The sequence below is a fragment of the Budorcas taxicolor genome, chromosome 2, assembly GCF_023091745.1.
Source record: "Budorcas taxicolor isolate Tak-1 chromosome 2, Takin1.1, whole genome shotgun sequence".
NCBI classification, from domain to species: Eukaryota; Metazoa; Chordata; class Mammalia; order Artiodactyla; family Bovidae; genus Budorcas; species Budorcas taxicolor.
In genome coordinates, this window is record NC_068911.1 from 127,391,190 (window position 1) to 127,679,547 (window position 288,358).

General features: G+C 37.2%; 1 pseudogene; it reads right to left on the bottom strand.

Moving 5' to 3' along the window:
* Positions 1-38,806: 38,806 nt before the first annotated feature.
* Positions 38,807-186,623, bottom strand: LOC128060859 (3-ketoacyl-CoA thiolase, mitochondrial-like; annotated as a pseudogene).
* Between the last annotated feature and the right edge of the window lie 101,735 nt (positions 186,624-288,358).

Here is a 288,358-nt window from a genome sequence, read left to right on the forward strand (position 1 = left end):
AGGTTATTGATATTTCTCCCAGCAATCTTGATTCCAGCTTGTGTTTCTTCCAGTCAAGCGTTTCTCATGATGTACTCTGAATCTTAAGTTAAATAAGCAGAGTGACAAGATACAGCTTTGACGTTCTCCTTTCCCTATTTGGAATCAGGCTGTTGTTCCATGTCCAGTTCTAACTGTTGTTTCTTGACCTGCATACAGGTTTCTCAAGAGGCAGGTAAGGTGGTCTGGTATTCCAGTCTCTTTCAGAATTTTCCACAGTCTATTGTGGTCCACACAGGATTTGGTATAGTCAATAAAGCAGAAACTGATATTTTTCTGGAACTCTTGCTTTTTCAATGATCTAATGGATGTCGGCGATTTGATCTCTGGTTCCTCTGCCTTTTCTAAACCCAGCTTGATCATCTGGAAGTTCATGGTTCATGTACTGTTGAGGCCTGACTTGGAGAATTTTGAGCATTACTTTACTAGTACGTGAGATGAGTGCAATTGTGCAGTAATTTGAGCATTCTTTGGTTTGAGCACTGCCTTTTTGGGGATTGGGATGAAAATTGACCTTTTCCAGTCTTGTTTCTCATGCTTTTCCAGTGTGCCACCTAGGAAATTTTTTTACACTGAATTTATTTGTCAAAAAAGATTATCACATAATGCTGGTGAAAAATATCTTTATTAATATATTAATACAGATAGATATCTCCTTTTCTTAAAATATGTCATCCTTTCCTATGTCTTTCAAAATTAAAATTTAATCCTAATTTATTTTTTGAACTGTAAACTTAAATAATTAACTGCCTATTACTGCATCTCAACTTGTCAACCTATATGTCTAAACATTAAAAAGTTATTACATTTACATTTTAATTCTTTTTTTCCCAAACATGATATATCACAAGCAATTCCATTCTCAGTAATGAGTATTATTGTCTTTTGAGCTACTCAGGCATAATATCATAAATATGTCCCAAATCTAACCACTTCTTATTTCAACCATTAATAGCAGTATAGTTAAGTGACTGTAAGTGCTTGTAATCTCTAATTTGTACTAGATCATCAGCACAAGACCTGACCTTTCTCTTTCTTCTCTTGCCCTCTTAGGTAAATCTCCACATAGTGTGAGAAAAATCCTTTTAAAACAGAAATATGATCAATAACTCTGACCTAACTGCCTATCAGTTTCTCACACATTGAGTGTATTTCTGCCCCCATTGACCTTCTCATCCTTCCTTGGGAATGGGAAGAGTGTTTCCTAATCTGGATACAATGTTTGCTTTTACTGTTCACCCATTCTGTACTGCTGCTGCTGCTGTTGCTGCTAAATCGCTTCAGTTGTGCCCGACTGTGCGACCCTATAGACGGCAGCCCACCAGGCTCCCCCATCCCTGGGATTCTCCAGGCAAGAACACTGGAGTGAGTTGCCATTTCCTTCTCCAATGCATGAAAGTGAAAAGTGAAAGTGAAGTTGCTCAGTTGTGTCTGACTAACCCATATTTCTGTTAGACTTTCCATGGCACAATCTCTTACTTCCTTTGTGCATTTTTACCATATTTTACAGAAGTCCACCCTCATCAAATTATTTGACAGGTATTTCTTTCCCTCTTTAACTCTTGCTACACAGATAATTACATACTTAACTTGTTTTTCATTTCTGTGACTAGAATATCAGTTTCAGGATCACATAAATTTGTGGAACACATAGTAAACCCTCAACACATATTTGTTAAGTGAGGAAAGGAATGAAAGGATGGATGACTCAAAAGATACAATCTTGGCCAAAAACAAAGAATAAATGGTTAAATTATTTTCAAGATATCATATCTCTTCCAGAGAATAACACACTCTCTTGTAAGGTATTCCTTCACAATACATACTTCTGTTTTTCTACATGCATGTGATCTTGTGACTTAAGAAGCCATGCCAGAATAGTTGTGATGGTGAAAGTGAGAGAAAGAAATAGTATTGGACTACAACCAAATATGTTTTCCATTTATTCTAACAAGAACATTTCATTTTAAATATCTTATTCTCAAGTTTCTAATTATAAACTATTTTTCTTACAGGTCAATTCTATTTTCAATCAAATATGAATTACACTAGCTAGATGAACAAGCTATATTTTAATCAAGAAGATATGACAAAGATAATAAAGTAATATAGAAAAAGTCTATATATTAGAAAATTTCTTACAGATCATATAAGGGGAATGTTTGAAAGATGTCACAATTCATTGTAGTTTATTAAGTATTATGCATAGAATGTAAGGAGTGATATAGTACATTAGGTGGTAAGTCATAAAATAGTGACTAGTTCAAATGAGTCAATATTTAGTTTTGCAACCTATGGAATATCACTTAACCTCTCTGGGTCTCAGTTTTCTTATCTATAATATGAAAGTGTTGGATTCATTATCTCTAAAATCCAATCTGTGTCTGAAATTCGGTAAGAATTTGAAAAAAATAGTCTCTGGGGACTCAAAGTGATAATGCTATCCCTGTCTATTAATAAGACAAATATGAACTTATCAAATAGGTTCAGTTAACTTTAGATCCTAATCAAGCTAAAATTGTGAATAAATTGATTTGAAAAGTCTGAACAAATTGAACAAACATACTGATTAAAAACCAATTAGTCCCTATGAGCTTCAGTCCAATTTTGTTATAGGTTTCAGTGATAATATAATAATAATAAAACAACATCTAAAGTTTATCCCTACTAAAGAATTTCTTTATGTAATAGTTACTAAGTCAACTTCTGGGCTAAACTATATAGTTTAAATATAAACTATACAGATGCTATTCCTATAATAGTATTTCTGCCATCTTGTATTAATAAATAATAGTAAATAATCTTGAAAATATAAATTTAGACTTACCTTTCTGTACTGTCCTCCAGTTCCAGCATCAACCTCCACTTTCTCAAAATCTCCTACTTTCTCTCATCATATCCCCTTAACAGAATAAACATTTTATTCATTTTACTTTTAATATCATTTTGAAGATATTTTTGTTACATCAAGCTATTAAAATGAATCTTAATGATAAAGAAAAGAAAATGATACAGCAGAATTTTAAGAATAGAAAAATATTAGTACTAATAAAATTATCACTAAAGAAAAATTAAGAAAAGGTTTTTAATTCCTCACACTATTTGCTAGAACTTGAAGATCCTTTATGGTGGCCACATGGGCTGTGGTCCAGAAATGTAACTAGTCCAGACTGTGTGATGTCAGTATACAATGTTTTCCAGATATCAAGTCTTAGTCCTACCCCAGTTATAAATATATCATGCTGGGCTGGAAGGAGCACAAGCTGGAATCAAGACCTCTGGGAGAAATATCAATAACCTCAGATATGCAGATGACACCACTCTTATGGCAGAAAGTGAAGATGAACTAAAGAGACTCTTGATGAAAGAGGAGAGTGAAAAAGTTGGCTTAAAGCTCAACATTCAGAAAACTAAGATCATGGCATCCAGTCCCTTCATTTCATGGCAAATAGTTGGGGAAACAGTGAAAACAGTGTCAGACTTTATTTTGGCGGGTTCCAAAATCACTGCCGATGGTGATTCCAGCCATGAAATTAAAAGATACTTACTCCTTGGAAGGAAAGTTATGACCAACCTAGATAGCATATTGAAAAGCAGAGACATTACTTTGCCAAATCTGTTTAATCAAGGCTATGGTTTTTCCAGTGGTCATGTGTGGATGTGAGAGTTGGACTGTGAAGAAGGCTGAGAGCCGAAGAATTGATGCTTTTGAGCTGTGGTGTTGGAGAAGACTCTTGAGAGTCCGTTGGACTGCAAGGAGATCCAACCAGTCCATCCTAAAGGGGATCAGTCCTGGGTGTTCATTGGAAGGACTGATGCTGAGGCTGAAAGCCCAGTACTTTGGCCATGTCACTGGAAGTGTTGACTCATTGGAAAAGTCATGCTGGGAGGGATTGGAGTCTGTAGGAGAAGGGGAGGACAGAGGATGAGATGGCTGGATGGCATCACTGACTCAATGGTCATGAGTTTGGGTGGACTCTGGGAGTTGGTGATGGACAGGGAGGCCTGGCGTGCTGTGATTCATGGGATTGCAAATTGTTGGACATGACTGAGCAACTGAACTGAACTGAACTGAACTAATACATACTGAATAAATATTGAAATGATAATATTTTGATATTGGGTTAAAATAAAATCTATTATCAAGTTTTATAAATGCAGCTAGTAGAAAATAAAAATTCATATGTGATTCACATTGTATTTCTATTGAAATGCACTGACACAGAATGTTAAATTCCAGAATGTCCTTTTTACAATCTTTTCAATAGCGATAGCACTAGAGGTCATCAGAACACTTAGCGAATTTTGTTTTCAGCCAAAGTATTAATAATCTCTTTTGGAACCTAATGCATGGGTTGACATATAAAGATTTATATTAAAAAAAAATAATAAAGGAATGCACCATAATATACTTCTTGCTATCCATGTGTCAACAAGTCTGTTATTTTCACTATGTAGAATGCAGTAGCCTGAGAAGTATTTTCTTTAGAATATTCTTATATACTAGGTTTCTACTCTTTGAAGTTTCAGAAAAGCTTGTAATATACCCTTACATGTAGGTTTCTACCACATAGAATTTTAGTAAGTTATGGTACTTTACGGGGTACTTTAATATTTAGAAAATATGAAATACCTGCATACATGCATGCTAAGTTGCTTCAGTTGTGTCCAGTTTTTTGCAACCCTATGGACTGTACCCCATCAGGCTCCTCTGCCCATGGAATTCTTCAGTCAAGAATACTGGTGGGTAGTCATTCCCTTCTCTAGGGGATCTTCCGATCCAGGGACTGAATACACATCTTCTGAGTCTCCTCCATTGTAGGTGGATTCTTTACCACTGGGCAAGCCAGAAAGCCCCAGAATACTTGCATGTGTTAAGTAGCTTCAGTCGTGTCTGACTCTTTGAGTCCCCAAGGACTATATCTCTCCAGGGTCATCTGTCTATGGGATTCTCCAGGCAAGAATACTGGAGTGGGTTGCCATTTCCTTCTAGAGGGGAATACTTGCATAACATTATAAAATAGTAAAAATAAGAAGTAATTGCTAAAATATACATCTTACACACCACACACACACACATATATAAATTCCCCAAAATTATTAGTACTGATGATAAATAAAATGCTTAATTTTGGACACTCCTTCAGTACCTTTTATTATTCATGGACTTAGCAGATATCCTTCAGTAGTTTAAAGCTATCACAAGATGTGACTTTTTTATTAAGTACATTTTGGACTTCATTATTTTATGGGAAAAAAACATAGTTTCATTGTGTACATATACACATATCCATTCTATTTCTCCTTGAATCCTAATAAGATGCTTAAAATATGTCTTTAAATATCAAAATATATTTGAAGATATGTGTGATAATAAAAATGACTTTTTCCAATAATGAGTGGAGATGCTGAATTTCTCTCAGAGGAAAATAGGTATTTGATCACAATCAAATGGATGTTTTAAAAGTGGAGCGATTTGGGTATTGGACATTTACATAGACTCTTTTTATTTGACAAACATGGTACTTGGCCAGGTTTACTTCTGGGTTAGCTCTGACATAAGTTTGTACAGAATTGCTAAGAGAAAGCATTGTTGGAAAAAAAAAAAAAAAAGAATGAAAGAACAGCTAATATGGAAATTTCCTAAGTTTTGCTTTATAATTAATTGACTTCTTCAGCACTGTCACCCACCTATGAATTTATAAAAGTTGTTGCTCTGAAGTTTAATTCTTATCTGCAGTACACTGATGGTTCCACCATCTGCAAATAGGTATTAATAACCTTACCAAGTGTTCCATTGAATTTCTGTGCAAATTAAATGAGATAATGCCTGTAAACTACTCAGCATAATTTCCAACACACAAAAAGTTTTAGCTTTCACATTTCTGGCTTACCACCTCTTACAGTACAAAATACAAGCATTTCTCATTTTATGAAGGCATTGACAAGGCTAATTTTATTTTTAGAAAATATTGTGATTCTACTTTTGTGCATAGTTGGTTCCATTGGAATAACTACAGAAAAGTCATTCTAAAATCATGTATATATTCATGACTTGAATGTTAGAGTAAAGCATATGAACAGTTGGGTTCATTCCAATACACCTTGAAATGAATCAATTTTTAGAATATAAAATAGAAGACTGTGTATAGATGAATAAACCTGAGTATTTGGTGAGGTGGATAGGTTTGACTCTTTTCTTGACATACTGTCTGCCACTGAGTGGGAGATGGCTCTCTAATTTATTGGGAAGCTTTAATTTAAAAAACTTCAAAAAACAACAAAAAAGCAAAACTGTCTGTCCCTGGAGAAACTAACTTCTGAACACCATAATGATGAAGATAGTCTCATCCCTCAGAAAACCAAATCCTGCATTTTTCATTTCAAGCTGTTCAATGATACAGCTGAGATTTAAAGCTTTTGACTCACAGGAAATGCTTCATCTTACTCAATTAATTATTTGTTATCCACTCTGAGTGGTATACATTGTGCATTAGAATACATATTTTGCCTGTTGAGACTTACTTCTCTTTCAATTATAATTTTACCTATATTCTAGGGAACTGAGTGTTCAATTAGATAATATACTGCTATTTATTTATGTGAACATTTTTATTGGTATTTGCACATTTATTTTTTATTCTCTTTCTACTAGATAAGGAAAAATGGTGTTTATCACTTTGAGTCCCCAGATAATTTTTTTTAATCATACTATTCCAGACATGAAAGTGAAAGTTTCAGTTGTTCAGTTGTGTCCAACTATTTGAAAGTCCATGGACTGTAGCCTGCCAGGCTTCTCTGTCCATGGAATTCTCCAGGCAAGAATATTGGAGTAGGTAGCCATTACCTTCTGCAGGGGATCATCACAAATCCAGAGATGGATCCAGTCTCTCACACTGCAGGCAGAGTCTTGACCATCTGAGTCAGCAAGGAAGCTATTTCAGACATGAAATGGACTTCCAACACTTTTACAATATAGATGAGAAAACTAAGATCTGGATAATGTTCTCATATAAAGGCTTAATCAATTTCATCTCACTATATTTTCCTACCTTCATTTGTGCTATTTCACAGCTGTTGAATATATTGAGGATATACTCCCTTCTCCTCATTCTTATTCCCTCAAATCATAATCTTAGATTAGGCAAAAGCTTTTATTAAACAGGATGAAAGCCAGAAACATTATATCAAAGTTAAAATGTATAGTTACATATTATTTTTAAATCCTCTAAGGAAATCTTTATCATAACAAAAGCAAAAGATGAATAGCATAATGGGAATAACTGAACACAGTGCAGGTAGTATGTGACTGATATCCTTCATTTACAAATGTGTGTATGTAGACACTTCTGCTGTGTTCAATTTATTGTGACCCCATGGGCTGTAGTCCACCAGGCTACTCTGTGCAGGGAATACTCCAGGCAGGAGTACAGAATGGGTGCCATTTCCTTCTACAGGGGATCTTCCAACTAAAGGATCGAACTCCTGTCTCTTTAGTCTCTTGCATTGGCAGAAGGATTCTGTACCACTAGTGCCAACTAGTTCAGTGAAAGAAATAAGAGGTGATGTTCATCACCAGATAGTCAATATGAAATCAGATTGATTATACTCTTTGCAGACAAAGATGGAGAAGCTCTATACAGTCAGTAAAAATAAGACCAGAACTATGGTTCAGATAATGAATTTCTTATTGCAAAACTGCGACTTAAATTGAAGAAAGCAGGGAAAACCACTAAACTATTCATGTACAATCTAAATCAAATCCTTTATATCTGATAGAGTGCCTGATTAACTATGGACAGAAGTTCATGACACTGTACAGTAGGCAGTGATCAAGATCATCCCTAAGGAAAAGAAATGTGAAAAGACAAAATGGTTGTCTGAGGAGGCCTTACAAACAGCTTTGAAAAGAAGACAAGTGAAAAGCAAAGGAGAGAAGGAAGGATATACCCATTTGAATGTAGAGTTCTGAAGAATAGCAAGGAGTGATAAGAAAACTTTAAGTGAACAATGCAAAAAAATAGAGGAAAACAATAGAATGGAAAAGACTGGACATCTTTTCAAGAAAATTAGAGCTAATAAGGGAATATTTCATGCAAAGATGGGCACAACAAAGGATAGAAATGGTATGGAGCTAACAGAAGCACAAAATATTAAGAAGAGGTGTCAAGAATACACAGAAGAACTATACAAAAAAGATCTTCATCACCCAGATAATCACAATGGTGTGATCATCAACCTAGAGAGAATCCTGGAATGCGAAGTCAAGTGGACCTTAAGAAGCATCACTACAAACAAAGCTACTGGAGGTGATGGAGTTCCAGTTGGGCTATTTCAAATTCTAAATGATGATGCAGAGAAAGGGCTGCACTCAATACACAAGCAAATTTGGAAAACTCAGCAGTGGCCACAGGACTGGAAGAGGTCAGTTTTCATTCCAATCCCAAAGAAAGGCAGTGCCAAAGAATGCTCAAACTACCACATAATTGCACTCATCTCACATGCTAGTAAAGTAATGCTCAAAATTCTCCAAGCCAGGCTTTCACAGTACATGAACTGTGAATTTCCACATGTTCAAGCTTGATATAGAAAAAGCTGGGGAGCCAGAGATCAAATTGCCAATATACATTGAATCATCAAAACAGCAAGAGAATTCCAGAAAAATATTTACTTCTGCTTTATTGACTATGCCAAAGCCTTTGACTCTGTGGATCACAATAAACTGTGGAAAATCCTTCAATAGATGTGAATACCAGACCACCTTACCTGCCCCATGAGAAATCTGCATGCAGGTCAACAAGCAACAGAATTGGAAATGGAACAACAGAATGTTACCAAATAGGAAAAGGAGAACGTCAAGGCTGTATATTGTCATCCTGTTTATTTAACTTATATTCAGAGTATATCATGTGAAATGCCAGGCTAGATGAAGCACAGGCTGGAATCAAGGTTGCTGGGAGAAATATCAATAACCTCAGATATGTAGATGACACCAGCATTATGGCAGAAAACAAAGAAGAACTTAAGAGCTTCTTAATGAAAGTGAAAGACAAGAGTGAAAAAGCATTCTTAAAGCTCAAAATACAAAAAATGAAGATCGTGGCATCTGGTCCCATCACTTCATGGCAAATAGATGGGGAAACAGTAGAAACAGTGTTAAACTTTATCTTTTTATCTTCTTAATCACTGCAGATGGTGACTGCAACAATGAAATTAAAATCACTTGCTCCTTGGAAAAAAAGCTATGACAAACCTAGACAGCATATTAAGGAGCAGAGACATTACTTTGCCAACAAAGGTCAGTCAAAGCTAAAGTTTTTCCAGTAGTAATGTATGGATGTGAGAGTTGGACTATAAAGAAAACTGAGCGCCAAAGAATTGATGCTTTTGAACTGTGGTGTTGGAGAAGACTCTTCAGAGTCCCTTGGACTGCAAGGAGATCCAACCAGATAACATCCCAAAGGAAATCAGCCCTGAATATTCATCGGAAGGACTGATATTGAAACTGAAACTCCAATAATTTGGCCACCTGATGCAAAGAACTAATTCATTGGTAAAGACTCTGATGCTGAGAAAGATTGAAGTCAGGTGAAGAAGGGGACAACAGGGAGATGAGATGCTTGGATGGCCTCACCGACCTGATGGACATGAGTTTGAGCAAGTTCCAGCAGTTCGTGATGGACAGGGAAGCCTGGTGTGCCACAGTCCATGGGGTGGCAAAGAGTTTGACATGACTGAGAAACTGAACTTAAATTTGAGAAAAAATGCTTAAGTTATTTTAAAATAGATATCAAAGTGTTGGGGCGTAAATGAAAGACAGTCCTTTTATTCTTTCCATTTCATATAATGCTTCTTTAGTTGGGTTCTCTTAATGTTTATAAACAGTGTAAGTGAGATTAAGGGACAAGATCTGATAGACAGAGTGCCTGATGAACTATAGACGGAGGTTCGTGACATTGTAAAGGAGACAGGGATCAAGACCATCCCTATGGAAAAGAAATGCAAAAAAGCAAAATGGCTGTCTGAGGAGGGCTTACAAATAGCAGCAAAAAGAAGAGAAATGAAAAGCAAAGGAGAAAAGGAAAGATATAAGCATCTGAATGCAGAGTTCCCAAGAAGAGCAGGAGGATAAGAAAGCCTTCCTCAGCAATCAATGCAAAGAAATAGAGGAAAATAACAGAATGTAAAACACTAGAGACCTCTTCAAGAAAATTAGAGATACCAAGGGAACATGCAAAGATTGGCTCAGTAAAGGACAGAAATGGTATGGACCAACAGAAGCAGAAGATATTAAGAAAAGGTGGCAAGAATACACAGAAGAACTGTACAAAAAGGAGCTTCACAACCAAGATAAACACAATGGTGTGATCACTCACCTAGAGCCAGACATCCTGGAATGTGAAGTCATCAGAAAGTGAAAACATCACTATGAACAAAGCTAGTGGAGGTGACGGAATTCCAGTTGAGCTATTTCAAATCCTAAAAGATGCTGTGAAAGTGCTTCACTCAACATGCCAGCAAATTTGGAAAACTCAGCAGTGGCCCCAGGACTGGAAAAGGTCAGTTTTCATTCCAATCCCAAAGGAAGGCAGTGCCAAAGAATGCTGAAACTACCACACAATTGCACTCATCTCAAATGCTAGCAAAGTAATGCTCAAAATTCTCCAACCCAGCCTTCAGCAACACGTGATTCCTGAACTTCCAAATGTTCATGCTGGTTTTAGAAAAGTCAGAGGAACCAGAGATCAAATTGCTAACATCTGCTGCATCATAGAAAAAGCAAGAGAGTTCCAGAAAAACATCTGCTTCTTTATTGACTAAGGCCTTTGACTGTGTGGATCACAATAAACTGGAAAATTCTGAAAGAGATGGGAATATCAGAGCACCTGACCTGCCTCTTGAGAAACCTATATGCAGTTCAGGAGGCAACGCTTAGAACTGGATATGGAACAACAGACTGGTTCCAAATAGGAAAAGAAGTGCATCAAGGCTGTATATTGTCACCCTGCTTATTTAACTTCTATGCAGAGTACATCATGAGAAATGCTGGGCTGGAAGAACCAGAAGCTGGAATCAAGATTGCTGGGAGAAATATCAATAACCTCAGATATGCAGATGACACCACCTTTATGGCAGAAAGTGAAGAGGAACTCAAAAGCCTCTTGAAAGTGAAAGAGGACAGTGGAAAAAGTTGGCTTAAAGCCCAACATTCAGAAAACTAAGATCATAGCATCTGGTCCCATCACTTCATGCCAAATAGATGGGGAAACAGTGCAAACAGTATCAGACTTTATTTTAACGGGCTCCAAAATCAGTGCTGATGGTGATTGCAGTCATGAAATTAAAAGACACTTACCCCTTGGAAGGAAAGTTATGACCAACCTAGATAGCATATTGAAAAGCAGAGACATTACTTTGCCGACGAAGGTCCGTCTAGTCAAGGCTATGGTTTTTCCAATGGTCATGTATGGAAGTGAGAGTTGGATTGTGAGGAAAGCTGAGCGCCAAAGAATTGATGCTTTTGAACTGTGGCATTGGAAAAGCCTCTTGAGAGTCTCTTGGACTGCAAGGAGATCCAACCAGTCCATCTTAAAGGAGATCAGTCCTGAGTGTTCATTGGAAGGACTGATGCTGAGGGTGAAACTCCAATACTTTGGCCTCCTCATGCAAAGAGTTGACTCATTGGAAAAGACCCTGAGGCTGGGAAAGACTGAAGGCCGGAGGAGAAGGAGGTGACAGAGGATGAGATGGCTGGATGGCTGGATGGCATCACCAACTTGATGGACATGAGTTTAGGTAAACTCTGAGAGTTCGTGATGGACAGGGAGGTCTGACGTGCTGTGACTCATGGGGTTGCAATGAGTCGGACATGACTGAATGACTGAACTAATGTTTACAATACCCAATTTACATTTCAGTAAAAGTTAGTTCAGTTCAGTTGCTTAGTCTTGTCTGACTCTTTGTGACCCCATGGTCTCCAGCTTGCCAGGCCTCTCAGTCCATCAGCACTCCTAGAGTTTACCCAACCTCATATCCATTGAGTAAATGATGCCATCCAACCATTTCATCCTCTGTCGTCCCCTTATCCTCCTGCCTTCAATCTTTCCCAGCATCAGGGTCTTTGCAAATGAGTCAGCTCTTCGCACCATGTGGCCAAAGACTGGACTTTCAGCTTCAACATCAGTCCTTCCAGTGAACACCCAGGACTGATCTCCTTTAGATGGACTGGTTGGATTTCCTTGCAGTCCAAGGGACTCTCAAGAGTTCAACACCACAGTTCAAAAGCATCAGTTCTTCAGTGCTCAGCTTTCTTTACAGTCCAACTCTCACATGCACATATGACTACTGGAAAAACCATAGACTTGACTAGGCAGAACTTTGTTGACAAAGTAATGTCTCTGCTTTTTAATATGCTGTCAGGGTGGTCATTACTTTCCTTCCAAGGACTAAGTGTCTTTTAATTTCATGGCTGTAGTCACCATCAGCAGTGATTTTGAAGCCCCCAATATAAAGTCTGACACTATTTCCACTGTTTCCCATCTATTTGACATGTACCAATGGGACCAGATGCCATGATCTTAGTTTTCTGAAGGTTGAGCTTTAAGCCAACTTTTTCACTCTCTTCTTTCACTTTCATCAAGAGACTTTTTAGTTCTTCTTCACTTTCTGCCATAAGGGTGGTGTCATCTGCATATCTGAGGTTATTGATATTTCCCCCAGCAATCTTGATTCCAGCTTGTGCTTCATCCAGCCCAGCGTTTCTCATGATGTACTCTGCATCTTATGTTAAATGAGCAAGATGACAAGATACAGGCTTGATGTACTCCTTTTCCTATTTGGAACCAGTCTGTTGCTCCATGTTCAGTTCTAACTGTTGCTTCCTGACCTGCATATAGGTTTCTCAAGAAGTCGGTCAGGTGGTCTGCTATTCCCATCTCTTTATAGAATTTTCCATAGTTTATTGTGATCCACGCAGTCAAAGGCTTTGTCATAGTCAATAACACAGAAGTAGAATTTTTTCTGGAAATCTCTTGCTTTTTCAATGATTTAACGGATGTTGGCAATTTGATCCCTGGTTCCTCTGCCTTTTCTAAATTCAGCTTGAACATCTAGAAGTTCATGGTTCACATATTGCTAAAGCCTGGCTTGGAGAATTTTGAGCATTACTTTGCTAGCATGTCAGATGAGTGCAGTTGTGCAATAATTTGAGCATTCTTTGGTATTGCCTTTCTTTGGGATTGGAATGAAAACTGACCTTCTCCAGCCCATGGCCACTACTGACTTTTCCAAATTGGCTGGCATATTGAGTGAAGCACTTTCACAGCATCATCTTTTAGCTCAACTGAGTTTCCATCACCTCCACTATCTTTGTAGTGATGCTTCCTAAGGCCCACTTGACTTCACATTCCAGGATGTCTGGCTCTAGGTGAGTGATCACACCATCATGATTATCCAAGTCGTGAAGATCTTTTTGTACAGTTCTTCTGTGTATTCTTGACTGTATATTCTTAATATCTTCTGCTTCTGTTAGGTTCATACCATTTCTGTCCTTTATTGAGCTCATCTCTGCATGAAATATTCCCCTGATATCTCTAATTTTCTTGAGATCTCTAGTCTTTCCCATTCTATTATTTTCCTCTACTTCTTTGCACAGATCACTGAGGAAGACTTTATCACTCCTTGCTATTCTTTGGAACTCTGCATTCAAATGGGTATATCTTTCCTTTTCTCTTTTGCGTTTCATTTTTCTTTTCACAGCTATTTTAAGGCCTCCTCAGACACCCATTTTGCTTTTTTGCATTTATTTTTCTTGTGGATGTTCTTGCTCCTTGTCTCCTGTGCAATGTCACCAACCTCCATCAGGCACTCTGTCTATAAGATCTAATCCCTTAAATCTATTTCTCACTTCCACTGTATAATCATAAGGGATTTGATTTAGGTCATACCTGAGTGCTCTAGTGGTTTTCCCTACTTTTCAATTAAAGTAAAATTCAGTCAGTCACTCATTCGTGTCCAATTCTTTGCAACCCCATCAACCACAGCATGCCAGGCCTCCCTGTCCATCACCAACTCCCGGAGTTTACCCAAACTCATGTCTATCAAGTCGATAATGCCATCCCACCATCTCATCCACTGTCGTCCCCTTCTCCTCCTGCCCTCAATCTTTCGCAGCATCAGGGTCTTTTCAAATGAGTCAGCTCTTCGCATCTGGTGGCCAAAGTATAGTTTCAGGTTCAACATCAGTCCTTCCAATGAACATTTTTAAGTGAAGCTAATCTAAGAATTTAAGTTATTTGTTCAAAGTTGACCTGTTGCAGTAAGTTTATGTATGATCATCCAGGTCAGGCCAGGTTGTGAGATATCTTTAGGATAGAAGGGGTCATTGGGTACATTATATATATACCCTAATCCTTAAAATTCATTATCTCAAAGTGCTTTAACGGAGAAGAAGGTAAAATTGGGTGGAGGAAGAATATTAACTTGTGGAAATTTCTAGGGATGTTTTTCCCTGGCTTCTTGTTTCAAACAGTATGACATAAAATTTTGCCCTTCTTCATAACCAGAAGTCACAGAAAGACTGATAATAGGAAGATACAGATAGATTTTTCAATATAAAACATTTTATGCATTTAGTGGTGAAATTATCCCAGCTCGGATAATATTACATTGTTTCATTATACCTTATGATTCTTTTTGACATCAAAATATCTCTCCAAATTTTGAGAAAAAAATTTACGTGCTTTGGGAATTTCTAGCCGTCAAGGATTTAATGATCTACTGAAGTCTGCCATTATGGAATCTTGGATACTGTGTGCATGCTTTCTCACAATGATTTAGGTCAATATTTCCAGATGACAACCATCAAAAAAAAAAAAAGAAGTAAGCAAGCACATAAAGAGTTGTCAAGAAGATTATTTGTTCTGGTATTATACTCAGTTTTTGTGTTATTGTAGTGTTAAAAGGTGAATCACTGAACTTAATTTATATTATTTTTAAAAACTGTTTTGAATTAACTTCCATAGAGTTTATTAATCCATACAACCAAATGATTTCACCTCGTTTTCTGTTAAATTCATTTACTTTCATATGGACACAAAAACTTTGTAACATCTATTTTAGCTCAGAATCTGACAATAAATATCAGTTCTGATCTCTGGAGTACATTCAGTTAAGAAAATAACTTAATTAAGAAAAATAAGAACAGAACTCTGAAGACAAATAAAAACATTTCTTGATTTTTATAATAATATTTATTTTGCATAATCAAAATAACCAATGAAAATTACCTGATTTTGATGGATCCAAGTCTACCAAGTGAAAGTAGTCATGTCTGACTCTTTTTGACCCCATGGACTGTAGCATGCCAGGCTCCTCTGTCCATGGAATTCTCCAGGCCAGAATACTGGAGTGGGTAGCCATTCCCTTCTTCAGGGGATCTTCCCAACCCAGGGATCAAAACTAGGTCTCCTGCATTGCGGGAGGATTCTTTACTATCTGAGCTACTAGGGAAGCCTGATTTTGATGGATGGAGATCTATAATTATCTCAATGTTACCTTTTAATAATATATTTTAGCATTTTGCTCTTTGATTCTTCAAATAATGATTTCTCACTTAAAAAAAAGAATTTCTAAAACAATGTAAATGATAATTTGATATATACTTGATTAAAAGAAAACACTGAAATATTTTGAAGACTTTGTATTGCCTCTGAAACTATACATATTACCTTGGAAAATAATAGTCTATCCTAATTTCATTATATATAATAAAGTTAAAAACTTTAGAAACTCTTCCTAAAATTAAGTATCTTTAGGGAAAGCTTCAACTATATGAGTCTTCCAAAGAAACTACTTGGCTATTAACATATCATATATACTGCTGCTGCTGCTGCTAAGTCACTTCAGTCGTGTCCAACTCTGTGCGACCCCAGAGACGCCAGCCCACCAGGCTCCTCCGTCCCTGGGATTCTCCAGGCAAAAACACTGGAGTGGGTTGCCATTTCCTTCTCCAATGCATGAAGATGAAAGTGAAAGTGAAGTCACTCAGTCCTGTCCGACTCTGAGCGACCCCACGGACTGCAGCCTACCAGGCTCCTCCGTCCATGGGATTTTCCAAGCAAGAGTAATGGAGTGGGGTGCCATTGTCTTCTCCTATCATATATACTAGAGACCTGTAATTTATTCTAAAATTCCAACTAATAATCCAAAAGGAACAGAAAAATCACCATGTGATTTGTTTCCTCTACATCAGATATTTTAAAGTTTAAACACATTCTGAAGTGGCAATTTCATTTTATCAAATAAAATTCACGTTCAGTTTCACTACTAGATGGACCAGCCACTAAGTATTACCACTGGCTCAGACACACAGAAAAAGTTTAATTTTCTCTTTGTATTCTTGTTGACTTCTTTCCCTCCTCCTTGCATATCTGGAGTATTATAATCTTGTAAGTGAAAAATCACATTACATTCCCTCTTCTATAACTTCTCAATCAAAGCAAATACAATAGAAAGAGAGTAACCGTCTCTCATGGTTACATCCTTCCAACAGTTTATCGGCTCACTGTGGAATCCTACCGTCTAATAATCTAAGTGCAAAATATCTACAAATGGGTCCTGTAGATTTTTTGCACCACAAAAGTCATTAGCAAGGATAATTAACTGAGACTGTGGTGATGAATAAAGCTGCATTACTGATCAGTGTAATAAAGAACAGAAGCCACTAATTACAGGTATAGAGCCTTGGAGCTATGGAGAAATGTAATTTAACATTGCTGCTCAGATTCCGCACAGACTAATATAAGCGCACAATTAAAACAATAAGGTCTTCCCACAGATAACGCTTTTGGGATCATTCCAGGTGTAAGAAAATGTGCCCATCTGCGTAAAGAGGCTTGTGATCTATTAAGCACAATGCCTTAGGAAAAACCTTTTAAAAATTAAACCTACCTAAATATTTTGCTAAGCACTTTCACCACAACCTTGATCTTCTATTACATACTTTAGTAATTTCTTTGAATTTTCAAAATGTTAAGAAGACTTTCACATTTATATGATTATGTGTGCTGTGCTGAGTTGCTAAGTTTTGTCTGACTCTCTGTGACCCCATGGCCTGTAGCCAGCCAGGCTTCTCTGTCCTTGGGATTTTCCAGACAAGAATACTGGTGTAGGCTGACATTTCCTCTTCCAGAGGATCTTCCTGACCCAGGGATTGAACTTGTGTCTTCTGCCTGTATCTCCTGAATTGGCAGGTGGATTCTTTACCACTTGAGCCACCTGGGAAGCACCTTATATGAGTATAGTGAAGCAAACTGTTAATCTTTCGGTCATGTCTGACTCTTTGAGACCCCATGGACTACAGCCTGACAGGCTCCTCTGTCCATGGAGTTCTCAAGGCAAGAATATCAGAGTCGGTAGCCATTCCCTTCTCTTGGGGATCTTCTTGACCCAGGGATTGATTGAACCTGAGTCTCCTGCATTCTAAGCAGATTATTTACCATCTGAGCCATCAGAGGCAGCTTGTGTATATATATATGTTGCTCACTCGTGTCTGACTCTTTGTGACCCCATGAACTGTAGCCCACCAGTCTCCTCCGTCCTTGGGATTCTCCAGGCAAGAATACTGGAGTGGGTTGCCATTTCCTTCTCCAGGGGAACTTCCTGACCCAGGGATTGAACCCAAGTCTCCCACATTGCAGGCAGATGCTTTAACCTCTGAGCCACCAGGGAAGCCCATATATATATATACACACATATATATATATATATACATGAGTATAGAAACAGCATAAAGATAATAAAGCTTTGCCTCCATAGAGTTACTTAGAATTCTCTGTTCCTTATATTCAAAAAGGCACGTTTCAACTCCACAGAAAGTAGTAAGTGGTAGAGCAGTGTTTCCCAAAATTACTTGATAATAATTATGTGAGGCTTTAAAAAAAAAAATTCAGATTACTGGAAAGTACCCTGAGCAAGGAAAATAGGATTGTAAAGGGGAGGCTTTATCCTTGTAAGAGCCATTTCTTCTCTCTGAGTCTCAGATTCTTTATTTTTTTATTTTTTTTAATTTTAAAATCTTTAATTCTTACATGTGTTCCCAAACATGAACCCCCCTCCCACCTCCCTCCTCATAACATCTCTGTGGGTCATCCCCATGCACCAGCCCCAAGCATGCTCTATCCTGCGTCAGACATAGACTAGCGATTCAATTCTTACATGATAGTATACATGATAGAATGCCATTCTCCCAAATGATCCCACCCTCTCCCTCTCCCTCTGAGTCCAAAAGTCCATTATACACAGCTGTGTCTTTTTTCCTGTCTTGCATACAGGGTCGTCATTGCCATCTTTCTAAATTCCATATATATGTGTTAGTATACTGTATTGGTGTTTTTCTTTCTGGCTTACTTCACTCTGTATAATCGGCTCCAGTTTCATCCATCTCATCAGAACTGATTCAAATGAATTCTTTTTAACGGATGAGTAATACTCCATTGTGTATATGTACCACAGCTTTCTTATCCATTCATCTGCTGATGGACATCTAGGTTGTTTCCATGTCCTGGCTATTATAAACAGTGCTGCGATGAACATTGGGGTACATGTGTCTCTTTCAATTCTGGTTTCCTTGGTGTGTATGCCCAGCAGTGGGATTGCTGGGTCATTTTATCAGTACATATATTAGAAATGTATATAACTTATCTATAAATGTGTTTGTACATAGTACATATGCAGCAAATGTCAGTTTTTCTTACTATTAAGGGTTCCTTTTATTCAATAAGTGTATACAGTCTCACTAAGAATAAGGAAACTATGTATGTTTGTTTCAGGTCTATTACAAGGAAGGAGTGATCTCCAGAAAACAGCCTTCTATTGGTCAGCCTGACCATTGCATCTGACAGGACCAAATGCACATACCTGCCTAGACAGTGCCCTTCTGTCATTTTTAGAATCTGGTAGCTGGTACATCCTTTAGTTTTAAGTCAAGAGAATTTTAACATAAAGCACGGGTTTTCACCCATTTGTATAAAATGGTTTTTGGTAAAATTCTACAGGTAGCTAAAAAAGATTTCAGAATGTGTCAGGTAACATATGTACATAATTTTTTATTATTAAAATTTATCATACATAATATCATCAATTATCCAAGTATTAGAATCATCTTCTCACTATTATTATAAGTATTTTCATATTTATAAAATGAAACACAACAAAAGTGTTTTGGATTTCAGTATCACAACTTAGAGTCAGACTCAAAGAGATAACAATAATTTAAAAATACTTATCACTAAGCTATTTTGCTTTCATTATCTTCTTGATCTTAATAACATTATTGTTGATATGATAGCCTCTCAAAATTTTGTTAGTAAGACTTGCTGGAAAAGCTTCCTCTTTCAAAAAGAAAATGTGGTCTTATTCTTCATGAGTATAATACCTGTCCTTGAAAGATAGTTTATACCTGTCTGCTTAACAAATATTTCTCATGACATACGTGTAGGCCAACTGAGGAATACAAACATTATTTCCACACAGAAGAGATCATAAGGACCTTCAGTTCTACAAATTATGCATATACATTTTTACAAAGTGGCTCAATGATTGACAAAGAGGGTATAACTATGTTAACTCAGAGGAGGCCTAGATTATATGCTGCCTGGATGACCAGCAAAGTACTACAACACTCCACAAGTTATTTAATGGTATAAGTCAATGCATGGCTAAGTGAGCTAATAATAAGTAACAACAGGTCTAAATTATAGCCAATAAAACCAATAAGTGTTTCCTACCTTCTGTTTTATATTTATGTAACTTCCTGACATATATACCCACTGGACAAATTTGGCCATCACCAAAATAAAGTTATATACAAAATTGAAAACAATATCTTGAGTTATTCATTAGCTTTTTTACCTTTAATATATCATAATTTCAATTCCAAATCATTTTTATTTGTAGTTTTTACAATAACAATTTTATCCATACACAGAGTTGCTTTTCACTATTCATCATACTCTCTCAGTTCAGTTCAGTTCAGTTCAGTTGCTCAGTCGTGTCCGACTCTTTGTGACCCCATGAATCGCAGCACGCCAGGCCTCCCTGTCCATCACCATCTCCCGGAGTTCACTCAGACTCACGTCCATCGAGTCCGTGATGCCATCCAGCCATCTCATCCTCTGTCGTCCCCTTCTCCTCCTGCCCCAAATCCCTCCCAGCATCAGAGTCTTTTCCAATGAGTCAACTCTTCCCATGAGGTGGCCAAAGTACTGGAGTTTCAGCTTTAGCATCATTCCCTCCAAAGAAATCCCAGGGTTGATCTCCTTCAGAATGGACTGGTTGGATCTCCTTGCAGTCCAAGGGACTCTCAAGAGTCTTCTCCAACACCACACTTCAAAAGCATCAATTCTCCGGCACTCAGCCTTCTTCACAGTCCAACTCTCACATCCATACATGACCACAGGAAAAACCATAGCCTTGACTAGATGGACCTTAGTCGGCAAAGTAATGTCTCTGCTTTTGAATATACTATCTAGGTTGGTCACAACTTTCCTTCCAGTCACCATCTGCAGTGATTTTGGAGCCCCCCCTAAAAATAAAGTCTGACAGTGTTTCCACTGTTTCCCCATCTATTTCCCATGAAGTGATGGGACCGGATGCCATGATCTTCGTTTTCTGAATGTTGAGCTTTAAGCCAACTTTTTTGCTCTCCTCTTTCACTTTCTACCTCTTATCAAACTGGCCAATTTAAATTCTCATCCAAAAAATATCCTTACCATAGACTTTATTGTCTGCATTATTTTTAATCCCACTCCTCATAAATATTCTTAGCTCAATGGCAAATATTTTGTGAATACCTACTTATGTCAGGCAAAGTCTTCACAATAAATTAATGAACAAATCAGCCCATGGAGCTTACTACTTAATGGAGAGATATAGTAGCAACAAAATATTACCTTAGAAAGTAATAAATGTAATAGAAATGATAGGGCTGCATAAACCAGATGATGGTTGTGGAAGAGTGTTATTTAAAATAATCAATATAGACCTTCATGAAACAGTCATATTTGAGGCAAATGTGGAAGGGGTGAGGAAAAGACAATCCAGAGATAAGGACTGGGGTAGGACACTAGGGTAACATCATGTACAATGTATCTTTAAGGTTGATATTTAGTATCAGTTACTAATGGACTTCCCAGGTGGAGCTAGCAGTAAAGAACCTGACTACCAATGCAGGAGACATGAGACTCGGGTCTGATCCCTGGGTCAGGAAGATCCCCGGGTGGAGGGCATGGCAACCCACTCCAGTTGGAGAAACCCATGGACAGAGGGACCAGCAGGCTACAGTCCACAGGGTCGCACAGAATTGGACACAACTGAAGTGACTTAGCATGCAGCATGCAAGTTACTAAAAGTGATAAAAACTCTAAGTCATGATGCATGCAGGGTATGACTACTGGGGTTCTGCATTAAATTGATTAATTTAGACTTTTGGCTCCTATTCAAACCATATATGTTCATATGTCTTTTCAATTAAGTTTATTAATCCTCTTCCACTTTGGAAGAGAAATCCACAATTTTTAGCCATAGAAAAACTATTTTTTCATGAACCCTTTTTGCATATGGAAGACAGAAAAATGATAGGGTAGTCAAGGTGTATCTTGAATGTTTGAAGCAACAAAAGTAACAGGATTGGAAAACAGAGTATCCAGTTCCAATTTAATAGTAATGATATTCCTTATCCAGAGCTACTGATATTCCCCACATCATTCTTTTTCATATAAAACCTAAAAACATTAAATAGGAAATAAAATACAAGTTTTATAATTAGTTTGCCTTCCTCTCAGTCTCAATGACTAGCATGGGTTTGGTTTTATTAAAAAGATGAAAAGAAGAGAATGTCACTCAGTCATGTCTGACTCTTTGTGACCCCATTGACTATATAGTCCATGGAATTCTCCAGGCCAGAATATTGGAGTAGGTAGCCTTTCCCTTCTCCAAGGGATCTTCCAACCCAGGAATCGAACTGTGGTCTCCTTCATTGCAGGTGGATTCTTTACCAACTGTGCTAATGAAACTAGAACACTTTCTAACACCATTCACAAAAATAAACTCAAAATGGATTAAAGATCTAAATGTAAGACCAGAAACTATAAAACTCCTAGAGGAGAACATAGGCAAAACACTTTCCGACATAAATCACAGCAAGATCCTCTATGATCCACCTCCCAGAATACTGGAAATAAAAGCAAAAATAAAAAAAATATTATCTAATTAAAATTAAAAGCTTCTGCACAACAAAGGAAACTATAAGCAAGGTGAAAAGACAGCCTCAGGAATGGGAGAAAATAATAGCAAATGAAGCAACTGACAAACAACTAATCTCAAAAATATACAAGCAACTCCTTGCAGCACAAGTCCAGAAAAATAAATGACCCTTATCAAAAAATGGGCCAAAGAACTAAATAGACATTTCTCCAAAGAAGACATACGGATGGCTAACAAACACATGAAAAGATGCTCAACATCACTCATTATCAGAGAAATGCAAATCAAGACCACAATGAGGGACCATTTCACACCAGTCAGAACGGCTGTGATTCAAATGTCCACAAGCAATAAATGCTGGAGAGGGTGTGGAGAAAAGGGAACCCTCTTACACTGTTGGTGGGAATGCAAACTAGTACAGCCACTATGGAGAATAGTGTGGAGATTCCTTAAAAAACTACAAATAGAACTGCCTTATGACCCAGCAATTCCATTGCTGGGCATACACACTGAGGAAACCAGAATTGAAAGAGATACATGTACCCCAATGTTCATCGCAGCACTGTTTATAATAGCCAGGACATGGAAGCAACCTAGATGTCCATCAGCAGACGAATGGATAAGAAAGCAGTGGTACATATACACAATGGAGTATTACTCAACCATTAAAAAGAATACATTTGAATCAGTTCTAATGAGGTGGATGAAACTGGAGCCGATGATACAGAGTGAAGTAAGCCAGAAAGAAAAACACCAATACAGTATACTAACACAGATATATGGAATTTAGGAAAATGGTAATGATAACCCTATATGTGAGACAGCAAGAGACACAGATGTAAAGAACAGACTTTTGGCCTCTGTGGGAGAGGGAGAGGGTGGGGTGATTTGGGAGAATGGCGTTGAAACATGTATACTATCATGTAAGAAATGAATTGCTAGTCTAGGTTCGATACAGGAGACAGGATGCTTGGGGTTGGTGCACTGGGATGACCCAGAGAGATAATATGGGGAGGGTGATGGGAGGGGGGTTTAGGGTTGGGAATTCATGTATACCTGTGGTACATTCATGCCAATGTATGGCAAAACCAATACAGCATTGTAAAGTAAAAAAATAAAATTTAAATAAAAAAAAAAAAAGATGAAAAGAACAGAAAGAATTATAAAGATTATGGATTGTACAAAATACAAAAACTGAGGTAAAATTATTGACTTGAACATCGATCAAAGTTTTGAGTTTCCAAGAAGTCTACATGGAAAGTTTTAAGTTCTATCATTCTCACAATAGAATAATAAGAATAAGGGCATTGTCTGCTCTGAGCTTCAGCTCTTTCCTAAAAGTACCACTTTATAGATCTTTCTATTCTCCCACAAATAAATTTTACATCTATTAAAGCATAGAATATAACAGGGGTATCACAATATTTTATTGCTTTTCAAAGATTAAAATAAGTATTTTTAAAAGTTCAAATATGATAAATCAGTGTCTGCTGCTGCTGCTAAGTCGCTTCAGTCGTGTCCAACTCTGTGTGACCCCATAGACAGCAGCCCACCAGGCTCCCCCATCCCTGGGATTCTCCAGGCAAGAACACTGGAGTGGGTTGCCATTTCCTTCTCCAATTCATGAAAGTGAAAAGTGAAAGTGAAGTCGTTCAGTCGTATCCGACTCCTAGCGACCTCATGGACTGCAGCCCACCAGGCTCCTCCATCCATGGGATTTTCCAGGCAAGAGTACCCGAGTGGGGTGCCATCACCTTCTCTGAAGTCAGTGTCTGGCATATAGTAAATATTCAATAAATGTCAGCACCTTCTCAATGCCTTAATTTTCTCCACTTGGCCTCATTTTACATGCACAACTAATCATATGTTTATTTAGAGATTTTTATGAGGGCTTTCCCATGCATTAAAAAAATGGGTTGAAATAACATGTGATAGAAATGTATTCCATAAATGGTTCTGTGTTACCATCAATAGTATACAGTTTCTGCCCCTGGACACAGAGATGCAACACTCTTAGAGGCTCACAATTACCATATCCAATTAGTTTGTTTGTCTTAATTAAAATTTTGGCAGGTTATTATTCGAAACCTCATGTTTTAACTACTCAACAAGAAATTTAGAGGTACTTGTAGGAACATTAAAAAGCATAGCTTAAGAATATTGAAACCACTAAGATAAAGATACCCACTAAAGAGTAAGGAGATTAAGAAATCGTAAAGTTGAAGAGTCTAGTCAAGGCTTGAATAGTTCACCATCAGTACCCCACCCTCTTTTCATCCCATTTGTGATAGGAGCAAATGTTTAAATAAGTAAGCATTATTTCAAGCAGTCATTAATTGTAGAGAAAGCACTGGAGCTTTGGTTATATGCCAAAAGGTAAAACATCTTTTTAAATGCCCTTTCTTACTAATTGTGTTTAATATTTAAAATGCCTACCAAAAATAGTTTAGAAAAGAAAAGGAAATCATGAGAAAAGAAATAATATCTTCATGGTTAAGATTAACACTCAGAAATGCCTACTGTAAAGTCCTAAATAGATACAGAGATGTACCAAAATGTTGGCTAAATTTCTGGTGGTCAAAGCAATCAGCATAAAATTCAGAGACATATCCTCTATAAGATTAGGGAGGCAGGGAGAGAGGGGAGCCAGTGTTCTAAGAGATATACCTTTACTGATACACAGGCAAGAAAGAAATGTCTTCTTTGATAAAGAGGAAGTTGTTCCACACATTGTCTGATGTCCTCAATGACATTTACACAAAAGGAAAGCTAACAAGTTTCTTATGATTGTTCCCTTTAATGTCCAAAACAAAAACCAATGGTAAATGCTGAAGTGCAGTTCAGGGAAAGCAATTCTATCAGTGGCTAACACATTGCTATCCAAGTATACATGTAGTTCCTTGGTAGTCTCAAATCCAGATTTAGTCAATTGGGATATAAAAAAGAACAACCTTTTTAGGTGTAGAGAGTGCATTCATCATGATGGGAAGAATGTCTTTGTTTTATTCTTTCAAAAGTTACAGGATTAAAAACAATTAAAAGGTAATTCCCAAATTAGGCTTTGATAGAAGTAATATCAGACTTCTGCAAAGTATGTCAAACAGCATGATGGTTTAAATGATCAGTCTTCCAAAAAAGGGAATCACCATGAGAAATTGCTGTTTTGAGTTTTTTCTTCTGAAAGCCAAAGTAGTAATAACATTTTTAGCTGGCCATAGTCTCAAACAAAGGTCACTGAAAACTTGAAAGGCCATATTTGAAAGAAGAAAATAGCTCTCATTTTCATTCATCTTCACTTCAACTCAGTATAGAAAAATGGCAATCTTTTTAATCCCATGGAAAAAAATGCTTTTAGACAAACTATGTAGGTGTTCATTTTTTTTTTTTTTTCTGGGAATAAGTTAAAAGTAATGTGGAGGAACCATTATAGATAATGCATTGGCAAGTAAGGCATTAAAATAAAAACATGTAGGAATCATCATAGTTCTCTGTCAATTTAGACTTCATACATTTTAGACATGACACAGTAATGGAAGCCTTGAGGGCAACAATAAAGCTAAATAATATACATAAAGATAAAAAGATCTAATTTTTCCTTTTAATAACAATTTCACTACATATAACTAGAGACTATAAAATAGTAATAGATTGATTTAGGATGCTGATATTTTATATGAAATATATTCCTATTTTATAAATCCATTTTAGTTCTGATTTTTTTTTCCCCCCCCAGCACTAAGGGATTGCTGCTCTGGGAAAAAATGGGAGATCAACATGAGGACCACACCTAGTAGAGGTTTCCCTGGCAACTGAAATTTTCAATCCATCTTGTGGTTCCAGTGGTTTCACCTCACTGAAAAGCAGGGCAATGGAAAGGAGGAAACTGTCAAGTGTTATCTTAGAACTAAGGAGTCATTTACTTTAAAGTGTCCCATCATTAGTTACAGATAACCTATATCCCTGTATATCTTTATTTTTATTATTATTTTTCCCATTAAAAATCTTAGTAGAAATTATTTGTTAGAGTAAGGTTTTAATCCAAAATTCTCAATTTTTTTGCTTTTTAGCTACCAGAACCACCTTTCAGGTCACTTTTAGTAGATTAATATTTGAAGATTTGGAAGCTTATATATTCTTATATAAAACAGAAATTTCCCAGGATGGTATTACTATTATGTTATGACACAACTGATTAGACAACATAAATCATTAAATCCTTTACATTCAAGTAAAAAGGCACAGATATAAAAATAACAGTACTGGCCTTCCACAAATATTATCTTAGCTATTATTTTTACTTTATAACAGATTTTCCTGAATGCTTAACTTTATATGCATTTTATATTAATTATAAACCAAGATTAATCCAATTTCTTTACTTTTTAATATAAATTTATTTATTTTAATTGGAGGCTAATTACTTTACAATTTTGTTGGTTTTGCCATACATCAACATGAATCCACCACGAGTGTACACATGTTCCCCATCCTGAACCTTCCTCTCTCCTCCCTCCCCATACCATCCCTCTGGGTTATCCCAGTGCACCAGCCCCAAGCTTCCTGCATCATGCATCGAACCTAGACTGGCGATTCTTTTCATATGATATTATACATGTTTCAATGCCATTCCCCCAAATCATCACACCCTCTCCCTCTCCCACAGAGTCCAAAAGACTGTTCTATACATCTGTGTCTCTTTTGCTGTCTCACATACAGAGCTATCGTTACAATCTTTCTAAATTCCATATACATGCATTAGTATACTGTATTGGTGCTTTTCTTTCTGGCTTACTTCACTCTGTAAAATAGGCTCCAGTTTCATCCACCACGTTAGAACTGATTCAAATGTATACTTTTCCATTGCAAAGAAAAGAATAAAATACTTAGTAATAAATCTGCCTAAAGAAACTAAAGGCCTATATATAGAAAACTGTAAAAACTGGTGAAAGAAATCAAAGAGGACACTGATAGATGGAGAAATATACCACGTTCATGGATTGGAAGAATCAATATAGTGAAAATGAGTATACTACCCAAAGCAATCTGTAGATTCAATGCAATCCCTATCAAGCTACCAATGGTATTTTTCACAGAACTAGAACAAATAATTTCACAATTTGTATGGAAATACAATAAAACCTCGAATAGCCAAAGCAATCTTGAGAAAGAAGAATGGAACTGGAGGAATCAACCTGCCTGACTTCAGGCTCTACTACAAAGCCACAGTCATCAAGACAGTATGGTACTGGCACAAAGACAGAAATATAGATCAATGGAACAAAATAAAAATCCCAGAGATAAATCCACACACCTATGGACACTTTATCTTTGACAAAGGAGGCAAGAATATACAGTGGAAAAAAGACAATTTCTTTAACAAGTGGGGGTGGGAAAACTGGTCAACCACTTGTAAAATAGTGAAACTAGATCACTTTCTAACACAATACACAAAAACAAACTCAAAATGTATTAAAGATCTAAATGTAAGACCAGAAACTATAAAACTCCTAGAGGAGAACATAGGCCAAACACTCTCCGACATAAATCACAGCAGAATCCTCTATGACTCACCTCCCAGAATATTGGAAATAAAAGCTTAAATAAACAAATGGAACCTAATTAAAATTAAAGCATTTGCACAACAAAAGAAACTATAAGCCAGGTGAAAAGACAGCTTTCAGAATGGGAGAAAATAATAGCAAATGAAGCAACTGACAAAGAACTAATCCCAAAAATATGCAATCAAATTATGCAGCTCAATTCCAGAAAAATAAATGACCCAATCAAAAAATGGGCCAAAGAACTAAATAGACATTTCTTTAATTTCTTTAAATCCTAAATTAATCTAATTATGTTCAAATTTTAGATTTTACAGTTAGCTTGAATTTCAAATTCTGAAATCCCCAAGTCACTGAAAGTCAAAACGCTTCCTAACTTATGGCAAAATCTGACACGAATTGACTATTCTGATGCTGTATAGGCAGTCTTTATTAATCACATTTAGTTTGAATATATTGCTGCCAGAATAAGTGGTCAACAAGATTTCTCAATGGATGTAACATGTGCAATTTATTACCTCTCTGAACTACAAAATTTCAGACTTCTGTTCCTGGAGGATAAACATCATTGTGGACAGATAAATACATCAGATGGACAAGTTGAATGTAAATAAATGGAGAATTTGTTTTAATTTATTAAATAAAGTAATAATTTATGAAACCAAAACCATACTGACTTAAATAATGCAAAGAAAGTGCTCTCCTTTCTAAGAACTAGCTCATATATGTATATCTATTATAATAAAGCATCATATCGGCCGTCTCGACCCTCCCTGGTGGGACCCGAGCAGGCCGAGCAGCCACCGGCCCCCTAGCCAGACCCAGCGAGACGCGAGCCGCGGGAAGGAGGCGGTGGTGCGCCTGGCCCCGCCCGCCGGCCCCAGCGTCGGACGCGGCCGCAAGCCGAGCCATGGAGCCTGAGCCAGTAGAGGACTGTGTGCAGAGTACTCTAGCGGCCCTTTGCCCACCTTTCGAGGCAACAGCCCCCACACTGTTGGGCCAGGTGTTCCAGGTGGTGGAGAGGACATATCGGGAGGATGCGCTGAGATACACACTGGACTTCCTGGTGCCTGCCAAGCACCTGCTTGCCAAGATCCAGCAGGAAGCCTGTGTAAGTGAACACGTTCCTGTTCTGTCTCCCCTAGATCCACTGCCTCACCCCAGACACCAGTCAAACTAATTTCCCCCCACCCGGAGACACTGCCTCCCCAATACTGATGCCCCCAGAGACACTTACCACTCAGATATTAACACACAGACACTCATCTTCCCAAATATTGACCCTTGAGAAACATCAGCTCGCAAAGACGCTGACCGTCCAGACCAAGTTCCAGACATTTCCCTCCTCATATCAATTTTTTCAAGATACTGACTCCCCCAAGAATGACTCAACAAAGTCACTTTTACAGCTCTAAAGACCTCCTAAGAGTCTCCAACTCCTCCAAAACAATAGCATCTGCTGACCACATTTTTATAATGACTCAGTTCTTCTCCTACTCATGGAACCAGCTTCCTAGAGAAGCTTCCTCCCACCAGAAAACCGATCAGTCCCAATCTTTCCTCTGTCACATGCACACAGCAATATATCTCCTCCTGCACCCCTTGAGTCTTAACCCAACAGGCATAAAGCCACTCCTGCCTAGGCTAGTCCCATTCTAAGTAGCCCCTCCTGCTGGCTTCATCTGGAAAAGGCAATGGCACCCCACTCCAGTACTCTTGCCTGGAAAATCCCATGGGTGGAGGAGCCTGGAAGGCTGCATTCCATGGGGTCACTAAGAGTCAGACACCACTGAACGATTTCACTTTCCTTTTTCACTTTCAGGCACTGGAGAAGGAAATGGCAATCCACTCTAGTATTCTTGCCTGGAGAATCCCAGGGACCAGGGAGCCTGGTGGGCTGCCATCTATGGGGTTGCACAGAGCTGGACACCACTGAAGCGACTTAGCAGCAAAGCATCATATATTGCATATATAATGTATGATTATAATAATATATAATATAATTAATATTCATAATAAGATGTAATAATAACTGTATATATCATAAAATATATACATATATAATTAGAAAATCATCAATGGCTGATAATACTGGTGACTAAAAGTTTGATGAGTATAAAGATTTTTAAATAGCTTCAAACTATCTCAACTAGTTTCTAAATTGACCACATAGTAAAATATAGTAAATTTACAGTGAAGAAACCTATAAACATTACCTTAACCATGTGACCAAATTTAATATCACCGATACTGAAACAAACCAGAATCAATTATTATTTCATTTATTGAGACTAAAGGTAAGAAAATCACTCAGAGCATTCTGCCACAAATGTGTGTAGTGAATTTGGTATGAAAAAACTCACGTCAGATAAATAGATATTGAAGAACATTCAACAAACTAACTGATCTTCTTTAAAAAAAATCAATTCAGGAAAGACAAAGGCTGAAGAACTATGCCAGGTTACAGAGATATGATATATGACAAACAAATGCCATTCCAGCTTATGTAATTTTGATAGAGATGAACTTCAATGAAATTTATTCTAATCAAAAAGAAAGAAATAGTTCTGAATAGCAAATGAAATGAATATTTAAGGGAAATTATATAACAAGGGATCTTAAAAAGTGCCTTTCTATGACCACTAATGACTAGAAACAGTAGAGGAAAAAGAAGCTAATATGTGAAGCATAATGGAAGAAAATGAGAGATAATAAAAGAAAATGAAATACAGGCGATTATGATGAGGAGAATAAAAGTTATCTAAAAGTACTGAGTTCTAGATATCCAGGAAGCAACTGAGTCATTACAGTATAGTATAAATGTAATTGTCAATAGAAAAAAGGTTGAAATAGCCACATTTGAGAAAATTTAAATGACTCATTAGGAGTTGAAATATATATAAATTGTTGAAAGGTAAAGCAACTTTAAATATGCATGTTTTGTGAGAAACAAATCCTTGAATACTTTGATGACTCAGAGTCTACATTTGGGTCTCAAACACATTTCCTGGTAAGAGACTTTAATTGTGAAGGATTTTGCAGTGTAACTGTCATGATAGTTTATATATATAAACAAGTAAAAATAAATAAGTTGTGAAAGAATGAAGGAGAATTTTGTTCTGCAGTGAAGTATACATATATACCATTAGTCATTCCTTCATCTATATTTTTTTCATTAATGATAATCACTATCTACTAAGGTAGAACTTGAGACTAATTCTTCTGTCTCCCAGAATCTCATTAAATCAGCTACTTGGACATAATTTTCCTTCACTTTTTGCTACAGTAAAAAGCTTCAGAATTTTATAATTTATCTAGTCAATTAATTCCTTATTTTCTAAATTTCTTGATTCTTATTAATTCATCAATTTATCATCCACATTACAGAAAGTCTTCTCTGTAAAGGGGATAAGATAACTTATAAGATAACTAAAATTCCAAGCATTTGTATTTTAAATTTTAAAAAACTGGTTTAACTATTTGTTATTCAAAACTATAGGCAATGAATTTAAACTATTCCACATGCAACATGAAGGGGAAAAAGTAGAAGCAGTGACAGAATTTCTTTTCTTGGGCTCCAAAATCACTGTGGATGATGAAATTAGATAGCAGCCTTGAAATTAAAAGACACTTGTTCCTTGGAAGGAAAGCTATAACAAACCTAGACAGCAGATTAAAAAGCAAAGACATCACTTTGCTGACAAAGGTCCATATAGTCAAAGCTATGTTTTTTTCCCAGTAGTCATGTATGGAAGTGAGAGCTGGACCATAAAAAATATCTGAGTGCCAAAGAATTGATGTTTGCAAATTGTGCTGGAGAAGACTCTTGAGAGTCCCTTGAACTGCAAGGAGATCAAACCAGTCAATCCCAAAGGAAATCAACCCTGAATATTCATTGAAAGGATTGATGCTGAAGCTGAAGCTCCAATACTTTGGCCACCTGAAAAGAAGAGCTGATTTATTAGAAAAGACCTTGATGCTGGGAAGGACTGAGGGCAGGAGGAGAAGGGGGTGACAGAGGATGAGATGGTTAGATAGCATTACCGACTTAATGGATAGACATCTGATTGAGCAAGCTCCAGGAGATAGTGAAGGACTGGGAAGTCTGGCATGTGTCCATAGGGTCACAAAGTGTCGAACGTGACTGAGCAACTGAACAACAACATTCAACAGGAATGGAGAAGGGCACGCCAATCCACTCCAGTTTTCCTGCCTGGACAATTCCATGGACAGTGGAGACTGGCTGGCTACAGTCCACGGGGTTGCAAAGAGTTGGACATGACTGATGTGACCTAGAACAGCACAACCAACAAGAAAATGTAGCTTGTTTATCAAATTGTGCTGGAGAAGACTCTTGAGAGTCCCTTGGACTTCAAGGAGATCAAACCAGTCAATACCAAAGGAAATCAACCCTGAATATTCATTGGAAGGACGGATGCTGAAGCTGAAACTCCAATATTTCGGCAACCTGATGTGAAGTGCTGAGTCATTTGAAAAGACTGATGCTGGGAACGATTGAATCTAAAAGGAGAAGGAGGTGGCAGAGGATGAGATGATTAGATAGCATCACTGACTCAATGGACATGAACTTGAGCAAATTCTAGATGACAGTGGATGGCAGGGAAGTCTGGCATGCTGCATTCCATGTGGTCAGAGTTGGACATGACTTAGTGACCAAACAACAACAATGAAGCCTTATATTTATGCATGATCAGTGAACAGTTACATACTACTAGAAATAATAATAAAATTATTTTTATCATTATAGTTTTTCATTTTGGATTCAGTCAAGGGTGGCATTCTGTAAAAAGACATAATTGGATTATAGATATTAAAATCACCAGATGGGGAACTGTGGTAATAGTTTTATATTTTGATAGTTCTATATTTTGATCTGACTGCTGGCTAAAGTCTCAGCTGGAGTTTCCAACCAATAGCAGTTTGTATTTAGTTCCTGAATCTCTTTTTTACAGCCTTAGTAAAGTTTGGGGAAAGTCATCAGGTGTAAAGATATGGTTTTTGCAATTTTCAGTATTTTTTAATAACTAAAATATTAAAACTGTTTGGGAATTTAGGGCAATATGTACACTGAAGAGAAGGGAAAAAGGATAAAGGGAAATAAATATTAATAAATACTCATTTTTAATAAAAATCCCATGGAAGATCTACACTTTCCATCCATGGCTATTAAATTAAGATTATTTTTAATGATTATCACGAGGTTCTTATATTAGCACTCAAATTACATGCATAATATATAATCCTAATATAAAAGTAAAAGTGTTAGTCACTCAGTCTTGTCTGACTCTTTTTGAGCCCATGAACTGTAGCCTTCCAGGCTCCTTTGTCCATGGGGATTCTCCAGGCAAGAATACTGAAGTGGATTGCCATGCCCTCCTCCAGGAGATCTTCCGGACCCAAGGATCAAATCCATATATTTTATGTATCCTGCATTAGCAGGCGGTTCTTTACCACTAGTGCCACCTGGGCCAGTCCAGTTCAGTTCAGTCTCTCAGTCATGTCCGACTCTGCGACCCCATGAATCGCACCACCCCAGGCCTCCCTGTCCACTAACAACTCCTGGAGTTCACTCAAACTCACGTCCATTGAGTCGGTGATGCCATCCAGCCATCTCATCCTCTGTTGTTCCCTTCTCCTCCTGCCCCTAATCCCCCCCAGCATCAGAGTCTTTTCCAATGAGTCAACTCTTCTCATAAAGTGGCCAAAGTATTGGACTTTCAGCTTCAGCATCAGTCCTTCCAATGAACACCCAGGACTGGATTTCCTTTAGAATGGACTGGTTGGATCCCCTCACAGTCCAAGGGACTCTCAAGAGTCTTCCCCAACACCACAGTTCAAAAGCATCAATTTTTTGCCGCTCAGCTTTCTTCACAGTCCACCCTCATATCCATACATGACCACTGGAAGAAACAGCCTTGACTAGACGGACCTTTGTTGGCAAAGTAACGTCTCTGCTTTTTAATATGCTGTCTAGGTTTGTCACAACTTTCCTTCCAAGGTGGCTGCATTTAAGAACATAAACCTTTCAAAAGTTCCCATCTACATCTTTCCAGATGAATTTATTTTTCTGATTTATTTTTATCAAATCATGTCCTTTAATACAGAAACAGATACTGCATTTGTCCACATTTATTTAGGTCTTTCCTCAGCCCTACTGCCAACCCATGTGTGTCTTATTAGTTCAATGAGCTGGCGCTGATTTTTCACCTTAGGATGTTTACTCTGGCTAATTTAGCTACTGATCTTCTAATGTCTGGTGTTTGGCAATAAAGTCTCAGTTGGAGTTTCCAACCAACAGCAGTTTGCATTTAGTTTCTCAGTCTCTGTTTTACAGTCTTAGTACCTTCTCTTCTATTGCATGAAGACAATTGCTCCTAGGGATACCTGAACCTGAAATGAACTGAAAATATTTTACAGCTTTCCAACTTGCCAGCAGTAGAAGAAAAATTCATACTAGTCCCATCACTCTGAACAGCTGTTGCTATAAGGTGATGTTGCTAAAGAATTAAAAAATAGGACAAGGCAAATAACCATCCCTGAGAGGCTTCCACTGTGTTTTGGAGACTTCCAGATGCAAACTTAATTGTAATTTAAACAGAGCATACAGAAACAGCTTTCCTGTACCTATGCACAATACTTTTATTGAATTGGATAATTTAATCAATAAGTCACAATAGTCTCTAGTGTGGGGCTATGTGAAAATCTGGGAGCAGAAAAATTTATTATCTATTATATACATCTTCTTGTGTTGCATTCCTCTAGGATTTAGGTAGTATATCCCCCATTCTCAAGTCTTTAAACATATGCAATCTATTTTCTGTTCTCTGTGTTAGAGCCTTAGTTCCAAAGACCACCAGGAACAGCCCTGGGTGCCAGGGTCCAGCCCCGGTGGATCCAGGAAATTCAAAGTGGGGACAGCATTGGTGAGGAGAACTTATTTATTTATTAATATAGAAATATAAAATTAGATTAGGGAGAAATAGTGTAATAGGAAAACTAAGTGGAGAAAGAAGGCTAAATAACTTGGTTAACATGGGAAGCCAATAAAGTTCCAGACAAGGAGCTTGCACTATCTACGTTAGGCCACTGACATCCTGTTGAATATCAGGGGGTGCCCCGCCTTGGGCTCCCCCTCGTGTAGATCTTAGAAGCCGGGACAAGTAAGTAGACATGGTGAGCCTCCATGCCCCAGATGGGAATTCAGCCAGAAATTAGAAAGGAGACAAGGGGAAAACCAGTCCAGTGACTGTCTCCATCCTCTATTATTCAGAAGGCCTTTTATAATTTTTGATTATACATAGAGATCAATGGGTAACACAAAGTTATGCAGTGTTAGCAGTCCAGACTCATCAAAACCAGGCTTTTCTCTCTGCATACCTAATTGTAAACACAAGTCTTAGGTGATTTACATCATCTTCTGGTCAAAAAGGGCCAATTAACATTTTATAGCCTTTTTTCTGATAAGGGTTTGTCAACCAGAAGACTTATTTGTGTTGATCTTCCCAAAGTCTGGCATCACTCTCAGAAAGTACTAAATAAAGTTACATTTTTACATAGCAAAGATACAGCAACTTATAACAAGTAAAAGGAGTACAGTGATTTATAACAAAAGAAAAGTAATTAACTCAAATGTCTAGTGTTGCTCACATCAAAACTACTATATATCTTTTTCCATATCCCATTTACATTGATTAACATCCTCCCAGGTGCCTAAAAGATAAAGAATATGGAAGCCTGGCAGCAGTCATTGAGTCAACAGTGAAAACCCTCTACCAATATGATTTTTAACTCTTTAGAAAAGTCTCTGTATCTTTAAGATGCTTTAAGCTTTGTGCCTCTCGCGGTTGGGGGGCTGTAAGCAATTCACAAGCTGTAAGAAGTCGGGGGAACCTGTTAGGCAAGCTAGAGAGCTATCAGAGGGGTTTAACTAAACATCCCTTTCAAATGCAGAAGACTAAAGCCTTGATTTGATTTTCTCCAGAGAATATTAGAAGAGTAGAAAAGCAGGCAGATTCTTATTTTGGGGGGGTGGATGCTCAGGAAATTCCAGGGGGAAAACCTGAGGTCTGATCAGCCTTGCCGTCAGAGCTCTGCCGCATGACCTTGTCACGGGTGGAATTCCTCACGCTGGCTCGCGGCACATGGGTTTATTCTTGTTTGTAGCATTTAAGGTCATATGGAGAAATGTGAGGTGTCTGGGTAAGAAGATGTATTAGAGTGCTCCAGAGAAACAGAACCAAAAGACTACATATATACAAGTGCGTGCATGCATGCTAAGTTGCTTCAGTTGTGTCCGACTCTGTGCGACCCTATGGACTGTAGTTTGCCAGGTTCCTCTGTCTATGGGGATTTTCCAGGCAAGAATACTGGTGTGGGTTGCCATACCCTCCTCCAGGGGATCTTCCTAACCCAGGTATCAAACACACATCTCTTATGTCTCCTGCATTGGCAGGTGGATTCTTTTCCACAAGTGCCAGTGCTACCTGGGATGCCCATATATAAAGGTATCCCTTGGCTTTCGAATATTTGTTTTATGCCACTTTGTTTTATGAAAGACCTACATTAGTACCTGTTTTAACGAACCAAAAGAAATCCAAAGAGAATTTTCACTTTTAGGAAAACAATAACTTCTTTGTTTTAGGCCATTTCAACTTACACAAGTTTTCATAGGGACACTCTACTTTCAGACGGACAACGAGAGAGAGGGAGAGAAAAATGGAGATATTTATTGTAGCAACTGGATCATGCAATTTTTGAGGCTAAGACATCCTGCAATCTACCATCTGTAAGCTGGAGAATCAGAGAGTCAGTGGTGTAAGTCCAAGTACAAACATCTGAAAAGCTGGGAGCCTTGATGACTGAGAACTAGAGAAGATGTCCTAGCTCAAGGAGAAAGAGAAAAAAATGCATCCTCTGCTTTTTTGTTCTGTTAAGGGCCCTCAAAAGATTGGATAATGCCCTCTCACACTGGGAAGGGTCATCTGCTTTATTCAGTTCACCAATTCAAATGCCAGTCTCTTCCAGAAACAGCCGCACAGACACATCCAGAAATAATGTTTCACCAGCTAGCTGGGAATCCCCCAGCCTAGTCAAGCTGACATGTAAAATTAATACCATCATGGTGGGTATTAAAAAGAAGCCAATTATACAATTTAGGCTTTGGCTGAGTTGCTTGGAGATAATTTAAGGAAGCAGGACATTGCACTGGATTGTATACTATCAGGAGTTGAAAGCAATTCTATGATAGGATATCTGAAAAATCTTATCTCTGGCAAAGATAGACTAGAGTGAGGCTAACCCTGTATATTTAAGAAAGAGCAGTTGCTCATGTTAACTGGGGAAGGGTTATATTTGTGAAGTTCTGGGTTGGGCAGTGCTCTGTCTATGATCAGCAATGCTGAAGGAACAGTTTTGTTTTTAATTCATAAAATCACAGAATGGTCATATCTTATTTTGAGGTTCTGTGAAAAAGTTTATTTTCAGCAGGAGACCTAAAGACCTAGCTGTGAGTGTCAGGCCAGCCTGAAGTAACATCAAGGCCTGGTTGAGAGTATCAGGTCACATCCTGCATGTCAGGAGTTGTTCTTTCTCACTCGTTTCTCTTAAAGAATGTTAATAGACGATTCCATTGTAAAGTATAAAATGTAAAAAAATCTTAAGAAAATTTAAGATTTCCTCAGAAAGGCATATATTAATGGGTTCATTCATCTATTTGGTTTTTGGAAATTAAGGCTACATTTACTTAATTTCCTTGCAATCATATGATCTAAAGCATGTGTGGTGGTTATGGTCCAGGATGTGATTTCTTTTCGGGCCTTCTATATAAAAATTCAGTTCAGAAATACATATTTGGTGCAAATTTGAGAAAATTTATTGCTGGCCTGAGCTCATACTCATGATGAATACATCTTTACCTCGTCACCCTGGATCACACTCACTCACTGTTTCAGTGGCAGGGCATAACGAGTTTTAGCAGCTGCTCTGAAGTTCCCTTGTTTTAATGTAGCCTAGTCAAGTAATTAAATGAAATTGCTTTTTGAAGCCATGAAACTAAAAGATGCTTGCTTCTTGGAATTTAAAGCTATTATAAACCTGCTGCTGCTGCTAAGTCGCCTCAGTCGTGTCCTACTCTGTGTGACCCCATAGATGGCAGCCCACCAGGCTTCCCCGTCCCTGGGATTCTCCAGGCAAGAATACTGGAATGGGTTGCCATTTCCTTCTCCAATGCATGAAAGTGAAAACTGAAAGTGAAGTTGCTCAGTCGTGTCCGACTCTTTGTGACCTCATGGACTGCAGACTACCAGGTTCCTCCATCCATGGGATTTTCCAGGCAAGAGCACTCGAGTGGGATGCCATCGCCATCTCCATTGATATACCTAGACAGCATATTAAGAAGCAGAGACATCAGTTTGCCATCAAGGTCCATATAGTCAAAGCTATGGTTTTTCCAGTAGCCATGTATGAATGTGAGACTTCAACCATAAAGATGGCTGAGCACCAAGGAACTGAAGCTTTCAAACTGTGGTGCTGGAGAAGACTTTTGAGAGTTCCTTGGACTTTAAGGAGATCAAACCAGTCAGTCCTAAAGGAAATCAATCCTGAATGTTCATTGGAAAGACTGATGCTGAAGCTAAAGCTCCAATACTTTGGTCACTCAATGTGAAAGAGCTGACTCATTGGAAAAGATTCTGATGCTGGGAAAGATTGAAGACAAGAGGAGAAGAGGACAGCAGAGGATGAGATGGTTGGATGGCATCATCGACTAGATGAACATAAGTTTGAGCACACTCTGGGAGATAGTGAAGGACAGAGAAGCCTGATGTGCTGCAGTCCATGGGGTCACAAACAGTCAGACACAATTGAGTGACTGAACAACAACAAGCCAAGTAAAGTAACTATGTCCTATTGTGAGCCCCTTGGTTTCTTCAGGCTGAGTTCCAAATACTGAGTGTGATGTACTGGCCACCTTCAATGTAAGCTGATTCCCCTGCATATTCTTCACCTCCACATCTTAATTCATGAACTGTGTGTGCAATAATTCTTGATCCAGATCCTGCCAATGGCTGATTCCAAGTAATGACTCTTCCTTTTACATTGGTTTTATTTAGGTTGAAATCCAAGCTCTTTTCAACTATCAAGTACTGGGGAGCAAAATCTCCATTAACTTCCACCAAATCCATGTCCTTAAGACTAGGTCTTCTTTTCTTTAGTGCCCCACTGGAGGCAGGGACAAGACCAATATCTACAACAGAGATATCACATCTAGATACAAAATAGCCCACAGTTCTTGCCAGTGTGAAATTATTCTTTTTGACAGCATCTTCACTATCTATGAAAGGATCAGATATTGCTGATATGTTCCTTACAGTGATGGTCCTTTCTTCCTTAAAACTTGAGGAAATTAAATAATTAACTGCACCAGGCTTATTGGTATTAAGCCTGATCATTACTTGGCATTACTCATTACTTGCTCCTGTCCTTGTCTTTACCTAAACTGATATCATCTCATTATTAAAGTAGCCAGCATCATTAGCAGCTTTTCACCTCTGCTGTGACTGCAGGGTGTTTTTTAAATTCTTCTCTGCTTATTTTATGTTTTGCAGCAAGATTCTCTGCAGCAATTCCTATGGGGACTTGGACATGTAGCCCTGTTAATGCTGCTCACAAAGAAATTTCCAGCTTGAAATCTGATCCCAACTTGGTTATAATACATACACTTCTGACACAGTAGGGAGCCATGCTTTTGGCCCCTCCACATAAGACAACTTCAGCTATTTTTACACACGTTTCCTGACATCCATACACAATGAACTGGAAACCAGAGCCACAGAGCCTATTAGCAGTGAGAGCTGAGGTCTCTTTGGGGACATCCACATCAAACTGACATGCCTTGCCAAGTATGCAGCATCTGAAAAACTATTTCCTAGGCTATTTTAAAGAATACAGCTCAAGACCAGACAAAAAGAAGAAAGCACAGGAGAAGGTTGGGGAGGCGGGTATGGAACTTCCATTCCCTCTGGGCACATGACCTGTCCCAGTACTTTCATTTGTTCACCAACCTGAAGTTCTGATTAGTCTTCATTTGTGAAAGAAAGTCTTACAAAACAATGGAATTCATTTTTAATAGTAGAATTTTTGTTAATCAAATTCTGGAGAGAATAATATCATTTGATGCAATGGGCAGTTTAGGTAGAAGTTTTAATCTGCCTGTAAAAACTTGGCAAATATAAGGTTAATCTCCCCTATACTCTTAGTATTTGCATTTGAAATTTTCTTTATATTTAGTTTCTAAGTTTAAAGAATTCTGAATTAGAAGAAATGAAGATATAGGCTTAAAATATTCTCAGATAAAACATTTTCAGTGTCATCACTATATTATGTGTGAAAAGTTCTATGTTTTATGTTGCATTCATAATATTTCTATATTATGTAGTTTTAGAACCATCTTATATTACATGACTTGAACAGTTATCTGGTAAGTTAATTGAAAAAGTAGGTTAAAGTAGGAACCATAAACAAATAAAAAGTGTACACATATCTTAAAATCTTATTTCAAATTAAAACATATACAGACACGTTATGAGGTAAGGACAAAGCCTTCCTTCAAACTTAGTTTACTGATTTGTGTTCCAAATTTTACATAAAAGACATCCTAAGGCCTTGTCCACAACATCTAAGAATGGTTTTATTAGATGAACTAAGTAGTGCAGCTGGTGAGGAACAAAAGAGGGAGACATTTAATAGCCACAGTTATTCAGTCAGTACATCTTCAAAAGGGAACTGAAACCTTCAATTAGTCTCAAAGATTATTTATGTGAAGACATAATAAGAGAGCTTCTATTTGTTCTATAAATGAAGATACAGTCCAGTTAATAAAACTTTTATATATTATCTGCAATGCCTTATAATTATTTGAAAGTATTTTACAGCCTTATGTCATAAATCTTAATGTCTATTCATTAGATAAGAGGGTTTCTGTGGTTGCTGTCATTTGTTTATATATATCTTCTTTCCTTATCTCAGATACTACTGCAAAGTAGTTTGGCAAATTAAGAATAGAAAGCAGAATTCTCAACATCAGGCCAACGGAAGATGGATAAAATATGTTTATAACTAGTCTTTTACTAGTCATCTAATTTATATGTATATAAGGTAGATATATTTCCCCCACAAACACCAATCATACTAGTTAGCTATGCTGTCAGTCAAAACGGATCTGACTGCTTTCTAATGGCATTTGGCAGAAGTAAATGGAGATTAGAGGATAGAGAGATCAGTTCAGGCCTCCAAGCCAATCTGTGCAGCTTTCGACTTCAACCAATCAGTGACACCTGCATGTGGTAATCATTCTCCTTGGTTACAAGCGCTGGCAGAAACTAGAGACCTGTTTTTCAAGCTAAAGCAAAATGAGCTAAATATAAATGTGAAAATCTTTTTCATTGTAGAATTTTCATCTTCTGAGAAAAATAGGAGAAAAAAACGGATGTTTTAATCCATATTTTAATTATTTTGTAGTAAGGTCAATTATGTTTAAACACACCGACAATGGATAAGCATATTGGGTACGTTATTTATCTTCTTGGCATCACGATAAAGATGCAAACTGCAGTCTGGCATCCAGCTTGAGACTTTAAACTGCTGTGCTGGTGCACACTACTCCAGTCTCCTTTTTAGTTACTTGTTAGAGCTGTGTGAACCTTTCATCTTGTGAAACTTGCCAACCTCAGGAATATTTTATGAGTTATCAGCTTTGCAACTTTTGTAGAATATATTCAAACATCACTTTTACAGGGAGCAGAACTGTAAAATGTTTCTCCAAAGATTTTTAAAAGTACATAAAAAGGAAGCCATGGAAGGAAAACTAGTAGCGTTCTCCCATTGTTACCTGGCAAACTTTGCTTATTCTGTACTGTTTTCTCTAACTTGAAGTCAGGCCTTGACTTAGGGGTCAATAGACCACCCTCCTGAGGTTATCATTCTCAGCTGAATCTCTCTCCAGAAGAGCAAAAACATTATAGGTAATAAATTTTTTTTACAGTTTTTAAATTTAGTGTTTGGCATTCTTGGGTAAAATAAGATTACTTTATAATTTTGTATTTTTCTTTCCCCTCTTTTCCAACTAATTACCCCTATTTAATCTTTTAACAGGCTTCCTTGGTGGTCAAATAGTAAAGAATCTGCTTGTCAATGCAGGAGATGCAAGAGACATGAGTTTGATCACTGGGTAGGGGAAATTCCCTGAAGAAGGGAATGGTTACCCACTCCAGTATGCTTTCCTGGAGAATTCAACAGTCAGAGGAGCCTGGCAGGCTACAGTCGACGGGGTCACAAAGAGCTGGACATGACTGAGCAATATTTTCACTTCACTTTCAATCTTTTAACAGAGTCTCATCTCAGTATGTAATATTTATTTAATAGATGATAAAATATGCCAAAATTTTTTAAAGAAAGGTCAAATAGTTTGTAGAAAAGCCACAATACTCTTTTTTTTTTTTTCCCAAATGGGCATTGTTTGCACTGTTATTTTAAATCAAAAATGAGGTCTGGAAATACTGTGAAGGTATTATGGGAAGCTGGTTGTTAAATCTGATGAATATGATAAGGCTGGTTTTAGATCTTGAATTAAGCTGTTTTGAAATTTTGACCTGTTTTCAGAAAGATTAAAAGTGCTTTTGTAAGCAGATTTTGGGGAGCATACCTATACAGTCAGCCTTATCTATTGGAGAAAACAGTAAAACATAATTATAGAATATCTAGAGTATATAGTACCTTCCAGGGTCTCAGAGTCACAGATACTTTTATTTGCTACTTTATATCCATTCTCCTTCTAGATGTTATTTGAAGTCAGTTTTAAAGTCTCCGTGGGAATTTGCCCCTGGATTCTTTCAGAAGAGTAGCATGCATAAGTGGAATCAAACAACATATTGAATGATGAGTGTCCAGACCTGTTTATTGAATGAGTATCAGAAAATTTGGAAGTATTATAAGACCTAGTTCTTTTTTTCTTCTGAACTAGAAATTTAGGAGCTATTGCCATCTTGCTACCATAAAGAGAGTCTGAGGGTAATTGTTCCTACTCACTGGAAACGAAGTTAAGATAAGATCAGAGAGAAATCAAGACCTAGAATATTGTTTAAGCTACTACATCAATTAATCAAAGGTCACTCCTATCCATGGACTTTTCAAAGATCAAGCACTGGCTTCAAAACCTACAGCTCTGCTGATGTCACCATACTTGTAAACTACGTGGCCAGGAGAAGCTACAGTTTCCACTCCTCCCATTTCAGAGAAAGTTAGCTCTCCCAAACTGCCCCCCTTACAGCACACAAGATTTTATCAGCATGTTGTTTTTAAAGGAAGTGCTCATTGTTTCATTCATAAGAAGATGGAAAGAGAGAAATGAGTAATTGCTGCTCATTTTTCAGATGTAATAACTGGCTAACATGAGGACACAATTCACGGTCATATATCTCACACACTATAAGATGATGACTCAAACTGGATGAAACCATAGCTTAAAGCAGAAATACAAATGAAAGCTCATCAAATCTATCCAGTTTACCTTAATTACTAATAATAACAATTCATTTAAAAATGATAAATCTGGAAAGAAAAAAAAGCCCAAGGCAGACAGGATGCCAGAATAATAAATATAAACCAAGACTGTCCTGTAAAAGAAATTATCAACAAACAAAAAAGAAAACCTACTGAATGGGACAAAATATTTGCCAATGATAAGACAAAAATGGCTTGATACTCAAAATATATGAACAAGTCATACAAGTCAGCATCAAAAAAATGCAGTCAACTTTATTAACAAGATCAGAAGTCCTAATGGACACTTTTTCAAAGACATACAGATGGCCAACAGGCAAATGAAAGATGCTTTACATTGTTACTTATCAAATAAATGAAAGTTAAAAGCACAGTACTATATCACACCTGTCAGAACAGCAATCATTAAAAAGACCACAAATAACACATGTTGGAAAAGATGTGAAGAAAAGGGAACCTTCATACGCTGTTGGGTAGGAATGTAAACTGGTGCAGCCACTGTGGAAAAGAGTATGGCAGTTTCTCAAAACATCAATAGAACTACCATATGATGTAGCAATTCTACTTATGGGTATATATATAAAAAATACAAAAACACTAATTTGAAAAGGTACATGCACCCCACTGTTCACAGCAGCATTATTTACCATCATCAAGATACAGAAGCAGATGAATAGATAAGGAAGATGTCGTGTATATGTATACAATGACATACTACTTAGCCATAAAAAATGAAATTTGGCCATTTGTAACATGAATGGACTCAGAGGGTCCAAATACTGTATGACATCACTTATATATGGATTTTTAAAAAGTGAAACCAACTAGTGAATATAACAAGAAAGAAACAAACTCACAGATATAGAGAATAAACTAGTGATTGTCAGTGGGGTGAGGGAAGCAGGGAGGAGAAAGATAGAGATAGTGGATTAAGAGGTAGAAAGTATTGTATATATAATAAGCTACAAGGATATATTGTACAACATGAGTAATACAGCCAATATTTTATAATAACTATAAATAAGGTACAACCTTTAAAATTGTGAATCACTATGTTTATATCAGAGAAGGCCATGGCACCCCACTCCAGTACTCTTGCCTGGAAAATCCATGGACGGAGGAGCTGGTAGGCTGCAGTCCATGGGGTCGCTGAGTTGGGCACAACTGAGCGACTTCACTTTCACTTTTTACTGTTATACATTGGAGAAGGAAATGGCAACCCACTCCAGTATTCTTGCCTGGAGAATCCCAGGGATGGGGAAGCCTGGTGGGCTGCTGCCTATGGGGTCACACAGAGTCAGACACTACTGAAGTGACTTAGCAGCAGCAGCAGCATGTTTATATCTGTAACTTACATAGTATTATATATCGACTATATTTTAATTAAAAAAATGATAGGACTGTTGTGGGAAATCCAAGACATACAAATGATCTAACTATGCAGGGTAAAAAAGCTCATGAGTAAAGTATCTAAAATGACATGTGACCTTTGGCTAATATGTAACAAAACATGACTTTATTAATTCCGTTAGTAAACATCCCTCTGTAGACTATCACGGGTCACTGTGATACATCTTAAAAATAAAAAGAAAACCAGAATGAAATTTATTATCCTAAAATAACATTTTTATCAATGGAGAAAGATATATTTGCAGATAGTTCTGACCTGAACACCACTTGTAAGGTATAGGTAGAGACAGAATAAAATGGAGAAGGCAATGGCAACCCACTCCAGTACTCTTGCCTGGAAAATCCCATGGACCAAGGAGCCTGGTAGGCTGCAGTCCATGGGGTCTCGAAGAGTCAGACACGACTGAGCGACTTCACTTTCACTTTTCACTTTCATGCATTGGAGAAAGCAATGGCAACCCACTTCAGTACTCTTGCCTGGTGAATCCAGGGATGGCGGAGCCTGGTGGGCTGCCGTCTATGGGGTCGCACAGAGTTGGACATGACTGACGTGACTTACCAGCAGAGATAGAATAAGATTCAGTACTGAGCTCTACAATGGGAAGGTGGGAGAAGAAGTAACCAGAGAAGAATAAAAACAGAATGAAATTTGAGCTGCATATCAGTGTAATAAAAGATATTTGGCAAGTAACTAAGAAGAAAAAAAGAGCTTAATATTGAGTAAATGGATGAAAGACATGGAATCATGGGGTCTAACATGGTTTAATAACTTTAGGTTAATTTTGTTATGAAAATATTACATCTTTCTTAGTGTTATTTCCATCAAAATAAAGTAACTAAGAATGATACTAAGAGGTATTTTAGGGAATAAATATATTACATCTTTTCAGAATCCATTCCTTGATAGATTTTCACCAAATCCACTGGCATTCTAAAATTTCTGAGATATCAATAAATTTAAAAAGGTTAGTTTTTATAAGTGAATTTAAGAAAATGCTTATTTTCAACATAAAAAAAAACCCTTTGATTTAAATCCTGAAAGTCAAAGATGTTATATTTTATTAAAACTGGAAAAAAGAAAATAATAGGAAAGCAATTCCCTAAGAATTAAAGAACATTTTGTTCCCCTTTTATACAGTACTTCTGTACTGTTTCCACTTTTAATGTTCATCTTTAAAATATAGAAGTAACCTCAGCATGAAAATTTCATATGTAGAACCAAAGAATAAACAACCTTCCTTGATTCCCACTTGTATGTACACAGAGCCAAGAAAGAACTTTCATTTAATTAAACCAAATTAAATTTTAAAAGAAATTTAGAAACACTTACCTTCAAAATAACTGAGGTGTGCTCTTCTCTCTAAACCCTCAGCTTGCCAAGTTTTTCCCATTAGACAAGCATTTACATTATGTCATTAAAATCCTTCTTCTTAACTTGGCCAAATCTCCCCCTCTTTCCAGGATACTATCATACAGGATTAGAGCTCACCTTACTGAACTCATCTTAACTTGAACAACTACAAGGATTCTACTTCCAAACAAGGCACTGGGATTTAGGAGTCCAACATCTTCTTGTTATTCAACTCACAGTATGACTAAATTTTGAAATGCTTTTCTTTAAGCAGCGAAAATGATTAACTGGGTCATTATACATGAGTTTAAATCCATCCCCTATTATTCATGAATAAATCATGTAATTTCTTCATGTTCTAAGCCCTTGCAAATATACCTGGTTATTCAGGTTTGGATTTATGTTACCTGTAGCGGGAATGAAGACAAGATGCCAAGGAAGAAAAAATAGCAATGAAAGCTTTTAAAGGGTCTTGGGAACACATGTAAGAATTAAAGATTTTAAAATAAAAAAAATAAAAATAAAAAATAAAAAATAAATTGGAAAAAAAAGAAAAGAAAAGAAAAGAAAAGGACAGAAATAAAGTAAAAGGTGCCCAAGAAAAAGTGGTTGATATGGAAGAGTGATCAAAAAAAATTCAGTTTCTAACTGAATTTACTGAAGAAGATAAAGTTTGTGAGACCTTACTTCCTGGTTCTATCTTCTCAGATGTGCTAGAAGCAATGGCAGTCAAGTAACAGTTACAAACTCAGACCCAGATCATAATTTCTAAATACTAGTAGTGGTGGTTTAGTTGTTAAGTTGTGTCCAACTCTTGCGACCCCATGGACTGTAGCTTGCCAGACTCCTCTGTCCATGAGATTTTCCAGGCAAGAATACTGGAATGAGTTGCCATTTCCTTCTCCAGGGGATCTTCCCAACTCAGGGATTGAATCTGTGTTTTCTGCTTGGCTGGTATATTTACCACTGAACCATGTGTGTAAGTATATGGTATATTATAGTCTTTTGGCAAAAAGAAAAGTTAATCACATAATTGTTTTTCTCAATTAAGTAAAAATTCAGTGATTATGTTCCTTTGTATATCAGGTTTAGCATGTTTTATCTTTCTCAACTTTATCCTTAAATAATTCACAAGCAACCTTTTTTATGCCTCACATATTAAGAGAGATCGTTTACTTTTTCTGTTCTCTATGATTTTGATTGTGTTTCCCATTTAGCCTTATCAGTTTTGAACACTTGGTTTATTTCCACCTCTATCTTTTTCCATTGTAATTATTTTCAACAAAACTGACATGCATTTTCTGTCTTAATTTGACTCTTAACATTGTTGAATATCATCTTTGAAAACTGATGGTAACACAGGAAAAACATGAAACATTGGATTATTTTGATGGATTGAGTGTTTCAAAAAACAGCCACTGCTCCATTATGGAATACAGACAAGACAATGATGAAAGGGCAAATGCCCATGACTCAGAGTATGCAGAAGACAGTCCTCCAGGATTTCATGTGAATCTTTGCAACCTATGTTTTGTATTTTGTTCAGTTTTTCATAGAATGGTCATGCTAATATTCTTCTGCCTTCACAATGGTTTTCCTCATGTTTCCCTTTTATTTTTGTAAATATTCACCTCAGGTTTCAAAGGAGGTTACATACTGATGCCCCACTATTTTCCAATACATTTAGTTAAAAGGGAAATTTGATTTGCTACATTTTTCTGTGTGTCTGGGGGAATCTTTCTGGTATTATGCACATTACACTCGAAATTAAATCTCATCAAAATGCCACAGATACTTTACTGATTAATATACTAAGATGATTACTTTCCAAAGCATTCTCTATTTACAGAAAGTCTATTACAAAAACTCCCAGCAGATATTTGCTTGAAAGACATTTTACTGACAACGTGTGTACCTTTTTTCTGAATATTTTACAGAAAAATAAAACATCTGTGATTGACACCTGTATTTTTAGATGGTATTTCTAGCAGTTTACTTGAATTAGATATATTCAGAAAAATTTGAGGAATATTTTATGGTGTAAACACAAATTGAGAATGCCAACCTGGTCTAGGTTATTTACCTAACTCCTAATACTAATTATCATATTTAAAATATTTTGATAATGGAAAACCACTCTAATTTCCAGTAACATTTTAATGGTATACATTTTGGAAAATCCATTTAAACAGAAAGTACGTCACACTTACTGTTGATGTTTTTCATCATGCTGATAAAGCTGATTAGTGCAGCACTTCCAACTTCATTCTGGCCCTTTTTTTTAATTCTGTTTCAGGAAAGATGTTGTGGTTTTTTTGATATACAAATCTGACAACAGAAGAACAGGCAAGCTCACTCAACTCTGTATGCCTACTCACAGAAAACACAAATTTCATTCTCTTCCCTCCAGAAGCAGATTTGTTTTTTGCTAAAGAGACATTTTTCCTAGCCTGACACTGTTGTTCTGTGGAGCTCTGTTAACAGTCTAGTTCGGTTTTCTCATCAAGACCTACTCTTACCTTAACCCTTCATCAGTAAAAAGCAGTGTTTCAGGTGTATTAACTTCAGGTAATTTAGAATGAGTTTAATAAAATTTGTCAAAATTAATTAACTACAATAATATATCTAGATTTTAATATTCTCCAAATTTGGCAGAAAAAAACAATAAGGAAAATATAGAAAATTTACATAATCTACAGTTTTTATATACAGCTTCCCTGGTGGCTCAGAGGTTAAAGCGTCTGCCTGCAATGCAGGAGACCTGGGTTCGATCCCTGGCTCGGGAAGATCCCCTAGAGAAGGAAATGGCAACCCACTCCAGTACTCTTGCCTGGAGAATCCCATGGACGGAAGACCCTGGTGGGCTACAGTCCATGGGGTCGCTAAGAGTCGGACACGACTGAGCAACTTCACTTTCACAAATTTTATAAATACTATGTCCAACCAATCCATTCTCAAGGAGATCAGCCCTGGGATTTCTTCAGAAGGAATGATGCTAAAGCTGAAACTCCAGTACTTTGGCCATTTCAAGCGAAAAGTTGAGTCATTGGAAAAGACTCTGATGCTGGGAGGGATTGGGGGCAGGAGGAGAAGGGGACGACAGAGGATGAGATGACTGGATGGCATCACTGACTCGATGGACGTGAGTCTGAGTGAACTACGGGAGTTGGTGATGGACAGGGAGGCCTGGCGTGCTGCGATTCATGGGGTCGCAAAGAGTCAGACACGACTGAGCGACTGAACTGAACTGATGAACTGACGTATAACAAATAATTTCTAACATATAATTTTATTTTTCTTTTGCCCATGAAATATCAATAGTTTTAAAAAATTAATGTACTTGCAATAAAAATAGAAACAGAGGAATGTTGAAACCTCTGATGAAAGTTGTGAATGAGTCCATTTCTTCCTGTGGTTCTATCACTTTTTTTTTTCATGTATTCTGAATTTCTTTAATTTGGTGTAGAAACATTTAGGACTGTTATATCAAAATGAAAAATGGATGTTCTCTCAGTATAAAATTATCCTTTTTATCCCAGCTGATATATTTTGTCTGTTTGTCTAATATTAACATTTTTGTTTTAGCATTTTGCTTAGCATTAAGATGCTATAATATATCTTTATATTTAAGTATGTAACTTATTTGTATATTTATATTTAAAGCAGATTATGTTTAGGCAATATATGATGGTGTCTTTCTTTTTATATATAATATAAAAACCCCTTCCATTTAGTTGGGCTATTTAGATAATTTACACTTAATAGAATTATTGATGTAATTTTATATATCACATTATAGTGCATATTTGAGCTTACATTTATAATTTTTTATTTGTTTTCTATTATTCTATGTATTTTTTTCTCTTTTCCATATGTTTCTGTCTTATTCCTTTGTTGGTTTTCAATTATTGGTAACGATAGTTGTTTTAGAGTTGACATATGACTAACTAGGTGGTGATGGTCATTGTATTTCCAACTAATATATTACATATGGTATAATAAACTTATGTTCTTATAGGCCATCATACTTACTTGTTTTATCAAATGTTTCACTTTCACATATGTTATAAACCTCCCAATATATTGTTAATATTTGTGTTTTAACTGTTGTCTTTGAAGATAACTATTAAAATGACAAACAAGTCATTTATACTTGCCCACATATTTACCTTTTCTCAGTGAACTTTACTCCTTTATGCAGGTTTAGACTTCATCTGAGTGGGTTTTTCTGCTGAAGATTTTTTCAATGTGTCTTATAGATCACGTCTTTGGTGATTAATTTTTTTCAATTTCTATATGTCAGAAAAGGTCTTTATTTTCCTTCATCATTTTTAAAAAATGTTCTTGCTAGCTATAGAATTTAACACTGATAGGGTTCTTCTTAGTCGCTTTTCTCTTTCGTAATTTAAATTTGTAGTTGTCTTTTTGCAGTTTTTGGTAAAAATTCTTGGTAAATTTTTCTTTGTTTTTTCCCTGTCAAATTTTTAATTTACTTAGCTGTTTTTAAGATTTTCTTTAAATAGCTAGTTCTAAGAAGTTCAATTATGATGTACTTTGTTGTAATAATTTTATTTCACATTTGAGGTTCACAGAGCATCATGAAGAGAGGGTTTATATTTTTCATTAAATTGGAAAATTTTGAATGATTATTTCTTCAAATATTCTTTCTGTACCCAATTTCCTATGAATTGTAATATATATATTAGTCTGTTGGAGGTTTTCTTATGACTCTCTAAATTCTACTTTATTTCTCTGCTTTTTTCTCTCTTTTACTTCAGTGTCATTTGCAATGTGTTCAATTCACTAAATTTTCTTCCTCTATTTCTAAAATCATGCTAATCCCATTTAATATATTTTGTCATCTTATAAATTAAAATTTTTATCTTCAGAAGTACTATAGTTTTGTATTTACCATACCCATACTTAACACATTTAGTACTTTTCCTGCCTCTTGAATATATGGAATATAGTTACAACAGGTTTTAATGTCTTTGTCCAATAATCTTATTTACATGTGTTTCTGTTGAATCATATTAGATTGATGGATTCCCTTCTTCTTATGAGTCAGATGTTTTATTTCACTGCATATGAGATAACTTTTGTTCTATTGGACACCATACATTTCAAAATTTACCTTGTTTGTTGCTAGATAATTATATATTCCTATAAATAACCTCAACTTTTTACTTAGAAGTACTTGTAAACAGTTTTATTTTTTATCTTTGTTAAGGTAAAATCACAATAGACTTTATTCTAGGGCTTCTTTCCCCCATGACTGACACAATACTCTGTTATTTCCCTAGCCTAAGGACCATGAATTATAAGCTTTTCCACTTCTGTTGATAGGAACATGAATTATTTGAAGTCATGAGTGAGCTCTGAGGATTGTTGCTTCCGTTCTTTTGGGATAGTTGTTGTTGATGTTGCTGCTGTTGTTTTTGGCCTTGGGCAATTTCCTTATATACTTTCACTAATAAGTAGTCAGATCAAGACTCAAGGGAGGTCATTTGGAGATTTCTGGAGTTTTCTTACTATGAAAAGCTCTCTCTTCATTACTGTTTGCAAAGTCTAGCCAATATATCCTTGATTTACTTTCAGGTTCACCTTCTTAATTTGGGAGATTGCCAGGTTCAACCAGAGTAATCCTGTTTTATTCTGTGCCTGTAAACTCTCCTTAGTAAGTAAGAAAGGCTCATTTGATTTGTTTCTCTATTTTCATGTGTTGCCTCATGTCCAATTCTGAAAACCACTGTTCAGATAATTAGAAAAATAATAGTTTTCTACTAACTCAAAAGTTGTGACAAAGCAGATTAAGGACTGTAAGAGCACTGAATTCAAGCAAAGTTTGCACATCATGGTTTTGCTCAAGAATTAATTTATGAATCTCTTTTTGTATTAGATTGTATATATAGGGTTTGTGATATTTCTAAAAATCAGCTGAATTAAAGATAATATATTATCTATGTCATTTATAGTAGTGCTAGATGCTCTAAGAAATCAAAATTCTTATCTCAAAGGGTTCACACAAATAAATCTATTTCTAACCCATACCGAAATTCAAGGCAGCTCAATATAAGATGATATAGGAAGTCAGTCTTATCCAACCTCAGGGCCATAACTTGAGACTTCCCAAGTCAAAGAGTGAAAGGACAATGCAGTCTCTTAACAACAACAGTACAAAAGATATAGCACATCTATGTATTCATATTCTATTGTTGAAAGCATAGTCATACATAAATAACTGTATACAAAAAAGATATTGGCATATGTGGATAGTTTCCAGGTTTGGAAGATAATAAACTTCTATGAATATTTCAGTAAGCTTTCTGTATAGATACTGATTTTCAGTTCTTTTGGGTAAATGGCTCGGTTATCTAGAAAAGTTTTTTGAATTAACAGTAGTAGTAATAGAGCCTCTCAGTCATGTCTGACTCTTTGTGATCCCACAGACTGTAGCCCACCAGACTTCACTGTCCATGGGGTTCTCCAGGCAAGAATACTGGAGTGCCATTGGAGAAGGTTGCCAATCCCTTCTCCAGAGGATCTTCCTTACCCAGGGCTCAAACCGGGCAGATTCTTTACCATATGCACTACAGGGAAATCCCTTGAATTAAAAAGAAACTGCTAAATGAATGTTTTCTGTAGCAGTTATATCATTTTAAATCTTAGCATAAATTTTTGAATTTGATTTTCCCACAAACACTTGATATTAAAAATCTTTTCTATTTTAGATATTCTGAAAGATGAAGGGGGCATGTGAAGTCGTGAAGTCGCTCAGTCGTGTCCGACTCTTTGCACCCCCATGGACTGTAGCCTACCAGGCTTCTCTGTGTATGGGATTTTTCAGGCAATAGTACTGGAGTTGGTTGCCATTTCCTTCTCCAGGGGATCTTCCCAACCCAGGGATTGAACCCAGGTCTCCTGCATTGTAGGCAGATGCTTTACCCTCTGTGACACCTAATTATGGCTTAGTTTATATTTCCTTGATGATTAAAATTTTGAGCCTTTAAATTTTAGCTTTATTCATTAGTTTTTAGTCTATTACCTTTTTGAGATGTTTGCTGTATTCTTTTCTTGTATTAAAGCAATATTTTTGCTTTATTAGTGTATTGTAAGTTATTTTAAGATACAAATTGTTTATCATATATGCAGATAAGAGTATAAATATAACCATAGATATAGATATATTGAACATTTTCATTTAGCTGGAGACTGATGTTTTTATTTTCTTGAGTAACGTGTTCTGAAGAGCAGTAAGATAATTTTTGATGAGATTCAACTCTATTATTTTTCCTTGTTACCTAGAGTACATTTGTATCTGTGATATCTAAGAAAACTTTGTTATTGCAGAACTTGGATGATTTAAACATATTTTTCAAGATATGATATAGGTTTGACTTTTTAGTTCTGTGATCAATTATTTTAATTATTTTGTCAAAATATAATTCACATGCAATAAAATTCTCCAAGTCTGAGTGTATGATTTGTGCAGTTGTAACTAATGTAAACAGTTGTATAACAATCAACAAAGTGATGTAGAACATGTTCATCTCCCTACAAAATCATCCTGTATTTCTATAAAGTCAGTCTTCTCCCTTTCCTCTAACTATTGGCAAATGGTGATCTCCTTTCCATATTATACATTAAAACTACAAACCTTTTAGACAATGTATAGAACTAGTATTTTTTTTTTATATTTTGTCTATTTTGTGGTTGTTTATGGTGAAAGGGCTAATCCAGTGGAAGTTTCTCTATCAGGATGGAGGCAGAAGTATTTATACAATCTTCATTTAAAGATCAAATACTGAAACATATCACTCCTTCACTTGACAAGTAATTAGATTTAGAAATCGAAGCAAGAGAAATGGTTTCAAAGCCTGAATCAAGCTTGAGATTTATTCTACTCATATTCAGTGAGATAGCATTCTCTCTCTCTAAAGTTTTATGATCAAATGTGATTATCAAAACATAATTAAATTTTTTCTAAAATGCTTTATAATTAACTTTTAAATGAAAATTTTCCTTTATATCACACCACCTATTTGTAGTAACAGCAATTTTTATTGCAGAACCAAGCTCTCAACATATATTGCCATACATATTAGCATCGCCATTTTAAACTTTTCATTTAAAGCTAACAACTAATTCCCACAATGTGAAGAATATAGAAAAAGAGCAAAAGTTCCCAAGGAAAGAGAATGTATAGGAAAGATATTTTATGGTAAGCAAGCATGGATATTTGCCACCTACTTTTCAACAAAAGAGAAAAATCACCATAGAAAGGTATGTATTTCTCTTACATGAGAATGGACTTACTTTGCACCCAGTCTGATATATTTTATTTTACTTTTTTATTCTTTTGTGTACTTTCACTGCATTCTTGATTTTACCTTCAAGAACAATTCATACAATTCTTCAGTGAAATAATAGCAACAATCTATAATATTTTATCCATTTTTGAAAGCTAGTACATAACATTACCCACTCATAAGTAAATGCATATACTGTAGGAAAAAAAATCCATTAAGGAAATTTGGAACCAGTATTTCTATTGAAATTCACAGCATGATACAAAACAAAGCTAAAAAAAAAACCCTGTTACCACCATTACAGGATTGGGCTTAATGGGAAGCTAGGGTATTGCCCTGCCGATAGCAACTACAGAAATTGATTCACTTTGTATTTTTGCCCAGAAAAAATCACACTAATGTGACATTAGAACACAATTCATTTTGTGTCTTAAGAACTTAAAGAATTCTATTTTGAGGGTAGTGTAAGTCATAGATTCTAAGAGAAGATGCATATACCTAACAAACTATACATGGAAACATGAAAGCACACATTTCTGAATTTGTGAATTTGAAATGAAAGTATAGATAGCTTCAGTAAACCATTGGTATTAATGCAATAAATTTATTAATCACAAAGTTCTAGGAGAATTATCTAATTGTATATAAACATTCTTATTTATTAAGAGAGCCAGTGAAGATTATTTAATTTAGAAATTCAGGATTTCTAAATTTTTGTTGTTATTGTTATTGCTATATATTACTGATCTTCAACAAATTAGAATTACCTTCACTCAAAGTCTCTCACATGTTCATATAGATTTATAATTTATAAATGAATCTAGATTTAAATGGTTTAATGATTTAGCATTCATTGCATACATATAATTTGCTATTCATTTGTGTGCTATTAAAAACTGCTTCCAGGTAAGGGAGGGTGATATGTTTTGTTGTTTTCATGCTGTGAATACTCCCACCAAGTTTACTTTTAAGTTGTCAGTGTATGTCACTGAATGGGAACTGAAAAAAGATGTATATGTTTGGACTTTGTATGTCAGCATGATATAGTTCCAGTACAAAATAGGTTTGTTGGGAGGATATTCTGCAACACTCTGAAGTAACAATCATCATCATTTTTTAAAGATGTAGAAATTGGGATTTTCAGTATTATTAAATTTAGCGAGTATATGCAGCTAGAATAGGAGAGAAAGGATTCAAATCCCAGGCCTCTCTCCCTGCAAAACTCAAGATCTGTTTACATACATGTTCACACACACACACACACGATAAGGTTGGATTTTACATAGAGGAAAACTCTAAGAATAAAAGTACTGTAGTTATTACATATTTGTATTTGTTGTTTGACTTCACATCATTTAATCATAGGGACTCACTGAAATCAAATAGGAAGTAAATAAAGAAACTTCATTGATTCTTAATCATGTTTATATCAGGTTTTGAATCTTTACTATGCAACATTTTAACAGGGGTTTTTTTAATGATTAAGATGTGTGACATAGTGGTATGTGGCTAAAACTCAGTTGCTTTGATGTTTCTCAAGCATAATGGTACTGTGCAGTGCCTTGGCATAAGGAACTCTTCTAATTCACTTCCTCTTAAATATTCAATTTATTTGCCAATTACAAAGCCACCATTTGGGGTTATCTTTATATATCTGTGTTTTTCTATACAATCAATTGAACATGTATAATTTACTCCCACACCTTATTTAAATAAATGTAGGTCTAAGTTTATATATGAAGGGCATATTTTACTGCAATTCATTTGATAAATCAAGTCACAGAAAGTCATTTACATACAAAATAAGCAACTTTGAAGAGTATATCTTCTATATAACAATTCACTGTATTAACACATAATTCTGCAAATGAATACTTACTAAAGCATTTTATAGTCAAAATTAAGACTATGAAATCTGTAGAGCAGTGGGCAAAAAGAGTGATCAAGTTGGAATTTCCATTTTCTTTTGATAATGTATTTGATATTCTTTCTAAAATCATGACTCTTTTTTATCTTAAAGGAAGTTTTACAGATTTTATAATTCTACCTTTTATATTGGTTTTAAAACACAATCTAATGATGTGTTTCAGATTTAGTCTAGCCTCTGTAATCAAGTTACTGAATGCAGTTACTTTAGTAACTTTGATTCATTAGAAGGAGTCAAAGCTTGTACTATTTCTGATAAATTTCATCTTTGAAAACATTATACCCCATTCAGAAAAATGAATATCCTTCTAAAATATTGGCTTTTAGGTTTGAGAGTGATGAATTTCTTCAAATTTTAAGTCTATGTTTCCTCGAGAGGAAACATTTTACTGGGGAATGCATCTACGCTAAGCCCAAGTGTTTTCTTATTCAAACCTGGTGCCAACAATATTGCTGTTCTCAACAAGCTTTTTTATATTTCTTATCCTTTGAAAGGGGTTTACCAAAAGCCTGCACTTTCTTATTGGCTCTGCAATTTCTTATTGGCTTGGAATTTGCCCAGTTGTTTCCTTAAGTGTGCTTCATGGAACTGACCTGAAGCATTATGGGATTTACATAAAGCAAAATGATGGTCAAATAAATTGCAGAAATGTAGAACTGAAGAGAACTTGAATGTTTTCTTTATCACATTTATTTAGTTGCACAGAGAATCTTCAAAAGCAATACAAAATAAAACCAATCCCTATATTCTCTGGAAATGATTTTAGGAAATTCTGCCATATACAAATATAGAAGAAAGCAAACTCAAATTCAAACTCCTAGGAAAAGAGCCCAAACATACTGTGGATCTTCTTCTTCCTGAGATGAAATGGATTACAATTAATCCAGATAATGCTTGAAAGTAAACATAGTATCATATTCTTATTATTCATGCTTTTACTCATAACTGCTCCAATCCTGGTAAGCAAAACACAGCTGATATCTTTAAAAGTATTTATGTGCTCAGCTTATTGTTAAAAATTGAATCTAGGCCCTACTAATTTTCCAAGCTTAACTTTCACCTCTCTCTGACCTGCTTATCATACTCTTGCCTATTTGCTTCTATCTCCTGAAAATACTAGCCTAGTTCCTGCATCAGTGTCTGATATTTCTAATACCTGATTAATATGTATGTTAAGGTTGAACGGTAAAGCATCTGCCTACAATGCGGGGGACCTGGGTTCGATCCCTGGGTCTGGAAGATCTCCTGGAGAAGGAAATGGCAACCCACTCCAGTATTCTTGCCGGGAAAATCTCATGGATGGAGGAGCCCGGTGGGTTACAGTTCATGGGGTCGCAAAGAGTCAAACACGACTGAGCGACTTCACTCACTCACTCACTCACTCCCTCACTAAGGTTGAACGAATTAGTAAGTATATTGTAAATAATGAAACCAGGGTTTCCATGACTGGGAAAAGAAGCTACAAATAAGGAAAGATGGAATTAAACTTCAGATGTTAGATTGGAATTGTCCATTATCCACATCCCTGCTCTCCTGCCAAAAACAAAGACAAAGCAAAATATGAAAAATAGGAATTAAGACATCTTATGCAAAATTTCCAAATATAATATAAATAATGACTGAGTATCTTGTTTACTTAACATTTTCTCTTGGATTATTTTTTCTTCTCTTTAAAAAATTTTTTGTTCTCTTACTTCTCTCTCTCTCTCTCTACACACACACACACACACACACACACACACACACACACGCAACCACATATAAAAAGATATTTATGTATATTTTGGATACTGTGAGAAATGAAACAATGGAACAGGACAGCAGGTACCCTATAATCTAAAAGGACATACTAAAAATAAAAGTATAACTGAGTCTGTATATTGAAGGAGCTTGTGTATCAGTGAACATTGACCTAGAAACTTCAACTCCAAGATGAGTTTTATCAAAATTTACAGGCAATAAAGATAAAAGAAGCAATGTTTAGGGCCTTCAGGCAAAAAGACCAAGTTTACTAATAAAAGGAAAAAAAAATCAAATTGGTGTCAGACTTCTTGATTTTTGATAGAACAGGCAATGTAAGTCAACAAAGAATTTTAAAAAAATAAAATAAAAGCGATCCAAAGATTTCATATCTAACCAAATTGCCCTTCAACAATCAATTCTATGAGAAGGCACTGAAAATGCAAAAGCACAAGGATAACTATACTTAAAATCCTCCTGAGAAATCTACTAGGAAATGAATTTTCTCTAACCAAGAGATGATAATAAATGTTTTACCAAATATTTTACCAAGTATTTTACAATTTTCAAAGTATTGAATATGCTTAATTATAGATCAAAGACTAGAAGTTTAAAATAAAGATGAAAACCAATATAAAATTGATGCATGTATTGATAAAATATAAATAATACAATTTAAAATGTAGAAAGAGAAGAAAGGGAGGGAGAAAGTTAGAATATGCTCATGGATTTTTGCATAGTCATATGAAAACCTATTTTTATCAGCCTGGGCTGTCATAAAAAATACCATAGACAAGGTTCTTTAAAAAATAGAAATTAATTTTCTCACAGTTCCAGAGACTAGAAGTATGAGATCACAATGCCATCATACTCAGATTCTAGTTAAGAGTTTTCTTAGATTGCACAGTTGATTTCTTGCATGTACTCACTTGTGTGTGCATGCTGAGTTGCTTCATTCATGTCTGTCTCTTTGTGACCATATGAACTGTAGACTACCAGGATTTTCATGAGCTTCCCAGGTAGTGACAGTAGTAAAGAACCCTCCTGCCAAGGCAGGAGACATAAGAAACACAGGCTCCATCCTTAGATTGGGAAGATCCCCTGTAGGTGGGCATGGCAACTCATGCCAATATTCTTGCCCACATGTCCTCATAGGGGAGAGAGAAAGAAAGCTCTCTGATGTCTGTTTTTAAAAGGGCCCTAATCCCATAATGAAGACCCCACTCTCTTGGCCTCATCCAAACCTTATCATTTCCCCAAAGCCTCATCTCCAAATGCCATCACAGGGAGATTTAGGGCTTTAATGTATGGATCTGGGGAGGACAAAATTTAGTCCATAGTAGCGTCAAAAGATTTATTTTTGTTGCTGCAAAACTCAATATGAAGGTTTAAGCAGAAAAAAGGATGAGTACTACAAATGTTGTAGCATAATCATAGTCACTAAAATAAGAAAATGAACTTCATAAATACTAGAGCAATAATAACATTAGACAAAGGAAAAAACACATAAAGAAATGGAAAACAGTATATATAACATAAATATAACATATATAACACTAAAAAAAATCATGATAGAATTAAAGTCAAGCATATTTGTTATATCAAATAAATGTGTGGGGTGTGTGGAGTGTGTGTGTGTGTATGTGTTCAGTTGTGAGCTGAACCGAATGAAACATAGCCCATCAGGCTCCTCTGTCCATGGGATTCTCCAGGCAAGAATACTGGAGTGAGTAGCCATTCCCTTCTCCACAGGATCTTCCTGACCCAGAGATTAAGCCTATGACTCTTGAATCTCCTACATTGGCAGGCAGATTTTTTTACCAGTAGTGCCACCTGGGAAGACCTCAACTTTAAAAATAAAAAATATTACATGAAAACAAAAAAAATAGAAGTTTATATAAGAATTTAACACATCATTATCAGTTCAAGCAATATCAAGTGGAAAAAAAGGCAAGAAAAAATATAAAATCTAAACAGTATTATAAAAGAACACAGATCTTATTAAAATATACCAATATTTAAAATCCCATATTAGAGAATACAATTTCATCTCAAGTAAATATAAAACTCACATAAATTGATCATATATTAGTAATGAAGAAAGCAAATTAAACTAAAAATGCAACTGATCAAAACTAACACAAGAAAAAGCAGAAGATAGCATATATCAAATAAAGAAATTTCATTTGTTAACAGTCCTCCCCAACAGAAAACCCAAGGTCCAAATAATCTGTAAATTCTGCCAAACCTGAAAGAAGAAATAGCCCCAATTTGCAAAAAATATTTCACTGTGTAGAGTAATAGATAGCACTGCCTAACTTATATTATGAAGCTATCATAATAATTAAGAAAAATCTAGTAAAGACATAACAAAAAAAATTTCTAGACCAATGTCCCTTATGAATATAGACTACATAATCCTTATTATAATATTCTTACATTAATTTCAACAATATTTAAAAGTCCAAACCAAGACAGATTTATCCAGTATCATAAGATTGGTTTAACATTTCAAAATTAACTAACATGGCACATTATACTAACAGGACAAGGAAGGGACCATATTACCATTTCAGTAGGTACACAGATAATAGTTTAATAAAACTTTTGAAAATATTTAATACCTAATAAAGATAAAAATTGTCAGTATAATAAAGATAGTAGGAAATCTCAATCTGGTAGAAGGCATCTATAAAAATCATAGGGCTAATAGTGCACTTTATAGTGAAGGATGGGATTATTTCCCCTGAGTTTAATGACAAATGATGATACTTGTTTTCACTACTAGTATTCAGTACTGCACTGAATAAAGAATACATCTAGCCTTCAACATTGCTTCGGTTTTCTCAGCTAACTAGAAAGCCAAGTTATTTTATGAAACAGTGAAGATTGAGGATGTTTTGGAAGGGATTTGAAGAGAAAGTCAACTCTGCATGTGAATAAATGAATTTGTAAGGGAAGTACAATAGTATGTCTGCCTTCAGCAGCACCCGTTTGTTGTGTTTTTCTTTTTTTTTTTTTGGTGGTCTTGGCATGGTTTGTCCATTAGGATAGCTGAGAGTTTTCCCCAGATGCACAGTGATGAGAAATGGTTTATACTTCAAAGTTGAGTTCAGTTCAGTCCCTCAGTCATGTCCGACTCTTTGCGACCCCATGAATCGCAAAGTCCAGGCCTCTCTGTCCATCACCTACTCCCAGAGTTCACTCAGACTCACGTCCATTGAGTCACTGATGCCATCCAGCCATCTCATCCTTGGTCGTCCCCTTCTCCTCCTGCCCCCAATCCCTCCCAGCATTAGAGTCTTTTCCAATGAGTCAACTCTTCATATAAGGTGGACAAAGTACTGGAGTTTCAGCTTTAGCATCATTCCCTCAAAAGAAATCCCAGGGCTGATCTCCCTCAGAATGGACTGGTTGGATCTCCTTGCAGTCCAAGGGACTCTCAAGAGTCTTCTCCAACACCACACTTCAAAAGCATCAATTCTTTGGCGCTCAGCCTTCTTCACAGTCCAACTCTCACATCGATACATGACCACTGGAAAAACCATAGCCTTGACTAGATGGTCCTGGGTCGGCAAAGTAATGTCTCTGCTTTTGAATATACTATCTAGGTTGGTCATAACTTTTCTTCCAAGGAGTAAGCGTCTTAATTCATGGCTGCAGTAAAAAATAAAGTCTGATACTGTTTCCACTGTTTCCCCATCTATTTCCCATGAAGTGATGGGACCAGATGCCATGATCTTCGTTTTCTGAATATTGAGCTTTCAGCCAACATTTTCACTATCCTCTTTCACTTTCATCAAGAGGCTTTTTAGCTCCTCTTCACTTTCTGCCATAAGGGTGGTGTCATCTGCATATCTGAGGTTATTGATATTTCTCCCGGCAATCTTGATTCCAGCCTGTGTTTCTTCCAGGCCAGAGTTTCTCATGATGTACTCTGCATAGAAGTTAAATAAGCAGGGTGACAATATACAGCCTTGACGTACTCCTTTTCCTATTTGGAACCAGTCTGTTGTTCTATGTCCAGTTCTAACTGTTGCTTCCTGACCTGCATACAGATTTCTCAAGAGGCAGGTTAGGTGGTCTGGTATTCCCATCTCTCTCAGAATTTTCCACAGTTTATTGTGATCCACACAGTCAAAGGCTTTGTCATAGTCAATAAAGCAGAAGTAGATGTTTTTCTGGAAATCTCTTGCTTTTTCTATGATCCAGCGGATGTTGGCAATTTGATGTCTGGTTCCTCTGTTTTTTTTTTAAACCAGCTTGAACATCAGGAAGTTCACAGTTCATGTATTACTGAATCCTGGCTTGGACAATTTTGAGCATTACTTTACTAGCATGTGAGATGAGTGGAACTGTGTGGTAGTTTGAACATTCTTTGGCATTGCCTTTCTTCGGAATTGGAATGAAAACTGACCTTATCCAGTCCTGTGGCCACTGCTCAGTTTTCCAAATTTGCTGGCATATTGAGTGCAGCACTTTCACAGCATCATCTTTCAGGATTTGAAATAGCTCAACTGGAATTCTATCACCTCCATAACTTTGTTCGTAGTGATGCTTTCTAAGGCCCACTTGACTTCACATTCCAAGATGTCTGGCTCTAGATGAGTGATCATACCATCATGATTATCCGGGTCATGAAGATCTTTTTTGTACAGTTCTTCTGTGTATTCTTGCCACCTCTTCTTAATATCTTCTGCTTCTGTAAGGTCCATACCATTTCTGTCCTTTATCGAGCCCATCTTTGCATGAAATGTTCCCTGGGTATTTCTAATTTTTTTGAAGAGATCTCTAGTCTTTCCCATTCTGTTGTTTTCCTCTATTTCTTTGCATTGATCGCTGAAGAAGGCTTTCTTATCTCTTCTTGCTATTCTTTGGAACTCTGCATTCAGATGCTTATATCTTTCCTTTTCTCCTTTGCTTTTTGCCTCTCTTCTTTTCACAGCTATTTGCTAGGCCTCTCCAGACAGCCATTTTACTTTTTTGCATCTCTTTTCCACGGGGATGGTCTTGATCCCTGTCTCCTGTACAATGTCACGAACCTCATTCCATAGTTCATCAAGCACTCTATCTATCAGATATAGGCCCTTAAATCTATTTCTCACTCCCACTGTATAATCATAAGGGATTTGATTTAGGTCATATCTGAATGGTGTAGTGGTTTTCCCTACTTTCTTCAAATTGAGTCTGAATTTGGTAATAAGGAGTTCATGATCTGAGCCACAGTCAGCTCCTCGTCTTGTTTTTGTTGACTGCATAGAGGTTCTCCATCTTTGGCTGCAAAGAATATAATCAATCTGATTTTGATGTTGACCAAAATGGGGTGTTACATGTGTAGAGTCTTCTCTGGTGTTGTTGGAAGAGGGTGTTTGCTATGACCAATGCATTTTCTTGGCAAAATTCTATTAGTCTTTGCCCTGCTTCATTCCGCATTCCAAGGCCAAATTTGCCTGTTACTCCAGGTGTTGCTTGACTTGCTACTTTTGCATTCCAGCCCCCTATAATGAAAAGGACATCTTTTGGGGGTGTTAGTTCTAAAAGGTCTTCTAGGTCTTCATAGAACCGTTCAACTTCAGCTTCTTCAGGGTTACTGGTTGGGGCATAGACTTGGATTACTGTGATATTGAATGGTTTGCCTTGGAAACGAATAGAGATCATTCTGTCATTTTTGAGATTGCATCCAAGTATTGCATTTTGGACTCTTTTGTTGACCATGATGGCTACCCCATTTCTTCTGAGGGATTCCTGCCCACAGTAGTAGATATAATGGTCATCTGAGTTAAATTCAGCCATTCCAGTCCATTTTAGTTCACTGATTCCTAGAATGTCAATGTTCACTCTTGTCATCTTTCATTTGACCACTTCCAATTTGCCTTGATTCATGGACCTGACATTCCAGGTTCCTATGCAATATTTCTCTTTATAGCATTGGACCTTACTTCTATCACCAGTCACATCCACAACTGGGTACTGTTTTTGCTTTGGCTCCATCCTTCATTCTTTCTAGAGTTATTTCTCCACTGATCTCTAGTAGCATGTTGGTCACCTACTGACCTGGGGAGTTCCTCTTTCAGTATCCTATCATTTTGCCTTTTCATACTGTTCATGGGGTTCTCAAGGCAAGAATACTGATGCGGTTTGCCATTCCCTTCTCCAGTGGACCACATTCTGTCAGACCTCTCCACCATGACCCGCCCGCCTTGGGTTGCCCCACAGGCATGGCTTGGTTTCATTGAATTAGACAAGGCTGTGGTCCTCTTGTGATTAGATTGACTAGTTTTCTGTGAGTTATGCTTCCTTTAATATATTTTCCAAATATGCTAGTCATGTTGTTTTAGAAATAACAAATTATTTTAAATGGTTATTAAACTTTGTAGTAAAATCCTTTAGAGTCTCTCAAGTCAAAATTAATGAAAATGTTCAGTCGTGTCTGACTTTGTGCGACACCATAGATGGCAGCCCACCAGACTCCACCATCCCTGGGATTCTCCAGGCAAGAACACTGGAGTGGGTTGCTATTTCCTTCTCCAATGCATTAAAGTGAAAAGTGAAAGTGAAGTCGCTCAGTCGTGCCCGACTCTTAGCGACCCCGTGGACTGCAGCCTACCAGGCTCCTTCTTCCATGGGATTTTCCAGTCAAGAGTACTGGAGTGGGTTGCCATTGCCTTCTCCATTACAACTGATAGTCTCTTAAAAAGGAGGATGCCCCAATTTAGTAACACACATGGAATTAAGTATAAAGTTTCTGTCTGCATCTGTGCATGCATGCTCAGTCGTGTCTGATTCCTTGCAATCCATGAATCGCAGCCCACAAGGCTCTTCTGTCCATGGAATTTTCCAAGCAAGAATACCAGAGTGGGTCCCATTTCTTCCTCCAGGGGATCTTCTCAACCCAGGGATAGAATCTGAGTCTTTTGCATCTCCTGCATTGGCAGGTGGATTCTTTTCCACTGCACCACCTGGGAAGCTTAACACACATGGAATTAAGCATAAAGTCTAACTTTAAACAAAAGGAGACCATCAAACAGAATTTACTTTCTGTGAATTACAAGGAAAAATTTTATACACATATTTCTCTTTAAATTAGTTAACTTTGACATATTTAAACAAAAAGTGATGAATTACATATATTTTGTATAAATAGATTAATGCATAAGTAGGTAATATTTGGCATTTTAGACCTCAGGAATATGTCATATCTTGGTGAGTCTGGAGATATACTTTGGAATCATCGCTTGAACACAAATGGAGAGGTTTTCATTATTATGGCCACACTGTCAGCATATTGCTTTAAAACATATTAATGTTATCAGAAGAAATGCATAAAAAAACCCTTTTTTAATTCAGGCTTGTTTCCAAGAAGTAGAAGCAATGTTATTTATGGTTTAATAATTGTAAATGAATTTATATTAAATTTAATTTTTGAATGTGAAATCATGGTTATCAAAAAGTTAGGCCGTTACAGCATGAACCACCCTCAATAAAATATACAGATTGATATTCTATGACATAGAATATCAAGCAAGAGTAACAGTATTAGAAGACAATGTACTTTAATAAAAAAGCATCTGATAGAATATGCTTTGCTTCCTATAAACTGCTGTTTCCAACTTATTGGCAATGTAAATTAGTTCAGAAAATGTGTTCCATGGTGTATAGTGTGACCTAGATCGTAAAATAAAGGGATGAAAAGTGAGAGTGTACTTAAGTGGACTCATTATAATATCTATATATGTAGTCTAGACTGAAGAACCAGACTTAGTCATTTCCTTCTTACTCTCCTTTTTTTGTTTTGTTTTTTGTTTTTTTTTTTTTTTTTTTTTTTTTTTTGAGGAAGAAATAATCTTATAACAGCAGAACCCAAAATAAAAGCCATTAGGGTACTAGGATACAAATTATGGTTCTTTATGTTGCATTTATTAGAGCTTTGTGTTGAGTGGATTTTCTAGTGGATCATTCTAGTACATTTAACTGCAAGAAATCCAGACTTTCAATGAGACAATGTCAGAACAGATATGAATGATAAAGCATATGAGACAAGTAGTTAAGATCCCTCAAAAAGGCTCAGGTTTATCAAATGTCTTGTACCTTGACAGACAAAAGAAAAAATAAATAGTTGTAAATAAGATAAAATTAGGTAAAGTAAAGATAAGGAAATGAAAAGGAGGAAGCCAAGTCATAAGAAAGCAACATAAGCTAAATCCCTGGATCCTTCATAAGCAGATAAAAAGTTTTTAATTTCTTTTTTCTTATTTCATGCTATCCTTAGTGTCCGGGCAAGACTGTTTTTCCTAATGCTCCTAAAACAAAAGAAACACACAGCATCCATGTTGCATTAAGTGGTTAGGTAGAAAAAATTAATTAGGATTTATGTTCTAACAAATTAGTAGTTATTTGGAAAAAAAATTGTGCACAGAATATAAAACAAAATTATGTCATTATAAAATAATCTCAGGGCTTCCCAGGTGATGCTAGAGGTAAAGAACCCACCTGCCAATGCAGAAGACAAAAATGATGCAGGTTTGATCCCTGGGTTGAAAAGATCCCATGGAGTAGGAAATAGCAAGCCACACCAGTATTCTTGCCTGGAGAATCCCATGGACAAAAGAGCCTGGTGGGCTGCTGTCCTTAAGGTCCCAAAGAGTCTGACACAACTGAAGTGACAGCACAGCAAAATAATCACAATTTAAATTTACTAATAAAATGTGTTTTAGAAGCTGCTTCAAACCTTTCCCATTTATCTGCACACAGAACCCTGAATGCTATGCTGTTTTTAATTCTTCTTTCTTCTGCTCTGTTCACTCACTATTCCTTTCTAAAAGTTCCATCCAGAGACAAGGCACTGTCAGCTCAGATAACCTCCAAGATAGTGTTGTATAATGTCAGTTCTGATTACACTTTTGCCTAAGTCTAAGGGAGAGCCTTAATAGAATTCTCATGCAAATCTCTGAAAATCCTTACACAAGCATGTAAATAGTAGACCACAATTAAAAAAAAAAAAGATTAATTCTAAAGAGGAAACCATTGGAACTTACACTGATACATGAGAAGCTCACAACTCAGATTTTTGTCATGAATCTACAGATTCCCAGAGATAGTGTCACATAATTTGATACCTGAATGAGATGAGAATATTTGAGACAAAAGTGCAAGATAAAGAAATATAATGTGACTATCACATAAACAGTGAAGTTTGATATGCAATCTGTGCCATATCACCAAGTGTTTATAAATTGTATTATCATGACATGCATGATGAGATTGGTGTTATTAAAAGATGGTGGCTCTGAGTGCAGTATGGATTATGGTGTTCCAGGTGGGTCTTCTTATTTGCAAAAGTTAAAATGTCACATAGACTGACTCAGGAAAAGAAGGAAGTTATTTTTGTATCTGCAAAATAGTAAATGTACAAAAAGTCTTATGGGTAACCCTGAATTCTGAGAAGAGTAATGAAAGGAGGTCATATGGAGATTGTGTGCATGCGTGTATATGTTCAGTTGCATCCAACTTTTTTGTGACCTTATGGACTGTAGTCTGTGAGGTTCCTTTGTCCACAGGATTTTCCCATCAGGTTGCCATTTTTGCCTCCAGGGAATCTTCCTGACCAAGAGATTGAACCAGTGTCTCTGGCATCTCCTGTACAGCCAGGCAGATTCTTTACAAATGAGCCACCTGGAGAGCCCTTATGAAGAATGCCCTTCAGGAGATCTTCCCAACCCAGAGATCAAATCCAGGTCTGCTGTATTGAAGGCAGATTCTTTACTGTCTGAGTCACCAGGGAAACCCATGAATACTGGATTGGGTAGCATATCCCTTCTCCAGGGGATCTTCCCAACGTAGGAATTGAACCAGGGTCTCCTGTATTCCAGGCAGATTCTTTACCATCTGAGCTACCAGGAAAGCACAGATTTTCTCTAGTATACTGATTTTCTTCACCCTCGTATTTTCTCTTTTAATTTGCTGAATGATTGCTTTTACGCTGTGCCTTTCCTATACTGTCATTTCTTTTTGCATATAGCATTTGATTTTGTTTTGTTGCTGTTGTTTTGCCACTAAGTTGTGTCCAACTCTTTTGCAACCCCAAGGACTATAGCCCACCAGGCCTCTCTGTCCATGGGATTATTCAGGCAAGAGTACTGGAGTGGGTTGCCATTTCTATCTCCAGGGTATCTTCCCAAACCAAAGATCAAATCTGATTCTCCTACCTGACAGATAGATTGTTTACCACTGAGCCTTTTGGTAAGCCATAAGAGCTTATTGTCATTGTTTAGTTGCTCAGTCGTGTCTGACTCTTTGCAACTCTGTGAACTGCAGCATGCCAGGCTTGCCTGTACTTCACCATCTCCCAGAGCTTGCTCAAACTCATGTTCACTGAGTCTGTGATGCCATCAAACCATCTTATCCTCTGTTGTCCCCTCCTCCTCCTGTCTTCAATCTTTCCGAGCATCAGATTATTTTCCAGTGAGTCATTTCTTTGCATTAGATGGCCAAAGTATTGGAGCTTCAGCTTCAGTATCCATCCTCCCAATGAATATTGGGGTTGATTTCCTTTAGGAATTATGGTTTGATCTCCTTGAAGTCTTAGGGACCCTCAAGTGTTTTCTCCAGTCCCACAATTTGAAAACATCACTTTCTAAGCATCCAGACTTCTTTATGGTCCAACTCTCACATCCATACATGACTGCTGGGAAAGTCATAGCTTTGACTATATGGACATCTCTGCTTTTTAATATGCTGTCTAGGATTGTCATAACTTTCCTTCCGAGGAGAAAGCATCTTTTAAATTCATGGCTGCAGTCACTGTCTGCAGTGATTTTGAAGTCTAAGAAAATAAAATCTATCACTGCTTCCACGTTTTGCCCTTCTATTTGCCATGAAATGATGGGACCAGATGCAAGGATCATTGTTTTTTGTTTTTTTAATGTTAAGATTTAAGCCAGCTTTTCCTCACTTCTCTTTCAGCTTCACCAAGATGTTCTTCAGTTCCTTTTTATTTTCTACTATTAGAGTAGTATCATCTGTATATCTGAAGTTTTTTATATTTCTCCTCGCAATCTTGATTCCAGCTTGTGACTCATACAGTCTGGCATTTCACATGATATACTTTGCATAGAAGTTAAATAAGAAGGGTGACAATATGCAGCCTTGACGTACTCCTTTCCCAATTTTGAACCATTCATTTCTTCCGTGTCTGGTTCTAGCTGTTGCTTCTTGACCTGTATACAGGCTTCCCAGGAGGCTGATAAGATGGTCCAGTATTCCCATCTTCTCAAGAATTTTCCACAGGTCATTGTGATTCACACAGTAAATGCTTTAGCATAGTCCATGAAGCTAAAGTAGATGTTTTTCTGGAATTCCTTCACTTTCTCTATGATCTAGGAAATGTCAGCAGTTTGATCTCTGGTTCCTCTGCCTTTTATAAACCCAGCTGTTACATCTGGAAGTTCTTGGTTCACATACTGCTGAAGCCTAGCTAGGATTTTAAGCATACCCTTAACAGCATGTGAAATGAGGACACCTGTATGGTAGTTTGAACATTTTTGCATTTCAGTTATTTGTGATTGGAATGAAAACTGACCTATTCCAGTCCTGTGGCCATTGCTGAGTTTTCAAGATTTGCTGGCATATTGAGTGAAGCACTTTAACAGTATCATCTTTTAGGATTTTAATAGATTTAAATTTAATTTCCATCAGATCCCCTAGCTTTGTAATAATGTTTCCTAAGGCCCACTTAACTTCACACTCCAAGATGTCTGGGTGTAGGTGACTAACCACACCATCATGGTCATCCAGGTCATTAAGACCTTTTTGTGAATAGTTCTGTGTACTCTTGCCACCTTTTCTTAATCTCTTCTGTTTCTGTTTGGTTCTTACCATTTCTATCCTTTATCATGCCAAACATTGCATGAAATGTTTCCTTAGATATATCCATTAATATGTCCCTAATTTATATCTTAATATGGGAAACCTAACTGTTTTCCTGAGTCTTTTTGAGAGTGACAAGTTTATTTTTCATGTGTTGTTGTTGTTTAGTCACTAAGTCATGTCTGACTATTTTGTGACTTAGTCCAACAGGCTCCTCTGTCTGTGGGATTTCCCACTCAAGAATACTGGAGTAAGTTGCCATTTACTAATCCAAAGGATCATCCCAACTCACATGGAACACTTGCCTCCTGCATTGCAGGCATGTTCTTTACCCCTGAGCCACTGGGCACCCCATTAAATATCAATATTTATATGTTAATTTCTTAATATACTTCTTAAATATCTTTTGAAAATAAGTCATAGTAATACTGTCCAGCAATAAAATATCTCTTTAATCTTATAATAAAGTATTTTGACTTTTGACGATGTTTTAGAAACAGTCAGTTCTAGAAGCTGAAGAGAAAGAAATAGCTCCATCCAGGGAAGGGAGTCTAAAAAAAGAGAGAAGTTTCCAAACACCAGGAAACACTCTCACTGCCGAGTCTGTGTCGAGCCTTGGAACCACAGAGGGCAACATAACCAGGAGGAAAAATAAATAAATAATTAAAACCCACAGATTACGTGCCCAACAGTAATTCCCCCAGCGGAGAAGCAGCACAGACGCCTGCAGCTGCCACTAGCAAGTGGAGCCTGGGCAGGGAGACACGAGCTGCATTGCTTAGAGTAAGGACTGGTCTGAATGCCCTGAGGCAATCTGAGGGAACTAACTTGGGGTTGCAAACCAGACTGTGAGATAGCTACCACGTGAAAATCCTTAACCTAAAACAACCCAAGACGGGCGGGTCATGGTGGAGAAGCCTGACAGAATATGGTCCACTGGAGAAGGGAATGGCAAGCCACTTCAGTATTTTTGCCTTGAGAATCCCATGAACAGTATGATAAGGCAAAATGATAGGACATCAAAAGAGGAACTCCCCAGGTCATTAGGTGCCCAATATGCTACTGGAGATCAGTGGAGAAATAACTCCAGAAAGAATGAAGGCATGGAGCCAAAGCAAAAACAGTACCAAGTTGTTGATTGCGACAGGTGATAGAAACAAGATCCAATGCTATAAAGAGCAATATTGCATAGGAACCTGGAATGTCAGGTCCATGAATCAAGGCAAATTGGAATCGGTCAAATGAAAGATGACAAGAGTGAACATTGACATTCTAGGAATCAGTGAACTAAAATGGACTGGAATGGGTGAATTTAACTCAGATGACCATTACATCTACTACTGTGGGCAGGAATCCCTTAGAAGAAATGGAGTAGCCATCATGGTCAACAAAAGAGTCCAAAATGCAGTAGTTGGATGCAATCTCAAAAATGACAGAATCATCTCTGTTCGTCTCCAAGGGAAACCATTCAATATCACAGTAATCCAAGTCTATGCCCCAACCAATAATGCTGAAGAAGCTGAAGTTGAACGGTTCTATGAAGACCTAGAAGACCTTTTAGAACTAACACCCCAAAAAGATGTCCTTTTCATTATAGGGGGCTGGAATACAAAAGTAGCAAGTCAAGAAACAACTGGAGTAACAGGCAAATTTGGCCTTGGAATGTGGAATGAAGCAGGGCAAAGACTAATAGAGTTTTGCCAAGAAAATGCATTGGTCATAGCAAACACCCTCTACCAACAACACAAGAGAAGACTCTACACATGGACATCACCAGATGGTCAACAAAGAAATCAGATTGATTACATTCTTTGCAGCCAAAGATGGAGAAGCTCTTTACAGTCAACAAAAAAACAAGACTGGGAGCTGACTGTGGCTCAGATCATGAACTCCTTATTACCAAATTCAGATGCAAATTGAAGAAAGTAGAGAAAACTGCTAGACCATCCAGGTATGACCTAAATCAAATCCCTTATGATTATACAGTGGAAGTGAGAAATAGATTTAAGGGCCTAGATCTGATAGATAGAGTGCCTGAAGAACTATGGAATGAGGTTTGTGACATTGTACAGGAGACAAGGATCAAGACCATCCCCATGGAAAAGAAATGCAAAAAAGTAAATTGGCTGTCTGGGGAGGCCTTACAAATAGCTGTGAAAAGAAGAGAAGTGAAAAGCAAAAGAGAAAAGGAAAGATATAAGCATCTGAATGCAGAGTTCCAAAGAATAGCAAGGAGAGATAAGAAAGCCTTCTTCAGTGATCAATGCAAAGAAATAGAGGAAAACAACAGAATGGGAAAGACTAGAGATCTCTTCAAGAAAATTAGAAATACCAAGGGAACATTTCATGCAAAGATGGGCTCGATAAAGGACAGAAATGGTATGGACCTTACAGAAGCAGAAGATATTAAGAAGAGGTGGCAAGAATACACGGAAGAACTGTACAAAAAAGATCTTCACGACCCAGATAATCATGATGATGTGATCACTAATCTAGAGCCAGACATCTTGGAGTGTGAAGTCAAGTGGGGCTTAGAAAGCATCACTATGAACAAAGCTAGTGGAGGTGATGGAATTCCAGTTGAGCTGTTTGAAATCCTGAAAGATGATGCTGTGAAAGTGCTGCACTCAATATGCCAACAAATTTGGAAAACTCAGCAGTGGCCACAGGACTGGAAAAGTCAGTTTTCATTCCAATTCCGAAGAAAGGCAATGCCAAAGAATGTTCAAACTACCGCACAATTCCACTCATCTCACATGCTAGTAAGTAATGCTCAAAATTCTCCAAGCCAGGCCTCAGCAATACGTGAACCGTGAACTCCCTGGTGTTCAAGCTGGTTTTAGAAAAGGCAGAGGAACCAGAAATCAAATTGCCAACATCCTCTGGATCATGGAAAAGGCAAGAGAGTTCCAGAAAAACATCTACTTCTGCTTTATTGACTATGACAAAGCCTTTGACTATGTGGATCACAAAAAACTGTGGAAAATTCTGAAAGAGATGGGAATACCAGACCACCTAACCTGCCTCTTGAGAAATCTGTATGCAGGTCAGGAAGCAACAGTTAGAACTGGACATGGAACAACAAACAGGTTCCAAATAGGAAAAGGAGTACGTCAAGGCTGTATATTGTCATCCTGCTTATTTAACTTATATGCAGAGTACATCATGAGAAATGATGTACTGGAAGAAGCACAAGCTGGAATCAAGATTGCTGGGAGAAATATCAATAACCTCAGATAATGCAGATGACACCACCCTTATGGCAGAAAGTGAAGAGGAACTAAAAAGCCTCTTGATGAAAGTGAAAGAGGAGAGTGAAAAAGTTGGCTTAATGTTCAACATTCAGAGAACGAAGATCATGGCATCTGGTCCAATCACTTCATGGGAAATAGATGGTGAAATAGTGGAAACAGTGTCAGACTTTACTTTTTGGGGCTCCAAAATCACTACAGATGATGACTGCAGCCATGAAATTAAAAGACGCTTACTCCTTGGAAGAAAAGTTATGACCAACCTAGATAGTATATTCAAAAGCAGAGACATTACTTTGCCGACCCAGGACCATCTAGTCAAGGCTATGGTTTTTCCTGTGGTCATGTATGGATGTGAGAGTTGGACTGTGAAGAAGGCTGAGCACCAAAGAATTGATGCGTTTGAAGTGTGGTGTTGGAGAGGACTCTTGAGAGTCCCTTGGACTGAAAGGAGATCCAACCAGTCCATTCTGAAGGAGATCAACCCTGGGATTTCTTTGGAAGGAATGATGCTAAAGCTGAAGCTCCAGTACTTTGGCCACCTCATGAGAAGAGTTGAGTCATTGGAAAAGACTCTGATGCTGGGAGGGATTGGGGGCAGGAGGAGAAGGGGATGACAGAGGATGAGATGACTGGATGGCATCACGGACTCGATGGACGTGAGTCTGAGTGAGCTCCTGGAGATGGTGATGGACAGGGAGGCCTGGAGTGCTGCGATTCATGGGGTCGCAGAGTCGTACACGACTGAGCGAGTGAACTGAACTGAAAGACACCATCAAGCCTGCTCACAGAACAAAGAACTGAGTAGAGCTAGCTGGCTGTGGGTTGGCCCATTCCCCTGCTGTGATAGACAGACAAGGGTAGCCAGAGCTGGAAGGGGGCAATTGCGGCCCCAGAGAGGCCTTATTTACCAAACTGCAAGCAGGCTTCATTGCTAACCAGGACTTCTTGGGATTGTGGATGATCAAAATCCGCCTGAGAAAGTGCGCCGGTTGCACACCCAGAAAACCGAGCAGCAGGGACAGGGGAGATGATGTCACAGAGACCGCACTCACCCAGAACCTGGTCACCGGAGCTGCTCGGACCTGAGAAGGGCACAAAATGCAAGCCCAACAGAGTCTGCGCCTGTGAGGACTACCCGAGTATCTGAACCTGAGCGGCTTAGACCTGGGAAGTGCATACAACCCAGGGCTGGCCTCAGACAGTTCCCTGCGGAGCAACCTAGAGCCTAAGCAGTGTAGAAAGGGAAAGCACACACGCCATGAGCGGGGACAAACCCAGTGTGGCTGAGGCACTGCGAGCACATGCCAGTGTTATTTGTTTGCAGCGTCCCTCCCTCCCCACAGCACGACTGAACAAGTGAGCCTAAAAAAGTGTCTACCACTGCCCCTTTGTGTCAGGGCAGAAATTAGACACTGAAGAGACCAGCAAACATAAGAAGCTAAAACAGAGGGAACCTCCTTGGAAGAGACAGGTGCAATAGACTAAAACCCTGTAGTTGTGAAAGTGAAGTTGCTCAGTCGTGTTCGACTCTTCGTGACCCCATGGACTGTATCCTACCAGGCTCCTCTGTCCATGGGATTTTCCAGGCAATAGTACTGGAGTGGATTGTCATTTCCTTCTCCAGGGGATCTTCCCGACCCAGGGATCGAACCTGGGTCTCCCGCACTGTAGACAGACGCTTTACCATCTGAGCCAGGAGGGAAGTCCTAAAACCCTGTAGTTAGTACCAACTATATAGGAAGGTGAGGGGGGAGGGGACTATAGATCTTGAGAAATATAAGCCAGATCAAGGAACTATCTGAAAATGAACTGACCCCACACTGCCCACACCACCACCAGAGAAAGTCCTGGATATATTTTCACTATTTTTACTATCATTCTTTAATTAAAAAAATTTTTAGTCCTCTATTACTACTTTAATTTTCATTTTTATAACCTACTATTATGTTGCAAAAAGAAAACAGACCCTATTTTTTAAAGCAAACTTCACATATATATATATTATAATTTTGTGACTTTTTTTTTAATATCATATTTTTGAAAGTCAAACCTCTATTCTAGATTTTTAATCTTTGCTTTTTGGTATCTGTTACCAATTTTGTACCTTTAAGAACCCAATCTTCAGGACCCATTTTTACTTGGGAGCGAGATTACTGGTTTGACTGCTCTCTCCCCCTTTGGACTCTCCTTTTTCTCCACCAGGTCGCCTCTATCTCCTCCCTCCCCCTTCTCTTCTTTACCCAACTCTGTGAATTTCTGTGTGTTCCGGAAGGTGGGGAACACTTAGGGAACTGATTACTGGCTGGATCTGTCTTTCTCCTTTTGATTCCCCCCTTTATCCTCCTGGCCACCTCTGTCTCCTTCCTTCCTCTTCTAATCTCTGTCTAAGTCCATGAACATCTCTGAGGGATTCAGACTGTGGAGCACACATAAGGAAATGATTACTATGCTAGCTTGCTCTCTCCTTTTTTGATTCCAACTCATCTCATCCTGGTCACCTCTATTTCCCTCCTCCTTCTTCTCTTGTCCATGTAACTCTGTGAACCTCTCCAGGTGTCCCTCACTGTGGAGAAACTTTTCATCTTTAACCTAGATGTTTTATCAATGGTGCTGTATACATGGAGAAGTCTTGAGGCTACTGTAAAAATAAGACTGAAAACCAGAAGCAGGAGGCTTAAATCCAAATCCTGAGAACACCAGAACTCCTGAATCCAGGGAACATTATTCGATAGGAGCTCATCAAACGCCTCCATACCTACACTGAAACCAAGCACCACTCAAGGGCCAACAAGTACCAGAGCAAGACATACCATGCAAATTCTCCAACAACACAGGAACATAGCCCTGAGCTTCAATATACAGGCTGCCTAAAGTCACTCCAAACCCACTGACATCTCATAACTCATTATTGGGCACTATATTGCACTACAGAGAGAAGAAATCCAGCCCCACCCACCCGAACACAGACACAAGCTTCCCTAAACAGAAAACATTGACAAGCCACCCGTACAACCCCACCCACAGTGAGGAAACTCCACAATAAAGAGAACTCCACAAACTTCCAGAATACAGAAAGGCCACCCCAAACACAGCAATGTAAACAATATGAAGAGACAAAAGAATATCCAGCAGGTAAAGGAACAGGATAAATGTCCACTAAACCAAACAAAAGAGGAAGAGATAGGGAATCTACTTGATAAAGAATTCTGAATAATGATAGTGAAAATGATCCAAAATCTTGAAAACAAAATGGAATCACAGATAAATAGCCTGTAGACAAGGACTGAGAAGATGCAAGAAAGGTTTAACAAGCACCTAGAAGAAATTAAAAAGTCAATATATAATGAATAATGCAATAAATGAGATCAAAAACCCTCTGGAGGCAACAAATAGTAGAATAACAGAGGCAGAAGATAGGATTAGTGAGGTAGAAGATAGAATGGTAGAAATAAATGAAGGAAAAAAAGAAAAATGAATTAAAATAAATGAGGACGCTCTCAGAGACCTCTGGGATAATGTTAAACGATCCAACATTCGAATCATAGGAGTCCCAAAAGAAGAAGACAAAAAGAAAGACCATGAGAAAATACTTGAGGAGTAATAGTTGAAAAATTCCCTAAAATGGGGAAGAAAACTATCACCCAAGTCCAAGAAACCCAGAGAGTCCCAAACAGGATAAACCCAAGGCAAAACACCCCAAGACACATATTAATCAAATTAATAAAGATCAAACACAAAAAATTAAAAGCAGTAAGGGAAAAATAACAAATAACACACAAGGGGATTCCCATAAGGATAACAGCTGATCTTTCAATAGAAACTCTTCAGGCCAGGAGGGAGTGGCAAGACATATTTAAAGTGATGAAAGAAAATAAACTACAGCCCAGATTACTGTAACCAGCAAGGATCTCATTCAAATATGAAGGAGAAATCAAAAGTTTTACAGACAAGCAAAAGCTGAGAGAATTCAGCACCACCAAACCAGCTCTCCAACAAATTCTAAAGGATATTCTCTAGACAGGAAATACAAAAAAGGTGTATAAACTCGAACCCCAAACAATAAAGTAAATGGCAACGGGTTCATACTTATCAATAATTCAGTTCAGTTCAGTTCAGTCTCTCAGTCGTGTCCGACTCTTTGTGACCCCATGAATGGCAGCATGCCAGGCCTCCCTGTCCATCACCAACTCCTGGAGTTCACACAGACTTGTGTCCATCAGGTCAGTGATGCCATCCAGCCATCTCATCCTCTGTCATCTCCTTCTTCTCCTGCCCCCAATCCCTCCCAGCATCAAAGTCTTTTCCAATGAGTCAACTCTTCTCATGAGGTGGCTAAAGTACTGGAGCTTCAGCTTTAGCATCATTCCTTCCAAAGAAATCCCAGGGATGATCTCCTTCAGAATGGACTGGTTGGATCTCCTTGCAGTCCAAGAGATTCTCAAGAGTCTTCTCCAACACCTCAGTTCAAAGATATCAATTCTTCAGTGCTCAACCTTCTTCACAGTCCAACTCTCACATCCATACATGACTATTGGAAAAGCCATAGCCTTGACTAGATGGAGCTTAGTTGGCGAAGTAATGTCTCTGCTTTTGAATATACCATCTAAGTTGCTCATAACTTATCTTTCAAGGAGTAAGTGTCTTTTAATTTCATGGCTGCAATCACCATCTGCAGTGATTTTGGAGCCCAAAAAAATAAAGTCTAACACTGTTTGCACTGTTTCCCCATCTATGTCTCATGAAGGGTTGGGAATGGATGCCATGATCCTCGTTTTCTGAATGTTGAGCTTTCAGACAAATTTTTCACTCTCCTCTTTCACTTTCATCAAGCCGCTTTTTAGTTCCTCTTCACTTTCTGCCATAAGGGTGGTGTCATCTGCATATCTTAGGTTATAGATATTTCTCCCGGCAATCTTGATTCCAGCCTGTTTTTCTTCTAGTCCAGGATTTCTCATGATGTACTCTGCATAGTAGTTAAATAAGCAGGGTGACAGTATACAGCCTTGACATACTCCTTTTCCTATTTGGAACCAGTCTGTTGTTAATGTCCAGTTCTAACTGTTGCTTCCTGACCTGCATACAGATTTCTCAAGAGGCAGGTCAGGTGTTTTGGTATTTTTATCTCTTTCAGAGTTTTCCAGTTTGTTGTAACCACACAGTCAAAGGTTTTGGCATAGTCAATAAAGCAGAAATAGATATTTTTCTGGAACTCTTTGGCTTTTTCCATGATCCAGCGAATGTTGGCAATTTGATCTCTGGTTCCTCTGCCTTATCTAAAACCAGCTTGAACATCAGGGAGTTCACGGTTCATGTATTGCAGAAGCCTGGCTTGGAGAATTTTTGCATTACTTGACTAGCATGTGAGATGAGTGCAATTGTGCAGTAGTTTGAGCATTCTTTGGCATTGCCCTTCTTTGGGATTGAAATGAAAACTGACCTTTTCCAGTCCTGTGACCACTGCTGAGTTTTCCAAATTGGTTGATATATTGTGTGCAGCACTTTTACAACATCATCTTTTAGGATTTGAAATAGCTCAACTGGAATTCCATCACCTCCACTAGCTTTGTGATGCTTTCTAAGGCCCAATTGACTTCACATTCCAGGATGTCTGGCTCTATTTAGTGATCACACCATCGTGATTATCCAGGTCATGAAGATCTTTTTTGTACAGTTCTTCCGTTTATTCTTGCCACCTCTTCTTAATATCTTCTGTTTCTGTTAGGTCCATACCATTTCTTTCCATTATCGAGCCCATCTTTGCATGAAATGTTCCTTTGGTATCTCTAATTTTTTTGAAGAGATCTCTAGTCTTTCCCATTCTGTTGTTTTCCTCTATTTCTTTGCATTGATCGCTGAAGAAGGCTTTCTTATCTCTCCTTGCTATTCTTTGGAACTCTGCATTCAGATGCTTATATCTTTCCTTTTCTCCTTGGCTTTTCGCTTCTCTTCTTTTCACAGCTATTTGTAAGGCTTCCCCAAACAGCCATTTTGCTTTTTTGCATTTCTTTTCCATGGGGATGGTCTTGATCCCTGTCTCCTGTACAATGTCACAAACCTCATTCCATAGTTCATCAGGCACTCTATCTATCAGATCTAGGCCCTTAAATCTATTTCTCACTTCCACTGTGTAATCATAAGGGATTTGATTTAGGTCATACCTGAATGGTGTAGTGGTTTTCCCTACTTTCTTCAATTTGCATCTGAATTTGGCAATAAGGAGTTCATGATCTGAGCCACAGTCAGCTCCTGGTCTTGTTTTGTTGACTGTATAGAGCTTCTCCATCTTTGGCTGCAAATAATATAATCAATCTGATTTTTTTTTTTTTGACCATCTGGTGATGTCCATGTGTAAAGTCTTCTCTTGTGTTGTTGGAAGAGGGTGTTTGCTATGACCAATGCATTTTCTTGGCAAAACTCTATTAGTCTTTGCCCTGCTTCATTCTGCATTCCAAGGCCAAGTTTGCCTGTTTTTCCAGGTGTTTCTTGACTGCCTACTTTTGCATTCCAGTCCCTATAATGAAAAGGACATCGTTTTTGGGTGTTAGTTCTAAAACGTCTTGTAAGTCTTCATAGAACCATTCAACTTCAGCTTCTTCAGCGTTACTGGTTGGGGAATAGACTTGGATTACTGTGATATTGAATGGTTTGCTTTGGAATCGAACAGAGATGATTCTGTCATTTTTGAGATTGCATCCAATACTGCATTTCGGACTCTTTTGTTGACCATGATGGCTACTCCATTTCTTCTGAGCGATTCCTGCCCACATTAGTAGATATAATGGTCATCTGAGTTAAATTCACCCATTCTAGTCCATTTTATTTTGCTGATTCCTAGAATGTTGACATTCACTCTTGCCATCTCCTGTGTGACCACTTCCAATTTGCCTTGATTCATGAACCTGACATTCCAGGTTCCTATGCAATATTGCCCTTTATAGAATCGGACCTTGCTTCTATCACCAGTCACTTCTACAGCTGGGTATTGTTTTTGCTTTGGCTCCATCCCTTCATTCATTCTGGAGTTATCTCTCCACTGACCTCCAGTAGCATATTGGTCACCTACTGACCTGGGGAGTTCCTCTTTCAGTATCCTACCATTTTATCTTTTCATACTGTTCATGGGGTTCTCAAGGCAAGAATACTGAAGTGGCTTGCCATTCCCTTCTTCAGTAGACCACATTCTGTCAGACCTCTCCACCATGCCCACCCATCTTGGGTGGCTCCACAGGGCATGGCTTAGTTTCATTGAGTTAGACAAGGCTGTGGTCCTAGTGTGATTAGATTGACTAGTTTTCTGTGATTATGGTTTCAGTGTGTTTACCATCTTGTAATACCTACTGTATTACTTGGGTTTCTGTTACCTTGGGTGTGGGGTATCTCTTCACGGCTGCTCCAGCAAAGTGCAGCTGCTGCTCCTTACCTTGGATGTGGGGTATCTCCTCACCACCACCCCTCCCGACCTTGAACGTAGAATAGCTCCTCCAGGCCCTCCGGCACCTGTGCAGCCACCGCTTCTTGTACATGGGGTCTCTCCTCCCGGCCACCACCCCTGGCTTCAGGCATGGGGCAGCTTCTCCCAGCTGCCGCCCTTGACCTCATATGTTGGGTAGCTCCTCTCCGCTGCCGCCCCTCAGGCATGGGGTCCTCCCGGGTTTTGCCCCTGACTTTGGACGTGGGGTAGCTCCTCTCAGCCACGCTCTGTGCACCTTTGCAGCCGCCCACGCTCTGACCAGTTAGACAATAGACCAGTTAGACCTAATTGATATCTATAGGACATTTCACCCCAAAACAATGAATTTCACCTTTTTTCTCAAGCGCGCACAGAAACTTCTCCAGGATAGACCACATCCTGGGCCATAAATCTAGTCTTGTAAATTCAAAAATTTGAAATCATTCCAAGCATATGTTCTGACCACAATGCAGTAAGATTAGATCTCAATTACAGGAGAAAAACTATTAAAAATTCCAACATACAGAGGCTGAACAACATGCTGCTGAATAACCAACAAATCACAGAAGAAATCAAAAAAGAAATCAAAATATACATAGAAATGAAAACACAACCTCAAAACTGTGGGACACTCTAAAAGCAGTGGTAAGGGGAAGGTTCATAGCAATGTAGGCATACCTCAAGAAACAAGAAAAAAGTCAAACAATTAAGCTAACTCCACACCTAAAGCAACTAGAAAAGGAAGAAATGAAGAACCCCATGGTTAGTACTAGGAAAGAAATCTTAAAAATTAGGGCAGAAATAAATGCAAAAGGAACAAAAGAGACCATAGCAAAAATCAACCAAGCCAAAAGCTGGTTCTTTGAGGGGATAAACAAAAGTGGAAAACCATTAGCCAAACTCATCAAGAAACAAAGGGAGAAAAATCAAATCAATGAAATTAGAAATGAAAATGGAGAGATCAGAACATACAACACAGAAATACACAGGATCATAAGAGAATACAATCAGCAATTATATACCAATAAACTGGACAACATGGAAGAAATGGATAAATTCTTAGAAAAATACAACTTTCCAAAACTGAGCCAGGAAGAAATAGAAAATCTTAACAGACCCATCAAAAGCATGAAAATTGAAACTGTAATCAGAAATCATCCAGCAAACAAAAGCTATCTGGTACAGATAGCTTCATGGCTGAATTCTACCAAAAATTTAGAGCAGAGCTAACACCCATCCTACTCAAATTCTTTCAGAAAATTGCAGAAGATGGTAAACTTCCAAACTCATTCTATGAGGCCACCATCACCCTAACATCAAAACCTGACAAAGATGCCACAATAAAAGAAAACTGCAGGCCAATATCACTGATGAATATAGATGCAAAAATCCTTAACAAAATTCTAGCAATCAGAATCCAACAATACATTAAAAAGATCATACACCATGACCAAGTGGGCTTTATCCCAGGGATGCAAGGATTCTTCAATATCTGCAAGTCAGTTAATGTAATTCACCACATTAACAAATTGAAAAATAAAAGCCATATGATTATCTCAATAAATGCAGAGAAAGCCTTTGACAAAATTCAACATCCATTTATGATAAAAACTCTCCAGAAAGCAAGAATAGAAGGAACATATCTCAACATAATAAAAGCTATATATGACAAGCCCACAGCAAACATTATCCTCAATGGTGAAAAATTGAAAGTATTCCCCTAAAGTCAGGAACACGGAAGGGTGCCCACTTTCACCACTACTAATCAACATAGTTTTGAAAGTTTTGGCCACAGCAATGAGAGCAGAAAAAGAAATAAAAAGAATCCAGATTGGAAAAGAAAAAGTAAAACTTTCACTGTTCGCAGATGACATGATCCTCTACATTGAAAATCCTAAAGACCCTACCAGAAAATTACTAGAGCTAATAAATGAATATAGTAAAGTTGCAGGATATAAAATCAACACACAGTAATCCCTTGCATTCTTATACACTAATAATGAGAAAATAGAAAGAGAAATTAAGGAAACAATTCCATTCACCATTGCAACGAAAAGAACAAAATACTTAGGAATAAATCTACCTAAAGAAACTAAAACCTATATATAGAAAACTATAAAACACTGGTAAAAGAAATCAAAGAGGACACTAATAGATGGAGAAATATACCACGTTCATGGATCAGAAGAATCAATATAGTGAAAAGGAGTATACTACCCAAAGCAATCTATAGATTCAATGCAATCCCTATCAAGCTACCAACAGTATTTTTCACAGAACTAGAACAAATAATTTCACAGTTTGTATGGAAATACAAAAAGCCTCTAATATCCAAAACAATCTTGAGAATGAAGAATGGAACTGGAGGAATCAACCTGCCTGACTTCAGGCTCTACTACAAAGCCACAGTCATCAAGACAGTATGGTACTGGCACAAAGACAGAAATATAGATCAATGGAACAAAATGGAAAGCCCAGAGATAAATCCACACACCTATGGACACCTTATCTTTGACAAAGGAGGCACAAATATAAATGGATTAAAGACAATCTCTTTAACAAGTGGTGGGAAAACTGGTCGACCACTTGTAAAAGAATGAAACTAGATCACTTTCTAACTCCATACACAAAAATAAACTAAAAATGGATTAAAGATCTAAACGTAAGACCAGAAACTATAAAACTCCTAGAGGAGAACATAGGCAAAACACTCTCTGACATAAATCACAGCAGGATCCTCTATGACCCACCTCCCAGAATATTGGAAATAAAAGAAAAAATAAATAACTGGGACCTAATTAAAATTAAAAGCTTCTGCACAACAAAGGAAACTATAAGCAAGGTGAAAAGACAGCTTTCAGAATGGGAGAAAATAATAGCAAATGAAGCAACTGACAGAGAATTAATCTCAAAAATATGCAAGAAACTCCTGCAGCTCAATTCCAGAAAAATAAACCACCCAATCTAAAAATGGGCCAAAGAACTAAACAGACATTTCTCCAAAGAAGACATACAGATGGCTAACAAACACATGAAAAGATGCTCAACATCACTCATTGTCAGAGAAATGCAAATCAAAACCACAATGAGTAATCATTTCACACCAGTCAGAATGGCTGCTATCCAAAAGCCTACACGCAATAAATGCTGGAGAGGGTATGGGGAAAATGGAACCCTCTTATGCTGTTGGTGGGAATGCAAACTTGTACAGCTACTATGGAGAATACTGTGGAGATTCCTTAAAAAACTGGAAATAGAACTGCCATACTACCTAGCAATCCCACTGCTGGGCATACACACTGAGGAAACCAGAATTGAGAGAGACACGTGTACCCCAATGTTCATCGCAGCACTGTTTATAATAGCCAGGACATGGAAGCAACCTAGATGTCCATCAGCAGACGAATGGATAAGAAAGTGGTGGTATATATACACAATGGAGTATTACTCAGCCATTAAAAAGAATACATTTGAATCAGTTATAATGAGGGGGATGAAACTGGAGCCTATTATACAGAGTGAAGTAAGCCAGAAAGAAAAACACCAATACAGTATACTAAGGCATGTATATGGAATTTAGAAAGATGGTAACATTAACCCTGTATGTGAGACAGCAAAAAAGATAGAGATGTATAGAACAGTCTTTTGGACTCTGTGGGAGAGAGAGGGTGAGATGATTTGGGAGAATGGCATTGAAACACGGATAATATCATGTAAGAAATGAATTGCCAGTCCAGGTTCAATGCATGATACAGGATGCTTGTGGCTGGTGCACTGGGATGACCCAGAGGGATGGGATGGGGAATGAGATGGGAGAGGGGTTCAATATGGGGAACACGGTACACCTGTGGTGGATTCATGTTGGTGTATGGCAAAACCAATGCAATATTGTAAAGTAATTAGCCTCCAATTAAAATAAATACATTTATGTTAAAAATCTAATTTTAAAAAGTGGACCAATTATAAGATAAGTAATTTATAAAAAATAAAAATAACATAGTCAATAATTTTTAAAAAATGAGAGAAAAAAATGTCAAGTCAGGAAGAAATTTGTAATGTAATGGGATTTTACATTATTGAATTCCAAAATTCTTAACTGTTGTTACATAAAGGATCTTTCTTGAATTACTATTTTGGACGTCTTTTCCCAACTTTTACTTCTCCCACTTTTCATGATCAATGTTGATCAGAAAAATAAGACCTTTAATATATACTCACTCTTGGAAACAGAAAGGAGAAAGCATTATAACTACTCTTTTGCAAATAAAATATTCTTAATAGACGGCTGAATGTGTTAATGAACCATTGTCGTTCAAACTATCTTTTTAGCCAATACACTTAAAGCAGATGATATAATTGATAGATAATAAATGTTTATATTATTCAGCATCTTTCTAGGTTAGCTCATATAAACTGTGCAGCTGCAAGTTTGTTAACAATAACATTTTTATTTTATAAATAATGCATACAGAGGCTCATAGAGGAAAGCAACCACTTGAGATCAAACTGTTGAAAAGGATGAACAAGAATTACTCAAGAGAGTATCTCATTAATTACTAAAACTTTCCTTTTTGTTCTTTGCCATCATACTACTCTTGACCACTGTTTTTTCTCTTTTGGATCAGTTCTCTGATTAGTTTTCCATTTCTGTCTTTTCTTCTGTATAATTCACTCTTTCTCCAATAATAAAATGAGAATTAATGGTTACCTTGCTTAAAACCTAGTAGTGATTTTCCAGATGGCTCAGTGGTAAAGAATCCTCCTGCCAATGCAAGAGATGCAGGAAATGAGGGTTCGATTCCTTGCTCGGGAATAGCCCTTGGAGGAGGAAATGGCAACCAACTCCAGTATTCTTGTCTGGGAAATGCCATGGACAAAGGAAACTGGCAGGCTACAGTCCATGGGGTCGCAAAGAGTAGGACACAACTGCACCACCTGCACACTGACTTTCCACTGCCTCAGGATGAATTCCAAATCGTTAGTAACACTGACAAGTCCCTGCATCATCTGTGTCATGCTGAAATCTACACAGTGGCATTATGTGTTTGCATAGAATAAATGCTTTTAAAAACTACTGATGTCAGGGCCACACCCCAGATCACTTAAATAGGATTTCAACACAGAGTCCATCCAGGCAATCACTATGTACAGTCAGTATGAGGACTCGGTCTTTATTGACTTCTTATGAAACACTCTTTATAAGTTCTATGAGCTGTTGAGTTAATTGATTAACTTCTGTTGAGTTAATTGATTAATATTGATCTCTTTTGTGCATTTATAACTCAATCTACACTAATGTCTAATCAATATAGTTTACCAACATCCCATCTGATGTAATTTTTAGAAGTCACTGGTTTTGTTGTAAGATAACCCAATAGGTAGTCTAGTGCAGATAATTTAAAAAGAAAGAAAGAAAATGAAATCGCTCAGTTGTGTCTGACTCTTTGCGACCCCATGGACTGTATCCTACCAGGCTCCTCCCTCCATGGGATTCTCCAGGCAAGAGTACTGGAGTGGGTTTTCATTTCCTTCCCCAGGGGATCTTCCCGACCCAGGTCTCCTGCATTCCAGTCAGACGCTTTAACCTCTGAGCCACCATGGAAGCCCCACTAACCTATCATGAGGGGCTTTCCAGGTGGCACTAGTGGTAAAGAACCCACCTGTTAATGCAGGAGACATAAGAAATGTAGGTTTGATACCTGGGTGGGGAAGATCCCCTGGAGGAGAGCTTGGCAATCCACTCCAGTATTCTTGCTTGGAGAATCCCATGGGCAGAAGGACCTGGTGGTCTACAGTCCACAGGGTCACAAAGAGTCAGACAGAAATGAAGTGACTTAGCAAGCATGCACCTACTATGAAGTGTCTGTCATAAAATTACAAATCATCAGTTTAACTGCAAGCGAAAAAGAAAAACAAAAATATTTTATCAGATTATCTTATAAATACAGACCATTTTTATTTAAATTAAATATTTTGCATTACTCATATTTATTTAAATTACCATACATAATATATATCCCCAAGTTTCATGATTATAAGAATTCATAATTATATTTGTATTACTGACCATTTATCAGGGCTCTAAAACAAGAGTTTGGGGGATGTGTAGAGTTCAATCAGATATGAATCTAGCAAGAGGATTATAATTTATTAAAGAAGATAAACTAGGTAAGAACATATAGAATAAGACTATATTCTATGACAGGAAATGATGCAATATGAATGGTAGAGATAAAATAGTTGTAGGATGAGGACATATTAGCACATCTCTAAGGTATAAAATGCAAACTGTCTTAAGTCCCCTAAATATTTCAAAATAGTTGTAACAGTATTTCCCCTTCGAGACAATAAAAAGTGCTTCAAGTGCTTCATGTGCTTCTATATTATACGCACATAGGAAACCTTTTTACTATTTCCTAGACGATATTTGTGTTATCATCTAGTTTACAATTCTTTTGATATGTTTGGAAATAACTGGGAAAAATAATTGGCAAAATATATTTCACTCTGTAACAGCGGCATAAAATATGTATGCTAATCACCAACAGATTTAAGAATCTACTCCAGAAAAGAATTTGAAACACAAATCTCTCGTGCAGCTGGCAGTTATATTGTGTCATCTCCCTAATGAAGAACCATCATAGGTAAAGAAGAAATTTTTTCTATATATTTGAGATTAGCCACAAGAGGGAACTCACAGAGACTTGTTAATGCTGGTGAAATATATTAACAATAATAATAAAAAAAATGTTAGTCTGCAGAGTTCAAAGTTCATTCTCTTTTACTAGGTTTTAGTGCTGTGATACTTGAAGATTTGATGAAAACAATTACTTTTCTTACAGTTCCTGAACTTGTTTCACAAACTTAAAAGGTTTTTTTGTTTCCCTATTATTAGATTTAAATATTTAATTATCTCTTTTTAAGGGAGCTTCAGATGGTAAAGAATCTCCCTACAGTGCAAGAGACACAAGAGCCATGGGTTCAATCCCTTGGTCAGGAAGCTCTCCTGGAGAAGGGAAAGGCAACCAGTTTCAGTATTCTTACCTGGAAGATTCCATGGACAAGGGGATCTGACAGGCTTATAGTCCATGGGGTTGAAAAGAGTAGGATATGACTAAGTGACTAACATGAGGAAAGTATTAGAGATCTTTAATAAACATAGTTTTGAACTGACTAAGCTGCTTTCACTGCAGTTTCACTTTAGGATCTTGGAAGTCATTTAATCTCTTTTCACATGATTCCACCTATTTCTTAAATAACAACATAAATACATTAATATTCACATCTTTGTTTCAAAAAGTGTTTCAATGTCAGTGATATAAATCCAGAAGTAAATAGTAGCAATTGTACTATAGTATTGGCATTTTTAACTTTCAACCATATTTGGCCCTAAGATCTTAAATCTTATCTTCTCTCTAAAAAAAAAAAAAAAAAAAAGAAGAAGAAATCCAGAATAGAAATGTTAACTACAAACCTAGCACATTTTTTGTAGCATTAACCTAATCAGATAATAACCTATTTAAATAATTACCAGGAGCTATAGAAACAAGAAATATCAATAACCTCATATATGCAGATGACACCATCCTTAAGGCAGAAAGTGAAGAGGAAATAAAAAGCCTCTTGATGAAAGTGAAAGAGGAGACTCAAAAAGTTGGCTTAAAGCTCAAGATTCAGAGAACGAAGATCATGGCATCTGGTCCTATCACTTCATTGGAAATAGATGGGGAAACAGTGGAAACAGTATCAGTCTGTATTTTGAGGGGCTCCAAAATCACTGCAGATGGTGACTGCAGCCATGAAATAAAAAGATGCTTACTCCTTGGAAGGAAAGTTATGACCAACCTAGATAGCATATTCAAAAGCAGAGACATTACTTTGCCAACAAAGGTCTGTCTAGTCAAGGCTATGCTTTTTCCAGTGGTCATGTATGGATGTGGGAGTTGGACTGTGAAGAAAGCTGAGCGCTGAAGAAATGATGCTTTTGAACTGTGGTGTTGGAGAAGACTCTTGAGAGTCCCTTGGACTGCAAGGAGATCCAACCAGTCCATTCTGAAAGAGATCAGTCCTGGGTGTTCTTTGGAAGGAACGATGCTGAAGCTGAAACACCAGTACTTTGGCCGCCTCATGCGACGAGTTGACTCATTGGAAAAGACTCTGATGCTGGGAGGGATTGGGGGCAGGAGGAGAAGGGGACGACAGAAGATGAGATGGCTGGATGGCGTCACCAACCTGATGGACATGAGTTTGAGTGAACTCTGGGAGTTGGTGATGGTCAGGGAGGCCTGGTGTGCTGCAGTTCATGGGGTCGCAAAGATTCGGACACGACTGAGCTACTGAACTGAACTGAACTGAATTGAGGATATAAAACTCATTATTTGCATTTTATATATTTGGTCATAGGCTTTAATAACAGAAAATACTGGTTGGTGATACTGTGACAAGTTTTAAGCAAGTACAAGGACATTGAATTAAAAATAAGCAAGTGAACGTACTTTCCCTTATTACTCATTTAATGCAAAAAAGATTTCAAGTAACGAATTTCAGTGTATGGTCTTGAAATTGAACACCTTTAGATCTAAGATACTGACATCATAACTAAGTTGATGTAGTGTTATATTTGAGAAAAGGGGATATTTAAGTCATAGTTAAATATCTTTATGAAAAAAGTAAAAAAAAAATAATCAGGATATGAAGCAGTGCCTAGGTTACAAAAATTAGACTAAAACCAATCTCAGCATCTTTGTGGATATGTTGTAAGACCATATTAAATACCAACGCAATTTGTTTTTGGAGAAAAAAAAAATGTCCATGCTGTTGAATTTTGAACTTTTGTTATTTAAAGGTAGGAAAATGTAATAACAAAAATTTAGTATCCTTAAGTAAACAAAACACTTCTAATGTGTTGTCTCATCATATTTTCAAAGATTCTCCATATCCCAGGAAGTAAAGTTTATACAAGTTCTAATGGCAGAAAACAACCTGAATCCTAGGTATCATGATTAATTCTTGGATTATCTTTGTACAACTTTTCTTGCAACTGCTAAAAGTTCTGTGGGAAGATGCATCACAGAATATCTCAGAAAAATTGAGACCTTGTTAAATTTTTTATTGCAATCTTGGCTGAAATATTATTATTTGTTGTTTAGTCCCTCAGCAGTGTCCACCTCCTTGCAACTCCTTGGACTGCAGCACGCCAGGTTTCCCTGTCCTTCACCATTTCCTGGACGTCGTTCTAACTCATATCCATTGAGTCTGTGATACCATCCAACAATCTCATCCTTTGTCGTCCCTGTCTCCTGCATTCAATCTTTCTCAGCATCAGGGTCTTTTACAAAGAGTTGGCTCTTTGCATCAGGTAACTAAAGTATTGAAGCTTCAGCTTCAAAATCAGTCCTTCCAATGAATATTCAGGACTGATCTCCTTTAGGATGGACTGGTTGGATCTCCTTGCAGCGCAAGGGACTCTCAAGAGTCTTCTCCAACATCACAGTTCAAAAGCATTAGTTTTTCAGTACTCAGCCTTCTTTATGGTCCAACTCTCACATATATACATGACTACTGGAAAAAAAAAAAAACATAGCTTTTAATATATGAACCTGTGTCAGCAAAGTAATGTCTCTGCTTTTTATTTTTTTAATTTTTTAAAATTTATTTTATTGAAGGATAGTTGGTTGACAATATTGTGTTAATTTCTACTGTACAATATGCTGTCTAGGTTGGTCATAGCTTTTCTTCCAAGGAGCAAGGATCTTTTACTATCTTGGCTACAGTAACTATCTGCAGTGAGTTTGGAGTCCAAGAAAATAAAGTCTCTCTCTGTTTCCATTGTTTCTCCATCTATTTGCCATGATGGGACTGTATGCCATGATCTAATTTTTTGAATGTTGAGCTTTAAGTCAGCTTTATCACTCTCCTCTTTCACCTTCATCAAGAGGCTCTTTAATTTCGCTTCACTTTCTGCCATAATGGTAGTGTCATCTGCATATTTGAGGCTGTTGATATGTCCCTTGGCAATCTGGATTCCATCTTGTGCTTCATCCTGCCTGGCATTTTGCATGATATGTTCTGCATAAAAGTTAAATAGGCAGGGTGACAACATACAGCCTTGACATACTCCTTTTCCAATTTGGAACCAATCTTTTGTTCAATGTCCACTTCTAACTGTTGCTTCTTGACCTGAATATGAGTTTCACAGGAGGCAGGAAAAGTGAAAGCTGTTCACTTTTGTCTGACTCTTTGTGATCCCATGGACTCTACAGTCCATGGAATTCTCCAGGCCAAAGTACTGTAGTGGGTAGCCTTTCACTTCTTCAAGGGATCTTCCCAACCCAGGAATCTTCCCAACCCAGAGATCCCAGGTCTCCTACATTGCAGGCTAATTCTTTACCAGCTGAGCCATGAGGGAAGCCCAAGAAAACTGGAGTGGATAGCCTATCCCTTCTGCACTGGATAGTCCCAACTCAGGAACTGAGCCAGGGTGTCCTGCATTGCAGGTGAATTATTTACCAACGGAGCTGTCAGGGAATCCCAGTTGTTCTAGTGTTTCCATCTCTTTAAAAATTTTCCGCAGTTTTTGTGATCTACATAGTCAAAGGCGTTAGCCTAGTTGAAACAGAAACAGGTGTTTCTGAAACAGAAGTAGGTGTTTTTCTGGAATTCTGTTGCTTTGTCTATGATACAACAGATGTTGGCAATTTGATCTCTCATTTCTCTCCCTTTTCTAAACCCAGTTTGTACATCTTGAGGTTCTCAGTTCACATACTATCAAAATCTATCTTGGAGGATTTTGAGAAATTCCTTTGCTAGTATGTGAAGTGAGTGCAATTGTGAGGTAGTTTGAACATTCTTTGGCACTGCCCTTCTTTGAATTGGACGAAAACTGAGTTTTTCCAGTCCTGCAGCCACTGAGTTTTCCAAATTTGTTGGCATATTGAGTGCAGCACTTTTCTTAGTTCTTCAGGCACTCTGTCAATCAGATATAATCCCTTGAATCTATTTGTCATTTCCACTATATAATTGTAAGGGATCTGATGTAAATTATATCTGAATGGTCTAGTGGTTTTCCCTATTTTCTTCAATTTAAGTCTGAATTTGGCAATAAGGAGTTCATGATTGGAGCCACAGTCAACTTGGTCTTGTTTTTGCTGAATGTATAGAGCTTCTCTATTTTTGACTTCAAAGAATAAAATCAATCTGATTTCCATATTGACTATATGGTGATGTCCATATGTAGATTCACCTCATGTTGCTAGAAGAGGGTGTTAGTTATGCCCCGTTTGTTCACTTGGTAAATCTCTGTTAGCCTTTGCCCTTCTTCATTTTGTACTCCAAGACCAAACTTGGAATCTGTTACTCCAGGTATCTCTTGACTTCTCACTTTTGCATTCCAGTCCCCTATGATGAAAAGGGTATCTTTTTTGGTATTAGTTATAGAAGATTTTGTAGGTCTTCAGAGCACCATTTAACTTCAGTTTATTTGGCATTCATGGTTGGGGCATAGACTTGGATTACTGAGATATTGAATAGTTTGCCTTGGAAATGAACTGAAATCATTCTGTTGTTTTTGAGATTGCACCCAAGTACTGCATTTTGGATTCTTGTTAATTATGAGTTTTACTCCATTTCTTCTAAGGTATTCTTGCCCACAGTAATATATATTGGTCATCTGAATTAAATTCACCCATCCTGGTCCATTTTAGTTCACTGATTCCTAAAATGTCGATGTTCAATCTTTTCATCCCCTATTTGACCACTTCCAATTTACCTTGATTCATGGAACTAACATTTCAATTCCTCTGCAATATTGTTCTTACAGCAGCGAACTTTACTTTCACAACTAGACACATCCACAACTGGGCATTGTTTCTGCTTTGGCTCAGCCTCTTTATTTCTACTGGAAGTATTTTTCTGCTCTTTTCCAGTTACCAAACCGCTGAGCCCATCTTTCGGTGTCATATCTTTTTGCCTTTTCATACTGTTCATGGGGTTCCCAAGGCAAGAACTTGAGGGACTCTCTGTGGGAAAAACTGGGTTTTGCTCTGGTGGGCAAGTAAATATTTAATCCATGCTCAGTAAATCTTTAATTCAATTTTCTACTGATGGCTGGGGCTCTGTCTATCCCTGTAGTTTGACCTGAGGCCTTCAAAAGAACCAAAGGACTTATGCCAGCACATGGTGCCTCCCAGGATTGTTGTGATCAGTGCCCCTGACCCTGTGGCAGTCCACTGTTGACCTACGCCTTGGCCAGAGACTCCTGGACACTCACAGGCAAGTCTAGCTCTGCCTCTTTTGAGGTGACTGCTCTTTTCTCTTGGGTCCTGGTGTGCACAGGTTTTGTTTGTACCCTTCAAAAGGGTATACATAGTATTTTTATTAAATACAAATTTATTTGTCCTGCCCTATCATTATATAATGGGGATGTGTGTTGGTGTTTTAAAAATCTATGTCTGATATCATTTTAAAGAAATGCCATGAGATATTTAGTAAGTGGATTTATTAGCCTCTGTAGTCACTATACATTCATCTGTAATGTCTATCTTACTCTTGATGTGGTAGGCAGAATAATAGCCTTTCATAGATGTCCAGGTCTTAATTCCGGAAACCTGAACGTTTGTTAGATCATGCAGCAAAGGGGAATTAAGGTTGCAAACAAAATTGTTGTCATTTAGTCACTAAGTCGTGTCCAACACTTTTGTGACCCCATGGACTATAGTGCTGGGAGACGCCACGGGAGATCCCACCCATGACAGGGTCATGTGGAAGAGAACTGCTAAGCAAGGCTTCAGAACTCAAGGGGCTCCCTAGGCTTTCTCAAGCACCTACCCCAAAACTAGAATCTGTCTGTTTTACTGTTTCATGACTTTCACCAACTCCTCTGACATTAACAGGGGGCTAACCCTGACCACCTTTCTCTGGAAAAAATCAACTTAGGGTTATAGCTAATAAGTTTCCTGGACATGAGAGAAATATTTCAAATCAAACCCCCTCTGTTAACATTCTAGTTTGCTTGGCAGGTATATCCAGACTCTTACAGCTATGCATGTGATTATTTACAGCCTCCCAACTGTGAGAGGCACGGAAAGCCTAAAACATAGAGCCTTTGAAAGTTAAAAGTTATTAGAGTAGTGCTGATGTTAGATTTCATTATTGGGCCAATGCTTGTTGCTAAGTTCCCATATCTCTTATCCACTGAGCACCTGGGAATGCATTAGTTAACATAGTGAGAATGCTAGAAAAACAAGTATAGCCTTGAATTTAACCATATCAGACTTTTGAGCTAATTGGTTCTTTCTTGTAACTCACTGCACCTTTGCTCTCTGAAAAATGTAACTCTGTTTGGCATTTTCTGAGGCTGCCATAGATTAGAAATATAAAGAAAAAACACTTTGAGGGAAAATAAGCTTTCTGGTTGAGCAGCCTTTATCAAAAGAGGGTCATAAAATGTTCACAGGCCTCCAAGGCCAGAAGATACTGTACACAACACCTTTTGTGGAAAAGGTATGCAGAAAAATCCTGGTTTCGATAAGGGCAAACCTGCTGGAATGTTTGGGCTGACTCTGTATGACCTTGCATCTTTCATTTCCCTCTATGTATAAGGCAAGGTATAAAAGTATCTTTTAAAAAATAAAGCTTTTGGGCCTCGCAGAAGCTTGGTCACCCCGTGTTTTTTCTTCTCTTTCTTTTTTTCTCTCTCTCTCCCTCTCCCTCTCTTTTTCAGGCTGATCCCTTGGAGCATGGGGACTCTCTGCATTCACTTATCTGCCCGGGTTTTTAAGACCTGAACGGGAAGACGTTCTGCGTCTTCACTCCCTCGGGAGACCGGGAGGGCACCTGTGGCCTCCATAAACAGGGCAAACTTCTTGTCTCGGAGTTTTATTGGCTTTCTATGTAAACCAAGGAATACCAGCCTCTTTCTCTCCTCTATTTTCTTATCTTCAACTTTTTTTCCTTTTCTCCCTAAATCAATCACCGACGCCGTTTCTTCTTCGGGTTTTCCTGGATCCTGTGGGGGCTGGACCCTGGCACTATAGTCCACCAGGCTCCTCTGTCCTTGGAATTTCCCAGTCAATAATACTGAAGTTGGTTACCATTTCCTTCTCCAGGGTATCTTTTCCACCCAGGGATCAAAGCGTATCTCCTGCATTGGTCAGTGGATTCTTTACCACTGAGCCATCTGGGAAGCCCTCACACAAAATTATGTTTATTAATTAACTGTCCTTAAAATAAGGACATTATCTTGGATTACTTAGGTGGGTCCCATGCATTTTAATAATCACAAGAGTCCTTAAAAGCGTTTCTGTGAGGCAGAAGAAAAGGATCAGAGGAAGATGTGGTGACACAAGAATGATCAGAGAAATACAGCATTACTCGCTTTGAAGATGGAGGAAGGGGGTTATGATCCAATAAATAGAAGTGGATTGTAGAAGCTGGAAGACAAGAAAATGGATTCACTTCCTTTCACTACCCAGAGCCTTCAAAAGACAATGAAGTCCTGTCAGTGCTCTGGATTTAAGCCAGTGAGAACCAAATCAGACTTCTGACCTACAGAAATGCAAGATGATAAATCTGTGTTGGTTTAAGCTATTAAGTATTTAATAAATTGTTACAAGGCTATAGAAAGTATTATAGATTTTGGTACCCAAAAGTGGAGTGCTACTGTGACAAATACCTAAAAATGCGGAAGTGTCTTTGGAAGTAGGAAGAAGCTTAAAGAATTTCAAAGGTCTTGATAAAAAACATCTGAATTTACTTGAATAAACTGGTAGTATTAATATGGGTTTAACAGCTGTGCTAGGGAGGAGGCAAAGTCAGAAGTATGGTAGAGAAAACATATACTGCCTTGGAGATTACCTAAACCATCTGAATATACTATAGAAATATGAGCACTAAAAGCACTGCTTGTGAAAGTTCAGAAGGAAATGGAAATTAGAAATTTGAGTAAGAGAATTCTTGCTACATTAAAGAAATATTAGCAGAATGATGTCCCATTATTATATGAAAAGCAGAACTTGTAAATGAAGAAAATGGATTTGTATGTGAAAGAATTTCAAGCAAAAGGTTAAAGGTATGACCAGGTTTCTTCTTACATTCATAGTAGAATGAGAGAGGAAAGAGCTGGATTAATGGAAGAATTGTTAAACTAAAAAAAAAAAAAAAAAATGTATGAAAATTTCTTCATGACTCAGAAATTTTTTAGCCTTCACTGATAGCAAAGGACTCTTCAAAGAGAAAAATCCATGGACAGAGGAGCCTGGTGGGCTACAGTCCATGGGGTCACATCTGAGTGACTAATACTTTCACTTTCACATTACAATTAAGAGATTTATTCTTCATAGAGAAAATGCTGAGGAATCACATTTGAGGTGGTCAATTAGAACAACAAGCTAAATTGAAAGTACCAAACAAGCTTTTACTGACTACAAGACGTTGAATGTGTACCAAATTTGATGTTTTGGGAACAGATTTTTCTCACAAAACCTGCCCTGTAATTGTCTATATCTGGCCCCAGAGGATCCCAATAGGATTTAGGCCCAGAGACAAAATCTTCACAATCATTTTCAAATACAGTGCTTCAGAAAGATCAAAGGGTCAGAGTATTTAGTTGCAGAAAAAGCAATTGGAAGAGATTAAAGATGAATCGATCCCCTGAGCCATCTCAACAGAAGACAAAAATAGATATGAGGTTATTTAAGAATAGTCTATGGAAGGATCCCTTGCCTAATGGAGTAATGTCTCTGACATACACTGGAGGCCCACAAAATTTTTGAGAATTTTAAGCTAGCAGAAATATTATATTTTGAACCTGAAAGAACATAGAGAGTACATGAAATGATAAAAGGCTATTGAATTCTCAAGTATCTAAAGGTGAGAAAGTCTGATAAAACTACTGAGCTGCAAACATGTGGTCTCTCATGAAAAGAAAAGAATGACTCAGAGAGTGTAGTCATGGGCCTGGAATGCACCACCTATTCACAGACCTTAAAACCTAATGGAATTTACCCAACTTGATTTTGACAATGCTTGCTCTAGTGATTCCTTTCTCCCTTCCATTTTCTCGTCTTTTTGAATTGAAATATATACTACTATTCCTATTTCTTTCTTACAACTGTATTCTAGGAATAGATAACTTACTTTCTTGTTTGCCAAACCCACAGATGGAAAAGAATTTTGCTCCAGAATTAATTATACACAAAGCCTCACACAAATCCATCTAATTCAAATGATGAAATTTGGGATTTTTTAACTGTGGAGATTTGAGATTTTGCATTTTTCAGTTGATGATCTAATGGGTTGAGAGTTTTTGAAGATCTTGACCAGAGGTGAATATTTTTCATATGGGGTGGACATGAACTTTTATAGCCTACAAGGCATACCATGATAGGTACAATAATATCCCCTCCCCCCCAAAAAATGTTTGCATACTAATCCATCAAACGTATGAATATGTTTCAGTTCAGTCGCTCAGTCATGTTCGACTCTTTGTGACCCCATGGACTACGCTACTCCATGCTTCCCTGCCCGCAACCAATCCCTGGAGCTTACTAAAATTCATGTCCATCAAGTCCATGATACCATCCAACCATCTAATCCTCTGTCCTCCCAATTTCCTCTTGCCTTCAATCCTTCCCAGCATCAGGGTCTTTTCCAAAAAATCAGTTATTTGCATCAGGTGGCCAAAATATTGGAGTTTCAGCTTCAGTATCAGTCTTTCCAATGAATATTTAGGACTCATTTCCTTTAGGATAGACTGATTGGATCTCCTTGCAGTCCAAGGGACTCTTAAGAGTCTTCTCCAACACCACACTTCAAAAGCATCAATTCTTCAGCGATCAGCTTTCTTTATACTCCAACTCTCACATCCTTACATGGCTACTGGAAAAACCAAAGCTTTGACTAGATGGACCTTTGATGGCAAAGTAATGTCTCTGCTTTGTTATATACTGTCTACGTTGGTCATAACTTTTCTTCCGAGGAACAAGCGTCTTTTAATTTCATGGCTGCAGTCACCATCTGCAGTGATTTTGGAGCTCCCCAAAATAAAGTCTGCCATTGTTTCCATTGTTTCCCCATTTATTTGCCATGAAGTGATGGGACCAGATGTCATGATCTTAGTTTTCTGAATGCTTAGTTTTAAGCAAAATTTTTCATTCTCCTCTTTTATTTTCATCAAGAGGCTCTTTAGTTCTTCTTTGCTTTCTGCCATAAGGATGGTGTCTTCTGCATATCTGAGGTTATTGAATATGCTAAATTACAATATAAAGAGGAACTAAGATTGAAGATGGACTAAAGTAGCTAATTGAAAGTGCAAGTGATAGTGTTAGTCACTCAGTCCTGTCTGACTCTTTGTGACCCCATGGACTGTAGGCCACCAGGCTCCTCTGTCCATGGAAATCTCCAGGCAAGAAAAGTGGAGTAGGTTGCCATTTCCTTCTCCAGGGGAACTTCCCGTCCCAGGGATTGAACTCAGGTCTCCCACACTGCAGCCAGACTCTATCAGGGAAGACTAAGCCACTCCCAATTTGAAGGGAAAACCTTCAAATTGGAGACATTTTCTTGGATTATGTAAAAAGGTCCAATGTAATCAGAGAATGCTTAAAATTGTAACAGAGAAGCAAAAGTCAGAGGGAATGTGACTATAGAAGAACAATCAGAGAGGTGAAAGTTGCTGGGTTTGAAGATGGTGGCAATTGGGGTCATCTAATTGGGACAACCTCTAGGTGATGGAAAATGCAAGGAAATGGATTTATTCCTAGAGCCTCCAGAAAAGAATGCAACTCCACCAGTATTTTTATTTTAACCCACTGAAATCTGTGTGCAACATCTAACCTTCAGAATTGTAAGACAGTAAATTTCTGTTATTTTCAACTATTTTTTGTAGCGATTTGTAACAACAGCCTTATGGGTGGTGGTGGAACTAACACACCTAGGATGGTGAAATCCTTGATTTTTATTCTTAATCAAATAGTTCGCAATTTAGTCAAAAGTGCTGCAACTTAGCATTAACACAAATTTTAATATGACTTTTTTTTTTTATCCCAGGAATATTATATTCTTAACATAAAAATCAGCTAATGACTATCTTTTGAATAAAAGTCTAAAATAACTTGAAATAATTATTTCCATTTTTACATTACCAAATAATTTTAGGGATTCTGTGTATATATCATTTTTTATTCTACTTTGTGCCTACAAAACAGCACAGAAGAAAAAATGATAATATAGATAATGAAACTCAAGATTGAATAAGTGTTTAAAGGTCAATGATTCTAACAGTTCCTTTAATGCTTTTATTCCTTTCTCAGCATCCCTTTCAATTTGATTCTAGACTTTCTTTTGTAATACACTTTATTTCTGAAGCATCCCATGCCATCCCTATATTCATCGAATCAATGCAATTTTTGTTATTTTGTTATCCATACTTGCCATAATGTTGAAGGTGTGATTAACTGGTAAATCCCAAATGCCACACAACTTAATTGAAGTAGCAGTTTTTTATTTTTAATATCAAAGTAGATGAATTTTGGAACATTTTCATTCTCTTGGCCTTCCAAGCAAGCCTTTGTACATGATTCTGACACACTGAAAGTTGGCATTTACTACTTTTGTCCATCTGTCAAAATGGAATTTTGCCTGTTTTAAAATGTGATGAGACAACTGTACATGAACATGAGAGCCAGCAAAATATATACATAATTTTTAATTCTGCATAGCATTTCTAGCGTTATCCTGTGGGCATTATGATATCTGTGGCAGATTTGACTTTCTATGGAAAAAAAAAAAAAAAAGGTATGTTTTAAACTCCATATCCTGCTGGATTACATGTTATCTTCATGTCAAGTTTTATTTTTATCACATGCCATGTTCAGCACTAGGGGAAAAAAAAAATCACTGTTGTCTTTGTTAAAAAACCATACTCCATATAAAAATACTAAAATCAAACATGATGATAACGTGTGAAAATGCAAAATACTGCACAGGTATGAAGAGTTATTTTATAAGTAAAAATATTATTAAGCTTCAATTAACACTATCTTAAAATAATTTTTTTGTATCATCATTTTGAAATAATTGTTTTTGAGTTACTTGGCATAGAAAAAAGAAATCTTTTGCAAAATAGAACATATTATTCAACACATAAAGATGAAGCTGAGTCTTTGGCACTTCACTTTTCATAAGCAATGTGATTACTACATGGATAAGCCATTTTTTACCAGGTATAGAGCACTGGGTGTTTGCTTCTGAAAGAGATGCTGTGAAAGTGCTGCACTCAATACACCAGCAAATTGGGAAAACTCAGCAGTGGTCATAGGATTGGAAAAGGTCAGTTTTCATTCCAATTCTAAAGAAAGGCAATGCAAAAGAATGCTCAAACTACCTCACAATTGCACTCATCTCACATGCTACTGAAGTAATGCTCAAAAGTCTCCAAGCCAGGCTTCAGCAATGCGTGAACCATGAAATTCCAGATGTTCAAGCTGGTTTTAGAAAAGGCAGAGGAACCAGAGATCAAATTGCCAGCATCCGCTGGATCATGGAAAAAGCAAGAGAGTTCCAGAAAAACATCTATTTCTGCTTTCTTGACTACGTCAAAGCCTTTGACTGTGTGGATCACAATAAACTGTGGAAAATTCTGAAAGAGATGGGAATACCAGACCACCTAACCTGCCTCTTGAGAACTCTGTATGTAGGTCAGGAAGCAACAGTTAGAACTGGACATGGAATGACAGACTGGTTCCAAATAGGAAAAGGAGTACATCAAGGCTGTATATTGTCACCCTGCTTATTTAACTACTATGCAGAGTACATCATGAGAAACGCTGGACTAGAAGAAACACAGGCTGGAATCAAGATTGCTGGGAGAAATATCAATAACCTCAGATATGCAGATGACACCACCCTTATGGCAGAAAGTGAAGAGTAGCTCAAAAGCCTCTTGATGAAAGTGAAAGAGGAGAGTGAAAAAGTTGGCTTAAAGCTCACCATTCAGAAAACGAAGATCAAGGCATCCGGTCCCATCACTTCATGGGAAATAGATGGGGAAACAGTGGAAACAGTGTCAGACTTTATTTTTGGGAGCTCAAAAATCACTGCAGATGGTGACTGCAGCCATGAAATTAAAAGACACTTACTCCTTGGAAGAAAAGTTATGACCAACCTAGATAGCATATTCAAAAGCAGAGACATTACTTTGCCGACTAAGGTCCGTCTAGTCAAGGCTATGGTTGTTCCTGTGGTCATGTATGGATGTGAGAGTTGGACTATGAAGAAGCTGAGCACTGAAGAATTGTTGCGTTTGAACTGTGGTGTTGGAAAAGACTCATGAGAGTCCCTTGGACTGCAAGGAGATCCAACCAGTCCATTCTGAAGGAGATCAACCCTGGGATTTCTTTGGAAGGAATGATGCTGAAGCTGAAACTCCAGTACTTTGGCCACCTCATGCAATGAGTTGACTCATTGTAAAAGTCTCTGATGCTGGGAGGGATTGGGGCAGGAGGAGAAGGGGACCACCAAGGATGAGATGGCTGGATGGCATCACTGACTCAATGGACATGAGTCTGAGTGAACTCCGGGAGATGGTGATGGACATGGAGGCCTGGCGTGCTGCGATTCATGGTGTCACAAAGAGTCGGACACAACTGAGCGACTGAAATGAACTGAACTGAACTGAAGTCAGAATATGCTTAAAATTTTTTTTTACCAGTTCTCTAAACTATTTGAAAAGTGTCAAATGCTGAGTAAATATTTGTGCTAATGATAAAACTAGATAAAAATAGGTTAAACATAAGACTCATTAAACATAACTAAGCATGTAGTTACTATAATATTTTATATGATAAGCACATTTATATAATATTAATACTTAGTATTCATGTGCTTTTGAGGTGGTCTAACATATATTAAAAAGTGAAAATAGATAATTTTCAGTTGAGTATGGTTTTTACTAACAGTCTTAATTAAAGTATTAAGTATGTTAAACCAACATAAAGGGGCTTCCTAGGTGGCACTAGTGATAAAGAATCTTAATGCCAATGCAGGAGATGTAAGAGATACATATCCAATCCATGAGTTGGGGAAGACCTCACTGAGGAGGGCATGACCATCCACTCCAGTATTCTAGAGAATCCCATGGACAGAGCCTGGTGGGCTATAGTCCATAGGGTCACAAAAAAGTTAGATATGACTGAAGAAACTTAGCACATATGCACACAAACTAACATAAAAGGTGCTAAATAGAGGATATGAAAAAAAATATAATCTAAAATTATTAACTTTACTCAGTGCTTAACTATTTAAAAAATAATATCTTAGCTGTTAAGATTTTTTAAATTATGTGTTAATTTTCCTTTACCTGTGGCCTCTCTAAAGAATCAGGAAGGATGAAGAAGGAACATTTTACTTGGCTTTCAACATCATTTATTTGTCTTTTGTATTGGATATATGTCTTTATACTGCCATCGTTCATAATCAAGAGTATACAAAATTATACAAAAAATTTTTTTCTCATTCTTGGAAAATTAAGTCAGTTTTTCGCTTCAAAGGCAAGCAGCAACATCAATTTCTCATGTATTATTCCAAAGTTAATTTTGTCCATGCTGGAGAACAGTATGCTCCTGCTAAGTTACTTCAGTCGTGTTCAACTCTGTGCAACCCCATAGATGGCAGCCCAGCAGGTGCCCCCATCCTGGGATTCTCCAGGCAAGAGTATTGGAGTGGGGTGCCATTGCCTTCTCCTGGAGAACAGTATGGAGGTGCTTTAAAAAACTAAGACTTACCATATGATCCAGGGACCCACGTTTGAGCATATAGCTGGAGAAAACATATACTCAAAAAGATACATGTACCTCAATGTTCATAACAGCACTATTTACACTTGCACAGGCATGGCATTTCCAGTAGTCGTGTATGGATGTGATAAGAGTTGGACGATAAAGGAAGCTGAGCACCAAAGAATTGATGTTTTTGATCTGTGGTGTTGAAGACTCCTGAGAGTTCCTTGGACTGCAAGGAGATCCAACCACTCCATCCTAAAGGAAATCACTCCTGAATATTCATTGGAAGGACTGAAGCTGAAGCTGAAACTAATTTTTTGACTACTTGATGCAAAGAACTGACTCATTTGCAAAGACCTTGATGCTGAGAAAGACTGAAGGTGGGAGAAGAGGGGGATGACAGAGGATGAGTCAATTGGGTAGCATCACTGACTGGATGGACATGAGTTTGAACAAGCAGGAGTTGGTGAAGGACACGGAAGCCTGGCATGCTGCAGTCCATGGGGTCCCAAAGAGTCAGACACGACTGAGCGACTGAACTGAACTGAACTGAGCTAAACATGGAAAAGGTCCATGTCCATCAACACATAAATGGATAATGAAGATGTGGCATATATACACAATGTAAGATTACTCAGCCATTAAAAGAAAGAAATAGTGCCATGTACAGCAACATAGATGGACCTCAGTTCAGTTCAGTTGCTCAGTCATGTCCGATTCTTTGTGACCCTATGGACAGCAGCATGCCAGGCCTCCCTGCCCATCACCAACTCCCGGAGTTTACCCAAACTCATGTCCATTGAGTCGGTAATGCCATTAAACCATCTCATCCTCTATCGTTCTCTTCTCCTCCCACCTTCAATCTTTCACAGCTTCAGGGTCTTTGCAAATGAGTCAGCTCTTCACATCAGGTGGCCAAAGTATTGGAGTTTCAGTTTCAATATCAGTCCTTCCAATGAAAATTCAGGACTCATTTCCATTAGGGTGGATTAGTTGGATTTCCTTGCAGTCCAAGGGACTCTCAAGAGTCTTCTCCAACACCACACTTCAAAAGCATCAAATCTTCAGTACTCAGATTTGTTTATAGTCCAATTACCACATCCATACCTGACTACTGGAAAAACCATAGCCTTGACTAGGTGGACCTTTGTTAGAAGAGTAATAGCTCTGCTTTTTAATATGCTGTCTAGGTTGGTCATAACTTAATTTCATGGCTGCAGTCACCATCTGCAGTGATTTTGGACCCCAAAAATATAAAGTCTGATACTGTTTCCACTGTTTCCCCATCTATTTGACATGAAGTGATGGAACCGGATGCCATGATCTTTGTTTTCTGAATGTTGAGCTTTAAGTCAACTTTTTCACTCTCTTCTTTCACTTTCATTGAGAAGCTCTTTAGTTTTTCTTCACTTTCTGCCATAAGGGTGGTGTCATCTGCATATCTGAGGTTATTGATATTTCTCCCAGCAATCTTGATTCCAGCTTGTGCTTCCTCCAGCCCAGCATTTCTCATGATGTACTCTACATATAAGTTAATAAGCAGGGTGACAATATACAGCCTTGACATACTCCTTTGCCTATTTGGAACTAGTCTGTTGTTTCATGTCCAGTTAAATCTTTTGCATCCTGACCTGCATACAAAGTTCTCAAAAGGTAGGTTAAATGGTCTGGTTATCCCCATCTTTTTCAGTTTATTGTGATCCTCACAGTCAAAGGTTTTGGTATAGTCAATAAAGCAGAAATAGATCTTTTTTCTGGAACTCTTTTGCTTTTTCAACAGTGGAAGTGAGAAATAGATTAAAGGGACTAGATCTGATAGATAGAGTGCCTGATGAACTATGGATGGAGATTTGTGACAGTGTACAGGAGATAGGGATCAAGACCATCCCCATGGAAAAGAAATGCAGAAAAGCAAAATGGCTGTCTGGGGAGGCCTTACAAATAGCTGTGAAAAGAAGAGAAGAAAAAGCAAAGGAGAGAAAGAAAGATATAAGCATCTGAATGCAGAGTTCCAAAGAATAGCAAGGAGAGATAAGAAAGCCTTCCTCAGCGATCAATACAAAGAAATGGAGGAAAACAATAGAATGGGAAAGACTAGAGATCTCTTCAAGAAAATTACAGATACCAAGGGAACATTTCATGCAAAGATGAGTTCAATAAAGGACAGAAATGGGATGGACCTAACAGAAGCAGAAGATATTTAGAAGTGGTGGCAATAATACACAGAAGAACAGTAGAAAAAAGATCTTCATGACCCAGATCATCACAATGGTGTGATCACTCACCTAGAGCCAGACATCCTGGAATGTAAAGTCAAGTGGGCCTTAGAAAGCATCACTACGAACAAAGCTAGTAGAGGTGATGGAATTCCAGTTGAGCTCTTTCAAATCCTGAAAGATGATGCTGTGAAAAGGCTGCACTCAATATGCCAGCAAATTTGGAAAACTCAGCAGTGGCCAAAACACAGTTTTCATTCCAATCCCAAAGGAAGGCAATACCAAAGAATGCTCAAACTACCACACAATTGCACTCATCTCACATGCTAGTAAAGTAATGCTCAAAATTCTCCAAGCTAGGCTTCAGCAATACATGAACCATGAACTTCCTGATGCTCAAGCTGGTTTTAGGAAAGGCAAAGGAACCAGAGATCAAATTGCCAACATCCGCTGGATCATGGAAAAGGCAAGAGAGTTCCAGAAAAACATCTATTTCTGCTTTATTGACTATGCCAAAACCTTTGACTGTGTGGATCACAATAAACTGTGGAAAATTCTGAAAGAGATGGTAATACCAGAGCACCTGATCTGCCTCTTGAGAAACCTATATGCAGGTCAGGAAACAACAGTCAGAACTGGATATGGGACAACAGACTGGTTCCAAATAGGAAAAGGAGTATGTTAAGGCTGTATATTGTCACCCTGCTTATTTAACTTCTATGCAGAGTACATCATGAGAAACTCTGGGCTGGAGGAAGCACAAACTGTAATCAAGATTGCCCGGAGAAATATCAATAAGCCTAGATATGCAGATGACACCACCCTTGTGGCAGAAAGTGAAGAGGAATTAAAAATCCTCTTGATGAAAGTGAAAGACGAGAGTTCTCAGTTGGCTTAAAGCTCAATATTCAGAAAACTAACCTCATGGCATCCGGTCCCATCACTTCATGGGAAATAGATGGGGAAACAGGGGAAATAGAGTCAGATTTTATTTGGGGGGGGGGGGGGGGGGCCAAGAACACTGCAGATGTTCATTGCAGCCATGAAATTAAAAGATGCTTTCTCCTTGGAAAGAAAGTTATGACCAACCTAGACAGCATAATAAAAAGCAGAGACAATACTTTGTCAACAAAGGTCTGTCTAGTCAAGGTTATGGTTTTTCCAGTGGTCATGTATGGTTGTGTGAGTTGGGCTGTGAAGAAAACTGAGTGCTGAAGAATTGATGCTTTTGAAGTGTGGTGTTGGAGAAGACTCTTCAGAATCTCTTGGACTGCAAGGAGATCCAACCAGTCCATTCTAAAGGAAATCAGTCCTGGGTGTTCATTGGAAGGACTGATGCCAAAGCTGAAACTATTTCTTTGGCCACCCCATGGGAAGAGTTGACTCATTGGAAAAGTCTGATGCTGCGAGGGACTGGGGGCAGGAGAATAAGGGGACGACAGAGGATCAGATGGCTGGATGGCATCACTGACTCGATGGACATGAGTTCAAGTGAACTCTAGGAGTTGATGATGACAGGGAGGCCTGGTGTGCTGCGATCCATGGGGTCTCAGAGTCGGACACAACTGAGTGACTGAACTGAGCTGATGTTGGCAATTTGATCTCTGGTTCCTGTTCCTTTTCTAAATCCAGCTTGAACATCTGGAAGTTCACGGTTCATGTATTGTTGAAACCTGGCTTAGAGAGTTTTGAGCACTACTTCACTAGCATGTGAGATGAATGCAATTGTGCAGTAGTTTGTGCATTCTTTGTCATTGCCTTCCTTTGGGATTGGAATGAACACTGACCTTTTCCAGTCCTGTGGCCACTGCTGAGTGTTTCACATTTGCTGGCATATTGAGTGCAGCACTTTCACAGCATCATCTTTCAGGATTTGAAATAGCTCAACTGGAATTCCATTGAGTCCACTAACTTTGTTCATAGTGATGCTTCCTAAGGCCCACTTGACTTCACATTCCAGGATGTCTGGCTCTAGGTGAGTCATCACACCATCATGATTATCTGGATTGTGAGATCATTTTTGTACAGTTCTGTGTGTTCTTGCCATCTCTTCTTAATATCTTCTGCTTCTGTTAGGTGGATGTACTTAGAGATTATCATACTAAGTAAAGTAAGTCAGACCTAGAAAAACAAATATCACATGGTTAGGCTTATAGTTAGAATTTTTAAAAAAATTAAGCAAGTGAACTTACTTACAAAACAGAAATAGATTCACAACATAGAAAATAACTCATATTACCAAATGTAATGGGAGGCAGAAAATTAAGAATTTGCTATTAAAATATATACACTATGTATAAAACAGACAAACAACAAGGACTACATATTGTCCTGTATATAACAGGACAATATACTCAATATCCTGTATTAATTTATAATTTAAAAAGTCTAAAACAGAAAAATAAATGTGTGTATATATATATACATGAATAATTAAATTACTCTGCTGTGTATTTGAAACTATATAATTTACAACATCATAAAATTAACTATATATCCAACAAAAATTTTAATTAAAAAGAAGTGAGAGCATCAACCTTAGGACAACCTGGAGAAAGACTGTTAGAATCTAGAGGAAGAGTATGTTCAAAGTATGAAACACTATAGTTTGATACTTATGGCAGATATGCCAGAATACCTGAAGCATTAATAGTAAATTTGTGCAAATTACTTTATTTTTGATGGTTTAGCTTTTGACTTAAAAATAAAAACTCTAAGTGAGTTTCTTCATATGCTGATGTTAAATAATGGATTAAAGTTACATAGCATATTGTTTCACATAAAACATTTTATTTTCTTTCCTTTGTTCAGTATGTTCTCATTTGAACTTTAAAGTTGGGTAAAGCTACTAGACTATAATTATTATGGATTTTAGAACATCTTTGATGAGACTATTCAAAACAATAGAAAGACAAAGCAAGGTATAATTATTTTGAAGTTGTTTGAAACAGTTCTTGCTCATTTTGCACACTATGGAAATTTAAATGAATGAATAGATGAATGAATGAAACTAATGCACATCAACTACCTCAAATATTTCTGTTATTAGGAAGTCAAAAACCAATACACTTTTTAAAAGCTGGATTTATAAAGATACAAAATGGCAAAGTGAAAGCTTAGTTCTCACAAATCATCCCACCCTCTCCCTCTCCCACAGAGTCCAAAAGACTGTGTTATACATCTGTGTCTCTTTTGCTGTCTTGCACTGAAACATGTATAATATTATATATGAGAAGAATCGCCAGTCCAGGTTTGATGCATGATACTGGATGCTTGGGGATGGTGCACTGAGACGACCCAGAGGGATGGTATGGGGAGGGAGGAGGGAGGGTGTTTCAGGATGGGGAACACGTGTTTACCTATAGCAGATTCATGTTGATGTACGGCAAAACCAATACAATATTGTAAAGTAGTTAACATCCAATTAAAATAAATTAATATTATTTTTTTAAAAAAGAAAGCTTTAACTAAATTCTAATACATTATATATAGACTTGAGTTAAAATGTTTAAACAGGCTTATGTTGCAAAGGTGAATTATTTATAAATCTTACTGTTTTGCCATCCGTTGATATTATGTAATTATTTATATGATGGTATGTTCAGTTCAGTTCAGTTCAGTTCAGTTGCTCAGTCATGTCCGATTCTTTGTGACCCCATAAATAGCAGCATGCCAGGCCTCCCTGTCCATCACCAACTCATGGAGTTCACTCAGACTCACGTCCATCAGTCAGTGATTCCGTCCACCCATCTGATCCTCTGTCATCCCCTTCTCGTCCTGCCCCAATCCCTCCCAGCATCAGAGTCTTTTCCAATGAGTCAACGCTTCGCATGAGGTGGCCAAAGTACTGGAGCTTCAGCTTTAGCATCATTCCTTCCAAAGAAATCCCAGGGTTGATCTCCTTTAGAATGGACTGGTTGGATCTCCTTGCAGTCCAAGGGACTCTCAAGAGTCTTCTCCAACACCACACTTCAAAAGCATCAATTCTTCGGCACTCAGCTTCTTCACAGTCCAACTCTCACATCCATACATGACTACTAGAAAAACAATAGCCTTGACTAGACGGACCTTCGTCGGCAAAGTAATGTCTCTGCTTTTGAATATGTTATCTAGGTTGGTCATAACTTTTCTTCCAAGGAGTAAGCGTCTTTTAATTTCATGGCTGCAGTCACCATCTGTAGTGATTTTGGAGCCCCCAAAAATAAAGTCTGACAGTGTTTCCACTGTTTCCCCATCTATTTCCCATGAAGTGATGGGACCAGATACCATGATCTTCATTTTCTGAATGCTGAGCTTTAAGCCAACTTTTTAACTCCCCTCTTTCACTTTCATCAAGGGGCTTTTTAGTTCCTCTTCACTTTCTGCCATAAGGGTGGTGTCACTGCATATCTGAGGTTATTGATATTTCTCCCAGCAATCTTGATTCCAGCTTGTGCTTCTTCCAGTACATCATTTCTCATACTCTGCATACAAGTTAAATAAGCAGGGTGACAGTATACAGCCTTGGCGTACTCCTTTTCCTATTTGGAACCAGTCTGTTGTTCCATGTCCAGTTCTAACTGTTGCTTCCTGACATGCATACAGATTTCTCAAGAGGCAGGTCAGGTGCTGTGGTATTCCCATCTCTCTCAGAATTTTCCACAGTTTCTTGTGATCCACACAGTCAAAGGCTTTGGCATAGTCAAGAAAGCAGAAATAGATGTTTTTCTGGAACTCTCTTGGTTTTTCCATGATGCAGGGGATGCTGGCAATTTGATCTCTGGTTCCTCTGCCTTTTCTAAAACCAGTTTGAACAACAGGAAGTTCACGGTTCACATATTGCTGAAGCCTGGCTTGGAGAATTTTGAGCATTACTTTACTAGCATGTGAGATGAGTGCAATTGTGCGGTAGTTTGAGCATTCTTTTGCATTGCCTTTCTTTGGGATTGGAATGAAAACTGACCTTTTCCAATCCTGTGGCCACTGCTGAGTTTTCCAAATTTGCTGGCATATTGAGTGCAGCACTTTCACAGCATCATCTTTCAGAGGAAAGTAATTCTTCAGTATGATGTTTAGGCTTCATTACTACATTTGAGAGATGTTGTGAATAAATGTGGGTTATTTATTTGAAAATGGATTTATCTTATATTTTATTCCTCACTGATACACATAAAAACAAGAGAAAAATGTGTTTTCACCTACTTCTATTTCCTGTCTTGTATAGCTTGATTGGAAAATGAATTACTTTATAACTGAATGAAGATCAATACTGTGCCTTCTCTCCATGGCTTCACTGTAATTGTGGAATATTAAAATAATCAGAAGTAGAACATGTTCATTTACATGAGGTTGAAGTCAAGCTATTTTCAGTGATGGTTTATAAGTCTCTCTGAACACAACTGGATGCTATACCTCAGTTCAGGGCTCCCTTTATCAAAAGATGATGCATATTAGAATTCCAGCTTGACATCTGGCAAGAATATAGTAGTTGCATTTCCTGGTCACTAAAGGTCCTGTCAAGAATAATTTAGTTTGAAGTTCTTTTAGTCTTTTATAACACATGGAAGTAGTGGAAATGTTAAAACAAATGAAAAAATTCTAAAACATAAGAGTAGTGATATGATATACAGTATTCTCCCAAGCACATTGACAGGTGATATCCCGTTCTGTATTCTTTGCAATATAGTTTTAACAAAAACTGAAGGTAGTGCTAGGTCCACATGTCTCCATGTATTCTGTGTGTGTGTGTGTGCGTGTGTGTGTCTGTGGGTGTGCGCATGTGTGTGACAAATGTTAGTTAGAAATGGTAATGAGCACGATTTTAATCCAGTTCTTCAGTTGTTGAAATATGAATGATTTTCTCAGTTTTGCTCCACTGCTTCAATTAAATGCTGCTTCCCTTTGCTGTGAAAAATCATTCTAAATTTTTATAAGTGCTATGTAATTATAGAATTTTTTTATACTTTAGAGGCCAGAGCCAGCTACAATTGACAAATAGCTTTATAAAGAAGACACTTAAAAAAAAGTATAAATAATATACCATGTCAGTTCAGAACACATCTCAGGTCTTATACTTCTATGCAAATCAATCTCATAATGATAGATTGAATATTTGAAGTTTCCTGGAAGTTGTTCACTTTTATGTTTATGAAGTGTTTAAAGAATTGCTCTTAAAGTTTGAAATAAGTATAATGATTGACAGAATTGGAATTGCTTGACAAGGTAGAGCCAGACATCCTGGAATGTGAAGTCAAGTGGGCCTTAGAAAGCATCACTACGAACAAAGCTAGTGGAAGTGATAGAATTCCAGTTGATCTATTTCAAATCCTGGAAGGGCTGCACTCAATATGCCAGCAAATTTGGAAAACTCAGCAATGGCCACAGGACTGGAAAAGGTCAGTTTTCATTCCAATCCCAAGGAAAGGCAATGCCAAAGAATGCTCAAACTACAATTGCACTCATCTCACATGCTAGTAAAGTAGTGCTCAAATTTTTCCAAGCCAGGCTTCAGCAACATGTGAACTGTGAACTTCCAGATGTTCCAGTTGGTTTTAGAAAAGGCCGAGGAACCAGAGATCAGATTGCCAACATCCGCTGGATCATAGAAAAAGGAAGAGAGTTCCAGAAAAACATCTATTTCTGTTTTATTGACTATGTCAAAGCCTTTGACTGTGTGGATCACAAGAAACTGTGGAAAATTCTGAGAGAGATGGGAATACCAGACCACCTGATCTGCCTCTTGAGAAACCTATGTGCAAGTCAGGAAGCAACAGTTAGAACTGGACATAGAACAACAGACTGGTTCCAAATAGGAAAAGGAGTACATCAAGGCTGTATATTGTCACCCTGCTTACTTAACTGATATGAAGAGTATATCATGAGAAACACTGGGCTGGAAGACGCACAAGCTGGAATCAAGATTGCTGGGAGAAATATCAATAACCTTAGATATGCAGATGACACCACCCTTATGGCAGAAAGTGAAGAGGAACTAAAAAACCTCTTGAAGAAAGTGAAAGTGGAGAGTGAAAAAGTTGGATTAAGGCTCAACATTCAGAAAACAAACATGGCATCTCTTCCCATCACTTCATGAGAAATAGATGGGGAAACAGTGGCTGACGTTATTTTTGGGGGCTCCAAAGCATGCAGATGGTGATTGCAGCCATGAAATTAAAAGACGCTTTCTCCTTGGAAGGAAAATTATGACCAACCTAGATAGCGTATTCAAAAGCAGACATTGTCAATAAAGGTCCGTCTCGTCAAGGATATGGTTTTTCCAGTGGTCATGTAGGGATGTGAGAGTTGGACTCAAGAAAGCTGAGTGCCGAAGAATTGATGCTTTTTAAGTGTGGTGTTGGAGAAGACTCTTGAGAATCCCATGGACTGCAAGAAAATCCAACCAGTCCATTCTAAAAGAGATCAGTCCTGGGTGTTCATTGGAAGGATTGATGCTGAAGCTGAAACTCCGATACTTTGGCCACCTTATGTGAAGAGTTGACTCATTGGAAAAGACTCTGATGCTGGGAAGGATTGGGGGCAGGAGGAGAAGGGGACAACAAAGGATGGGATGGCTGGATGACATCACCGACTCAATAGACATGAGTTTGGGTTAACTCCAGGAGTTGGTGATGGACAGGGAGGCCTGGCATGCTGCAGTTCATTGGGTCGCAAAGAGTTGGACACGACTGAGTGACTGAACTAAACTGAACTGAACTTGACAAGGTAGAAAGAATTTTGTGTTATTTCTCAACCTCCCATAATTTGTCCAGTGCTTTTCTTTAGAAAAGCAATTTGGATTAACGTAGAGAGGGAGAGAGTAAAGGACAGAATGAAAGAAGAAAGAAGGAAAAAAAGAAGACCTCATCTTATAATTCTCAGTTTGGTGTGGGCAGAGTCATGACCAAGTCTTTACAAATCTCAGTGAAGACTTTTCAACTTAGAATATAGATATATCATAAAGTAATAGGGTTATGTCTTATCTGCCTTCATGTATCAGCCTAGACTAATTTTCAGTCTTTCTTTAATTATCAACCTCAGTCTCTACATTTGATTACCAAAGACAAATAAAATAATACATATATATCATTTAAATTGATCTATTCTTTCATATGTAATTCACTGTTGACAATATATTCACATCTGAAAAATGTCAGAAAAACAATATTTAAAAGTTGTGTAATATAAGTGAAATAATTCATGTAAATTATCATATAAGACATGTAGAAGTCATTCAATAAATGGTCTCTATCTGTTTTATTTATCTGGCATTCTTTGAGTTGAGAAAAATTACCAGTTTCATAGTGAAGTAAAGACAGTTTTTACTATATATAAGAAAGTGAAGTCTACAAAGTCCCTATGAAATACGTTCAATATTTTTTCATTAAATGATCAGCTAGGCATGGCTACAAGAGGGTCCACAGGAGAAAGACAGGGAAACAATGTTTATAATACTCACATGACCCCCTGAGAACACCAAATAGTGGGCTTCAGAAGAGGTGGGCAAGTGCCTTATCAGAGGTCAGGACAGAGAATACAAGCAAAAGATGTGAGAAGAGTTCATTGGTACATTTGAATACTAGGTCACAGTTCGATGAGGGCAAAAACAACTTGTGATAGGGGACAGGCTTATCACACTGTTACACCTGTCACCTGGGCAGAATGCTCACAGCTTGTTTGTGGGGATGTTGAGGTAGCAGGAAAATACGAAATTTTAAGATTTATAATATAAGGCTGCGTGTGTACTCAGTCACTTCAGTGATGTTTGACTCTTTTTAAACCTCTGGACTGTAGCCTGACAAGTTCCTCTGTCCATGGGGTTCTCCAGGCAAGAATACTGGACTGGGTTGCCCTGCCTTTGGGGAGGTTGGGGATCTTCCCAACCCTGGGGTTGAAGCTGTGTCTCCTGCATTGCAGATGGATTCTTTACCCACTGGACCACCTAGGAAGCCTGTAATATAAGGTTATATACTACTATTAGCAACATACGACAGTGGGCAAAGGCAAGCCGCCATGCAAGTATTCTTTTGTTACACCACAAGCAAGTGCTGAAACTAGGATTTGAACTCAAGGTATTTGATTTTAGACCCCTTAGATTTGATTGCTTCTTGGCATTTCCTTGAAGCCAAATATTATTTTTTGTCAGAAGATGTTCCTTATAAGCTTACATAATGAAAAAAAAATTAATTCAGAGGGGCCCAGAATGTGACTATATTGTTTAACGCAATTGGAGAATTGGGAAAAGACGATGAGAGAGAGGAGAGAAAGAACCTGGGCAGAGGAGTGAGCAAGTCCTTACTATTTATTGATCCTTTTAGCACCCCCAGATCATCTACCAAGTATTTGACAATCATAAGTGATGAAAGAGAACTCTTGGAGAAATCACTGAAGATTAAAGATCCCTTAGCAACTAGATTTCTGTTAATTAAACATTCGTCTGCACCCTCTCCATTGTCTTTTCAAGGGTAGGAGCTAGGTCATGGTAAATACACAGAAGGAATTTTGAACAAGGAATTAGAAGCTCTGGGATCCTCCCCCAGCGCTGTCACTCACTTGAGTGAGTTAAATGATCTAATTTTTGTCTCAGACTTCTAAACCTTCTGGGCCTAAGAGTTTATAATATCATAAGTAGAGTTGTTCCTTAAACTTTTCTATAAAATACATGAATATATTGTTATGCTTTTGCAAAGAGAATTTCTTCATCACATGATTAATTGGTCATGGATTAAACCATAAATTCAAAATAATATTCTATTCATGTAAATATAAGTCATATGCTATGAATAACATTCAATATTTTGGAAACTTTTTTCCTTGTTTCTCAACTATTTTAGAGTTATTACTAACCATAGTTCAGATTATTGTTTAGGTTAACAGTCCTACAATTAGGACACTTTTGTTTAAATGAGCATGTGTCAATACATAGTGGGTAGAAATAGCCTAAATCTTACTAACTCTAGTGATTGCTCTCATAACCATTTCAATGGAAAAAGGTATGTTGCTGCCAAATATTATCCAATAAATTAAGTCTCTTTGGTTTCATAAGAAGATAAACTAGTCCTGGAATATAACATATTCCAAAAATCTGGTGGTTCATGAAGTGAGAAATTATGGGCTTGGGTTTTTATAAAATTTGAAAAGTCAAGAGGGTAAGCAGATGGCTAGCTGTAGAATATATTACACATTAAGCAATTGTTTTTATGTGCCAGGCAAAGTTCTGGAAGCTTATGATATTGTAAAATCCAACGACCCTGCATTAGACTGAGGGTTCAGACTATGATACACATGCAATTTTAGAGACCACATTTATCACTGGTTTATTAGCTGTCAGAAACTCACACGATTCAACACGATTAATACCCTGCACTGTAGTTTTTATTACTGCTCTTTTTAAATGTTTTTTCCCCTCTATCTTGCTGTTTTATGCTTCTTTTACAATATTACTAACTTCAGGATAATCAAGTGACAGTTCAGCAATGCTGAATGATTTTCCAGTAACTTTTCAGTACTCATAAGTAATAAAATTTTATAAGGGATATAAAGAACTTAGATACTCAAGCCCACATACTGTCTTCAATGTACATGAATAATTTCATTGTCATCAGTTGGAGTTCTGAATAAAAAGAACAGCAGTAAATTTTTTTCACAACTATGGAAAATGTCTAAAATAAATTATCTTCCTTAAAAAATTTTAATCCTAAGAAGGTGTTCTGTAATAGGATGGTTGCTGAACCTTTCTCAAATCAAAATAAAAAAGAAAAGTCAAAAGCAAATGACCATCTCAGAGACTTTAGGAAATGCTTTTCTGGAGTTTGTTTTTAGTGTGATACTAATAAAAGTCTACAAGTATGCTTTGAAACAGCCTCCCATTGTGCTCCATTTCAGGAGTTTCTCATAGATGATGTCTAATAACTTAGTATTTACTCAAAGCCAGCTTTAAAAAATGTACCCTCACTTCTGAGTTTCAGGAACTATAGTATCTCTAATTTTTAAGAATGCCATATGAGCAATAACAATGTCATTAAATGTACTATTTAAAATTCAAATGCTTAGCATTCTAAAGTTGTGACTGGACTAAATCATAGTTTATTACTATGTTAATTTTATTATAAGCTACTAATTTTAAGTGCATTTAATTTTGTTTAATAGAAGCTCCAAATTTTGGGCAAACTTGACTAAGCAGTCTTTAATAAAATATAAAAGATTTTTTAAAATAATCAAGTGTTACATTTCTGCTCCACACTTTTTTGTAAAAAATAACAGGGATGGTACGGGGAGGTGCCGGGGTCCAGCCCCGGTGGATCCAGGGTGATTCGCAGGTGGGGACGGAGTCGGCGTCTCTGGAAATAACTTATTTAATTACAGATAGAAAGAGATTAGAAGATTAGCGGAGAAAAAGAGGCTGAATAACTTGGTTCACATGGGATACCAATCACCACCTACGCAGGCCGCAGGCGTCTTCCTGTTCTCCAGAAGGAGAGGTGGCACTGAGGCCCCCCCCCCGGTCCGATCTTAGAAGCCGAGGCAAAATTAGTAGGCTTGGTGGGTACCCATGTACCAGATGGGAATTCGGCCAGAAAATAGTAGGAGAAAAAAGGGGGCTGAATAACTTGGTTTACGTGGGATACCAATAAAATTCCAAGACAAGGAATTTGCACCATCTACGTTGGGCCACCGGTGCCACTTGAATGTCAGAAGGTGCCCCTCCTTGGGCTCCTTCTTGCATGGGCTTGAAAACCGGGGTGAATAAGCAGGCTTGGAGGGCACCCACACTCCAGATGGGAATTCAGCCCGAAAAATGGGGAGCAGAAAAGAACGACATGAGGGAATCAGTCTTTCCGGAAACTGATCCGATTTATTTTTGGGTTTGCTTATATACCTTTTGTTACACATAGGGATGAATACAGAGTCACGCGGGGGTCAGCAGTCCTGACCTTTATCAAAATCAGGTGCTTCACAAAAACGTATAAAAAAAGGTACATCATCTTCTGGCCATGAGTGAGACCTGCTGACATTTTATGATCCTTTCTTTCTGATAACCAAAAAACTTATTTCTTCCAAGGGTTTTTTTTTTTCTTAAACCAGGCACCACCCTCCAAATAAAGTTACATTCCTATAGGGTTAGAGTGTAGTGAGTTACAATCAAGAAAGGAATTTATTTAACCCAAGGTTAACATGATTAGTCTTAAAGGTTAATACTTATTTCTTCCTATATGTTTAAAGGTTAATACTTATTTCTTCCTATATGCTAGTTATATTCATTATAAGGGTAGGGAACATGGAGATTTAGCAGCAAACATCAGCCTAACAAATGAAAATCCTTTCACCAATGCTCCTCTTAAGATCTGTTTAGTCTTAAGATATGATAAAGTTACATTCTTACATAGCAAGGACACAGTGATTTATAACAAAGTACAGTGATCTATTACAAAAGAAAAAATCCATTAACTCAAAAAGTCTAGTATTGCTAACATCAAAAACTACTATATTTCCTTTGCTATATTCCAAATACATTGATTAATATATTCCCAGGTGCCTAAGGATACAGAGGCCTTGCGGCAATCATTGACTCAACAAGAAGAAAAAGCCCTATGCCAATTAAGACTCAAAATACTCCAAAACTCTGTGCTGTTTATGGTTGAGAGGTAGTAAACAATCATGTGGCAGGAGTATGGATAATCCTGTCACACAAGCTAGTCTGTCAGCAGAGAGGTTTGACCTGAGACATCCTTGTCCCACCCAGAGCAGGGAATTAGCAGCAATTATTGACACAACAAATGAAGAACCCTTCACCAATATAATTCCTAACCAACCCATTATACTAATAATTTCTAACTCCCCAAAAGAATTTGCCTTTAGTAAGTCTAAAACATCTCGTGCCTCTCAGGTTGGGAGGCTGTAAACAATCACATGTGGCCGGACGAACCTATACAGGTGGGCTAGATAGCCTTCAGAGGAGTCCGTAAGCTGAAACACTCTTGTCACGCCCAAGAATTTTTATTGCCTTGAAGCTGCACGTTTACTCCTTCTCTGAGAGAAATGGTTATGGGGGAGAGCCCCCCGTAAAGTCAGAGGTGTAGGTGAGAGCATAAAACAGACTCTGGTTTTGGGGTTAGATGCTCGGGAACAGGGGGTTTCCTGAGGCTTGATCACGCCTTTGCGTATGCCAAGCCTCCTTCCTCATGACCTTTGCCATGGGCGGAATTCCTCACGCTGGCCCCTGGCCGGGAGGGAGGAGGGGAGGGGGTTCAGGATGGGGAACACGTGTATACCCGTGGACGATTCATGTTGATGTATGGCAAAACCAATACACTATTGTAAAGTAATTAACCTCCAATTAAAATAAATAAATTTATATTAAAAAAATAACAACTTAAGTGTCAAGATATCACACCTGAAAGAATGCTTTTTAAGATAAAGCTTAATTAACTGTCCTCATTGAAGAGTGAGTTTAGGGTAGAGGATACCGTTGGTAAAGATTTTCACTCTCAGTTTCCTAGGACACTCACTAAATATAGCTAATATTTAATCTAGTAACTATGTCTATCTCCACACCAAATTAAAATAATTTTAGGAGTTATTTATTTCAGATTGTGGGAGAAGTTACTATCATTCAATTACAGGCTATCTTGCCCAATGAGGTTCTTATTTAAGAAAAGGTTTAAATACATGCTGAACTATTTATCAAGTCAGGGACTCCCATTATGTAGGCTTTTAAAAAGTTTAATACTAAAAATCAACCTACTGAGGGGATGTAAAGGGTCCATGTGATAGAAGGCAAAAGTATTATATGATCCCGAGAACACTGGGGTATGCTCTTGACAGAAAATGAATCTGTTCAAGATAGTGTACTTCTCTGAGACTAAGTCCAATTTTCTATTTAAAGAAGAAAAAAAAAAAAGTTTGGACTATAGATCATCTCTAAAGTGGTGCTGTAAAAGTATGGTTCCAGTAGGAAGGAAGTTTTGCTTGGAGACAAACTTAACTGAAGTTTATTTATTTAGTTTTTTAAAATTTTATTTATTTTTTAATTGAAGGATAATTGCTTTAGATATTTTTTCTGTTTTCTGTCAAATCTCAACATGAATCAGCATATTTATTTTTAATGTGTATCATTCATATCATCATATCCTCCATGTAGCACTGCTATAGAAATTAAATGAGATAAATTTATCAAGAATCTAGTTTAGCATAGGACATGTATGAAATGTTATTTAAAAGTATCTATTCCTTCAGTGGCTCAGTTGGTAAAGAATCCACCTGCAATGCAGGAGACCCTGGTTTAATCCCTGGGTCAGGAAGATCCCCTGGAGAAGGGATAGGCTACCCACTCCAGTATTCTTGGACTTCCCTTGCCATTCAGCTGGTAAAGAATTCGTTTCTCTTCTCTGGCCCTTTCTCTTCATTCTAAGTTCAAACGATTTATATCAAGATATTTTATACCCAGGTCTCCAAAAGTTTTTGAACTTAGATAATTATTGTAGCATAGGAATTCAATTGAGGAGCACGTTTGGCTTCAGATCATATCAATATGGAAAAATACCCCAAGGTGTAAGTTATCATTGAAAACTTAAGAGAATGCATTTGACTTAAAAGTAAACTGTAGGAAATATTGCCCAGAGATAGCCACAACTCAAATATAAGGAACAATGTTTTCACATTAAACAATATTATGAATTCAATGAAAATTTATTTTATTTTTTATTTTTTTGATTTGCTATTCAGTCACTAAGTCATGTCTGACTCTTTGCAACCTCATTGCCTGAAGCATGCCAGGCTGCCAGATTCCTCTGTCCTTCATTATCTCCTGGAGTTGGTTCAAATTCATTTCCATTGAGTTGGTGATGCTATGTAACCATCTCATCCTCTGGTGCCCCTTCTTTTGCCTTCGATCTTTCCCAACATCAAGGTTTTTTCCAAAGAGTTCGGTCTTCTCATCAGGTGGAAAATATATTCGAGCTTCAGCTTCAGCATCAGCCCTTCCAATGAATATGCAGGGTTGATTTCTTTTAAGGGTGACTGGTTTGATCTCCTTGCTGTAGATGTCTATCAGCAGATGAATGGATAAGAAAGCTGTGGTATATACACAATGGAGTATTACTCAGCCATTAAAAAGAATACATTTGAATCAGTTCTAATGAGGTGGATGAAACTGGAGCTGATTATACAGAGTGAAGTAAGCCAGAAAAAAAAAAACACCAATACAGTATACTAACGCATATATATGGAATTTAGAAAGATGGTAAGAATAACCCTGTATGTGAGACAGCAAAAGAGACACAGATATATAGAACAGTCTTTTGGACTCTGTGGGAGAGGGAGAGGGTGGGATGATTTGGGAGAATGGCATTGAAATGTGTATAATATCATATAAGAAATGAATCTCCAGTCTAGGCTTGATGCAGGGTGCAGGATGCTTGGGGTTGGTGCACTGGGATGACCTGGAAGGATGGTGTAGGGGGGAAGGTGGGAGGGGGGTTCAGGATTGGGAACACGTGTACACCCATGGTGGATTCATGTTGATGTGTGGCAAAACCAATACAATATTGTAAAGTAAAAAATAATAATAATAATTAAAAAAGCAAAAGAAAAAAAAAGGACTCTCAAGAGTCTTTTCCAGCACCACAGTTGGAAAGCATCGATTCTTTGGCACTCGGCCTTCTCTATGGCTCAACTCTCATACCCATACATGAATAACAGAAAAACCATAGTTTTGACTATGGAAACCTTTGTCAGCAAGGTGATGTCTCTGCTTTTTAATAGGCTGTCTAGGTTTTTCATAGCTTTTCTTCCCAGGAGCAGGCTTCTTTTATTTATTTATATTTTTTTGATAATCTGTAGAAATATATGCCTCTTGTGTTATTATTGTGTGCTAAGTTGCTTCAGTCATGTCCAACACTTTGTGACCTCATGAACTGTAGACTGCCAGGCTTCTTTGTCCAAGGACTCTCCAGTCAAGAATACCGGAGTGGATTGCCATGACCTCTTCCAGAGGATCTTCCTGACCCAGGGATGGAACCCACATCTCTTGTTTCCAGCATTGGCAGGTGGGTTCTTAACACTAGTGCCATCTGGTTATTAGTATTATCTTTACAAATTGAGCCACTGTTTGACAAAATCTTGTAAGACAGACAAAATTCAAACTGATTAATTTTTTTTTATTAATTTTTAAATGTCTGTAAAAGTTGTATCTAATGAACAGGAAGGAATGCAAGAGTATATAAAGTTCAATGTCTTTATCACTGGACAGAATATATTCTTATATTTATTAAGATGCCATCTAGGTCAAATGCTGTTTGAATATAAAGAAAAAAAAGAAAAAAGTGTGTATATATCTTAGAATTTCAAATTCCAAAGAATTTCAAATTTCAAAGATTATTTCAAATTTAATAATCACATTTGGTAGAAGCCTCTGGTTCTACAGGTAGAAAATAATCAAGTAATGTGTATATTCAGAATATCAAGAGTTAAGCTAGATTAGTCTCTCCTCTGTGTTATGGAATAATTAACAATAAATTCTATATATAGGATTTCATGTGACCCAGTGATGTCATCTACACAATTCTGGTAAGCATTCCAGTCAATATCCCTGGTTTGTCATAACTTCAGGTATACTGAAAAAGTCACTCCCAAAATTCCTCGGGTAGATACAATAGCTTTCTGGATTAATAGTGAAATAAGTTGCTCTGAATGTCTGCAGGTTCAAGTTTCACACAAGGCCAGATTATTTAGTCTTCAGAAACCTTAGATAATAAAGATGGTAAACTAAACGTTTTCACACTGAGGAAAATTTAGAGTTTAGTGTAGGGAACGAGGTATAAGGAAGGTTGAGAAGTGCTTGCAAATGAGACTCTCAACCAGGGCTGAACATTCTTGCAAACGAGATGTTCTGCCCAGTGTAGAGAACTAGGTATAAGGAAGGTTGAGAAGTGCTTGCAAACGAGACTCTCAACCAGGGCTGAACATTCTTGCAAACGAGATGTTCAGCTAAGAATCCTCTGTTTGTTCCCGTGGGAAAAGAACATTTCTTGCACACAAGGATGTTTCTCTGATTCCTCAAAATGAACAGACTCAGGGACAAAACGGATTCTAAGGTGATAAGGAAGTTCCCCAAAACAAAGTCTTAGCTTCAGTAAATAAGTCAAGGTAAAGGTTATCTCACCCTGCGCCAGCGCACTGTATAGTCTCTGAATCATAGTGCTTGGCAACTTGCCCTGTAGGTTGTTGTGCAAGGGATATAAAATAAAGCAGCTGTAAGAAGCAAGTGTTAAAAATATAAAGATTCAAACCACTCTGCAGTGTTGGTGTTTCATTCCATCGCCAGCAGTCTAGTGTTTAAAAATTGGTAACATAACATTAATATTTTGTTTCAGTTCAGTTCAGTCGCTCAGTCGTGTCCGACTCTTTGCGACACCATGAATTGCAGCACGCCAGGCTTCCCTCTCCATCACCAACTCCCGAAGTTCACTCAGACTCGCATCCATCAAGTAAGTGATGCCATCCAGCCAGCTCATCCTCTGTCATCCCCTTCTTCTCCTGCCCCAAATCCCTCCTAGCATCAGAGTCTTTTCCAGTGAGTCAACTCTTCGCATGGTGGTCAAAGTACTGGAGCTTCAGCTTTAGCATCATTACTTCCAAAGAAATCCCAGGGTTGATCTCCTTCAGAATGGACTGGTTGGATCTCCTTGCAGTCCAAGGGACTCTCAAGAGTCTTCTCCAACACCACACTTCAAACGCATCGATTCTTCGGTGCTCAGCCTTCTTCACAGTCCAACTCACACATCCATACATGACCACTGGAAAAACCATAGCCTTGACTAGGCGGACCTTAGTCAGAAAAGTATTGTCTCTGCTTTTGAATATGCTATCTAGGTTGGTCATAACTTTTCTTCCAAGGAGTAAGCGTCTTTTAATTTCATGGCTGCGATCACCATCTGCAGTGATTTTGGAGCCCCCAAAATAAAGTCTGACATTGTTTCCACTGTTTCCCCATCTATTTCCCATGAAGTGATGGGACCAGATGCCATGATCTTCATTTTCTGAATGTGGAGCATTAAGCCAACATTTCCACTCTCCTCTTTCACTTTCATCAAGAGGCTTTTTAGTTCCTCTTCACTTTCTGCCATAAAGGTGGTGTCATCTGCATATCTGAGGTTATTGATATTTCTCCCGGCCATCTTGATTCCAGCTTGTGTTTCTTCCAGTCCAGCGTTTGTCATGATGTACTCTGCATAGTAGTTAAATAAGCAGGGTCACAATATACAGCCTTAACGTACTCCTTTTCCTATTTGGGACTAGTCTGTTGTTCCATGTCCAGTTCTAACTGTTGCTTCCTGACCTTCATGTAGGTTTCTCAAGAGGCAGGTCAGGTGGTCTGGTATTCCCATCTCTTTCAGAATTTTCCACAGTTTATTGTGATCCACAGTCGAAGGCTTTGGCACAGTCAATAAAGCATTAATAGATGTGTTTCTGGAACTCTCTTGCTTTTTCCATGATCCAGCAGATGTTGGCAATTTGATCTCTGGTTCCTCTGCCTTTTCTAAAACCAGCTTGAACAGTGGGAAGTTCACTGTTCACGTATTGCTGAAGCCTGGCTTGGAGAATTTTGAGCATTACTTTACTAGCATGTGAGATGAGTGCAATTGTGCGGTAGTTTGAGCATTCTTTGGCATTGCCTTTTTTTGGAATTGGAATGAAAGCTGACCTTTTTTGTTTAAGAAGAAATTTTTGGCATTTTTTGTTTGTACTATAAATTTTGTCTTTTGGAGCAATAACCTGAGAGCTTCGGTTTGAAGAGAGTAATTAAGAAATCTGTACTTTTAATCCAAATTGAAATTTTACAAAGTTTGTACAGTATTAGAACATTTAAGAGAATTTTAATTCCTTCATACTATATTTACATATTTAAGTTATTAAACATTAAAGGCTACTTATCATCAGAAAACTTTTGTTTGATAAGTGAGATAACTGAAATACTTATGAAGGGAATCAGATATATTCCAATTAAAAATTCAGTTAAAATATTTGAAAATATTTAATTGTTTGTAAATGGAATCAGACATTGCTCAAAGCTTACAAAAAGTAATTGTTAATACTCTGTAAATGTACAAACAAAATAATAAAATTTGTTTGCTTAACTTAAAGGCTTAAAATGTTTTTTCTACAATTTTAATAGTTTACATCTTAACACTTAAAAAAAAAGAATCTCTGAATAATCATTTTATATATATGGTAAGAGTATGAGATGCATTCTCTTACATTTTTAAGCACAATACAATACTGTAAAGGGTAGTACAATGTTGTATAACAGATTTCTAGAATTTATTCATCTTGCTTAACTGAAACTTTATACCCAAAGGATTATTAGTTTCCCTATTTTCTTCTGCCTAGCACCAGGCAACCACCATTCTACTCTATGATTTTGTGAGTTTCACTATCTGAGATACCTTATACAAGGGAAATGATGCAGTATTTGTCTTTCTGTAACTGGCTTTTTTCAATTGGCATAATGTCTTCAAGATTCATCCATGTAGCACATATTTCAGAATTTGTTATCTTTTATGGTGAGTAGTATTCCATGATATGTATATAGCACATTGCCTTTATCCATTTATTTATTGATGAACATTTTGGTTGTTTCAACATTTTGGCTTTCATGAATAGTTTTTCAATGAACATAGCAGTGCTAATACCTCTTTGTGATCACTATTTCAGTTATTTTGATAACTACCCAGAAGTGAGATTATAATATTATATTATAGCTCTATTTTTAATATTGGAGGGAATCTGTGTACTGCTTTCCATAGTGACTACACCATTTTGAATTCCCATTAATAGCATGCAGAGATTTCAATTTCTCTACAACCTCACCCACACCTGTCAGTTGCTTATTATTATTTTTTTTAATAATAGCCAATTGACAGTGTGAGGTGATATTTCATCATAGTTTTGATTAATAGTTTTTCTAACATACAAAAATCACAACCGTTGAGGGAGTTCCCTGGTGATCTAGTGGTTAAAACTTAGCACTTTCCCTGCCTTGGCCTGGGATCAATCCCTGTTTGGGGAACTAAGACTCTGAAATCTGTGCTGTGTGGCCAAAAATTAAAAAAACAAAAAACACTGTTGAGAAATCCACAGTTCTTACTGAGCTGCAGAGTCCAGTTTTACTACTTTTGTCTTAAAATTTCTAGGATATTAAGAATATAAGTTAATTTTACTCAGCCTTAGACATTTAACCTGTAAAAGGGGGATTAAAAAAACTATTTAATACAATTGCTTTAAGGATTGACATAAACAATATTTATGGAGTGCTGATTAAGTGCTTGGTACCTTTGTGCACAAAAACTACTGTTACTATTAAACTCCTTAGGGGACTTCTAACACAATTATTTTTCTCTTAGTACTTAAAAATGTTTTTTTTTAAAAATACAAATCCGGCCATCTCAATGTCAAAATGTGAAACAGCACTTAATATGATATCTTTTACTGAATACCTGCATTGTAACTAGTCTGTGGAAATGTGTGGAATATTTAGTAAATTAAGCATTCCAAGGCTCTCTAGATATACACATTAGAAGCAGTTTGTCATATTCATATCATGACTGTGCTTTGCTAAAGAAGTTTTAAAACATATATTTTTAGCTATAAATTTTTAGTTCAAGTAATTGTAGCTGTTATTCAAGCTTTTGCAGCTCCTAGGACCATAGCCCACTGGACTCCTCTGTTCATGGGATTTCCCAGACAGAATACTGGAAGGAGTTGCCATTTCCTTCTCCAGGAGATCTCCCCAACTCAGGGATCTAATCTGTATAGGCCAGCAAAGTCTTTACCACTGAGCCACCAGGGAAGCCCAATTCTAGCTCTTGTTCAGTTGCTTAGTTGTGTCTGACTTTGTGACACCATGAACTGCAGCAAGCCATGATTCCCTGGCCTTCACTATCTTCCCGAGTTTGCTTAAATTCATCCCCACTGAGTTGGGGATGCCATCCAACTATCTTGTCCTCTGTCACCCCTTCTTCTGCCTTCAATCTTTCACAGCATCAGGGGTTTTTCCAAAGGGTCAGCTCTTTGCATCACATGACCAAGTATTGGTGCATCAGTCTCAGCATCAGTCCTTAATAAATATATGCTGGGGTCTGGCAAATATTTTGTTGTTAGCTTTTTAAATTCACTAGGTGACTCATCTAGGAGTACAAGGTTACCTTTGGCTTAAACAAAACATACAAATCTTCTCCAACAATAAAAATGGCAATAGTAAAATATATGTTGTATAACAAATAAAGAGCGCCATATCTCTACATATGCAGGATAAATCTGTGCCTCTAGATCCGTGTCATCAGGGGCTTCCCTGGTGGCTCAGATAGTAAAGAACCTCCCTGCAATGCAGGGGACCAGAGTTTGATCCCTGAGTTAGGAAAATCCCCTGGAGAAGGGAATGGCTACCCACTCCAGTATTCTTGCCTGGAGAATTCCATGGACAGAGGCTACAGTCCAACCGGTCACAAAGACTTGGACTGAAAGATCAATGCTTTCACTATCACTTTCACTAATGTAGCCATTTTTCCTAGCTAAAGAGGTAAAACTTTTAACTACTTCAGAAACAAAAAATTGAGAATCAGTGGTTGGAGAATGTTAATATTTATTAGGTACATGTATTTTTAAGCTTAGGGATTTCCTGCCATATATCAAAAACCAAGAAATTGACAATACACAGTACTCTTGGCTGGAAAATCCCATGGACGGAGGAGCCTGGTGGGCTGCAGTCCATGGGGTCGCTAAGAGTCGGACACGACTGACCAACTTCACTTTCACTTTTCACTTTTCACTTTCATGCATTGGAGAAGGAAATGGCAACCCACTCCAGTGTTCTTGCCTTGAGAATCCCAGGGATGGGGGAGCCTGGTGGGCTGCCGTCTATGGGGTTTTCACAGAGTCGGACACGACTGAAGCGACTTAGCAGCAGTATTGTGGAATTAAATGCTATTTAAAACTGAGCATGAATGAAATTCAAAGTTTATTCTGCATTAAAAAAAGAAAATAATCTCAATATAACATTTTTAGAATAATCCTATTGAAAGAGAAATTAAAATTCATTAAATCATTGTGATATATGTGAATATCTAGGTCATGAGTATATCAGCATATAAGACATTATAATATCTTATCTGTTTCTCATTATGTTATCTATTTCTTTGCAATTAAATAATTATGGGAAAAGAAGCAGTCCATGTAATCAATTTGGGTTTGGTCCATTGTGGTGAAATTATTTCAGTTCAGTTCAGTTAAGTCATTCAGTCATGTCTGACTCTTTGTGACCCCATGAACCTCAGCATGCATGCCTCCCTGTCCATCACCAAATACTGGAGTCCACCCAAACCCTTGTCCATTGAGTCTGTGATGCCATCCAACCATTTCATCCTCTGTTGTTCCCTTCTCCTCCTGCCCTCAATCTTTCCCAGAATCAGGGTTTTTTCAAATGAGTCAGCTTTTCACATCAGGTGGCAAAAGTATTGGAGTTTCAATTTCAACATCAGTCCTTCCAATCAACAACCAGGACTGATTTCCATTAGGATGGACTGGTTGGATCTCCATGCAGTCCAAGGGACTCTCAAGAGTCTTCTCCAACACCACAGTTCAAAAGCATCAATTTTTCTGCACTCAACTTTCTTTCTTTTTTTTAAATATAAATTTATTTATTTTAATTGGAGGTTAATTACTTTATAGTCCAACACTCACATCCAAACATGACCACTGGAAAAACCATAGCCTTGACTAGACGGACCTTTGTTGGCAAAGTAATATCTCTGCTTTTTAATGTGCTGTCTATGTCGATCATAACTTTCCTTCCAAGGAGAAAGTGTCTTTTAATTTCATGGCTGCAATCACCATCTACAGTGATTTTGGAGCCCAGAAAAATAAGTCAGCCACTGTTTCCACTGTTTCCCCATCTATTTGACATGAAATGATGGGACCAAATGCTACGATCTTAGTTTTCTGAATGTTGAGCTTTAAGCCAACTTTTTCACTCTCCTCTTTCACATTCATCAAGAGGCTCTTTAGTTCTTCTTCACTTTCTGCCATAATGGTGGTGTCATCTGCATATCTGAGGCTATTGATATTGCTCCCGGCAGTCTTAATTCCAGCTTGTGCTTCCTCCAGCCCAATGTTTCTCATGATGTACTCTGCATACAAGTTAAATAAGCAGGGTGACAATATACAGCCTTAACGTACTCCTTTTCCTATTTGGAACCAGTCTGTTGTTCCATATCCAGTTCTAACTGTTGCTTCCTGACCTGCATACAGATTTCTCAAGAGGCAGGTCAGGTGGTCTTGTATTTCCATCCCTTCAGAATTTTCCACAGTTTATTGTGATCCACACAGTCAAAAGCTTTCGCATAGTCAATAAAACAGAAACAGATGTTTTTCTGGAACTCTCTTGCTTTTTCAATGATCAATTGGATGTTGGCAATTTGATCTCTGATTCCTCTGTCTTTTCTAAAGCCAGCTTGAACATCTGGAAGTTCATGGTTCACATATTGCTGAAGCCTGGCTTGGAAAATTTTAAGCATTACAGTGTGTGATATGAATGCAATTGTGTGGTATTTTGAGCATTCTTTGGCACTGCCTATTTTGGGCATTGGAGTGAAAACTGACCTTTTCCAGTCCTGTGGCCACTGCTGAGTTTTCCAAATTTGCTGGCATATTGAGTGCAGCACTTTCACAGCATCATCCTTCAGGATTTGAAATAGCTCAACTGGAATTCTATCACCTCCACTAGCTTTGTTCATAGTGATGCTTCCTAAGGCCCACTTGACTTTGCATTCCAGGATGTCTGGCTCTAGATGAGTGTTTACACCATCATGATTATCTGAGTCATGAAGATCTTTTTTGTACAGTTCTTCTGTGTATTCTTGCAACCTCTTCTTAATATCTTCTGCTTCTGTTAGGTCCATACCATTTCTGTCCTTTATCGAGCCCATCTTTGCATGAAGTGTTTCCTTGGTATGTCTAATTTTCTTGAAGAGATCTCTAGTATTTCCCATTCTGTTGTTTGCCTTTATTTCTTTGCATTGATCGCGGAGGAAGGCTTTCTTATCTCTCCTTGCTATTCTTTGGAACTCTGCATTCAGATGCTTATATCTTTCCTTTCCTCCTTTGCTTTTCACTTCCCTTCTTTTCACAGCTATTTGTAAGGCCTCCTCAGACAGCCATTTTGCTTTTTTCCATTTCTTTTTCTTGGGGATAGTCTTGATTCCTGTCTCCTATATAATGTCATGAACCTCTATCCATAGTTCATCAGGCATTCTGTCTATCAGATTTTTTCCCTTAAATCTGTTTCTTACTTCCACTGTATAGTCATAGTGAAAGTGAAGTCACTCAGTCGTGTCCGACTCTTTGCAACCCCAGAGACTGACTACCAGGCTCCTCTGTTCATGGAATTTTCCAGGCAAGAGTACTGGAGTAGGTTGTCATTTCCTTCTCCAGGAGATGTTTTCCATCCAGGGACTGAACCCATATCTCCAGCATTGCAGGCAGATGCTTTACCATCTGATTCACCACGGAAGTCAAGGGATTTGATTTTAGGTCATACCTGAATGGTCTAGTGGTTTTCTCAACTTTCTTCAATTTCAGTCTGAATTTGGCAATAAAGAGTTCATGATCTGAGCCACAGTCAGCTCCCAGGCTTGTTTTTGCTAACTGTATAGAGTTTCTCCATCTTTGGCTGCAAAGAATATAATCAATAAAATTTCGGTGTCAGCCATCTGGTGATGTCCATGTTTAGAGTCTTCTCTTGTGAAATTACTTATTTTTTTATAAATAGAACTCTGTAGGTGAGTTTACTGTCAGATAAGTTTAAGGGTAGTTATGTGAAGTCTTTTTGCTTATTTAGCAAATATTTATTGAGCAATTACTAAAACCAGGCAGATGCTTTAACACAGCAGCAATAGAATTTTAAAAGGCCTTAATTTATAAAATTTATATTACAGTAACAAAATTATAAGATTTTATTTCTCCTCTTTTACTGATTTATGTAACACAGTTATTTTGATTTTAATATTAATCTTAGAAGTGTTAATAAAATAACTGGCAAATCATTTTTTTTAAGAGACAAAGACTCAGTCTGAAATTAAGCCAAAGCACTGACATTATTCTTGTTCATCTGTCCTGGAAATGTTAGGATACAGGCAGATTTCAGTAAACCAAAAAATAAAGGTAAAGAATGAAGGAAGTATCATGTCCTTCCTTTGTCAATTCCAATATGAGCAAATAAAAAAAGCAGAGAGTTTATTTTGCAAACAAAGGTCCATATAGTCAAAGCTATGGTTTTTCCAGTAGTCATGTATGAATGTGAGAGCTGGACTATAAAGAAGGCTGAGGCCGAAGAATTGATACTTTTGAACTGTGGTGTTGGATAAAACTCTTGAGATTCCCTTGGACTGCAAGGAGATCCAACCAGTCCATCCTAAAAGAAATCAGTCTTGAATATTCACTAGAAGGACTGATGCTGAAGCTGAAGCTCCAATATTTTGACCACCGGATGTGAAGAACTGACTCATTGGAAAAGATCCTGATGCTGGAAAAGATTGAAGGCGGGAAGAAAGGGGGATGATAGAGGATGAGATGTTTGGATGGCATCACCAACTCAGTGGACATGAGTTTGAGTAAGCTCTGGGAATTGGTGATGGACAGGAAAGCCTGGTGTGCTACAGTCCATGGCGTCACAAAGAGTCACACAGGACTGAATGACTGAACTGAACTGAAATAAACTGAATACTGTTGAAAGTTTCAAAATATTACCTAGCAACTAAGCAACTGAGAATTGAGCTGATAAAAGCCAAAGTTTTCATCACTCCTTCTTGTTTGTCTCACTGACATAAGAGAAAATTGGTACACTATTCATTTCATGACAGCAACTGGGGTACATTTTTTGACTCTTTGGTTGCAAAATGGTATATCAAACTAGTTTATATAAGCATTAGTCTGGTGCCCATGTGTGTTGTATTTTTATTTTAATTTGGACAAAATAATATTTATTTTTTAAATCTACTGAGAAATTAGAGTTAGTCATATAGTAGGTTCACTTGGTTAATACTTATTAAATATAATAAAGATAAGAAATTATAATTTAAATAAAGAATATAATTAGTGTATTGAGTATACATGCTTTCCTCTAAGCAGATAAATAATTATATATATCTGCTCAGAGGGAAACAGAGATAAATTAAATGTAAACACACCTCATACTTAGATTGATACTAAACATGTGCTTGAGTTTATATATAAAAAGAAAAGTATGGGTACAGATGTATTGTTTGGTTTGCTTTATTTCCTTGGTCATTTTTTCATATCCTGCAGGTGTAATTTTCTTTCAAATCATATTTTACATTATTAAAAATTCATCTACATGCATTTATTTTATTAATTATCATTATTATAAAATACTGCAGCTCAATACTTCTCCAGTCCACATGAATATGAACTGAATTTTTTAGACCATGTCCTTTGAAAACCTGATAAAAATAATGACCTCTTGTTTTCTCTCTATATTTGCTTTCAAGATGTGTTTGCCATTAAGATTTACCCAATTAACATTTCATACTGATTTCTCAGACATTCAGAGAAGAGCATTACAAGGCTAATTTCCTTGAAAGTCAAAGAAAAACTGAGTCACTGGGGATTGCATGAACTTTTATTTGATTTTTCTCTAAATGTTTAAATAGGCTCTAAAGAAAGCATTGATAAACTAGCAGGTATAAATGTAAAGCCTTTAATATGGTTCATGGAGAACAAAGTCTGGCAAATAAAACTTGCAGCATATAGAACTGCCTTAAGCAACCATATAATTTATCATCTAAACTGATCATTTCAAAAGTGTACTATTAATAATTATATTAGAAATTTGTGTGACCTGCATCAGTGCTAGGCAAATAAGATTGTGAAAACCCTAGTAGTCAACATACATTATTACAGAGGTAACAGGGTAATTATTATGGCTTTTTCTCAAAAGGAAAAAGAAACAAGGGTATTAGGCCGTGTCTCCACAATCAAAATACTTTTTCAAATTTGAATTAAATTTTAAAAAAATAATTAAAAGATAGATATTTCACTGGAAAGTTTATATGGTTTTTTCTTGTATATATATAGAGCTTCTCTGGTAAAACATCCATCTGCAATGAGGAGACCCCTGTTGAATTTCTGGGTCAGGAAGATCTGCTGGAGAAGGGATAGGCTACCCAGTACAGTATTCTTGGGCTTCCCTGGTAATTAGGCAGTAAATAATCTGTCTGCAATGCAGGAGACCTGGGATCAGTCCCTGGATTGGGAAGATACCCCTGAGAAGGGAGAACAAACACTCTGGTCCAACAACACAAGAGAAGACTCTACACATGGACATCACCAGATGGTCAATACTGAAATCAGGTTGATTATATTCTTCGCAGCCAAAGATGGAGAAGTTCTATACAGTCAACAACAACAAAAAAAAGGACTTGGAGCTGGCTGTGGCTCAGATAATGAACAAATTTATGCCAAATTCAGACTTAAATTGAAGAAAGTAGAGAAAACCACTGGACCATTCAGCTATGACCTAAATCAAATCCTTTATGATTATACAGTAGAAGTGAGAAATATACTCAAGGGACTAGATCTGATAGACAGAGTGCCTGTAAAACTATGGATAGAGGTTTGTGACATTGTATAGGAGGCAGGGATCAAGACCATCCCTAAGGAAAAATAATGCAAAAAAGCAAAATGGCTGTCTGAGGAGGCCTTACAAATAGCTGTGAAAAGAAGAGAAGGGTAAGACATAGGAGAAAAGGAAAGATATACCCATTTGAATGCAGAGTTCCAAAGAATAGCAAGGAGTGATAAGAAAGCCTTCCTCAGTGATCAGTGCAAAGAAATAGAGGAAAACAGTAGAATGGGAAAGATTAGAGATCTCTGCAAGAAAATTAGAGATAACAAGGGGACATTTCATACAGACATGGGCACAATAAAGGACAGAAATGGTACGGACCTAACAGAAGCAGAAGATATTAAGAAGAGGTGGTAAGAATACACAGAAGAACTGTACAAAAAAGATCTTCATGACCCAGATGACCAGGATGGAATAATCACTCACCTAGAGCCAGACATCCTGGAATGCAAAGTCAAGTGGGCCTTAGGAAGCATCACTATGAACAAAGCTAGTGGAGGTGATAGAATTCCAGTTGAGCTATTTCAAATCCTGAAATATGATGCTATGAAAGTGCTGCACTCAATATACCAGCAAATTTGGAACACTCAGCAGGGCCATAGGACTGGAAAAGATCAGTTTTCATTCCAATCCCAAAGAAAGGCAATGCCAAAGAATGCTCAAACTACTGCACAATTGCACTCATCTCACACACTAGTAAAGTAGTGCTCAAAATTCTCCAAGCCAGGCTTCAACAGTACATGAACAATGAACTTCCAGATATCCAAGCTGGATTTAGAAAAGGCAGACGAACCACAGATCAAATTTCTAACATCTGCTGAATCATCAAAAAAGCAACACAGTTCCAGAAAAACACCTACTTCTACTTTATTGACTATGCCAAAGCCTTTGACTGTGTGGACCACAAAAACTATAGAAAATTCTTAAAGATATGGGAATACCAGACCACCTGACCTGCCTCTTGATAAATCTGTATGCTGGTCAGGAGGTAACAGTTATAACTGGACATGGAAAAACAGACTGAAAAACAGACTGGTTCCAAATAGGGAAAGGAGTACTCAAGACTGCATATTGTCACCCTGCATATTTAACTTATATGCAGAGTACATCATGAGAATTGTTGGGCTGGATGAAGCTCAAGCTGGAATTAAGATTACCAGGAGAAATATCAATAACTTCAGATATGCAGATGACACCACCATCATGGCAGAAAGTGAAGAACAAAAGAGCCTCTTGATGAAAGTGAAAGAGGAGAGTGAAAAAGTTGGCTTAAAGCTCAACATTCATGAAACGAAGATCATGGCATCTGGTCCCATCACTTCACGGCAAATAGATGGAGAAACAATGTAAACAGTGAGAGACTTTATTTTATTTTATTTTTTTGGCAGGGGGTGGGGGCTCCAAAATCATTGCTGATGGTTACTGGAGCCATGAAATTAAGAGATGCTTGCTCCTTGAAAGAAAAGTTATGGACAACCTAGACAGCATATTAAAAACAGAAACATTACTTTACCAACAAGGTCCATCTAGTCAAAGCTATGGTTTTTCCAGTAGTCATATATGAATGTGAGAGTTGGACTATAAAGAAGGCTGAGACCGAAGAATTGATACTTTTGAACTGTGGTGTTGGATAAAACTCTTGAGATTCCCTTGGACTGCAAGGAGATCCAACTGGTCCATTCTAAAGGAAATCAGTCTGACTATTCATTGGAAGGACTGATGCTGAAGCTGAAATTCCAGTACTCTGGCCACGTGATGCGAAGGACTGACTCACTGGAATAGACCCTGATGCTGGGAAAAATTGAAGGCAGAAGGAGAAGGGGACAACAGAGGATGAGATGGTTGGATGACATCACCGACTCAATGTACATGAGTTTGAGTAAACTCTGGGAGTTGGTGATGGACAGGATGCCTGGCGTGCTGCAGTCATGGGGTTGCAAAGTGTCACACATGACTGAGTGACTGAACTGAACTGATATGTGGCATCTAATAAAAACAAACTTACATAAACAAAGAGCAGAATGGCAATTGCCAGAAACTGGGGTGGGGTGCGGGGAGAATGAGGAGATATTGGTCAAAATGTACATACCTCCAGTTACAAGACAGATAATTTCTGGAGATCTAATGTATAGTATATAGTTAACAGTATTGTATTGAAAGTTGCTAAGGAAATATATCTTAATTGTTCTCAGTACACACATAAATTAAATGATAATTATGGAGGTGTTATGATGGTAATAATTTTCAATATGTAAATATTAATATATTTATTTGTTATGTTGTACACATTAAACTATATTTCCCTTGTAGGTTAGTCAGTAGAGAATCTGCCTGCAATGCAGGAGACCTGGGTTCAACTTCTGGGTCAGAAAGGTCCCCTGGAGAAAAAAATGGCAACCCACTTCAGTATTCTTGCCTGGAAAATCACATGGACAGAGGAACTTGGCAGACTACAGTCCATGTGGTGGCAAGAGTCGGATACGACTTAGCGACTAAACTACCACCACTACACATTAAACGCACTCATTTTTATAAGGTAATTATTTCTCAATAAAGCTGGGGGAAAACTCCTCCTAGTTATTGTGTGGCAACAACTGAGATTTCACTGCCTTAATCAGTATAGTAAACCTCTTCTCTCAGGAAAGGTCAGTGGCATCGAAATAGGAGGGAAAAGGGCAGGGCACAGCAATTAAAAGAATTACATGGCCATGGAATATGACAAAAACTGGTTGGAACCAACTAGGTCCAAGATGGTAGAAGATTTGACTTCTGAAACTTGAGTCTCATTATAGGCTCATTGCAATATATGAGGATGCTAAATGATACATCACCAGTGCCATGACAGTTCTGAGGTCAACATAAAAGGTCAAAAAGTGGGCAGTGGCTCAGTTCCTGAAAATCTCCATTCTTTCCCTGAAAAATGGAAAAAATCATCCCATTCCTTAGCCTATGAGATTACACAGCCTATAAAAACTAGCTACACCATAATCCAGGGCCTCTCACCTTCTGAGATGGCCCATGCTCTGTCTGTGAAGTATGTTTCTCTCTAAATAAATCTACTTCTTACCTTTCACTTGATTTCTCACTGAATTCTTTATATGATGTTACATCATGAACCTGAGATTCATTAAGTCCTGAGACCAGATGTATGATCTCAATTAAAAGATTGTGGGTTCATGTCCCAAACTGAGGTGCACAGTTTCAGCATGAAGAACATAAAATTGTAGAGCAGGCTTCCACATCTAATGTTCTGCTTTTGTTTTATTGAAATCTTAATAATTTTAACTGGGAACTTCTATTGTGTATGTGAAGTTTGACAGGACATTTGAGGATTCCCGTGAATAAACTGTGGAATATGCATGTCTTTCACTGTTTCTTGTCACTTCTTTTGAATATAGTATTTGCAATATCCCCTAAGCACTTTCTGGGACATAGTGAAGGATAGGGATGCCTGGCGTGCTGCAGTCCATGTGGTCTCAAAGAGTCGGACATGACTGAGTGACTGAACAAAAATAAGCACAAAATTCCAGTGGCTCCCTTATGCATGAGAGTTCAGTGAGACTCAAAGCACATTCAAGGTCGTTATGCTGTGTCCACAACTGAGTCAGGGAAACATTCACAATTGGTCATTGAACCAGAGCATGTTTCAAAAGCAAAAAGAAACCAACAGAGTTATGAGAAACATGAAAGACCAAGAAACCCTGTCATCCTCTTTCTCACTCGTGTTAATCCATGCATTAGTCATCACTTACACTGAAAACGGCACAGAGAAAGAAAGAAAAGGCAAGTACAGTTCTGTTTTTTCCTTTTTTCTTAACTTAATTAGTAAGTCCTTCCTTTCTAATTCCTTACTAAGCCACAGGTCAAAAGTTTTGACAGAATGTGCACATATCAAGAAGCGAAATACCTTAATTAAATTAGTTTCAAACAATATTTCTATTCTTCTGGTTACAACAAAAAATGCATATTCATGTATAAGCTATGAAAAACGAAGTGTATACTTTTTACAATTCTGAGTATGAGTTCAATGCTCTTTTAAATTAAATTTGCATTTAAAATTGTCATTGAAAAATAGATGACAAATTGAGAGAGACTGAAAGAAAAGAGAATGTTTTATATTTTATTACTATTAAAGTCACTCTCCTGTCTTGTGAACATACAAATAAGAACTCCCTTTTTCCAACTGAAAAAGGAATAACAGTTAAATTACAATCTCTACCTTGACCAACTTCAGCATACTGAAGAGATATGCAAGCATTTTGAAGCTCTCTCTTCTCATAGTACATTTTTAATGAACTTTGTGGAGGATATAGTAGAAAAGTATGACTAAATTACACAGAAAAATAAGTTCCAACATTTCCAACTCTCTAGTGCTTAGAATCCTTCAACAACATTTAAAGGAAATTCAGGCACGACAAACTCATTGAATGTGATTCAAGACTTAGATTAACCAATACAACTGACTAATAAACCACTCAATCATAATTAAACCAAGATGTTGAACCCTGAGTTTTGAGTGTGAGACATTCACTAAAAAATTCAGTCTAATGAAGCATTATATGCCTTCTCTGGTGGCTCAGATGGTAAACCATCTGCCCACTATGCAGGAGATCTGAGTTTGATCCCTGGGTTGGGAAGGTCCCCTGGAGAAGGAAATGGCAATCCATTACTGGCAAGCTTTATATAATTTTTTCCTGGGCTATTCTTTTCCACACAGTTATATCTTCCCAGATTCCTGATGATGCAAATTAGCCACCCTTTCTCTGTCTAAGCTGACATCTCTCAATGTAGACTGGTACTAGTGTGACTGATTGGAATCACTCCATTTTAGAAAAATAGCAGGTGGGGCTTGGGGAGTTTTAATACTAAGAATAAAGGCATGTTTTTGCATGGAAAAGTCTAACCACTAAAAATCTTTTATACAGAGAAAAGCTGAATTCTTCAGTAGGAAGGAAAGTTGATTCTGCCAGATAGTTAGTTACAGTAGGATTCATAGGTTTACATTTCCACCTTTGTCTTTTTGTTTGCCTAAATATCCCTATGCCATGCCTCAGGGTCCACTCCTCCCCACATCTTAGTATAAGAAATCAAGTACCAATACAGACTTGTTTCCTGTGCTGCTACTTAACTTTCATAATCAGACCCTGAACTTGATTTTGAAATATCTTCCTGAAATTCTTCAAGAGGAGAGAGTCTATCAAGGCCAGCATGAGACTTTCTGATTTTATACCAGTGTGCTAAGTTGTGCTTCTAAGGTTCATTTTGATCTTTTACTTGTATATACTCACAGTGACCTTCCAAAACAGTCTCCCAAGTAACAACCTTAGTAATCACCAACAATGACGCCACCTAAGTGAATAGATTATTAGTACACCATCACCCTCTACAGATAAATCACCTATACTCCTCAAACATGTTAAAAACTGAATCCAAAATTCCATTGTGAAGGTCTGAAAGTGAAAGTGAAGTCACTTAGTCATGTCCGACTCTTTGTGACCCCATGGACTGCAGCCTACCAGGCTTCTCTGTCCATGGGATTTTCCAAGCAAGAGTATTGGAGTGGGTTGCCATTTCCTTCTCCAGGGGATCTTCCCAACCCAGGGATTGAACCCAGGTCTCCCACATTGTAGGCAAACGCTTTACCCTCTGAGCCACCAGGGAAGCTGCTAATATCATGGTCCCAGAGTGATAAAAAAAAGCATTCTTTGGGACTTTCCTGATGACTCAGTGGTAAAGAATCCACCTGTCAGTGCAGGAGACATGAGTTCAATTCTTCATCTGGAAGATCCCATATGCCATGGGGCAATTAAACTCTTATGACACAACTATTGAGCCTGTGCTCAAAAGCCCAGGAGCCACAGCTACTGAGCCCACACTCTCCAACTGCTGAGCCAAAGAGCCTGTGCTCTGCAGCAAGAAAGTAGTCCCCACTTGCCACAACTAGAAATAAGCCTGAGCAGCAATGAAGACCCAGCACAGACCAAACAAACCAATTAATTTTAAAAAATAAATTATTCAAAAAAGATAGCATACTTTGTATAAATTACACACCTCATTTAAACTTCAAAATTGTACAAAATTAACATCAAAAAAGCAAGACGATTTCCAACAAGGAGCCATAATAAATTAGTTTTCTTTTACAATCTGTACTTTCTCTCTAAAATTGTTATACTAAATATTCAATGCAAACTAAAATGTATTGCTGAATTTAGTTTGCTAATACTTTGTTGAGAAGTTTGCATCTATGTTCACCAAAGATATTGTTCTGTAATATTTTTCTTCCTCTGTCCTTGTCTGGTTTTTGTGTCAGGAAAATGTTTACTTCATAAAATAGATTTGAAAGAGTTGCCTTCTGTTTTTATATTTTTCAAAGAGTTTGAGAAGGATTGGTAATTATTCTTTCTGGAATGGTTTTTACAGTCTACCAGTGAAGTCATCCGGTTCTGGGGGTTTTATTTGTTGGAAAGTTTTCAATTACTCTTTTAATTTTCTTACTAGTAAACAGATGCTCACATTTTCTATTTCATCATATTTCAGTTTTGGAAGGTAGTATGTTTCTAGGATTTTATCCATTCATTCTAGGTTATCCAGTTTTTTGTTGCATAATTCTACATATTAGTCTCTTATAGTCCTTAGTATTTCTGTTGTTAGTAATATCAGTTCTCATTTTATTTATGATTTTAGTTATTTTGGACTTTTTTATTTCCCTAGTGAATCTAAAGCTAAAGGCTTCTAAAGCTAAAGCTAAAAGGCTTCTTAATTTTGTTTACCTTTTAAAAAAAACAACTCAGTTTCATTGAACTTCTGTACTTCTTTTAGTCTCTTTTATTCACTTCTGTTCTATTCTTTGTTATTTCCTTCTTTTTACTAACTTTAGGCTTCATTTGTTGAGAAAAGTTTTTTTTTTTTCTTTTTTAGTATATTGGAATATGTGCATTCAACATGTATTTTCCAAAGGAACACGCTGAAAACAGATAGATATTTCTTAAATACTAATTTGTTTTTAAATTTTATCAATGAAATTTGATTATAAATATGTTCATCAGGAAACAAAACTTTCTTTGATGAAAATGTAAGCCAATTGTAGAATGCTATAAAGCATGGTAAACATGAGATACAGAAATAGAAGTTTAGTTTCTTTTCTAAATTGCCTTATGTATAAAATCTTATTTCTCATCATCATTTAACATAATGCAGGAAAAATATAGTATAAGTAAGAAATTAATTATATGTAGTCATTAGATTTAATTGAATGTAGTCCCTGTATTGATTCTTACATTTATCATAGGATAAAATTGCTCTTTATTTTACTTTGTCTTCTCTCTGTGCATTTGATACCTTTCTTTCTGAGGTAAGATGTATTTATTCCATCATTCTCTACAATTGGAACAGAATTAGAAAATAATAGCAAATGAAGCAACTGACAAACAACTAATCTCAAAAATATACAAGCAACTTATGCAGCTCAATTCCAGAAAAATAAACGACCCAATCAAAAAATGGGCCAAAGAACTAAATAGACATTTCTCCAAAGAAGACATACGGATGGCTAACAAACACATGAAAAGATGCTTAACATCACTCATTATTAGAGAAATGCAAATCAAAACCACAATGAGGTACCACTTCACACCAGTCAGAATGTCTGCGATCCAAAAATCTGCAAGCAATAAATGCTGGAGAGGGTGTGGAGAAAAGGGAATCCTCCTACACTGTTGGTGGGAATGCAAACTAGTACAGCCACTATGGAGAACAGTGTAGAGATTCCTTAAAAAGTTGCAAATAGAACTACCTTATGACCCAGCAATCCCACTGCTGGGCATACACACCGAGGAAAATTGAAAGAGACACATGTACCCCAATGTTCATTGCACCACTGTTTATAATAGCCAGGACATGGAAACAACCTAGATGTCCATCAGCAGATGAATGGATAAGAAAGCTGTGGTACATATACACAATGGAGTATTACTCAGCCGTTAAAAAGAATACATTTGAATCAGTTCTGATGAGATGGATGAAACTGGAGCCAATTATACAGAATGAAGTAAGCCAGAAAGAAAAACACCAATACAGTATGCTAACGCATATATATGGAATTTAGAAAGATGGCAATGACGACCCTGTATGCAAGACAGCAAAAAAGACACAGCTGTGTATAACGGACTTTTGGACTCAGAGGGAGAGGGAGAGGGTGGGATAATTTGGGAGAATGGCATTGTAACATATATACTATCATGTAAGAATCGAATCGCCAGTCTATGTCCGACGCAGAATACAGCATGCTTGGGGCTGGTGCACGGTGATGACCCAGAGAGATGTTATGGGGAGGGAGGTAGGAGGGGAGTTCATGTTTGGGAACACATGTACACCCGTGGTGGATTCATGTCAATGTATGGCAAAACCAATACAGTATTGTAAAGTACAATAAAGTAAAAATAAAAATTAAAAAAAAAAAAAAAGAACTTACAACAGCAGAAAACAGTGAAAAGGCAAACATTAGCTTGGAAGCTAATAGGTTAAACATTCCCACTTTTCTATGTCACTAAATATTCTACAACTTAAATTTTTAACCTAGGTTTTAGCATAGATGTTGTGGGGATCATGGTGAAAACATATTCCAGTGAACACTTCCTTCATACTTTCCTGTCAATGGCTTCCATAATTTGTCACTTGATTGTTGAAAACTCTAGGATCATGGAATGAACAGACTGTCCATTTTAGCTCTATCATCTTTCTCTCCTCCTGACTTTTCAATGCACTTGTGTTGACCACATTAGTCACAATGATTGTTTTAGGTATTGTGCTAAAACATTTGGCTTAAATCACCCTATTAATTCCTTACAACAACCATGAGAATTAGATATGATTAACATGCCCATTTTAAAGAGAAGAGCATAAGAACTTGAAACAGCTTAATAAATCTACCCAAAGTAACAAGAAATAGGAAAAACTGTCAGACAGCAAAGTCCAAGAAAAGATGAGTACAGTTCATTTTCTCATTAAGGTGTTTACCTTTTTTTATAAGAAAAATTATGATTTCACAAATGTTTATATGCTATGGGCTTATCTGTTCAAAATATTATTCCATTCTTTCAATGGTATTGGTGAGGAAAAAAAAAAAAAACAGGGAATGAGAATACTGTAAGAACCAGTGGGATTTTTATGTAAAGCCTGTCTGACATTCAAAAAGGGCAAAAGTTGCCAACTATCTTTCCTATCATAATTCATACTGAGTATACTTATTATTAGTCTCACCCAAAACTGAACTCCAGGGGATTTACAATGATGTAAGAAAATCTGTTCTCTTAATGATTCACATTTCAATTCTAGTAGAAAAAGGGTGATGAGGGAGTTAATGCAAACCATGGTGTCCAGGTTTAGAAAGAAGGCTTAGGCACTACACATAAAATCTGACTTTCTCTATAATCTGGCTGTTATAGCTTTTGTGTTTAAGATACTTAATAAAGTAATTAATATTTGTTGTTGTTTATATATATATATGTTTAAAGTAGGAAAGTCATAAGGTGAGTCTGAAACATTCCATTGGACCAGGAAATAAGGAAATGACCAGAGTTGTATCAAAAAGACAATGTGGCCTATTTAAAGCTGGGCACACAACCAAAAGGTTAGTTAAGATGAATAGCATGTAGTAAAAAGACTATTCTTGATATAAACATATTTCATAGGCAAAAATCCATTAGTCTATAATAAACTCAAAATAGCAGAAGCAAAAAAAGCCCATTTCTACAATTTAAAGTGTGTAACTAAAATGCCAACTACTTACTCTTGAAATTACTACTTAAAAGGAAGAACTTAGGCTTTAACCCTGTTTGCAGTAGAATATGTATAGTCATAGTTGATCTAAGAAAGATCATTTTCTTGTTGAGCATAGTTGATAAACAGTATTATAACAGTTTCAGGGGTACAACATAGTGGTTCAAAATTATTAGAGATTATATTCCATTTATAGGTATTATAAAATATTGGATAAATTCCCTACACTATATAAGCTATTCTTGCAGCTTATTATTTTATACATTGCAGTTTGTACTTCTTAGTCCCTTACCCCTACTTGCCCTTCGCCTAGAAAGATCTTTTTAGTAGAAGAATGAGAATAATTAAATTTAGAAAGAGTGATAAAATTAGTAAATCACCATTTTGTAACCCCCAATAAAATGACTGATTCAGACAATGATCATCACTGATCCTAAAACTTTAGCTAAAATATTTATGAGACATATTTGTGTTATACCAAAGTATCACTCCATACATTATTTGTTCTCAATGACTGAAACCAACTTTTATTACTTTATTAATAGTCAGTGATCTGTCTTAATCTCACTTAACCATCTGACATCTTCCCATATGAAATTCACAGCATCCCTGCTGAAATGTGTTTGTAAAAAATATTTAACCCAAAATATTCCATCTCTTAGATTCAACTTTCTGGTTACAGTAATTCAGATAATGAATGAACAGTTAAAGTAAAAACATTCAAAAAGTTCAGAAGGTAGGACATTCTGGGAGCTCTTCTACAAGTCAGTACCATCAAGGAAATAAAGGGTATGTGTGTCCATGAGTGTTTGTTTATCTAGGTGTTGTCTTTTAGATTAAAGTGAATTAAAAGATATACCAACCAAGAAAGATGGCTCATTATGAATATTCATTAAGTGAAAACAGCATAAAAGATATTTGGTGAACTGGGTAAATAAATGTCATTTAAACCAGTTTTTAGATCATGAGGGAATTATTTATTTTGTTATATCTGAAGATATAATGATAATGTTACTAAAATTATCTTAGTTGTACAGATGTCAACTGAATTATTTATGTCTGGTATGATACGTTTTAGAATTATAACTTAAAATACTTCAGTGAAAGCAAAATGAGATAGCTCAAATGTAGCAAAATATTGAGAGAGTCATTTCCTAGGCAGGTTGATAAGAAGTCTAGGGGTCCCCAAGGAGAGAGGGGTCTGGAATTTTCAAGGAGGAAGAAAGGACAAACTTTTTTCCTTCTCTACATTCCTTAGGATTATATAACAACAATGTTTTCTGCCTGAGGACAGTCTGTGGATTAAACCTTCTGGCTAATTCTGTTATCTTAAAATGTAAATTATGGGAGTAGGTCTGGTGAGGTCTTTACAACCTCCAGACATTCTTTGGATTCATTGGAGAGTGTATAGCTTCATTGCTAACACTAACAAGGGGGTACTCTTTCTACCTCCTTCTGATGCCTATGTCAGAGCTTTCTCTATCTCCTTTATACGTTAATAAAACTTTGTTACACAAAAGCTCTGAGAGATCAAGCCTTGTCTCTGGCCCGGGATTGAATTCTTCTCCTCCAGGGGCCAAGAATCCTGGCATCGTGATTCAACAACAACCTTTCAATATTAACAGTTGCTGAATCTTGTTGAAAGGCATTAGGTGCTCTTTGCTTCTCTATGTGTTTTAAATATGCATTACAAAAAATAAAATTAATAAAAAATGCTTCATAAAACTTATAATCAGCTTGGCTGTTACTTATTCCATAATTTAAAGTTGAAATATGATTACTCATTATATTTATGTACACATATAATGTGCTTAGTCACTCAGTCATGTATAAATCTTTATGATCCCATGGACTGTAGCCCACAAAGATCCTCTGTCCATGGAGATTCTCCAGGTTAGTATACTGGAATGGGTTGCCATGCTTTCCTCCAAGCGATTTTCCCAACCCATGGATAAAATCCAGGTCTCCCACATCACAGGCGTGTTCTTTACCATCTGAGCCACCAAGGAAGCCGATGAATACTGAAATGAGTAGTCTATCCCTTTTCCAGGGGATCTTCCTGACCCAGGAATCAAATCAGTGTCTCCTGGATTGCAGGTAGATTCTTTACCAGCTGAGCTATGAAGGAAGCTCCACACATATAATATATATATATATACAAAAACACATATATATATTTACATATGTGATAGTGTGACAAAAATATTACCCTAAATTGTACCAATAAAGCCAAATTTGTGGAAATGATTACCTAAGGACAAACTGGAAACCTTGTTGATTCTGTTAAGATACCCCACCCACAGCTTAACTATTAGGAAAATGCAAATTTCTTGTAAACGTGCATACTCTGGCCACCAGATGCAAAGAGCCAACTCATTGGAAAAAACCCTGGTGTGGGGAAAAATTGAAGGCAGGAGGCAGGGCAGCAGAGGTCGAGATCATTGGATGGCATCATCAACTCAAGGGACATGAGTTTGAGCAAGCTCCAGGAGATGGTGATGGATAGGGAAGCCTGGCATGCTATAGTCCATGGGAGTCACAAAAAGTTAGACATGAGTTAGTGACTGAACAACGACATCCTGTTTCTGAATACAAGGGTGGAACGTTTCATTTTTTCCTAGCTTTCTGAGTTAGATTAGATTGTCGTATGGCTCAGATCATGAACTTCTTATTGACAAATTCAGACTCAAATTGAAGAAAGTAGGGAAAACCGCTACACCATTCAGGTATGACCTAAATCAAATCCCTTATGATTATACAGTGGAAGTGAGAAATAGATTTAAGGGCCTAGCTCTGATATATAGAGTGCCTGATGAACTATGGAATGAGGTTCATGACACTGTACAGGAGACAGGGATCAAGACCATCCCCATGGAAAAGAAATGCAAAAAAGCAAAATGGCTGTCTGGGGAGGACTTACAAATAGCTGTGAAAAGAAGAGAGGTGAAAAGCCAAGGAGAAAAGGAAAGATATAAGCATCTGAACGCAGAGTTCCAAAGAATAGCAAGGAGAGATAAGAAAGCCTTCTTCTGTGATCAATGCAAAAAAATAGAGGAAAACAACAGAATGGGAAAGACTAGAGATCTCTTCAAGAAAATTAGAGATACCAAGGGAATATTTCGTGCAAAGATGGGCTCAATAAAGGACAGAAATGGTATGGACCTTATAGAAGCAGAAGATATTAAGAAGACGTGGCAAGAATACCTGGAAGAATTGTACAAAAAAGATCTCCATGACCCAGATAATCATGATGATGTGATCACTCATCTAGAGCCAGACATCTGGAATGTGAAGTCAAGTGGACCTTAGAAAGCAGCACTATGAACAAAGCTAGTGGAGGTGATGGAATTCCAGTTGAGCTGTTTCAAATCCTGAAAGATGATGCTGTGAAAGTGCTGCACTCAATATGCCAGCAAATTTGGAAAACTCAGCAGTGGCCACAGGACTGGAAAAGGTCAGTTTTCATTCCAATCCCGAAGCAAGGCAATGACAAAGAATGCTCAAACTACCTCACAATGGCACGCATCTCACATGCTAGTAAAGTAATGCTCAAAATTCTCCAAGGCAGGCTTCAGCAATATGTGAACCGTGAACTCCCTGATGTTCAAGCTGGTTTTAGAAAAGACAGAGGAACAAGAGATCAAGTTGCCAACATCTGCTGGATCATGGAAAAAGCAAGAGAGTTCCAGAAAAACATCTATTTCTGCTTTCTTGACTATGCCAAAGCCTTTGACTGTGTGGATCACAATAAACTGTGGAAAATTCTGAAAGAGATGGGAATACCAGACCACCTAACCTGCCTCTTGAGAACTCTGTATGTAGGTCAGGAAGCAACAGTTCGAACTGGACATGGAACAACAGACTGGTTCCAAATAGGAAAAGGAGTACATCAAGGCTGTATATTGTCACCCTGCTTATTTAACTTATATGCAGAGTACATCATGAGAAATGCTGGACTGGAAGAAACACAAGCTGGAATCAAGATTGCCAGGAGAAATATCAGTCACCTCAGATATGCAGGTGAGACCACCCTTATGGCAGAAAGTGACGAGAAGCTAAAAAGCCTCTTGGTGAAAGTGAAAGAGGAGAGCGAAAAAGTTGGCTTAAAGCTCAACATTCAGAAAATGAAGATCATGGCATCCGGTCCCATCACTTCATGGGAAATAGATGGGATTATAGTGGAAACAGTGTCAGACTTTATTTTTGGGGGCTCCAAAATCACTGCAGATGATGACTGCAGCCATGAAATTAAAAGACGCTTACTCCTTGGAAGAAAAGTTATGACCAACCTAAATACTATATTCAAGAGCAGAGATATTACTTTGCCGACTAAGGTCCGTCTAGTCAAGGCTATGGTTTTTCCTGTGGTCATGTATGGATGTGAGAGCTGGACTGTGAAGAAGGCTGAGTGCTGAAGAATGGATGCATTTGAAGTGTGGTGTTGGAGAAGACTCTTGAGAGTCCCTTGGACTGCAAGGAGATCCAACCAGTCCATTCTGAAGGAGATCAACCCTGGGATTTCTTTGGAAGGAATGATGCTAAAGCTGAAACTCCAGTACTTTGGCCACGTCATGTGAAGAGTTGACTCATTGGAAAAGACTCTGATGCTGGGAGGGATTGGGGGCAGGAGAAGAAGGGGACGACAGAGGATGAGATGGCTGGATGGCATCACGGACTCGACGGATGTGAGTCGGAGTGAACTCCGGGAGTTGGTGATGGACAGGGAGGCCTGGCATGCTGCGATTCATGGAGTCGCAAAGAGTCGGACACGACTTAGTGACTGAACTGAACTGAACTGAATAATATCTAATATTTTGCCACTGAAGGATCAATACACTAACTTTGAAAAAATTAGCTTGTGAAATAGAAAACAGTATCCATTATGAGATACATGGAGTATGGACATTAAGCAGAAAAGTTAGAATTCCTGTTCCATTGTTGATGCTTTTCTAAGAGTAGCTTTCTAAGGATAGTTTCAGGCTTCCTTAGTAACTCAGATGATAAAGAATCCACCTGCAGTGCAGGACCCAGGTTAGATCCCTGAGTCGGGAAGATCCTCTGGAGAAGGGAATGGCAATCCACTCTGGTATTCTTGTTTGGAGAATCCTATAAACAGAGAAGCCTGGTGGACTATAGTCCATGCGGTTGCAGTAAGTCAGATATGACTGAGAGTCTAAGCATACTTAAAAGATAGTTGTATCTATAAAGAGGAAAGGATTTATAGGATGCAACAGTAAGCATGCCACACTTTGAAATTAAAACACCTGGTTTGGGTCTGTGCCATGGAAGGAATGAAAGAGACCACCATATGAAAAACTCATGTAAAAACATGTGATTTAAAGGAGGTAAATGAAAAAAAAGAAACAAAAGACAAAACAAACAGAAAACTTTTTTTTTTTAATTTTTATTTTTACTTTATTTTACTTTACAATACTGTATTGGTTTTGCCATACATTGACATGAATCCACCATGGGTGTACATGCGTTCCCAAACATGAACCGCCCTCCCACTTCCCTCCCCATAACATCTCTCTGGGTCGTTACCGTGCTGACCCACCCTTTCGTGTCATAGCAACATACAGTTAAAAATATTTCAGAACATGTTTCCTAAGAATATTTCATTTGCAAGAGATAACCAGAATATGAAATTCTAGAATTTCTATTGACTATAATTGGCTTTAGTTGTGCCTTAAAGTTACCTGTGTCTGAATATATGTTGCATTTTAAAAAACCTTAATATATATTCCGAGATAAAAAATGAATTTTAACATGATAGCAATTCTAACATGATCCCTTACAATTATAAGGGGACGTGACAAAAAGATTTAAAGGATTAGATCTGATGGACAGAGTGCCTGATGAACTATGGATGGGGGTTCATGACATTGTACAGGAGGCAGTGATCAGGATCATCCCCAAGGAAAAGAAATGCAAAAAGGCAAAATGGTTGTCTGAGGAGGCCTTACAGATAGAAGAGAAAAGAAGAGAAGCTAAAGGCGAAGGAGAAAAGGAAAGATATACACATTTGAAAGCAGAGTTCCAAAGAATAGCAAAAAGAGAGAAGAAACCCTTCCTCAGGGATCAGTGCAAAGAAATAGAGGAAAACATTAGAATGGGAAAGACTACAGATCTATTCAAGAAAATTAGACACACCAAGGGAACATTTCATGCAAACATGGGCACAATAAAGAACAGAAATTGTATGTACCTAACAGAAGCAGAAGATATTAAGAAAAGGTGGCAAGAATAAACAGAAGAGCTATACAAAAAAAATCTTCATGATTTAGAAAACCACGATGGTGAGATCACTCACCTAGAGCCAGACATCCTGGAGTGTGAAGTCAAGTGGGCTTTAGAAAGCATCACTACAAACAAAACTAGTAGAGGTGATGGGATTTCAGTTGAGCAATTTTAAATCCTAAAAGATAATGCTGTTAAAGTGCTGCACTCAATATGCCAGCAAATCTGGAAAACTCAGCAGTGGTAACAGGACTGGAAAGGTCAGTTTTCATTCCAATCCCAAAGAAAGGCAATACCAAAGAATGTTCAAACAACTGCACAATTGCTCTCATCTTACATGCCAGCAAAGTAATGCTCAGAATTCTCTAAACCAGGCTTCAACAGTACATGAACCATGAACTTCCAGATGCTCAAGCTGGATTTAGAAAAGGCAGAGGAGCAAGACATCAAACTGCCAAAATCATTTTGATCATCAAACAGCAAGAGAGTCCCAGAATAACATCTACTTCTGCTTTACTGATTATGCCAAATCCTTTGACTGTGTTGATCATAACAATTGTGGAAAATTTTTGAAGAGATGAGAATACCAGACCACCTTACCTGACTCCTGAGAAAACTGTATGCAGGTCAAGAAGCAACAGTTAGAACTGGACAGGAACAACAGACTGGTTCCAAATTAGGAAAGGAGTACGTCAAAGCTACATATTGCCACTCTGCTTATTTAACTTATATGCAAAATACATCACAAGAAATGCCAGAATGGATGAAGCACAAGCTGGAATCAAGATTGCTAGCAGAAATATCAGTAACTTCAGATATGCAGATGACACCATTCTTATGGCAGAATGGGAAGAGAAACTAAAAAGCCTCTTGATGAAAGTGAAAGAGGAGAATTTAAAAGCTGGCTTAAAACTCATTCAAAAAACTAAGATCATGGCTTGGGATCCCATCACTCCGTGGCAGATAGATGGAAAAACAATGGAAATGGTGACATACTTTATTTATTTGGGCTCCAAAATCACTGCAGATGGTGACTGCAGCCATGAAATCAAAAGACACTTGCTCCTTGGAAAAAAAGCTATGACCAACCTAGACAGCATAGTAAAAAGCATAGACATTACTTTGCTAAGGTCCATCTAGTCAAAACTATGGCTTTTCCAGTAGTCATGTATGTATGTGAGAGTTGGATTTTAAAGAAAGCTGAACACTGAAACATTGATGCTTTTGAACTGTGGTGTTGGAGAAGACTCTTGGGAGTCCCTTGGACTGCAAGGAGATCCAATCAGTGCATCCCAAAGGAAATCCGTCCTGAATATTCTTTGGAAGGACTGATGCTGAAGCTGAAGCTACAATACTTTGGCCACCTGATGCAAAAAACTGATTTATTGGAAGACATCCTGATGCTTGCAAAGACTGAAGGCAGGAGACAAGGACAACAGAAGATGAGATGGTTGGATGGCATCACCGATTCGATGGATGTGAGTCTCAGCAAGCTCTGGGAATTGGTGATGGACAGGGAAGCCTAGTGTGCTATAGTCCATGGGGTTGCAAAGAGTTGGATATGACTGAGTGACTGAACTGAACTGAAAAAATGAATTCTAACACGATACCAAAATCCATGGTGATCCAGACTCAGAATTATTCAGTGTAAAGTATTTTTGTCAGGAACATATGAATCCTTAGAAAACACCTTCAATTTATTTTTTAATTCTCTAATGCCATTTTTGTCCAGTCTATAATATGCAATACTAGAACTGTTCCTCAGAAAATCTGATAATCTTAACAAGTAAATATGCAATTATAACCAATGTAAAAAGCAGAAGATTTTCTAACTTCTCATAAACTGATTTTTTAATGTCAGAGCTGAGGCACTAGCAGTTCTTTAGAATTTATAGATTTAAGTGTTAAGAGTGTTGACATTTTCAAGAGCATGCCACTATTTTTATTCATTCAGAGTAATTATGGGTTCTTATAAAAATTCACATACATTCCTTGCTTGAAGAAAAAGTAAACAATCTTCTCTTATTTCTTATATTATTGTCAATAATAATAGGTTTTTCCTGGTAATGTTGCTTTACAAAAGATATATTCATATATTAGAATTCACATGTATTAATGAAATCAATCTGTTCTATTTCATATGTTAGAAATCAAACTAGTAAAATAAAGCACCCACATAGGCAGAAAGCTACTATTTATTTTAATCTTTTACCATGAATCTACTGTCCTCAGAACTGAGAATAACTAACTGAGGCAATAAGATTCTTGTGAAGGATTTGGGGGTTAAGAGTAACTCTGAGGGTCTCTGAATCAGAGACTTTACCAGGCACTGGAAAAACTTATGCAAAGGACCTACATAATAGATTTGAAATTAAAAAAAAATAAATTCCAATAACAAACAAAAGGAACAGTATCACATGAGGGCAATGCTAGTAGAAACAGACTGGTTAGGAAGCTCTTGCTTTGATATAGGGGAAGAAGGGTGTCGGCATGAAGTAGATATTAATGATGTCAATGAATGTTTCTAAGAGGCTGACTCTAAAGATATGGTGAAAAATAAATGGGAGAAGATGGAGGATGGCATCGAAGGATTTTAGTTGGTTCATTCAGGGAGGAATATTGTTCACTTGACTGAAATATAGCAGAGAGAATTATGTTTGTGTTTTATCTAAGGCCTGGGGGAAAAGCGTAGTTTATTCTTTTGAATTTAGACAGAGGCATGGGGTGTCAATCTTGACCTGAGAAATCTAGAAAACAAGCAAAGGCTCGGCTGCTTCTATGGCAGACATAAGAGCAAGTGAGCACCTGCTCTGCTTCTTAGAGGCTGTGAGGTGAAGGAATGGTGAGTGCTGTTGGGAGGAGCTGTGGACCACCAAGAGAGAGTCATAGAGAAGGAGGAGCCTTGGGACACCCAACAGTAAAACCTGCAGTGTGGACAGAGAGGAAGAGGGCATTGAGGTAGCTCCGGGATAAAGGACAAAAATTGCCAACCAAGTCCTTCTGGTCAAGGGTAACAATGCTGGTGATCAGATTGAGAGGAGATCAGGGTTCTCAAACCCTAATCCCTTTTCTGTTGGAAAGCAGCTTGCAGCAGTTGTAGCTGTTAGTTGCTCAGTTATGTCTGAGTCTCTGTAACCCCATGGACTATAGCCTGCCAGGCTCCTCTGTCCACGGAATTCTCCAGGCAAGAATACAGGCATGAGTAGCCATTCCCTTCTCCAGGGGATCTTCCTGAATCAGGGTTGAACTTGGGTCTCTTGCATTGCAAGCAAATTCTTTATTCATCTAAGTCACCAGGAAAGCAGCAATTATAGGCTTTCAGTCAAAAGTAACCTGAGTTTTTTAGTATTAACTTAAATATTGTGGTTTGAAAAAAGTCTTGTATGCTCTCTAGTAACTAAACTGACATTTTGATTGTGACATAGCTAACAATTAAGAGAGGATGGATACTGAAGTTTTCAGCAAGGGAAAGAGGTTACTCTAAATGGGGAAAGTCAAGGGGAAAAGAGGGAGAATGACTCAATTTGAGCTCTGATATAAGCTTACTCAGTGCTTGTTTAACTTACTTGACACAACTGTGTAGGCTCTCGACCCTCACCTTTATGCTTCAGACATATAGGACGCCATCTCTGGCTTCCTAAAATATACAAAATTTTTCTTACAATAGAATATTTACACATAGTGTTTCCATGACCAGGAGTGTTCTTTCCCTGGTATCTTGCATGTTGACCCCTTTTGAAAATTCACTATTGGATAAAGTTTGAATCTTTCAAATATCCTTCGCTAGCCACTGTCACATAGATTAATAGACAAAAGAAGAAAAAGATGAACAGAGAGAAAGAGAGGTTACTTGTAGCTCCACTCATTTGTAAATAGCATGTGTCACATTTTGTAATTGTTTCTTTGCCTATTATATATCTTCTCCAGCAGGCTCTAAGTCTCATGAAGGCAGATGTTTTATTCTTTCCATAACAATTTTACACCTAGCAGCAAGCTCAGTGCATATGATGACTCAACTCATTAGATATTTATGGAATAAGAGAGAATGAATATACTAGGATGCACATTGAATTACTGTAGTATTTTAAAAGCATCATTTCCCAACAGTTACAGAAATTGAATAATTTGTAGTACATGCATATACTAGAATATTAGGAAGCCACTAAAAATCATGCTTCAAATATTTTCCATGACTAAATGTAATGTTTAACATATAGCAATGAGGAAAAATCCAGGATAGAATACTATGTATACACCAAGACCATGATTTTATATATTAAGCTGCCTTTTATCGAATCCTATTATAAGTAAAGTATGCTTTGTGGTATATTAAAGACAGGGTGTTAATACAGTTATGAAATTTAGATAGGGAATTTTTTAATATTTTATAAAACCCTGGTTTGTTGAGATTAAATAATAACCTTAATGTCATATTGCTAAGAAATAGCAGTGTTGAAAATATGAATGCAGTTATGACTTTAAAATGCTCTTTGCCAGTAAGCTACAACTTACATGTTAGCAGTAAGTATCTATGACTTGGAGTTTTTGTTTTTTTCTTAATCTTCAGAGTTTTTCTTAATGGTTAAAAATTACATTTTATTTCAGAAAAATAAATCTTATTTAAAAAACTAAGTTTTTCTTGTTAAGAATACTGTTAGTTCCCAGATTTTTTTCCCTCCTTATAATGGTTGACTTTTTAAAGTCTGATGTGGCAACACTTATTTAATTTTCTTAATTGTCTTACTTTGTTATTTCAACACCAATTCGAAAATGACTTTAAGCCTTTATAGGAATTACTATTCAAAGTTATCTTTGTTTTATTATTATTATTAATTTCAGAAGTGTTTAGATGTTAAAGAGTACTGGGGGCTTATTATAGGTAGCATAGTGTGAATCCAAACTTTTAAGAATTAACAAATGTGTGCTTTTTTCACAAACATGGAATATTCAGTTTAAATGTTCAAGTTTGTCATTTAAATTTGTATAAATGTACCTACTTTAAAATTGTATGTGCATGCTAAGCGACTTCAGTTGGCTGCAATTCTTTGCCACCCTGTGGACTGTAGGACTACACTCACCAGGCTCCTTTGTCCATGGGGATTCTCCAGACAAGAATACTGGAGTGAGTTGCCAAGAGCTCCTTCAGGAGATCTTCCTAACCCAGGGATGGAATTTGTATCTCTTACAATTCCTGCCTTGGCAGGAGAGTTCTTTACCACTGCTGCTGCTGTTGCTGCTGCTGTTGCTGCTGCTGCTGCTGCTAAGCCGCTTCAGTCGTGTCTGACTCTGTGCGACCCCATAGACAGCAGCCCACCAGGACCCCCCGTCTCTGGGATTCTCCAGGCAAGAACACTGGAGTGGGTTGCCATTTCCTTCTCCAATGCAGGAAAGTGAAAAGTGAGAGTGAAGTCCACTAGCCAAGAATTGTAGATGGATATCAATACTAGTAAGTAGGTCTGCATGGTGCAGTGTTTTATGTTAGCAATAGTGAGACTATTTTCTATATATTTCAGACTTTGAGCAAAGGAATGAACATATTGAGGATAGTGGGAGCCATATTTCATATATTTGGAAAGAGCTGCAAAGGGAGAGAGAAAAGATTAGGATGTATCCTCTGGCATTGGGTTAGAGATTAAGGTATCAGTATGACATCCGTCTTTCTGTCTCTTTCTCTATCTCCATTTCTATCTCCACAGTTGACCGTTGAACAACTCGGGGGTTAATTTCAGTATAAGTAGTAAGTCCTCTGTATCTGAGATTTCTCTGAATCTGTGGATTCAATCAACTATGAATAGTGCAGTATGGTAGTATTTAGTGTTGAAAAATACCCACGTGTAGGTGGACCTGTGCCTTGTTCAAGTCAATTGTGCATATACATCTATTTATCTGCTTACATATCCATACTCATCTATGTATCTACATATGTATCTACATACCTATAAGGAGATGCAGAGAGAGAAATTTAGAGAGAAATATATATATATATATGACTTCCCTGTTGGCTCAGACGATAAAGCATCTGCCTAAACTGTGGGAGACCTGGGTTCAATCCCTGGGTTGGGAAGATCTCCTGGAGAAGGAAAATGGCAATCCACTCCAGTATTCTCACCTGGAAAATCCCATGGACAGAAAAGCTTGGTAGGCTACAGTCCACGGGGTCACAAAGACTTGGACACAACTGAGTGACTTCACTTTCTTTTTTTACATTTATATGTATATATATACACACACATATATGAGAGTATGTATATGTGTATCCCCCCAAATACATTATATGTATTTTGTGTAATATATATCATCGATAATTTTGTTTTATATTAATATTTTTTAAAATATTTTATAATACACATTTATGCATTAAGCATTACTATACATATATTTTGGATATTTCATATCTGCTTATTTCATGTTTTATATTTTATAATATGCAATCAATTCTTATTATTCCGAGTTCATATTTGCCAATTTACCCACTTACAAAATATATTTTTAATCCCCAAATCAATAGCCACAGTGTTTTCATAGTCATTTGCAGACATGTACAGTGTGGTGAAAAACTGGAATTGCCTAGAGCACCTGTTCTCAGCTTAGGTTGAACAAGGAAACTCTGCTTTCATGTTTCAGTTCTCATGCTGAGTACAAGTGTACTGCTCATGGAGTCTTTAGTGCCATTTTTTGTCACATTTGTCTGTTCTTCATTGGTGATTTTACTGTTTAGAATTGCTCCTGTGTGTAGTGCTGCAGTGCACTATAGTGCACCTAAGCACAAGAAAGCTGCCGTGTACCTTAGGGAGAAAATGTATGTGTTAAATCAGTTTCACTCTAACATAAGTTATAGTGCTGTTGGCTGCAGGTTTAATGTTCATGAACCAACAGTAGTGTACATTCAAAAAAAAAAAAAGGAAATTGCCCATTTGCATGTGAAGCAGCTCTGTAAAGTGCTAAGGTAAAATAGATAGCAGGTGATGAAGTTATGTAAAAGATACAAAGATGACTGATAAAGCAAGGCACAAGGCATTATTGTGAGGCTAAGAGTCGCAGAAATCATTACTCAGGGTTGCATGTGTGTATGTGTGTAGTCGCATATTTGTGTCTGACTCTTTACAACACTTTGTGCTGTAGCCTGCCAAGCCTGTCTGTCCACGGGATTTTTCAGGCAAGGATGCTGGAATGGGGTGCCATTTCCTTCTTCAGGGGATCTTCCTGATGCAGAGATTGAACCCATGTCTCCTGTCTCTTCTGCATTGCTGGCAATTCTTTACTAACTGAGCCATGGGAGAATCCTCATTACCCAGGAAAATGTTAACCTTTTCATGACTCATTTCTTTATTGCAAACAAATACCATATAAAATTAATTATTTGTTATATATAGTGTCTTTAAACACACATACACATTAACAAGGTTATATATTGATCAGTGGATTGAAGTGCTGTAACCTGGGGGTTGTAGGAATCTAACTCTGTATTTCTCCTAAGAACAATGACTCAGTATTCACTAAATCAGTGTTTGTGGCTACTTTGAAGGATAAAACCGCTACAAATAAAGAGATTGTTTCTATGGACAGATAAGTAAATAGGATGGACAGACAAATATAGAAATAGAACTTATTTGTATATATTTCACTTCTTTCCATTGATACTAATGGCATTAAATTTGCTGTTCCAGTCACGTAGTTGTGTCCGACTCTTTGTGACCTCATGGACTGCAGAATGCCAGGCTTCCCTGTCCTTCACCATCTGCTGGAGCTTGCTCAGACTCATGTCCATTGAGCCAGTGATGCCATCCAACCATCTCATCCTCTGTCATCCTCTTCTCTTCCTGCCTTCAATCTTTCCCAACATCAGGGTCTTTTCCAACGAGCTGGCTCTTCGCATCAGGTGGCCAAAGCATTGGAGCTTTGGCTTAAGCATCAGTCCTTCCAATGAATATTCAGGACTGATTTCCTTTAGGATTGACAGGTTTGAACTCCATGCAGTCCAAGGGACTCTCAAGCATCTTCTCCAACACCACAGTTCAAAAGAATCAATTCTTTGGTGCTCAGCTTTGTTTATAGTCCAACTCTCACATCCATACATGACTACTGAAAAAACCATAGCCTTGATTAGACAGATCTTTGTCAGCAAAGTAATTTCTCTGTTGTTTTTTTTTATTGTATCTTCTAGTTTTGTCATTGTTTTTCTTGCAAGGAGCAAGTGTCTTTTAATTTCATGGTGGCATTCACCAACTGCAGTGATTCTGGAGCCCAAGAAGATAAAGTCTGTACTGTTTCCACTGTTTCTAGGGATAATGATGGGATCAGACGCCATGGACTTTGTTTTTGGAATGTTGAGTTTTTCACTCTCCTCTTTCACTTTCATCAAGAGGCTCTTTAGTTCCTCTTCCCATTCTACCATAAGAGTAGTGTTATCTGTGTATCTGAGGTTACTGATATTTCTCCCGGCAATCTTGATTCCAGCTGTGCTTCATCCACCCCGGCATTTCTTGTGATATACTCTGCATATAAGTTAAATAAGCAGGGTGACAATATATAGCCTTGATGTACTCCTTTTCCAGTTTGGAACCAGTCTGTTGTTCCATGTCCTGTTTTAACTGTTTCTTCTTGACCTGCATACAGTTTTCTCAGGAGTCAGGTAAGGTGGTCTGGTATTTTCATCTCGAGAAATTTTCCACAGTTGTGATTGACACAGTCAAAGGCTTTGGCATAATCAATAAAGCAGAAGTAGATGTTTTTCTGGTACTCTCTTGCTTTTTTGATGATCCAGCAGATGTTGGCAGTTCCATCATTTGTTCTTCTGCCTTTTCTAAATCCAGCTTGGACATCTGGAAGTTCTTGGTTCACATACCATTGAAGCCTAGCTTGAAGAATTTTGAGCATTACTTTGCTAGCATGTGAAATGAGTGCAATTGTGTGGTAGTTTGAAAATTATTTGGTATTGCCTTTCTTTGGGATTGGAATGAACACTGACCTTTTCCAGTCCTGGACTACTGCCAAGTTTTGCAAATTTGCTGGCATATCAAGTGCAGCACTTTAACAGCACTATCTTTTAGGATCTGAAAGAGCTCAACTGGAATTCTATCACCTCCACTAGTTTTGCTTGTAGTGATGCTTCTTAAGGTCCTCTTGACTTCATACTCCAGGATGTCTGGCTCTAGGTGGGTGATCACACCATCATGGTTATCTGTGTCATTCAGATCTTTTTTGTATGGTTCTTCTGTGTATTTTTGCTACCTCTTCTTAATATCTTCTGCTTCTGTTAGGTCCATACTGTTTCTGTCCTTTATTGTACCCATCTTTGCATGAAATAGCTGAATTAAATACACCTGTAAAAAAAATCACAAATAAAAGTAACCAGGGTTCATGGATAGTTACTCAGCTGAGTAAGAGAAATTACAAGATGTGCCTAGTGCATTTTATTGAACCAGGAAGTTAGGAGAGGTTTAAAGAATCATGGAGATATGTAAAATGGACACTAAAAGCAATGAAAAGTGCATGCACTTGTCAAATCTAGCATTTTACTTGAGCATTAAAACAAATAATAATAATAATGGATTAAAATTCATTGAATAAAATAAGAATTCATTTTAATGTTGACATTAATGAATGAAATAATGTCATTTGCAGCAACAAAGATGGATCTAGATATTGTCATTCTGAGTGAAGTAAGTCAGAGAAGTAGAAATATCATATGATATTCATTATATATTAAATTTAAAAAGAAATGACACCAATGAACTTACAAAACAGAAAAGACTCACAGAGTTAGGGTTGCCAGGGAGAAGGATAGGGGTGAAGGGTAGTTTAGGAGTTGACATGTACACATTACTATATTTAAAATGGACCATCAACAAGGACATTCTGTATAGCACATGGAACTCTGTTCAATGGTATATAGCAGTCTGGATGGGAGATGAGCTTGGAGGAGAATGGATACATGTGTTATGTATGGCTGAGTCCCTTCACTAGTCACCTGAAGCCATCACAGCATTGTTTATTAATTGGCTATGGTAGTGGTGATTTAGTTGCTAAGTCATGTCTGACTATAGCAACCCCATGGACTATAGACTACCAGGCATCTCTGTACATGTGATTTCCCAGACAAGAATACTGGAGTGGGTTTCTCCCATATGAAATCAAAAATGTTTAATAAAAAGGAAAGTTCTTCCTTAGAACACAATAAATGCGGGATTGATGGACTAAAGCTAGTCAGTAAGCTTTATGGTGTTGGAGAAGACTCTTGAGAGTCCCTTGGACTGCAAGGAGATCCAACCGGTCCATTCTGAAGGAGATCAGCCCTGGGATTTCTTTGGAAGGAATTATGCTGAAGCTGAAACTCCAGTACTTTGGCCACCTCATGTGAAGACTTGACTCATTGGAAAAGACTCTGACGCTGGGAGGGATTGCGGGCAGGAGAAGAAGGGGACGACAGAGGATGAGATGGCTGGATGGCATCATGGACTCGATGGACGTGGGTCTGAGTGAACTCCAGGAGTTCGTGATGGACAGGGAGGCCTGGTGTACTGCAATTCATGGGGTCGCAAAGAGTCGGACACGACTGAGTGACTGAACTGACTGACTGACTGAAGCTTTGTGGTAAGGAACAGGATAAATGCATAATCTCAAAGTATTTCCTAACAAAATATTTATTGAAAAACAAAACAAAACAAAACATAGTGACTTTACAATGGTGAAAACTGCAGGATACTTAGACCACCTGAATTATCTAAGCTAACATCATTAACATTGGGACAAACCTGCATCAAGCCCCTCCTGAGGAGATTCACTGAGGACAGTTTCATTTCAGTGATATTCTTGCCAAAGATATATATCCTAATTATAATCATGAAGAAATAATGGAATAACCCGATACTACTTTGTAAAATAATTGACCTATTCAAAAATTCATATTCAAGAAATACAAAGACAGGCTAAGAGACTGTCTCTGATTAAAGGAGACTAAAGTGTTATGACAACTCAATAAAAAGTATGATTCTGGCTTGGATAATGAACTGCAAATCTTGATGAAATTTGCATGTGGACTTTGGATTGGAAAGTAGTTTTATATCAGTGTTATCAATAAATTGTTTTATTTTCATAGCTATGCTGTAATTAGGTAACAGAAGGTCCTGTTACTTGAAAAATATTCACTGAAAAATATAAAGCTAAAGGGATATATTTCACCCTTTCTCTCAAAAAATGCAGAAAAAAAGTATTTTTATACATGTGTACAGTATATATACTATGCAATATACATGTGTATATACATAGAGAGATAGATGGACAGACACAACTTAGTCAACTGAATAACAATGTATTATATACATGTGTGTGCTGTGCAAGTACATGTGTGTATATAAAACTCTAAAGCAAATGAAGCAAAATGTAAATAATTGTTGGCTCTGGATAAAGGGTATATGGAATTCCTTGTACTATTTTGAAAATTTTTCTGTATGTTTCAAATTGCATCAAATAAAATTTATAAAATAATAAAGATGAAATTTTATAAATCACTCCAAATGATAGTAGTGCAAAATTTTCTCTTTTTAAAGAAAACAAAACAGTTTATACACATCATATAGGCTGAGGAATTTTTTGAAAAATCTTGCTATGATGATATTTTTTTAAGATAGTAGTTACCTGAGACAAACAAGCAAACCCTGTTATTCTGCTTTAGAATCTAGTCAGAGTAAATAAAAATTAAAAAAAAAATAGAATTCTTTATAAATATTTCTGGACTTCCTTTGTGGCTCAGATGGTAAAGAATCAGCCTGCAATGTGAGAGATCTGGGTTCGATCCCTGGGTTGGGAAGATCCCCTGGAGGAGGGAAAGACTACCCACTCCAGTATTCTGGCCTGGAGAATTCCATGGACTGTCTAGTACATGAAGGATCTGGTTCAATGGCAATAGGAATTATTGTTAACAATGGACTCTTATAAGAAAATAATCTGAAATGTCCATTTTAAATCCATTTATTCCGACTCAACTCATGTTAATATATAACATTGCTTAAACCTAAAGCTTTTGGTGTTCATCACAGTAAAAAGTACCACATGTTTTTTTCTCTGATTTGAGCCATGTAATATTCAAAATATAAAATGTATATTTGATGAGACAGTTGGTAATTTTAAATGTGGTGTTTAAAACTGACTATTTTTAAACAATATAGTGACAGGAAAATTATAGGTATGTGCTAATTACCATTTCTTTAAAGATGGACTGTTATTTTAGGGTTATCATGGAATGTGTGATAAGAACATTGTCTCTGAAGCCAGATTGTGATGGAAAATTCTGGCATAAATGTTTACAAGTTGTGTGCTTCCTGGCATTCTTGGTTAACTTATCAAGACGTTAGTTTCCTTACCATATAAATAATAGTGGTATCTAAAAATAAGATATGAATAGTAGTGGTATCTACTTTATGGGATGGTTGTGATGAATGTACAAGTTGAAATTTGAGCTATTATATATGAAGCATATAAACATTGTCTATTCTGTAAGTTAACATTAAGTCCTGGCAATTGTTATTCTCAAAATTAAAGAAAATAAATAAGCAATCAATTTAGTAGCATAAAACAATACCATGTTAATACTGAAAATATTTCCTTGAATCCATATTTAATTGAGAATAATTGAAAGCAAAGAAGTTCCTCCAGGTAATGCAAAATCAATGAATAATTGTCACACATCTTATTTTTAGTGCACAATTATCCTTACACTCTACATAGCTGTAGTTGTAATGTTAGTCATGTCCAACTCTTTGCGACCCTATGGACTGTAGCCCACCAGGTTCCTCTGTTCATGGGATTCTCCTGGCAAGAATACTGGAGTGGGTTGCCATTCCTTTCTCCAATATTGCACATTATTTCCACATATTCTTATTTCTAATTCAAACTTTTTAGTATACTTCATGCTTTCATTTCTCTTGTCTTCACCAAATTGTCTATCTCATTCAATATTTTCAACTTTCATATCTTTTGTTTACTTGGTCATTCTTTTATTTTCTTTCACTGAGTACCTTTTCCATTCACTTTTCTAAAATATTTCCTGGTCTCTGCTGTCACTAATCTATCTTCTGCTGAAGTTTGGTTTCTTCTGTTTTGTGCAGACTGTCCCTCACAGTTGAAACATCTTTGGAGGCAGGTGCTGCAGTGCTAGTATCTGAGGGCTTCACTCCTTAGATTTTGCTCTGTAGTTAACAATTATTACTTCCCAGTGGGAGTGGAGGCAAAGGCTAGGGGTTTAAAGGCCTGAGTCCACATATAGCCTGTTGCAGCAAACTTCATGAATATTAGGTGGGAAGAATCTCTGTGTCAAACTGCCCTTCTAGGCTGCCAGTTAAGAGCTACTGTGTAGACAACTCAATCCTCCATTCATGTATCCTACCACTTCTTACCAAGTTAATAATTTCTTGTGAGTGCCACATCCCTTCATATCACATCTCTTAGGAGATATATATTTGAGGAAATACATGCTTATGTACAACTTACATGAATATAAATAATATTGACAGTTATGCTGAAAAATCATAAAAACATTTGTCTCTTCAAAATGACTGGCTGAAAATTTTCCTCAAAAACTCAGGAAAAAAGCATATATCATCACATTGCTCCAGGCATACTTTTTAAAAGGCAAAAAAATGTTAAAAAGATCAAATCAGATTTGTAAACTTCTTTGTCTGCATAGTCATATCAACTCACTTACCAACTAGCAGTAAATTATGTACTTATTATTTTCAATATTAGTTAAAAGTAACATACAAACTCATGAGAACTACCTTCATAAGGTTATATGTAAATATATGTTTTAAAATCAGTATTAAATTTACTGCATGAGTGTTTTAACATTAGTAGATGTGACTTTAAACATCTTGGATATTCCCTTAAGAAACCAGCTATTTTGAAGATAGATTTCTAAATGACATACGCACCTATCACTGATTCCATTTTTATTTTTTGTTTAATAAAGTTTGGAAATTATTTGATTACAGTTAACAAAGCATAAGTTATAAGGTTTAAGTTATAAGTATATGAAGTGATAAAGTTTTATTATGAGATAAAATAAGTTACCTGACATACTGTCTTAAAAACACCTGTGATACTTCTCTGGATTTGATTCTATGCTAATCAATTTTTAATAAAGTCATCTTTTTTTTTTTCATTTTTAAATCATGATTTGGTTTTTAGCTTGTGAAGTTTCAGCAAACAAGAATCTTATATGTTAGAAATGCCTAAATTAATTAAAGAAATAGTAGGAAAAATTGATACCACATTCTCTAAGACTTTCATTTGCTATTTGTATTGCTGTTTCTCTATGATCTATAAAACAGCATTCTTAAAAAGTGAATCCTCCCAAAGAAAGTTCAGTGCTGAAGAACTGATGCTGTTGGACTGCAGTGTTGGAGAAGACTCTTGAGCGTCCCTTGGACTGCAAGGAGAATCCATTCTAAAGGAAATCAGTCCTAAATATTCATTGGAAGGATTGATATTGAAACTGAAACTCCAATACTTTGGCCACTTGATACAAAGAACTGACAATTTTGAAGAGACCCTGATGCTGGAAATGACTGAAGGCGGGAGGAGAAGGGAATGACAGAAGGTGAGATGGTTGGATGGCATCACTGACGTGAGGACATTAGTTTGAGTAAGCTCCAGGAGTTGATGATGGACAGGGAAGCCTGGTGTACTGCAGTCCATAGGGTCGCAAAGAGTCAGACATCAGTCTAATCAGATATTCCCTTTCTGGTATTTTAACTATGGTTTGAATAGACATTTGCATAACTGTGACAGACTTCTGTGTAGTCAGGCATAGAAGAATCCTTTTTTAGAACTTACAACAATTAATCTCTATGTTTAAGTGTGCAGGAGACTGCTATGAAGGATTGTGAGTGTGCATGTGAATCATAAATTGTGAATGTGTATTTCAGAGTCCTATGTTAATTGATGATGACATATACTCCAATTTAAATAATTCAGAAGAAAAATTATTTTTAAACTCTATTCATATACAAATTAGCTATGCCATACCAAAACCATTACAAATTTTTAAATTAATTTATTTTAATTGTAGGCTAATTACTTTACAATATTGTAGTGGTTTTTGCCATACATTGACATGAATCAGCCATGGGTGTACATATGTTCCCCATCCTGAATCCCCCTCCCAACTCCCTCCCCATCCCATCCCTCAAGGTCGTCCCAGTGCACCAGCCCTGAGCACCCTGTCTCTTGCATTGAACCTGGGCTGGCGATCTGTTTCACATACAATAATATACATGTTTCATTGATATTCTCTCAAATCATCCCACCCTCGCCTTCTCCCACAGAGTCCAAAGACTTCTTACATCTGTGTCTCTTTTGATGTCTCACATATAGGGTCATCATTACCATCTTTCTAAATTCCATATATATGTGTTAGTATATTGTATTGGTGTTTTTCTTTCTGACTTACTTCCCTCTGTATAATAGGCTCCAGTTTCATTTACCTCATTAGAACTGATTCAAATGCATTCTTTTTAATCATTGAGTAACATTCCATTGTGCATATATACCACAGCTTTCTTATCCATTCATCTGCCATTGGACATCTAGGTTGCTTCCATGTTCTGGCTATTATAAATAGTGCTGTGATGAACACTGGGGTACACGTTACAAATTGACTAACATAAAAGTAAATTTGAAAACACAAAAACACTAACTTGGAAGAGAAGAGTCAATCCTGCATTCCCCTATTTTAGCATGAGTTGAACAATTACAAAAGGATAAGATGACATCTTTCTTACTGTCTATAAACACAGGACTTTTTCTCTATTTAAACCTGTTTGAGAAGCTGTTAAGAAAATAACTGAGTGGGAAAATAAATGAAGCTTGAGACAGCAAATTACTGAAGAAGAAATTAATGTGTATTTCTTCAACAAAAGAGATAAATATCTGTCATCTCTACTAAAGAGATGTTCTGAAAGAAAAAAAATAATAACTAAATTATAATTGAAGTAATTCACTCTCAGAAGTTGTAAACAGGTAATTCCTGTCTGTACCTATAGCAGCAGGGAACAACTCTCCAGACGCTGAGATTTTACAGTACAGGAAATATAAATAATTATTATATTTTTGTCATTGCTATCATCATTACAATAATTTCAGGGGATGTGGGGATTGGCAGAAATGAACAGTTTGAATTTCCTGAGTTCTCTCTGAGTGAATTAAATTTAAATTCAGCAGAAGGTACTCTGTAGTGCTAGGTGTCTTGACACCTTATCTTTTCCTTGTTTATTCCATTCTTAGACAAATTAATACAAATTAATTTGTATTAGTATAAAAGCAAAGTATTCTATTCCTTAGTGTCTTCCAGCATGTGGATTAAAGAGAAGTTAATTTATTGGTTACAACTGAAGTGCAAGTGAGGTTGACATGGCTTCTTGGAAATTTTTACTTCATTTAATATTTCAATAGCAGTCCCACCTCCAAGAGTGATCCCTAAGTACTTGAAGGTCAGATCTGCATGCCTTAGCACCAATTCCAAGCTTGGAGCGTCTCTGTTTCTGTTATTGTATTTGTTCTGCTTTAATCCATGAATATTTGGGGGGGGGGATTTGAATTTTAGAAAACTAGAGATTTAGAACTTAAGTCACAAAGATACATGTGCAAAGATAATTTCAGAACTCCTCACAGATTTTTAAAATGGAACTGTTTTAAAAAGTTTTAAATGTATTGTTTAGTTATAAAGTTTTACATAATTTTTAAGTAGAAGCATGCTTAACTAGAAAAGAATTCTGAGCTCTTGCTACTGATCTCTGGGCCTATTTAAAAGAACAGAAGCTGGATTTACAGAGGAAACAGGTTTGATGCTGTTGAGGAGGCAGTGTTCCCTGAGATTAGAGTAGCAATGACCATGATTATCCCTGAGATAACTTTTATCCCCCCATCCTCTGCCAATGCCTGGGCACACACTTGAGAAGAGATAGCTAACAGATATTAGGTAAAAAGAGATTAAATATGAGGGATAGTAACAATTTCTACCACCTAAATATTTCTCTAGCTCATCTTCTCTTCTGGTTTCCAAATCCTGTATTTTATTTCTGCCCTTTATTCTTTCTGTTCTCTGTTATAAGTTTTCCTAAAATGTTACCTTATTTCTTCTTTTTCTGATCTTCCATCAATTTTTTAAAAATGTTTTAGGCCACGTCATGTGGCATGTGGGTTCTTAGTTCCCTGGCCAGGAATCAGACCCGTGCCTCCTGCATTGGGTCTGCAGAGTCTTAACCACTGCACAGCCAGAGATGTCCCCATCATTCATCTTTATATTAGGTACAAATGATTTTTATAAAAAAAACAAACAAACAAACAAAATGTGATAAACCTCTTCAAAACATTTTGATAAATGAGCAAACTGTGGTTAAATAAGGAACACACAAAAAAAATCTACCTTTATATGTTTCTACTACCATATACCAACAGTAAAGGATCTAGAGGAAACTCTTTCCAATCAAGAAGATAACTTTTATTCCCCACTGATTTTGGAGACTAAAAAAAGAACACACTTTCTTTGACTATGTTTTTTAACAAAGCAGACCCTATATTCTACAGCAACCTATCCTATTTTATTTTCCTTGTTGCAGTCAAAAGTATTTGGATATATATGTATCTCTACATATAATTTAGACCTTTTATTGGTCTTCTATCTCTTCTCTATATCTATCTACATTATTCATAGTAGGTTAAATAGATTAAATAAATACATAGGCAAATGTACAGACAGATAAAAAGGAAGGAAAGAAAGAGAAAGAAAGAAGGAAAGAAAAGCTATCATTTATTATGTGTCCTATTTATTATCAGTTTCCCTCTTCTGTATTTACACTGCTTAAGAGAAGAAAATATTTCCTTCACTGCTGTTTAAAACATTATTTAGCAAACAATTCTTATTGAATAAATTGATGATTACCAAATGCTTTCTGGCTGTGGTATAAGAAAATGGTTAGACTCACTGATATACCACTAACGGGAATGAATTAGTACTTCTCCTTTTAAAAATCATTTTGTTTGGATGTCTACAATTGATTAGAAACATGTATTTACTTGATCCAGTAACTACTATTTTGAGAGCTTATGCAAATAAGACTCATTTTCACAAAGAAAATGAAATCATATTTGTTTTTAAACTTATGAACTTACCACATTGGCATACATATTTTCTTTTCTCTTTCTTGTTATGATAACAAAGATATTTCTACTCATTTCTAAGGTTAATCATTCAACTTGTATAAAACTGCCTTCTATAAGACACACAATAAAGCTGTTCTATTATTCCACTGATTTATGGATTTTCCATAGTCTTCTAAACTCTCCTTCATTTTAACTCATCTGTCTTTAAAGAAGTAAAAAATAAAAGCAAAAAGGAAAAAAAAAAAAAAAACACTTCAAGATCCACAACCAGTGATAGGTTATCTTTTCTACTCTATTTTGAAGTCATTTGTAATAAAAGATTTTAATAATAATTATCTTCATTCCCTTCAGTAGCAACTGTCACTCAATTGTTAAGAAAATCAATGACTTCTTCAGTCTATTATATAGAAATCTTCATTGTCCTACATGTTTCCAAAACAATAACAAAACAGTACTAATAGTAACAACTCATGCTTGTACTCATAGTGCTTAAGTGGTGTAATATGTATTTAATGTGCAATTTTACATTTAATCTTCTTAGTAGTCCTAGGAAATAGGTTCTACTGATGACCCTATAACTGGCACAGTTGAAAAATCTATGTATTAACAAAGTTAAAAGATTAGTCCAGATTCACAGAGTAAGTTATTGGCCGAGCTGGGACTTCAATTAAACCATATCTGACACCGTTGTTTATGGTCCTCACAATTTTGTTGCACTATTTCCACAATTCTTTAGAATATTTAACAGTTACCTATATTTTTAGGGGTTTTTGTGTTATAATCTAAGTTTTAGTGTTGTCTTACTGGCCAGAAAGGGCTTATTCATCACAATTATGTTGATTAATTTCAATATCAGATTTTCTATTTTTTAATTTTTATCAGCTGACTAAATGAGAAAATGCTAAATGAAGATGTTATTACTTACGACAGAAGTCTTTTTTAGTATACAGTCAACATCCAAATTAATAACACATATAGTGAACACAACTGAGTGACTAAACAACAACAATAGTGGAATAACTGCTAAGGTAATGTTGATGGTTTGTATTTAACTTTAAAATTTTATCCACCTGAACAGTCCAAAAATTGAGCATTTTTTATTATAAAACTCTACAAGTGGATAAGAGAAAGAACTGTGTATTGAATGTAGTGTGTTAGTCACTCAGTCATGTCCAACTGTTTGAGATCCCATGGACTGTAACCCACCAGGTTCCTCTGTCCGTGGAATTCTCCGGGCAAGAATACTGGAGTGGGTAGCCATTCCCTTCTCCTGGGGATCTTCCTGAACCAGAGACTGAAGCTGGGTTTCTTGCACTGCAAGCAGATTCATTACCATCTGACCCACCAGGGAAGCCCATTGAACTCTAAATGTATTTAATGTAAAGACAAGTAGAAAATAATTAAAATGATAGTAACTCCCTAGTGGCTCAGATATTAAAGAATCCACCTGTAATGCAGGAAATCTGGGTTTGATCCCTGGGTTGGGAAGATCCCCTAGAGGAGGTCATGGCAACTCACTCCAGTATTCTTACCTGGAAAATCCCCTTGGATAGAGGAGCCTGGAGGACTTCAGTCCATAGGGTCCCAAGAGTCGGGCATGACTGAATGACTGAACGCATAAGCACAATTACCCACTACTCCATCTCCCTCTTCCTAACCATATAATAGAAGATTCTTGAGTTTCTGAGACTCTTATCCTTCTTAACATATCATTTGCTAAATTGTTACATGTTTTTATGACTTTTGATCTTGGCTCTGTTACTTAGCTTTATTTCTGTAGTTTCAGAGAAAGAAAAAGAAACAGTGAGAGAGAAGTTATAGTATTGAGTATAAATTAGGTCAGTCACAACATGTGCTTATGGGACATGTCTTCCCTAGTGGCTTAGCTAGTAAAGAATCAGGCTGCAATGTGGGAAACCTGGGTTTGATTCCTGGGTTGGAAAGATCTCCTGGAGAAGGGAACGGCTAACCATTCCTGTGTTCTGGCCTATAGAATTCCATGGAGTGCATAGTCCAAGGGGTCACAAAGAGTCAAAGATGACTGAGTGAATTTCACTTTCAAAGCACACTTCTCTGGACACCCTGTCTACAGTAATGTCCTTCAGAGTGAGAAGAGAGGAAAAGCTCTATCTCTTATTACCTAACAATGAATGGTTCAGTGGCTGTATAGTTTGTCAGCTTTAATAAATCTGTGCATTTCCTCTAGCAGGTAGATTAATTTTTGCTCTCCCCACCTTGTTTTGCTTGCAGAATCAAATCCCTTCTCATTTTGTGGGTAACCACAGTTGTGAAGCAAGCAGTTGTGAAGGTATGACACTGCTTTCAAATTTGAAACCAAGGGTTTACACATTAGAATTGCATGCAGTTGTTAATTTAGATGAGCAAAAATTTGAGAAATGTATGTTGCTTTCAGTATTCTTGCTTAAGAACCCCATGAACAGTATGAAAAGGCAAAATGATAGGATACCAAAAGAGGAACTCCCCAGGTCAGTAGGTGACCAACATGCTACTGGAGACCAGTGGAGAAATAACTCCAGAAAGAATGAAGGGATGGAGCCAAAGCAAAAACAATACCCAGCTGTGGATGTGACTGATGATAGAAGCAATCACCAGCAATTACCGATACTGTAAGAGCAATATTGCATAGGAACCTGGAATGTCAGGTCCATGAATCAAGGCAAATTGGAAGTGGTCAAACGAGATGGCAAGGGTGAACATCGACATTCTAGGAATCAGAGAACTAAAATGGACTGGAATGGGTGAATTTAATTCAGATGACCATCATATCTACTACTGTGGGCAGGAATCCCTCAGAAGAAATGGAGTAACCACCATGGTCAACAAAAGAGTCCAAAATGCAGTACTTGGATGCAATCTCAAAAATGACAGAATGATCTCTGTTCATCTCCAAGGCAAACCATTCATTATCACAGTTATCCAAGTCTATGCCCCAACCAGTAACACTGAAGAAACTGAAGTTGAACGGTTTTATGAAGACCTACAGGAACTTTTAGAACTAACACCCAAAAAGGATGTCCTTTTCATTATAGGGGACTGGAATGCTAAAGTAGGAAGTCAAGAAACACCTGGAATAACAGGCAAATTTGGCCTTGGAATGTGGAATGAAGCAGGGCAAAGACTAATAGAGTTTTGCCAAGAAAATGCACTGGTCATAGCAAACAGCCTCTTCCAACAACACAAGAGAAGACTCTACACATGGACATCACCAGATGGTCAACACCGAAATCAGATTGATTATATTCTTTGCAGCCAAAGATGGAGAAGCTCTATGCAGTCAACAAAAACAAGACCAGGAGCTGACTGTGGCTCAGATCATGAACTCCTTATTACCAAATTCAGACTCAATTTGAAGAAAGTAGGGAAAACCGCTACACCATTCAGGTATGACCTAAATCAAATCCCTTATGATTATACAGTGGAAGTGAGAAATAGATTTAAGGGCCTAGATCTGATAGATAGAGTGTCTGATGAACTATGGAATGAGGTTCATTACATTGTACAGGAGACAGGGATCAAGACCATCCCCATGGAAAAGAAATGCAAAAAAAGCAAAATGGCTGTCTGGGGAGGCCTTGCACATAGCTGTGAAAAGAAGAGAAGTGAAAAGCAAAGGAGAAAAGGAAAGATATAACCATCTGAAAGCAGAGTTCCAAAGAATAGCAAGAAGAGATAAGAAAGCCTTCTTCAGTGATCAATGCAAAGAAATAGAGTTAAACAATAGAACGGGAAAGACTAGAGATCTCTTCAAGAAAATTAGAGATACCAAGGGAACATTTCATGCAAGGATGGGCACAATAAAGGAAAGAAATGGTATGGACCTAACAGAAGCAGAAGATATTAAGAAGAGGTGGCAAGAATACATGGAAGAACTGTACAAAAAAGATCTTCATGACCCAGATAATCATGATGATGTGATCACTAATCTAGAGCCAGACATCTTGGAAAGTGAAGTCAAGTGGGCCTTAGAAAGCATCACTATGAACAAAGCTAGTGGAGGTGATGGAATTCCAGTGGAGCTGTTTCAAATCCTGAAAGATGATGCTGTGAAAGTGCTGCACTCAATACACCAAAAATGTGGAAAACACAGCAGTGGCCACAGGACTGGAAAAGGTCAGTTTTCATTCCAATCCCAAAGAAAGGCAATGCAAAAAATGCTCAGACTACCACACAATTGCACTCATCTCACATGCTAGTAAAGTAATGCTCAAAATTCTCCAAGGCAGGCTTCAGCAATACGTGGACTGTGAACTCCCTGATGTTCAAGCCGGTTTTAGAAAAGACAGAGGAACCAGAGATCAAATTGCCAACATCTGCTGGATCATTGAAAAAGCAAGAGAGTTCCAGAAAAACATCTGTTCCTGCTTTATTGACTATGCCAAAGCCTTTGACTGAGTGGATCACAATAAAGTGTGGAAAATTCTGAGAGAGATGGGAATACCAGACCACCTAACCTGCCTCTTGAGAAATCTGTATGCAGGTCAGGAAGCAACAGTTAGCACTGGACATGGAACAACAGATGGGTTCCAAACAGGAAAAGGAGCACGTCAAGGCTGTATACTGCCACCCTGCTTATATAACTTCTATGCAGAGTACATCATGAGAAACGCTGGACTGGAAGAAACACAAGCTGGAATCAAGATTGCTGGGAGAAATATCAGTAACCTCAGATATGCAGATGACACCACCCTTATGTCAGAATGTGAAGAGGAATTCAAAAGCCTCTTGATGAAAGTGAAAGAGGAGAGCAAAAAAGTTGGCTTAAAGCTCAACATTCAGAAAAAGAAGATAATGGCATCCGGTCCTATTACTTCATGGGAAATAGATGGGGAAACAGTGGAAACAGTGGAAACAGTGTCAGACTTTATTTGGGGGGCTCCAAAATCACTGCAGATGGTGACTGCAGCCATGAAATTAAAAGATGCTTACTCCTTGGAAGAAAAGTTATGACCAACCTAGACAGTATATTCAAAAGCAGAGACATTTTTTGCCGACCCAGGACCGTCTAGTCAAGGCTATGGTTTTTCCTGTGGCCATGTATGGATGTGAGAGTTGGACTGTGAAGAAAGCTGAGCGCTGAAGAATTGATGCTTTTGAACTGTGGTGTTGGAGAAGACTCTTGAGAGTCCCTTGGACTGCAAGGAGATTCAACCAGTCCATTCAGAAGGAGATCAACCCTGCGATTTCTTTGGAGGTAATGATGCTAAAGCTAAAACTCCAGTACTTTCGCCACCTCATGCAAAGAGTTGACTCATTGGAAAAGACTTTGATGCTGGGAGGGATTGGGGGCAGGAGAAGAAGGGGACGACAAAGGATGAGATGGCTGGATGGCATCACGGACTCGGTCGTGAGTCTGAGTGAACTCCGGGAGATGGTGATGGACAGGGAGGCCTCGCGTGCTGCAATTCATGGGCTCGCAAAAGTCGGACACGACTGAGTGACCGAACTGAATTGAACTGAATAAATTCTGAAATAGATTAATCCAGAATTGAAATATAGCTTTCAATCAGTGTTGCTTCCACACACATGCACTTGCCAGAAATCTTGAATTCAGTATTTAAGAAATTCTAATAAAATTAGAATTTTAATAATAATATGGATGGCATCATCTACTCGATGGACATGAATTGAGCAAGCTTCGGGAGTTGGTGATGGACCGGGAAGCCTGGTGTGCTGCAGTCCTTGGAGTTGCAAAGAGTTGGACGCAACTGAGCAACTGAACTGAATTGAATAATATTTCCCATGCTTCCCTAGTGATTCAGTGGTAAAGAATCCACCTGCCAATGCAGGTTTGATCTTTTGGTTGGGAAGATCCTCGAGAGGAGGAAATGGCAACCCACTCCAGTATTCTTGCCTGGGAAATCCCATGGACAGAAGAGCCTGGTGGATTAGAGCCTATAGTGTTTACAAAAGAGTCAGATAGGACTAGGCAACCGAGCAACAATCATGTTTCCTACTAGTTGACTAAAAGTATTCAAAGAAATTCCATGATAGCAGGAGTTGAAGGGTTAGACACATCACTCAGGATTTCAGTATAGGGTATTGAGGAGGTTTTAATAGTTACTCTTTACTAAGCTGAAGGCCAGATGCAGCAAACCACAAAGGAGGATGCTATTCCTTTTCATGAAGCTTAATTTATAAAGAAAGACGGATACAAAAAGAATATGCTAATGAGTTCTATGAAGAAAAATAACATTTGAAAACAGGATGGCATTTTGTGGAATAAGAAGTGATAGTTTATATAAGATGGTGAAGGAGTACCTCTCTGAAAAAGGAGTAAACTGCATATATATTTGAAGGAAATGCCTTAGTGGTAGAGGTATTTACAAGAGCATAGGCTTGGAGGTGCCAGTATTCTTGGAATATTTAAGAAATAGCAAGACAAGCAAGTGGCTTGTCTTTAAGGATAAATGAAAGTAATACTATCCTGTACAATGCAAAATATTTATATAAGTTCACTTTTTTTTAATCTGAATCTCAACCCCAAATTCTTTATTCAAGACAATTGAATTTGTTCAACTTTATTTATTTGATCATAGTTATTTGGCATTACAATCTACTTTGTTAGGTTAGGATGAGTCGGTTTAAACATTGCTGGTAGTGTTCTCTGAAGAGAAGAGGAATGGCTTGTTATTTGTGAAAAGTCTGCCAAGATTATCTCCTATAGGTATAAGAAGACTGAACTCTCTAGGTCAAAATCTTCAGAATATTGGGTAGGGACTTGTACCTAGCTTATGTGACATCATTTAGAGGAAGCTGAGTATAAGGAAAATATTATAGGTTTATATAATACTCAGGTTCTGCTCTGCTAAGTCACTTCAGTCGTGTCCGACTCTGTGCGACCACATAGATGGCAGCTCACCAGGCTCCCCCGTCCCTGGGATTCTCCAGGCAAGAACACTGGAGTGGGTTGCCATTTCTTTCTCTAATGCATGAAAGTGAAAAGTGAAAGTGAAGCCGCTCAGTTGTGTCCGACTCTTAGAAATGAATTAAATATTTTATGTCCAGTCACTATATCAAAAGTAAAGCCAGAAAATTTCAGAGGGGTTAAATTACTTTTTTCCCCAAGGTTGGGATCACACAGCTAATTAGTGACTGTCCAAGGATCAGAACGCATATCTTGATTCCTTATAATTGTTGACCTAGAAAATAATCTGACTTAGTCCTGAAGAAGCATACTTTTCTAGAAGAGTCTCTGAAATACTTCAAAAAACAATTAATTAAAATGGAACTGGTAGCAATGTTAAAAGAAATCTGAAAACAGCACTAAAAACAGAATAAATTTAATGTACATCAAAGTGTGTCATCATGGGAATGGCTCTTGAACCAAACCCTGAAGGAGAATGATGTGGCCTCAGATCATTTCAGAGCCTAAGGCATAAATCTTCTATGAAAAGTGCTGTTTGTCTGAAATCTTAAAGTAAAACTATGGGCTTTCATTAAAACAAAATTTCATAAGGAGAAAGAGAAACCCATCCAAAATGTTTGTGCAAAATTTCCTTACTGTGTTAATATAGCTATGAAAAATAGCAAGAAGTATGAATTTAAACTTTCAAGTCCAAGTTATCTTTATTTGACTCTTTTCTTGGTCACATATTAAATATACAAGAGAGGGCAAGTGATTCAATATTTCTGAACTGCAATTTTTCCTCACTTATTTTTTAAAAATAGAGTCCTCAATTATTAAAAAAAAAAAACAAAACAAAGCAAAATGATCAAGTTGGATTCCACTTAATATCACCAGCAACATTTTGAGGATTATTATATTTGGCATGCAAAATATCATACACACTTGTCATATTTTATGTGTGTAAAGTGATTTTCAGAATAGCCAGAGACATCATTTGATACAAAGTATTTCCAAACAAATAACTTTGTGTTATTGATCTAGAGAAATTTTCTTCTATCTTATTCATTATTCTGTTTCCTAACTAATATAACATATCAGATGTAGTTACTGGAGGTGAAATATAGTGAAAACAGTTCTTGTTTCAACTAATGAGCAATACTAAACTTCTTGAGGCATCCAAAGGCTAACACTCTAATAAAGACAATAGCAAGTAATTGACAAAAATGGGTTAAATTGTAGAATCAGAAATTTTGAGCTCAGGGAGATGGCTCAAAAATTCAATGACCTAATTAAGAAATCAAAGGAAATGATTAACAATTGATTGGTCTTGATGTTTTAAATAAAATAAGAACCATGGATGTCATGAGGGTAACAGAAAGGCCTAAATAGTTTCCTAACAAAGAATGAATTAGGACACTCAATGACAATGGCCTCAAGAAACTGAATATCTGGAAAAACATGTGAATTATTGAGAGTGATAGGAACTTTAGATCCTCCATTTATTCCATGTGATTTATAAGTTATCTATATTAATTATTTCATTCTCAAATGAAGCTAGTAAACTTATCCATTTAGTAACTTTTATCCACTTATACATTGAATGGCTAAATCCATCCAATAAGAGTCAAATAAATATTTGTCACAGAAAAAGTTTTAAACTGAGGTTCAGAGAAAAGCCACAAACTGAAGGGAGCAGCCCATTGTCTCACTCACTAGCAGAACATAGTGGATATTAATGGAGGGAAAGGATATCAAGAATACAGCTTTGAAGACTATTGGTGCTGTGGGTGCTATAGCAGTACTTCAACTTTCTTTTGATTCAACATATGAAGGATTGAATTATCACAATCAATATTTTTGTGTCAATGCAAAAGGAGTCTTATAAAAAAAGTTCATTGAAATTAAAAAGTTTCCCATGGCATTTCCTTAATCTATGTAAACAAATTTGTGTGACCAGTAGCAATTCAGAAAGTCTATAGAGCCGCTCCAGGCCTATGTTCTAGGCTGCCTGCACCAGCAGCTCCTTGAGGAGGGTTCTGTGCATCCCAGCAGTCCTCCTGACTTTGCAGTGGAATGAAACCATGAGACGTGGCTCTGCGCTTGTTTGGACAACAGTGTGACCTCTGTAACAAGGTAAGGAGGGGCGGCTGTGAGGGGATACCCCTTGTCCAAGGTAAATAGCAGAGGCTGCACTTTTCAGGAGTAGCTGTGAAGAGATACCTCATGTCCAAGGTAAGAGAGACCCAAGTAAGATGGAGGGTGTTGCAAGAGGAATCAGAGGACAGACACACAAACCATAATCACAGAAAATCTAATGACATGGACCACAGCCTTGTCTAACTCAATGAAACTAAGGCATGCCATGTGCAGCCACCCAAGATGGGCGGGTCATGGTGGAAAGGTCTGAAAGAATGTGGTCCACTGGAGAAGGGAATGGCAAACCACTTCAGTATTCTTGTCTTGAGAATCCCATGAACAGTCGGAAAAGGCAAAATGATAGGATACTGAAAGAGGAACTTCCCAGGTCAGTAGGTGCCCAGTATGCTACTAGAGATCAGTGGAGAAATAACTCCAGAAAGAATGAAGGGATGGAGCCAAGGCAAAAACAATACCCAGTTGTGGATGTGACTGGTGATAGAAGCAAGGTCCTATTCTATAAAGGGCAATATTGCATAGGAACCTGGAATGTCAGGTCCATGAATCAAGGCAAATTGGAAGTGGTCAAATGAGATGGCAAGAGTGAATGTCGACATTCTAGGAATCAGTGAACTAAAATGGACTGGAATCGGTGAATTTAATTCAGATGACCATTATATCTACTACTGTGGGCAGGAATCCCTTAGAAGAAATGGAATAGCCATCATGATCAACAAAAAGAGTCCGAAATGCAGTACTTGGATGCAATCTCAAAAACAACAGAATGATCTCTGTTCGTTTCCAAGGCAAACCATTAAATACCACAGTTATCCAAGTCTATACCCCAGCCAGTAACACTGAAGAAGCTGAAGTTGAACGGTTCTATGAAGACCTACAAGACCTTTTAGAACTAACACCCAAAAAATATATCTTTTTCATTATAGAGGACTGGAATGCAAAAGTAGGAAGTCAAGAAACACCTGGAATAATAGGCAAACTTGGCCTTGGAATGTGGAATGAAGCAGGGCAAAGACTAATAGAGTTTTGCCAAGAAAATGCACTGGTCATAGCAAACAGCCTCTTCCAACAACACAAGAGAAGACTCTACACATGGACATCACCAGATGGTCAACACCAAAATCAGATTGATTACATTCTTTGCAGCCAAAGATGGAGAAGCTCTACACAGTCAACAAAAACAAGACGAGGAGCTGACTGTGGCTCAGATCATGAACTCCTTATTGCCAAATTCAGACTTAAATTCAAGAAAGTAGGGAAAATCACTAGGGAATTGAGGTATGACCTAAATCAAATCTCTTATGATTATACAGTGGAAGTGAGAAATAGATTTAAGGGACCTGATCTGATAGACAGAGTGTCTGATGAACTATGGACTGATGTTCGTGACATTGTACAGGAGACAGGGATCAAGACCATCTCCATGGAAAAGAAATGCAAAAAAGCCAAATGGCTGTCTGGGGAGGCCCTACAAATAGCTGGGAAAAGAAGAGAGGTGAAAAGCAAAGGAGAAAAGGAAAGATATAAGCATCTGAATGCAGAGTTCCAAAGAATAGCAAGGAGAGATAAGAAGCCTTTCTCAGTGATCAATGCAAAGAAATAGAGGAAAACAACAGAATGGGAAAGATTAGAGATCTCTTCAAGAAAATTAGAGATACCAAGGGAACATTTCATGCAAAGATGGGCTCGATAAAGGACAGAAATGGTATGGACCTAACAGAAGCTGAAGATATTAAGAAGAGGTGGCAAGAATACATGGAAGAACTGTGCAAAGAAGATCTTCACAGCCCAGATAATCATGATGATGTGATCACTCACCTAGAGCCAGACAGCCTGGAATGTGAAGTCAAGTGGGCCTTAGTAAGCATCAGTACCCACAAAGTTAGTGAAGGTGATTGGATTCCAGTTGAGCTATTTCAAATCTTGAAAGATGATGCTGTGAAAGTGCTGCACTCGATATGCCAAAAATGTGGAAAACACATCAGTGGCCACAGGACTGGAAAAGGTCAGTTTTCATTCCAATCCCAAAGAAGGGCAATGCCAAAGAATGCTCAAACTACTGCACAATTGCACTCATCTCACACACTAGTAAAGTAATGCTCAAAATTCTCCAAGCCTGGCCTCAGCAGTATGTGAACTGCAAACTCTAGATATTCAAGGTGTTTTTAGAAAAGGCAGAGGAACCAGAGATCAAATTGCCAACATCCGCTGGAGCATTGAAAAAGCAAGAGAGTTCCAGAGAAACATCTATTTCTGCTTCATTGACTATGCCAAAGCCTTTGACTGTGTGGATCACAATAAACTGTGGAAAATTCTGAAAGAGATGGGAATACCAGACCACCTGACCTGCCTCTTCAGAAACCTGTATGCAGGTCAGGAAGCAACAGTTAGAACTGGACATGGAACAACAAACTGGTTCCAAGTAGGAAATGGATTATGAAAGGGTGTATATTTTCACCCTGCTTATTTAACTTCTATGCAGAGTACATCATGAGAAACGCTGGGCTGGAAGAAGCACAAGCTTCTTCCAATCAAGATTGCCGGGAGAAAATCAATAACCTCAGATATGCAGAAGAGACCACCCTTATGGCAAAAAGTGAAGAGGAACTAAAAAGCCTCTTGATGAAAGTGAAAGACGAGAGTGAGAAAGTTGGCTTTAAGCTCAACATTCAGAAATCGAAGATCATGGCATCTGGTCCCATCACTTCACTGAAAATAGATGGGGAAACAGTGGAAACAGTGTCAGACTTTATTTTGGGGGTTTCAAAATCACTGCAGTTGGTGATTGCAGCCATGAAATTAAAAGACACTTACTCCTCAGAAGAAAAGTTATGACCAAACTAGATAGCATATTCAAAAGCAGAGACATTACTTTGCCAACAAAGGTCTGTCTAATCAAGGCTATGGTTTTCCCAGTGGTCATGTATGGATGTGAGAGTTGGACTATAAAGAAAGGTGAGTGCTGAAGAACTGATGCTTTTGAACTGTGGTGTAGGAGAAGACTCTTGAGAGTCCCTAGGACTGCCAGTTGATCCAACCAGTCCATCCTAAAGGAAATCAGTCCTGAATATTCATTGGAAGGACTGATGCTGAAGCTGAAACTCCAATCTTTTGCAACCAGATACAAAGAACTGACTCACTGGGAAAAAAACCCTGATGCTGGGAAAGATTGAAGTTGGGAGGAGAAGGGGATGACAGAGGATGAGATGGTTGGATGGCATCCCGACTCGATGGACATGAGTTTAATTAAGCTGTGGGAGTTGAGGATGGACAGAGAAGCCTGGCATGCTGCAATCCATGGGTTTGCAATGAGTCAGACACGAGTGAGCAATTGAACTGAACTTAACTGCTAATAATAGTACTAATAGTGGACTGTTCTGCCTTTAATTTCTTGTATGTATCATACCTTGCCTCAAGTATTCCCTCAACTTAAAATATCTTGCCCACCCTCTTTCTAACCCATGACAAAGACTTCTCTTCTACTAGAAAGAACATCTGAGTAGATTAACAAATTGTATGACAGTAATGTATCAGGACCATGTTTTTCATGTTAAACCTAACAGTCTGATTTGTGTGTCAGTTTTTGTTTTTTTTTCCACTAATGCCCTAGTTTTATGCAGTGCTTCATTCATTCTGATTTAATCTCTCAGTTCAGTTCTGTTGCCCTGTCATGTCGAACTCTTTGTGACCCCACAGACTGCAGCATTCCAGGCTTCCCAGTCCATCACCAACTCCCAAATCTTGCTGAAACTCATGTCCATATAATCGGTGATGCTATCCAACCATCTCATCCTCTCTCGTTCCCTTCTCCTTCTGCCTTCAATTTTTCCAGCATCAGGGCCTTTTCCAATGAGTCGGCTCTTCGCATCAGGTGGCCAAAGTATCATCATGTTGTCTTTACATTTTATACTGTAGCCTTCACTTCCAGATTTTATAATTAGAGGACAACAGTGACATCATATTCATTGTTTTACTTGCAGGTTCACACAGTGTTTGTTATTAGAAGGTGCTTAATATATGTTCGTTAAACAAAAGGAAAATGAACAGAGTGTGTACCTTTCAGACATGTCCACATACAAGCATATTCTTAGAATACTTATTTGAGGCATTACATTCTTTTTTGACATACACTTCAATCAGATCCAATGTACTTTTTCAGAAAATAGACAAAATTCTAATTCCTCACCAGAGAGCAGCTGATGGGAGAAGTGGGAAGAATCAATCATCAATCTCTTTCGTTCACTGTCTCTCTCTCCTACAAACTAGAGCATTATTGTTAGTGATGTTTTGTGCATGCAAAAGGTACTTTGGGAAGAAACAGTTCTTCCTGATGTTGAATATAAATTAATTGTAAAACCTGATCTGCTTCTTTTTTTCCAAGAGGATACAATATACTCATGATTCTGAAGCTGTAAAAGGCTATTCTGAAACTATCTGCAGACAAGGTTGCTATGGAAACCATCTTTTTTGGAATAGTACAATAAATAGTCATCTAAAAGAACACTGAACACAGTGCACCTTGCTCTAGTAATTATAGGTGGTCTAGAATTGAAATATCTATGATATGTTTTGCCTTCAGGAGTGCCACCAGAGCATTTCTATTACCACAGCAGAATATTTTTGTAAAGAAGTGAGGTGCAAAATGTTTACTCTCAGCAATAACTTGAGCAATGGAGGAAAAAGGACAAAGATTTTTGCTTCAAAGTCCCCAAGACTCCCTCCACCGCCACCTTCCCACACATGCACTTCACATATAAATTGAAGAGAATAGGCTGGGGACAATAAATTGGAAGATTCACTAGAGATCTAGTAACATGGAAAACAAACATATTTAAAGATGTACATGCCACAAATAGTTCTAAATCCTCTTTCCTCATACCTCCCAATTTCCTATTGAGGGACTTGAGAGCAAAATGGACAAAAGGAAGGAGACAGTAGAATTTGAAGATATGTTATAGCAAGAATAAGATGGCATGCTTTCTGTGTCTTCTCCCTAGGGGATTAGGGTGTGAAAGGCTGCCAAGAAGCTAGGCAATGGCATCTGAACACAAGGACTAGTCTGGCTTCTCAGGAAAACTTCTGCTGGCAACATCTACAGAAGTATTGATACTTCGAGCTTTCTGAGTTGAGAGGACAACCTTGAGTAGTGACACAACTCAATGCGAAAGAGTCCATCTAGGGGACTTAAATTTTTAGTTGAGTCCTAGGCTAACCATGGGCTCAAGCAATCACCCAGAGATATAAGCAGTGTAGTATATTTGCTAGAGATAAGGATTAGGGGAAGAGGGCCTGTCTCCATATCTCACAAATGCACAGAAGCAGATGAGATGCACGATCATACCACACAGCAGAGTCGTTTGTCACTCTCCTTGGTGAGAGAGGAGCGATTTCAAAGAATAAGATTTGAGCTGGACAGGGCTAAATAAAATTTTTTTTAAGTCTATATACAGTAAAAATAAAGGGAAAAAAATCTCTATCAGGAGACTAATCATTTTAAGAAATTTTCTCATCTTTTTTGCTTTTAAAAATACATTTTGTTAAATAAGAGAAATGATGTGATATGTGCATGTGTACAAAAACACAGAAGTAAATAAAGAAAAAAGTGAAAGAGAGCTCTAAAAAGTGGATCATCACTAACTCAGAGAACACAGACATTTTTCTGGTTTTTTTTAATATAAATTTATTTACTTTAATTGGAGGTTAAATACTTTAATGTCTTTGCTATTAAAAATAAAAACTGTCTCTGGGCTGTCCATGGTCTCCAGTTATACATTTTAAAAGAAGCATCATCTCATGCCTATCAGAATGGCCATCATCAAAGAGTCTACAAACAATAAATGCTAGAGAGGGTGTGGAGAAAAGGGAACCCTCTTACACTCTTATAGGGAATGCAAACTGGTACATCCACTATGAAGAAGAGTATGGAGATTCCTTTAAAAACTGGGAATAGAACTGCCATATGACCCAGCAATCCCACTGCTGGGCATACACCTCGAGGAAACCAGAAGTGAAAGAGATACATGTACCCCAATGTTTGCTGCAGCACTATTTACAATAGCTAAGACATGGAAGCCAACAAGAGGTCCATCAGCAGAAGAATGGATAAGGAAGTTGTGATACATATACTGCAATTGAATACTACTCAGTTATAAAAAGGAAAGTTTTTGAGTCAATTCTGATGAGCTGGATGAACATGGAGCCTGAATTAAATCAGAAAAAGAAAGATAAATACTGTATATTAATGCATATATATGGAATTTAGAATCATGGCACCAATGATCCTATAAGCAGGGCAGCAAAGGAGACACAGATGTAAAGAACAGACTTTCAGACTCAGTGGGAGAAGATGAGGGTGGGATGATTTGATAGAATAGCACTGCAACATATACATTCAGTAAGTCACTCAGACGTGTCCGACTCTTTGCGACCCCATGAATCGCAGCACGCCAGGCCTGCCTGTCCATCACCATCTCCCGGAGTTCACTCAGACTCACGTCCATTGAGTCCGTGATGCCATCCAGCCATCTCATCCTCTGTCGTCCCCTTCTCCTCCCGCCCCCAATCACTCCGAGCATCAGAGTCTTTTCCAATGAGTCAACTCTTCGCATGAGGTGGCCAAAGTACTGGAGTTTCAGCTTCAGCATAATTCCTTCCAAAGAAATCCCAGGGTTGATCTTCAGAATGGACTGACTGGATCTCCTTGCAGTCCAAGAGACTCTCAAGAGTCTTCTCCAACACCACACTTCAAAAGCATCAATTCTTTGGCGCTCAGCTTTCTTCACAGTCCAACTCTCACATCCATACATGACCACTGGAAAAACCATAGCCTTGACTAGACAGACCTTTGTTGGCAAAGTAATGTCTCTGCTTTTGAATATACTATCTACCTTGGTCATAACTTTTCTTCCAAGGAGTAAGCATCTTTTAATTTCACGGCTGCAGTCACCATCTGCAGTGATTTTGGAGCCCAAAACAATAAAGTCTGACAATGTTTCCACTGTTTCCCCACCTATTTCCCATGAAGTGATGGGACCAGATGCCATGATCTTCGTTTTCTGAATGTTGAGCTTTAAGCCAACTTTTTCATTCTCCACTTTCACTTTCATCAATAGGCTTTTGAATTCCTCTTCACTTTCTGCCTTAAGGGTGGTGTCATCTGCATATCTCAGGTTATTGATATTTCTCCCAGCAATAATGATTCCAGCTTGTGCTTCTCCAGCCTAGCCTTTCTCATGATGTATTCTGCATATAAGTTAAATAAGTAGGGTGAGAATGTACAGCCATGATGTACTCCTTTTCCTATTTGGAACCAGTCTGTTGTTCCATGTCCAGTTCTAACTGTTGCTTCCTGACCTGCATACAGGTTTCTCAAGAGGCAGGTCAGATGGTCTGGTATTCCCATCTCTTTCAGAATTTTCCACAGTTTCTTGTGATCCACACAGTCAAAGGCTTTGGCATACTCAATAAAACAGAAATAGATGTTTTTTTCTGGAATTTTCTTGCTTTTTTCATGATCCAGCAGATGTTGGCAGTTTGATCTCTAGATCCTCTGCCTTTTCTAAAACCAGCTTGAACATCTGGAAGTTCACGGTTCACGCATTGCTGAAGCCTGGCTTGGAGAATTTTGAGCATTACTTCAGTAGTGTGTGAGATGAGTGCAACTGTGCAGTGTTTGAGCATTCTTTAGCATTGTCTTTCTTTGGGATTGGAATGAAAACGGACCTTATCCAGTCCTCTGGCCACTGCTGAGTTTTCCTCATTTGCTGGCATATTGAGTGCAGCACTTTCACAGAATCATCTTTCAGGATCTGAAATAGCTCAACTGGAATTCTATCACCTCTACTAGCTTTGTTCGTAGTGATGCTTTTAAAGGCCCACTTGACTTCACATTCCAGATGTCTGGCTCTAGGTGAGTGACCACACCATAGTGATTATCTTGGTCATGAAGATCTTTTTTGTACAGTGCTTCTGTGGATAGTTGCCACCTCTTCTTATCTTTTGCTTCTGTTAGGTCCATACCATTTCTGTCCTTTATTGAGTCCATCTTTGCATGAAATGTTCGCCTGGTGTCTCTAATTTTCTTGAAGAGATCTCTAGTCTTTCCCATTCTATTGTTTTCCTCTATTTCTTTGCATTGATCGCTGAGGAAGGCTTTCTTATCTTTCTTTGCTTTTCTTTGGAACTCTGCATTCAGATGCTTATATCTTTCCTTTCCTCCTTTGCTTGTCACTTCTCTTCTTTTCACAGCTATTTGCAAGGCCTCCTCAGACAGCCATTTTGCTTTTTTGATTTCCTTTCCATGGGGATGGTCATGATCCCTGTCTCCTGTACAACGTCACGAACCTCATTCTATAGTTCATCAGGCACTCTATCTATCAGATCTAGGCCCTTAAATCTATTTCTCACTTCCACTGTATAATCATAAGGGATTTGACTTAGGCTCTTGAGAAATCTGTATGTAGGTCAGAAAGCAACAGTTAAAACTGGACATGGAACAACAGACTGGTTCCAAACAGGAAAAGGAGTGTGTCAAGGCTGTATATTGTCACCCTGCTTATTTAACTTACATGCAAAGTACATCATGAGAAACACTGGACTGGAAGAAGCACAAGCTGGAATCAAGATTGCCAGGAGAAATAACAATAACCTCAGATATGCAGATGACACCACCCTTATGGCAAAAAGTGAAGAGGAGCTAAAAAGCCTCTTGATGGAAGTGAAAGAGGAGAGCGAAAAAGTTGGCTTAAAGCTCAACATTCAGAAAACGAAGATCATAGCATCCAGTCCTATCTCTTCAGGGGAAATAGATGGAGAAACAGTAGAAACAGTGTCAGACTTTATTGTTTTGGGCCCCAAAATCACTGCAGATGGTGACTGCAGCCATGAAATTAAAAGACGCTTACTCCTTGGAAGAAAAGTTATGACCAACCTAGATAGTATATTCAAAAGCAGAGACATTACTTTGCCAACTAATGTCCATCTAGTCAAGGCTATTGTTTTTCCAGTGGTCATGTATGGATGTGAGAGTTGGACTGTGAAGAAGGCTGAGCGCCGAAGAATTGCTGCTTTTGAACTGTGGTACTGGAGAAGACTCTTGAGAGTTCCTTGGCCTGCAGGAGATCCAACCAGTCCATTCTGAAGGAGATCAACCCTGGGATTTCTTTGGAAGGAATTATGCTAAAGCTGAAGCTCCAGTACTTTGGCCAGCTCATGCGAAGAGTTAACTCATTGGAAAAGGCTCTGATGCTGGGAGGGATTGGGGGCAGGAGGAAAAGGGGATGACAGAGGATGAGATGGCTGGATGGCATCACGGACTCGATGGACGTGAGTCTGAGTGAACTCCGGGAGATGGTGATGGACATGGAGGCCTGACATGCTGCAATTCATTGGGTTGTAAAGAGTTGGACACGAATGAGCGACTGAACTGAACTGAACTGAATGGTCTAGTGGTTTTCCCTACTTTCTTGAATTTAAGTCTGAATTTGGCAATAAGGAGTTCATGATCTGAGCCACAGTCAGCTCCTCGTCTTGTTTTTGTTGACTGTGTAGAGTTTCTCCATCTTTGGCTGCAAAGAATGTAATCAATCTGATTTCGGTGTTGACCATCTGGTGATGTCCATGTGTAGAGTCTTCTCTTGTGTTGTTGGAAGAGGCTGTTTGCTATGACCAGTGCATTTTCTTGGCAAAACTCTATTAGTCTTTGCCCTGCTTCATTCTGCATTCTAAGGCAAAATTTGCCTGTTATTCCAGGTGTTTCTTGACTTCCTACTTTAGCATTCCAGTCCCCTATAATGAAAAGGACATCTTTTTGGGGTGTTAGTTCTAAAAGGTCTTGTAGGTCTTCATAGAACCTTTCAACTTCAGCTTCTTCAGTGTTACTGGTTGGGGTATAGACTTGGATAACTGTGATATTGAATGATTTGCCTTAGAAATGAACAGAGATCATTCTGTCATTTTTGAGAATGCATCCAAGTACTGCATTTCGGACTCTTTTGTTGACCATGATGGCTATTCCATTTCTTCTAAGGGATTCCTGCCCACAGTAGTAGATATAATGGTCATCTGAATTAAATTCACCCATTCCAGTCCATTTTAGTTCACTGATTCCTAGAATGTCGATGTTCACTCTTGCCATCTCATTTGACCACTTCCAATCTGCCTTGATTCATGGACCTGACATTCCAGGTTCCTATGCAATATTGCTCTTTACAGCATCGGACCTTGCTTCTATCACCAGTCACATCCACAAATGGGTATTGTTTTTGCTTTGGCTCCATCCCTTCATTCATTCTGGAGTTATTTCTCCACTGATCTCTAGTAGCATACTGGGCACCTACTGACCTGGGAAGTACCTCTTTCAGTATCCTATCATTTTGCCTTTTCCGACTGTTTATGAGGTTATCAAAGCAAGAATACTGAAGTGGTTTGTGATTTCCTTCCTCAGTGGACCACATTCTGTCAAACCTCTCCACCATTCCCCCCCATCTTGAGTGGCCCCACAGGGCATGGCTTAGTTTCATTGAGTTAGACTAGCCTGCGGTCCTAGTGTGATTACATTGACTAGTTTTCTGTGATTATGGTTTCAGTGTGTTTGCCCTCTTGCAACACCTACTCTCTTACTTGGGTTTCTCTTACCTTGGACGTGGGGTATCTCTTCACAGCTGCTCCAACAAAGTGCAGCACTGCTCCTTATCTTGGATGAGGGGTATCTCCTCACCACTACCTCTCCCAACCTTGAATGTGGAATAGCTCCTCTAGGCCCTCTGGCACCCATGCAGCAACCCCTCCTTAGACATGGGGTCCTCCTCCTGGCTGCCACCCCTGGCCTCGGGTGTAGGGCAGCTCCTCTGGGCCACCGCCCCTCATCTCAGATGCAGGGTAGCTCCTCTTGGCCACCGCCCCTGACCTCGGACTTGGGGTAGCTTCTCTCGGCTGCTGCCCCTCGGGCGTGGGGTCCTCCCGACTTCTGCCCCTGACCTCGGAGGTGGGGTAGTTCCTCTCAGCCGCGCTCTGCACGTCATCGCAGTCACCCGATCTCTGCGCGGATGGCCAGTGCAAATTCAATGCATGAAGCAGGGCGCCAAAGTCAGTGCTCTGGGACAACCCCGAGGGATAGTGTAGGGAGGGAGTTGGGGGAGAGCTTCAGGCTGATGGGGACACATCTATACCTGTGGTTAATTCATGTTGATGTATGGCAAAAACCTTCACAATATTGTAAAGTAGTTATCCTCTATTTAAATGAACTTAAATAAAAAAGAAATTCTTAAAGCTACATTTAAAACAAATAATGTTCTTCCTATTCATAGGTGTCACTCTCTCCTGAAATTCCTGCTCTATTTTAGAGAAAAGAACACTTCATCAGGGACATCCCCTTGCTGCTATTAGAAGGAGTCAGGGAAAGGCAGACACAAAAAGGGAGACTGTGTAAACCTCCTATAGACATGGTGTGGTGAGACTGATCAGGAAATAAATTGACGAGCTGGTATCCATTCACCACAAGTTTCCCCAAGTACCTAGTTTTCAGCAACGCCTAAGAGACAGCAAAGTATGGAGACAACTTCTAAATTAGATATTTTTAATCTGTCCCACAAATGGATTGAAATGATTAGGAAAACAAAACAGAACTTCTTGGTATAGTTAAATTCATGATTATATACTGAAGTGAACAGTTAAACCAAAGCTTTATTCTTTAAAAATTTTTGACCTTATTTCAATGCATTTAAGTTCAACACAAAAATACATAGCCTTACTACTGCTATTTTTTCAATATAATTTTAATATAACTACAATTATTGACATGATTGTTTTGTGCTACAAAAACCATGCAAACAATTCTTTGATACTTTAGTTATCTGTTGTTTCATAATAACCAGCCTTAAAGCAACAATGAATTACATTGTTTTAGAGCCTTAAAGCAACAATACATTATTATCTTTGATGACACTATGGGTTGCCTTGGCTCAACTAAACAGGTCTTGCTTTAAAGGTCAGCTAGTCAGTGAAACACGGACTGAGACTTCAGTCAATGAAATCCTCATTTGGGTTGACTATTAATTGTGATTTTTGAATTCATTTCTACTTTTGATTTCCATCACAAATCTACACAGATTTTTGATTATAGTTAAAATTGAATAATAATTATAATTTGAACACTTCCTAGGCAAACTCATTCTTTTCTTTATATCATCTCTGGAACATTCTTTTTATACCTCAGCCACTTAGAATAGCAATTTACACACAGCAAAGTCTCAATAACTATGTGTTACATTAGATGGAGTTGCTTAGATTATTACTATACTCATGCATTTGATTCTCACTTTTGCACAGAAGCATCTGCATAGTGTAAGAATTACATGAGATTAAACAATCCTGAAGCTTAGGAGTCACAATTTATTGAGATTTCTGCCTAGAAAGCTTTCTTATGCTTTTATATTGTTTACTTTGGAAGAAAGAAATAATAAATTAGTAAGAACAATAAATGGTATGGAGGCTTCCCCAAAATCAAAAAAAAAATAACTACCATATGATTCAGCAAGGACCTGACACCAGTTCTTACTCCAGATTTGATATTCTTGACTACAGCCCTGGACTTCCCCAATGGTACAGTGGGTAAACTGCCTGCAATGCTAGAGATGCAAGTTTGATCTCTGGGTGAAGAAGATCCCATGGAGGAGGAAATAGCAACCCACTCCAGTATTCTTGCCTTTTTGGAAGTTTAAAGCACTCCTCAAAGAAACTGTCTAGAAGCAAATATTAATAATTACACATTTATGCATTAGAAAGCACAATATGGTCCAATGTATAATACTTAACAAGGCCATACTTCCAAATAACCACTAGTTTGGAATTATTAGATTGAATCATGTAAAATTAGAATCATGCAGGTTATAAAATTTGGATTGTAATCATTTTATTTGAATCAAACTAATATTGAGTATAAATTAAGCAATATGTGCAACATTGGAAGAATTCTAATTACTTTTTCTCTTTTAACACCTTTGCACCAAAAAAAGGACAAATAAACCAGTTTTAGGCCAGAAAGTTTTCAATGTCATAGTAAATATAACAGTGTCAGAAATATTAAGAAGAATGATCTTGTGGATGATATCAAAACATCATCATAAAGTAAGAAACTTAAACCTGCTTGATTGTGTTTTTATAACAAGTGATAACGAATGATCTAAACGCTGAACTTATTCCTTTATTGATATAAATCTATGTTCACAAATTGCTATGAAGTAAAGAATTTTTCTGAAATTTAATTTCTCAATGAACAACAAATCCTTAAAGTGAGCGTTTTTTAAATGCATATGTACATGTGCGTGTGCATGCATGCACACAGGAGAGTGTATGTGTATTCTGTATAATTATATTGATAAAAATGAACCAGGAAAAAATGATTGATAAATATGTAAGAAAAAGTCAGTCAGCTAGAGAAGGTCAGCTTGCTAACTGGCTGTCAAGAGTTCTTTCCAATTGACATTTACCTTCACATGTTTGTCTCACTGCAGTATCTGGCACTCAGTTTTACAAGCTTCAGTTCAGTTCAGTTCAGTTCAGTTCAGTTGCTCAGTCGTGTCCGACTCTGCGACCCCATGAATCGCAAGACGCCAGGTCTCCCTGTCCATCACCATCTCCCGGAGTTTACTCAGACTCAAGTCCATCAAGTCCGTGATGCCATCCAGCCATCTCATCCTCGGTCGTCCCCTTCTTCTCCTGCCCCCAATCCTTCCCAGCATCAGAGTCTTTTCCAATGAGTCAACTCTTCGCATGAGGTGGCCAAAGTCCTGGGGTTTCAGCTTTAGCATCATTCCTTCCAAAGAAATCCCAGGGCTGATCTCCTTCAGAATGGACTGGTTGGATCTCCTTGCAGTCCAAGGGACTCTCAACAGTCTTCTCCAACACCACAGTTCAAAAGCATCAATTCTTTGGTGCTCAGCCTTCTTCACAGTCCAACTCTCACATTCATACATTAAAGACTTGAATTTATGAGTGTCTCAAAGATGACAGGACATGCTAATATTGATGCAAAACAACAAACATTATAAGAAAATGTTATCTTTTTTATAGTGTATTTATTTAGTAATTTATAGATAGACATATATGCCTAGTAAATCAGACCAGTACATTACTTTTCAATATATTTTCTTCCAGTAGATAATCTACATGGGACACACATTATAATCAGAAGTTTTCAGAGAAAGAATGGAGTATAAGTGAAAAGAACCCGTTTTAAAATTCACAGGCTTGATGTTATAAGATTAGAGAGGACTGAGTCAGAGTTCCAAGATACATGAATTGTTCTTGCCTTTCCATGCAGACAGACAGGATTTTTGGCTACAGAACACTCTTCCCTGGACAGAGCTTGAATGGAAACTGAAGTGGAAAGATTGATCTTAGTCTACATGCCTTTGTAAGTTTTAAGGATACGTGCCTTGGCAACTCCTGTTACCAAGTGGTTATGTCTCTACCACTGGCCTCAGATATTTTGGACTAATAGTGAGCATTTGATCCCAAACGACTGACCTCCAGGCTGGCCAACCATCTCTGACCACACTGTGCCCTGAATGATGAATTAGTCAGTTTCCTTTCTCAGGATTTTAAATGGGAGTGGGAATAAAATCATTACTTTGAAGTTATAAGAAACTATAAGGAAACTGAAATAGTATATCTGCCAACATAAGCAGAAAGGATAAAGAGTAGAGAATGTGTGTCAATACAGTAAGGGCGGTGAAGTCATTCTATAAAGAGAACTAAAGAGAATGTGTACTCATTGCTAAGTACTTTAAGCAAAATTATTTCCTCCATGCTATTTAAATAACTTTGCTTTTATAACTCATATCCCAGTTGAAGAAGCAGTATCAAAATGCCCTCTGTGAATTTTTTTTTCTTTTGCTTATATTTATGTTTATGAAGGAGCATTTTTAATGTTTTCATTGTGATATAAGACATACATTTTTTGAAAAATTTTAGTTTGTATTGGGGTATAGCCAATTAACACTGCTCGATATTTTCTGGTGAACAACAGAATAAAGACTCAGCGAAACATGTGCATGTATCTGTTCTCCCCCAAACTCCCCTCCCATCCAGGCAGCTAAATAACATTGAGCAAAGTTCCATGTGCTATACAATAGGTCCTTGCTGGTTATTCATTTTAGATATATCAGTATGTACATGTCCACCCCAAATTCCCTAACTACCTCTTCCTGTCATCCTCTGGCAACCATAAGTTCTGAAATATACTATCTTAACCATATTTAACTATACAGTTCAGTGGCTCTAAGTAAATTCACACTGTTGTGCAACTCTCACCATCATCCATCTCCCAAATCTTTCACTTTTGTAAACTGAAACTATATCCCCATTAAACACTAAGCCCTCATTCTCCTCCTTATTCCTTCCCCTGGTCCCAGGCATCTACCAGTATACTTTCTGACTCTATGAATTTGACTATTATAGGTACCTTGTTTAAGTCGAATCAAACTATTTGTGTGCACCTGGAGAAGGAAATGACAACCCACTCCAATATTCTTGCCTGGAGAATCCCATGGACGGAGGAGGCTGGTGGGCTACAGTCCATGGGGTCGCAAAGAGTCAGAAACGACTAAGCGACTTCACTTCATTTCAAGGTATATTGGAATCGAATGCCCCTTTTTGATTAACATATCATTTGTATATGTTAGTATCAATTTTTTCCCCACTTTAGTTAGTCTTTCTCTTCCAAGATGGGATGGTTTTATCACTTATTATTTTATGAGTTAACTCAAAGGGAAACCCAATTTATCTTATTTTCAACTTAAGAGACTGCATTTCATGGTCTCATAATGTTTATGGTATTAATAAAGTAATAAATATAATTTCAACATAACAATATTTATCCTCTGTAACTTGGTATTTTGTTTAAGTCTAGTTTATTAAATAATTAACTTTAGTAATGTATTTCCTTAAAAAAAAAAAAAACAGATCAGGCATGAGAAATGTATCATTGAGACGTCTGAGGAACTAAGCAGTAGAGTTTAAATAATATATTATTTTAAATAATTTTATCTATATCATACCTTTCATATTATTATAAATAATTTATTCTTAAGTAATTTTAAATATTCTATATGAACTTTTAAATTTTTTAACAAATATTCCAATATTCAATATGCTATGAAACCTGAAGTTTTAAAAATTCAAGTGTATCCATGGCAGCTTATCAAATGTAAGTGTAGATACTTGAAAGTGTCATAAATGCTTCCTCTATTATAATCTAGTTTGTTTGGGCAAAAAAAAATTATTTTATCATATTTAAGACTCATGGAAATAAAACAACATAGATTTGACACAATATGGTTTTAGTTATTTCCACAGTGAATAGTATGAATTCAAGAATAGATTTCACTAGTTTTAAAAAATAAGTCTAGATTTTTCATCTACATTTTCAAGTCTACAAGTCTACATTTTCAAGTCATCTTTACCTGTCTTATTCCCTTTGAATGGGTGCTTTTATGTTCCCTAAGAACATACTGATGCATTTTCATTGTTTGAATTTGGTTCAAGGATGCTGCATTGTGTGAAGATAAGGTACCATCTCAAATTCTCAAATCAACATTGAAATTTCAATGACTTTTATTATTGTTGGTGGCTGAGCTCAATCTGAGTTATATACCAAATCTGAAGCAGCAATCCAATCTTTGTCCATGATCTTTGTCCATGATCTTAGTGAAGACTTTTTCTAGATGTTAAACTATTTATTTAAATGATTTATTTTTATGTAATTGAAAACTAAGTTTTAATTTCCAGAATATAATTAAAACTCCTAACAGAGTAATGTGTATATCATTTTGAAACTATTGTTAATCTTACCTAGTTCTTCTCCACTTTTTGAAGGTGAGAAGAGATATTGTTTATTAATGTGCATGGGTAGTTATCTATTCAAAATCTACTTAGGCTAATTATATGTTTACCTCTCTTCTACCACACCTACTGTTCAACACAATAACTTAATTTTGATCCAAAATAATGACTGAGCCTCATTGTCACTATATATTTAATTATAAGCTATCATGCTTTATTTCTTAAAATGATAACTAAAAGGTACGTTTATACACAATTCTTGCCTGGAGAATTCCATGGATGAAGGAGTCTGGCCGGCTACAGTCCAAGGATTGAAGAACTAGACAAGAGTAAGTATCTAACATACATACATATACAAAGTATACATTTGTGTCTCATCTTCTTTTTACCTAGACAGACTTTCTTAATTCTTTGCTAGTTTCAACTGACTCTTCAGTTTACTTTTTGCTTGCTTTTGGACTCTAAAATAATATTATTGTGTAGTCCAATCATGATTCATAACTTTGGTCAATGATAATTTTAATATCAAAAGACATTCCTTCTTACCTACTCATATGATGATTTTCACTTTAACAATTGTCTCATGAAATAACTGCAATTTTCTTTTTAATTTAAATTTATTTATTGTAATTAGAGGCTAATTACTTTACAATTTTGTATTGGTTTTGCACCATGTGTGTACACGTGTTCCCAATACTGAACCCCCCTCCCACCTCCATCCCCTTACCATCCCTCTGGGTCATCCCAGTGAACCAGCCCCAAGCATCCTGTATCCTGCATCAAACCAGGACTGGCAATTAGTTTCTTATATGATATTATACATGTTTCAATGCCATTCTCCCAAATCATCCCACCCTCTCCCTCTCCCACAGAGTCCAAAAGACTGTCCTATACATCTGTGTCTCTTTTGCTGTCTCGCATACAGGGTTATCGTTACCATCTTTCTAAATTCCATATACATGCATTAGCATACTGTATTGGTGTTTTTCTTTCTGGCTTACTTCACTCTGTACAATAGTCTCCAGTTTCATCCACCTCATTAGAACTGATTCAAATGTATTCTTTTTAATTGCTGAGTAGTACTCCATTGTGTATATGTACCACCACTTTCTTATCCATTCATCTGCTGATGGACATCTAGGTTGCTTCCATGTCCTGGCTATTATAAACAGTGCTGTGCTGAACATTGGGGTACATGTGTCTCTTTCAATTCTGAAATTTATTTTCAACTAGGCTTTCCTAAATTAAGCCAATTTTTGTTCCTCCTAATTATCTCACAACTGTATCTCTCAGCATGTAAAATATGAGGTGGTATTGGGATACAGCAATTGTTTGATGTCCATTCCCATGTTTCTAAGTAACCACTTCCTGCATATAGTAACAATAACAAGCATCAAAAATATCTTTGAAGGTACAAGTTAGGGTTCACAAATAAGCTCCAAAGAGCACCTGGTTCCAATAAATGCTAATAAACAATCTATGAAGAAAGATATCTTATTTAGAAAGTTGAAGTTTCTCAAATTTTCCCGGAAAAATCAATATTGAATTATCCCCCCTCTACACACACAGACACAGAGCACATCATGAGAAATGCTGGGCTGGAAGAAGCACAAGCTGGAATCAAGATTGCTGGGAGAAATATCAATCACCTCATATATGCAGATGACACCACCCTTATGGAAGAAAGTGAAGGAGAACTAAAGAGCCTCTTGATGAAAATGAAAGTGGAGAGTGAAAAAGTTGGCTTAAAGCTCAATATTCAGAAAACGAAGATCATGGCATCTGGTCCCATCACTTCATGGGAAATAGATGGGGAAACAGTGGAAACAGTGTCAGACTTTATTTGTTTGGACTCCAAAATCACTGCAGATGGTGATTGCAGCCATGAAATTAAAAGACGTTTTACTCCTTGGAAAAAAAAAAGTTATGACCAACCTAGACAGCATATTATAAATCAGAGACATTACTTTGCCAACAAAAATCTATTTAGTTAAAGCTATGGTTTTTCCAGTTGTCATGTATTGGGTATGAGAGTTGGACTATAAAGAAAGCTGGGCGCAGAAGAATTGATGCTTTTGAAGTGTGGTGTTGGAGAAGACTCTTGAGAGTCCCTTGGACTGCTAGAAGATCCAAACAGTCCATCCTAAAGGAGATCAGTCCTGGGTGTTCACTGGAAGAACTGATGTTGAAGCTGAAATTCCAATACTTTGGCCACCTGATGCGAAGAGCTGACTTATTTTAAAAGACCCTGATGCTGGGAAAGATTGAGGGCAGGATGAGAAGGGGATGAGCAGATGAGCTGGTTGGATGGCATCAACGACTCAGTGGACATGTGTTTGGGTGGACTCCAGGAGTTGGTAATGGACAGGGAGGCCTGGCGTGCTGCAGTTCATGGGGTCACAAAGAGTCAGATACGACTGAGTGACTGAACTGAACCAACACACACACACACACAAATACATTTAGTTTAGGAGGCTCATAAATGTTAAAAACTATGCTCAAAACATCAAGTGTTAGTAAGATAATTTGAGGCTATTCTCTTAAAACATCAGGAAGTGGAAATTGTTTCTGCATTGTTAGAAGTTCCTGCCTGAGTGTATATACAATGCTGTATATGAGTGTATATAATATGTAGTAGATATAGACCATGTATTACATATGTTATGCTACTTTGTTTTAGTCACCAAGTCATCTCTGACTTGTAACCACATAACTGTAACCCTCCAGGCTCCTCTGTCCATGGGATTTCCTAGACAAGAATATTAGAGTGGCTTGCTATTTTCCTCTCCATGGATCTTCCCAATGTAGGGATCAAACCCTAGTCTCCTGAACTTACAGTTGGATTCTTTACCAGTGTGTTAACCGGGAAGCCCATATATGTTATATATAATATATGAAATAACTTTAAAGACTCTGAAAAATGACATCCATTTCATTTTGTTTATCATTATTTTTCTCAAATTTTCTTTATCTTGGAATATTTTTTCTACATGAGAAATTTTATATTTTATTGTAAGAACTCCAAGAACATAGTTGAAACATTACTGTATATACTAATCTATCACCCTGATAAACTCAAAATATTCCATATCTGGAAAAAAGTATTAAAAAAAATTAAGATATATTTCAAGTATAAACCATACATGCATTTTATATATTTTTTTAATTTTTATTTTTACTTTATTTTGCTTTACAATACTGTATTGCTTTTGCTATACATTGACATGAATCAGCCACGGGTATACATGAGTTCCCAATCCTGAACACCCCTCCCACATCCCACCACATATCATCTCTCTGGATCATCCCCGTGCACCAGCCCCAAGCATCCTGTATCCAGTATCGAACATAGACTGGTGATTCATTTCTTACATGATAGTATACATGTTTCAATGCCATTCTCCCAAATCATCCCACCCTTTTCCTCTCCCACAGAGTCTAAAAGTCCGTTCTATATATCTGTGTCTCTTTTGCTGTCTCGCATAGAGGGTTATCATTACCATCTTTCTAAATTCCATATATATGTGTTAGTATACTGTATTGGTGTTTTTCTTTCTGGCTTACTTCACTCTGTATAATCGGCTCCAGTTTCATCCACCTCATTAGAACTGATTCAAATGTATTCTTTTTAGTGGCTGAGTAATACTCCATTGTGTATATGTACCACAGCTTTCTTATCCATTCGTCTGCTGATGGACATCTAGGTTGTTTCCATGTCCTGGTTATTACAAACAGTGCTGTGCTGAACATTGGGGTACATGTGTCTCTCAATTCTGGTTTCCTCAGTGTGTATGCCCAGCAGTGGGATTGCTGGGTCATAAGGCAGTTATATTTGCAATTTTTTAAGGAATCTCCACTCTTTTCTCCATAGTGGCTGTACTAGTTTGCATTCCCACCAACAGTGTAAGGAGGGTTCCCTTTTTTCCACACCCTCTCCAGCATTTATTGCTTAGAGACTTTTGGATTGCTGCCATTCTGACTGGTGTGAAATGGTACCTCATTGTGGTTTTGATTTGCATTTCTCTGATAATGAGTGATGTTGAGCATCTTTTCATGTGTTTGTTAGCCCTCCATACGTCTTCTTTGGAGAAATGTCTATTTAGTTCTTTGGCCCATTTTTTGATTGGGTCGTTTATTTTTCTAGACTTGAGCTGCATAAGTTGCTTGTATATTTTTGAGATTAGTTGTTTGTCAGTTGCTTCATTTGCTATTATTTTCTCCCTTTCAGAAGGCTGTCTTTTCACCTTGCTTATAGTTTCCTTTGTTCTGCAGAAGCTTTTCATTTCAATTAGATAACATTTGCTTATTTTTGCTTTTATTTCCAGTATTCTGGGAGGTGGATCATAGAGGATCCTGCTGTGATTTATGTCAGAGAGTGTTTTGCCTACATTCTTCTCTTGGAGTTTTATAGTTTCTGGTCTTAGGTTTAGATCTTTAATCCATTTTGAGTTTATTTTTGTGTATGGTGTTAGAAAGTGATCTAGTTTCATTCTTTTACAAGTGGTTGACCAGTTTTCCCAGCACTACTTGTTAAAGAGATCATCTTTAATCCATTTATATTCGTGCCTCCTTTGTCAAAGATAAGGTGTCCCTAGGTGTGTGGATTTATCTCTGGGCTTTCTATTTTGTTCCATTGATCTATATTTCTGTCTTTGTGTCAGTACCATACTGTCTTGATGACTGTGGCTTTGTAGTAGAGCCTGCAGTCAGGCAAGTTGATTCCTCCAGTTCCATTCTTCTTTCTCAAGATTGCTTTGGCTATTCGAGGTTTTTTGTATTTCCATACAAATTGTGAAATTATTTGTTCTAGTTCTGTGAAAAATACCGCTGGTAGCTTGATAGAGATTGCATTGAATCTGTAGATTGCTTTGGGTACTATTCTCATTTTCACTATATTGATTCTTCTGATCCATGAACATGGTATATTTCTCCATCTATTAGTATCCTTTTTGATTTCTTTCATCAGTGTTTTATAATTTTCTATATATAGTCTTTAGTTTCTTTAGGTAGGTATATTCCTAAATATTTTATTCTTTTCGTTGCAATGGTGAATGGAATTGTTTCCTTAATTTCTTTTTCTACTTTCTAATTATTAGTGTATAGGAATGCAAGGGATTACTGTGTGTTGATTTTATATCCTGCAATTTTACTATATTCATTGATTAGCTCTAGTAATTGTCTGGTGGAGTCTTTAGGGTTTTCTATGTAGAGGATCATGTCATCTGCAAACAGTAAGAGTTTTACTTCTTCTTTTCCAATTTGGATTCCTTTTATTTCTTATTCGGCTCTTATTGCCGTGTGCAAAACTGCCAGAACTATGTTGAATAGTAGTGGTGAAAGTGGGCACCCTTGTCTTGTTCCTGATTTTAGGGGAAATGCTTTCAATTTTTCACCTTTGAGGATAATGTTTGCTGTGGGTTTGTCATATATAGTTTTTATCATGTTGAGGTATGTTCCTTCTATTCCTGCTTTCTGGAGAGATTTTTTTCATAAATGGATGTTGAATTTTGTCAAAGGCCTTCTCTGCATCTATTGAGATAATCATATGGCTTTTATTTTTCAATTTGTTAATGTGGTGAATTACAGTGATTGATTTGTGGATATTGAAGAATCCTTGCATCCCTGAGATAAAGCCCACTTGGTCATGGTGTATGATCTTTTTAATGTGTTGTTGGATTCTGATTGCTAGAATTTTTTTAAGGGTTTTTGCATCTATGTTCATCGGTGATATTGGCCTGTAGTTTTCTTTCATTGTGGCATCTTTGTCAGGTTTTGGTATTAGGGTGATGGTGGCCTCATAGAATGAGTTTGTAAGTTTACCTTCCTCTGCAAATTTCTGGAAGAGTTTGAGTCAGACTGGTGTTAGCTCTTCTCTAAATTTTTTGTAGAATTCAGCTGTGAAGCTGTCTGGACCTGGGCATTTGTTTGCTGGAAGATTTCTGATTACAGTTTCAGTTTCCATGCTTGTGATGTGTCTGTTAAGATTTTTTATTTCTTCCTGGTTCAGTTTTGGAAAATACTTTTCTAAGAATTTGTTCATTTCTTCCACATTGTCCATTTTATTGGCATATAATTGCTGATAGTAGTCTCTTATGATTCTTTGTATTTCTGTGTTGTCTGTTGTGATCTCTCCATTTTCATTTCTAATTTTATTGATTTGAGTTTTCTCCCTTTGTTTCTTGATGAGTCTGGCTAATGGTTTGTCAATTTTATTTATCCTTTCAAAGAATCAGATTTTGGTTTTGTTGATTTTTGCTATGGCTTCTTTTGTTTCTTTTGCATTTATTTCTGCCCTACTAACTCTGGGGTTCTCCATTTCTTCCTTTTCTAGTTGCTTTAGGTGTAGAGTTAGGTTATTTATTTGACTTTTTTCTTGTTTCTTGAGGTATGCCTGTATTGCTATGAACTTTCCTCTTAGAATTGCTTTCAGAACTCCTACACAAGCTTCCCTAGCCAAGAAACCTTGACAAGACACTGATACAACCCCACCCACAGTGAGGAAACTCCATAATAAAGAGAACTCCACAAATTACCAGAATACAGAAAGGCCACCCCAAACGCAGCAATATAACCAAGATGAAGAGACAGAGGAATACCCAGCAGGTAAAGGAACAGGAGAAATGCCCACCAAACCAAACAAAAGAGGAAGAGATAGGGAATCTACCTGAGAAAGAATTCCATATAATGATAGTGAAAATGATCCAAAATCTTGCAATCAAAATGGAATCACAGATAAATAGCCTGGACACAAGGAATGAGAAGACGCAAGAAAGGTTTAACAAGGACCTAGAAGAAATAAAAAAGAGTCAATATATAATGAATAATGCAATAAATGAGATCAGAAACACTCTGGAGGCAACAAATAGTAGAATATCGGAGGCAGAAGATAGGGTTAGTGAAATAGAAGATAGAATGATAGAAATAAATGAATCAGAGAGGAAAAAAGAAAAATGAATTAAAAGAAATGAGGACAATCTCAGAGACCTCCAGGATAAAATGAAACACTCCAACATTCGAATCATAGGAGTCCTAGAAGAAGAAGACAAAAAGAAAGACTATGAGAAAATACTTGAGGAGATAATAGTTGAAAACTTCCCTAAAATGGGGAAGGAAATAGTCACCCAAGTCCAAGAAACCCAGAGAGTTCCAAACAGGATAAACCCAAGGCAAAACACCCCAAGACACATATTAATCAAATTAACAAAGATCAAACACAAAGAACAAATATTGAAAGCAGCAAGGGAAAAACAACAAATAACACACAAGGGGATTCCCATAAGGATAACTGCAGATCTTTCAATGGAAATGCTTCAGGCCAGGAGGGAATGGCAAGACATGTTTAACGTGATGAAAGAAAATAACCTACAGCCCAGATTACTGTACTCAGCAAGGATCTCATTCAAATATGAAGGAGAAATCAAAAGTTTTACAAACAAGCAAAAGCTGAGAGAATTGAGAACCACCAAACCAGCTCTCCAACAAATGCTAAAGGATATTCTCTAGACAGGAAACAATAAACGGGCATATAAACCCAAACCCAAAACAATAAAGTAAATGGAAACGGGATCATTCAGTTCAGTTCAGTTCAGTTCAGTCTCTCAGTCGTGTCCGACTCTTTGCCACCCTTGAATCGCAGCATGCCAGTCCTCCCTGTCCACCACCATCTCCCGGAGTTCACTCCGACACGTCCATCAAGTCAGTGATGCCATCCAGACATCTCTTCCTGGGTCGTCCCCTTTTCCTCCTGCCCCCAATCCCTCCCAGCATCAGAGTCTTTTCCAATGAGTCAACTCCTCGCATGAGGTGGCCAAAGTACTGGAGCTTCAGCTTTAGCATCATTCCTTCCAAAGAAATCCCAGGGTTGATCTACTTCTGAATAGACTGGTTGGATCTCCTTGCAGTCCAAGGGACTCTCAAGAGTCTTCTCCAACACCACACTTCAAAAGCATCAATTCTTTGGCGCTCAGCTTTCTTCACAGTCCAACTCTCACATCCATACATGACCACTGGAAAAACCATAGCCTTGACTAGATGGACCTTTGTTGGCAAAGTAATGTCTCTGCTTTTGAATATACTATCTAGGTTGGTCATAACTTTTCTTCCAAGGAGTAAGCATCTTTTAATTTCATGGCTGCAGTAACCATCTGCAGTGATTTTGGAGCCCAAAACAATAAAGTCTGACACTGTTTCTACTGTTTCCCCATCTATTTCCCATGAAGTGATGGGACCAGATGCCATGATCTTCGTTTTCTGAATGTTGAGCTTTAAGCCAACTTTTTCACTCTCCACTTTCACTTTCATCAAGAGGCTTTTTAGCTCCTCTTCACTTTCTGCCATAAGGGTGGTGCCATCTGCATATCTGAGGTTATTGATATTTCTCCCAGCAATCTTGATTCCAGCTTGTGTTTCTTCCAGTCCAGCGTTTCTCATGATGTACTCTGCATATAAGTTAAATAAGCAGGGAAACAACATACAGCCTTGATGCACTCCTTTCCCAACTTGGAACCAGTGAGTTGTTCCATGTCCAGTTCTAACTGTTGCTTCCTGATCTGCGTGCAGATTTCTCAAGAGGCAGGTTAGGTGGTCTGGTATTCCCATCTCTTTCAGAATTTTCCACAGTTTCTTGTGATCCACAGAGTCAAAGGCTTTGGCATAGTCAAGAAAGCAGAAATAGATGTTCGTCTGGAACTCTCTTGCTTTTTCCATGTTCCAGCAGGTGTTGGCAATTTGATCTCTCTCAAAGGTACCTCTGCCTTTTCTGAAACCAGCTTGAACATCTGGAAGTTCACAGTTTATGTATTGCTCAGGTCTGGCTTGTATAATTTTGAGCATTACTTTACTAGCATGTGAGATGAGTGCAATTGTGTGGTATTTGAGCATTCTTTTGGATTGCCTTTCTTTGGGGTTGGAATGAAAACTGACCTTTTCCAGTCCTTTGGCCACTGCTGAGTGTTCCAAATTTGCTGGCATATTTAGTGCAGCACTTTCACAGCACCATCTTCCAGAATTTGAAACAGCTCCACTGGAATTCCATCACCTCCACTAACTTTGTTCGTAGTGATGCTTTCTAAGGCCCACTTGACTTCACATTCCAAGATGTCTGGCTCTAGATTAGTGATCACATCATCATGATTCTCTGCATCGTGAAGATCTTTTTTTGTACAGTTCTTCCATGTATTCTTGCGACCTCTTCTTAATATCTTCTGCTTCCGTTAGGTCCATACCATTTCTGTCTTTTATCTAGCCCATCTTTGCATGAAATGTTCCCTTAGAATCTCTAATTTTCTTGAAGAGATCTCTAGTCTTTCCCATACTGTACTTTTTCTCTATTTCTTTGCATTGATTGCTGAAGAAGGCTTTCTTATCTCTTCTTGCTATTCTTTGGAACTCTGCATTCAGATGCTTATATCTTTCCTTTTCTCCTTTGCTTTTCTCCTCTCTTCTTTTCCCAGCTACTTGTAAGGCCTCGCCAGACAGCCATTTTGCTTTTTTGCATTTCTTTTCCATGGGGATGATCTTGATCCCTGTCTCCTGTACAGTGTCATGAACCTCATTCCCTAGTTCCTTAGTCTATGAGATCTGTCTATCAGATCTAGGCCCTTACATCTATTTCTCACTTTCACTGTATAATCATAAGGGATTTGATTTAAGTCATACCTGAATGGTGTAGCGGTTTTCCCTACTTTCTTCAATTTGAGTCTGAATTTGGTAATAAGGAGTTCATGATCTGATTCACAGCTCCTGGTCTTGTTTTTGTTGACTGTATAGAGCTTCTCCATCTTTGGCTGCAAAGAATATAATCAGTCTGATTTTGGTGTTGACCATCTGGTGATGTCCATGTGTAGAGTCTTCTCTTGTGTTGTTGGAAGAGGATATTTGCTATAACCAGTGCATTTTCTTGGCAAAACTCTATTAGTCTTTGCCCTGCTTCATTCCGCATTCCAAGGCCTAGTTTGCCTGTTATTCCAGGTGTTTCTTGACTTCCTACTTTTGCATTCCAGTCCCCTATAATGAAAAGGACATCCTTTTTGGGTGTTAGTTCTAAAAGTTCTTGTAGGTCGTCATAAAACCGTTCAACTTCAGTTTCTTCAGTGTTACTGGTTGGGGCATAGACTTGGATAACTGTGATATTGAATGGTTTGCCTTGGAGATGAACAGAGATCATTCTGTCGTTTTTGAGATTGCATCTAAATACTGCACTTCAGACTCTTTTTTACCATGATGGCTACTCCATACTTGTCAATAATTCCTTAAATGTAACTGGGTTGAATGCCCCCACCAAAAGGCAAAGACTGGCTGAATGGATAGAAAAACAACACCCCTATATATGCTGCCTACAAGAGATCCACCTCAAAACAAGGGACACATACTGACTGAAAGTGAAGGACTGGAAAAAGTTATTCCATGCAAATAGAGACCAAAAGAAAGCAGGAGTAGCAATACTCATATCCGATAAAATAGACTTTAAAACAAAAGCTGTGAAAAGAGACAAAGAAGGCCACTACATAATGATTAAAGGATCAATCCAAGTAGAAGATATAACAATTATAAATATATATGCACCCAACATAGGAGCACCAGAATATGTAAGACAAATGCTAAGAAATATGAAAGGGGAAATTGACAATAACACAATATTAGTGGGAGACTTTAATACCCCACTCACATCTATGGACAGATCAACTAAACAGAAAATTAACAAAGAAATGCAAACTTGAAATGATATAGTAGACCAGTTAGACCCAGATGATATCTGCAGGACATTTTACCCCAAAACAATGAATTTTACCTTTTTCTCAAGTTCTCACAGAACCTTCTCCAGGATAGATCACATCCTGGGCCATAAATCTAACCTTGATAAATTCAAAAAAAATTAAAATCATTCCAAGCATCTTTTCTGACCATAATGCATTAAGATTAGATCTCAATTACAGGAGAAAAACTATTAAAAATCCCAACATATGGAGGCTGAACAACACACTTCTGAAAAAACAACAAATCATACATGCATTTTAAACAAGTTTGTATTTTTTATAAATATGTAACATTTTGAGCAAGAGTAAATACTAATTTTGATATAACCTTATGAGTCAGACTGAATGGAACATGTCTTTATGACTCAAGCATGTTTAAAGGCAAGTCCTGACTTTCCTATTGCTAAAATGAAAATAAATACTATGGGCAATAAAGCATTTCAGTAGAATCTACCAAATAATGCTAGTATAATTCTAAACTCTAAAGAGAAATGTGAACTTTTAAAATAAGTTGAAGATTTCTCAAGGACTAAACGAAGCATTTTCTTAAGTTAATGCATTTATCTCTTAACACCGTTTCAGTGACCCTCTTAAACATTTCAGGAAGGCTGTTCACATTCTGTGGTTTATTGTCCATAAGAACACCGTTTAAGTCATGGGATATGAACAGTTTCCAATGAACAGACTAATTTTTCAGAAAATTCAATTTAAGCTATTTACTTCATACTCAGAATTGTAGTTTCCTTTAGAAGCAATGCTGGCACTAGCTAGAGGATATAATACATCACATCTTTAACTAGGCCACTTCGTCACCTTTCATAAAATGGTTTTCTATTATAACAGTTAAGCAACAATGAAAATAAAACTGGCTTTCTCACTTTCTATTATGAACAGTTATATAACAAGTTAAAATGTTTTGAGCAGGCATTCTACCTGTTTGGTAAAAAAAGTCCTATATCCTGTTGCTGCTGCTAAATTGCTTCAGTCATTTCCAACTCCTTGTGACCCTATGGATTGTAGGCTGCCAGTCTCCTCTGTCCATGAGATTCTCCAGGCAAGAATACTGGAGTGGGTTCTTTACCGCTAGTGCCACCTGGGAAGCCCCCTATCTCCTGAGTTAATATGAAATAAATTTCTGTTGATCGAACTCTAAAAAACTATGCTGGCTTGAGTATGAAAATTATGCCAATAAATCTTAAATTAGTTTTTCAAATATACTCATGTAGTTATAAATATCATTTCAGTGTTTTTAAATTTTTTTGTGGTCCATATAGCCATTGAAAAGGTTATTGATGTCTATAGATCATTTTCCCTGAAAAATAAAATCTGAAGTTCCAAAAGGTTTACATTTAGGCAGTTCATAGGTGCTGAAAACTGACTCATGATCTCCAGTGTTAGTGTGCTTTTCACCAAAATTGGGAGGTATTCTCTTGAAAACTGAAAGTGTTAGTCTCTCAGTTGTGTCCAACTCTTTGTGATCCCATAGACTATAGCTCACCAGGATCCTCTGTTCACGGAATTCTCCAGACAAGAATACTGGAGTGTGTTGCCATTCCCTTCTCCAGGGGATCTTCCTGACCCAGAGACAGAAATGTCTCGTGCATTGGTAGGCAATTCTTTACCCTCTGAGCCATCACGGGAGCCTTTAGTGGTCATTCTCTTAAAACATTGTAATTGGAAATTGCTTCTGCATATTTAAAAGTTCTTGCCTGATAGCTCAGTTGGTAAAGAATCCACCTGCAATACAGGAGACCCTGGTTTGATTTCTGGGTTGGGAAGATCTACTGGAGAAGGGATATGCTACCCATTCCAGTATTCTTGCACTTCCCTTGTAGCTTAACTGGTAAAGAATCCAACTGCAAGGTCAGAGACCTACTGTTGGAAACCTGGGTTCAATCCTTGGGTTGGGAAGATCTGGCAAAGGGAAAGGCTACCCGCTCCAGTATTCTGGCCTGGAGAATTCCATGAATTGTACCGTCCATGGGGTCACAAAGAGTTGGACACAAGTGAGTGTGAATATCACTTTCTAACATATGCTTATAACTTCAACTATGTTTCCATGTTTTAGAAAAGGCAGAGGAACAAGAGATCAAATTGCCAACATCCACTGGATCACGGAAAAAGCAAGAGAGTTCCAGAAAAACATCTATTTCTGCTTCATTGACTATGCCAAAGCTTTTGACTGTGTGGATCACAATAAACTGTGGAAAATTCTGAAAGAGATGGGAATACCAGACCACCTGACCTACCTCTTGAGAAACCTGTATGCAGGTCAGGAAGCAACAGTTAGAACTGGACATGGAACAACAGACTGGTTCCAAGTAGGAAAAGGAGTCCGTCAAGGCTGTATATTGTCACCCTGCTTATTTAACTGATATGCAGAGTACATCATGAGAAACTCTGGCCTGGAAGAAGCACAAGATGGAATCAAGATTGCCAGGACAAATATCAATCACCTCAGATATGCAGATGACAGCACCCTTAAGGCAGAAAGTGAAGAGGACCTAAAGAGCCTCCTGATAAAGTGAAAGAGGAGAGTGAAAAAGTTGGCTTAAAGCTCAACATTCAGAAAACGAAGATCATGGCATCTGGTCCCATCACTTCATGGGAAATAGATGGGGAAACAGTGGAAACAGTGGCTCACTTTATTTGCCTAGGCTCCAAAATCACTACAGATGGTGATTGCAGCCATAAAATTAAGAGACGTTTACTCCTTGGAAGGAAAGTTATGACTGATCTAGATAGCATATTTAAAAGCAGAGACATTACTTTGTCAACAAAGGTCCATCTAGTCAAGGCTATGGTTTTTCCTGTGGTCATGTATGGATGTGAGAGTTGGACTGTGAAGAAATCTGAGCACCGAAGAATTGTTGCTTTTGAACTGTGGTATTGGAGAAGACTCAAGAGTCCCTTAGACTGCAAGGAGATCCAACCAGTCCATTCTAAAGGAGATCAGTCCTGGGTGTTCTTTGGAAGGAATGATGTTAACGGTGAAACTCCAGTACTTTCGCCACCTCATGCCAAGAGTTGACTCGTTGGAAAAGACTCTGATGCTGGGAGGGATTGGGGGCAGGAGGAGAAGGGGACAACAGAGGATGAAATGGCTGGATGGCATCACCGACTCTATGGACATGAGTTTGGGTAAACTCTGGGAGATGGTGATGGACAGGGAGGCCTGGCATGCTGCAATTCATGGGGTCACAAAGAGTCAGACACAACTGAGCAACTGAACTGAACTGAAGTGATTTTCCATGTAACAATCAAACAGCACACACACACACACACACACACACACATAAAATTTGGTATATTTGAAAATCTGTTAATGCTTAATGCAGAGAGATTAAACATTTGCTTGGATATATAATAAAATCTGATAGACTTATTTATAGATTAGTTGCTATAAGACACAAAGGATATCAGGGAAGTTATAGTAAGAAACTTCACTGTAAAAGTGATACATGTTTAAATTTTGTGACTTAACAAAAGATTTGCCCTGTCTTTTTCTGTTATTCCTTTTCCAGAAGCTCCATCCAGGGCACATAATGTAGGTAGTTTGAATTCAGATGAGACTGAAATCTGACTGAAGACTGAATTGTAGGGCATAGAGGAAGGTAATTCCTTATGGCCTATATGAGTCTTTATTAGAAATAGACACCCTTGTGTAAGGACTGAAGAGTTACTTTGAGGGTTTTCCATTTGATATTTTGACATAATAAGAAAAATAGTGGCTCCCTGGTTATTGAAATCAGATTAATCTTTTAAGTTAGAAACCTAAAGTCCTTAAATACTGTGCCAAGACCCTGACAAAAATGAAGTCAAATTTTCTTATTAAGAAAGCATTTTATTAGCTTTTGAGCAATGTTCGTTATCTCACACAGAGATCCCTTTAGCGAACTGGGCTTCATCATCAACATCTGCCCAGATAAGCTGGAAATGTGTCCTGATCTCAATTTATGTGTGAATAGAGAGCACAGGAATGATGATTTAAGCTTTTTTTTGAACTGCCATTTAATTTTATGTAATGCTTAGTTTTACATATAAATGGAAAGAAAAGCCAACAATTTAATTTGTCTAATTATTTTCACAGATACAAGTAATAGTCTCTTAATTCAAGGAGATAAATTTTTAAGTATCCATTTCTACTCCGGTAACCAAGTTTAACTGTTAGATTCAGATTATTTTTTAAAATAATTTAATTATGTAATCTCCCATTATAAAAATGCTCAGCATTCTTTTATGAATTAATATGGAATCCATATCACACACAAAGGATGAATTTATTTATAGAGAACCTGAAATGACTAAATTGTTCCCTTTTGCAGGTCTTTTCCCGTTTATTTATAAGATATGTAAAATTAAATGCAACTTTAGCACATAAATATTCATAGACCCTATGTATCTGAATATTTATATAGCACCTGCCAAATAGTTTGACAGGCATGATAGTTTAGAATGCATATTATGAGGAACGGAAAGCATGTTTATTTGGCATTAAGTTTCAGGTCACTTTTAAAACAAATGCGGTTTAAGTTCATACAGGTACAAGCAAGAAAAAGACAACACTGCTTAGAAATAGACAGATCATGGTTATCATTGCTATAACCCTTATAAATATTGAGTTAATATAATCTCTATATGGTGAAATTTAAGAGTCCATTTTAATTTTGTTAGTTTTGCAGATGAAAAGTCCTTTTCTTGAAAAAAAAAACCACATTGATTTGGGCCTTTAAATATCCAGGCATGCCACCTACATGAAGACATGAGATGATCCTTTCAATAAGTATGTAGAGTAAGAGATGTATTTTTCATAATAACATTTCAATGTAACTACCCTTTCTTTGGTTTCTAAAACTCTTAGGACTGCCTTAATGAGCAGGCTTATAATTCTGTTGGCTCCTTCTACATAATGCAAACTTATTGCTTTATTCATAACTTTCATGAAAAATTTGACATAGAGAAAAATGTAGAGGAGTTAACCCAAGAAACGCTATTTATATAACACTTAAACCTAAGAATTTAATCAAGAGTGCCTTGTTAAATTTGAGTACTGGAAGACTACATATTTTGAGCACAAAATACTTGCCCTTTGCATTTGCAAGAATTGATTTTAGTGCTACATCTTCAACATATATCAGAAGTCACAACATGTCCTTTCCACTTCCAATCATTTCCATTAGTGTTCTGCAGACTTCTGCTCAAGGTCCCGCTCTAGAATGTGAAGTAGGACTATTTGTTCCAGTGCCAGAATGACTTGATTTGACTTTCAGGTCTGACATTTATAAGCAGTGTGAACTTGAGAAACTTGCTAAATTGCTCTGAAAAACAGCATTATAGTAGATCTCATAGGATTACTATGAGTATCAAGAATTAAAGTGAAACATTTAGACCTATGCCTCAAACAGTAAACTTTCCTGAGATTTTGGAATCACTGTGTAAGCTCCATTTTTCTCACTGAGAAACAGTTCCTTGAGGAATCAACACCCACTTCCTTTGGCTGAGATTGCTAACTATTGGCTGATGATCACACAATTATTAACCATTTAGCTCTATTGGCCTACTTAGAGAGTTTTACTGAATTGCTTTTTGAGAAAAAAATTATCTTTGTCCAACTTTAAGAGAATTAGAATCTTGACTGCCTCCAGAATAGTCACTGCATTCTACTCTCTGATATTTTGCTTCATTTTATGTGTTAGATGGAAACACTAATTCTGATCTAGTAACAACCAAACACCTTTTCTATCATCATCTCTAAGAATGTAGCCCCATGTGCATATCCATTTCCTTTTTACACTCATCTACCATGCCCTGGAGATCTCACTTTCTCATTCATAGCTCTCTATTTGTCTAAGATTTAAATCCTCTGCAAAAGAAAATTCTTCCTTTCTCTAATGGTTATTTCTGATATTTAACACTAAAGTATTTTTCCAAAGAAACTTTAGTTTCTCTTTGATTTTCTGAATAAATATAATCCCCATAGACAGAGTATTCAAAACACAGGACTATACATTGTCCTTCTTTGCCTTTGGATTTGCAGTAATCTAGGAATTTAATAATTGTGTCCCTCTAACAAAATGTATGAAAATGGAATACATTTTAAAAAATAGAATAGGCTTTTATTTCTATTAAAAAATTATCTGCCATTCTGTATATGAAGCTCTTATATGAAAACTCATAATCTTGGCTTCAAAAATTCCCAAATCCAGAGTCAACTTTTCATCATATGGATAAGGCTATTCTAATCAACTCCAAACAAATTTGAAACATTAATAGGAGTGAAATTTTACTCCTAATCTAGGACAACTTACTTATATTTTGAACTAAGAGTTTACTGGCAGAATATCCTTATTTTGCCATAGATCACATGTAACTCAGCTGTTTTTGAATTTTAAAGATGTAGCTTCCTAAGCTGGCTGAGCATCACAGTGCAAACAGGAAATAGTATTATTAAAATGCTTTCATTTCAGTGTGATTTTCCTGGATCCAAAAGTCTCTCTTAAGGTTACCCCTCCCCTGTCTTTCTCTCATTTGAAATTTTAGGAAAATGCACATGGTTTAAGGTCTTCTGTTGTAGCCCACACAGTGAGGCTCCTATGACTGTGTTTACCAAGGTTTCCATGGTAGCCATTTGCCTGTTCCCCCAAGCCTATTATTTGCTAACTTTTCTGTAGCCAGTGACTGCCAAAGCTAATATAAGGCATAATGACATGCTGAACCAAAATGTCCATTATGGTTGTATTTACTAAAGTTTAAGGCCTAAAACCACAATAGCCTATAAATGGGTAGCATCAGTTTAAAGAAAATCAAAGAAATGTGAGACCACTAACATTATTGCCACATCCTCTGTGTCTCCAAGACCTCTGATCATAAGAGGTTATTTTTAGTTCCTAGAGCACACTGAGTACCTGTCTCTATAGCTCTGCATGGCCAACATTTACTTGTCCTCAGGATTTATCACTTTCTCCTGGATATTTGTCTTAACCCTCCACACTAAAGTAGCTGCCTGTGTTTATGTGTATTATATTTCTCATAGCAGGCCACTTAGCATATTTTATGGTTTGTTGGTTTGTCTCTTTCATTATATTTAAATTATATTGATACAAGGATTTGAAAGAGAGACAAAGGAAATCCATATGGACCATGTGAATGAGTCCTGACAAACTATGGGAATTAGGCAAATAACATTTTTTACTAGAAGAGAACACTGTTCTGCTTATCTCTATATTCCTGTCACATACTGGAAGTCTTGACTTATGGTAGGAATGCACTGAATGTATAGAGTATGCAACAAAGCCCTATATGCATCCCCTTTCATTTCACTTTGAAAGTGTTCCATATGTGGCCTAAGACCTATTTTTCATGATAATTCTTTTCATATCTGATTTGAAGGGCTTCCCTTGTGTCTCAGCTGGTAAACAATTGGCCTGCAATGCAGGAGACCTGGGTTCGATCCCTGAATTGGGAAGATCCCCTGGAGGAAGGAATGGCTTCCCACCCCAGTATTCTGTCCTGGAGAATTCCAGGGACGGTATAGTCCATGAGGTTGCAAAGAGTCAGGAACAACTGAGTGACGTTCACTTCACTTCACTTCCATCTGATTTGAAGAATATATTGGATTCCCCTTGGAAATTAATGAGAAACTAAGCTTACCTTTTTCACTTATTAGACAGAAGTTTTAGATCATCTTGCACTCTTAATCCTTCTAGAGTTTGCTTTAATCTCATGGTGGTAGATAGACTGAAAAAAAAAAAAAAGAAAGAAAGAAAAACTGCTATGAGTTCTTCCCTGATTGTATCCATGCCAGGTAGCAATAGTTTTTTTTCAGGTTTTCCAATAGGTGAAGTGAAGTGAAGTCGCTCAGTCATGTCCGACTCTTTGCGACCCCATAGACTGTAGCCTACCAGGCTCCTCCCTCCATGGGATTCTCCAGGCAAGAATACTGGAGTGGGTTGCCATTTCCTTCTCCAGGGGATCTTCCCGACTCAGGGATCAAACCCAGGTCTACCCGCATTCCAGGCAGACGCTTTAACCTCTGAGCCAGGAGGGAAGCCAATAGGTAGAAGAATCTATTTCTTCACCCCATAAATCTGAGCTGGACTTGTGACTTGCTTAAACCAACAAAATTCAGTGAGAATTACATGTCAGCTCCAAGCCTGAATTTCAAGAGGCTTCACATACATTTTCCCATACCTTTGAAACTCTGCCAATCTGGCAAGTGAACAATCCTGCATTAGGTTTCCAAGTAATATACCGAAGGTCCAGCCACTTATGTAATCCCAGTCAATAGCCTGAAAAATTCCAGATACATGAGAGAGTCCATCCTCAATCAAGCAGTCAAGCCAAACCACCATGTGAGTGTAGATGCATGACTGGATCTAGCCAATATCAGCTGAATGAGGTCTTTACCTGTAAAACAACCAGGCTTTACCCAACTCTCATTTTAAACTACTAACCTTTGAAGTGGTTTGTTAAGTAATTGTTTCTTACTAGTTCAGTTCAGTTCAGTTCAGTCACTCAGTTGTGTTCGGTTCTTTACGACCCCATGAATCACAGCACGCCAGGCTACCCTGTCCATTACCAACTCCCGGAGTTCACTCAGACTCACGTCCATCGAGTCAGTGATGCCATCCAGCCATCTCATCCTCTGTCTTCCCCTTCTCCTCCTTCCCCCAGTCCTTCCCAGCATCAGAGTCTTTTCCAATGAGTCAACTCTTTGCATGAGGTGGCCAAAGTACTGGAGTTTCAGTTTCAGCATCATTACCTCCAAAGAAATCCCAGAACGGATCTCCTTCAGAATGGATTGGTTGGATCTCCTTGCAGTTCAGGGGATTCTCAAGAGTCTTCTCCAACACCACAGTTGAAAAGCATCAATTCTTCAGTGCTCAGCTTTCTTCACAGTCCAACTCTCACATCCATACATGACCACTGGAAAAACAATAGCCTTGACTAGACAGACGTTAGTCAGCAAAGTAATGTCTCTGCTTTTGAATATGCTATCTAGGTTGCTCATAACTTTTCTTCCAAGGAGTAAGTGTCTTTTAATTTCATGGCTGCAGTCACCATCTGCAGTAATTTTTGAGCCCCCCATAATAAAGTCTGACACTGTTTCCACTGTTATCCCATCTATTTCCCATGAAATGATGGGACCAGATGCCATGATCTTCGTTTTCTGAATGTTGAGCATTAAGCCAACTTTTTTGCTCTCCTCTTTCACTTTTATCAAGAGGCTTTTTAGTTATTTCCTCTTCACTTTCTGCCATAAGGGTGGTGTCATCTGCATATCTGAAGTTATTGATATTTCTCCCAGCAAACTTGATTCCAGCTTGTGCATCTTCCAGCCCAGGGTTGCTCATGATGTACTCTGCATATCAGTTAAATAAGCAGGGTGACAATATACAGCCTTGACGGACTCCTTTTCCTACTTGGAACCAGTTTGTTGTTCCATGTCCAGTTCTAACTGTTGCTTCCTGACCTGCCTACAGGTTTCTCAAGAGGCAGGTCAGGTGGTCTGGTATTCCCATCTCTTTCAGAATTTTCCACAGTTTATTGTGATCCACACAGTTAAAGGCTTTGGCATAGTCAATAAAGCAGAAATAGATGTTTTTCTGGAACTGTCTTTCTTTCTCCATGATCCAGCAGATGTTGGCAATTTGATCTCTGGTTCCTCTGCCTTTTCTAAAACCAGCTTGAACATCAGGAAGTTCACGGTTCACGTATTGCTGAAGTCTGGCTTGGAGAATTTTGAGCATTACTTTACTAGCGTGTGAGATGAGTGCAATTGTTCGGTAGTTTGAGCATTCTTTAGCATTGCCTTTCTTTGGGATTGGAATGAAAACTGACCTTTTCCTGTCCTGTGGCCACTGCTGAGTTTTCCAAATTTGCTGGCATATTGGGTGCAGCACTTTTGCAGCATCATCTTTCAGGATTTGAGATAGCTCCACTGGAATTCCATCACCTCCACTAGCTTTGTTCCTAGTGATGCTTTCTAAGGCCCACTTGACTTCACATTCCAGGATGTCTGGCTCTAGGTGAGTGAGCACACCATTGTGATTATCTTGGTCATGAAGATCTTTTTTGTACAGTTCTTCTGTGTATTCTTGCCACCTCTTCTTAATATCTTCTGTTTCTGTTAGGTCCATGCCATTTCTGTCCTTTATCAAGTCCATCTTTGCATGAAATGTTCGCTTGGTGTCTGTAATTTTCTTGAAGAGATCTCTAGTCTTTCCCATTCTGTTGTTTTCCTGTATTTCTTAAGATTTTACTAAATGACCTTATTTTAAAATAGCAACTTCTCTTCCCAAGTTTTACTCCAGCATTCCCTGTCCTTTCCCCATATTTCCATGTGCTTCTTCAGCAATATACATTTATATATCTGTCTGGGGAGTGTGTAATTTCCTCAGTTCTGTCTCACTGCAGCAAAAATTTGAAGTGATGGATAGACCAGTGTTACAGCTCTGTTACAGTTCAGTTTTATTTGGTAAGCAAAGGAAAATACATCCTCGAGCTAGGCTGACCCAAAAGAAGTGAAGAGAAGAGAAAGCTCAGCTTTGGCTCTTCTTTTTATATGTTTTTTCTCCTCCCCCTGAGCCTGCCTTTTGTAAATTGGGCTAGCCAAGGAGAGCTGTTTGCTTCACCTGAGGTTCTTTTTCACTCAGGACGTTCAACCTTCCTTTGTTCTATTTTTGCACACTTTTCCCTTCTTTGCCTTTTAGCCAGTACCATTCTGGACTCCTTTTCCTATTCTAACTACATAACATATCTATATTTTATTTATTTATATGGTTTCTCCCAATCCCAAATAAGAATGGAAACTCCATGTGCACAAGGATCTTATTTTATTCTGTTTTCTGCTATACCTCCAATAGCCAAAACTGCCTTGGACAGAATGAAAATGGAATTAAGTTTTTTAAATTAATCAATTAATTAATCTTGCCCATTTTATTCATTTGTATGTATGGGTTATTTTGTTTCTTTCATCTAAAATTCTCATCTACTAATTCTGTTGCACCTGTCAGATTTGCTACCCAGCATTGTCATTATATTGAACAGAACAAATTGAATGGATGCATAGGTCATTGCAAGAATGCATGAAAACCTGTTCTAATATATAAAAATGATAACTCTTCCTAATGAGATTCAGCCATAACACTTATTTAGAAAAATAAAATCCCTGAGGTTTTTTCAACTTCTTCTTTAAAAAACTAATAAACTTAAGAACTTTACAGAGTATAGGTAGTTGATTGCTGTTTTCAAGAAATCTCTTCCTGTTATTAATGATTTCACCATCTCCAAAAAACAGAGGAATATATTGGTGTGTCTAGGAAAACAAGAATCGTTACTTCTACTCTGTATCTTATTCCCTTCAAGTAAGCAAGCACACAGATTAAGAATATGCAGTTTGTTGATAGACATAAAACTAGCCATAGGATGAAACTAATTCTAGAAGGCAATTGATAGTACCTTCCCTGGTGGCTCAGATGGTAAAGAATCTACTTGCAGTGTAAGAGACTCCGGTTTGATCCCTGGGTTGGAAAGTTCCCCTGTAGAAGGGAGTGGCTACCCACTCCAGTATTCTTGTTTGGAGAATTCCATCAACTGAAGAAACCTGTCAGTGTATGCGGTCACAAGGACATGACTGAGTGACTATTTCTTTTTCCTCTAAGTAGATAAGTATCACATGGTATTGTATATGCTATTTAAGATGCAAGAATTTTAAGTTATCATCTAAAATAAACTGGATATATAACAACCTAAAAAATGACTCAATTTAATACAAAATTATTAAATGAGAAAGCATTAATCCACACAAAGTACACTTATGGAGTTGAAAAGATAAAAGATGTCATCAAAAGTTCAGTTGTGTTACTTTTATTATTCTATATAGATTTTATTCTAATATTCAAAGGTCATTTCAAAATGGAAGTATTTTAAAATCTTTTTCTCAGGAGTTAAACATGAAAATGCTGTTTAACAATTTTAGAAGAGTTGTATAAAAACAGAATATTTCAGATTTCTTGATAGTAAAGCAAAGCATAGTGTTTCAAGTCATAGTAATTATGCTGGCTATCACCCCATTACTAATATAATGTGAAGCTAATAAGCCAAGTAATTAGTATGCTCTAGGTCAGAATCTTCACCTCAGTGACTGGAGGGTAAATGAAGACAAAGCATTGTAATATTAAACATACAAGCAAAAGAGTAGTAATATATTATAATAAAAATCTGAAAGAAGTTAAGAAGTAGTATATTTTCATTTGTGCATTGAAGAAAAATATAAGCAATTGATTTAGTCTTTATGCTTAGTCAAAGTTAAGACATTCATTTTTGTTGCTAATGGGTGTTATTAAATATATAAATGCTTAGGTGGGATGGGCATACAATAGATAAGGCTTACCTGGTAGCTCAGTCAGTAAAGAATCTGTCTCTATTGCAGGAGACCTGGGTTCAATCCCTGGGTTCAATCCCTGTCTCTATTGCAGGAGACCTGGGTTCAATCCCTGCAGGAGACCTGGGTTCAATCCCTCCAGGTGTTCTGGAGAAGGAAATGGTAACCCACTCCAGTATTCTTGCCTGGAAAATCCTATGTACAGAGGAGCCTGGCAGGCAACAGTCCACGGGGTCACAAAAGTCAGACAGGATTTAGCAATTACATCACCATGATTAGATCAATACACAGATCTTAATTAGCTACTGCAGTTTCTTAACTGTAATTAGTTTTTGTTGTTATTGTTGTCTTGAAGAAAAACAGATAAAACTTAAACTTGCATCTTATAGTTGGTGCACTCATAAAAAGAGAAAAAAAGTCAAATGTAATCAGATGTTGAGAGGAGTTTTCCTATCGTCTAGTTATTGGGGCTAACCACAATCTGAAGCCAAAAGAGCACATGACTCCCCACTTCTATGTTCAGTATAATACTAGAGATAAGAAACAGCCTCCACTATGTAAAACTTCTTAAGACATACAGAACTGATACTGAATGCACCAGCCCTTACTCCACCCCAGAGAGAGGTTTATTTATTTCTGGGAAGTACAGTGCACTAAATAGAAGTTATTCCCTTCCGTTAAGAGTGGAGGTGTCTTTGCCATCTTCTTCAGGTCAAGGTTCACAAGTAGAAGGATACATATAAGGGAGCACCCTTGAGACCAACACCTGTGAAACTGAGGGCAAGGAACTAAGGATGAGTTGAGGAAGAAGTTGAGTTATGATACAATGAAATTAAGATTAAGGACTCAGTCTGCTCTTTAGAGAGTTCTGGAGCTGATGGCTCTTCAGTGGAAAAGTTACAACTATGGGCTAGGCATTTAACCTAGCCCATTTAGGTTAAATGGGCTAACTTAGCCCATTAGGTTAAACCTATAAATTTAACCTAAAAATTGTAAGAAAACTGAGGACTAGGGGTCATTTTCTAGCAACACTCTTAGAGCTGCAGGAATAATCCCTTTTCTTGAGAGTAATTTGGGAAGCATGACAGCATTCATTTTGCTGAACTTCTAAATCTTGACAAGAGATACAATGGAAAACTAACACATAGAAAAGTGGCAGAATTGCCACCATTGATCCTAGCACCTCTCAAGGTCCAAGTGATAAAAATGATCATTCCTAGAGTTCAAGAACTTACTGAAGAGAGTAGATGAGATTAAGGAGATGCACCTTGTACAAAGAAAATTAGTATGAGTGTGTGGAGTTGTACAAAGCTATTGTGGGCATAATGATGGGTGTAGGTTGTCAGCTAAAAGTGGATGCCAGATATCACAAAGGAAGACCAATTTCTATGGGTTTGTACAATAACTGGTCATTTTCTGTCCATACTTAGCTGGATACATGGGTCAACAACAGAGGAGATCACAACACGGTTTAATTAAATGGGTAAACATAACCTTTTCCTTATTCTTTTCTCTGTTCCATAACCAGAGAGGAAGGCTAAGAAAGGAGAGAGGGGAGAGTGAACAAAACATCATACTTAATTCCCCCTACTCCAAACTATTAAAGCCACACACAAATCATAGATTACTCTCAGTCCATAGGGTTGCAAAGAGTCAGACATGACTGAAGTGACTTCAGTCAGTTCAGTTCCATAGCCCAGTCGTGTCCGACTCTTTGAGACCCCAGGGACTACAGCACACCAGGCCTTTGTGTCCATCACCATATCCCAGAGTTTACTCAAACTCATGTCCATTGAGTCGATGATTCCATCCTCTGTCATCCCCTTCTCCTCTCGCTTTCAATCTTTCCCAGCATCAGGGTCTTTTCAAATGAGTCACCTCTTCACTTGAGGTGGCCAAAGTACTGGAGTTTCAGCTTCAGCATCAGTCCTTCCAAAGAACACCCAGGACCGATCTCCTTTAGGATGGACTAGTTGGATCTCCTTGCAGTCCAAGGGACTCTCAAGAGTCTTCTCCGACACCACAGTTCAAAAGCATCAATTTTTCGGCACTCAGCTTTCTTTATGGTCCAACTCTCAGATCCATACAACTCTCTCACATACATGAATACTGGAAAAGCCATAGCTCTGCTTTTTAATATGCTATCTAGGTTGGTCATAACTGTTTTTTCAAGGAGTGAGCTTCTTTTTATTTCATGGCTGCAATCACTGTCTGCAGTGATTTTGGAATCCCAAAAAATAAAGTCAGCCACTGTTTCCACTATTCCCCATCTATTTCCCATGAAGTGATGGGACCAAATGCCATGATCTTCATTTTCTGAATGTTGAGCTTTAAGCCAATTTTTTCACTCTCCTATTTCACTTTCATCAAGAGGCTCTTTAGTTCTTCTTCACTTTCTGCCATAAGGATGGTGTCATCTGCATATCTGAGGTGATTGATATTTCTCCCAGCAATCTTGATTCCAGCTTGTGCTTCCTCCAGCCCAGCGTTTCTCATGATATATTCTGCATATGAGTTAAGTAAGCAGGGTAACAATATACAGCCTTGACGTACTCCTTTTCCTGTTTGGAACTTAGCACACATCTTATCTATCCTGGGGGCTTCCCTGGTGGCTCATCGGTAAAGAATCTGCCTGCAATGCAAGAGCCACAGGAGACAAAGTTTCCATCCTAGGATTGGGAAGATCCCCTGGAGGAGGAAATGGAAACCCATTCCAGTATTCTTGCTTGAAGAATCCCATAGACAGAGGAGCCTGGCGGATTATGGTTCACAGTGTTGCAAAGAGTCCAACAGGACTGAAGTGACTTAGCACACACATCATGCACAATACAGAAGTATTCAAGATTTAAGGTCCTTGGGGCCACAGTTGGCTTTTAAGGAATTGAAGATAAGGGATTTTAGCCTCTATCTTTGTCCTTCAGAACAGAATATTCTGAGATGCATTATAAAACTCCTTGTAATCACCTAAAGGAAATCAACATGCATGTGTGTGCTTAGGCATGTCTGACTATTTGAGAACCCATGGACTGCCAGGCTCCTTTGTCCATGGGGTTTTTCCAGGCAAAAATATGGGAGTGGGCTTGCATTTCCTACTCCAGGGGAACTTCCTGATCCAACCTATGTCTGCTGTGTCTCCTGTGTGAGCAGGCAGATTCTTTACCACTGAGACACCTGGGAGGTTGAAAGGAAATCAGCACCAGTGGCCTCTAGAGTATCCAATTTAATAAATTTTCTTTCACTTTCCTTCTTTGCTCTCTTGTTTCACTCTCCTCCTCTTCTTTAATTTACTTTCAGAGGTTTTTGTATTGAAAGTAGAATTTTGTTCTTCACTGTACTTGATCAAGGAGACTTGATTGTATGTTTTCTCCCCATATCATAGATCTTTGTCAGCTTTATATTGTTGTTTTAGAAATGTGATAGTCTCAGAAATATTTCTACTTAAATTCTCAAGCACTAGAAAACTGTAAAAATAATGTATTACAATATTGGGTTGGACTTGTATTTAAATAATCACAGAGACTATTCTAGGCTCTCTTTTTGAGAAACTACAGTTGTAGGACTATCAAAGTCACACTGAAATATTCATGTTATAACTTATATATAATATCAGACCTTCTATTAGTGCACACTTTCCCTTCCACTTTATGATTTCTGCAGGTTTTTTTCCTCTCAGGAAAATGAATACTCCTTGGACATTTATATAAATCATCAGTAGAGAAATGTTTGTACCTATCAAGTTGAACAAATGTTCTACACCCCTTTCATTGCCATGAATCTACCAACTGACTGCTTGTTTATTCATTGTGCTTACATGTTTGATTTATAAAGGAACAAAACTACATGATTGGATACATTAAGCATTACATCATTTTTAATAGTGAATCAATGAATAGCTTTGGTAGGTTTGAAGGAATTTTCAATTAAAATAAATGCTGAAGATATAAACTTTAAATTAAAAGAAATTTGATCTGAAATAAACATATAGTGAACCATCATTTGGAAAAAAAAAGTCAAGATAAAGCATTTATTTAAAGCATATTTTCTGGAAACTGAAAGTAAAGGAGATATTTTATATGAAAAAGCTGCCAAATATGACATAGGAGAGGGGCAGAAAGTATGTATAACCACTATGCTTACTTGAAATGCTTCTGAAAATATGGATGCTGTAGTTTGATTGTGTATGTTAACATAAGGTGTTACAATTCATTTGGAATCCATTATATTTGTCATAGTTCAAAATTTTTTCTCTTTTTTTTTTAATAAGAAATTTCCTTTATCAGAAACAACATTTGTATTTGCTTAGTGGTTCTGACTGCTTGATTATATTCTTTGGAGCCAAAGATGGACAAGCTCTATACAGTCAGTAAAAAAAGACCAGGAGCTGACTAGCTCAGATTATGAAACTCTTATTGTAAAATTAAGACCAAAATTGAGGAAAGAAGGGAAAACCACTAGGGGATTCAGGTATGACCTAAATCAAATGTCTTACCATTATACAGTGGAAGTGACAAATAGATTCAAGGGATTAGATCTGATAGAGTGTTGAAGAACTATGGATGGAGGTTCGTAACATTGTACAGGAGGCAGTGATCAAAACTATCCCCAAGAAAAAGAAATGCTAAAAGGCAAAATGGTTGTCTGAGGAGGCCTTACAAAGAGCTGAGAAAAGAAGAGACATGAAAGGCAAAGGAGAAAAGAAAAGATACATCCATCTGAATGCAGATTTCCAAAGAATAGCAAGAAGAGATAAGAAAGGCTTCCTAAGTGAACAGTGCAAAGAAATAGAGGAAAATGATGGAATGGGAAAGACTAGATCTCTTCAAGAAAAGTAGATATGCCAAGAGAACGATTCATGCAAACATGGACACAATAAAGGACAGAAATGGTATGGACCTAACAGAAGCAGAAGTAGAAGGATACACAGAAGAGCTATAGAAAAAAGATCTTCATGACCCAGATAACTACGATGGTGTGATCACCCACCTAAAGCCAGACATCCTGGAATGCAAAGTCAAGTGGGCCTTAAGACGCATCACTACAAGAAAAGCTAGTGGGGATGATGGAATTCCAGCTGAGCAATTTCACATCCTAAAGGATGATGCTGTTAAAGTGCTGAATTCCATGTACCAGCAAATTTGGAAAACAGCAGTGGCCAGAGGACTGGAAATGGTCAGTTTTCACCACAACAGTGGTTCCTGTACAATACTGCCTTTTTCAAGAATATACCTTAATATCAAGAGTAAAAGTTTGGCTGCTCTGTTTTTCCTCTACTTTTTACCTTAGTACTGACTAATTTCTTCTTCTTTCATCTTGCTCTTAATTGTATATGAGAGTTAAAACAGAAATGTTATTGTAAGATATTTAACAGTACTTATCAAAAGCAGACTGAATTCAGAGTTCTGTATTCAAATTTCTCAACAAGAAAAAGGTTGAGGCTACTCCTTAATTTTCAACTCATTTGTTTTGGCTACATGTGAAGAAAAGATCATTTATGAAGTGAGATTTCCAACTGGATCATCTCCTATCCATATTTCAGAAATCAGGTCCAGCTCCTGACAGACACAAATATAAAATCCATGTAATCAACAATTTAATCTAAAAAAAAAAAAAAAGGGTGAGGCAAAAATGAAGCCAAGTCCTAAAGAAAAGACATTTTCATTATGAAGCACAAAGAAACACGTAGATGTAATATAGACTGGAGGGAGTATTTCTGGAACTGATCTCTGCATATTTTATATGTGTTTATGTAAGAAGAGGTACATGAAAAGCCATTTGTGTTAGGGCAGTAAGTGAGAGAATAACAAATAAGCAGAAATAAATCTCTAATTTATTTTTTAAACTGGAGGACAATTGCTTTACAATGTCATGTTAGTTTCTGTTGTACAAACATGTGAATCAGCTATAAGTAAGCAAACATCTCCTCCCTCTTAAGTCTCCCTCCCACTGTTCCCCCTCCATCCCACCCTTCTGGGTCATCATAGAACACTGAACTGAGATCCCTGTGTTATACAGCAGCTTCCTCCTGGCTACCTGTTTTACTCATGGTGTCATACAGATGTCAAGGCTACTATCTCAGTTCATTCCACCCTCTCCTCTCCCAGCTGTGTCCACAAGTCTATTCCCTATGTCTGCATCTCTATTCCTGCCCTGCAAATTGATTCATTAGTACCATTTTTCTAGATTCCATATCTATGCATTAATATATTTGTTTTTCTCTTTTTGACTTACTTCATTCTGTATGACAGACTCTAAATTCATCAATATCACTAAAATGACTCAATTTTATTCTTTTATATGGCTGAGTAATATTCAGTTTTATACATGTGCCACAGCTTCTTTTCCATTCATGGATATCTCAGTTGCTTCCATGTCCTGGCTGTTGTGTAAATAAGTAGTGCTGCAATGAACACTGGGGTTCATGTGTCATTTTGAATTATGATTTTCTCAAGATATATGCCCATCAGTGGGATGGCTGGATCCATATGGAGATTTATCCCTAGTCTCTTAAGAAATTTCCATACTGTTCTCCATAGTGGCTGTATCTCTAATGATTTCAAACTTCAGAGGTAGTTGCCTCTTTCTCTCTGTGTATTTGTACATGCATGCATGTGTGCTCAGTCATGTCTAACTCTGAAACTCATGAACTGTAGCTCACCCAGGCTCCTCTGTCCATGGGAGTTCCCAGGCAAGAAAACTGGAGTGGGTTGCTATTTCCTACTCCAGGGGATCTTCCTGACCCAGGGGTCAAATCTGCATCTCTTGTGTCTCCTACCTTGGCAGATGGGTCCTTTTACCAGCTGAACCACTGGAGAAGCCCCCTTCCCTCTTACTGTTCATTTATTGCTGTACCAACCTATTATTGAATGTCTGTTCAATGCCAGACACTATTTTACTTATTAAATTTCTAGAGTAAATTTGTGAAGTAAAACACATTATTTAACTTTTAAGAAGGAAGAAACTTTGGTTGGAAAATATTACAAATATTGTACAAACTCTATAGTTGATAAATATCAAAGTCAAGATTCTGTCCTTGGTTTTAGGAGTCCAGTCTGCTACTGAAACATATCTAAGGTCCTCCATGCCCATCAACAAGTCTATCAATCTGCATCTGTGAAGTATTTCCACCAGAACCACTAACAGGTCAGTTCACAACATCTTCCACTAGATTATTTTTAACATATCTCCTTTCTTCCAATTTTTCCCCACTCCAATTCAACATCCAAATTCCTGCGAAAATTATGTTTATAAAATGCAATTCTGTTCTTGTCTCTCCCTTATATAACGCCTTCAAATTTATGACTTGTTAGTTCATGACTCATAATTTTCACTGTTAAGCTGTACAGTAACATGGGGCATCCTCTATAATTACTTGTGCACATTTACCTTCCCTACAGGCTTAGAGAATAAATCGAAGAACTTTGAATCCAATATTGACTTTCATGATGGTGTGCCATTATTTAGTCTAAGACAAACAATTCAGTGTATACTTATGTGCAGGCTGTGTTCTAATGAGAAGAGCCAAGAAATATCTACCAGAGGGAACTGAGAAGAGAATGGTGACACCATGAAATCTGTGGGTTTGCCATCCTGTAACTTCTCTAATTGCCTGCAAACTCTTTGCCCACATACTAAATCAAGCATTGCTTCCTCTTTAAAATCGTCATCAATTCTTCTTTAAAGGAGAGTTAAGCAGCCTTCTGGGCTTCTCTGATAGCTCAGTTGGTAAAGAATAAGCAATCTTCTATGGCTTTGCATGACAATCTTGTAGATCGGTATCTAGCACTGATTATATTAGATTAGTCAGAGGTTTATGTGACTGTCCCTTCAATTTCAGAAATTCTTAAGGGTAAAGACTGTATCTTCCTCAATTTTGTATTCCCAATGCATAATACAGATCTGACTTTTTATAGATAGTTACCATATATGTAATTAATTAGATTTTAATGATCAACTGAATGTTCTTAGTGGTTATTCCTAAAGTTTTCAATCTTGTATGTTTTGCTTTTTTGATGAATTAAGTATATATTTAATACAAGAAAAGGACAACTTCCAAACAAACATTTATAATTTGGATTCAACATGTCTTAAAATACTAGGGGTTTTGCAGTAATAGAAATGTGTATACATTTTTAAAAATTGATGCAACAAAATATGAAAACAAAATAAACTAATAAAAATTGCTTAGTGTATCAATAATAAGTTCAAAATATAGCTTCATAAAATTATTATCTATTTTGTATTATTGACCAGGCTTCCCTGATAGCTCAGTTGCTAAAGAATCCTCTTGCAATGCAGAAGACCCTAGTTCAATTCTTAGGGTGAGAATATCTGCTGAAGAAGGAATAGGCTATCTACTCCAGTATTCCTGGGCTTCCTTGTGGCTCAGCAGGTAAAGAATCCACCGGCAATGTGGGAGACCTGGGTTTGATTTCTGGGTTGGGAAGATATTCTGGAGAGGAGGAAGGCTACCCACTCCAGTATTCTGGCCTGGAGAATTCCATGAACTGTACAGATCATTGATAAAAAAGAAAAGCACTTTTCTTGAATTGTTACACATAAGCAATAACATAATATTGCAACCTATGTTGTAGTTATATTTTAAACTATAATTTCAGATTACATTAACTAAATACTGTTAATTATTTACTTAATAATTAAGGCAGCCTATCAATTTCATCTTTTAGATCTCTTTTCTGAATCTCATGACTTCCTGTAATTTTCTACAGCAGTTTCATGAAAAATAATATATAGGGAATAACACATTTACAGTTTGCATGTGGTAAAATATTTGCATATGGCCCTACCATTTAATTGGTACTTTAGTTTAACACTGAATTAAATAACAGATAGTATTTTCCTCAAAGACTTTCTAGACATGGCACCATTTCCTTTTCGATTTTTCAGGAAGCTCTAATATGTGATGCTGTTGCAATCCCTGATACTCTGATGGAAGCCTTTTTGTTTGATCTTGGCTTAGGTTTTACTCTCTGCAAACTTATCATTTACTACCTATTCCCACTATTGAGACATTGGAAAGTGATGTGTCTTTTTGTTTGTGATCTCCCAGAAGCAGAGAATGAGATACAATTTAAGTGAACACACCTTGATAGTTACTTCAGGGAACATAGACAGTGTTTCTGGCAAGGGAGACAAGGGAAAGAAGGAAGTCTGTAAAGGGTTTATTATCAATCCACTTACCACTGAAGGTAACTGGACCTAACCTATTAGTGAGTTTTGGGTAAAAGTATAGGAAATATCTCAGAGTTATCCTAACCAGAAGTAAAGGGTCTGTGTGTCTATACACTAACTGCACATTAGGAAAAACAGCATTAAGAGTCAACAAAATCCAAATTTGGTATCAGAAAAACATAGATTAACAAATTTGATAGTTTTCCTTCAAGACCAATGTGCATGTGTGTGTATATGTATATGTGTAAGAAAGAAAAAAAGAGAGGGAGGGAGGAAAGGATGAAAAGGGAGATAATATTAGGAATAAACACAAAAATGACGCAAAAAGGAATTAATACTCAAAGTTAAGAGAATATTGAAATAATTGGATGTGACTCGATACCAGTTATATGTCAAAACTCAACCTATTGAAATTTTACCAACACTGCCAACTCAATACTTCCTTCTATTATACATAGGTCCATAGCCCACAAAAATTGAGGTGCTGGATAAGACTTTTGAGAGACACTTGAACAGCATGGAGATCAAACCAGTCAATCCTAAAAGAAATCAACCCTGAATATTCGTTAGAAGGACTGATGCTGAAGCTGAAGTTCCAATACTTTGGCCTCCTGATGTGAACAGCTGCCTCACTGGAAAAGACCCTTATGCTGGTAATAATTGAAGGGAAAAGAAGAGGACGGCAGAGGATGTCATGGCTAGATAGCATCACCGACTTAAGGGACATGAACTTGGCAAGCTCCAGGGCAAGCTTTTGTCGCTCCATAGGGCAGGGAGGCCTGGCGTGCTACAGTCCCTGTGATAACAGAGAGTTGGACACAACTTAGTGACTGAACAATAAAAACAATGCCTTGAATGTTGTGGTAGTCATTCTGTTACTTGCCAAAATATCTGAATAACATGTTACTCATTAGTGAATCTTCATTAAATTTTAGGTGATAAGGTAATAAATATATTAATGGCATTATGTTGAATTTAATAAAACAAAAAATCACATGTATCTAACTTATAGGCATAAGAATATTATTTGACCTAGAAAGACAGATTCTGAATTCATCAGTACAGCTAATTGCACTTTCTAGTTTTGAACAGTATTAAATTCTGCTGCTGCTGCTGCCGCTAAGTCACTTCAGTCATGTCTGACTCTATGTGACCCCATAGACAGCAGCCCACCAGGCTCCCCCATCCCTGGGATTCTTTAAGCAAGAATACTGGAGTGAGTTATCTTGTATTTGTAAGATTAAAATAATTTGAGATGACCACTTAGAAGTTGTTTGCTTCTTAAAAATCACATTTTTCACTACTGGCTATGATCAAACATCCACAATATTGATGAAATGTGTAGTATTTATAATCCAACATGAAACTATCCGGAGAAATGATTATCTGAAACTATACATTCTTTTGAATAGTTTTATTCACATCTGAATATAAGAAGAAAAGAATTTTCTACAGATCCTTTGAAAAATATTTGAAAGTGTTTCAGTTGCTTTACCACTCTCCCCTACAGCCCTAGTCCAACCTTAAAATAAAACTGGAGAACATATACCCTATAATAACCTCATGAAAAGTTATTGTCTAAAACTCTTATATTTATTAAATAAGGTACAGATGCTGAGCCTGTCTGCCAGAATAGCACTGCAAACATGAATCTCTGGACAAGAAACAACATGATAATAGTGGACAAGATGGAAAGGTAATGTAAAGAAAGAATATATCTCTGTCTACCAATAGACTAATGGAAAACAATTGAGATGAGAAAAAAGTGATTCTATCTGGAAAAGTCAGATAGTTACTATTTTGAATAATCTGAATCACATATTAGTTGAGTAGAGAGTAAGTTCATTTTTACTATGTTATGATAAAGCAGGACAGAGCTTGATGATATATAATATAGACATAATAATGTAGAATAATGAAGTATAATAGTGTATATTATTTTATTTCCCTTAATCTACACTTTTAGTGTAGTACATTTTAGTACATCTTTATGTTATAGAAAGAAAGAAAATATAGGATCTCTGAATATGAGTACTTTCTATTGATTATATTTATGTCATCCAAATACAGTCATTTTCTTGGCAAAAACTATTTTTTTTACAAGAAGCTCTAATTTGCTGTATCTGTGTTCTCCTTAAGAATTAGCCACTCATTTGAAAAAAACTCTATGGCTCATCTCTGTTTTATAGTTTTGTTTGTGTAAGGTTGTCTGTTTTCTCAAGTGTAGGGATCTTTATTTCCTTAAATGCAGGAATTTTCTTTATAGCACCAGAAACACAACAAAGGCCTTCATTCATTTTTCCTATGATAACAAGAATGTTGTGACATAAAAAAAGTGAATACTCACTCAATATGTAACCTTTTAAATTGAAATATATACCAAAGAAATAAAAATATTGCACACAATTTATTTCATCACAATGGCCAATATCTTTATTTGTATAAAAAATAAAGAAAATAAATGGAAAAGAGGGACACTGAGACAGAGAGAGACACATAGAGGGAGAGAAAGAAGTGCTTGAAATTAAATTGAAAACATAGACCAGAAAGAAAGATAAGACTCCAACAACACTGAAAAGACACAAAGAATTGAATCTGTTATAAATGATTTATGCTTCAGGATCATGAGGTTAAAAAGGCAAAAGCTTTAATGCTCACTCATGCGAGAATGTCAAGTCACTGGTCTAGATAAAGAATTTGACAGTAATAAGATTTTAAAAGCGGATATTTTCTGGTAGCATTGTCTGCCATAATAAATAGAGGTCATAAAGTTTTGGTCTAAACATATTCCGGGGGGATTAATACTACAAGCAGATCATTCATCTGAACTTTGAGAATGTACTTATAGGCCAATTTAATAAATGGATAATGACATAAAGACTATTTGTGAGTCTTAGGGAAGCACATGTCTCTTCTGAGGTTTTCCTTTTTCCACTGTAATTTTTCTAGTAGATATTTTTTATTGCAAATTTGAACAAAGCCATGTTTCTTTTAGAGTCAAAAAATATATCAATCGTTTATGTTAACCACAAAAACAGAAATGTCAACACCACCATCATTAATTCCCATATCTCCAAAAAGGTGCTCAGAAAAGTGAGCCATGTAATAGAAATGGATTTATTTTTAAAAAGATAATTTGAATTTTAGTGAATCACTCATTTTAAAAAAATTGGTTCATCTTTTATGAGTTCATCCTTTACAGAAATTGATGTTTGACAAATAATACCATTCATTTAAGCAACATATCCACTTAAAAGAAAAGTCAAGTTTGTTTCAGGGGATGTGAGTTAATGACTGAGAAAAATGGTTTGAGTTTATCTGGAACATATATTGCAAATATCTGACATTCATTTTGTACAAAAACAAAATTAAAGTTTCCCTTTGACTTCTAATACTAATTTACATATACTAGCCGTTTATTTTTAATTTGTAAATATACTAGTTGTATGTTTATAATTATGATTTATTATCAACTTAATTAATTCACAGCACTTTAAAGATTTTAATATTTCCCTTGTTGGGCTTCCCTGGTGGCTCAGACAGTAAAGCGTCTGCCTGTAATGAGGGAGACCCAGGTTCAATCCCTGGGTTGGGACGATCCCCTGGAGGAGGAAATGGCAACCCACTCCAGTATACTTGCCTGGAGAAATCCATGGATTGAGGAGCTTGGTAGGCTACAGTCCATGGGGTCGCAAAGAGTCGGACATGACTGAACGACTTCACTTTGTTTTGCTTCACTTTGTATATAAAGATGTTTCCCAATACAACACCATATAAAATTCTTTTAAAAAATTGTACAGGAAAATTTAAATGCTTTAGAAGCATGCCTCTGTCATTGGCCTATATGTATGTGTGTATGTGTTTGTGTCTATTTGCTCACAAAATTACCGAGAATTTGGAATTTGTATGACACAGGCAAAAAACGGCATCACCATTAACAAGACCCAAAAATAAATTATATTAGGTTTTAATACATATGCCACATTGCAAAGAATTCCATATATGCAATTTCCCTTTTAAAACATATCATAAATCATCAACAGTTTACCATTTTGGTGGCTGCAAAACATTACTTTTCACTTCACTTTACCCCTATTTAATTAAGTACTATTCTTTCCCCTATTGAATGGTTTTGGGAGTTCAGCTTAAATACAGATTATATATAACAGGAACATTTTGCATCAATTTCTGATCTCTCAAATATAACTGATATATTTTGAAAGAAAAGTGCAAAACCGATATCCTCCTCTGAAAGACAGATCTATCTATGGGAATTTATATACTAAAATAAATGAAATATTTACTACAGGTAATTGTTATGAATCATAATAGTTCATAACATTCTATTCACTTCATGTTCTTTACACACTCATTAAGTACTCACAAGAGTCATATAGAGTGAATATAATTATTTACCCTGTTATATGAAGAAAACTGAGGCAAAATTATTTGTAGCTACCAAAGCTAATCTTAGTAAGAAGTCGAAATAGGATTCCAAACCATCTGATTCTGGACCCAAACTCTTAATCATTACCTAATTATAGCACAATTTCATTTAAAAATCTTGGTATGAAATATTTTAATCTCTGAGTGTTCTTTTATATTATTAAAAGTAATATTGGTGTGCATGCAGTTCCTTAGAAGAACTTTGAAAATACTGCTTCCTATCTTGCAGTCCCCAGTGGTGACAATCATTTGAATTTTGTTTCTTTTTGCAAATTATATCCCTCCCTTTATCTTTAAATGTTTTAATATTTTGTATTTATTATTGATATTATGGAATTTTATGTTTATATCTCTAGATGTAAACCCTTTACTCATTTCTGCTCATTCTTTCACATGTCATTTTTTCAGCTGGGGGGAATTTCCTGTTAATGATTATTCCACTAGACTTTCTCTTGGCTCTCTCTCATTCTCTTTTCTCTTCCCTAATGGAACTCTTATTATATGCAAGTTGCAACTTCGCAATTCACCTCCTTAATATTGATACTTTAATTTTTCACCGTATCAAACTTTTACATACACTTTTCCTTGTGCTAAGTTATTTTGAAATCTGTATAATGACTTACTTGAGAAGTTCTTGCAACAACTTTAAGCCTACACATATCTGGGTGTCATCTGTGAAGTTATTTGTATGCTCATTCACTTGTTTCAAACAATGGTCTTCTGAATTTCCAAGATCATAAATTAGTTGATATTCATAAAAATAGGTCACCCATGTTTTTGTTATAGGTATATAATATCCTCTTTCAGAATTCTGAAGTTAAGCATTATATTTATTTTGAAGAATTAGCAAGATTACTCTATTAATCCTAATTAATCAAGTTTCAATGATCATTTAATGACTTTTTATGTTGTTTTTCTGATATATTCAATATTCTTTTCCATCCTGCTTAAAATTTAGGCCTTAGTTTCTTATTTATTTATTTTCAGTTGAAGTATTGTTGATTTACAATGCTGTTTTCTTCTTTGTCTTTAATTTCATTGACATTTGTGTTTTAATCGTAGAGGTAATTTATTGTCAGGCTTCCCAGTTTGCTCAGAATCTTCTCGCCAATGTAAGAGATGAGGGTTTGACCCCTTGCTCAGGAAGATCCCCTATATTAGGAAATAGCAACCCACTCAGTATTCTTGCCTGGAAAATCCCTTGGACAGAGGAGTCTGACATGCTGCAGTTCATGGAGTTGCAAAGAGTCAGACACGACTTAGTGACTAAAAAAACAAATAAATTTATCATCAGAATCAATTCTCTATAAATCTCTAGCTTTCTAAAATCTAGGCATTAATAGCCCATTTGCTTTATGACTGTCTTTTTAAGAATGTTTGTATAAACAGACATCTCCAGAAAAATGGAAAAGTGACTCCCTCTGAAGGAGATGTATTTACAGTCTCAAGTAATGGAGATGGAGATATCCTCCTTACATGTTATATCTGAGAGTAAGAAGAAAACCTCTCTCCCTTCCTTAGAGAGATTTGCTTACAACTCAAGGTCTTTTCTCTCTCCAGAAAGACAGATGCCCAAATTTGCCAGTAAGCTTTGTGTAAGTAAGGGTCTTCTAATTTCTGGGTCCTTCTTCTGTAACATATTTCTACTTATGAGCAGGTAACACTGGACTCCTAGGAACTGGGACTTAGGAAACTAGCACCAATATGTTACTGGAGTGGGTTGCCATTCCCTTCTCCAGGGGGTCTCCTCAACTCAGGAATAGAACCTGGGTTTCCTGCATTGCATACAGATTCTTTACCAAATGAGCTATGAGGGGAGCCCCAATATGTTACTACTTCTGTAAGAAATAAACTTTCTAAATTCATTCAGTCAGTTTTTTATGAGCAAAATCTTTGGAAGTGTTGCAAGCCAGTGTAATAGCTACCACCATGCTAATGCTTGGTTGCTGCTTAACTTCTTTATCTTGTATAGTTTTCATCCCCACTTGGGTGTTCCTGGTGTTTCCTTGTGACTAAATTCAGCTTATATATTTTTGGTAGGAATACAACATAATATTGTGTCATTCTCAGCACCATAAGAAAAAGCACATGATGTTCATTGGTACTACTACTGGTGATGTCAGTTTTGATCACTTAAAATGACTTAGTAAGTAATTTGTGGGTGGAAGTTTTGATTGTGTATAAATATTCTGTTCCTTACTAGTTTTGATATCCATTGATATTTATTTCCTTAATTAATTATTACTATTATGAAAGGTAACTAGTGATTTTTCTATCCTTATCTTTTTATATGAATGAGTGGCCATCCTACTATAATGAAGAGCTTTTATTTTTTACATATGTACACATTATCAGTAGGGTTTATGGATTCTCATTTCATTCAGTGATGTATAGAATACTGCTGTTATTATTTTAATATTGTGAATTTGGCCAGTGGCAGTCTCTGGGACTCTTTTCACATGTTTTTCTCTTAGATTGTTTTTGCTTTAACAATTTATAGAAAATTAATTTTTAAGCTTTGCCTCAGTCCTACTAATTAGTTGAGGGACTCAACTAATTCCCTCAAGGTGCTCTAGATCCTTTAAGTGGAAAATAATACTTAAGAAATCAATATGTGGGTTCTGGGTTTGCTCATTGCTACTGACATATTATTGCTTATAGGTATTTCAGGAGGTAGAGACAGTGAATAATTTCAAGATAAATTATGGGTTATTTTGTTATTTGTTTCAAAACAATGCTATTGAAAAGAGGGAGTTTGAGAAGATAAATGCAGAACAAAATGAGTCATAATCATTGAATGTAATTGACTAAAAGCTGGGGTATATCACACTATTTTATTTTTGTAAATGTTTGAAAAATTCCTTAATACACAACTTTAAATCAACAAAAACCTAGACAAACTCAAAAAACAAAAACAAAATTTCTGGTACGAACAGTCTTTCAGTTTGAAAAGCTATTCAAATGGATATGTAAGTATTTGGCATTGTCACAATACCTAAAGAAAAAAAATCTTATAAAAATAGCAAGATTCTACTGTATATGTAAACAATTTCATTTCATATAATTAATTTACTTTATTTCCAAATTTTATTTCTAAATTCCTCTGAGTCAACACTAATTAATTAAATTGTATTTAATACCTCTGGATTTCTCTTTTGCATATAGTTTAAATGAGGGGCTCAGTGGTAAAGAACCCACCTGCCAAGCAGGAGACATGGATTCAATTCCTAGGTTGGGAAGATCCCCTGAAGAAGGAAATGGCAGCCCACTCAAATATTCTTGTCTTGGTAATCCTATGGACAGAAGAGTCTGGTGGGCTACAGTCCATGGGATCACAAAAGAATTGGCATGACTGCAGACTAAAAACACAGCATAGTTTAAACAGGTGCTTAAATTCTGGATATTGTATAAAACTTCATCATCTAATCACATAGCCATATTCTTCTCCATCTACATTTGGGAACTGTCCCCCACTACCAAGTAAATATTTTTCTTCATCATTACATGCTTTTTACTCCTGTGATAACTAGGATACAAACATGGCCCCCATTCTCGTGTCTTAGGTACCCTCACAGCATCATTCTGTGTTTAATGTCAATGTCTCCCTGTCTTGGGAGATTTTATATAATGGATTACATAATGGCTCACATTTAACAGACATTATCTACAGAGAACAAAAGACCCTATTCCCTTAACCCTCACTTTTTAGTACTAAGAAAGCAATTTAATCACCTCAGTCTTTGTCAAGTGTTCAAATTTATTGCTGAATGTAAGGAAACTATGCTTGGCCATCCCCTCTAGAACCAAAAAAAAAAAAGGAAATGCAAGTCCTAGAAAAAGATGGTAGAAAAAATTACTGGGAATGTAAAAAAATTAATATATGTTCTCTTATTCTTTTCAATATATTGTGGACCAATTTATATGTTTAATTTATCTCTAAAAAATTTCTGCTTTATAAAATTATGAATTCATTATATTGTATTTAATTCTACTCACCATTAATGGACATTTTGTTCCTAATTCTATAATCACTTTACGGTAAAAATATCACTGGGAAGTTAAAGTTACAAATTATAATTCTACAATTTTTCAATTCATTTAAGATAAAGTTTTCAGTCATTTGGGCTTCCCTTGTGGCTTAGCTGGTAAAGAATCCTCCTGCAATGTGGGAGACCTGGGTTCAACCCCTGGGTTGGTAAGATCCCCTAGAGAAGGTAAAGGCTACCGACTCCAGTTTTCTGGCTTAGAGAATTCCATGGAGTCTACCGTCCATGGGGTTGCAAATAGTTGGACACAACTGAGTGGCTTTCACTTTTACTTTCAGTAATTTTCATTATCATATTAAATGATTACTTGAAAATGATTACAGTCAGGTAGTACACTATTTAATAAATACATTAATAAAAGTTTTCTTAATGCAATCATATAAAAATAAGCATTTCTTGAACTAAAAGATTTTTTGTTGAATACCTTTTCCTTATAAATAGTATGTATATTATCAAATCTATAAAAGAAAAGATTATTTGGTTATGGTTGAGATACATTTGCAAAGTAACAGCAGAAAACTACTTGCAATTATAGCTAGAGTGTAACTCAATACATAGCTTCTTCCTGAAACACACTATACAAACACTACCTTTGTTATCAAATAGACAAAAATGTAAAAATCACTGAGAAAAAGAACATCATATGAGTTAATGAGAATGGAAAATTTGTAATGCTACAACTATAGAAAATGTTGGTTTTGGAGTCATTTGAACTTTATAAACTATAGTAATTTCTATCATAATTCTGATATCTGCATTTTTATACTATCTTGTTAAAGATATTTTTCATTGGTTTGTTGGAGGGCAAGGCTCCCCTGAATCTTTTTTATTATTCCCTCCCCAAATTAAACACAAATATTATTTAATATTTTCACACAAAAGAAAACTCCACAACTCAAAGGGTCCAAGAAATTAACAACAAAATGCAGTTAGTACTAGTATACAAATATCATAAGCTCAGTTTTAATGTAAGTAAGATTTGTTTTCCTTTTTTCCCATGTTTTTCTTTGTAAAGTAATGTTTCTGTACATGTGGGGTTTTTTTTTAAGTACTAAAAATGTAAAACCTATCAGAAGATATCTTTTTATCATAAATTTTTCTTCATTGGCATTTTTTGTCTATAACCACATGGCTATCCATTACTTTGTCGCTCAGTTCATAAAGAATCAGGCTGCCTGTGAAACCACATCTTGATAAGAATCATTCAGCCATGGCATATCCCTAAGCATCTGGTTTGGGAAAATGGAATACATAGTCTAAGCATCTCTACACATCTGTATGATACACACTGGAGCTGGTTTCATTTGTTTGTTTCCTTTCTACAGTTTAGAAAATGAAAGCTGATGTATTTGAGGCTTACAAAAATGATAGCAAATATTCTAAAGCTTTTCATATGCAAAATATTTTAATTGCCAAAGATGTGGAATAAATCTTGGCTCCCTTGCACTGAAATTTCTGTCCTTGGGACTTTGCTTTATTTTTCATAGTTTGTATTATTAGTATTCCATCAAATTTTGCACAAGATTATTTTCTCTCGATGCCTTAAACAGTAGACACAAAAATCAACCTCCACCCCTCCCTCAGAAAAAGAATAGAATTTAGTCTCACACTGAAATTGAATTTCATAACTAATGTTCAGGCTACAGTAATGTTCTTAGAAATTTTACATAATAACAAATAAATCAGCAAATCAAGTCTATTCCACTTTGAAGCACCAGGGCTTTGAAATTCTTAAGAAACTGTGATGGTGATATAAAACCTGAAGAGATGTAAAGTCTAACTAAAGCAACATTTCTCTCAGAAAAATAAAATTATTATGATAGCATCAATTGCTATGAACTCAAATGCTCTTGATTTCTAGTACTTGTGTTCTCCACCTACTTAAAACAGTTGAAATAGATTAGCTTCTGTGGTCTCATTTACAATTCGATGAGGTCATGAGATGTATTTTTGGCCAGTATAAGGTAAGATGAAATAATACCTACAAATAAATGTCTGGCTCATTAAAGCAAAAAAGCCATGTTTGATTCTGTCACTATCTTTCTCCATCTCCCAGCAGTTGAGACAGAGACACCATCACTGTATTCTAGGGCTCCGTGGGATGACAGTGCCACAAATAGAAGGCATTGTCATTATTGAGATACCTCACACATTACTAAGTAAAAGTACTTATTTATAAAAGTATTTATTTAATAAAAATATTTATTAAACCTCATTTTGATTTTGGGGTTTATTAGCAATTATTGTATTCTGACTTCATCTTCAAAACTATCTTGGCTATTTTTAGTCCTTTAAATTTCCATAACATTTTTTTGGAATCAGCTAGTAAACTGCCAAACACACATGCACACGTGTATACACACCCAAAATACAGCTGCTAGGATTGGGATTGCAATTGCCTTGAATCTATTTATAGATTAATTTTAGGACAATTTACAGCTTAGCCTGAGAGTATTGAACTTCTCCCCCGAGGTCATCACATATCCCTTTATTAAGTTCTAGTTTTTTTTTCAATATTCCATTATAGTTTTCTAGGTAAATGTCTTGTTTATTTTTTCATTAGATATGATATTGGATAATTTTCGTTTTCTAAATTATGTTTTTAAAATTTCTTTGTTTTTTATCATTTATTGCTAATGTATGCAAAAATATTATTTTTAATTTTTTGATGTATAACATACAGCAAAGTGCACTGATCTTAAATGTACAGCTTGCTAAAAGGTTACATCTGTCCATAGTAGTGTAACAAACACAGAGATCAAGAAAAAGAACTTTTGCAGGAACCAGAAGTTCTCTTCTCTTAGGTAAGAAAAGTAACCATGAAAGTAACAATGCTGCTGCTGCTGCTGCTAAGTCGCTTCAGTCGTGTCCGAATCTGTGCAACCCCAGAGACGGCAGCCCACCAGGCTCCTCCGTCCCTTGGATTCTCCAGGCAAGAACACTGGAGTGGGTTGCCATTTACTTCTCCAAGGCATGAAAGTGAAAAGTGAAAGTGAAGTCGCTCAGTCGTGTCCGGCTCCTAGCGACCCCATGGACTGCAGCCTACCGGGCTCCTCCCTCCATGGGATTTTCCAGGCAAGAGTACTATGAAATAGCCTCATTCTAACTTCTACCACCTTAGATTATGTATATATATTTCAAAGTTCTATAAATGGAAACTTATAGTATATACTCTGTGGTCTCTTGTGCTCAATAGAAAGTTTGAGATTTATTCATATTATTACTTATAACAATAGTCCATCCAGTTTCATTGCTGTATATGACTACACGAATATACTTTTATTTACTTATATATTCTCATGTTGATGAACGTTTGGATTATTTTCCACTTTGTCAATTAGGGGAAAAAAGCATGATTAATATATCTGTATGGATTCTGATTCAGGACAATGACATAAGGTGAAACTGAACCAATGTCTTCCCACAGACACATCAAATCTACAGCTACATGTAGAGAAGTTCCTCTGAAAAACAGTAAAATCTGGTGACATTACTAACCCGTTTATATCAGGCAAATGAGAGAGAAACCACATAGAAGCAGGTAGGAATAGCTGAGACCCAATCTCAATGTAAACCCTATTCTAGTGCAACAACCCATAATCGAGAGGAAACTCACAAACCCAGAGCTTTTCCCTAAGAAAAGGTTTATACCCCAGCTTTTAGGAGCAACATGTGAGAGATGAGTCCCCAAAGCATCTGGCTTTGAAGACCAATGGGCCTTACAATCTACCAGAACCGCAAGGCTGTGGAGAACTGACCAATGACTCTTAAAAGGCTTATTCTTCTGGACTCCACAGCCCAAGGATCTAGTGCAGAAGTAGCCCTTTGAAAAACATCCAGATTTTTTGTGGGGGAAAAAAAAAAAAGAAACATTTGCTAATTTTAACATCTTGGTCTGAGGGGCAAGTGCCTGCTGGGGTACTCTCCAGTAATAGAGGCAGGCAGATGCCATCTTCTTGCCCTCCCACCCCCTTGCTAAAGCTGGTAGATGCCACCAAATATTTTCTCCTTCCTTCCCAATAGGTGCCATCTTTATGCTGTAGCCACAGGCACCATCTTTTATACTTGCACTCTGCCTAACTAAAACCTTCAGATGCCACCTTTTTAAAAATTGCTTTTCTTTTTTCTTTTCTCATTTTCTTTTTCAAGAGGAACCATCTTTCCACTCTCCTTCTGTCATGCTTGAGAATGACAGTTGTTCCCAGAGGGAGCTTGTACACATAATCTCATACCACATTTTTACACCTGGTGAGCCAGTTTTTGCAGCGGCCCCACAGGAGACAAATCTTGATTGAACATTTATAATGTCTTTCAGCATCTCTTCATAGGTCTCTTAACCTAAAATCCTACATGCCTATTTTTGTGCCACATCCCCCAACTCTGACACTTGAACCTGAATGTGGAGGTGATACTATTGCAGTCAGTAAGCCATAGAACACTATATTCTTCTCAGCTGGGTCAACACTCCATTGTTGTTCAGTAACTAAGTTGTGTCCAACTCTTTGTGACCCCATGGACTGCAGCATGTCAGGCTTCCCTGTCCTTCACCATCTCCCAGAGTTTAGTCACGTCCATTGAGTCAATGGCACCATCCAACCATCTCATCCTCTGTTGTCCCCTTCTCCTCCTGCCTTCAATCTTTCCCAGCATTAGGCTTTTTTCCAGTGAGTTGGCTCTTCATATCTGGTGGCCAAAACACTGGAGCTTCAGCTTCAGCATCAGTCCTTGTAATGAATATTCAGGGTTGATTTTCTTTAAGATTGACTGGTTTGATCTCCTTGCTGTCCAAGAGACTCTCAATTTTTTCAAAATTTGGAGATACCCTTAAAGAACTGGAAATATTCTGTGTTGTCAGCAAACTGAGGCAATAGCTGAATGAAGAATATTTTAATAGGGCCAAATCTAGTTAGTGAATTTTGGTAATAAATTATTTAAACACACTGAATTCGAGAGGTTAAGAATATTATTTTTCTAGAATTTTAGCTACACCAAAAACTCCATACAAACAACATGCATTTAATTAAAAACAAAACATTTCACACTCAAGAGCTAAACATAGTGAAGAATTACAAACTATGCTATTCTTTTTCCTTTTGAAGCAATTTTAAGTGGTAATATTACATGACTAATACTTGATTTTATGCATCTACATATCATCCAAAACAAAATATCAAGATAACCTATAATAGTAAATACAATGGAGAAATGCTAAATAATGTATGTACACTCACATTTTTATTATTTAGATAATTAGATTGAATGTAACCAAAATGTGTTATACCATGCTCTTTAAAAGCAATTTTATTGTGAAATATGACAGAAAATTACATAAAATTTCAACAATTATTGAGGTGATTTTTCTGTAATTCTCAAGTAAGTTTGAAAAAATAATGTATTTAGAAACTCTCATATGACTTCTTGACCATAACTTCCTCTACGCCCCCAGCAGTAGCTACTAACCTTTGTGGCATTTACTCCCTTATTTTTCTTATTTATTTTACTAGTATCTAAACAAAGTTTGGATTTTAAGTGTAATCATACTACATATATTCTTTTGTGTCTTTCAACAGTATGTCCTTAAGCTTCTGATTTGTTTTTTGCTTATTTATGCAATCATTTCACTTTCATGATTCTACGGTTTCCATAATATCAATGCATGATGATTTGTTTATATATTCTATGGTTACTTGTGTTGTTTCCAGCTTTGATGTGTTACACACACTGTTATCATAAACCTTGTGCATGTTTATGAATAAGCTTCCATTCTTGTGAAATATATACCTAAGCATGAGACTGTTGAGTTACATGTCATGTTTGTTTTTTGCTTTACTAGACAGATACCACCCATTCTTTTCACAATATAGTTCTTACAATTACATATTGGCATTATCAAAGAATTCCAGTTGCTCCACATTCTCCCAATATTTGTTAATACTTTATAATTTCTTCAAATTGCTGGATGTGTGATGCTATCTAATTGTTTGAATTATCAATAGCACTTACCTGATTCCCAACAAGAGTGAACATATGTTCATCTTTATTAGGCATTGGGAGTTATTATGTTGCTGTCATGAAGTCACATTTTATATTCTTTACCAAGATATCTATTTTTCTTTTATTATTTACTGGTTAGTATGCTTTGTATATTCTGGATACAAAGTATTTACATGCTATAATCATTTAAAAATTATTTTCCCGCTCTATGATTTGTCTTTAACTCTGTGTAGTCTCAGGAGAAAAAGAAACTAGAATTGGCATTACAAATGTAATGGGTTACTTTTGTGAAGTAAAGAGATTTTTAAAAACACCTAAAATATAAAGAAAAGTATTAAAAGAATCAACTACATAAAAGTAAAACCTTATGTCCATAAAATTTGAAAGATGAGGGAAGGAGGGTAGGGGTAGAGGAGGGAAGAGAAAGGGGGGGTCAGGGAAGGGAAAGAATGAAAGAAAGAGAAAAGAACAAGGCCATAAATAGGGAGACTATATTATGAAACATATATATAATAAAAATAAAATGAAATACAGGTAGATGATAGACAGTATTAGAAATCTCTAATAGAAAATAAAAAGAGAAAATATATGACTAAGATTATTTAGAAAAGAGGCACAAATAATTTATAAATATAAATTGAACTTTTAGCCATCATATATATGTGATAGGAAATGCTTACAAGAGCACAATGTCACTGGCTTCTTTTCCTTACCTGTTATACCTTTCTCTCAATACCCAGACATATGGAGATAAGATGAGACAAACACTAATTAATCAACTAATATAAAAATCAGAAGGAAAAGGAAATGGAAAGTCTCCAAACTGCTAGGACATAGGATTTATTATTTTGGTATTCCTTTCTCAAAATAATGCAAAGGGGATATGAAACCTTCCTATATATAAATCAAAAGTCCAAAAAATCAAAATTCATCGAGAGGAAGTAAACAGATTCTTGGTGAGTTAGCAGTACCCAGACGTGCATCTGAAGCAAAGTTCAACACTTTGTGAAGCAGGAACACTCACAACAGTTGTATGACAATATGTGTTTTCTGCAATATGTAATAGCAAGAGAAAATAGTCTCTAATAATTTGATATTAAGAGTTGCCTCAGAGGATGCCAGAAAATATCAGAACTGTGAGTTGTATGGGGGCTCTTTAACAAATACTATGTATTAGACATATGAGTGACAACACCCTTCCTTCTTCCTCTGAGAGACTTTGGTACCAGAAAGCCAACACAATCACTTGAGAGTAAGAGCAGAGAGAGAAATGGCCATGTCAACATCAAGTTCTCATGCAATTTGCCATCTCAGGGGAACTCCACAGTGGAGAACTGGTTGAAAGGATTGCTTCATGAACTCTAAAGACTGTGAAAGAACAAGGAGAGTATGTCTCAGATGGGGGCTGATTACATCACCCTTGAATGTTAGAGAGCTCCAATGATGGAATACATTTCAGAGATTTTAAACACAAGATTGGGAGAATCAGCTGAGGAATCATCTGGCCAAGTTTTAATTCTAAAGCATTGCCTGAATGTGTCAGGAATGGTGTCACACAAATATCAAGGTGGTGTATAGACACTGGAAAACAGAATCTCTAGGAATTTTCCCCAGATAATCAGAGGGTCCCTGTAAATGTTTGTCTGTTGCTCCACCTTCCAGAAATACATCTTTGAGGGTAAAGATACTTCTAAGGAATGATAAAGAATTTTCGGAGGGAAAAATAATGAGTTTGAGTTCTGATTTGAAAAGAAAACAGATTAGGGCACATCTGACATAGCAAACAGTAGAATATTACCAGTGCCTTGTGAAATAAAGATTGACAAATTGATTCTGATTAAAAAACATATTTTCTTTAATGCATTTTATGAGGAATTATGTGGCAGATGCACCATCCTAAATCTATTATTTTTCCAGCTTTCCTGTCAAAACATAGGTATTCTTCAAGTATGAGCAGAATTTCTTTATTTCAGAAAATGCAGATTTGATCTCTATCCTAGAGTTTAACATGAGGTTGCCTGGCTGACTTTAATACATATCAAGAAAATTCAGTGAAGTGAGAGGTTGTTTTGGAGAAAGGGTTTTTTTTTTCGTTTTTTCGTTTTTTTTTTGCTTTTTTTTTTTTTTTTTTTTTTGCCTTTCTTGATGACAGTCAGACCTTTAAGATTCTTTACCTTGAATTCATGTCATTTTGTACACTTGAATGCAAGGTATGAAGGATCTCCTAAACATGATGAGAAAGGAAAGAAAATTCATACAATGTCAGTCACAGCTATCATAGATTATTTGAGCTTCTGTAACAAAGATAACATAGACTAGGTGACCTATAAGTCACAGAAATTTATTCCTTGTAGTTCTGAAAACTGAAAAGTTCAAGGTCAAGGTACTAGCAGATTAGGTGCGGTCAACGTCTGCTTTCTTGTTCATAGAACCTCAGCTTCTCTTTGTGTCCTCAAGTAGCAGAAGAGGTGAGGGAGTTCTTTACAATCTCTTTTATAAGGGGTTTAATCTCATCATCTTCCAAAGGTGCCACTTCCAAACGTCATCAGATGGGGAAGAAGTTTCAAAATATGAATTCTGAGAGGACACAAACACTGACAGAAACATCTCTAATTGAAAAACCACTGAACTAATTTGGCATATTAGCAAATTCTAACCTCCAAACTTTATCAACTAAGAAAATCAAACCCATTTATTTAAGCTTCTTTTCATTGGTATTCTGTTATTTGCAATTCAAAACATCTAGTAGATAGATAGATAGATGATTGATAGAACTTTGACTGTGTGGACCACAACAGACTCTGGAAAATTCTTAAAGAGATGGGAATACAAGACCACCTGACCTGCTTCTTGAGAAATCTATATGCAGTTCAGAAAGCAAGACTTAGAATTGGATATGGACCAACAGACTGTTTCCAAAGAGGGAAAGGAGTACGTCAAGAACCTATATTGTCACTCTGCTTATTTAACTTAATAAAGAGTAAATCAGGAGAAACGCTGGGCTGGATGAAGCACAAGCTGGAATCAAGATTACCGGGAGAAATATCAATAACCTGAGATATGCACATGACACCACCCTTTATGGCAGAAAGTGAAGAAGAACTAAAGAGCCTCTTGATGGAAGTGAAATAGGAGAGTGAAAAAGTTGGCTTAAAGCTTAAAGCTCAGAAAACGAAGATCATGGCATCTGGTCCCATCACTTAATGGGAAATAGATGGGGAAACAGTGGAAACAGTGGCTGACTTTATTTTGGGGGGCTCTAAAATCACTGCAGATGGTGACTGCAGCCATGAAATTAACAGGCACTTGCTCCTTGGAAGAAAAGTTATGACCAACCTAGCCAGCATATTATAAAGCAGAGACATTACTTTGCCAACAAAGGTCCGTCAAGTCAAAGCTATGGTTTTTCCAGTAGTCATGTATGGATGTGAGAGTTGGACTATAAAAAAAGCTGAGCACCGAAGAATTGATATTTTAGAACTGTGGTGTTGGAGAAGACTCTTGAGAGTCCCTTGGACTGCAAGGAAATCCAACCAGTCCATCCTAAAGGTGATGAGTCCTGAATATTCATTGGAAGGACTGATGTTGAAGCTGAAACTCCAATACTTTGGACACTTGATGCAAAGAACTAACTCATTTGAAAAGACCCTGATGCTGGGAAAGATTGAAGGCAGGAAAGAAGGGGATGACTGAGGATGATTGTTGGATGGCACCAGCTCAATGGACATGAGTTTGAGTGAACTCCAGGAGTTGGCGATGGACAGGGAGGACTAGCGTGCTGCAGTCCATGGGGTCACAAAGAGTCAGACACGACTGAGTGACTGAACTGAACTGAACTGAGACATACATAAGGTAATGAGTAAAACTTTGAATATAATTTTTAAATATATGTTAATGTAACCTGAGTTTTTTTGTTTTTTTTTTTTCCCCCAATTCTCATTCACCGATAGACACATACAGGATTTTCCTTAATAATATGCTATGGTTTTGATCATATGCTATTGTGACAGAACTTTGCCCTTACATATCCAACACATTGCCCAACAATATGATTCTGAGAATCTCAACATAGTATTTTCAAGTGATCATTAATCAATTCCATTCTGAATTCCTTTGAACAAAATCACAATTTAATTGGCATTCAAGTACAACTTGGAATTCTCTTCCTAACACTGTGTCCATGGATTTGGCCTACTTGTAATAATAAAACTGCAAGATGCTTTATTGAAAGAAGATAAATAATTCCTCTTTGTAATATACAAAAAACTCTGCAAAAATCTAGAGCCCTTATGCCTTGGTGGTTTATTGTTTTAGTGATACAAATACTTTTAGTTTTCACTTACAAAAATTTTGCTCCCTAGAAATGAAACTTGAATCCAAAGAGGCTAATCTTAATTCAATCCAAAAAATATACTCCAAGAGTTAGTAATAAACATCACTCATTATCAGAGAAATGCAAATCAAAACCACAATGAGGTACCACTTCACACCAGTCAGAATGGCTGCGATCCAAAAATATGCAAGCAATAAATGCTGGAGAGGGTGTGGAGAAAAGGGAACCCTCTTACACTGTTGGTGGGAATGCAAACTAGTACAGCCACTATGGAGAACAGTGTGGAGATTCCTTAAAAAATTGCAAATAGAACTCCCTTATGACCCAGCAATCCCACTGCTGGGCATACACACCGAGGAAACCAGAATTGAAAGAGACACATGTACCCCAATGTTCATCGCAGCACTGTTTATAATAGCCAGGACATGGAAACAACCTAGATGTCCATCAGCAGATGAATGGATAAGAAAGCTGTGGTACATATACACAATGGAGTATTACTCAGCCGTTAAAAAGAATTCATTTGAATCAGTTCTGATGAGATGGATGAAACTGGAGCCGATTATACAGAGTGAAGTAAGTCAGAAAGAAAAACACCAATACAGTATACTAACACATATATATGGAATTTAGAAAGATGGCAATGACGACCCTGTATGCAAGACAGGAAAAAAGACACAGCTGTGTATAACGGACTTTTGGACTCAGAGGGAGAGGGAGAGGGTGGGATGATATGGGAGAATGGCATTCTATCATGTATACTATCATGTAAGAATTGAATCGCTAGTCTATGTCTGACGCAGGATACAGCATGCTTGGGGCTGGTGCATGGGGATGACCCAGAGAGATGTTATGGGGAGGGAGGTGGGAGGGGGGTTCATGTTTGGGAACACATGTAAGAATTAAAGATTTTAAAATTAAAAAAATAAAAAACTATAAAAAAAATAAATAAAATAAAGTAGCATAGATATCTCACCCACAGCTCTTTGGGCTCAGTTTTATTTTCCTGAAGAAACCTAAAAGTACAATGAACTTTTTTTTTTTTTTTTAATTAGTCTTGAGGCACAAAGCCCAGAATCTGACATGCTTTGAATTATTTATTCTAAGATACATTCTGCCCATCAAGCCTCACCCATTTTTCCCATCTTCTTAGTGATTTCCCACCTTGTAAATAACTTGACTTCTTGATTAGACTTTTTATTACTTTTCTGAGATAGAAACTCTTACTCTTGCCTATTTTTGCCAACTGCCTGTGGGACTAGAACTTACTCACCATATTACAACTTGATAAAATAATGTTCTGCTCAGCAACATATGGAACATTTGGCAGTATTAATTTCCATTGCTTGACTCAGTATTTCAGATTTCCACGGAACCTTGCTGCCTTTCCCACCCCTAAATTAGAACAAATACCAAATTAAATTAATCTTGTTTCTTCACACTTGTGATTGAGATTGCTGACCTCCTGTCCAGAAGTTCAGTTCTGCAGTGCTAAAATTCAACTCCAGTCATTCTAGATTTCTCTTCATGTGTGTCACTGAGTATCACTAGTAAGCCCATTTTGGCTGAAAAGAAAGTCACTGCATAGCTTTTATTTTCTGATACAGGGATCATCAAACATTTTTATATGTCTTCTTTATTTGATTTTTTTTTCTTTTTCATGCTTTTCTTTCCTGGATCTATCGTATATATGCCACCTAAAATAGTTTTCAGAAGTATGTGATGTATAAATAACGAAATAAGAAATAAGGTAAACTTTGTTAAAGAGAGCAAATTTATCATACCAGAATGTGAAGTAGGATACATTTTGTTCTTGTTAGTCTCAGTTTAGTTCTCTTTTCATTATGCAAAATTGTTTCTTAAATCTTTAATAAGAATTTTTGTCATTAAAATAATATCTTGTGATAATCATTCTATGGAAAAAATACCATTTAATTGTTTCTAAACATACCCAGAGACACAGAATTCTAAGATGGTCTTCAGGATTCTGCACCTGATGTGCACTTCCTGTAGAATATCCTCTCCTTGAGTATAGGCAGGACCTGTGAATATGATGACAGGTCTTTCCTTGATTAAGTTGTTTGTGACAAAGATGAGGGATTCTGAATATGTAATTAATATCCCAAATCATTTGATTTCATGTTAATCAAAAGGAAGATTACTCTGTGTAGGTTTGACTTAATCTGGTGAGTCTTTAAAAGAGGAAGTGGGCTTTCCAAAGAAAGAAATTTTCGGGCTGTTTTGGTATAAGAGTAATGTTGAGAGAGTGCTAGCAAAAGGCCAGGTGGTAAGATATTGTGGGGTCCTCTACTATCAGAGAGCAAACTGAAGTCATCCAAAAAGTGGAAACTTCAATCCCACAACCACAAAAAACTGAATTCTGCTAACAACTTGAATGAACTTGGAAGACTTCTTTAAGCCTAAACCCTAATTGATACCCTAAACAAAAGACCCAGATAATATACACTGAGACTCACTTATGGACCCGCAATAACTGTGAGATACTAAATATTTAATATTTTAAGCCATGGTCGGTAACGATTTGTTATATAATAATGTGAAACAATTACAGTACCCCTTTGAAAATATCCTATACATATTTCACTTTTTATTTCATAAAACCCACTGGGGATACTTTGAAAAACTAGAAGAAATAGACCATACTTAAACTTTTTTCATATTTTAAAAGCTTCTGCAATTGTCACTGATTTTGTAATATTTACATTTCTCCCTGTCTCAAATTGATTTTATTATAAGTCATTCCTCTTACAATTTGCTGATAATTCAGATTTGATTAGTACTTCCTAACAATCTTTTCATTATTGGTTTTGTGCTATTCTTTAAAACAGTGGAAGTGTATGGAATTTTAACTTACTTGTAAGCTAAGATGCTAGCCTGCCATGATTTCATGGATTCTGGCAGAGACTCAAGAATCTTTCATAAAATCATCATAGATAGATTTTATTATTTGCGGCAAAGAAGCAAGCATGAGTTTCATGTTTGCATCAGTTACTCTGAACTCTCAAGTGTCCTATGTACATTGCTAACAGAGTGAGTCTGTGTCATTGCTGAACTCTGTCTGATCTTTAGTTGGGCTGCTAGAAACCTGCCAGTCTCTCCTCTTGTGGAAGACATTAATTCGTTATTTTTGAAAGCAAACACATTTGTTTTTACTTCTGCTACTAACTTCTGTATTTGCCTTGTTAAAATTTATATTTTGCAGTGAAAATTCAGCTTTTTACTAAATTAGGTTACAGATTTTTAAAAAATTAATGGTATTATAGTTAACTTATTGTTCTTTTCTTTTTTTCAAAAGTCCTTAGTACTTGTATCTTCTCATAATAACTAAGAGTGGATTTTGTGTGTGTGTGTGTGTTTTAATTGAGTATTCCTGGAAGTACAAAGCTTACCTCAAGTGGAAATTTTCAACAGTTCTGATTTGACTAAATTAATAAAAGAATTTGGGAAGGTGAGATTTTACTGATGGTCTCTAAATCATGGATGAGAGATGGTTAATTATTTAAGCCATTCATAAGATCAGGCACTAAGCACCTCTGACATTCTAATATTTTCCACATTTTAAAAGAAATCCCCTTTTTTATACATCTTCAATTCTTAGGCAAGTTTAATGCCATTGCATTAGAAAGTTCTCTATAAGCACAATTCAAATGTCAAAAGAAAGCTTTTTGCTGCTTTTAAATTGTTATTTTTTTGTCTAATGAGAAGGCTGTAAAAAGAATAGTGTCTTATATAATAACCTGTGTATTCAGCATCTCTGTAGAAGCAACAAAACCAAACAAAAACTAGACAACGAAAAGGAAAATAAACAAAATGAGCCAATAACAAATGACAAATTTGAGTGTCATTAAAATTTAGTTTCAAGAGCTTCTACGTTATTTCTGCTTTATATAATGACTGTTATGCAAATTTGATTAAATCATGACATCGCTGATAGCTCATCTGGTAAAGAATCCACCTGCAATGCAGGAGACCCTAGTTTAATTCCTGGATTGGGAAGATCCACTGGAAAGGGGACAGGCTACCCACTCTAGAATTCTTGGGCTTCCCTGTTGGCTCAGCTGGTAAATAATCTGCCCACAATGCAGGAGACTTGGGTTCAGTCTCTGGGGTTGAAAGGTCCCCTGGAGAAGGGAACAGCTACCCACTCCAGTATTCTCACCTGGAGAATTCCATGGACTGTATAGTCCATGGGGTCCCAAAGAGTTTCTATGCCAAATTTAATTAAATCATGACATTAATTCATGTCATGAATTCAACTAGAAAATTTAAAAATTCCTCAAGCATATAAAAAGTAAACATCTCAATATTGTAGACAAAGTTGTCATATATTTATTATATGTTACAGTTTAAAATAAATTAACTTTTTATGTCTTACAAAGTAATTAAACAGAAAAAAATACAGTAGTGACTTTTTCCCCCCTAAAATTGTCAATATCATGAGAAGGACCAGAATTCATGACATAAAAACACTAAGTGAATCATACAGTAATATTAATGTAGTCCTTTGGGATGGGAGGGAGTTAATAAAAGGCTCACAAAACTTTTCTCCTAGCTTAGCTTCAAATTCAAAAGTAGAAGACTGTTTCTGTAATGCATACAAAATATAAATGAAAATTAGAATTTTATAGTTTATCTTCCTTCTCACAAGTCAGGTGTTCATTTCTGCTGAAAAAACAATTAATCACTTGGGGGAGATTAATTCTATTGTTTTGGTTCAGTGAATTGTGAATTCTACACTTCCTTGATTTCATCCAACAAGGAATTAGAAATATGACTTACACCACAAATTTTATTGAACATAAGAAAAAACTAAGATTTAAGCTAACTCAGAGATCATATCTACTCATATCCCCCTGGGTTAAGAAGAAAATGAAATGTGGATTTATAGTCTTTCAAATCACTTATATGAAACATTAGCAGAACTAACTTTAAATCCCTAACTAGGATTGTGTTAAAAGGGAGATCTCTTTCCTCTAAAAACATTAATTCAACAGCATATTAAACAAATCCAATTTTTTAAAATGCATGCTTTGTACCTAGGATATACTTATGTAGAACCAGCCAAATGAAAGATGGTAACCAGAAAAAAATAGAAAAGGAGATTAAATGAAGACAAGAAAATCATGTAATCCAGCAAATTATTTTTATAGAAGAGCAAAGTAAAACCCAGGAGATTAAATGCTTCATACTTATCTACATTAGACACAATCTTGGACTCTGAATTCTCAATAAAGACTTGAATCATCTAAAAAATTCTAAGACATGAAACAAGAATTTAACATAAATATCTGCCTATCACCCACCTTAAAATGGGAATAAAGAAACCAATTTTTACACAAAACAAACTTCTAAGATCCTAGAATCATTTTAATTCTATTACATATTATTTTTGCTTTTTCTTAATGTTATACCAAGATATTTATCTCTAAAAATATATCTTCAAAATAATATGTTGCCACAATGCATTTCATTTTCTTTAGTAAAGGCGCACACTAAAAAGAAACTCTCTCTCTCTTACTTTCTGTCCTCTGGGTTACAGCCTACCCCTTCACTGATTTTCTGGGAGTTCGCTTATTTCTTTCATCATCTTTCTTCCACCTCTTTTTCTACTACTTTAGATTTTTTATTCATTATCACCATAATTTACTGTCAAAACTTTAGATATAGTTGTCTGAATCCTCCTATATCTCATAGAGAATAAAAATGTCCTTAGTAAGCCAACAAAAAGAAAATAAAACTAATAAACAACTACTCTAACAATTTAACGTGACATAGTAGACTGGAGTTGGCAAAGTTTTTCCATAAGAACATTGTAGGTTCTGCAAGCTCCACAGTGGATGTCACAACCACTCTACTCTGCTGATGTAATGACAACCTATAAAAGTATGAGTATGACTGTGTTGAAATCCAATTTTATTTATGAAGACAAGCCATGCAAAATTTGCCCTAGGATCATAGCTTGTTGTCCACAGTACTAGACCTCTGAAACCTTGTCCCAGCATATTAACCAGATTTACTTCCTATCAATTCTTTCTGAGCATCATAAATACAAGAAATAATCAAATGCCCATTATTTCCTAAATCTATCATATCTTTTTCCATTTTATTGCTCTATGTTATTTCCTTTGCTTTACATATCTCTGCTCCTGTACCCATTCTCCTTAAGGAAAAGAAGACAAACTGCATGAAAGTACTGAATATGTTTCTGTTTTGAAATCTTAATAGTTAAATCATTTTTTAGGGAAAGTAATTAAGGAAGAGAAATAAGTATGAGTTGAGGAAAAATAGCAACATATATTTGTAACATGTTAATTCTTTTTTTTTTTTTTTTACTTTATTTTGCTTTACAATACTGTATTGGTTTTGCCATTTTAGAAATCCTTTAATCAGGTTTAGGTGTCCAGAAGAAGTTAGATGACTCAGAAATAAAGGGAACTATCTTGAGTATTATCATAATGTAAATGCTAAAAAATCATCAGATACTCCAACATGTAAAGAACTTAGAAGTCATCACTTCTATTTTTATTACAAGAAAAGTGAGACAAACTGAAAATTAATTCCTATTCTTGCCATCAGGGAACTGAAGTTACAAGGCAAACAACCACTTCAAAATCTGGAGAGACAAGTTTTTATGAGTTTAATTGTGGTTGCCAACCCCACAAAATATGTGTTGAGTCATAACACTCAGAACTTCATCAGTTCAGTTCAGTTCTCAGTCATGTCCAACTCTTTGTGACCCCATGGACTGTAGCACACCAGGCTTCCCTGTCCATCACCAACTCCCGGAGCTTACTCAAACTCATGTCCATTGAGTCTGTGATGCCATCCAACCATCTCATCCTCTGCTGTCCCCTTCTCCTATTGCCTTCAATCATTCTCAGCATCAGGGTCTTTTCAAAGTGTCAGTTCTTTGCGTCAGGTGGCCAAAGTATTGGAATTTCAGCTTCAGTATCAGTCCTTCCAATGAATATTCAGGACTGATTTCCTTTACGATGGACTAGTTGGATCTCCTTGCAGTCCAAGGGACCCTCAAGAGTCTTCTCCAGCACCACAGTTCAAAAGCATCAATTCTTCGGCTCTCAGCTTTCTTTATAGTCCAATTCTCAGTACTTTATAATGTGGCCTTGTTTGAAAATAGTATCTCTACAAAGTTAAAATAAGATCATTGAAAGGGATCCCAATCCAAGAAATTATATAAAGTGATAATGTGGGAGATTGAATAAATAATATTTTGAAGTATCTGAGTGATAAATTATTGGTTCAGTTCAGTTCAGTCGCTCAGTCTTGTCCAACTCTTTTTGACCCCATGAATTGCAACATGCCAGGCCTCCCTATCCATCACCAACTCCTGGAGTTCACTCAAACTCACATCCATCCAGTCGATGATGCCATCCAGCCATCTCATCCTCTGTCGTCCCCTTCTCCTCCTGCCCCCAATCCCTCCCAGCATCAGTCTTTTCCAATGAGTCGACTCTTCACATGAGGTGGCTAAAGTACTGGAGTTTCAGCTATAGCATCATTCTTTCCAAAGAACACCCAGTACTGATCTTTAGAATGGACTGGTTGGATCTCCTTGCAGTCCAAGGGACTCTCAAGAGTCTTCTCCAACACCACAGTTCAAACTCATCAATTCTTCAGTGCTCAGCTTTCTTCACAGTCCAACTCTCACATCCATACATGACTAATGGAAAAACCATAGCCTTGACTAGATGGATAAATCATTGGTCAAAATCATCTAAATAAATTTATTCTTATTCTAAGAAAGCAAGTCAACCCTGAAGGCCTAGAGAAACCTTTAAAAATTGGAAGTGTTTCACCTACTATTTGAGGTTCAGTTTAAAGGAAGTTTAAAAAAAGTTTATAGAAAATACCTGGTTATTGCTGAGTAAGAAGTCAGAATTTGAAGTCCTGTGTGTTATACCAATTGGTCTCAAATTTCTCACTGAAGGTAATCATTGTGCTATGTTCTAAAGTCATGCTGCCATATGATCCTGGAGGATAATGTACTGGAGAGTGACAGCTTATGGAGGTGGTACACCAAAGGAAGGGTGAATTATTGGAAATCTGAGTTTTAGATGATATGTATTTTTTCCTTAGTTGGAGTGTTGCAATTTACTCACATCAGAGAATGCTGACAAAGGTATATTAGTCATGACCAAGTGTTATCCAACTGAAGAACATTATATGTAGACTCACTCATTTGTCTATGGGAAATAAATAATTTTCATGTGATCTATAAACTTTAGGAAAATATAAATGTTTTAAAAATCACTTAGACTTTAATCCAACTAATAACAGGAATTTTAAGGGAAATAACTAAATAAAATTTAGATGTTCCCTTGAGAGATATATCAAAGAAGGGGAAAAACTAAATTTATCACACACTAGGGACTTGGTAAAGTTTCCTCATTGGTCTGAGAATATTATAGAACAACTTACTTGATATATACTATTAAAAAAATAAAATGAAGTAATAAATAATTTAAAACAGGTATGTTTATGCAGTGCAGATTATGAACGAAATGGCCTGGGATCAGTTCAAGAAAATCTAACATTTTTGTGCTAGGTAAAATGCATTGTACATTGACGCATTCTGGCAAATATAAAATTAAAAATGAATTGTCCATTTCCAGGTGCAGGGGGTCTAGATTTGGTCAACCTATCATAATAAAGGCTCTTCAACCAGGAAAACTTTCAAAAAAGTGAGGTTTATGAAAGTTCAAGGTTTATGAAAGTTTCTGCAGATGGATTATAGGTTTGTGATGTGATATATGTATCATACTAGGAAAAGGAAAAGAAAGTATATATTGAACACTGCATTACCATGGGAAAAGTGTGGAGAGAAGGGATAGATTGGGACTTTGGGACTGACTTTTAAATATTTCTATATTTTAAATAAATAACCAACAAGGACTTACTGTATAGCACAGGAAACTGCTCAACACTCTGTAATAACCTAAATTGGGAAAAGGCTTTGAAAAAGAATAAATTCATGCATATATATAAATGAACTACTTTACTGTACACCTGAAACTAACACAACATTAATCCACTGCTGCTGCTACTGCTACTGCTAAGTCGCTTCAGTCGGGTCTGACTCTGTGTGACCCCACAGACGGCAGCCCACCAGGCTCCCCCATCCCTGGGATTCTCCAGGCAAGAACACTGGAGTGGGTTGCCATTTCCTTCTCCAATACATGAAAGTGAAAAGTGAAAGTGAAGTCGCTCAGTCGTGTCCGACTAGTAGCGACCCATGGACTGCAGCCTACCAGGCTCCTCTGTTCATGGGATTTTCCAAGCAAGAGTACTGGAGTGGGGTGCCATTGCCTACATTGCAATATAAAATAAAATAAAACATTTTTAAAACAGTATGTAAAAAGAATGCACATCTTATTAAAAGTAACTAGACACTTGGAACCCTCTTGAATATTTTAAGAGCTTTAAGTGAAAGAAAGCTCCACTGCTCTAGGACATTTCTGGGCTTTGGGGCATTGTTGTCTAACCATCTTTTTCTAGCAGAAAACAAAAGGAGTAAAAATTATGTAGTTTTTTTGTTTTTTTTTAACCACGTGAAATCCAAGCAAAGAAGAAAATCTACCTGTGAGGAACTATGAATATGTAAGTGCTGATGAATAATGCTGAATTCTTACACTTCAGCCTGGAGAAGGAAATGGCAACCCACTCCAGTATTCTTGCCTGGAGAATCCCATGGACAGTGGAGCCTGGCAGGATAGAGTCCGTGGGGTCTCAAGAGTTGGACACGACTTGGCGACTAAACCACCACCACCACCTTACACTTCAGGACTATAAAACCATAACAGGCACCTTAGATCTTAAGATTAGAGTCCGTGCTATGTTCATATGATAAGATGTTAGAATTTTCAAATAAGTTGATGTAGCATCACATCTGTTTAATGTAATTTGAAAACCTTTTTGAAACAATTTAAAAAATAAGTGTCAAATGTCAGGGTTTGAAGTTGAATTGGGACTACATTGCACAGCTGTACTGAAAGATTAATGCTAACACCAGCCTGTGAGAAATTTATACACATACCCAAGTTTTTATGAAAATTAATTTCTGAAGTTGCTGTGTTTATCAACTTTCTGGCACAGCATCAACTGAGGACCCAGCTTAGTCTTAAAGCATGAAGTGCTAATTATGTTTTTCCCCCAACTTTAATAAAGGTGAAAAATATTGGCAGTTACCAACAGTTTTACAAAATTTGACCTGTCTTTATGAATATTTACATATTTTGGAGTATTAGCCTAAAACTTTGTTAAATTTTCATACTCCTAATGTGAGTTTGAAGGCATAATACTTAGAGAAAACTTTTGAATAAAATTATTTATTACTGTGGATAGTATTAGATTAAAAATCTGCATGATTTTAAAAATCATTTATAATTATCTCCTCCTTAAATGAAGCAATTCTAATGGTTTCATTAATTTAAAAATAAGTAAAAACATTGATGCTATTAAAATCATGAAAATGCACTTTCAGATTTTTATGTTTTAAGAACCTAGCAACCAATAGTTGGAGATGACTTAGAGAAAGCATTTCTAGCCTGCTCTCTATATTAGTTTCTCAGGGCCGCCATAACAAAAGTACCACAAATTGGGAGTCTGAAACAATAGAACTGTGTCTCAGTTCTGGAGAATAGCAGTCTAAAATCAATATGTCAGCAAGACTGGGACTTCCCTGGGAGTCCAGCGGTCAAATCTGCATGCTTTCCCTGCAGGGGGCCCTGGTTCAATCCCTGGTCAAGGAACTAAGATCCTGCATGCAGCAGGGAATGGCCAAACAAAACAAAAAATAAATAAATGACTAAATAAAAGATGTCACCAAGACTGTGTTCTCTCTGAAACCTATGGGAAAATCCTGCTGTGCTTCCTTCTAGCTTCTGGTGGTGTACGCAGTCTTCAGCATTTCTTGGATTATTGAAGCATCACTCCAATTCAGTCTTTTCTCAAGGTTTGCTCTTCTGCTTGTCTGTCTTCACACAGCACTCTGTTTAGAAAAGCAGTAGTCATATCAACGTCCTGCTGCACCCCATCCCCTACAAATTCATCTTACCTAGTGATTTTAGGTGGAATACACAATTCAACCCATAATATCCACCCATTCTAACAATAGGAAATAAAAAGAGACAAACAGAAAGATAAAGAGACAGAAGAAGGAAGAGAGAAGAAAGGAAAAGACACTATCACAATTCAAATCACAAGTGACAAATTTTAGTCATCATACATCATGATATTTGGCCTGAATCCAGGAAGGAAGGATGCACAGATAGATACATTAGATAGATAGATAGACCTATGTTATCGACCCAAAATACACAGATATCTCCCAAATAAGGAAAACCATCATGCCCTTATTTTAAAGATATTCTTTGGGTAAATAAGAAAGACACATTCTGAGTATCCCTAAGACCATCTTTATATTGAAGATCAGTAGATCAACTGAATAAAAATCCTTGTAAATATGCTGTTTGGCAGCAATCATCCTGGAGAAATGCAAGGCAAAATAAGAGAAATGAAAATATAATCACCAAACAACCACAAAAATATTTCACCACACATTGAATATTACTACTCATTGGGCAAACCTAGTGCTTATATATAAGAGGAGAAAATCGACCAGTGAAAAAAGACACACCTCCAGCCCAAAAGGCACTGTGAATATTGTAGTAATGTTTTATGAAACACTGTATAAAAAAAGCAATAAAGGTTGCTAAAGATTGAGGGCAGGAGGAGAAGGGGATGACAGGATGAGATGGGTGAATGGCATCACTGACTCCATGGACTTGAGTTTGAGCAAACTCCAGCAGATAGTGAAGGGCAAGGAAGTCTGGTGTGCTGCAGTCCATGGGGTAGCAAAGAGTAAGACAGGTCTTAGCAACTGATTAACAACAACATGACCTCACAGAAATTTTTGTAACTAGACTTATTTAAGACAACTTATCTAAAAAAAATAAAAAAAAAATTAATTATAAGAAGAGGGTTTTGTGTGATAGTACAAAATTAGTTAAGAAAACATAATATTCCCTATAATTACTTCATGACAATAAAAAGTACCATGTGCTTCTTTATGGGTCCAATGAAATGAAAGAAACTTGTTATCTTTAAATAACCTTGAGGATGAATTAAGATAGATATTGGGATAACAAAAGCACAGTATGATAGTAGTAGCTTACTCTACATGTGAAGCAATAATTTAAATTCATCACTCAACTCTATAATATAGCTATATTGGAATCTACAGATGAGAAAATCAGTAAGCAGTGAATGTAAATAAATTGTTCAGGTCAAACATCTAGCAAGTAAGATATTTAGGATTTAAACATGGGCAATGTAGCTCCACATTCCTTCATCTGTACTATTCTCTCCTGCTGCCTTCATGGATCCCCAAATCAACTAGACCTCCTTCAAGAAAGAAATGGAATGCCAAAAAAAAGTCAGTAAAGAATTAACACTACTTTGAAAGCGTGGAAAATTCTGAAAGAGATGGGAATACCAGACCACCTAACCTGCCTCTTGAGAAATCTATATGCAGGTCAGGAAGCAACAGTTGGAACTGGACATGGAACAACAGACTGGTTCCGATAGGAAAAAGAGTACGTCAAGGCTATATATTGTCACCTTGCTTATTTAACTTATATGCAGAGTACATCATGAGAAAGGCTGGACTGGAAGAAACACAAGCTGAAATCAAGATTGTTTGGAGAAATATCAATAACCTCAGATATGTAGATGACACCACCCTTAAGACAGAAAGTGAAGAGGAGATAAAAAGACTCTTGAAAATGAAAGAGGAGAGCGAAATAGTTGGCTTAAAGCTCAACATTCAGAAACGAAGATCATGGCATCTGGTCCCATCACTTCATGGCAAATAGATGGGGAAACAGTGGAAACAGCGTCTGACTTTATTTTTGGGGGCTCCAAAATCACTGCAGATGGTGACTGCAGCCATGAAATTAAAAGACGCTTACTCCTTGGAAGAAAAGTTATGACCAACCTAGATAGTATATTCAAAAGCAGAGACATTACTTTGCCGAGTAACGACCGTCTAGTCAAGGCTATGGTTTTTCTTGTGGTCATGTATGGATGTGAGAGCTGGACTGTGAAGAAGGCTGAGCACCAAAGAATTGATGCGTTTGAACTGTGGTGTTGGAGAAGACTCTTGAGAGTCCCTTGGACTGCAAGGAGATCCAACCAATCCATTCTGAAGGAGATCAGCCCTGGGATTTCTTTGGAAGGAATGATGCTAAAGCTGAAACTCCAGTACTTTGGCCAGCTCATGAGAAGTGTTGACTCATTGGAAAAGACTCTGATGCTGGGAGGGATTGGGGGCAGGAGGAGAAGGGGGTGACCCAGGATGAGATGGCTGGATGGCATCACTGACTCGATGGACGTGAGTCTGAGTGAACTCCGGGAGTTGGTGATGGACAGGGAGGCCTGGCGTGCTGCGATTTAATGGGGTCGCAAAGAGTCGGACACAACTGAGCGACTGAACTGAACTGAATTTTTAAAAAATTGGCCTCTCTGGACCTTCTTGAACCAGCCACTGGTGGGAAAGATAGATTAATCATCTTAGGTGGAGAAAATACCTTACGTTTCAGCTGCATTATGTCCTAATGATTGATTTTATAGTATATACTCCATTTCAAATTGCAGCAGTAGACAGTTAATATTAAAAGATGTTATATTTGTAGAGTACCATATGCAGCAGCCTGAGAGTGAACATAAAGGCAGAATACAGAAGAAGGTGATCACTGAGAGGGCTACCAGGTTAAAGAAAGGTCAAGGAGAGCTGCACCTTCATAGGAGGATTCTTCCATCTCTCTATTGCAAACTCGATAGTGACCAACCATCTCTCCATTAATTATTTTTATAATCTTATAAACTCCAAATTTGAAGAAGCAAACTGAGATACTATTACAAATAGATAATAAAGTGGGTTGAATACAATTTGACTTCCACAAATAAGGTATTAGTGGTCAGAATAGAGAGAAGATAAATTTGGAGCACTCTGCACAGCATGCTGCCTTAACTGAGTTCCATATCTGTCTGTGTTATATATGCTAAAATGATGCTAGAATATAGAGAATAAAATGAAGCATTTGTGGAGAAATATTTCTAAAACAATGGAGAATTATTACTCCCTATTTTGGAAAATACAAACATTTCAGTGTTTCATTCTACTGTTCCTTTTACTTACTCTTTTTTTAAAATTAAAATATAATTGATTTACAATATTATTTTCTGATGTATAACACAATGATTTGATATTTGTATACAGTATGAAATGATCATCACAATAAATCTAGTTACCATCCATCACCATACAAATTTATTACAGTTTTATTGACTATATTTTCCATGCCATACATTACACCCCGTGACACATTTTATAGCTTCAAGTTTGTACTTCTTAATCTTATTCATTTATTTCACCTTTTTTACTCACCTACCTCCCCCAGGAACCATCAGTTTGTTCTCTCTATATACATGAGTTTATTTCCATTATGTTTTGTGTTTTAGATTCCATATACTAGTGAAGTCAAATAGTATTTGTCTATCTGTGATTTATTTCACAAAGCATAATGCCCTCAAGGTCTATCCATGTTGTTGCAGATGGTGAAATTTGATTCTTTTTTGACTGAGTAATATTTGATACTCAGCCAAAAGTTTTGAAACACACACCACAGAGAGTGGTCTGAGTGCCAGTGCCATAATGCCCTGGCTCTGTGGTCCAAGACACATCAGTAGAAGTTAACCAGAACATCCTTCTCAAAGGTTTAAGTGTCAGGTCTGAAGGGCCTTCCTTGCATGTTTCTAATTTTCAGTGATCCCATTCTCTCCTGTCTGTCCTAGTCCTAGAAATGATAGCTGCTTCCTTCAATCACTACTTCTGTGACACCTTGATGTTCACTAATTGACTTTGCAGTTATTTAGTTAACAATTTTATATATAGTTAACAATTTCTTATATAAAATTTGCTGTATTCATGAGCAGTCTTTTATGTCTTCTGAGTGGTCATTGATTGATACTGAAATTGATATTAGGGGTTCCAGGAAAAAGATTCTCAAAGATGAGATTTTGATATATTAATTTTGCCATGTCCTTGAACCTGAATGTAGTGCTGATCTCTCCAACAATGGAAAATGGGGTTGCCAATAATCCAAATCATTCATTGGCATCATAATTAATCAAATTATTACCTGGAGTTAATACTGAAAGAATGTCTACAGAAATAAGTGTTTGGGAACCAAGTTGCTGCTACAGTTTACTATTAGCACAGTAATTACAGTTACACATACTGTTGTGTGGAATAGATTCTTCTGAGTACAGTATAATACTTATATACAGAAGGTGACAAGTTCATGTCTTTAAATTCTCATCTCTGTGATGGTCAAACAATAAGGAAATGTCTAGCACAGCCATTAAAAATTGTTTATTTCTTGTAGCTACAAGGTCAATACCACTGAAAATCAAATACAGAATTTAATTGTGCAGAGTACATGATTACAGTGTGAGTTTTCATAGCCTTACCAAGTGTCTCATGTGAGAAGGTGAAAGCATTGAGTGGAAGGAGTGGAAGTCTGACTCAGACACACTATTAATCACGTAATCTGAGCAGTTTGTCATCCTCTTCCTTAAGGGACGAGCCTTTCTGTTCTTGTGCTTACCAAAATCACCTGAGAAAGCTGACTTAAGAGGAAACACAGCATTACAAGCCAAATATACTCCAGTATAAAATGAAAACCAAAAAAAAAAAAAAAAAGTCATTATCTTCCAGGCACTTCCAGTCATTTTTTGTTTGCAACAGACCAGTAACAATGGTGAGAATTCCCATGCTCTAGAGATAATAATTACAGAAACTGATCTGGTAAAAACAATTACTTATACATCGAAAGAACTGTAAGATTTTTCTTATTTATATCAACAAAAATCAGGTGGCCAACAGGTACATGAAAAGATCCTCAACATCACAAATTTTTAAAGAAATGCAAATCAAAAGTACAGTGAGGTATCACCTCACACAAGTCAGAACTGTCATCATTAAAAAGTCTACAATAATAAATGCTGAAGTTCAGTTCATTTCAGTCACTCAGTTGTGTCTGACTTTTTGTGACCCCATGGATTGCAGCATGCCAAGCTTCCCTGTCCATCACCAACTCCTGGAGCTTGCTCAGACTCATGTACATCCGGTCGATGATGCCATTCAACCGTTTCATCCTCTGTCTTCCCCTTCTTTTCCTGCCTTCAATCTTTACCAGCATCAAGGTCTTTGGAGATGGTATGGAGAAAAAGTAACCCTCTCACACAGTTGGTGGATGCAAATTGGGCCACTACTATCACTACTATGGAGAACAGTATAGAGCTACCTTAAGAAACTAGAAATAGACTTGCCATATGGTCTTGCAATCCAACTCCTGAGCAGATATTAGATAAAACTCAAATTCAAAAAGATATATGCACCTTAGTGTTCATTGCAGTATTCCATCCTCCTCATTGACATCAAAGAACCTGTCTCAAAGATAGCATTCCCTACAGCTGGCCTATAAAGGAAAGAAACCACAGACTGTTTCAAGAATGCAGGAATACCCTCAACAATGTATTTCTTAACACCTTAATGCAGGGAATGTCTGTCGACCTTTCAGGAGGATGTACTTTAGGAATAGATGTATAGATCATATATGATGGGTCCATTTCAACTCTCCTACTTTTGATGCGTTTGGATTCCTTCCTCCATATTGTGCTGGGAAAGTTCTGACATATCAATGTCATTAAACGTTGGCCTCTGCTGAGTTCACATTTCAGTCATCAAACCAAGTGACCTGTTAAAGGCAATTCCAAATGTCCAAACTAACACATAAAGACGACTAGTCTCTAGTAAAGTGTGTGAAAGTGAAAGTCACTCAATCATGTCTGACTCTCTGCAACCCCATGGATTATACAGTCCATGGAATTCTCTAGGCCAGAATACTGGAGTGGGTAACTGTTCCCTTCTCCCGGGTATCTTCCCAACCCAGGGATCAAACCCAGTTCTCCTGCATTGCAGGCAGATTCTTTACCAGCTGAGCCACAAGGGAAGCCCCCAGTCTTTAGTAAGTGCACCCTAATTAGTACAGTTAGTCTCATTCAATATTATATACCCTACCTCTTTGCACTAACACTCTCAGAATCTACTCTCCTGCATGTTTCCAAAGTTTCTGCTGATAGGCACATCCTATATTCTTCCATTGGATAATTAATATTAATATACAAACACAAACATATATAAATATATACAAGTACATACATATAGACACATGCATGTATACATATTTTATCATTATTTAATGTGTAAGCTATTTCCTTCCAGGTAATGGTGTGAGCCTGACCTCCAGAAACAACCCGAGATTTTATCCTAGTTAAAGGTCTACTGGCAACAAAAGGTAGTTGTTTTGGGTTTTGAGGGGAATGGCTTACTTCTGCAGGGCATCTGCCCTAAATTATATATCACAAGGATTTCAAGATAGGTAAGTTAATATTTGTAGACATTGCAGGTCAGCCTATTTCCATTAGCAATGAAAGCTCACAGTGACTTTGGGTTCCATATTTTTAGTTTAATATGGACTCAAACAGATGTCCCCATTTAAAATTTTTGAATCTCATTTTTCACTATTGCTCTAACTTTCACATAGAACCCACGAAGAAACTCTGACTTCAATCCCTTCAATTTAATATTGTATTTCATTTTAACATCAGCCCTGTCACTGCAGAAATAGATTCTTTTAAGGCAGTCACAGAAACTCCCTGGTTCTCAGATCTTATCTTGAGCTGAGCATTAAATTAACTGAGTATGTCTTTTTTTTTCCTAAAAGCCGGGTTCACTAGAGGAGATTCCATTCACACCAGAGGACCTGTTGTCACTATTCTGACATAACAGTCAAGGGCAGCTGTTACTTTGTATCCCAAGGTAGTTGCTTCAGTAGGTAATTCATCAAAATCAACGTAGGTAATAGATTGATTAATTGTGATGCCACTGCATGCCAAGGGTTATTATCATCTTATTTCCCATTTACAAAGAGCTCAGCATTTCACTGAAGGCTAAAGACACAACTAAACCAACTTCAGAATCTCATCTTTGTACACATTTTCTTGGACCATTCCTGATACCAATCCTGTATTAGTCAAGGTCTCTGGGGTTGCACAGAGTCAGACATGACTGAAGCAACTTAGCAGCAGCAGCAGCTGGTGGCTCAGACAGTAAATAATCCACTTGCCAATGCAGGTGACCTGGGATCAATCCCTGGATAGGAAAGATCCCCTGGAGAAGGGAATGGCAATCCACTTCAGTCTTCTTGCCTGGAGAATTCCATGGTCAGAGGAGCCTAGCGGGCCACAATCCATGGGGTCACAAAGGGTTTCACTTTCAGTCAGTAAACAAGAATAACACAGGAATTTCAATAGAAAAAAAAAAAAAAAGACTAATGTAAATAATACGGGCTTCTGAGATGGCACTAGTGGTAAGGAAACGCCTACCAATTCAGGAGACGTAAGAGACGTGGGTTTAATCCTTGGGTCAGGAAGATCCACTGGAGGAGGGCATGGCAACCTACTCTAGTATTCTTGCCTGGAGAATCCCATGGATTGTGAAGCCTGGCAGGCTACAGTCCATAGGGTTGCACATAGTCAGACACCACTGAAGTGACTTAGCACAGACACCTTAAAGAATACATTAACTATTAATCCCTAATAGAGATTAACTGCTAAGGGACTAAGAGAATTCAAAAAAATGCAGAAATTGCAGATATACAGAGCAGTCACTGCCTCAGAGACTGAGGCAGAGAACTAAAAGGAGGAACAAATTTTCAAGAGAGCCCACTAAGTCTAAAATTTAGGCCTCATTATTGAAAGAGTAGCTATGATACTGTAGATGATGGATAAATTCATTGAGATCATGTACTCTGAGTTCAACAAAGAGGAAACTTCCTGTTGGGGAAGAGAATTTACTAGACACTGGCCCCTAGAATTTTCCTGAGACTTTGTTGGGAAGCTACCAGAGAGGTCCTGTTAAAACTCCAGAGAAAATTTCCCCTTTATTGTGTCTGCAAAACTCAGCAAGAAGCCATTGAGAAACTAGCAGAAGTCACTAAGGAACCACTTTCTGAGTCTCTACAGATAGCTGCTTGGAGGTGAGAATCATAGGATGATTCAGAAGACCCTGGATGTCATGTGTCACCAGAGCAAGGAGGCGAGAGCTCACTGGAACCAGGAAGAGAAAGCCTTTCACTCTGCAGCATTCCTTTTTCCCCCACTACTAACTAAGCTTATGAGCTTAACATTGTGCCTGCTGACAAGGAAGAAAGGTTTACAGGGTCCAGCCCTACTATAACAGAGCATGGCAAAGATGGATGAATGGATAATCTGAGAGATAATACATTAATTACTGCCGATTCATCAAGTAAAGAATTTTGAAGAGCTGAGGTCCTGCCTGAAGGCAAAGAAAATATGAAATGGACAATGGAAAAGGAAGTTGTTAACTAAGGCTGCACAACCAGCTACAAAATTGAGGACTGCTATAGCTACATTTGGGCTTCTAAAGTGGCCCTTATGATAAAGAATCCATCTTCCAATGCAGGAGACATAAGAGATGTGGGTTTGATCCCTGGATCAAGAAGATTCCCCTCGAGGAGGGCATGGCAACCCACTCCAGTATTCTTGCCTGGGGAATCCCATGGACAGAGGAGCCTGGAGGGCTAAAGTCCATAGGGTTACACAAAGTCAGACACAACTGAAGCAACTTAGCACACATGCATAGCTACATATAATTTATTTTTTGGTTGATGTGCATGCATGTGTGTATATGTATGTATGTGTGTGTGTGTGTGTGTGTGTAGGTATGTATTTGTGAGTATTAGTTTCCTTTCTTCTTTTTTCCATTTTCCCTTAATATATTTTGTTGACAGCTGAATTTTGTTTATAGATTTTCCAAAGCTTACAGTAAAGACTCATGATGTTTTTCTCTGAGATACCAGCACCAGGCAGCTGGTATTCCCTCTTTAGTTTCATCTCCATGGAGCCACTCCTCCAAGCTTCTAAGTTTCTAAGGTCTAAAATCAGCTTATTTTGAGTTACTCCAAAGGAAAATCTCCTGGGTGTCTCTGACTTAGGTGAACGTGCTTAAAAGATGCTTGCCTCCTGGCCTGGAAGAAGCAAACAACCATGTAGCCAAAGTCCAATAGAGAAGGTCTGGCCTCTACGACCTGAGGCCCTCAATCCAACAGCTATAAGAAACTTACCCAGTCCAATCTCAGTGTGCCTGAAGAGTTCCAAATGTGAAGGTCATCCTCCCAGCACCTGATTGCAGCCTTGTGAGACCTGAGCAGAAGACTCAGTCAAGCCTGTCTTAAATCTTGACTGACAGAAATTGTGAAATAATTAAAGTGTGTGGTTTTAAGCCACTACATTTGTCATAGTTTGATATATGGTGATGGAAAACAAATACATTTTCCTAGGTTTGGTCGTTGCATTCATGGTTACAATGTTCATCAGTTGCTACCTTTGCAGTATTTTACTGTGTCCTTGCTTTTTTTGCTGTCTTGTTAACAACTTGACACTTGGTTAGCTATTCCCTATATGAAATTTTCTCTTCAGTTAAATGTTAATTCTGTCTCCTGAACTGACTGACAATAGGATTTCCTTACTTCTTGAAGGGCTCCGGTAATTGCCCATTCAATAAATGTATTGAATTTATGGGCTGTACTGTACCAAAAATCATGTACTTTTGAATGTATTACCTGTCATTTTTACAGAATTATAGTCAATACACTTTTACGTTTTACATGTTAGAAACATCTTCCTATGTGCATTTGGGCATGTTCACTGTCTGTAAAGAGTGTCTGAGAGAAATAATTAGATACAAAATAACAAAACTATTTTCTCAAGGTCTAAGTGGCATGTTATGTGTTAATAATATTAAAATGTTTAAAAATTGACATGTTAAATAATAATGTCAATTCTTCCATTTTAATTATTCCTTACCAAATAATTTTACAACAAGAAAATTTGTTTCAGTGCAGTTTGGTTCAGATTCAGAAGCTTAGATAAGGGGGAAATCTTAATAAAGGGCAACTGGACCACTTTCTCATATGCAAAAGCAAACTCGAAATGGATGAAAGCCTTAAAGGTAAGACCTGAAACTATAAAACTCCTGGAAGAAAACATGGGCAGTATGCTCTTTGACATCCTTCTTAGCAATATTTTTCTTTTGTTGGATGTGTCTTCTAAGCCACTTTCTTAAGGCAAGGGCCACACAAATTAACAAGTATGGAAACATCAAACTAAAAGGCTTTTGCACAGTGAGGAAAACTATCAATAAACCAAAAGGCAGTCTACTGAGTGGTAGAAGCTGTTTACAAATGATTTATCCAATAAAGGGTTAATATATGAATTATGGCTTCCCTGGTGGCTCAGTGGTAAAGAATCTGTCTTCTGCGAGAGGACACTGGTTTGTTTCCTGGGTTGAAAAAGTCACTGGAGAAGGAAATGGCAACCCACTCCAGGATTCTTGCCTGGGAAAATCCATGGGCAGAGGAGCCTGGCAGGCTACATTCCCATGGGATCACAAAGAGTCAGACACATCTTAGCAACTAACCAACAAAGCAGCAACAAAATCTGAATTATGTAAAAACCCCACACAATTCAATATGAAAAACCCAAACAATCTGAATAAAACTCTGCAAAGGACCTGCATAGACATTTTCCAAAGAAGACACAGATGACAAATGACCAACAGGCACATGAAAAAATGCTCAACAACACTAATCATCAGGAAAATGCAAATCAAAAATCACAATGAGATACCACTTTACATCTATCAGAATAAAAGTGTTAGTTGCTCAGTCATTCATGTCTGACTCCTTGCAACCCCATGGAATGCAGCCCACCAGGCTCCACTGCCCATGGAATTCTCCTGGTAAGAATACCAGAGTGGGTTGCCGTTTCCTTCTCCAGAGGATCTTCCCTACCAAGTGACTGAAGCCACATCTCTTAAGTTTCCTTCATTGGCAGGCATGATCTTTACCACTAGAACCACCTGGGAAGCCCTCTATCAGACTGGCTGTCACCAAAAGGATAAGAAATAACATGTTACCAGGGATATTCAGTTCCATTCAGTCACTCAGTCATGTCTGACTCTTTGCAATCCGATGGACTGCAGCGCGCCAGACATCCCTGTCTATCACTAACTCCTGCAGTTTACTCAAACTCATGTCCATTGAGTCTGTGATGCCTCCAACCTTCAATCTTTCCCAACATCAAGGTCTTTTCCACTGAGTCAGTTCTTTGCATCAGGTGGCCAAAGTATTGGAGCTTCATCTTTAGCATCAGTCCTCCCAATGAATATTCAGGATTGATTTCCTTTAGGATGGACTGGTGGGATCTCCTTGCAGTCCAAGGGACTCTCAAGAGTCTTCTCCAATACCACACTTCAAAAGGATCAATTCTTCGGCACCCAGCTTTCTTTATAATCCAACTCTCACATACATACATGACTACTGGAAAAACCATAGCTTTGACTAGACAGACTTTGTCCACAAAGTAATGTATCTGCTTTTTAATATGCTGTCTAGTTTGGTCATAGCTTTCCTTTCAAGGAGCAAGTTGTTTTTTTTTGTTGTTGTTGTTTTTTTTTTAATTTTATGGCTGCAGTCACCATCTGCAGCAATTTTGGAGCACCCCAAAATAAAGTCTGTCACTGTTTTCATTGCATCCCCACCTATTTCCAATGAAGTGATGGGACCAGATGCCATGATCTTCGTTTTCTGAATGTTGAGTTTTAAGCCAACTTTTTCACTTTCCTCTTTCACGTTCATCAATAGGCTCTTTTATTCTTCTTCGCTTTCTGCCATAGGGGTGGTGTCATCTGCATATCTGGGGTTATTGATAATCCTCCTGGCAATCTTGATTCCAGCTTGTGCTTCTTCCAGCCCAGCGTTTCTCATGATGTACTCTGCATATAAGTTAAATAATCAGGGTGACAATATACAGCCTTGACATACTCCTTTCCTGATTTGGAACCAGTCTGTTTTTCCATGTCCAGTTCTAACTTTTGCTTCCTGACCTGCATACAGATTTCTCACGAGGAAATGGATGTGGAAGATAAGAATGTGGAGGAAAGGAAACCCTCATTCCCTGTTGGTAGGAATGTAAATTGGTGCAGCCAATTTAAATTGAGGTGGAGAGTGATGGCCAGTTGGTTCTGGAATCTTAGAAGGGGACAAGTATTGCAGAGAGATAATCTGAAAGTGACGGAATAACTGAAAACTAAAGTCAGCTTACCCCTTGGAAGAAAAGTTATGACCAACCTAGACAGCATATTCAAAAGCAGAAACAGTACTTTGCCGACTAACGTCCGACTAGTCAAGGCTATGGTTTTTCCTGTGGTCATGTATGGATGTGAGAGTTGGACTGTGAAGAAGGCTGAGCGCTGAAAGAATTGATGCTTTTGAACTGTGGTGTTGGAGAAAACTCTTGAGAGTCCCTTGGACTGCAAGGAGATCCATCCAGTCCATTCTGATGGAGGTCAGCCCTGGGATTTCTTTGGAAGGAATGATGCTAAAGCTGAAACTCCAGTACTTTGACCACCTCATGCAAAGAGTTGACTCATTGGAGAAGACTTTGATGCTGGGAGGGATTGGGGGCAGGAGGAGAAGTGGGCGACAGAGGATGAGATGGCTGGATGGCATCACTGACTCGATGGATGTGAGTCTGAGTGAACTCCGGGAGTTGGTGATGGACAGGGAGGCCTGGCGTGCTGCGATTCATGGGGTTGCAAAGAGTCGGACACGACTGAGCGACTGAACTGAACTGAACTGAACTGAATGTCAGCTGCTTCTCTAGGAGGAAACTCCCTCTGCTGGACTGAAGAAGCACTAATGAGGTAACACACACAGCAACCCACAGGAAGCAAATCAGCAGTCCCTTCTTCTTCCCTCACTTAACAGTCTCTCCCTAATGGCCTTTTGGCAAAGACTGATAGGGAGACCACTGGTAAAGCAGAAATGGGTTTTCTAGATTCCCAGCCCAAGCATCACAAGGCAGAGTATGGTTTGTTGAGTTTGGAGCTGAAAGGCAATCATGAAATACCCAAAGCAGAAGCCTCACAGAATCTGTTGCAGCTCTGTTTTAGAACCAGTACCCAGTATAGCATTCTTGGGGCTTCCCCGGTGGCTCAGCAGTCATGAATTTGCCTACAATGCATGCGACACAAGAAACACTGGCTCAATCCCTGGATCAGAAGACTTCCTGGAAGAGGGCATAACAACTCACTCCAGTATAACTGCCCCGAGAATAACATGGACAGAGGAGCCTGGTGGGCTACAGTCCATAGGGTCACACAGATTCTGACAAGACTGAAGCAACTGAGCATGCATGCATGCATGAATGCACACATAGCATTCTTATAGATCTTACATGAAATAAAATTTCTGAGCTTGTAATCTGGGCTTTAGAGTTGTGTCCATATGTGTGCTTTTAATTATAATGCATAAGAAAAAGTATATTTACGTTTTCATTTTAGTTATAGACCTTGGCTTACAGAGAAACAAAAATGATTCTGGACAACTCAAGCAAAAAGAATAACTGGATAGAAATGGAATAGCACACATAACTTGAGAAACTTAGCAATCAAAAAGAGAGGCAGAAACCAAGAACTTTTTGCCAAAATCATAAATGAAATGCAACACAGAAAAAATGGTAAACAATGATCATTGTTTTGTAAGTTTCATAATTATGTTTTAAAGGCTAACAACATTAACAACCAGAAGTTCATACCTTTATATTGCAAAAAAATGTTCATGTAAAATTGCCATTTTCTTGGTGCATATAATGGAAGCAATCATACTAGTTTTGCAAATATATGTATATTATATATGTCACTTACTATAAATGACATGTTAGGTTTATTTTGTTATTTACTAATACAGGGTAGTTACTAGATTGGTGAGAAAGTAATTGCACTTTTTATATTGTTGAAATTTACAATTTGATATTTGAATGCATTTTTAATAACTGTGGTTATGTTATACATCATTTTAATGTGCAGTTCTCACTTCGTTTTTTTTTCTTTCTTTTTTTGCTAGCGTCTTATTACTTGCTGTTTATTTTATATTTTTTTAGACTATGGAAATGATGTTAGACAAAGAAGAAATTCAGCAATTTTCTTATCTGAGTTCAAAATGAGTCATAAAGTACCAGAGACAGCTTACATCAACAAGGCATTTGGCTCAGGAATTGCTAACGGACAATGCAGTGGTGAGTCAAGAAGTTTTGCAAAAGAGACAAGAGCCTTGAAAATGAGAAGCACCAACCTAAAAGTACAGAGTAATTTCTACCAAACTTCAGGAATATTTTAGCTTCCTCACCTCTTGACTTTCATCTATTACCCAACATAATGCAATTAAAAATAGTACCTATTATTGATATCTTTGTATCAATTACATGATTTTGAAGCAGAGTTTAAAAGAAATAATAAAAAATAATTAATCTAGCATATTTTCGGTGCTTGACCACAAGTGCTATAATCTAATTTTATTCTAAAAGTCATATCATTAACTTGACATAAAAATATGTAGTTAACTGAAAATGGAATATACAATTTAATATCAAAAGGAGACTCAGACACACATTTAATTCTATTTTTGACCAGTGAGAAATAAACTTAAATAAATTTAAATTGTATATCATAACCTGAAGTTGTTAAGGGATTTAAGAGCTTGTTTACTGATCTCCTAAAAATGTAAAGTAGAAGGATACAAGGATACAGCACAAGATAAAGGGATAACCAATATAATCCTGTCTCATACAAAATTAAATATTTAACTCAAAATACTAATTATTAATGAGAATATTTTAATTCACTCAGTTTTTCAAAATCAAGCAGTGATGTATAAGGCAGTACTAAAATCAGATGAGTATGACCAGCAGAAGAATTGTAGAACCTACTACTATTCTGCTTTACATTCATTTCATGCCATAAATTATGTTTTACACTATCAACTTAATTGTACAAAGATATAAAAGTATTTTGAAGCCTTGTAGGATGTCTCTAAAGTAGGATATTCATTTTCATCAGAGCTATCATGAATACTTTGGCAAAAAATCATTGCTGCAAAGCTCAAATTAATCTATAGTTTCAGAAAATGGTGACTCCATTTTTTGTGTGTATTTAAATCATAATACTGATAAGAAGCTTGCTTTAATATATTATTTCAAATTTAGGGAGGGACATAATGGTTTTCATCTTATAAAATTCATTTTATGAAGGTTGGTATTTTTATCACATTAATTAAATCATTAATTATGTATTTCTAGAAGAAGATAGAGAGGTATATAACATGGACAATTATCTCATTAGCCAATTGCTTAGTTGAACTGACAACCTTTATTTAATTTCCCTTACTATAACTTCTATTTCCCAAAAATAAATGTGAAGATAACAACAGTGTTCAAGAAGAAATGAGAAAGCAAAAAGATATTTTAAATGTGAATAAAGACTTTTTTTGTTATTTATAATTATATACTTTTTTCTTGATTTTTAAAAAATGTTTCATTGAATATAAAGGCAGGACTATTTATACCAATTCATATCATTTGTTTTCAGAGTAGACTTATAAAAGACAAATCTGCAAGCACTTATTTGGTAGTTAAATTGTGTTTTATCTTTATAGAATACTATTGTAGACTTTAGTTATATAAGGATAGTTTCTGGTCCAAATTACTCCATCATTTTTAATGGTGGTTTAGTCACTAAGTTGTGTCAAACTTGCGATCCCATGGATTGTAGCCCACCAGGCTCCTCTGTCCATGGGATTTCCCAGGCAAGAATACTGGAGTGGATTGCCATTTCCTTCTTCAGGGGATCTTCCTGACCCAGGGATCAAACCCAGGTCTACTGTGGTGCAGGCACTATCCTAAACTGCAGGCAGATTCTTTCCAGATTGAGCTACCAGGAAAGCTCTTATCATTTTTAATAAATGGTGGCTTGGAGGAACAACATGGCTTAACTGCAAACACATTACTAGTTATTAAAAATAGATGATAAAACGGATACATTTCCATTCCAATATATTTAAAAATTCAGTTCAGTTTAGTTCAGTCCCTCAGTCATGTCCGATTCTTTGTGACCCCATGGACTACAGCACACCAGTCTTCCCTGTCCATCACCAACTCCTGAAAAAAATTATTCTGTGTCAAATACTGTTGCAAGAATAGAAATAGAAACAAGGAAACAAACAAACAAAAAGCATCAATTACTTCAAGTCTTACTTTCATAAGGATGGTGAAATATTGCATGCATACATAATAGAATAAAAATGATACAATAAAATAAAAAGCAACCAACCTGATAAGTGCTATAAGTTAGCACATAGAATGGATACCCATCTGAAACTGTGAAGATGGGAAAGACTTTGAGGAGGATACAAGGAAACATTTCCTGAAACAGATTATATCTAGCATTATGGTATGAATGAGAAAATGCATTACCTTAGAAAATAAAGAAAAATAATTTCAAGGAGAAAACATTTTGTTTAAAGTTCTGAAGGTGAGAAGATAGTCTATTTGTATATTAGCCATATAACATAAAACAACTTATTTAACTTATATGCAGAGTACATCATGCAAAATGCTGGACTGGATGAAGCACAAGCTAGAAGCAAGATTGCTGGGAGAAATAGCAGTAGCCTCAAACATGCAGATGACACCACCCTTATGGCAGAAAGAGAAGGAGAACTAAAGAGCCTATTGATGAAAGTGAAAGAGGAGAGTGAAACAGTTCGCTTAAAATTCAACATTCAAAAAATGAAGATGATGGCCCACAATCCCATCACTTCATGGCAAATAGATGGGGAAACAATGGAAACAGTGACAGACTTTATTTTATTGGGCTCCAAAATCACTGCAGATGGTGACTGCACCCATGAAATTAAAAGATGCTTGCCCCTTGGAAGAAAAACTATGATGAACCTAGACAGCATATCAAAAAGCAGAGACATTACTTTGTCAACCAAAGTTCATCTCTTTAGTCAAAGCTATAGTATGGATGTGAGAGCTGGACTATAAAGAAAGCTGAGCACCAAAGAATTGATGCTTTTGAACTATGGTGTTGGGGAAGAACTCTTGAGAGTCCCTTGGACTGCAAGGACATCAAACCCATCAATCCTAAAAGAAATCAGCCCTGAATATTCATTGGAAGGACTGATGCTGAAGCTGAAACTCCAATACTTTGGCCACCTAACGTGAAAAACTGATGCATTGGAAAAGACCCTTATGTTAGGAAATATTGAAGGCAGGAGGAGAAGGGGATGACACAAGATGAGATGGTTGGATGGCATCACCAACTCAATGGACATGAGTTTGAGCAAGCTCCAGGAGTTGGTGATGGACAGGGAAGCCTGGCATGCTGCAGTCCATGGGGTCACAAAGAGTCAGATACGACTGAGCAACTGAACTAAACTGAACTGAACTGATAAAACAGCAGAAATCTTTTGTCTGTATTTTTCACTATGTTTCCAAAAGACTCAAAATAGTCTCTGACATATAATGGGTACAAAATTCTTAGTTAACTGAATAAATAATTTATGATTGAGGTAATGTAAGCAGAAGTCAAACAATGAAAGGTTATCTAAACAATAATAACACTTTTGTAATTGATTATAAAAACAATCAAAAGTCAATGAGGGAATTGAAAAACAGAAATGGTGAACTTAGATTGGGTATTTTAAGAAAATTACCTTCACAACTAGATGAAAAATGGAATCAGCAGTTAAATAAAATGAATATAAGTAATAAAAAATAAGGGAGATATCAATTAGAATTCTGTGAAGAATGGATTAATAGTAGAAGCAAAATTGGAAATTAGTGCAAAAACAAAAAATCACAATATACCCATGAAATGTAACCTGAAGCTTTTATAACTGTTCATATGTGGTGATTTGGAGGGAGAGGTAGATGGTTGGCTTGTGGCTTGAAGAAGTAGTTGATTAGTGCTGTCATTTGATGAAATGGTTATGATTGGAGGAATACCAGCTTGGTAGAAAGATGGTATATTACATTTTGGGCACAGTATGAAAGCCCTTTCATACATCTACATGAGAGTGTCCTTGTGGATACTTGCATATAGTGATCTTAATCTCCGGAGAAATGCAGCAATGGATATTTAGATTTTATGATGTTAATATATCAATGCTTGTTGAAACCACAAGAATGGATGATGTACGGGTATTGCAACTTTCATTCCATTCTCTCAACATTTGTTTCTTCCCATTCATAGGGAACACTCCTGCTTACAACTCAATCTGTCAGCTCATGCCCCTCCCTAGCTCCTCATTTTTTGGAACCCTAAACCTCCATTGACTAGTTTTCTGTTCCAAATAGGAAAATGAGTACGTCAAGGCTGTATATTGTCACCCTGCATATTTAACTTATATGCAGAGTACATCATGAGAAACACTGGGCTGGAAGAAGGACAAGCTGGAATCAAGATTGTCGGGAGAAATATCAATAATCTCAGATATGCAGATGACACCACCCTTATGGCAGAAAGTGAAGAAGAACTAAAAACCCTCTTGATGAAAGAGAAAGAGGAGAATTAAACAGTTGGCTTAAAGCTCAACATTCAGAAAATGAAGATCATGGCATCTGGTCCCATCACTTCATGGCAAATAGATGGGGAAATAGTGGAAACAGTGTCAGACTTTATTTTTTTGGGCTCCAAAATCACTGCAGATTGTGATTGCAGCCATGAAATTAAAAGGTGCTTATTCCTTGGAAGAAAAGTTATGACCAACCTAGATAGCATATTCAAAAGCAGAGACATTACTTTGCCTACTAACGTCCATCTAGTCAAGGCTATGGTTTTTCCAGTGGTCATGTATGGATGTGAGAGTTGGACTGTGAAGAAGGCTGAGCACTGAAGAATTGATACTTTTGAACTGTGGTGTTGGAGAAGACTCTTGAGAGTCTCTGGGACTGCAAGGAGATCCAACCAGTCCATTCTAAAGGAGATCGACCCTGGGATTTCTTCGGAAGAAATGATGCTAAAGCTGAAACTCCAGTACTTTGGCCACCTCATGCAAAGAGTTGACTCATTGGAAAAGACCCTGATGCTGGGAGGGATTGGAGGCAGGAGGAAAAGAGGACAACAGAGGATGAGATGGCTGGATGGCATCACCGACTCAATGGACGTGAGTTTGAGTGAACTCCAGGAGTTGGTGATGGACCTGGAGACCTGGCATGCTGCGATTCATGGGGTCACAAAGAGTTGGACACGATTGAGTGACTGAACTGAATTGAAACCTCCATTAGTTTATGTTTAGTGTTATGTGGGGTTACAGTGCTTTCAGATTAGAACACAGAGAGGTTCTATTTTGTTCTTCATGTTTCTGCTGTTGACTAAGACATTCAGTTGGGCCCAAGCCACACAGTTCAGTATAAAACTCCAACTTGAAAAGTCACCAGGAGCTGGCCAAGATGTTAATAAACCAACACTGTATTTATCATTATACCATCTAATATATATATATATATATCCCGTAGTAAAATCACCTTAAAAAATCAAGAGGGGGTGGTGGCTTGTGGTCCTTCCTGTGTTGTTTCTCTCTTTCACTCAGGCCCATGGTGCCAGCAGGATGCACAAATATCATACTGTCATACTGCCAATCAAACTGCCAGGGAGGTCCATAGCTACCAGGGAGACCACAAGTGGCATGATAAACAGCTCTAGAAAGCCCATTTTGGCACAGACCTGAAAGAAAACATTTTGGAGGCACTTCTAATACCAAAGAAATTGCGCTTGAAAATGTAAGGGTTGAATTCAAAGAGCCAAATTCTGCCACCAAAAACTGTATAAGGCTTCAGTTAAGAATGGCAAAAAAAAAAAAAAAAAAATCACAGTCTTTATACCCAATGATGGTTGTTTGAATTTTATTGAGGAAAATGATGAAGCTTTGGTTGCTGGATTTGATCACAATGATCACAATGATCACAATGGCATGCTCTTGGTAACATTCCTAGAGTCCCCTTTAAGATTGTCAAAGTAGCCAAAGGCTCTCTTTCAGGCTTATATAAAGGCAGGAAGGAAAGACCAAGATCATAAGTTTTGATGATGAAAGCACAATAGTAATAAACTTTCATATCCCACCACCCCCCAAAAAAAAAGTCATTCAGGAGGAGTAAGAAAAACAACAAAGACTTACCCCAAGTCCCTAACAGATCAAAACTACCACTGAAAAAATATAGAAGTATTACATAGTGGATCCAAATTATGAGTTTTAAGTCAAAGAGATGGAAACAGGGAATGCTACTGATTTTGGAAAGCTCAAGGCAATAGCCTCATCAATCCCCTTTGTTACCAGGACACACACAACCTCATTGACACTATGCTTTGAAGCCATTCAACGTAAATCTCACAATGATGTTTATCCTATTTATTTTAAACGACAGGCCCTATATTTGTTGATACCCATAGGCAGGTTTTCTAGATTGTTTTTCATCTCTTAAAATCCAAAATGGCTCATATTCATCTCTTTTGATCTTCATTTACACCCTTATCTGCTCCTAAAGTACGCCCGCCCTCTGTCCTCAGTAAAATCATTTATATCTTCAGTCTCTTAACGGAATACACTGCTTTTGTTCTGTCTTAAATCTGGCTTTCCCTTGGAGCTTAGACAACTTAAACTACTTATTTATGTGCTGCTGCTGCTTCTGCTCACTTCAGTCGTGTCCAACTCTGTGCGACCCCATAGATGGCAGCCCACCAGGCTCCTCAGTCCCTGGGATTCTCCAGGCAAGAATAATGGAGTGGGTTGCCATTTCCTTCTCCAATGCATGAAAGTGAAAAGTGAAAGTAAAGTCGCCTAGTCGTGTTCTACCTTCGCAACCCCATGGACTGCAGCCTACCAGGCTCCTTTGTCCATGGGACTTTCCAGGCAAGAATACTGGAGTAGGTTGCCATTTCCTTCTCCAATGCATGAAAGTGAAAAGTTAAAGTGAAGTCACTCAGTCGTGTCCAACCTTCGCGACCCCATGGACTGCAGCCTACCAGGCTCCTCTATCCATGGGATTTTCCAAGCAAGAGTACTGTGCACATGACCAATAAAGCCTGAATCTGGCTTTCAGACTCAACCTTTCTTTGGAAGTGAGCCTGGAGCCATGCTTACTGCCTCTCTCCTCAGAGCTCATTACTCAACTTCCCAACAGCATTCAGACTATTTATATTGCAACTCCCTGGCCTTTAGCAAAACAAATATAATACAATATAAAACACTTCTTCGTTAAATTTCACTTCAAAATATCACTCCACTTTTGTCCTTGTTTTCCACTAAAAATACCACAAGAATTTCAAATGCATTTTGTTTAAAAGGAGGTATTCATATTTCCCACCATCTTGGTCTCAGTAATTCATGTTATGTAGTTGTTCAAGCAAAGAAATTATAGCAAATTTTCTTTCCCTTTCCAGTCACCTGTCCACATTAAGTGGAGTCTCCTACAAAATATATATGTGTGATGTGATTTCCTAAATTTTGACTCTCCTTTTGCATAAGTTTTGTGCAAGTCTTCCCGTTCACCCTTCATATTACCGAAGTTGAACTCAATGTGTACATTTCTTTAGATTCACTTGGACTCCCCTGGTGGCTCAGATGGTAAAGAATCCACCTGCAATGTGGGAGACCTGGGTTCCATCCCTGAGTTGGGAAGATCCCCTGGAGAAGAGCATGGCAATCCACTCCAGTATTCTTCCTTGGAAAATCCCCATGGACAGAGGAGCCTGGTGGGCTACAGTCCATGACGTCTGAAAGAGCTGGACATGTCTGAGCAACTAATACATCACTTGGCCAAAAAGTTCTAATTTTTTGCTGATATCTCTGGTTCAGTGTTAAAGAATCCACCTGCAATGCAGGAGATGCAGTTTCAATCCTTGGTTCAGGAAGATCCCCTGGAGGAGGGCATGGTAACCCACTCCAATATTCTTACCAGGAAAATTTCATGGTCAGAGGGGTCTGTAGGGCTACGGTCCATGGGGTCACAAAGAGTCTAACACAACTGAAGCAAATGAGCACAGGAACATGATATTAACCACACTCTTATAGTTGACAATGAGAAGATTTCTATTTCTTTGGAGAAACAGAGTTTCAACATCACTTTCATCAAGTGCCAGCCTTGCTGCGGCGCTTGCCTTGCTTGTAGAACACAGTACGGCAGCTAGTCCCATAATTATGGAATAATTCAATAGTGTCTGATCTCATGCTTTATACCACCCACCTCTTAATAAAATTCCACAAACTTCCTGGTCACTTGTGAAACATGAAATTTTAAAAGATATGCTTGGTATGTACATGAACGCACTGCTAGACTGAGCAGGTAACATAACAGTGAGCTCAAGATAGGCAGGGTGCTCCTGGTTTTCCCCTTCTCGCTGACTGCTCTGTGCTCATGACTTGTGTTTTAGAAGACATTACTGATGTCAAATGGATTCTAGCTCTCCTAGAAGCTACCAAAAATGGCTGAATGATGTGGCTTGAAATTGTATGGGTGTTAGCATCCAGAGGATGAACTTTGAATAATGTTACAGGAGATAAAAAGAATTGGCTGATAAAATTCATTTCTTTTTCCCTCTGTGAGAACCTATTTTAGGATTCAGTATTTCAATATAGATTTTGACATAAGATTTTCTATTTTCCTCAGATGGGACTGTGATCATAAGTTAACCAAGATATGTTTGTGGCCTTCCTCTAGGAGATCTTTCCTTAGGAGTCCTTGCCAGAATCAAAAGCAAATTCTGACAACTGATGCTCAGGAAGAATAAACATGCTATATATTAGTTTCCTCTAGTTATACTCCAAGTGATGAATATAATTATAAAACTAATGTGTGGATTCCAGAATTGTAGGTTTTAGGTCAGCATCACACAATCGTATATATATATGTGTGTGTGTGTGTGTGTGTGTGTGTGTCTCCATCCATAACATTTCTCCAGAAAAGTGCTTCACAAAACACATCATTTCATAGAGAAGTCACAAATCCACTTTACAGAGTTGCAGTGTACTGCATCTTCATATTCCCTATGCTTACACCACAGAGAAATTCATGAGCATCATGTTGTTATTTTTGTAACCAGAAAATAATTATTTACAGGATGGTATACATCAGATCCTATTTCAAAATACAGAAGCTTGAATAAATCAGTTAAAGGAGAAAATCAACACAGATGACTGAGGTTGTATGCGTTGAGACATCAAAAGTTGTCCTTGAGATGTTTCTGTGAAAATAGGCTTCATTTGATTTTATCTTCTCTGTTCTAAGATCATACCATGTTTTATCACACTAACTCGCAATTTTGCTTTTGGTGGGGTACATAGCCAGAATAATTACATCTCATAGATGACTGAGTGTAAAATAGTAACCTTTTCACACTAAATGAATTTGCTAAAATTGGATACTCTCTGATGAAACATGCACCAAATCTACATTACAGAAAAATTTGAACTAACAAAGACATAAAAGATGGGATGAGAAAATTTAACCCAAGAGCTGCTTTTAGTGTAGGGGTAGCAGATGCATGGCAGTTCTTTATAACACAAAGGGTGAAGATAAGAGTTATCCAGTGATTTAGGGGGAAACAGATGATCATTTATATAACTACATTGAAGTAGAAGTCAGAGATGAAGTTACTGGCTTTGAAGAAAGTTTTCTTTTCAGAAAAGGTACTGAAGTTTCATGATAAAGAGGTAAAGAGGACAAAGTGCCAACCAAAGGGAAAAACTAGCTGTGTTAGCAGGTGTGGACAGATATGGAATGACTGAAAGTTTTATTCACTTCTGCTATCCTCCTCTAACTGTAGGTACTCTCTGTGAAAACACAGCATATTATCAGATAGCTCATTAAATATCATGGCTTTAATTTATAGAGAAAATATACAAATAAGCTGGACTGTATCTTCAGTTGAAGGGCCATGTCTTGTGACCTGGAGACCCACTGTCATTCTAAACTCAATATAAGTGAAAACAAAATCATAATTATTTTTTCACAAATTTTCTTTCAAATTTCACTACTTCTGTCATTAGTCACTACTTTTCTTCTGTTTACCTAATTTGGAAAATTTTGAAATTTTCATGGACATATCATCTAATGCTCCCTCCAACGCAATTAATAATAGATGTTGACTAGTCCATTTTTATGCCATTTGCACTCATTCGTTTCTTCTTTTCTATGCCTGCTGCTGCAGTTCTATTACAATCACAGCTTCATATTCATGCTTTAGAATCACATTCAGAAAGACAGTATGAAATTGTGATTATATAAGTTCTGCAATTAAATAGGCTTAATACAAAAAAATAGTTGCAGCTTGTAATAATTTTGTAGGCCTGAGAACATTTCTCAGCACTTCAAATAACAGTATAATCATCTGTAAAATAAATTAAAGCTAAAACAATGAACTCTCCAATTTACTGAGTTTAAATACCATCTTCAAGGAAAGTTACATTACTTTGGTGCTCTGCCTACTTGTTCAACTACATAATAAGTTTTGATGTTTTTGAATTATCTCCTGAAAGTTTAGCATGCACTTTTTTAAGCCTTAATATTGGAATAAAGTTTTGGAGGGGAAAAAAGCAATGATATTTAATACTATGTTTTTAACCAGAGAAGAGAGAGGTTTATCCCCTGACTGTTTTCAAGAATTTAAGTCTTTTTTCACTAGGCAAGATTGCAGAGGTTTTTGCTTTTTATTTTTTTTTTCATAAAGACAGTTGACTCACTCTCTTTTTGTTTTCTTTTGTGTTGCTTTTATTAAATTGCTTAGCCTGTGTCTTGCTCTTATAGCCCCAAAATAACTTGAACTTATCTAGAGGTTATATTTTTAAAGAAAGAAAAAGTTAAAACTCTGCTAGCAGAAAACAAATAATTATTTACTTTAAGCATTTTAATGTGAACATTATTTATCACTTAATTCTGACTACCAACATTTTGAAAGGCAGATTTATCAAATAGTGACAGAAGAGAAACTTTGGCTATTATTTTTAGGGTATAGCCTTTAAGGGGCTTCCAGGTGGTATAGTAATAAAGAACTTGCTTGCCAGTGCAGGAGATGTAAGACTAGTGGGCTTAATCCCTGGGTCAGGAAGATCCACCAGAGGAGGGCATGGCAACTCACTCCAATATTCTTGCCTGGAGAATCCCACGGACAGAGGAGCCTGGCAGGCTATGATCCTAGGGTTGCAAAGAGCCAGACACAACTGAAGTGACTTGGCATGGACACATGCATGACCCTTAAGGACTCAAAATAATGCTTGGAAAGCTTCATTTAATATTGAGACAACTAATATATGTGTTCTTAGCATTCTCAGAAGAAGTTTTGAGGAGGTTAGTTACAGGATAGATTTTAAATAGAAAGATAAAAAATACAGGCAATCATTTATCCAAAGTCTAAGCTTTTACACTAGTTATAATTTCTTCAAAACGTCATAGTAGAAGGACAAAGTTATATGTAAGGGATTTGGTCTCTGACTTTTGAGAGATCTTTGTTTTCCCCGGTTCCTGCCATTCCCTCCATTTTTTCCCCTTTCCTACTATTTCCTTCCATTCTTTCCATCCTTTCTTTATACAATTAGACACTCTCAAAGCACACTGCACCCTACTCCCTCCAGACCTCTAGTCAAGTTTTGAAGTCTTCTGGGTATAGATAAGGAAACAATAAGGATACAAAAAAAATATTTTTCCTTGGTTATCACCATCTTCACCAGATATAGTGTTCCCACATTCCCATCTGGACAGGATATTTTTTTAAACAATTTATAACATGGTAAATGTGCATTTATCAGAACTATTAATATCCAGGCAACAGTTGAGAAAATTCTAACAATAGAAAGAAATGTGAGCATTCTTAAACCAACTTCAATCAAAAATGTGGAAAACTCAAGTGGATGTTAGTGTCTAAAGCAAGGATCAAAAAGCTACAGCCTGTCAGGCAAATCTATCTTGACACCTGTTTGTGTAAATAAAGTATTACTGGATCACAGCCATGTCCATTCATTGATACGTTGTCGATAGCTGTTTTAACATTGCAGTACCAGAGTTTACAAAGTTGAGCAGTTATGATAGTAAACATATGGCCAGTAAGACATTACTTGGCTCTTTTAATTTAAAAAAAATATCAACCCTAGCTCAAGGAATCTCTGAAGAATCAGGATAGAACTGGGTATTTTGGGTTAAGTTTAGAGCAGCTGTAGGTATAAGGTGAATTTAGATAAGGAGAAAAGAAGACAGAATCCACTTCTGAGAACACTGTGTCAGCAATTAATTAATAGAGCCAGACACTCTCCCCATGACACTCCATCAGGGCAATTTCCTCCAAATTTATTGATTGCAGACTTCTATCAGCCAAAGTTTTAAGGAAAATATATATTTCTTATTTATTCTTATAATATTTAAATTATATATAAAACATATATATATACACACACATATATAACACATGCAAAGAAATTGAAATTTTAAAATAATAAAAAAGAATGCAAACATAAGTAAAATCTAATATTTAACTCACTTTATCAGTGCCTCTTGGGTTGCCCTTCCCACATTTCATTCTGGAAGGCACTGAGCTAGGATAAAATATTTGTAATCAATGTGTTAAGCTTTCTCAACTTTTTTAAGGGTATAGGGTTAATTAGGAGTAGAATACATAAATACATTGACTGGCTTCATGATTTAGGTGACTATCATGGGAGGGACTCAGTAAGGGTAGGAAGGATGTATGGGTAGGCAAAACTGGGATTAACATGTCATGTGATATATCTGCTTCTCATCTTTGGGCTATTTGATCTCTACTTTAAATGTCATTTATTCTTCTTAATCCCCTTCATGGATTACAGCCTTGTCATACCAAAGGGGATCGCATAACTCAGTGAAGCCATGAGCCATGCCATGCAGAGCCAGTCAAGATGGATAGGACAAAATAGTGAAGATTTCTGACAAAGCACGGCCCACTGGAGGAGAAAAAGGCAAACATACTCCAGTATTCTTGCCTGGGAAACCCCATGAACAGTACAAAAAGGCTAAAAGATATGACACCAGAAGATGGATTTCCCAGGTTGGAAGATGTCAATACAACTATTGTGAAAGGATGGAGGAAAGTTACTAATAGCTTCAGAAAAAATGAAGCGGCTGAACTGAACCAGAAGCAATCCTTAGTTGAGGATGTATATGGTAGTAAAAGTAAAGTCTGATGCTATAAAGAACATTATTGCATAGGAATCCGGAATATTAGGTCCATGAATCAAGGTAAATTGGATATGGTCAAGCAGGAGATGGTAAGATTGAATATTGACATCTTGCTGCTGCTGCGGCTGCTGCTGCTAAGTTGCTTCAGTTGTGTCCTACTGTGCAACCCCATAGACAGCAGCCCACCAGGCTCCCCTGTCCCTGGGATTCTCCAGGCAAGAACACTGGAGTGGGTTGCCATTTCCTTCTCCAATGCATGAAAGTGAAAAGTGAAAGTGAAGTCGCTTAGTCATGTCCAACTCCTAGCGACCCCATGGACTGCAGCCTATCAGGCTCCTCTGTCCATGGGATTTGTCAGGCAAGAGTACTGGAAGTGGGTTGCCATTGCCTTTTCTGTGACATCTTAGTAATCAGTGAACTAAAATGGATGAGAATGGGCATATTTAATTCAGATGACCATTATATCTACTACTGTGAAGGATCTCTTAAAATAAATGAATTAGCCCTCATAGTCGACAAAAGAGTCCAAAATGCAGTACTTGGATGTAACCCCCAAAATAACAGAATGATCTGGTCTCCTTTCCAAAGCAAACCATTCAACATCTAGTTATCCAACTCTATGCCCCAAATACTGGCTCTGAAGAAGCTGAAATTGAACAGCTCTATGAAGACCTACAACAGTTTCTAGAACTAACATCAAAAAAATAATAATCTTATTCCTCACCGGGGAATGGAATACAAAAGTGGGAAGCCAGGAGATACCTGGAGTAACCGGCAAGTTTGGCTTTGGAGTACAGAATGAAACAGGACAAAGTCTAATAGAGTTTTGCCAAGAGAATGCACTGGTCATAGCAAACACCCTCTTCCAGCAACACAAGAGAAGACTCATGGACATCACCAGATGGTCGATATTGAAATCAGATTGATTATATTCATTGCAGCCAAAGATGGAGACACTTTATACAGTCAGCAAAAACAAGACCAGGAGCTGACTGTGGCTCGGATCATGAACTCCTTATTGCCAAATTCAGAGGGAGAGGGTGGGATGATTTGGGAGAATGGCATTGAAATATGTATACTATCATGTAAGAAACGAATTGCCAGTCCAGGTTTGATGCCTGATACTGGATGCTTGGGGCTGGTGCACTGGGATGACCCAGAGAGATGATATGGGGAGGGAGGTAAGAGGGAGATTCAGGATTGGGAACTCATGTACACCCGTGGTGGATTCATGTCAATGTATGGCAAAACCAATACAGTATTGTAAAGTAAAATTTTTAAAAAATTAATTTAAAAAAAGTAAAAAAAAAAAATAAAGAACAAAAAACAATAAAACTATTAAAAAGGAAAAGAAAACAAACAAACAAACAAAAAAAGTAGGGAAAACCACTAGACTAACCTAGATAGTATATTCAAAGGCAGAGACATTACTTTGCCGACTAAGGTCCGACTAGTCAAGGCTATGGTTTTTCCTGTGGTCATGTATGGATGTGAGAGTTGGACTGTGAAGAAGGTTGAGCACCAAAGAATTGATGCTTTTGAACTGTGGTGTTGGAGAAGACTCTTGAGAGTCCTTTGGACTGCAAGGAGATCCAACCGGTCCATTCTGAAGGAGATCAGCCCTGGGATTTCTTTGGAAGGAATGATGCTAAAGCTGAAACCCCAGTACTTTGGCCACCTCATGCGAAGAGTTGACTCATTGGAAAAGACTCTGATGCTGGGAGGGATTGGGGGCAGGAGGAGAAGGGGACGACAGAGAATGAGATGGCTGGATGGCATCACCTACTCGATGGACATGAGTCTGAGTGAACTCTGGGGGTTGGTGATGGACCTGGAGGCCTGGCATGCTGCAATTCATGGGATCACAAAGAGTTGGACACGACTGAACGACTGAACTGAACTGATTCAAGTATAACATAATCCAAATTCCTTATGATCATATAGTAAAGAAGACAAAGAGATTCAAAGGATTGGATCTGGTAGACAGAGTACCTGAAGAGCTATGGAAAGAGATTCATAACATTGTACGGGAGGAGCTGACCAAAACCTTCCCAAAGAAAAAGAAATGCAAAAAGGCAAAGTGATTGCCTGAAGAGGCTTTATAAATAACTTAGGAAAGACGAGAAGCAAAAAGCAAGGGGCAAAAAGAAAGATATATGCCGGGGGCCAGCGTGAGGAACTCCGCCCATGGCAAAGGTCATGAGGAAGGAGGCTTGGCATATGCAAAGGCGTGATCAAGCCTCAGGAAACCCCCTGTTCCCGAGCATCTAACCCCAAAACCAGAGTCTGTTTTATGCTCTCACCTACACCTCTGACTTTACGGGGGGCTCTCCCCCATAACCATTTCTCTCGGAGAAGGAGTAAACGTGCAGCTCCAAGACAATAAAAATTCCTGGGCGTGACAAGAGTGTTTCAGCTTACGGACTCCTCTGAAGGTTATCTAGCCCGCCTGTATAGGTTCGTCTGGCCACATGTGATTGTTTACAGCCTCCCAACCTGAGAGGCACGAGATGTTTTAGACTTACTAAAAGCAAATTCTTTTGGGGAGTTGGAAATTATTAGAATAGTGGGTTGGTTAGGAATTATATTGGTGAAGGGTTTTTTCATTTGTTGTGTCCATAATTGCTGCTAATTCCCTGCTCTGGGTGGGACAAGGATGTCTCAGGTCAAACCTCTCTGCTGACAGACTAGCTTGTGTGGCAGGATTATCCATACTGCTGCCACTATGAACATGATTGTTTACTACCTCTCAACCATAAACAGCACAGAGAGTTTTGGAGTATTTTGAGAGTCTTAATTAGCATAGGGCTTTTTCTTGTTGAGTCAATGATTGATGCCAGGCCTCCATATCCTTAGGCACCTGGGAGTATATTAATCAATGTATTTGGAATATAGAAAAGTAAATATAGTAGTTTTTGATGTTAGCAATACTAGACTTTTTGAGTTAATGAATTTTCTCTTTTGTAATAGATCACTGGACTTTGTTATAAATCACTGTGTCCTTGCTATGTAAAAATGTAACTGTATCACTACCTTAAGACTAAATAGATCTTAAGGGGAACATTAGTGAAAGGATTTTCATTTGTTGGGCTGATGTTTGCTGCTAAATCTCCATGTTCCCCGACCTTATAATGAATATAACTAACATATAGGAGAAATAAGTATTAACCTTTAAGATTAATCATGTTAACCTTGGGTTAAATAAATTCCTTTCTTGATTGTAACTCACTACACCCTCACCCTATAGGAATGTAACTTTATTTGGAGGGTGGTGCCTGGTTTAAGAAAAAAACACCCTTGGAAGAAATAAGTTTTTTGGTTATCAGAAAGAGAGGATCATAAAATGTCAGCAGGTCTCACTCATGGCCAGATGATGTAATATCTCTAAGACCTTTTTTTATATATTTATGTGGAGCACCTGATTTTGATAAAGGTCAGGACTGCTGACCCCCGCATGACTCTGTATTCATCCCTATATGTAACAAAAGGTATATAAGCAAACCCAAAAATAAAGAAATCGGATCAGTTTCCAGAAAGACAGATTCCCCCATGTTGCTTCTTTCTTGCTCCCATTTCTCTGGCTGAATTTCCATCTGGATTCAGCCTCCTTTTCTCCACTACACTATCTCCTACTACACTATCCGTTTCTAATCTCTCTGTATATCTGTAATTAAATATGTATTTTTCCAAAGACGCCGACGCCGTCCCCCCACCTTCGAATCACCCTGGAACCACTGGGGCTGGACCCCGGCAGATATACCTAACTGAATGCAGAGTTCCAGAGAATATAAAGAAGAGAAAAGAAGGCCTTCTTAAATGAACAATAAATAAGTCAAAAAAGAAAAAAACAAGAAAAACAATAGAATGAGAAAGACTAGAGATTTCTACAGGAAAACTGGAGCTATCAAGAGAATATTTCATGCAAAGATGGGAACAATAAAGGACAGAAAACAGTAAGGACCTAACAGAAGAAGAGATTAAGAAGAGATGGCAAGAATACACAGAAAGTGAAAGAGAAGTCGCTCAGCTGTGTCCGACTCTTTACGATCCCATGGACTGTAGCCTATCAGGCTCCTCTGTCCATGGGATTTTCCAGGCAAGAGTGCTGGAGTGGATTGTCATTTCCTTCTCCAGGGGGTCTTCCCGACTCAGGGATTAAACCCAGGTCTCTCGCATTGTAGACAGACGCTTTACCGTCTGAGCCACCAGGGAAGTCTGAACTATACAAAAAAGTCTTAATGACCAAGATAATCATGATGGTGTGGTCACTCTCCTAGAGCCAGATATCCTGGAGTGTGAAGTTAAGTGGGTTTTAGGAAACATTACTGCAAACAAAGATGGTGGAAGTGACAGAATTCCAGCTGAGCTATTTAAAATCCTAAAAGATGATGCTGTTAATGTACTGCATTAAATAAGTCAGCGAATTTGGAAAAACAGACAGTGGCCACACTGGAAAAGATCAGTTTTCATTCCAGTCCCAAAGACAGGCAGTGACACAGAATTTTCAAACTACCATACAATTGTGCTCATTTCACATACCAGCAAGGTTATGCTCAAAATCCTTCAAGCTGTGCTTCAGCAGCATGTAAACCAAGAACTTGCAGATGTACAAGCTGAGTTTAGAACAGGCAAAGGAACCAGAGATCAAACAGCCAACATTTGTTAGCTCATGGAGAAAGCAAGAGAGTTCCAGAAAAACATCCACTTCTGCTTCACTGATTACACTAAAACCTTTGTATGGATCACAACAAACCACAGAAAATTCTTAGAGATTGAAGTACCAGATTACCTTACCTGTCTCCTGAGAAACCTGTATGCAGGTCAAGAAGCAGCAGTCAGAACCAAACCCAGAACAACTGACTGGACAAAACTGTGAAAAGAGCACAAAGTACAACAAGGCTGTATATTGTTACTTGCTTATCACAACCTAGGTTCAAGATTGCCAGAAGAAATGTCAGCAACCTCAAATATGCAGATGATTCCACTCTAAGGGCAGAAAATGAAGAAAATTAAAGACTCTTTGGTGAGAGTGAAAGAGGAGAGTGAAAAAGCTGGCTAAAAACACAACATTAAAAAAAACTAAGATTATGGCATGACAGATTTTATTTTCTTGGACTCCAAAATCACTGTGCATGGTGACTATAGCCATGAAATTAAAAGAAGCTTGTTCCTTGCAAGGAAAGCTATGACAAACCTAGACAGCATATTAAAAGCAGAGACATCAGTTTTCCGACAAAGGCCCATATAGTCAAAGCTATGGTTTTTTCATTAGTCATGTACAGATGAGAGAGTGGACCATAAAGAAGGCTGAGTGATGAAGAATTGATGCTTTCAAATTGTAGACTGTTGAAGACTCTTGGGAGTTCCTTAAACACCAAGGGGATCAAACCAGTCCATCTTAAAGGAAATCAATCCTGAATATTCTTTGGGAGGGCTGATGCTGAAGATGAAGCTCCAATACTTTGGCCACCTGATGTGAAGAGCCAACTCAATGGAAAAGGCCCTGATGCTGGGAAAGATTGAGGGAAGGAGGAGAAGGGGGCAACAGAGGGTGAGATGGTTGGATGGCATCACCAACTCAATTAATATGAATTTGAGCAAACTCCAGGAGATAGTGGAGGACAGAGGAGCCTGGCATGCTACAGTCCATGGGATCACAGAGTTGGACATGACTTAGTGACTGAACACTCTCCTTTATAATTATATATGTCATGGGTAAAATGCACAGAAACAGAGCAAAATGGGGGAGAGCCTGATTTTAAAAAGATAAATATGTTATTTAAAAAGTCATTTTATATATTTTAGAGATGCAAGTACTTATTATGCACTCTCATCAAAATTATCAATTGATGAAAAATGTAGGAGAGTTTTTTAATAAGTTATTCACAAATATCTTAATATTAATTAAAGAGCATGTAATAAAATTGTTTTCTATATAAAAATGGAAAACAAAATTAAAGAAGATGGATGATATTTAAGAAAGACAGCACATGTGTCAATTCCAGCATTTTGTGATTATAAGCTATATATCTATATCAACATATCTGAAACTGTTTATTTACATACTTATATCTATCAATGTATGAATACAGATATACATTGACAGACATACGTTTTTCACATTTTCTTTAAATCTCAGTTAGTTACATGACTTTGAATCATAAATTTCCATGGTTTGAACACTTCATGAAAACGACTTAAAGTTTAATTTTTATAATGTTTGCCTAATACTAAAGTAGGTTTTTAAAAAATTTTTGGTACTTCAATGTTGTGAAAAACTGTCCTTAGTGATGTTAAACAATTAGTATTTTTACAAATATTGTACTTTCTACATGCCTATATCAGATTAATTGCATCAGTGGCAGTTACTTTTGGATCATGTATAAGATTTTTATCCATATGCATTTAAGTTACTGATTTTAAAATAGCAGACCCAATTGTAATCTTCAATTCATCTCTGCCTTGACAGTGTTTTATT